General features: G+C 47.5%; 1 protein-coding gene across 1 annotated transcript; it reads right to left on the bottom strand.

Annotated features, from left to right (window-relative positions):
* Positions 1–7,030: 7,030 nt before the first annotated feature.
* On the bottom strand, positions 7,031–141,394 carry HS6ST2 (heparan sulfate 6-O-sulfotransferase 2). Its single transcript, XM_075162046.1, has 2 exons — positions 140,794–141,394; positions 7,031–9,966 (listed from the first exon to the last, which is right to left on the bottom strand). The coding sequence occupies exons 1-2, from the start codon at positions 141,303–141,305 to the stop codon at positions 9,264–9,266; spliced, it is 1,215 nt and encodes a 404-aa protein (XP_075018147.1). The 5' UTR covers positions 141,306–141,394; the 3' UTR covers positions 7,031–9,263.
* Positions 141,395–242,066: the final 100,672 nt, after the last annotated feature.

Here is a 242,066-nt window from a genome sequence, read left to right as displayed (position 1 = left end):
CCGTCCTTGCGGCCGGGCGGCCGCTGCAGCGCGTGCCGCGCTCGGAAGGGCACCGGCGGGAGGCGGGCCCTCGTTAACGTTAATTTGCGTTCTCTCCACGACGGAGCCTGAGGACGCGGCGGAAGGGAGCAGCCCTGTTCTTGCGGCCCTGAAATCTGTGGCTGCTTGGGAAAGCTGCCGTCGCAAACCTTGCCTCCTCCGCCGGCTTTGGCGGCGGCACTGCCGCCCCGGCCTGCTGAGTCGGCCCCGGCAGCCGGCGTTATTTCGGCAGGGGCTGGTGCGTGAGGCCTCCCTGGGCAGGATCCGGCGCGGAGCTGGGCTGAGCCGTGGAAGGACCCCAGCATGGAGGCAGCCGAAACGCAGCGGTGCTGCCCAAAGCGCGGCAGGACAGAGGGGCACGGGCCTGGGCCAGGGACCCACCACGGACACCGACCTTCTCCGTGCCCCCGCTCGCCCGCCCCGAGCAGCCCCAGCGCCGCCGCTCTGCCCCAGCAGACGGGGGGTCCCTGCCCCTCCGAGGAGGAGACCAGCGCGCTCGTGGCTCACCCACCCGCGGTGTCTTCCAGGGTGACGGTCACATCCCGGGCTCCTCGGCGACGGGAGGAGCTCTCCACCGCTCCTCCCGGCAATAACCGCCCCCGTGTCGACTCTTGGCTTAGACGCCTGCCAAGGACAGCGCGGGCACCGCACCGGCCGCGGGGACGCGCGGGTACCTGGCACCTCCTGGGCCCCCCCGGAGGCGAGTCCTCCACGTGCAAACTCGGGCACCGGAGCACAGGACCTGAGGGAAACAGTTCTGTGACTTCCTCCCCATTATTCCCATACATTTGTACTGTAAGAATACATTTTTCTATATTTTAAAAATTCAGCATATCGCTGCTTTTTATTCACAATTCATTACTCCCAGCAAGCACCTGTAAATTTTATATATATAAATAAACAATGCAGCCCCATTAATTTTGCACAGCATCAAATTCAGCTTCATGTTCCTTAATCAGGGGTGAAACGCTGGCTTGCACAGCCTCCCTGCTCCCCCCTCTCCACCTTGTGCTTCCCAGAGAGGACGGGCAGCTTTTCACCCCAGCTCCAGACCCCCGCCACCCCCATCCCCTCTGCCAGCCCAACCCTCACCCCCTGGAGCACCCCCCTTTTTGGCTGCCCAAGCCGGCATGGCTGCGGCCACGTGCTGGCGATGAGACCAGCTCCTCAATGGCAAAAGGCAGCCCTGAACTTGACAGAGGCGGGATGGACGTGAGACGGGGGCACCGCTTCTGCCCGCAGGGGTACGCCCCAGCGAGCCCCGGTGTCCAGTGCCATCAGCCTGAGCTGCACAGCTCCAGCTGCAGCTCCCAAACGGATGGTAACAAATACCTCTTCTTTTAAAAACCCCAAGCTTCACTAGCCCCAGAGCCTCGGGAGCTGCTTATTTGCACAAGCACAACGTGCTCCTTCACTCCGGGGATGTCGGGGATTTTGCAACACGAGCGGTACCTGCGGTGCCCATCGCAGGGAGGACAGCGTTGCTTGCGAATCCTTGGCGTGAACAATTTTGACCTGATATAAAACACCCTTTTCCAACACCTACCACCAATCTCTCCAGGGGGAAAGAGCCGCTTGTAAAGAGAGATCAGAGAAATTTGTTTGCCAGTTATCTCTCTTTTGTCTGTAGGTATGCAGAAACCAAAGGAGCTGCCGTTTGAAAGAGGGTGACGGTGGGTGAGCCAAAGGGAGACAGGGGCATCAGAGCCACCCTCGAGCCGGAGGGACCTGCTCACTGCATTCATCTGTCCACCCGAGCAATTAGCCCGTCTTGATCTGGGGGGCGGACAATGTATTTTTCTACTGAATCAAAATAAATACATGTCCATAAAAAACCTCTAAGGATTACAACAAACGGGGCAATGGCAGCAGCAAATGCACTTCCCAGCAGCAGCACAGGTTAGCAGCACAGCAGCACTGTACCCACAGCACTGGGAACGGAAGAAAGGGGAGTTTCTAACATTGGCTTTCAACACAAGCAGCAGGAGTTATTCCAGGTGTGGCAGTTCTCCAGAGAACGCAAAAATCCCAGTAATGGCTGTAAATCTGCGGCTGGCCTCTGCAAACAGCTCGGGGGGGTACAACCATGGGGCACACTGGGCACCAGACAGTGGCACATGGGGACAATCGGTACGCGGTGGGCTTCTACCCACCGGCACCGTGGGCATCCCGACCCTGACACGCAGCCGGCCTGACACACAGCCAGCGTGCCCCAGCCGTGCCGGCGGGCTCCAGGATCACCGGGGCTCAGCTGGGATGTGCATCACAGCATCTTCCCTGCAGGGAGGATTTTGGTTCTTTCTATATTTACAGCCTCATAAAACCACGGAGCTGCCCGATGGGGGCAGAGGTCCCTGCCTGGCCCAAGCTGCGAGACGTGGGCAACCGCCAGCGACAGCCAGCCTGGCTGCAACCTCCTGAGAGCGGCACGCCGCAGAGGGGTTTCGCCCTGCCGCTGTTCGGGGTGCCAGTCGGTGGTGCGGGCTGGTGCCGGGCTGTGCGTTACAGCGATTGCACCGGCCGCTGCCGCCTGCCGGAGCAGAGACGCTGCAGCAAACCCCTGCTGCCACGGTGAGCGTCGGCACAACGTTGCAACAGCAAAAGCCGCGTTGATTTTGGGTTTGTGCAGCGCTCAGTGTCTCTTTAGGATGTAGGGGCTCCACAGGGCTCCAGACTCTTCCCAGTGTTGCTGATTTATTTTTGAAAGGAGTCAGAAGGTGACATATGAAAGTCAGGTCTGCAAAACGGTACTGCTCAAAGCGTGGGGACAGATCATCTTCCCAATGGTCTTTTTTTTACATGGGTCCTGCTGCTCAGAGGCGCTGGGGACCCCTGCCCGGCTGAGGTTTCTCACCCAGCCACGTAACCACTTTCTGCACCCTTTACCCCGAAATCCCTGCCGTGGGGCCGTCTCGGGGCCAGCTCACCAGCCACACGCAGAGCACAACCGCAGACGCTCCAGGAGGGACGGGCTGGTCCCAGAGCCCCACGCCCGGCGCACCCCGTGCCCCCAGCCTGCGGCAGCACCTCCCCAGAGCATCCCCGGCGGGTGCCGCGGCCGGGCGGGCTCTCACCCGGGCAGGAGCCGGCCCCGACCTCCGAGAGTCGCAGCCTGTGGGGATGGGCCCCTGCCCTGTCGCCCATCAGTAGGGGATTGACTTCAAAGTGCTGGAGCAGCTGATGCTGCTGAGGGTGCTGCAGCCATTCAGACAGCTTTATTCATTAGTAATTAGGCAGGCGTTGTCTGGCATCTAGATTAATCCCACTTTTAATTATTTGAAACTGTGTGAGATTTCTCAGGCATTAAAGATTATGTACGCGCTTGCTGATTCCACAGCAATTATTCTAATGTAATGATGTCTATTAATACGCTTCCCAGCTTGCCATGCCCAGAGGGGAAATTCCCAGTTTCCCCCTGTGGAGCACACATCTCCCACGCGGCGTAACCCCCCTATCCACCTGCTTATATTGCGCAAAATAATACTTTCCATGTGCTTCACCTAATATTAGTAACACTACAGAGCTGTTGCTATACCGAGCACCAAGCATCGATTGCAAAGGGGGAGAGAGACCCCTCGAGGCTCCGTGTCCCCTCGCAGCCACAGAGCAGCAGCTCCTGCTGCGGGGACGGGAGCGGAGACCTCGCTGGAAAAGCCGGAGCATCCTTCCTTCCCCGGGAAACTGCTCCGGGGCTCACACCCAGCTGCAGCCCACCCAAAAAAAGCAGCTTGTATTTGTAGGGTTTTTTGAAAGGAAAAGGTCACAACATTTCCATCCCGGGTCAGGCTAAACCATTTGACCTGAAATCAAAGGTTTAATTCAGCTCATGGATCATCTGAACTCGTTACACATTGCCTTTACAATTTAAAGATAGTATTTAAAGGAAGAACGCCATTTCAAAGAGGAACAATAATAGAAGTGTGAGCTGAAAACCTCAAAACAGAGAGCTGTTCTGAAATCTCACCTTTCATTTGGCTTAAATATCCCTTGAACTCATCCCTTTTCTCTATAGCTCTCATCATTCCCAAACTTAATTTACCAGAAAATCTACCATTCACTGGCAAAACGAGTGTTGTGCCACTGGCCACCAAATTAATGCTGTGGAGCCGAGACCTCATTAGCAGAACAAGGGCTAGAGTGAATATTGTGCCAGGAGTTGTTTGCAGCCCTCTGTCCATGAACGTCCATCAGAAAATACATATATTTGACATAAACCTCTATAGTTTATAGCTTATATAGTTTATGTAGAGGTTTATGTCAACAACTGCTTGTGAACATCCTTGCAAGTGAAAAATCTTATTTGCAATCATACGAGGGAAGATTCAAATTCAAAAAGCTGAGAATACCAAAAGGCGGCAGTCGTATTGTCCTGAAAATGAACACTCAGCCCTCACTATAAATATTTTGATTGCTTTGCATATATATTGTTTCAGCATTTCATTGCTCCCAAAACAAAAAGCGATATAACCTCACCTGCCTGGCCTAATGCATCCTCGCAGAGCTAAACTGCATGACAAAGCTTCTAGGAAGAGACCATGGGTAATTTGGCTGATGGATCCTCTCGAAGCTTAGAGCCAAATTCGATTTCAGGTTTAAACTCGTCACTCCGTCTCTAGAGATAGCAGAGCAGCGATATTAGCATGATGGCAACGCAGTTGACTCTGAACTCAAGAAATGGATTAAATGAAATTACACTCTTCCCTGATGAGGCTGGTGGAACAGGGAGATTGCTTTAGGAAATCCAGAATTGAATTTCATAGGTAAGAGTTCAGATGTTGTGTTATTTGCTCAGGAAGGTTTTGTGCAGGCTGTTCCTCCCCGCCGCGCGGGAGCCGCGGCTGGCAGCCGGGTGGGAAGGACAGACGGTGCCAGCTGCCTCCAGAGCCCGGATCCCACCGTTGTTCGGACCATGACTTGGTTTGTCATTGCTCCGTCCACCTTGGAGGCAGGAGATCCCAAATCCCCCGTCCCAGCGCCCCCGTTCCCGCACGCGGTGGGAAGGACCCTCCGCTCTTTCTCCTCCCACGCGCTGCCACCCCGGCAGGGTCCGGCAATAACCAAACCTTCCCCAGCTCCACCCAAACGCTTCACAGACAGGGATATTTTTAGTAAGTGAAAGATTTAAATCTATCACCTGCTTGGAAAACATTTCTCCTGCAGAAGACGTCTCGGTAAAGACGAGCTCTCCACCTGGAGCTGCTCCCTGCGCCTCCCCGGGAGCGCGTGGGCCAGCCTGGCGGCCCGGGTCTGCAGCTGAAGGCTTGCATTAGTTTGACAGGCTCCCTCAATTATCCGATATCTCTGGCTGAAATTTAAGAGGAGATGTACCAGTTTTTCTTCTCCTTTCCTCAGTGATTTCATGAGCTGAAACACCAATTGCACTGGTATCTGTCAGGTCTTATTCACGTCTCTGCTCATTTTGGAAAATGTGCGAATTTTAAAAATTACATGAAAAAGCAAGCCCATTCATTAATTTTTACTCAAAAATGACATAATTGGAAGCAAACGTATTACAGCACACTAAAATATATCATGTATTATATAAAGAGGTTGCAAAGTTCATTGACAAAAAAACTGAGCAGTTCACTTCCAACAACCCTTATGTACCAGCTACCCTTTAGGTAAGTTTTAGTCCCAAAACATTAGCCCCAAATATGGCACTTTGCAAGGCCACGCAGGTTTCACAGCTATAAACTTTCCAATCTCTTGGAGGGCGAAATGAACCAACCCGTTCCCTTTAACATTACATATTCATGCTACACATCTCCGTCTCCAAAGCAGCCCTCGGCTCCACACCAACTGCCCTGAGCTGATGCTGGCAGCGCCAGCATTGCTGACATCCCTACCTGGCGGAAACTTCAGGGACATCTCGGTGCTCAGAAGGGTTTTCTTAACATGGGTCCAGGTTTTTCAAAACTTACCAGAGAGTTTGAGTGCTACTTGATTCACTGCTGTAGCTCCTCCGCTTCGGAAGTGAAGTTTGTCTGTCCAAACACATCCCCCCCTCCTCCATCCTTCCTCTCCTGCAGTAAAAGAGTTTTCTCAACTGTCAAAGTACTCCTCTCAAAAGGCAACCCCAATTGCTTTTATGCCAGGCTTCACTGCTGGGTGCTTTTTTAGTTGCAGGGAAGCATCTTGCATGACCTCTATCCCATTAGGAGCTCCACCAGCAGCTTTCTCAGCGCGCTAATAGACCTCTATATAAAGCCACGTCAGTCAAATGCACATTCGCTGGCAGATCCCTCCATTCCCTGCTCCCCGTGACTCGAAAAGCCTCGGAGACGTAAGAGGCCTCTGCAGGTACTCGCAAGAGGAAGGGCACTTCTGTCCTCACCAGGGAATACGATTAGGTCAAGGCAAGGTCTCCCACGGACACCTTTGGGTCTACCGCCCCGCTGCAAGTCCTGCAAGCCTGCTGATCTTTTATAGCCACCAAGACAAAAACGCCTCCATCCAAATTGTAAAAAACCATCTTTTCTAGTTGATCTGGGGCATTATGCTCAATTCATTCTCACCTGCTTTTGCATCTAATTCTGGTTTTGTGTTTAAGATGTCCCCGGGAGGGATACAGCAGGACGCACTGGGAGTCAGAAGCTAGGCAGCATCGTCCAGAGCCAGCTGGAGCAAAAATGGTGGGTATCATACAAAGGGAAAAAAAAAATCATACGCATATGCACATACATAGGAACAATCCCTTAAAAATGCTGCAGACCATTGACAATCATATTTAAAATCACCAGAAACCACAGCTTGTTTTTCTGAGGACTGCTCAGAAAAGCAGCCAAACCCTCTGCAGTAACTTCTGAACCAGAGAAAGTCCAAAGTGGCTTTGCCCTTGAAAGCTGCACTTTAAATACACTTCAGAGAAGCCATGATTTTAAACTCGTATACTTGCCTGTCAATGGCTATTTCATTCGTGTCGAAATTACTGTTCATTCTGAACTGCGCAATTCCCAACACATCGTCAGATAAAGAAATAAGCACACGAAAATCAGAAGACTGTAGTTAAATTTTATTTATCAGTTCTATTGTTAAATTACACAATCAAAGTCAGTGGATCGGCCTGTAAATCTACACAATAAGACAGCGTCTACAGTGGAAATCAGTAGAATTTGATGTGATTATGACAAAACGGTATCCTTATATTCGTACATCCCCTATATACAATAAACAGTATACACAAAGAAAATGCAACTAGTCTCTGTAAACCATGCACACCACAGCATAAAAACAAAATGCACCTTCTGCAACAGGCCCTCCAGCTCACCCACGGTTAAGTCCTGTTTACAGCAGTGCCTTTCAGTTTTAAGAGCGAATTATTTTCCCCCATAAAAACCAAAATACAACCGAGACATCATATTGGCAACTGCAGTTCTCATTTAAAAAAAAAAAAAAAATTTGCTGTACATGAAGCTATTCTCTTTTCCAAGCTGCTAATGCAGGGTATTGGTTCGCTGCTGCTTTGCTCTCCGCTTGCCCCCGGCAGGATTGCTGCCCCCGGGGTTGCAATACAACGTCAGATGTAAAACAACTTTCACATAACTTAGGCGTGGAGCCGTAAGATGTTTTTAAAGCCTTCTGCCTCGTTTTACGCCCCCTGCCCTCTTGGTGTATAGGGTATCACAGGCGAAAGGCAGTAGTGCAAGTGAGCCTTGTAAGCATCGCGTACCTCAGGACAACGAGGGCCCTTTTCGGGTGCCTCCATCACCGCGCACCCGCACCGAGATCACCATTTAGTGCCAAGCTCGGGAGCGTTGCAGGCTACGTACAACATTTCTGAACTTGCTGAATGTATAGCCCAAGCCTTGCAGAGGTTTTTTATTTTTTTTTTTGCATAGAGATTTATAGGAGCCCCTCGCACCTCCTGCCCCACCTCCTCTCCCTTGTCGGTCTCGGTGAGGCCAAAGGGCTGCGGGAGAGCCCGGTCCAGCTCCAGCTCCGCACCCTGCGCCCCAGCAAAGCCTGCTCGGGAGCGGGCGGCTGCGTCCCCGTGCACCGTGCAACCGTCTCATCCTGGGTAACTATGGCTATGGTACGATTGGTTTCCATCATTTTTAGTCATTGCTCATCTGTCATCGCTAAGAAGGGCTCAAGAGCGTAGGGAAAAAAAAAAGCCCTGTTCTTATCTGGTGTAGCAAAGATTTACTGGCAGTAAATCCTAATTCAAGTGTAAATTTACTTCTTCCATTGAGCAATCCTCTTCATAATATTGCTGGGATTAGAGAGTTTTATGACTTTTTAAAGACTCTACACAAATGTCCGCAACATAATTTCATCTAGTTTATACCACCAATTATTAAGGAATGATAAATTCAGCATTATGTAGTCTAATGGGTAAGAAAGACTTAAAATTAGACACTGTCACAAGATTATAATTTGGAAAAGGCTTTATGAAACATGAAGATGTGCTGTAACTCTTCCAGAATGTTTAAAATCATACTGCCCTGAAAAATTCTGGAAACAGTGTCTTTAACATTGGCATTGAGTTCAGAAAAGTATGTATGTCTTTTTTTTTTTCTTTTTTTTTAATATGAGATAGACCAAGCTTAAAACTCTAAACAGCAGTAGGTAGAAAAAGTTTAAAATTTTAAATATTTATATAGCTAGAGAAATTACTTCTATTCCTTTTAAAAGCCAATATTATACATAAAACTAGTCAATATTTTTTCTAGACCTTTATTGTTCCCTTCATCGTCCATTCATTAACTTGGTAAATATCATAAGCAGTTGGTGCCCTTGAAAACAGATTATTAAAATAAAATTAAGATAAAATCAAAGGGAAAAGGTTTTGCTCATATACTGTATTGTGAGAGTATGCTAAATGCTCATTATTAGGAAATGAGTTTGCTTCCCAGATAGATTTCAGCCGAGCATCTTAAACATTTTCCAGTATCCCATTTTGTACTCATAACTAATTTACGGATTTTTTTTTTCTTTTCTTTTAAATAAACGTCCAAGCAACCATTTCCGATGAGCCTACTTGGCTCCTGTATTTCATAAATAATCCAACAAACCTAAAAAGGACAATTTAATTACACGCTAAGATTAAGTGTTCCACGTACAGTACAACATTTACTGCAAAGGCAACTGCAAAGGCAACATTTTAACCTCTTTTTGCTTCAAACCCTTGAGAAGCGTAATTTGTTTGGACTGCTCCGTCGTCTCCGATTCGCGGGTTGGGTTGGGTTTTGCTTCGCGGTCGGTGTCCGGCGAGTCCCCCCCGACTACCGCCGCCACCGCTCCACGTTCCCTATGTAGTCAGTGCTGGAGCTGTTCTCGCCCTGCTCTCTCCGGTGCGCTTGCTTCGCCCTCAGGATCTTGCGCTGCTCCTGGCGTTTCCGCCGCGCTTCCTGGTGCTCCTTCTGCCGCATGTACTGGTACCGCTGCAAAAACAGGTCTTTTGCATAATCGTACAATTCCACGTCTAAAAAATTGAGGGCCTCGATGCGCTGCTGAGTCTGCTCGTCTATCTCCACGCTGGAGGCCCTTGTGCTATTGTACTGCGTGAACGGCGAGATGAAGTTCATGTTGAAAGTCTTCTCAAAGAGATACTGAGTCTTCCGCTGAAATTCGGTCAGGCCGAAGAAGGCCATCCGCTTCAGGTTCTCCTTGGCACTGTCTAGCAGAACCTTATTTCTCTGCTCCTCGGGCATGACCGACAGGTTGTAGCATCCCACCAGGCTGAGGTCGGACAGCATGCGGACCTGGCGGTTGTTGGCGAGGTTGTAGGGGCAATCCATGAACTCCTGCAGGGAACAGCCCGACCAGTCGTCCCCCGTGTAGCAGCTGGGCAGCTCCTCGGTGGTCGGGGACCGGCCGTCGCAGACATGCAGGGACGCCTTCCACGTCGCTCCTCGCTGGACATGGCGCCATTCGCTCAGGTATCGGGAGACGGGGTCACGCAGGATGGTGATATAGTAGAAATTCCTGCCAAGGGGAGAGGAAGGCAGAGCGTTTAGTCCCATGTGTCTCCAGCACACAGCGCATTAACGTTCAAAATCAATAGAAACTTGGAGATGCACTTAAGAGGCTTTCAGGAGCCCTGCTGCAGAGTGCTCCTCTGCGTGCTCACCTCTGCGGGGTGAAGGACGGCAGAGCAAACTCCCCGGGGGAAGCGGGAAGGGTTGTATCTACCTGCACACGTCTGCCTCTGCTTAATGGATTTTGCCTCTACAGAGCGGAAGGGAACCCGAGACTTCCCTCTGTGCTGGGCTGCCCGTGGCTACGTGCTGCTGCTGGGTGCCTCAGCTGATGCTCCCCCCAGACCTTGGGGGAATAATCAAAATATCTCCCGGGATGTAAGCCCCAACCCAAGCGGGGCACGGGTAGCTCTGGCTTCTTTATTTTCCTTGTACAACAGAGCTGCGCTGACAAGTTTAAGTAGTCCGCAAAAAGCTGCTCGCGCTACATTTCCCGATGAGCAGCCGTGGGTCTCAGCTGCGCGAGCCCCAGAGCAGCGTTACACCTACGAGGAAGACATTTCCTACGAGACATTTCGTTCGCAGGCCAGATAAATGGGATGTGCCCAGAAGCCCCAACCCACTTGCACTGAAATGAGGATCTCGGAAAAGCCCATGCAAATCCCGTTTTATCCTCCTGCCTTCACCTGGTACAGGACTGCAACGAGGAGAGAGGAGAGAGACGTGAGTAGCAGGAAATTAAAGGATGCATTACAGCATTTCGTAAGTGAAAACATTTCCAAGGGAGGTGCTGGCTTTGGTTTGGAGCAACAGGATGGTGGCACACGCGGGGAACACGCTGCCGCGGGGAACCCCGTCAGGCCGCCAGCTGGAAAAGCTGCAAGCTCAACCTTACGTATAGCATGAAAAGATCACTCTGGGTCACACATTAATATCCACCGTCAAGCACCATGTTGTCCACCGTCGGCAGCCTGAAGCCATACACACCGAGCTCTTCGCACCTCCTTTAATATGACCGTGACCTCAGCGATGATGCTGGAGGTACACTGTCAGGATACCAGCCATCTGCTTAAGTAAATGGAATTAAAGTAGCTCAATAAGCAATTTGCTCTGCCAGGGAAGGCCACTCCCGCAGGAGCAGTGTGTGCCCGGGAGCCCCGAGCCCCCGGGCGTGATCACCATGTCCTCGGTGCTGCGTGAGGAGGAGAAGGCAGATTCATTTGCTTCCCCAAGTGGCATCACGACTGGCCACCCCGCAGCCAATATTTTGTTCCCTATCGTTTCCTTTGGCAGAAAAGCCACTAGATGTCAATGTTTTACAGAAAATTGTCTCTGGGTGGACTAAAAAGCGAATCACAAGCACCGAAAGCATCCAACAGCACAGGGGAAAGGAAACCTGGACAGTCGCCATTCCTCTTCCCATTAGAGCATCCAAGCTCATAAATAATGAAATAAATAGAAAGTACAATAAACTTGCAAAACCAAATAAAGCCAAGGAGCCCAGTACAGCATCAGCGGTCGGACACGACGGCACCTCACGCTCGGAGAGCCGGGGCACCGCGATCAGCACTATCGCCGTCCCCACGCTCACCCTGGTGCTGCTCCCGGGCTCCGAGGGCTTTGGACGCAGGTTCACACAGGTGAAGGCAGCCAAAGCCCTCGCCACGACCCCGAGGAAGGTACTTTTCTCCAAAACTGTCATTAAATGATTTTACCGTGAAAGCTGGAGGTAAGAGGGAGCAAGGGGAAGCTGACTTTCATGTCACACCTGGAGCAGCAACCACCAATGTCACGTTGTCCCTTGCAAAGATGGGAAGAGTTTCACTCTGTGTCATCTCAGCAGGTCTCTGGTTGTGCAGGAGAACCCAAGAGGGCAAAGGGCTTTCCACAAGCACCATCACCCCAACCAGCTACTCTGACGAGCCGGAGCAGACTCTGGTCACTCTTGTACACCAGGCTCCGTCGATGCAGCAACAACACAGCCTGTGGGGGTCCCCGACATGGGGAAATGGAGCATCTTCAGGGCAAACCCAAGCCCCTTCTTTAACTCCTGCCAGGACTCCTCACCCTTGGATCTAGTTTATTAAGATGTTGCACTAAAATAATGACCTGACCCTCAAGCAATAACAGGTTAGTGCCATTTAGCACTAACCTCTATGCTAACTATAGCAATTAACATATAGCAACAAACCTCTGATGACGGAGGCGGCAAAAGCAAAGCTCTGCTTACCCCAGCGCACCTCGTACGACCTGGCCCGTCAGCAGTTCGGCAAGGCTGGGAGGGGAGCGGGTGCAGGCACGGGGGTGCTGCCGGCTAAGGGAGAAGGCCAACAAAACCGTACGCTCCAAGATGATCACAGCAATTGATGGGGACTTAATGCAAGAAGGGAAACAAATCCTGAGCCAAGATCGATACAACAAGCGTTTTAACATAGCTCAAAACTCTTCAGCCACTCTCCCTTTGTGCTCTTTGGTCACAGGCAGTGACAAAGTGCCTCCTTTGGCTGCTGTCGTAAAAACAAAAGAATGAATAAAAACTTGTATATTGGTGGAAGAAACTGCATGGTAACAGATCCCCATCACCGCAGGTGGCCGGCGGCCTCATCCAGGCAGGTATCTCCAGCCTGTCAGGGGAAAACACTGCAGCCAAGGGAGACCGGGGAGGGGCGGCTGAGTGAAGATGCTCACCGGACCCTGCGGTGAGCGTGGAGGTGTCTGGGCTCCCTCCAGCACCCCGTGCTCAGGAAGCCAGGCCATCGGCAGGGATGCTTATGGGATGCCCCAGACGGAGCTCATATCCTTCCTGGCCTGAGCACGGCTCCCTGTAAACAGATCCGTGGCTGTTCTTTATACCATGTCGTTATTTCCCAGATGAATCCTGCTTTCAAGACACGACTTACAGGGAGATGCTTTGTCAGCTGCTGGGCCAACCTCAGCTATTTTGTGCACTTCTCCCCTTCTTAAGTTTCCCTGTTAAAATTCTATCGAAAAAAGTGCTGTCCCTTTTGGGAACACCAGCTTTTGGGTTTGCCCCAAGCCACTATCATCCAAGTTAGAAATCACATCAGCTCCAGAAAAGCAGCCACGCTGCTCTGCATTTATCTGAACTGAGCTTCAAAAAGTCACAAAAGCTTTAATGCATCGTCAAGTCGGAGCCGTGCCAGAGACGGATTTGGCCATCAGCGCTTAGAGCATCCTTCTGCTGCAACTGGGAGGAAGACTCAAAGCTTTGCAATTATTTTTAGCTCTGTACGTAACAGCTTGTTCTTTCTGCTACCTTAACAAGGGGGTGTTGAGCTCTTGCCCATTGCTTGAAGCTTGCGCTTCAGAGCCCGAGACAATATGTTTGCAGGTAGAGCTCAAACTTTACTGTGAATCACCCCTCTGACTTAAAGAACTGTCTCATCAGAAACATGGGTTTTCTAATAGAGTTGAGCTGCATGCCTATGAAGGAGAGAACAAAAGGAGCTTGCGGGCAACTCAGAAAGTAGGTTGACCCTGGAGCCATCAGGAATGCGAGATGCTGTGACAGTCACTTGCTTTTGGTATCTCTCTGCGCACAGCTATACCCCGAGGAACGCGGGGACCGAACAGTCCCATGATGTTGAGTTTGCTCCCCATGCTGCATCACCCGCTGTGCTTATCACATCACTGCAAGGTTGAAGCCAGAGCGTTTTTGGGAGCCGTGAATTATTTGCGCACGATCCATTACCGCAGAGGAGCTCAGGAAAGGTCAGAGGCTCCCCTCAGATAAATGCCCAGCTAACGGCTCGCATCGTCCACCGGGATGTGAAAGCTGGGCTTTCTTGGTGCTTTGATGCTTCTACCCATAGGTGAGACAATTGAAAACAGGAAAATGGCAGAGACAGGCAGGGTGATGTGCTGGAAGCCAGGGACGGAAAGAGGAGAGACATGCTTGGCCCCCCCACAGCCGCAGCAATGCCAGCCCTCACGCTGCATGCTCCCAGCACTCCAGCTGCCATGCCGTCCCTCATCAGCCATGCGTCACTGCGGTGCCAGGAAAGCCACATTTCCCCCACGGGCCTGAACTGCAGCTCCCTCCGACGGACCCAGGGCAGGCCCCATCTCCGGGGCGGTGGTGCCGCCACGTGAATGCCCCATGGCTGGTCCCAGGGCACTTTAATAACCTGCATGGTCATGCAGATGCTCTTTCCTCCTCCTCCTCCTGCACGAGTGCTGCTGCCCCACGCCAGCATCCCAGAGACCTCACATGGGAGCAACGCATGCCGGGCTGGGGGCACAGCACAAGCCCGTGCCTGACATTTTTGCTATGAGATGACTATTGCTACGATAAGATGTTTTTGGTTGAAAGAGACCAAGAAACGCGTGCTGTCAGTAGACGGACATGCTTTCAGCTGTCCGGTTCCTCAGCCCAGAGCAGCCCCCTCTCTCCTTCCTGCACAGCCCCTGGAGAAAATACGAAGCAAACTGAAACCCCAAAGACCTCTGTTAATTTCTCCGAGGGGTTTATTGAGACTGATCCATCTGCTCGCTTTGAAGGATAATTCTGTGGTCACACAGTGCATCTGTGCCAACCCCTTCCCCACCTCTGCCCAGCACAGGGGCTGAATGAGAATCCTTTTTTCCAATCCAATGATTTTTTTTTAAAAGCATCCTTGCAGCAAGCTTCTAAAAGCAACATTAAAGAAAAAAAAAAATAAATTGAAGTCAAAGTGAGGAGGTGTGAAACCCCAGGGGATGACAGCACTGAGTAAAGCCAGAGACTTCAGAGCCTGGAGAAGCTGCCAGGGAAGGGATACGGAGCTACCCAGGCCGCGGTGCTCAGGAGGCTCATGGCGCGTGGAGCGGCTCTGCTGAAATGAGTTGAGGAAGGGGTGACTTTGTTTAAGCATCGAAATGGGTCAGGACCTCCCAAAGTAAAAGTGCATCTCATCCCAACCCAACCACCCCACCTCCGCAAAGCAGGACTGCAGAGTAGCAGCAACCCAGGCGACGCAGAGAGGAAGGGGTTACGGCCAAACCTGCGGACGGAGAGCATGGGGAAGGCTTGCCGCTCCCTTCGCTCCCCCTTTGCCGTGCCACCAGCCCCCCTGCCACAAGAGGGACCATCACCAGCTGAGCACCCATCCTAAGGGCCTGAGAGCAGCGGGCTGCGTGCCAGCGGCAAAGGGCTCACCAGGACACTCCTGTCTAGCGGCTTTAACTCTTGCACTTGCTCCCAGGGCACCTGAACCCCAATGGAGAGGCTCTAAGCAGCTGCTGTGGGGTCCAAACGGGTACCATTTCCATGAGGACCACAACTAGGGCTGGCTTCAGCTCGGCACGTCCGAGTCCCTTCGGGTCAAAACTCCCGCTGGTGCCAAGGCCGAGCAGTATCGATCCCTGCCAGAAGACAGAGGCTGCCGCGCTGTTTAATTGCTCGTTGAGGTAGAGGAAGGCTGGAGGTCAGACGCTGGCAGCTGCCATGCCTTCAGCCTGGAAACCCGAGCCTGGCTTGATGGAGCTGTGAGGTAAGGAGCTGGAGAGGGGAGCTGAAAGCTAAACATCCACTCACCATTACATCCATTAGCGTATGGATCAGTAGGTGAGGGACTGAGTGACCTTCTCCCATTTCTGGTAAGAAATGAGGCTGTAGCAAGAAAGGCTTCGTAGGCTCCAGAGGGTGAGAAGCCTACAGCCTTTGCACAGGGAGCACCGCAGCCCCGGGAACGTCCCGACCTCCCTCTCCGACTGTGCCCAGGGGCAAGCTAACCCAGGAAAACACAGCTTTGGCCCACGGCTGAGGAAGCAGAGCTATGATTTCCAGGGAACGTACTGGGGCAGTCTCATTCTCCCAGCAAAACAAAGGCTACCCTTTAAGCTGGCTCAGGCACACCGGTTTGTATCTAGGTCAAGCTCATCCAGATGGCAAGCCTGGCTAGGATGGTTTGGAGACGCAGACGGGCTTGTGCAATGAATGGGAGTCAATTTTACACGTTTCTCCATCTCGTTGGGTGGAGATGGGGGAGGAAGGGAAATCTGGGAATGTTTCCTATTCTGGGGGGTTTTTGCCCCCAGTTTATGGACTTTATGGTACATTAACAGGGCAGTGTGAAACCAAGTTACGCTCCAGGTGAGGACGGACATTTTGAAAGGGAAGTTCCCTCTGAAGGGGCAGGCGCAAAGGGACAGACCAGCTAGGTACCATGTCCAGCAGCAAAACAAATAAAACAAAGTAAAACCCTGCAGCAGAGATTCTGCATATGATGCAAAGGATTAAGGACTGAGCTACTGAAAAAAAGAAAAATAATCACAGGGTTGGTGCTTTGGCACCAGAAACAATGCACAATCACCAGAACCGGCGAGCAGCACAAGGACGATCAGTGTCCTTCCCACCCTCCCCATAAACCGCTCATGCTGCTGAATAAAAATCCACAGAGCTCATTTATAAAAGAGCAGTCACATATTCTTTTTTTTTTTAGCTTTTTTTTTTTTTTTGAGACAGAAACTACTTCTCTCACACAGCTCCTCTGACCAGAGGAAGACGGCCCCGCGCACGGGTCCGAGATCCCATCCCCTTTGCCGCCGCCGCTCCCAGCAGCGACCTGACACTCCACCGCAGGCAGCTCCCGCGCTCCTCCCTCGCCCAGCACCGCTCCCGAAACGTCTCTGCTTGGGATAATTTGACAGCAAAGTCGCGGACAATGATGGCAGGTCAGGAACACGAAGAGCGCGAGTCTCACATTTCTTGCTCTGCTCTTAGAAACCCTCCCCGCGCGGCTCCGAAGCTGTCGATGGATTTTAACCTTTGGCAGAGGGTCTCTCCGCTGATCAATCATCCCCGCCACGTCTCTGCGAGAAGTCAAACTCAATTACGCCACGCCGGGTGCCGAGAGTGCTTCGCTCCCAGTAGGTGAGGTTAATTCCCATCAAGAGTGGCCCACTGAGAATTTGATTTGCTAATACCGCAAATTGTTCCTCCAAGAGAAATACCCCTGCTGCCTTATTTGTCGGAGGCAGGCATCTGTTTGGAGATCGCTTAGAGAGAGGCAAAACGTTCATTTAATACTGTGACTCATCCTCATTCTTAACGAACTTCGTCACCTACAGACACAATTAAAAGGACAGGGGTGAGCATCCTGGTGACAGCCTCTCCTGCCTCAACCATGCACGCTTGGAAACCCCCCCGAAATGGGAACACCTCTTCCCTGCCGAGAGGTGCTCCCGCAGCAAAGCTCGCAGAGACGAGGCCAAAATATTTGGCAAACTCACTGACAGCGCTGGGAATCAGATGTTTGCATCTACTCCAGATCGGTCCCAGATGCTTCGCAGCAGTGATGTGGATGGCAACGGCAGCCGCCGAGAAGCATCACCCGTGGGCTTTCCGCAGCACTCCTCTCTGCTCCCAGCCCTCCCGGCCCCGCAGGCCAGGGCAACGGCCCCATCTCGGAGCCGGGGAGGAGCAAGAGGGGCTGTTGTGCTCCCCGGGAGCTTCAGAGAGAAGATCTCACGCCCAGTGTCCCATGGATGCTGCATGGCTGCCTCCATGCCCCGGATCGCAGTCCGGCTGCCCACGCCAGGTCCTCCCCTGCTGCGGTCGTGGTGCTTGCAAGGAGGTGAGCACGGAGCAGGGTTATGGGAGCAGGTCTGCTCCCCTTCTCCTCCCCTCTCCCCAGGGGCCTCCGTGCAGCTCCTGCCGAGCAAACAGACCCAGGGCTGGGTCCTACTTGTTCCTACGAGACCTCTCTTCATTCAATCATTTCAATTAAAATAAACTTACAGCTCCACCTCATCCAAAATTCAAAGTACAGCAAAATCTAGATAAACAAATGACTTCTTCATTAAAGAAGTGAAGTATAAAGATTATGGGGAGGGAGAGAAGGAGGAGGAGAAACAAACACCACTCTTCTCTGCACTAGTCTGCAAAACTATAAGCACATGAACTGTATTCCTTTACTCCGGGTCTCAGGATGGCACCGGAGAATCGTACCATGCATTAGCTCTGAACAAGGCCTGGGAGGAAAGGAGATAAGTATTTCAGCACTGTGAATTAAAGCCGTTAGCAAATGTAAATTTACATTTCCTCTAAGTAATCATGATGTTTTCACTTCTATCAGCACCCAATGAATCACAGAGATGTTTTGTCTAGAAACACTAATGGTGGGGGTAGGAAGCCAGCAGCCTACCCACAGTAACGGCAGCAGGAGAAAAGTGCCAGAGGAACCCATAAAAAGGAGCTGGATTTTGCAAGAACAGCAATTACACCAGCCCATCATTGCCCATGAAATTATCAGATAGGAAAGATTTGCAAAGCAGCAGCATTTCAGGCACAGGGGAAGGCAGCGTTTTAAGATTTTGCAGCTCAAGGTACATGTTCATGTATGTGCAGGCGTGGCACATGCACACAAAGATACTGAAAATAAGGCTTTAAATAAGTAAAAAATATGCAGCCTTACACAGACACATGCTCCCAGCTACCCTCACGCACAAACTAATTGTCCACAGGATTGCCTGCAGAGGGGAGAGCTGCCCTGCAGATTTGCCAGAGTGGTATTAATTTCATAATTGCCTGTATTATTAAGATCTCTGCAGGATACCCTTGCTCACAACCAATTCAGCAGGAACAGTGGCCTTTTTACTTACGGGTTTTTTTTAGTGGTGCATAAAAAGAGAAGCAAGTTTCCATTTTTAGACTCGGCAAACAGAAGAGTGACTCAGCCGCTGGAGCTGGTCCCGAATCCACCGCCTCCACCCCGGAGTCTGGCACGGGAAAGGGTGGCAACGCCGGGCAGAGGGGCTCAGACCCATCCCACCCACCCAACCTGCTGGGAAAAGGACTGAACTGCCCTTTGGAAACATCCATCTCCCACCACGACCTACCCAGAGCAGCAAAATTTCCCACCTCGTTAGCTTAATTACATGATAGAGGTGTCTGGATGGAAGGCAGCAGTGGTGCAAAGACCCCCACAGCTGCACACGGGAGGTAAAACCCAAGGAAAAGAGAGAGAAGGTAGCAGAGGAGCATCGGCGTAAGAGCATGTCACGCTTCCTTCTGGCTAGATGATGAGCTGCAGTACGGGTGACACTGCATTTGTGACACTGGCCTCGGCAGCACGCGAGGTCCTAGCTTTGGAAAGTGCCTTTCTTGCTAAGGGAGAGTATCCCTTAAATAACCACGATGCAGAGCTGAATTTTGCCCTTAATACACCCTAGGAAAAGTCAAGGTGTGAGTGATGCCTTTTGAAAAATCAAGTTCTGAAGAACAGAGTACCAGGAGTACCTTCCTATTCCCGGCACAAGGAACCGTCCCTGTCCCCAGGAGCTGACATGTACCGCAGCCGCGGCACGTGGCATCTTCCAGGCGTGGTACAGCACCTCCCCATTCGCAGAGCTCTCTTATTTCATTAAAAAGCACGGCAGACCTCCCAAAGCGAAAAGGAGGCCACTGCAAAAGAGTTGGTGAATAACCACAGGATGTTGCTATAAATCAGCTATTTACAACAGTATTTACCCTATCTAAATGCCGTTGCAGGAATTGGTTTCAACTTGTAACTGATACTTCTGCGGCGGCGAAGATAGAGGTTTGCAAAGCCTACACTCCATAAGCAGCGGTTTACAGAGAGGGAATAGTGGCAGTTTTTCATTTTCCTGAGTCCACTCACCCTTCCAAGAATCTTAATGCCTCATTGATTCATAATACAGTACATAAAGATTTCATTTTTTCCTGCACACAGTGATATATTATAGAGGCAATCTATTTTGCCACTGAAAAGTTTGCTTAGTAGAAAAATTTGGAGTTTTGACATTCAGGAAATTACAGTCATCTGTAAAGCACAATTGATATGCCAAGGCTAACATTTTCATTGCACTTATGGAGCCAGAATAACTATGCTAAAATATTTATTATATTCTTAAAAAAAAAAAATCCAGATTCTTGTTTATAAAAAGCATGTATTTAGTATTAAAGAAAAAAGCTTTATCCTTATATCCATATATATATTAGCTACGTCTTAAATGCGCTAAGCCACACATACTCTCTGACCAGATGAAAATACTTTTAATAATTTAATAAAACCAATACTTCAGACAGCCTCTGCTGTGCCCTGAGCGTGCAAGCGGAGGGCACGAGCTGAGCGCACGGCCGCGCGGAGCGGCCCAAAAGCAGAAACGTCAGACAGGGGCTGCCGCGCTGAACCTGCCCGATGTCCCTCAGGGCTGCGGACACTCGTCCTGCCGCCCACCGGCACCCAAAGGGTGCACGTTAGCTGGTGCACGTGAAGCAGAAGATTACTGAACCCTGTGCACTTCACTTGCAAGTTTTGTTGTTAATGCGATTTAGAAGCAAGAGGGTGCAGAGGATTCCCGTCTCAGCTTGACACGTACATTTGTCTGTTTTATGAACATATGAATGTGTATTTAGAAGTTGTGATTTATCGTATTTCCTGAGCACTCGTTGCAATTTCCTAATTGCTGCTTGAATCGTAGTAACACTCCTCCCAACTCCTTCGTATATAAAAGTACGTACTATTGAACATCCCCGCCTCAACGCTGGAGAAATCTTGGTGCTCTCAAGAAAAAGAGCACGCGATCAGCTCCAAGAGCTCTGCATATCCCACAATGGGGAATTAACTCCAGAGAGGTATTTATAAAATCGTTTGTTACTTTATCAGAGCTCAATCAATTCTCTTCAATAATACATAAAAGGAGGAGGTTTGGCTCACGTGAAAAAAATGTAAGGCTGATGTTAATTCCTTCACAAGCCATTTGCAGATAATCTTCCGTATGCCAGTTAATATATCCCACGATAGGTTACACGAAAGTGCTTTTAAAAGCTAAAGCGAGGATATATAGCGTATAAAAAAGGCACATTAATGCAACTTATATTTTGCTTATCATAATCATTGGGCATACAGAAATCCAAGGAAAATCCTTCCCAGGCTTTCTAAAATTTTGTCAAAGGCAAGCATCCATTGAAAATGTCTTTGAAATATAATTAATGAACTGATACTAATATATTCTCAGCCTACTGCTAAAAGAGGGACCGAGGAACGGACAACATATTTACAGCTGCAACTTGCTACAATTTTAATTTCAGCTTTCATTGATTTCATTTAGCACCATGGGACTGTATAATGAAGGAATCTGTATCAATTGAAAATACCAAGTGTGCTCCTGCCCCACTAGGGCACTTCAGTAATATCAGGTAATGGAAGGGGATTCTCATTTAATTGAATTGGAAATGAAACACATATTAGCTAAGAAAACTTAATCAGTGCAATAGTATTAAAATGGGCCACTCAGACAAACTATACTGATTAAGTCACTTGCAAACATTTCCGTAATCATCACTGAGACTTGTGGCGTTAATGATTTAAACTCACTTTTCTACTCCAGGGAACAAAACTGTAATTTCATAGCAGACAATTAGAATATTTTAAGCCCTCTCTCACACATTACAATACAGTCTCCTGGCAGAAGCACAGGACCTGATCCTGCAAGGATACATCTTGAGCTTTGATGTACAAGAAGGTCTGCATGGATGCTGGGATGTCATCAAAATGTTTGATTTAAGCCAGGAGACAGCCCAGAAAGCACCTCGCCGGCTGGCGAGCATCTCTGAAGCACTCGCTGCAGTTCCTCCGCAGACTTCATCTTTAATCTTGACTAGTTACTGATAGCACACGCCGATGCACCGTAAAGCTGTGAGGTTCAAATGTCTCCCAGCAGGCCAGGATTTAAAAAATCTTTTTCACACATAGTTGACATAACTGGATTTACAATTTTCATGGAATAGCAGAGTAATAAAACTCCGTAGATGTATTTGTTGTGTCAAAGCTCAGCTGGGAGGGGTTTTATGTCAGCTGAGCAAGACTTTGCCAACACTACAAGATGTGCAGAACATCCCATTTCCCATGTCCGCTAGCTCCAGCCCATACATTTAGCAAAAGCATATTTTACTTAGTCTGAATTAGTTAGGACGATGCCCTTAGAAAGCCACATTTTCGGAAAATGCCTCTTATAACCCCAAACCAACGCAGGGATGTGTGCTCGGAGGAGGACCGTCTACACAGCCCAAGCGTGTGACGTGCCTGGGAACCAGAGACTGAGCTGGCAGAACCTCATCAGATGCTTTCCTGGGGGTCAGTGACAGCACATTCAGCACAGATACCAGCTAGGACACATTGCGTGTTTATGCATTTCAGATGCCCCCTATATTGTTAATTAACGTGTAGCATTAAGATTTTCAAAATCCTGTTTTAGGGCAGCCAAAAACAAATTCAATTTTTGCATCTTTTCACAGTGCCATGAAGCAAACTTCAGCCAAATTGGCAGCTGGACCGAGGCCACCGCAAAGGGGAGACGCAGCAGCCTGGGCTAGGCAAGGAGAGGAGCCCCGCTGCCCTTGGCACCAGCTGAAGGGGCGAGGGCTGGCATTGCTACGCAAAAAGCACTCGATTCCACTGCCCACGAACAGCGCTGCTTGCTTTGCCTTCTGCTCTGGTTCTCTCGCAGTGAAGGCAACGCAAGCGTGGGTCAGGACCTGACCTTTCTCTGAGCAGCTTCTCGCTGAGGCCCTTGAGCCCTGAGCCTGCTGCTCAGAGGGGCTGAGCTCCCAGCGCTCACCACCCACAGCCAACCAAGCAGACGGCACTTTGAACGCTTGGCCACACCAGCTGGAGGAGAAGTCTTGCTTAGGTTAGCTCAGATACCCTTAGAAACGAGCTGATTACAGCTGAAGCCAAAGCTATCCTACCACTGCCAAGAAGAATACCAGGAGAGGCACCATCACCCCAGCCCCAGCATGACCAATCTCAAGCAAAATAAACCATCGATGGTAATGATGTCCGGGGTTATTAACTGAGATTCACAGCTCCTTCCAAAAGGATCTGCCATTGTTCCCATCCCTCCTCCTTCCTCCTCAAAATGTATATTAAAAAAACCTCTCCTCTCTGAGCAGAGAGAGATGGTTCAAAACAGCATCGTTCCTATCTGCGATCATCTCTTGAATGATTTTCAGAAGACACAGTTCTACTCCTCCATGGATTATTCTGGCTAAAAATGTGTGTGACATTTTAATTATCAAGTACAAATGTTACTGCAAGCAAGCAATGAAACAGATGGTGTCCTGAATTTTACAGTACAGCCACATTTTCCAGCTCAAATTTACAGTTCACCAAGCAGCGAGCTTCAAGTCCTGCCTCTACCGCATCTCCCCTACCCATCTGAACCGCCGCAACCCTTTCGATGCTGGGAGCGCAGCTTTGGGAACGCAGCACTAGTTGTCCTCCTCCAGGCAAACGCACAGCGCATTTCCAGTAAGGAAAAAAAAACGGAGCACAACTCTATACACCCCAAAAGCATGGCAGGTATGAAGCGGAAGAGCACCTTCCTTGGAAAAAGGATGAAGGGATGAAAGGTGGCTAAAGAGGAACTGCCCTAGTCGAGGAAGAAAAGAGGTGACCTTGCTACCTCCATCTCAATGAAGGACTTAATTTGTTTATCTCAGCGTCTTCCTCAGCGAATCCCACTCATATCAGTCATAACCCCCCCAGATTTCCTCCTCTTCCCCTCTGGTGTCTTCTGCAGTCCTCCCAGAGGGCCTCCCCAAGGAGGAGGGACAGGATGGGATCAGTGTCCCTTCGGGACCCATCAGTGCCAAGTCCCTCATCACCAGGGGATAACAGAGGAGCAAAGCCAGAAGCTTTTCCATTCATCCTTGCTGGTCTACCATCCTGCGAAAAACCCAGTACCTACGACCAGAGTTGCACTTTCACGCATTTATTTCCCCTGCTCTTAAAAAAATAAAATATAGTTCAAGAAACAGGAGCCGCACGGGGGAACATCATCACATATGTCACACAATACGGAGGGGGACAAGGAGGACCTGGCACCACCTTCAGCTGACCACAGCTCCACACACGCGTGTTCAGACCTGACTGAGCGTTATCCTGCAATGGATGTAGCCGCAGCCTAGAGGAGACCCAGCTCAGGCTGGGTCCGTCCCGTAGCTTGCACATTTCTTCTGTAAACCCCGTGCTGAACACAATGAAGCGGGTGAACCCACCTCCCGGGTTTACAGCACCATGGCAAATGTGGTTCTTGCTTTGAGGAGCTTATAACCCAGTTCAGACAACGCACCAGGAGACGGCGTGGGTCCAGCGACCGCTGGAGGAGAGCTGCAGCAGCACCCCCGGAGTTCAAGCAACAAAGAGGGTGTGAGCTTTCGGCTGTCACTCCCCGCTCCGTGCTGCTGGGCTATGCCCCTGACGGGCTGAGGAGCACGTGCTGCCCTTGCTGAACAGGCTCTTGATTTAACAGGCTATGGCCCAACTTAATCTCGGAGAGCTTTCTTGATACTCCGCTCCATTCATCTCCACCACCGCAAAGAGGAGCCGCTGCCGGGGCTTACAGCATCAGTGCTGTAATTACCGCTAGGAAACATTTTCTGGGAAGGTGTCCCAGAATATAATATGCTGAACATTTCCTCTCACCGCTCTCAGCATCGAGTAATAACCCCTTCTCTCAACGTCAGCACCAGGCTGGCTTCCAGCTAGGTCTGCGAGGACGGGCCCCCCTCCCACCAGCCCCCGCGCAGGCACAGCGCTGGTAACGCCAGCTCTGCTTTCACGATTCACCTTGTGCAGAGATCCCTGGGATGTGGAATTACTCGTGCAAAGACCAGACACGGGGAGATGCTGCTTGGGCCCAGACACAGCCCCTTCGGACTCCAAACTCTTCCCATGTGCTTTGAAACACATCCAGAAGCGGAGCTTCAAAGGTGGAGGGGCCGACTCCAGCTATGCAGGCAGCCAGTGATGCTTGGCTCACCTCGCTAGCCAGAAAAGCGTTTGCTACGTGGCTTTTGACTCTTGCATGCGGATTTGTTTGCTGTCGCTTAATCCAGCGATGTGTTGGCATCCAGAGGAGAAGATGGCAAGATCCATGGTGGTCCTCTGAGCCCACCCGGAAAACCTCTTCCTAAAGGGAGCCAAACAGGGCACTTGCAGAGCTGGAGGGACCCAAGGGTAGAGCTTGCCTTGCACAGGTGCCTTTGCAAACACTTTCCAGTGAGCCCCTGAACACCCAGGGAAACCCGCCTGGCTATTTGGTTCCCAGGGAGAGAAGCCAAAGCACCGGCCAGTACCACCGATGCTGGGGTACGCAGTCTGATTTGCAGCAGATCAATGCTTTCTCGTTTGAACTCAGCAAGCGGGTGCTCCAGAGCATGATGAAGTGTATCGCAGCGGCGCAGGTTCTGCTCTCGATCACACCGGCAGCTGGATTGCTGCGATAAATAAACCTGAAAATCAACTGTCTGAGCGACAACAGCCTCTTCCTAGGTGTCTAACCCTGGAGGGGTTAATCTAAAACAATCTAATTTCTTCCCAAATTGCACAAAATCCAATAAGCACCAGGCAGCAGTGTCTCTTCCCATTTAGCAGATTAAGAAACTGTGCTCTTCCAAATTTATCTGAACAATTCATTCCTACGAAATTACACTGGGTTTTGAACCTGAGGTTGATACACTCTATTATATCTGCAGGCTGAGCCATCCACCAAGGGGCTAGATTAATGCACAAGCAAATGCCACATGAGTGGGGTTTTCCGGCAAAGCATCTGAGCAGGGACATGGACAAGAGCAGCGGGTGCGAAAGGGCTCACGACAGCGATGATTTGGGCCAGGGCTCAGGCACAGCAGCAGCATCTTGAGCTCCATCTCCGCCATCCTGTCATTAAACCAGCAGCACCCCCATAACTCATTTCAACATACTGAGACTGGGCTTCTCTTCACATTATTTTAAACAAAATGACACTTTCTCTAGACACTTAAATGCATCCTAGTCTCATCACATCAACGGAGGAAGCATATTTTTCCTGTTTATGTGAAAGGTGATATTGGATGCATCATACATTGAAATCGTTTGCTGGCTTCCTCTCAACATAAATAAGGGGAAAGAAAGTCAGAGAAGATGAATTTTGAAGATATATGCATATGCATGCCCATTTTCTAACCTAGAACATTATTAAATTCTTTCATATATTAATGTGAGAATTGCAAAAGATTGTGAAAGTAGAGATACTATCACTCATACTTTTCCAGAGCAAGGATTAGAGAGCTTTTCTTCTTAATAAAATCTATATATTTAAATAATACCTGCTCTGCCAAGCCCTAGTTAGTACTGGCCAACAGAGGTGGGGTGTGCAGCTCACACCCCAACTTCATGGAACGGACCCGCCTGCAGGTCCAACCCAACCAGGGCAAGACTGAGCAACAGATCTCTTACGCTTGTCAACGCTTTGACCTTTTACGGCAATTAAATGCCTTTAAATGTCTGCAGCTTCCACAGGTCTGAGCATACTCTACCAAAAATACATCCCACACCCCATCCAGCCCCTTCCCAGCCCCCGGAGAACTGAGCTCAACCGAGCCCCATCTGAGCTATGTTACTCGAAGGCGTTGCGGAAATCTTCCGGCTTGCAAGTGATGCTAAATTCATCTAAACAGCTTTATTTATGAGTGGTGTTACATCCCACTTCTTGGGGAAACAGATTTGCCACTAGAATTGCCTTTTCCTGCCTGCAGAAACTGTAAGTCTGCATCAACATTACACAATTATTCTAAAGACATTATTTAGATAGCTCTATGGTAATGTGTATGTACACCAGTCCTGCAGAATTGGTATAGCAGAATTTTTTATCAGGCTTCTTAAAGATTAATAATTTAAAGCAAGTTGTAACTGTGCTAAGATTTAGTCTTATGTTTTCATCACTGCTTTATATTCTCATAAATATCCAACATTCCCAAGTATGTAGGAATCTGAAACGGTATTCAAGAGGAAAAACTGCAACCAATATATCTTCCATTTATGGAATTGAATATAAGATCATATTCAAAGCGCTGCATTTACTGTCTTATTTTGAATACATAAAATATATAGCCATTACAAATTCACCTTTCATTGCAAAGCTTTGTTCTTGTAGTGACATAACTTATTGCCAGATTAGAGCCCTAAGTACGGCTAGACCGTTTTTCATCTTCTCCATTCCCACAAACACGACTGGGAGAGACAGGTCGTGCTCTCTATCAAAGTTGTGCTTACCACACAGCAATATTGCAACACGTCCCATTAGAGTTATGTCTGCCGAGACTGTGAGCACAGACTTGGCTGCAGGCACCTCCTAATGGAATTACATAATTGGAGGCATGTCATCTAAATCTGAACAAATTGGATTCCCTTGTCATGCACTATTGAATCAAAACGGAAAGAACACTCCATGCTGTTATCTATGGTAAACCAACGACAGCAAATCCGGCATCACTAATATTTTGATAATGTGATGTTTATTAAAAATGGGGGAGAAGAAAAAAAAAAAAAAGGAGAAAGGTTTCATGTAAGGCATGCCAAAATCATGTCGCATGCAAAAATGAGCTCATCCGAGTTTGGTTTCAGACTGGGAATTATGTTAATGGTTTAGGACGGTTGAGATGTGAAGAAGATGTAACAGCAGAACTACGTGAAGCTGGTTGTAGCAGCCAGGGAAGTGGAGACGAGGGCTTCAGCCAGGCCCTTCCACCAGCTCTGCATCTGGAAGCAGCGACACCCACCAAGGCTTTCTCAGCCCCCCGCTCTGCTGCCGGTCCCTCCCCTGCCCAGTCCGCGGTGCTTGGGCTGCATTAACATTCACACCTTGCAACCAAATTCTCCAGCCCTTGTAATTCATAAGCATGCCCCGCTTTTCATTTACAAGTATATCAACTTTAATTTGGAATTACTGAAGGAATCATAACTAGGGAGCAATAACTTTGAGCGTGCTGAACTGCGCATTCAGGGCAAATTTTCACCGAGCGCTCAGCTCGACCTCCAGCTCTGCACGTACGAAAGAACAGAGGCATTAATTACATTACCAGAATCACTAATCAGCTCACTGCATCTTTACATTTCATCAGCTAACTGCTAGTGCTAAATGAGAGGCTTTTTTTCCTTTAATTCAGCTCTTCAAGCCTCACCAGGATATTCCCATGCACACATGGAATGCATTCATTAACAAAAACAACAAGAAAAAAGAAACTAAGAAAAAAATGAATTCTGATGCCTTATAGAATTTGTGGTTCTCCTAGTTAATTAATTGTGGGACGACTCAGGCTCCCCCATCCACACTGGGCCATTAGGGCATCTCGAGGACGGAGCCAGGGCATCCGAGGCAGCAGCGTGCAGGGGAGCCGAGCATCCCACCCACGGTCCAGCCCAAGGCACGCAGGGGTTCGGGCGACCGGCTGGCGGTCTGCGACAGCAAGAGGGGCTTATCTGCAGTACGACTCTAACGCGGCTAACGCACTGCAGAAATTCGGTTTTCGGAATGACATCAGCACGCTGTACCCTTAACGCCAACAGCTCTCGGCTGCCTCTGCCCCCCACCTCCAGCAGCACTGCATTTATGCAGTCGGTGTGCCAAACGCCCATTTATATTCGGTGTGAGGGCGAAACGCTGTCAAATCACCAAATTACCTCAAGTTGTGAGAGCACACAGCACACAGCAGGGGGAAAAGTGTTAACTACCTACCTAGCCTCCGCCTGTAGATCAACACTGAGAGGAGCCAGCTAAATATTTACTTTGCGCTCCCAGGGTCTGAGCATTTTCCCCCGAGTCGCAGTGCAGGATTACACCACCAGGCAGCCCAGCGCCCGCCCAGCTCCAGAAATGCGCAGTCTTGGCTCTGCAGCCCCTCGCAGAAGAGACCCCCAAAAAGGTGTACCCCTAAAATCTATAAGCCTGTGCAATTGCCAGCTAGTCTAAAGGGCCGTTAATCCACGTAGGCGAAAGGACTGCATGAAGAACACACGCTCCTCGGGGTTGCCCAGCACTGTGTTTTCAGCCAAGTGGGTTTCTCCCGCCCCACTGGTGGGAGCAAGGCCGTATCACTGCCAACTCCTCAGCTGCTTCTGCACTGAGCTCCTGGGCGCAGCCACGCCACGGAAAGCGATAAGCGTGGTGGGAATGGGGCAGCTTCCCACGATGGGGAGAGAAGCAATGACAGGAGAGCCCATGCTCCAACTGGGACTGTCCCACCACTTCTTCAATACCACCACATGGTCCTGCTTTGATGGCTCGTCCAATCCAAAATATTGCACTAGATCTAACGTTTCTAGATCTAATGCGAGGGAGAGGAAACATCACCAACCAGCTCAGTATTTTGCAAGAGCTGGCACATCTTAAATCTAAAGATTACTGAATTACACTGATGATACTTGATCTCTAAGCATCCTTGGGATTAAAGCCAAGCAGTTTAAATATCTCCGACAGGAACACTGGCTGTGCGGATTGCCCACCCCGGCACTGCCCTGCAGGAGCAGAGCAGGGAGCTGTGCCCAAACTCCCCGCTTCCACGGCTCTCTGCTCAGCTCACGTCTTGAAACCATTGCTAAATAAACTGCAAAGGCTGTTTACCTGCTCCTATCAGGCTAAGGGTATCACAGGGGAGTCAACTGACCACAGCGTAAACAAAACCAAACTGGAATACTGACTGCAGCATCCCCAATTCTTTCATCAAACCATCCTTCACTAACCTGCAGCTTCAGCCTTTCCTGCCACCAAGCTGTGACCTTCCTCCCCACGCGCCCATCTCCATAGAGACAAGCTCTCCTCCTCGATGGCAGTGCTTTGCTCTCATTGACCAAAGAGATCTTCTGAAGTGACTGTGGCATATGCAAAAGATCTGAAAGACGGCCTAAATTACATGCTACATCCTTACATCTTCATGTCAAGCGCCAGCCTGTCTTAAAGCCTTAGCACGTCTGGTTGCACAAATGACCTCAACCACCTTGCTAAGGCTGAGTCTTTCCAGGGCTCGAAGCTGCCGTGCTAATATCCTCAAGTGACACGACTGACGCCACCAGACAACGCATGCTCGACACAGCAGAGAGGCTGCTGTTTTGGCTAACAAACCAGGGACTGAACTGGGGACCTCCAAGATGGGCAACAACAGATTTGCTCTTTGCATTAGAGCATGAAACTGGGGCTGATGGAGACTTATTATCTGATACAGTTTAGAAGGAGCCAGGACAAACATCTCTCGGGGCAGTTGTGCAGCGTCAGGGTGACTCACCGCCTGCTTCAACTGAGTTTGCAGAGCTGCAGAGTTGAGTTGCAGAGCCCTCAAACCACCCAAGAGCTGGCAGCCTGGGATCACCGTGGCCCGTTGCTTTGCACCAACATGGAGAAAGCCCCTGGAGCATCTCAGCTGGGGAGGGGAGGTGGGAAGGGCACACCGGGATGCCGAGCAACAGCAATGTCCTCAATATGATGGCAAGAGCCAATGCCAACACCCACCCAGCTGGAAGACACTGGCACACCAGCCACGACCCTGTACACCCACACGACGTCATTAAAATCAGTATTTTACCTCCCGACTGTATGATGCTCCTGCTAGCAGTAACAAACATAGCTGCATTCGTTACCTGGCAGGCATAACCACAACTCTCCAGGGCAGCTCCAAAATTCAGAAAACTCTACTCATCCACAAACAGAAGGTTATGAAGCAAATACTTGCACTCAGGCTCCTTTACATTAGAAGTATCAGCTCGTAATTAATACATTACAACTAATTAATATCACTAATTAATGAATCAGAGCAAGGGTAGGGAGCTAGCAGAACATTGGTTTTGATAACTATGAAATGCACTAACAAGAGCCAGCTGGGAAATGACTCCTCTCTTTTGGGAGTTTTTACTAGTTTGATTTTCAATCAAAAAAGCTCCTGTGAATATTTAAAAAAAATTATTATAAGAATAGAGTGAAAAAAACACTGCCCGGTGCCCCCAGTGTCACCTGTCCTTCCCCCAGCGTGATGCTGCTGGGCTTTACATGAGGGGGTCCATGTAGGAGAGAGACGGCATGTGCTTCAATTAGTGCTTACACCTCTTTAAAATCAACCCACCACCACGTAAATCCTCCAGAAAGCAGGTCCTGTCGGTGGTCATGGGGATGGTTTGCTTGGAAAGGGCCATGCTGGAGTGGGGGTCCACGCACTAGTGCGATGCTGAGGAAGGAAACCCTGGGAAACGTCCCCCAGAGTCCTCAACCCACCCATGGGACCAGGGGGAACCTCATTTTCCCCCCTCATGGCCACGGTAACCTTGGTACCCCCCTCGGATGTTAATTTGGGGATTCCAGTCACTCCCAATAGTGATGCCATGGCTGGAAGCACACTGGAGACCCAGACTTGAGATGGTGAGGGGCTGGGGAGGGGGATGTGTGCATGTGTGGGGGTGTTACACAGTAATAACAGCTGGTCGGAATAATAAATTAGCACCTAATTAACAGGAGTGTTGGCTGCAAAACACTGAGTTAATGGTATAGAAAAAAAGAAGGCTGCTGTGAAATAGGGAGGTTGCTTTAGAAGCTGCTGCGGCAAGGACACGTCTTGGAAGTCGAGGGTTTAAAACCTGAAGGAAGAAAAGGGGGAAACTTCCCCAGTCCTTACCCAAGGACAGGCAGTAGCCCACAGCACTGGCGGGTGATTAAGCCCAGACTCTCCCTACCAGGCAGAAGAAGGGGCTGTAGTTGTAGTGTCTTGAAGTTGCATGCAAAAAGACAAGGTAAGCATTTGGGATGCAGATAATACAGTCAGGACAAATATTTATTGGGTCAGTAGTTGCTGGTGAGAAAGAGAACCTATAAAGTGGAGATAACAAGGAATAATGCTGCCACAATGGGAAACTGCACTAATGACTTAACAGCTCTTTGCACCTCTCCATAAAAACCTCCTGAGGGAAATCTCTTACTCAGTGCCGGGGAACCAGCGGTGTAAATCCGCTCTCCGCTACATCTGACCCCTCCGGCGCTCGCCGCAGCTGCCAGACCAGCTCCCTCCCTGGGTTACTGCTCTTCTACCCTGTTTTCGCCTCTCTTCTCCAAGCAAGCTGCTGTAAATACTCTCCCCCAGGTCCCAGCAGCCCCGATGGAGCGGGGCAGGAGGAAAACCCCCCACCTCTCTCCCGCGAGCTCAGGGAGTGCCCCGACAGGGACATCGGGACTGGCACAGGCAGCAAGGGTGACCTGCACCCTCCCGCACCAGCAACACACCCCCACACCCCAGCCAGCGCTTGCCACGGGACCATGCATGCAAGGCAAACGCAGAATAAACGCCTCTGCTAGGTAGGAGACGCTAAGGACACAGTTAAAAAAAACGCCGTTTAACTGTCTTTAATTAATATTCCGAACTATGTGTAAGCCTTTAACACACAGCAGGATCACGGTAAAAGATTTATGAGATGGGTTCACCTTTCGTGAGTGCTGCCTTGGGTCATCAGCACAAACTTATCATCAGCCCATGTACCAGTGGAGAGCTAAAGCGAGAGGGGAAGGGTAACATCTGCACAAATATGATGTGACCTACTTTTACCGTAGTTTGAATGCATATCTGGGAAAAAAACCCACCCTCTAAAATTTTAAGGGAGAATTATAAATCAAGGCATGACAGTAAACAAGTAATTTGTGAAGTCATACTGTCTACTCAGTACAAACAAGAGATTCATCAAATAATAAAATACTACTTTAGAAGAAAACAAGCACAATTATTTTATAATTATGGCTGCTCTAGTCTTCTGAGGGCACGAAACCTTCCTACCTCCATAGAATCATAATCAAGACTCATCAAAGTCCTGTAAAAGCAAATCAATATCTGCTCTTGGCAGGACGAGTTAATTAATACCAGAGTGCTCTTCTGCATGCCTTCCTGGCTGTCAGTCTGAAGGCGCTAAGTACAGCTCTTCCTAAATGCTCTATAAAAAAAGCACCTAGCACCGCTGTGGCTATGGGTGACAAAGGATGCCGTGTCCCTGTGTGTCTGGATGTATGGGTACCACAGGCTGTGCTCCTCTTCGTAAAGGACACAGACATCCAGGCGTTTAAAATCAGTCAAATGCAATCGACTCTGCGCTTCTCCGGATCCTTATCTCCACCAAACAAAAGGCTTGGGGGGAGATGACTCAGGCACCACCAGGCAGCTAATTTTCTGGTTTATCTATCACCACATATACAGGGAAATCAAAGCCACGTCCTTTTCACCACTACCGTACTCGCTGAGCTGGTCCCCGGTTATGTGTGGTTATCTACGGTGCTGCGGCATCCCACATCAGACATGGCTGCGAGAGCCGGTTGTTATCAGATAACTGACTCTGCCGCCAGCAGCGGTGGGTTAATGCTCTGCCAGAGACTTTGGAGATGCCACTTCAAATATTGGCAATCAGAGCGCACGCTTTCATCTTTCCACGGCAGATCCACTGGAGCTCCGTGCCATTTACTGCATGCCTCTTCCTTCTTATTTTTTTTTTCCTCTTACAAGACCTTTAAAACAGAGGTCTTGTCTGCCCTCTGTGATTAGCAAAGATCTCGCAGCCTTCCTGAAAGAGCAGGGAAAATTACAGCCAAGAACATGACAGCAGTTAGATGCCCAGAGCAGGAAGGAGTGAGACGCACTCAGCAGACTGCTTTGAAGCAAAAGCTCAGTAAAACATTATTAAACTTATTTTTAGCCTCATTTCCTAAAGAAATCAGCCTCTCATGAACACACTGTCCACCTCCCTCCCCTCTCACCAGCCTCCTCATGATTTTTTCATCAGTTCCCTTATCTGAGACTCTGCTGTCAAATTTGGGTGGAAGATAAATAAGCATTTGAGAAGGGGTGCAGGGGAAAACACCCAGCTGGCGATGGAGAGCAGACATTGCCAGGAGCTGCGGCTGGCCCGACGTCACCTGTGCTCGAGGTGAGATGGAGATGCATGGTGATTTTTAGCATGAAAGCCAGCAGATGCAGCAGGGGTAGAACACAGAGGTACCGCTCGACGGCTTTGCTGAACAGCAGCATTCACCACGTCCCAAGAGTGCCAGTGATGTTTTACAGAACCTCCTGCCAAGAGGAGCTGATACGTCATCTTAATCAGGCATAAAAATGGGACAAAGATGCAAAATGCCAAAAGAGTAGGAAAAGCCAGTTCTGCTGATAGCCAGCGTTGATGTACTTTTATTGTTGTTTAATGGTTTTCTTGGATCAAGCAAGGGAGAAGATCCAAGCATGCAGGGAGAACTACCTGTTCCCTGCCTGCAGGAAAAGGCACCAAGTACAGATGAGGGCTCAGCAACAAAAATACGTGGCCTAGAAGAGCACATACACAGGAGAAATGGGTGAGGAAACAGGCTGTAGGGTAACGGGGGTACAGAAACACAGATGCCTGTCGAGAAAGTGCCTGCTGGAGCAGGGACCAAACCGTAGATGCTAGCATTTGGCTGGGAGAAGCAGTTTTTCTTCACCTAGTTAGCACAGACTTCACCTGTGTCAGTGTTTTACTAAGAGGACGGGGAGAGATTGCAGGCTATTAAGTTTCCACAGGGCTAAGTGGTATTAAAATTCATTGCTAGAGTTCAGGTAAGTGGCTGGGTAAATACGCTCCCCGGCCCGACGCCGCTGGGTCCATTAGCCGGTGCTACCGCCAGCGGAAAGCGGAGGGGAGAGCGATCCATACGGACGCCATTGTTTACAAGCCAGCTCTCATTTCAGTGCAGTCGGTCTTCGAGCAGAGTGCTCAGCGCCAGCGCCAGATCTCTGCCCCTACAGCTGCCCGGGCAAAGCCGATGGTCAGGGAAAGGCCCCCTGGGAAGAGACTTCGCTGTTTAAACCCCACTACCCCTCTCCTTCCACGTACCGATACCTTTAGGGAGCAGACAAGGACAGGCACTTTGCATGCTCAGAGACTGGTTTCAGCTCGTTTTATCCCCTTCCCTGCCATTCCTTGGGGTTTGTTCTGTTCTGGGTTTTAGGTAAAAAATAATAAAAAAACCCAAACCATAACTCCTGCAAACCTTTCAGGAACAGCGAGGGCAGCCAGCCACCAGGAACGCCCGGTACACACACATTCGCAGCCTTTCTGTTCTTCAAAGCAGCTTTGCAACACAGCCAGCCGGGCTCCCCGCTACTTTTGGCTGAGGGATGCAGCGGACATCACCACACCGTTTAGCATCTGTTAGGGACTTTGCTTCAAACACTTCTTTGGCAGATCTGGCCGAGAGGCTCAGATTATCCAAGAGAGAGAAACCTAAGGAACATGGCAAAGAGCCTGGGTGCAGTTTGGTCGCAAACAGCCAAGTACCCCGGTGCAGAGCTGGCTGACCCACAACAGTTTGCTATTGTGTGCTGTCTTCTGTCCCAAACCAACCTCTCCATGCACCCCACGCCCAACCAGGGGTCTGGATACACCCCCCACCCCCCTGGGGTGAGCAAAGGGGGTCTCCTCGTGGGTACCCACACCAGGCAACTCGTGAGGGATACACCACGCTGTAGGCTCAGGGCTTATTTCAGAAGATGCTCTGCGCATCCGTGGCTCTGCGGTGCGCCAGGAGCCAAAGGCAGTAGGAAAGCTGCCTCTGTGCAGCTCCAGTCTGGTAAGGGAAACCTCCAACCTCTTCCAGGTCCGCGCATACAGAGACGCCCATTCATTTTCAAAAACAAATTTTGCATGAGTCTACAGAGCAAAGGCAACATTTTTTGCTTTCTGGGCATCTTCTTTGTCTCTGCTTTAGAGAGACCACAGTTAGAGCAAGCTGAAGACATGGAAAGGCACAGGGCAAGCACGCTTTCAGCGAAGGTGGGCTACCAGAGCGGTGGGGCTCGGCTTGGTCCCGCAGCCCCAGGGCGGGATGAACCGTGAGAAGGAGCAGGAGAGGGACCACTGCATCCCTCGGGGCCGGTGCAGGCCAGTCAGGGGGACTTCCAACCAGGCCATCACATCTCAGGGACAGGCTTGGTGTCCCCTGCCGAGACCCTGCAGCGGACCAGTGCCCCACAAAACCACATTCACACTGGAGGAAATGATCTGATTTTTTTTAAGATGCAAGTTCTTGGACTTAGCGTACTGAGCTGCCTTGTTGTATACAAAGACCAGACTTTGTATTCTTGCTACTTCAGGCAAAATACTTTTCTTCGCAACAGTCAAAACATTTCTCGGAGCACCTTACTTCCCCCTGCCTCCAGCGCTCCTATCACTCTGCCGAAGGAGGCTCTGAGAATGGGAAATACCACAGACATTCATCTTTCGCAAGTCTCATCTTTCCTGTGGATTTGGCAATTATTGCAAACAACACAGGACGAGCTCAATAGTAGGTAAGTGAAAAATTGGATCTGACAGCCCTAATTGAGCCTGAAGTCCCATTTACTGAAAATGATCTGGCATAATTAAAAATTCACAACTGGAGACCAGTTGTGGTGAACACTATACATTATGGGTTCTCTGAATTACTCCGGGAAACATACACTCTCCAGGCTTTGGACTTGCAGCCAAAACAGCTCGAGCCACATTGATGGAGTCATTTGAGAGGAGTAACTCTGGATTTCAGGGAGGGAGGGAGGGAGACAGCCCCTCGTGCGCAGCAGCCACCACCCTCCACGGCAAAAGGGTGGCTGTGCCAAAGTCGCACCAAGCACAGGTTTCCAAATATTCCCTCTGCTTCTAAGATTTCTTCTGATGCAGTTTGTTGCCATCCCTACACTTTGAGCATACTTTCTTCGCTACCAGGTTAAGGCAGTAACAAGACAGCTGCTGTTTTTCTATTTTATTTCAAGTTTTTCACGTTATCTCAGTATAAAGCAAAGGGACAAACTTTCTGGCAAGCACTAACGGGAGCAGCTCCGCACACACAAGGGCTCTGCGAAACCCCTGCCCTGTGCCAAGCCTGCTGCTCACATGCAACGTCCCCAGTGCCGCAGCACAGACACACGTGCAACTTTGCAATTGCTTTCTCCTTATTAACGTAATTGGGATTTAATTCCAGCACATCATTTGCAAGCTTCACTTAGCCTGAGACAACTTAGGGGAATGCGACTGGGAACATCTTCGTTTCTGCTTTTAACAAACTACCAAGATATTGCTAGTAAACAAAATACTTGAATAAACACACGCCAGTCTTCAACAGGGCAGGGTGTGGTACGTGGGACGTTAATCCAGTTGCGGTGGGTTCGTGGGGAAATAAAACAAAGCACGTCCTGTTCTGCACACAAACATACCAATCACAGCTAAATAACAGGCCTTGGATAATTTATAAGACGACATAACTTTCCATTTATAAGTGTTTTTAGGAACAGCCCTTAAACAAGAGATTTAACTGAGCTGAGCACTGAAGGTACTAATCAAACGCTCTACTGCTGTATCTCACTTGATAGGTAAGATGCTTGCAGGAGAAAAAGAATAATTACTCAACCATTAGCATTTTTGAAAGCCAACACATCCACAGTGGTACCTTCATTATATTTTTATCCAGACTAGTATACTGATCCTCCCATCCTATACCTAAGGCTGCAATGGACATAACACGCCATTCAGTCCCCCTTCCTAGTAAGGTTTTGTTGTGGGGTGGTTTTTTCCCCCCTTTCTCCCTGTCAGCTGCTGAGAACTGGCACGACAACCCAAACTTCCCAATAAATCACAGAGGCAGCGACTCATTTAAACCCTTCACTTCAGGGGAACAGCAAGGTGTCATCTTCTCAGCGGCGCCGCAGCAATCGTTAGCGATGCAACGCCGCTTTCCCGAGGCACGTCACCTGTGCTGCAATCCAAAAATAGGTCATCCCAAAATAGGCTGTCAAGGCAGGAGAGGGAACCGAGCTGCACACGCAGGCATTTCCAACAGGTAATGCAAAACCTACTGCACGCCCAGGCTGGAGAGAAAAAAACCCACCGGTCTGGCCCCTGGTTAATTCTGCAGGGCATCTGGACCTTCCCAAGTCCTGCTGTGATGCTAATTTGAGCATCTAGGTGTGAGACGAGCGTTTGTGCACCGATGTGCCCATCTGCTTCCAGAGAAGAGCCCACGGCAGCGCACGCCTTGCCACCATCCCCTGCTGCGGCAGGACGGTGGCTGGACCTGGGCAGCTCTCCATGCGCTGCTGTGGCAAATATGGGTCCACTGGGGAGGGCTCCCCCGTGGTGGGGGACAGCAGAGCTTCCCCGGGGTCTAACACTCAACCTGGGGCTTGGGCCAGCTGTGAAACACTAGGACTCAGCTTTACCCCTCATTTAACCAGGGACAATTGCAAGTGGCCTCAGCTTCCCTGATGGCACCGTGGGATCAAACGTTTTTCAGCGAGGAAACCTCAAACTCCCCAACCTTTTGTTCCCTGTGCAACAGATCATGAAGGGAAAAAACAATTGTGAGCCTTCCTGTCAAACTAACACTCTTTTACATTTCATTTGGGTTTTTTTGGGATCACCATCTAAGGGCACCCCAAGACACAGAGGCAAGTTGAAGAGAAAGGAGCAGGGCTCACACCCTCCAAGGGCCTGTGAAAGGATTTAGGAGGAGGTAGCAATCCATTAAAAACACTAAATTTTCAGGAATTCCACCCATTCCCTGGGCTCTTTGCGGGCTCTGCAAAGACAGATGAACCAGAAGCACCTCTGCCTGCCAAGTTGCAAAAGCCTGATTAGTCCATCCTCAAACTGCCTAGGTCCACCGGTGAGCAAAGCACAAGGAAGTCCAGAAGATCCAAAAAATAGGAATCTAGAGGAAAAAATGACACCCAGAACAAACTACTCTCCTTCTGCTGCTCTCAACTACAGAATTTCATTACATTTGCTGCTGTCTTGCTGATTTTCTGGCACAACATTCAGGACACTGGAACAGACTATTTTGCACAGTGTCTGCCATTACTAAGAGACTCCGCAGTCTTGCACACAGTTTATTGCCCATATTCCTTCCTTGGACAACTCCTCCTTAAGCTTTATAGAGAAAGCATTTGCAGCAAGCCTGCTTTGATGCTGTCTCTACAAATTGTGAGTACAGAACGATCTCTAATCCCTGTCCTCAAACAGTGGCACTTTGGATGCTTTTATTTTTTTCCTAATTTGATTAAAAAAGAGATGTCCCAAAGCTGCAAAACCAAAAAAGAATCTCCTCCTGACCTAGGTTACTACGGCCCTTCGTCAAGCGTTCGTGTTGTCCTTTAAGGTGTCAGCAGATGTCGACAGCAAAATATTCTCCCGGAATCACACAGCCTGTCCTCATAAATCGCTGGCAAGGATGCTTCTAAGTTTGCCCGAAAAGCATCTTGCCTCAAACAAATCCATATTTATAGGCTCCAGATATATTTTTCAGCTTGGGTTTATTTATTACAACCAAGGCCAATAAACCAAGAAAATTTAGTTCTACGCACGCACTGGATTCAATGAAGAGAGCAAAATTTGCATAACTTTGAAGCATAATCTTCCACAGCAACAACTAATCTGCCAGTGATTATCTTTCTATTTGCTTATCGCTGTCTGTATCGATGGGGAGATGAAACAGGACAGCACCGCATTAGCAGAGGCAAAGCCGCGCCGAAGTTCAAATAATCTGGATCTAAGGCAGGTATCCATGTGTTTGTTTTCAGTTAGGCCAAAAGTTATTCTATCTCATAAATACCTGGCCTTTCCCAAGCTGCTGGATCCCAGAGTATTTTACAGCCTCAGAAGAGTCTCCAGGGTGTCGGTTCAGCTGCCAAGTGATCAACTTTCTATCTATTAAACATCTGAAACGAGCTCAAATCTGGCGAGCCGCCACTTCACAAGCCCACAGAATAACAAGCTCATTGTAAGTCCTTTCAGCATGGATTAATTGGTGCACAGAGCCGGCAGTGTGAAGAGGGCAAAAAACCAACCACGCAGCTACCCCTCGGAAAAGGCGGAAAGCTCATCAAATTTCATTTGCTCCGGATACCAGGCGAGTAAAGGCTTCCGTGCTACTCGACCCAGGCACAAGCTGCCGGTGAGCCTGGCTTCAGATGTGCATCACCCTGTTTCTCTGCTGCTATTTTAACATTTCCTGCCATTCCAGCGGTTGTTTGGGAGAGGAAATAAATTTTAAAAGCATCTGGAAACACTGCAGCTATCATCAAGGTAATTAAATGAAAGGAAAACAGCCCAAAGTGCATCCGCGAAGAAAGGAAGCCAGAAACCCCAAGTTCTGCTCCTGGTGGTGCTGGCCAAGCCCTGTGGCTCTGCGTTCTCCACCCCCCCTCACATGTTAAAAAAGAGCATTAATAGTGTCTTAACGTACTGCAGGGACACAGTGAGGAGTTTTATTTAACATAAGGTTAGGGTGCTGTCACTAAGAGTTTTTTTAAGTATTTGCATAGGGATCTGGCTGTCGCTAATCTGTTAAGAATATCACTGGTGCCAAGTTAAACGCAGGAGTTACCAGTTTTCCTGCAAATCACTGAATCCACCTCCTTTTCCCCCACACCCTCCAAGATGCACTTGCTGTTTTTCAGCCTGGATTTGGCCCTGTGAGTACCTTAGCTCAGGAGATTGCATCTATTCAGCCAGGCAGATCTGCACCGCACAAACCTGGGCAGAGGGTTGGGTCACACTTTTTGGATGCACAAAAGCCCCCAGCGTGTTAGTACGAGCAGCGTACGACGTGCGCGACCCCAGCGAGCATCAGAGAGGACAAAGAACTGTGATGAGAAACAGGACGAACATTCTGACATCGCGAGATGCATTTTTCCTGACAGTTCACTGGGCAAAGGACAGTCAAAGGATTGTGTTCTCTAATGAATCAATACTTTTTGGAGAGAATTTCATTAGCTGTGACACCTCGTCCCGATACAGGGGTAACTGGAAGTCATTCAAGTCACTGGACCCCATGATAGTATCTGCATACTGATGGAGCGCTAATTGTATTTGGGACATCAAAAGGTCATAAATCAAACTGGCGTCTCCCTGGGAATACAATAACTCCATTCATACACAAAGGATTTTAAAATTTAAACTCATGATCAAACAGGGAACTACATTTATTAACATTTCTTCCACTGTGTTTCAACCCCTCAGTCAAGTGGCTGAATTGTCCAAACGGGCTTAAAACTACAGTTAATCAATATCGAATGTGTTATTAAGCAGCATGCAGCCAGAAAACTGCCTGCTGGTTTGTGTCAGCCCATTCTTCTTCCAAAGACCAAACGACAGGAGCAGTCCCTTTATTCCAAGTAGACGCCTGCAAAAACTCAACACCGAACCTCAGCTGATTTTACACCTCTGCTTGCCTTAACATTTCTCTCCTGGTAGCAACTAAAAGCCTTGCTATACACCACGAGGGCCAAAAGAGCTTGTGGTGCCGGCAGGAGGGAGCTGCTGGTGGCCACCTTCCCATCCAGAAGGCATCACAGGTACTGTAAGGCATTGCTCTAGAACCAACGTGCGCCAGCATTTATTAACTCAGTGTAAAATTTACTTTTACTTTGCCCAGATAACAATTAAAAGTAGCAGATGTAAACGAAAATAAAGGAGAAACACCCGAATGCTCAATGGATCACATCGTGTGCTGCTCTGCAGTACAAAATCAGGGGAAAAATTAACATCATCATAAAAAAATTAGCCAAGTTATTGTCAAAAAAACATGAATTTGGCAGTAATACATATTCACGGTGGTGCCAACCTTAGCTCCAAGTGCAAAAACCGTACTGCCACTTCAGAGGGCTCCAGGGAGCAGGGGGGATGATCCCGTACCCTTATCGTTCAGGCATTTTGCAGTCAGACCATGACTTAGTGCTCTGCTCGCCGACCAGGGGCCACTAACAGACGTGAGCTTTAAGCAAAGCCAGCCCATCACAGCAAGCTGCCGTGATGCTGCGGAGGAGCACCACCCCTCCCTGCAGGGTGCTCGTATGCCCTCACGTATACAGCACCGAATGATGCCCGTGGGCAGGCGCACCACTAACCGGGACCCTGACGGATTGCCCAAGGAGGAGGAGAAACTTCTGCCCTTTGACGTTTTTAAGATGTTTCTTAGCACGTCAAGGATGGCGAAGGCACAGGAGAGCCTGCCTTGGACAAGGGAAGGCAGAAGGAATCTCAGTCTCTAGTGAGGCAGATGCAGTTTTAAAATAAAGCAAAAACCGGGCATTAGGCAGCCTTTTTAGTTTGCAAATTTCTTTGCTCACATGCCTCGGAAAGACCCTCCCGCTGAAAAACACGTCCTGATAATTGGCTTTTGCACAGCACCAGCTCTGCAGTTGCCTCCCTCCCCTGCAGGGTGTCTGCACCGTCAGCAAGCAGCACTTACCCAGGAATATTTGTAACAGCGATCAGAGCAAGATATACAAGCCTATTGCGCTCTGCATGCTCGGCTGCCCAATTCGGGCTGAATCAGCTGTCATACACTGTCTGTGTCACAGATGAGTGCCTTCCCTCGTCTCTTACAGCAATCTCTTTTTCACTATGCCGAGCAGCAAATATGTCCCTAAATACAGCCCTATAAAGGTCCCCTGATCCTCATCTTGGCTCACAAATCCAAAGGAAAATTCCCACCCTTTAATGACAGCTCGTGCAATTCACCCTCCTGCAGTTAGCTAAGCGAGAGCAAATTAACTCTTCTGGGGTTGCGCAGAACAGGGCTTTGCAAGCACAGCATGTCAAAGCCAGCTCAACCGTTGCCCTGCTTAAGAGCAGAGCATGAGAGCATCCTCAGAGACCACCATGCAGAGTAGGAGCTTTCAGGACTTTCCAGTAGGAGCTTCTGGGGGCTTCTGCTCCGGATCAGAGGGCAGGATGCTTCCCTCCCACCCTAGCACATCCCTGTTAGCAGCTGAAGTGCAGGGCGTCTTCTAGGCTTATCCCTGGAAGACAAGGGGGAAAGAGAAAGGAATTAGCCTTTAGACAACCACATTCCTCCCCCCTTTTCTGCAAGGGAAGCCTTGCTCACGTAGGCTTTAAATTCCAAGTAATTTTTAGACATCTGAAAGATCGAGGAGATGAACTCCCTCCTGCTGACCCGAGACCGACTCAGGAGTAATCATGTTTAACAGAAGCGCTGCAAAAGTGAACTTGCACGCAGAGGCTGTGACACCTGCAAAGACTAGCAAGCACAAGAGGGAAGATGTCTGCGTTTCTTCAGCTGAGCCTCATTTTGCAAGCAAGAGGAGGACACAGAGCAACAGATACCATCTCTGCTCGCAGCCCCAGTGAGGGCCATGAAGAGGAGCTGTGTCCAGAAAGGTGAATGCCCAGAGCTGCTGAGCCTAGCGAGTCCCTGAGCCTTTGAAAGCTCTTTATTTGCACGCTTAGGGCATGGTACAGCCATGACACGAGCAATAAAATGCACGGAAAGCCACCACTCCTGCCTCCATCCACAGAGGCACCTCGTTGTCCATTAGGGACAGGGTGCAGGTGACAGTGCACGTGGGGACACGCCACGGGGAACGCCACAGCTGACAAGCTGTTTTCACTTCCCCAAGTATCATGGTTTAACCCCAGCTGGCAACTCAGCCCCACCCAGCCGCTCGCTCACTCCCCCACAGTGGGATGGGGGAGAGACTCGGAAGAGTAAAAGTGAGAAAACTCATGGGTTGAGATAAAGACAGTTTAATAGGTAAAGCAAAAGTCGTGCGTGCACAAGCAAAGCAAAACAAGGAATTCATTCACCACTTCCCATCGGCAGGCAGGTGTTCAGCCATCTCCAGGAACACAGGGCTCCATCACGCGTAATGGTGACTTGGGAAGACAAACGCCATCACTCTGAACGTCCCCCCCCTTCCTTCTTCTTCCCCCAGCTTTACATGCTGAGCGTGACATCACATGGTATAGAATATCCCTTTGGTTAGTTGGGGTCAACTGTGTGTTGTCCCGGCTGTGTCCCCTCCCAACTCCTTGTGCACCCCCAGCCTCCTCGCTGGTGGGGTGGGGTGAGGAGCAGAAAAGGCCTTGACTCTGTGTAGGCGCTGCTCAGCAGGAACTAAAACATCCCTGTGTTATCAACATTACTCTCATCCTAAATCCAAAACACAGCACTATACCAGCTACTAGAAAGAAAATTAACTCTATCCCAGCCAAAACCAGGACACCAAGACAGAGAGAGAGATTCTGATCTATATATCTTGTATAGATTATATTAAAGGCTCTGATAAACATTTTCTGTCAGCTGCTTTATTCCAAATTCCGGGTGATTTCTCTTCCCCCTCTTTGTATTTTTAATTAAATCAAACTCACACAATCTAAACGGCAATGTAATGAACATTTTTACAAACGGCTGCTTCTTGATGTCGATCTATGCAACGACAAACCCCCTACAAGAATATTGTTTGGGTATTCCCAGGCTATCCCTCCGCATTTGTAGCAGCCAGGGTAGTCAGTGGAGCATGAAATTATTATTTTAATGGGTTCTAAAAGTGCAGGTGTTAATTTGAAACCCATGATCAGATACAGGGTGGAGAAATTGCAGGTGCATTTACTTAAATGGCTCATTTCCAACTTCTCCCTCTGTTTTGGGAACTTCGTGCTGCTGAAGAGGGTGGGCATGGCCCCTGTGCTGGAGGACTCCTCCGTACGCCTCTCATACACGCTAGGCAGCTTTGCTACTGCACGTAAGCAAAAGTCAGGGTGGGCTTGGACACCCACCTCCTCCTGCCAGGATATAGCTGGTATCACACAGGACACACGGCACAAGGTGCATCACTTTCAGAGTGGTCACTCAGATTGTGTCTTGCATTTACGACCTGACACACTGCCCACTTTTATTCCACTGCCTTATTCCTTCTGTTACCCCCCAAGTCCTGTAAGATCAAAGCATCATCCGACATCGATGAGCTACAAGACTCTAAGCTCACACGATGCCTTCGGCATCTGTAGACTCATAAGGTTAAAGAATAAATGGTTGGAGGTTTTTTTTGGGCAATCCGTGAAGAGCCCTGCTGAGATGAGCCACTGGCTTATGAGGCTCATTACGATCATACTGCAGCAGTGACCTTCAGCACGCAGCAAAGGAAAGCAGGATTTAGTGTTCATGTCAACAGCATAATGAAACAACTCAGGGGAAGGCCGGCCTCAGCCACAACTTTCATCCCGCTAAAGAACTTGCAAATCCGTGGCAGCGAGAGGGAGCTTGCAGACAAAAAGAAAAGGAAGCCTTCAGCCTTTTCATCCCAGGCTCCCACGTTACGGAAGAAGTCATAAATAAGGCAACAAAACATTTTGCTGGATAAAAAGCCATTAGAGGAAGCAATTCTCAGCTTTTCATCTGGAGTCCTCCTGGCAGCGGCCATCCGGATGAGGCTGGCCTCCCGGGGGGGGGCAGCACGTGCCGGCCGGGCTCATCGGAAACCCAGCCCCGGCCAGCGCCTGCGGCTTAACGCACCGAGGTGAGCTGCCGCGAACAGGGCTGGCCTCACAAAACCGGCTTCTATCTCCATTTGCAAAGAGGAGCACTTCTATTCGGGTATCTCCACTGACATCGCCAGCTCCCAGAAAATCCCTTCATGCACTGGTTTCTTTTTAGAGGTCGATCGAGATACAACACCCTTCGCAATCTCTTGCCACATCCTGAAAGCAACGCGCTGAAGCTGTTGCACACAGCTGAAGTTAGCAAGAAGAGGACAAATTACTCTGTTCTTTCTGTACCTCTTGGGTTTTTTTCTCCCCCCACCCTCTCTTTTTGCCAGCTCTATCTACTCTTTTGGGTTTATACCTTGGGTACCTGCGTGACTTCTGACAGCACAGTCTCAGAGCACCCCACGTCTCATTTATACTGTCCCCAAGACCTTGTGCAGTAAAGAAATTTCACTGCCTCTGGATTCAGGTGAGCACATGGACAGATTGCCTCTTGTACGGCAACCAGAGCAGCAAGGGCAGGTCTGCCTGGGCTGGCCCCCACCATGACCGCTTTGGATGCTCCGGGCCCATCCTCCCTTGGGAAATCTGCAGTCCCATTTTATCTCCACTTTCTTCCTTCAGCAACAGGATAAGAGCTTGCGTCCAGCACTGTGCACCAAGCAAAACTGTCCAAAAACGCAGCAGGCCTTTTAGTTCTCTCTTTAAACCAAACACATTTGCAATCCCCGGGAACATGCCGACAAGCCACCCGCAACCATGCTTCCCGGCAGACGAGGGAGAGACCACAGCTTCGGACCTGCTCCACAGCTCAGCAACCCTCCGCTCCTGAGCCCGGACGCCTTTTCACCCTGCTAGTGAGTAAACACTGTGTGACAAGCCAAAAGGTATTTGAAAGCCCTTCCCAGCCCTCCCGCACCACATGTGTGCAGCTGGCTCTGCCACAGTGCCTGAAGTGTCAGACAATAATTTGTTTTCCATATGATTTAGCCAGCTTGCAATTATAAATTTGATTGACTTACAGGAAATCCCAGAAGACGACCTGCACCAGACGGAGAGTCATCCTCTTAGACTTCAAATTAGTACCCAAATTAATCAATCCTTATACAGTGATTTCACTAATTTGATGAACTACAATCAACACTGTATTGTTGATTTACCCTGGCTTTGATACTTACTTGATAAGCTTTGTTGCTATTTTAACACTGTCAACAGCATTGAGGGGACACCTCTTTCTAAGAAATGCGTTAAAACATTTTGTGAAGACAGTGATGCACATTTGTACCGATAAACCGCACATGAGCTGGGAAGAAGCAGAAGAACGAGGGCTTGGGAGAGGGATGTGGGCTCGCCTCTCCTTATGCACCCCCCCATCGGGATGCACCTTGTCCGCTCCGCACCCCTCGAGCAGACCAGGGCCAGAGCTTTGGGTGATGGGAACGATGCTCCCATCACTCTTCAGTTCCTCCAGCCGCCAGGTCTGCTGGATGGGGCAGAATGAGGACCGCCTAGGAACTGTCTGCTGAGGAATGATGGTATTTTCTTCAGTCACTTACTCAGGTAGGTCCACTAATGACCGGATCATTCAGAGCCGAGAAGCAGAAGAGACAGAAGATCACAGCTTTTGCTCTTCTGTCAGTTTATGAACAAAAATTAGATGTGAGAAGATGGAAATTGCTTGCTCATCTTGAAGGATGGGATGAACAGATATCGCCAGGTTTGACTGTAACTGTGGTTAATATTTCCTTTCGCAGTCAATGTTGAATGCAAGAAAAACGTTTCAACAAACTAGCTGTTTTTCCTATATATCCTCCACCTTTGAGTTACTTTAATCAATTAATACCAAATTCTAAAAAGTGACTTTCTAGAATGCCTCTTTCAACCCAGCTACGACTCAAGGAAAATTGTGAATCAAATTTAAAACCTAGCAATTAGCTGCAAAGGTAACATGAGGGGACCCAGGTTAGCAGAAGGTACCAAACAATCAGACCAAACCTCCCTTCAGGGAGACCACCAGCACATGTAAATAGAACCAAAAAAAATAAAACATCGATCATTTAAACCCTAGCTGCTGCTTGGCAATGCAAATCACAATTACAATCAGGAGTTTAACAACCGCTTTCGATTTAAGACCAGTTCATTGGGGTGGATGATTAATGTTTGTTTACTTGCGGGGTGGCTGTATTGGGGGAAATCAAGCTGCAGCCCGCTCCCTTTGCTGCGCTCCACGTGCCGGGGGACCACGGGGAGCAGGAGGCCCCGTAGCACGTCGAGGCCAGGTCCCTATGCCAGGTTTAGCAGGAAGGATCAGGAAGGATCTTTAAGCATCTGCCAAAGTAACAGCAGCAAAGCTGCAACTGAACAATGACCCAAGCAGTGTTTTTTAATTATACAGATGACACAGTCCAAGTCTTAAGTAGTTTTAAACACTTGTCTTGGCTGTTTCTCCTTTTGCATAATGAGAATCTGCCACTGAAATGGCAAACAGTTTGTTGCAAAAAAAACCACCCAGCAACCCAAAACTGCTGTGTTTGAGCGGCTGGTGACAACTGTGTAGCCAACAGGCTTCCCAGAAGACAGAGAGATGTACAAAAAAGAAGCCTAACAGGCAAAGGAATATCTTTACCACCTCATCCATGGTCCTTTACAAGTGATTCTTGGAAAAAGCCCCGTAGGGCTTTTAACATCTTTATCTCTACATAAACGTGGACTTAAAACCTACGAGCATCGTTTCATAAACCTGAGATGCCGGCACATTTGTGAGGATGCCCACGCGCTCACAGGCTTGGTTTTGCTGTTTCTGCCTGGTGAAGTTTCCTGGGAAGAGAGAAAAAGCCATCCGTGCCAGGAGAGACTCAGGAGAAACAGCTTCTAAAACTGGCAAAGCTGACAGAGAGGCTCCAGTTTTTCTTTACATGTAAGGAGCCTAACCAACCTGAATCCTCAACTGGTTTGAACTCAGGTCCCGGGGGACTGCAGGTCCAACGCACTGGAAGGGCTGGGATCACGGGGCCTGATCCTGCATCTCACCACTAATTCCCACAGCCACGAAGTCGCACGGGCACCCTGCAGCTCCTTGCAAGGAAACACTGGTTTGACGCCTGTGTGCCCAAGCACCACCAAACAGGTCCTCGTCTTTGCAGAAGGCTGCGAGTGCTTCTTTAGCAGACATGAAAATCCAGTTAATGTTCCCTTTCAGTTTGATTAACGTGCTTTAATGCAATCCAATTAACAAAGTATTATGGTTTCTAACATCACAGCTTTTATATCCTTTTCTAACCAGGAAAAATCTATGACATATGATACAGCCATTAGAAAGAAGCAGAGAGCTTTCACTCAAAAGGCTCCCTATCGCCTGATCCAAAGCCAGATGGGGTCAGCAGAAGGACATTTGCTGTCTACAGCGGGTCACGGATCAGGCACTAGAGAGTGAAATCTATAAATGCCCTTTCACTGGGGAAGTCACATTACTGAAGTCCATGAATTACGTTGGAGAGGGGGGGGAAAATCCCAGCTAAGAACTGCGGAATTTACATCTGTAAATAAACAACTCTTGCTACAGCGCTGCCTCAGCTATAAAAACTTTCCGGGGGAATTGGAGGTGGGGGAGCAGGGACTGCAAAGGACTTTGTGAGAATTACGATCAGATGGTTTAGCTGAGCATCCACAGGCCAAAGCTGTACAGAAACATTAGACAAGGAGCATTTGAAAGCCAGCACAAAGTCTTTCCAGGATTAAGTCCTTCCACTATTCTTCTTTTCAAAAATAAGTAAAAACAAGGTAAGATGAATTCCTTGTCAAGCCTGTGAAGAACAGACCCCAGCACAGAAATAAATACAAATTGAATTTACTCTGGTGGCTTCAGATCGGTCACATCAAGCCAGAATTAATGCAGTATTGACCCGCTCTTACTCTAGACTACATAACAAAGCAGCAAGCGCTGCGATTTAGCATCATCTGAGCAGCAAAGTTAGCCTGGGATACAGGCTGCATTCAACAGACCCCTATCTATCGCCAGGAAGCAGGACAAATACTGAAAGCTGGATGCTTAAGTGCCATCTGAGAGAGATGAACACCTGCGATATTCGCCACAGCCCGCTCGCAGGAGTCCGCATGCAGCCTGTCGCCCACCGGACCGGCCACACCGTCGCTCCTACCCATAAAACCCCTAAGACTTGACTAGATGGCAAAAGCGAAAAGGCAGCGATCTGTCCTTTAGAAAATGCGCGCTGCGGGCATCAGTATACATTTTGAAGCCACACAAAGCTGCCAAAATTTGAATAGCGCAGCCACCAAAAGGAAAACCCGCCCCATGCAGAGCCAGGTTTTGCAGTGCTGGTAAGAGATCCCCCAGGGCATCGCCTGCAGATGCTGTCGGGTTTTCATCCATCTCTGCAGCCCTCAATGGGAACCAGCTGCAGTCGCAAGAGCTGTCCTGGGAACCCTTCCTCTCTTACGCCCCGGGAATCCCCTGGGGGATTCAGGTCTGATGTTTCATTTATTGATTTTAATACAAGACAAGGAACACGCAGAGAAAGATCCACGAGAACAAAGCATTAAGTGATGTCAAGATGGCACCGTAAGGAAGTTTCAAACAATCTGCCATCCTCCCTGCCCTTGTACTGAAGGTGACACTACACAGATCACGCAAACAATCTCAGATTTCCCCCCCACCCTCTTATAAAGCATCAATAAAATATTTATCATATTCCACATCTCCTTTAATGCAAGCATGCAGCTGTTAATGTGAATGCCACACAAACTCCAGTCACCCCTTGATACTAGATGGAGCTAACTGGACATGCTCCTTCTCTGGACCATGGACCAGGGCATTAGCCTCTCCTCTCTGCAATTAATTATCAGCCACATAATGGAATGGAAACCAGTGTGAAAAGCATAATGCACCAATAAATACAGCTATCGCGAGATCTATAACGTGTTGATGTCGTTGTGTGCTTTCGACTGTGCTTATAAATTAATTTCTGCCAGCTATAATTCCATCAGGCAGTCGCTGAGACGGTGGGTTGCCCCCACTCATTAATGCAATCTTGGGAACTATCAAAGAGTCACTCCCACAACTTATTCACAACCGCAGTCGCTTTTGATGGGAATTGCACGATACATCAAAGGGCAAAATAAATCAAGCCTGCTTGTGCAAATAAGGGAGAAGTAAGACCAAGGGTGCGTGTTACTAAGAAGTTTCCATCAGAACACTTTTGAAGGAAAATTGGGTTTTTGACAAAGCTATTTATCATTAAGGGTTCCTTTCCCTCAGGGAGCTTCTGCAGATCGGGAAGGTAAACATTTGAGACAAAAAGATCAGAAAGCTTCCAGCCAAGAAGAGAAGTTATGCTGCCCCATCTCACCGGGCAGTCCCAGAGCTGCCTTTTCCTCCTTCTGCACAAATCTCCCCGGTTTGGGCTGCACCTCTCCCAATGCACTGCAGCAGCTGACCACGAGGGGCCATGCAGCACATGCTGGGAGAGCTCTCCTGGGCCCCGCACGCTGTCGGGACACAATAGGCACACGGTGCAGGACTAAATCTGCTCCTGCTGCAACGCAATGAGAATGCGAAGCCTCTCTGCAATTCCTGTTTTTTATTTTCTCCTTGATAAAACCTAGATTTCCAGCAGGAAACCCACAATCATTTCTCACTGCCCTAGCTATTGCTATCCTGGGATGCTAGAGGTGCTCATTTCTTCCCTTTGCTGAGTTGAAAACTCCTGGCTGGAAACAGGGAACACTCTAATAAGCAACTTTCATTTTGTCCTTATTCAATCTGCAATCCCTGTCCCCCCTCCAGAAGGCACATCTGTTTGGGGAGCCAATCTTGTAGGAGAAAGTGGCTCCACAAAAGGAGAGAAAAATTTAAAGACTAAAAAAATTCAGCCTTGCCCAGGAGCCCTGAGGATATCTTCCTCTCTCCCTCCAATGATTTATGCCCAACTCTTCTCCTTGCATGAGCATGTATTACTCACGTTACCTGATGGCTGGGGAAGGGTTGGAGGGAGAGAGGAGCGCAAGGGAGACTGGAAAACATCAGCAACAAGTATCTCCAAGACCTCTCTTCCCCTTCACAAGCAGTTTGACTTCGAAGTTCCCACTGAACACAGAAACACCCATTACGCCCCAAAATACCCGTTTCAACCCATGCAGACAGAGCAAGACCTTGTTTCAGAGGAAATGGTGGCGCGAATGCTCCACAAGAGCATCCTCGCAGCAAAGCAGAAAACCCGCCTGATGAATTAACTGAATGCCTTGCTGAGTTGGTTGCTGATCAGCATTGCAAATAAGCGCTGCCTTGCACAGCCCAGGCTCGGATGACGGACCCACTCACACAGCTTTACACTTCATGCCTCTAAGCAAGCATTATTTATAGCCTCACACTCAACCTGTAATAAATGTGAATCAGATTAAAAACCCGTTAATAGTTCATATTTATTAGCAGTGCACGGAAGATACTCATAAAAATAAGTAAATTATGTTGGTGCAAGCCTGCATATTAACGCCTTTAAATGAGATTTTGGGTTCATTGCATATTAAATCATTTGGCTCTTGGATAACACAATATAATCTTGTTTCAAGCAAGTTCTCTAAAGATACTAGCACGCTAGCACGCTTTAGGGCCACCATCTAAGAGCACTCTCAACCCCGCACCTAGGGCCCCATGATTTCAGTGGCATGTGCTTCAGAGCTCTCCTACCACCAGTGCTCCTTTTGGTCTAGACACTGTAAATGTTGGCCACCACATACAACATGTTCCACAAGCAAATTACTTTTCTCCAGTATTATTTATGGAGAAAAGGCTACAGCCTGGTACAGGAACCTTTAGAGGATCTTACGTTTCAGGATTGTCACCAAAAACTTAAAAGGACCTGCTCACCCAACCACTTTTCAGTAGCTGTACGCTGCCCACACCTTTCTACTAGCTCATCACCGCATGGGCTCAACCACAGGCTCTGCAGACCTTGCTTCTCACCTGGGCACAAACGGATGCCTGCTACCCAGGGAGAGACGTGCTCTTTCCTAAACACCAAAAAGAAAAGAGCCACGCAGCCCTACAGCACGGGGCTGTGCAGAAAAGGTACGTCTGCTGTGCAGAAACGTCCACTGTCTGCTGCTCCATTTCAGGCTCAGAAAAAAAACAGGATTTGTGGTTTTGTCAAGATTCATGAGCTTCCTGAAGAAGAGCTGTGCGCTTTTAAAAAAAACAAAACAAAACAGTACTCATTTAAGAACTACACTTAAATGGCTTTCAAAAGAAATGCTGCTCACGGAGGTGGGTTTCGCAGCTCCTGTGATTTTCACGCTACACAGGCACAAATAAAGCAGTCATTTCGTATGGGGCCAGTCTGGTCCTTCACACAGGCAAGACCAACTTTGCACCCAATTTACCAAAATCAGGACGAGATATGCAAAGTCCCTCTTTCAAAGGTGTATTTTATCTTCTGGAGCATAGGAGCAGATGAACAGGTAAAGCCAGAAAACAAAGGCGAGTCTCACCTCTTGGCACTCGCTAGGCAGGAACGCTCCGACAATGAGCAGGTACTTGAGGTATCGCCAGTACCTCGGCTGAGCCCTCGCTTCATGTGACAACAGCAGATACAAGGATCCATTGTTTGGAGACTGAAATGCAGCCCTGACTACATACATTTACATACATTTAATTGCTTAGACAGAAGCTTGGGAAAAGACAAGACTATCGCAAATGCTACACTGCAAACACAACAAATATAATCTGGTTACAACCGACTGCAGACCTTATGATACCGCTGGCTACGGGGAAAAAGAGAGAGAGGCACTCTGAGAATTAATGTTCTTCCAGTCTATAGAGAAACAAATGAGTTTCTGGTGCTGAACAATTAGTACTCCTGTTAATTATGCGTGCGGGTTAGAAATAACACCAAGCGTTTGGGACTGCTTCCATTTCGATTGTTTTCTTTCTGCACTGGATAACAAAAATATATTCAGACAGCTAAATAAATCCTTCATAACACTGATGGGACATCTTGTTCACAGCAAGCAGTTATGCAAATTGCTAATTATGAGGCAGAGATAATCATAATCTAGCACATTTATGCAACCGCATGTACAACAGGGATAGCTAAAGCAATAGTTGCCTTATTGTCCTCACTGCATTTTTTTAAAGTCACGCCGATGGGCTGGCTCACTGCACGGCATCGCAGCCTGGTGCAGGGGGTATCACAGCCCAGGAGCTGCCACGTGCCCCCGGGACGCAGGAGCGCCACAAAATAGCAGAAGGTTTAATATACTGGAAAAAATAACAGAGTCACAGGAATAAAAAGTCCAGGTACCCCTGAGAAAAAAAAATAAACGCGAGAGTGGGAGTCAAAGCATCATCACTGGTTTTAAATTGTCCCTTGAGAACCATCTGTACCCCAAGCTCACGCAGATGCTCAGACACTTCTCCGTGGTGCTAGGCTTCACACCCTGGGCTCCCAGGACATGACAGGACCACAGAGTCAGGTCCGACCTACCCCAAACCTGCCTGAAATCCTGAGCTGGTGCGTTTGGGATAAAAGTGCAAGATATGGTAGGCATACCCAGTGGGTCCATTCTCTGGGGTTAACTCGATGGGGTGAAAAAAAAAAAAAGACTTGGAGCTTCCCCAAAACATGATACTCCTACCACTAATGAAGTGGACACACGAAATCTGAGCTGCAATGCTTATCCTGAACCTCATTTAATAAAAAGTATCAGCTTCAGAGATGTCCTGTTGCTTCAGAGAGGCTGATTTATAACACCAAACAGTCACAAAAAAACCCATGAGTGAGAAGGAAGACTGCAACACAAAACAAACCTTCCCAACCTAGAGCGGTTCCTGCTCATTTGCTCTCAGCCAGCACACACTCGCCTCGTTATTTCTGTCCAGTTTCCCAGGCCAGTTATTCCAGCTCAATAAAATGAGCATTGTGTTATCATTTTCACTTAAGGCTCCAAATTCAGAAGCTTCCACCACTTACTGCAAAAAAAATAGAAGTAGAAGCACAAAGTGCTGCAATGCTGGGGAAAGTGCATGGTGACATCAAAAAAAAAAAAATCCTGCAAGGAAACAGCCTGGAAGATGGCCTGCCCCTGCCCTAATTAGCTATCATTTTGGCAAACGCAAGGGAAATGCAATGAAAACAATCCTGTGATTTCACGTACCCAAAACACGGAGAGAAGCTCTGGATGGGCTCTGAACTGGAAATGATGGATGTGGCTCACTCGCGCTGTAATTAAATCTCCTTCCACAAAATAAGAACAGCGATCTGTGTCCTGACGAAAAAACCTGCTGCATCATGGAAACGGAAAATACCGATCGGGCAGACCTGGGAGGAATTGCCAAGGATTTTTTTGTGCTTGTTGGTGAGATATTAAACGCAGAGAAAGAAAGAAACAGCTTGCTAAGACCTGGCTGCCTCTGTTGGGCGAGCAACTAGAGGAGGGCTGCAGGAGAGAGGTGTCCTGCCCCGTGTCATGGCTAGAGAGCCACCCCACGCTGGCACTGAGAAAGCAGCCACGACATCTGGGTGCTGCTCAGCATGGTCCTCTGCTTGCAAGGAGACAGAGGCAACCAGGTAAGAGAGTACATTTGTGGCGGGCCGGGTTCCTGTTCACACCACGCCAGCCAGCCTGGTGTTGCACATTACCTGGTGATGCCTGCAAACGCACCACCCTGTGCCAGCACGCACCGGACCCAGTGCATCAGAGCTGGTCCTGGCACCTCACCTCCTGGCACCCGTCTGAGGTCATCCCGGTGCCCAAGGGACCATCTCATTGACTTGCAAAGGGCGTACAGCAACAGCAGGGAAGAGCTGCACCTAAGCACGATGCTGGCTGGCTAAGAGTAGCAGCTTTCCAGAACTGTGTAAGAGAGCAACTCAAGAGTAGCAACCAGAGGCAATCCAGGATCAAGCCTTCAAAACCTGAGAAAAGCCCTGAGAATCCTCGAGCTAAAAAAAAAAAAAAAAAAAAATCATCCATGCTTGGTTATTTGTATTTGACTTCTGCTCTCGGAGCACTTAGGTTCTTGTCTTCAAGCTGTCCTTAGCAGCTAGAGGATTAGAAACCTAGTTTGTTCCTGGCAGAAGAATGATGCAAGTAAAACCTTAATTCCTAGAGAGGAACCATCAAAAAACCCACACTGATTTCAAGGGGTGATCCGGAGTGCTGGAAACATTTGGCAGGTTCCTGAATGTATTATGCCGTGTTTGATTCTCTAACATGGCACACCAAATTCAGTTTTACCCTGGCTGGTGAGCATTTTACAGCATTGATACTTAATCCTTGGTGACAGAATGGAATATATCATAGACTGATCGGTTCCAATTGCTGGCAATTTCCTCCCCAAAATGTAATGTAAAACCCAGGCTAGACCAAAGATACAGATCTATGTACTTTTAATAAAAATGGGCTTACCTTCAAGTAGGAATTTCCAGAAGAGTTGCGATGAAAAAAGGAAAATGCCAAATATCCAGCCATTTCAAGCATTTTTGATCATTGCAGGTGAAAGGTATTAGGAGAGAAAGAAAAAGACACTGATTAGCATAGCAAATACAGTGTTTGCAACACATTTTTAACACTCTTAATTGCAGTCATAATTCCACTAAGAACCAAGAGTTCATTCCAGTTTTCCTTTAAAGGATTTGCTTACATTTGAGATTGGGTTTATTCCATTTTTCAGAAGGCTGGGCTCCATCTTACAGTCCTCACTCAGGCAAAGCTCCCACAACAGCCACCGAATTGCAGACAAGACAAGGAAAGCTTTGCAAAGCTTGGCCTGAAGGTCTGGGTCCCCCAGTGAAGAAAAAACAACCCCCCCAAAAAAAGATCCAGTAAGGGGACAGCTGTAATTTATACCCTGTGGCAAGCAGAACTTCCAAATCAGAGTTTGCTCTGCTTTTAATAAGATTTCTATCTGCAGCTGGAAGGTGCATTTCAAATTCATTCTTTTTCCTTGTGGAAATCAAAACAAAGCCATAAGAACTTCATTTCAGCACCAGTCTGTTTGTTGCCCATATAACTTTATGTGATCAAGCCGCACATAACCATCATAAAAAGAACTCTGTAAAACATAGTTTTATAATACTTGAGCACACATTTAAACAGCTGAGGAGTTCCTCCAACCGATGGAGCGTACTGCTTTCCATCTACTCCTAGAGACTGCAAATTTTAGATGGCTTTCACAGCTCCTTAGTGGCTCGCATTTTTCCCCCGCGGATAGATGGAAACTCGCAGGGCAGTTAGCTACGACTGACCTGGCTCACAGAGAAGGAGCAATTCTCACCGAGCAGTAACAGGACTCTACCTTTGCACTGCACCCTTGGGAAAGGACGGGCTGGGGGTTGCTACACAGAAATTCTACCTAGAATTTGTATTTTGTTTCGTTGGTTTTTTTGTGGGTTTTTTCCTTCTTCTCCTCCTCCTCCTTTAAAAATTAAGGCAAATACGTGAACTGATATTTCAAAGATAAAGTAAGAAATATAGGACAAACAGTTCCTTACAATGTTGCTAACTCTTTACATCTGATTACACATCAGACAACCTTAGCTCCTGGAATCATGTGAAATCAGAATCTGAACTGCCGTAAAAAACACATTAGTAATTTCTACTCCCTGATTACCAGGAAAAGCTTGAAAACTTGATCCCTACAGGCTTGGTATAAGCAAATAAAGAAAACCCGTTTGGCTCTGATCCTGCAAAGCACTTAAGCGCATGCTTAGCTTTGCAAAATCAATGGGACTTCGTGAGCTTCTAGAGAACTCCAAGCACACCAGAGATTTGTGGGATCAAATCAGGAAAAAAAAATCTTAAGGTCTTAAGCCTTAACCTAATGGTATTTCAGCTTCTCTAAAGCCTGGCTCATGATTTTTAATTTAAACGCTGAGGACTGAGCTTAATATGCTTGCATAAAAATATTTACTCAGCAGTCCTTAGGAAAGGTGAAAGGTCTCTGCGGACCTTCAGAGGCTGAGGGCATCTAACAGGGCAGCTATCGACTGCCACCACCCTGGTGTCCCCAGGTGGGAGTCTGGAAGGGCAGCAGCCCAAAAAAATTGAGAGACACTTCCAAAATCCCTGTTTGCCTCCGTCTTAATTGCAGCACTTTTCCCAGTATCTTCAACATAAACACTACTTCCATGCCTGCGCTACTTCAAGTCGGCGAGGCTTAAAATGGAAAAAACCCTATGAAATTGTTACTGCTCTTCACCCCAAACCATTACAGCCTCAGTTACAACCTTGCAAAGCAAAATAACCGGAGCTGTCTACATTTTGAAGCTTTTGGTAAAAAAATGAAAAGGATTTCACTCAAACGTCTACCAGGCACCGAATGGCCCAATGAGCCTTCAACCAACGTATTTGCTCACATCAGCGAACAAGAAAAAGTGACTATTAGCAAGATCTCAGAATTAGCTTAACACTGCCTTCCCCCCGCCCCATCAAATCATACAATCCTCAGAACCCACACGCTTCTGATGGGAATTCACTGCTTTAGCATCTCCCCAAAGGTCATTTCAAGCAGATACTGACAACAGGAAAATCAACGCCACACTCAACACCATCTCCTTCTTCCACTACGTCTTGTTTCTACCGAGTCTGAACTAGTAAGACTGGACAGTTGCCTGATGACAGCTAACAGCCTTTACCCCTGCGATCGCAGGAGGACAGCAAAGGGAAAGGCAACGCTCTTCTCCCACCCAAAGCGCCCGTCGGACCACAATGGCTCTTTTTCCAAAGAACCCAACGAGACATCTTAGCAGATCAAATGGAAGCTGATACAATACAAGAAAAACAAGAAACAGCGACTGTACAGAATTGAAGAAGAGCGGAAGAAAAACTGAATAAAAAAATGTTGTATCGTAAAGCAAGCTGAAGTGCTTTCCAGCCAGTAATGAAGTGGACTAAACCTCTGCTAGCCCCTTTTTGTAAACCTGACTATTTGCAATCAAAAGCAGGATAGAGAAGACACTTAAAAGCCATTATCAAACTACATTTTGAATTATTCCTTTATAGTAGCTGTTAAACTATAAACACGCATTCTACTAATGCTCATTTCTCACGTTTCCCCCCAAATGTTATTTTTACTGCTGGATTGCAATGATAAACACCAGCAAGTAATATTTCTTCCACTTCCTTTGAGAACGAAGGCACATTCCCCCAGCAATGTATTCACCAAGGCGCCAATCACATTTTTTAAAGTAAGTGGATTTGATGATGAGAACTGCTGAACAAATCTTCAGCAAATGGTGTTTATTGCCTATGCGAATGTTAACCATGCCACGCCAGCTGATATACAGGTTCTTAAAGCACTCAGCTCCCTGTATTTATAGGTATAGCTCTCCCACTTCGGAGCATGAATTAGCTGAGCAAAGCCTGGCCATTTCCATACCCTGCCGCCACCCTCCAGCGCCATCACGATTTGCATTGCAGACTCACACGCTCATCCGAGCGTTCCTTCGCTGTGGAATTCATTCCTGCCTGAAGCCTTGCAAAGATTAAAAAGTCTTATGTTCTGCAGTTGGTTTTCCTAAAGCGCTTCCTGACTACCTTAGAAAGGACCTTTCTAAGCAGAAGGGTTTAGATAATTTCTTTCTGATGACAGGTTAAGCAATGAGTGATTTGTCCAAGCACGGGATGTCCATGTCCACGTGTGGATTTTCCCCCAAAAGCAGAAATCACCTTGCAATTCCTGTAGGCCACCTGATTCAACGTTGAAGCTGGCCCTGCTACAAGCAAAGGGTTGCAAAAGAGATGGCCAGAGACCCTTGGCAACCTACCCCAGCCTGACTCCACACTGACACCGACGTTTCAGCAGACAGCCCACGCCAGCACACAGAAACCACAGCCCAGAAATGCGGATGTGCAATTCTCTGCCCAAGCAGCATGACAGCACCATCCAAAGGCAGCTGCAGAGCACTTCCACACTGCAAGCAGCATGATATTCCCATTTTAGAGGCAGGCTCCTCCGACACAGACTGTTTATTTTGCCATCTCCGTGGCCTCTGTGGAAGACCACGTCCCCCTAGCACAGACCCTGAGCTGAAACAGCTCCGGACTCGCCCGCTGTCACTCTTGCGTTGGGCACTGGACAGACCTTGCCCTCACTTTCCTCTGTAAAATCAGTTTCTCCAGAAGCATGAACTTTGCATACCACAAGGCAGGAGAAAAAATATTAAAAGAAAATCTGAATATTAAGAATTTTAAAAAGTTATACACTGAATATCGTAGTCTAAACTAATCTTTAATAGCCTGAATCCTTTTCAAGTTGACTGTTTTTCTCAGTCAAGAGCCTGCGCTTGCAGCGATCTTGAGAAAACGGAGAAATTGCGCACACAGTAAAACAGAGCAAGTCAAGGACAAAGATACAAACCTTATCGTTGATTTGGATTTTGCAAGATTCCGGAAGACTTTTTTTTTTTTTTTTTTAAAGTCAGGCTGATTAATGCTATTTTAACGTGCAATATTTTGTGTTTAATAACCCCGGCCTTGCTTCTGAAAGGAAGAAAGAGTTTTACAGTTCAGCATTTTACAGTCAGTTTTGCAAAGGGCTACCACTAGATTGCATCCATAATTTTTTACGCTGCCACCTCCGACAGCAGATGGCAAACTGCCAAGATGGGAGTCCAACTGCTTCCCTGAAACAGTAATGTTTTGGGGCGGGGGGAGGGGGGGGACGGACGACAAAATGTGGCTGCAAAAAGAAGAAATGAAAAAAAAAAAAAGCAAAGCAACTTAATTTGGCTAGGGCTGCTAATAAGAATTACCCAAGTATGTATTTATTTCAGAGGTCTCCATCCCCTCTGAACTCCTCAAACAGGGCAAAGAAAGAAAAAAAAAAAATCTTCACTCCTTCCCCCAGGCGTTGCCCATCCCAGCTTGAGATTATTTGCAGTAATAAAAGCAGGATGGAAAGAATATTAAACATCTGATGAAGAGCATTCAGGGTCAGTCTCCTGCACCGTTTCTCTGCAAAAGGAGCTGAAGGCGAGGAGGCGAGAGCTGTCCCAGGAGAGCCACTGCGTACCTGCCGCGGGTGCTCCCGAGAGAGAGAGGCTACCGAGGGCAAAAACCCCACGCAAGGCAGACGGCCAATTCCTGCTACACCACCTCCTGCAGACAGTTAACGTCCAGACCCAAAGCCAGTCCTAAAACACAACCGAGAAACTTGCTGTGCTAAAAATAGTTGGCTTTACTTAATGCGTCTTTGCTTTTCCAAGGAGCAAAGAGCTAGGGTTTTATTAGGATAAATTCCTTCCATAGGAAGGGCTTTACTTTTAATTACACCATTTTAAGGTTATAAATTGTTTTCTGGCCCTTATACATAATTAAATATAGATGTTCTCCGAGCTTAATACCAGTTTAAATTCCAGGCCAGAGCAAGTAATTTGTTTGCATGTTCAATGAACAAACCATTTCTTGCAGGTTTCAAAGACCTGTGCTCATGCATCATGTATAAAGGTTCCCTTTCTCCAAGCTGAAAGGTCAAGCAAAGCAGACCTGAAATTACGCTTGGCCCTCTAAGGAGGAAGCAAGGGCCCCTAAAAACCAGAAATCAAACTTTTGATTTTCCTGTCTTGAAAACCTAACAGTTCCAAATTTTCCAGGCCAGCTAACGCCCGAGTCGCCAGCGTGATCTCAAATGCTCCAACACTGGCTTGCGTCAATACAAGCTGCAGCCAGCAGGCTAGTGACGCGCAGCTCCGGGGGCAACTGTGCAAGGACTTGGAATTACACTCCCTGGGGTCACTTAGCTCAACGCCGATGGCGAGCCACAGCCCGAGATGTAAATGCATGTCACACCAGATGTAAAAATGTATGCAAAATAAACACTCATGCCTCCCAACCTCTCTGCACCATCAACATTTGCTCAACTACAGTGGATTACAATCACTAGCTGGAGACTTGTGAGAAATGAGCTGATGAGGACAATTCACAGCGGGGAGCGTGGGCTCTCCTCGCCTCAGGGCTCCCGGTCAAGCTCTGCTTGGGGCGGGCAGCAGCAGGACGGCACACGAACGGCCGCATCCCGCATGGGCAGCCGCGCTCCTGGGCAGGCACCGCTGAACAAGACACCAGGCCACCCCCCGCCTACTCTGAACCAGCAGCCAGACTGCTACCCTCCTGCATAAAAATGGCTTAAACCAACCTTGGTCTTCCATAAACGAGACCCTGCCCACCCCTGACATTTATTTATTTAAGGTTGCTCCTCCTAGACCTGACCGAGTTGCAATGACTTCTGCTCACAAGCACCCACCACCAGCGAGATGTTCATGGAGGAAGAGGGCTGTCAAGACACAGTTTGCCACAAAATTTCAGAGGAAATCTTCCGGCTCCCTAGGGAACATCCCTTTTCCCGCATGGGGCTGCCAAGTCATCCACGGAGGCAGCCTGACAAGGAGGAGGCTGGGTTCTCCCTGTCTCCATGCCAAAAGGCGTAAGAAACCCTTCTCACATGAGAAACATCGAGTTACTAACCCCAGGTTTTGCCCATCCACTGTGGATGCAACCTTTTCTAAAAAACATCATTCGATTCCCTAAAAAAAAGCACTGAAAGGACACCAAAACCATTGCTTCTCAGTAATTGCTAGTGATTTTGCTCAGCTTACAAGTACAGAGCTTACACCCCTTTTATTTCAATAAACCACTGCAAAAGTTAGCTGGCACGGGAAGATCTGGCCCATTTCTTGATTTATTTTGCATCATTGTTGGTTACAAATGTTTTACAAGTAAAGTGCACCACTGAGATTGACGCAGGTAACTTGTTCATACTCAGATGCACCTTCACAACCACTGCAATTTTGAGGCTTCCACAGGACTGATACAAAAAGTAGCAAAATTTTGTGGTTTTCCCCTTAGAAAGGAAAAGCTGTGTGGATTCACCTGGGGATGCAGACAAGCAGTTTTACTTCCACTGTCCCTCGAGCTCAGCCTCCCCTTTGACACCAACTCTGAACAAGCGAGGTCTGAGAACGACGCGGAGTCGCAGCAAACCCCCACTGGCACTTCACCCCACCGGTGCCACGAGGCTGCGATGCTCCCGTCATTACCTGCAGCTTCCCACGCACAGCAGCACCGTGGCGAGGGAGCTATTTTTGCCTTTTATATACGACAGGATTCATAACTCTTTCTCCCCGTGCCCATAGCTCGCTTTTCCTTACTACCGAGAAGGTTTTTTGCCACCACTGCAAGGATCTGCTGCATCACGGGCTCTGCGAACACCACCTGCCCCAGGACCCACCGCATACTTTTGAGTTTCATCTATTTCAAAGCACAAAGAGGAAACCCTGCAGAAAAGTCAGGAGCACCCTGGCAGCCCCGATGCTGCACCAACGGTTCTCCTCTTCGCTGTTTCACTGTGCTTTTTGTATTGATGGTTAAAGCATGGCCACGCAAGGAAATCTGGCCCAGGTTATTCGGCTTCTGGCCTCTGGCTCTTGCTACGGATCCTCCACTAGATTAAAGAGCTCTCTAATACATGTTATTTTCTTTGCAGGAAGGTATCCGTACACTAACCACTTAGCCACCTCCGTGGCAATTTGAAAACAAGCTCAAAACTGGGGAAGGATGCCTGCATCCCCCTCTGGAACTCGCTTTGGGTATCTTTTTTAAGGAGCTGGTCCCTGTAGTGCCGTGAGGTGGATGGGGGGACAACGCCATGGGACAATGTGCCCCCCCACTGCCCAGCAAGCCCCAGCTGCCAGCAGCTCCCACGCCTCGTTCTTTGCATCGTCCTCGGCATGGGGCACCGACCGTGGGGGAAAGACCGACGCTGCCGGGGTAAGAGGGGACTCCCACCCTGTGTAAAAACAAGCAGGGGTTCAGTCAGGTGATCTTCCTCTTCTCACTAAACATTTCCTGTGCTAAAATAACTGCTGAAGGCGGTTGGCCTCCTCTCCTCCAGCCAGGCTCGTGGTCCTGCGGCCGGGCTGCAAATGCCACCGCTGGCTGCTGCCCACCGAGGCTTCCCCGAGCACCGGCCAGGCACACCGGTAGCAGTGCAGCTGGGTGTCCCGAACAGATGGGAAATGAATAAAAAAGAAAAAAAAAAATCAAATCTCCTGATAGGTTTCCTCAACCTATTTACTTTTTTTTTTTTGAAAGTGAGTATTTCCCAATCAGCTGCACAATAAAGTATGCGCCATGTCATTAATTATGCATTATTGACTTAATACATGGTAATTTATGCTGATGATGGCAATATTTCTCTGGGCTGAAGGTGCTGGATGCTGACTAGTCACTGAGAGATGCTACTACCTAAGCTGAACGAAATGCTTCACAGCCATTAAAGACATCAGTAGTTTAGATGCTAACTTTGAGAAGACATAGGAAACGGCAGAAATGCCTAAAATATCCTGCTAAAATTTCTCTCCGCTGAGGCATTTCAGAACTTATTTCCTTGTAGAAGCAACAGGGTTTGGCACTACTTGATCATCTGGGGTTAGAAGGGAGAGGATGGAGGAAGGTAAGTGACAGTCGTACAGGAAACTCCGTATTTCGCTATCAATAGTTAATCTACTGTGTCACATTTCTTAGAGAACGAAATGAAATGCAGTGAGCGCCGTGTAAAGTTGGAGCCAGAGAGCAAAATGATTTTGTAGAGCAAATAACTATCTCATACTGGCTGTTTTATGCCCTATTGAACAACCAGCAGTTTATGAAAACAAAGTTTCATAAATACCGGTGGAGATTTCCTTCCCATGCAGGAAAAATTCTGTGGATTTACGGGGGCTCAAATGAGAGTGGGAGGAGCGACCCGAGGGCTGAGGAGCAGGTCCCCGGCCAGCACTGGCTGGGTCTGCTCTACAGAGCAGCAAAAAGCATGAGGCAGGGAGCAGGGAGGCTCCTCCCGGAGCAGCATCACTGCTTCGCTCCGCACGGCCACAGCTGGAGCGGCTCAGCAGCTGGAGCAGCCCAGGGAGCCTAAGGAAACCCAGCGATCGGGGTGTTGAGCACCGGGGTCCTCTGAAGCCTTGCTGGTGCTGGTCGGGGCCCCAGCACCTCCGGCTGAGAGGGGCTAGCGCGCAGCACTCAGCAGACGAATGCAATTGCAATGTGGAAAAAAGGGCAGGTTTTGGTGCTCTCCTAGTCAATTCCTAGGAGGAGGCATGGAGGAAAACTGCTGGGATTGCCCCCGATCACTGTGAAAAGTAGGAGGGTTTTTTCTTTCTAGACTGCAAGGAAAACAAAAAAAACCCCGTGCAAAGCACAGACGGGCTTACCGAGGCTTCTCGTCACGAGCCAGTGCTCATCCAGGAGGAGAAAACATGCTGAGCCTTATAGAGCATTAAGATCCAAACAGGAACAGCCTCACCATTAAACCTGGCGTTGCTGGTAACACACGGCTGTTTACATTATTAAGAGTCATTTTCACATACAAGTCTCAAGCCTTTACCCAGAGCTTCGAACGCTGACCCACCTCTTTAGACCTGCCTTTCTACAAGTTGGCGTATCACCCACGGGCTACAGCGCTAGCTGGGAGGACTTGACAGAGACACGAAAATGTATTACTTTCATCTCAAATAGAAACCTGTCACCTCCGTGACTCAACCTCACCTACGGCATAGGAGTAAGTCCGACTTTACTTATAAAGCCAGGATTTCTGCCAGATGCTATCACAATTGGAAATTCTATTTTTAACATCTCAAGTAGAGCCAATTTATTTTTTGAAGTTAAATCACGGCGAATCTAAATTAACTTCTATTAAATGAGTCAGGAACAAACACTTAATACAGCAATCAAATATTTTCCTCTGTTGTCCTCTCTTACTCCTCACCTCCGAAAACAACTAACAGCATCAGCACAACACACAGACACATGCCAGCTTTGTTTGTGGGATGCTCCAAGATACACAAAACAATTTTTTGTGTGGATTTTCCAAGGATAAGCAGAGTTTAAGAAAAACATACAATTACTGTGAACCATGTTGGAAATGTTTCAGATAACCGATAGCCAAGCAAGAAGTCTGGATTGAGGAATTATTGCCCCCTTCTGAAAGCCATTTCACTGCGGGGAAAAAACACAACCTGAGAGTCGCTGGGTCTGAGGAGAAGTGCTAACTCCTGAAGTATCAAGGCTCTGAAAGCAACCCAATTAAACCTAGGTTTTATGAAGTTTCCTTGCAAGAAGCCTTCATCAGTTACAGCCCCCACGGGAAGCGGCAGATGGCACCAAGGGCCGTGTTTTTGCCATCATGTGCTAATGTGGATTATATTTTATACCTCTCTGGACACCACCACAGCACCCCAGCCCTCTGCTCTGCAGGACGTAAGGCTGAGCATACCATCATTTTCAAGTCTCCCTTCGTCCCTCTGCTCGAGCTACACCACAAAACCCACCTGCACCCCTCTCCCCTCCTCGCAGCTCTGCCGGGCTCCATCAGCAGGGGGTCCGCGCTGCCCGCCGGACGCAGTCTGCTAGCACGTCTGGTGCGAGAGGGAGAGGGAAGGAGAAGGCTGCTGTCAGCAGCTGACTTTCCTGGGCTGACCCTTTGATAGCTTTTTTTTAATGTTTAAATGATGTGATAAAAATCAGCAATGAATTATGCAGCACCAATTCATAAGTCCAGCCCCAACAGTTCCTGAGAATCCCATTTTAAAGTTAAATTGGAGTTTGATCCTTTATATCAAAGCTTTAATAAACTAAGCAAGCCATGTGCTGTACTCTCCACCAAATCCCCTGTCCTCTCCCCGGGTATGGGAAGCTGGGAGCTCTCACTGCAACGACCCTGCCCTCCCGCACAAGAACCGCTCCTGCAAAACAAAGGTCTTGCCCTTCCCTTCCTGCAGAGCAGGTAAATTAGCAGCCAAGTTTCTTCTACCTATTGGTAAACAGCAGCCTTGCAGACAGCTGACCCTCGCTGGCAGCGTGGAGGGGGAAACACCCATCACCGTGCTATCACACAGCACCCCTACAGGCTGTCACCCCGAGAAGAGCAACAGTTTTTCCTTGGCCTTTGCTCAGTTTCTGACTTTTTCAAGACATCTTCACTGTGTCTGTAAGTCGGCAAGTTTCACATCCGATTTTTATCTCAGCTTAGCAGAGTTTAACCTAGAAAGCATCCCTGGTTCTACCCCAACACCTCTCCTACTCTGGGAGGGTGACGACTGCCTAACTGATCCCAGGGCAACTGGCCATTCTCTCCTGTGTAGATTCATCAGCAAGAAAAACGGCTGCAGCCATTAACGGGACAAGTATTTTGATGGATGGACTATCACAACACTGCTTGCTCTAACACTTCATACTGCAGCCAGCTCCTCTCTGGCCAAATGATGGAAGATCAAATCAGCAAAAGTGAGTTTTTTATTTGTCCATCTGTTTTCCCCACTCTGGGCAGCAATTTTAAAGATTCCAGCCATGAATACTTTAGCGGAGAGGCTGAACGGACACCCTTCTGAAATGTTAACCACAGTTCAGGTTTCCAGACCTCTAAGGCTTGCCCTGTGAGCACCTTTTGGAGATGCTGCTGAACATCCAGCAACTCAGGTAGGATGGCTTCGTGTCCTGGTTTCGGCTGGGATAGAGTTAATTCTCCTTCTAGTAGCTGGTGTGGCACTGTGTTTTGGGTTTTGTATGAGAGGAATGTTGATGGCACATTGATGCTTTAGTTGTTGCTAGGTAGTGCTTACGCTGGTCAAGGACTTCTCGGCTTCCCATGCTCTGCCAGGTGCACGAGAAGCTGGGAGGGAGCATAGCCAGGACAGCTGAGCCAACTGGCCAGTGGGGTATTCCATACCATATGACATCACGCTCAGTATATAAATTAGGAGGCGTGGTCCGGGAAGGAGGGCTCTCGCGGCTCGGGACAGGCTGGGCATCGGTCAGCGGGTGGTGAGCAGTTGCACTGTGCATCGCCTACTTTGTATATTCTATTATTGTTGTTGTTATTATTATTATTACTGTTCTTTGTTTTATTTCAATTATTAAACTGTTTTTATCTCAACCCGCGAGTTTTCCTACTTCCCTCCCGATTCTCTCCCCCATCCTACTGGAGGGGGAGGGGAGCGAGAGGCTGCGTGGGGTTTATTTGCTGACTGGGGTTAAACCACGACACCGCGCCAGGAGGTAAAGTGAGCAATTTCAATGCAACAGCAATGCTGCCTTCTGGTTTCACACAAACGTGTACTACAACGGAGAGGCCTGAGAGACGTCACGCACAGACAAGACAGTCTCTTCCCAAAAAAAGCTGGCCTTAATGCCGTTGAGCCTCATTACAGCTTCTGCTCTTGCAGCTCTGGGCAAGGCACATGGTGAACCAGGGTCCCACCACGCATCCTGCTGTACACAGAAAGTTTGGGGGCAATGTGCACGCCCAGAGAGGGGTACAACAGTGAGATGGGGTGCAAGGGGTTAAGTGCAAGATCCCCATGATCCCAGCATCTAGCAATGCAGCACAGGAGATGCCGAGCTCAAATACCTTCTTCTGGAAGCTGAGCAGATCACCGCTGCGGGATCATTTTCCATTCAAGAGTCTGGAAAAAAGGACACCGAATAGCAGGAATCCAAACGTGCAGAACGGAAACACCTGACCCGGCCCCACCGCAGAGCTACAGCCTTAATGGAGCCACCACAGAGGGGAAAAATAGCAACATGTATCATTAACAAAAGCTTTTATAAAGCACTAAAAGGCTGCGTGCTGTGAGCTGCATCAGCCCGCTCCACTCCGGGTCCTGCCTTGCCCGTGACGTAACCAAAACGGACAATTTAATTAATTAAATTAAAATGCATTAAGCTATCCAGCAGGAAGTCAGGGTTGCCTATTTCAGTTCTTCTGAAGTACCAATTATTACAGCAGGGGGAAAGAAAACAGCCATCGTCATAGCCCTGGTGACATTAAAAATAAAATCCAGAGGAAAAAATAAGCGCGAGCCGTAGCAAAGCACAACGTGCAGTGGCGGCCCAGTACGAATCGGGAACAAGAACAGCCGCCGCAGAGAAAAACGGGCAGGGACAAGAGCGACGTAGGCAAGCCTGCCCGCTCCCTGCTGCCACTCCAGGGAGGCCCAAACCAGCAGCGGCGAAAGGCACACTATGCCCACCCAGGGACCCTGCCAGAGCCGCGTCTCAAAGCCCCAGAATGAGCCAGTCTCTCCTTAATTTGAAGCCAAACGGCTTCCAACCGCGAATGCAACGTGGCCTGGGGAAGAGATCAGTCTCCTCATTAAGAAAATCCGTCTCTACAGAGAAGAAAATGCCAACAGCATTTTCACGGAGGAGGATACCCTTGGAAATGCCAGGGTAGGAGAGCACCCACATCCCAGTTGGAGTACCCGAGCACCATCACCACCAAGCCTACTGTCTGGCCCGGTGACAGACGTGAACAGAAAACACATCCTCGTCAGCTGATGCTGCATGTAGGAGGAAATTCACTGTCCCCACAGGAAACAGCCTTCAAATTAAAGCCGATGCCTTGTACAAGCTATTTGTTCCTGTATCTAAGGCAGCCTTCAGTGCCTCTGCAGGCACAGGGACATTGTCTCCAAAGGACAAAGTCTCCTCTTGAGCACGTTAGTGCAATTCCTTTAAGCTCCCAACAAATAAAAATTGAATTGCTGCCAAGTTGACTTGCTCCCAACAAATAAAAGTTGACCTGCTCCCAAGTTGACTTGCTCCCAAGAAATAAAACAAACAAAACAAACAATAAAATATTCCCCCAGAAGGAGGTTTGGTTGGAAGCTGGCCCCTGGCTTCATCCACAGCGTGTTCTGCAACTGGCCCACGTGCTACACGTTGGTCCCTTCCCTCCCCAAAACCTGCGTGCCCCAAAGCGCAGGACGAAGCGAGGGCCACTTTGATTCCACGGGCCACCGCACGGTTTGAGCCAGTCGCCACAGCCAGGTCACAGTAAGGCCCGATTCTGCAATGATGTTCAGCTATAGCCATCCTCAACCGAGAGCGGGAAGAAGCACCAGGGGACAGCTAAAGAGATCTCCCAAGGAGAGCACCTTCCAGAGGGACCCCTTCTGCAGCAGTCCTCCAAAGCCAATGCAACGCTAAGCTCTCCTACCGAACCTTCCAGGTTTCAGCAGGGCCACGGTAAGGCAGCAGGCTGTTCTGCTTTTATTAAACTCTGAGCTGCCCTGCCATGCCCAGAGATCTAGACACGCAGCATCTGTTATTAGAGCATTTATCTTCTGGTACGAGGTGTGTCATACATATATCCCCAAGAGCCACAGGCGAGAGATGCGGGCATGGGGTTGGAATAGCTTGCTGATATTTTACTTTTGCAAATAAAACCAGATAAAGGATTGCAGGCGCAGGGTGCCAAGCAGATAGCTGAAAGGACTGATTTGGATCGACAGCTATGGGTTCCTGCAGCTGCAGGAGAGAGGTTAAGACAGAAAAATGTTCCCATAAAATATCAGTTTATCATAGCCACCTACACCGGTCCTCCCTCATCTTTTCACAAGAATAATAATAAACAGTTTCTCCATTATTTCCCTATTTCCCATCCTGTACAGAGCAAGCACCGCCGCCAAGATCAAAACGTTCTTGCAACAGATCGCAAGCCTGATTCCTCTCCCGTGTCCTGCGGACTTCTGAAGGAACCTGCAGAGCCATTATCAGTGCCGGCTCCCATCAATGAGCCTTTCATGTGCTAAAGCCTCGTATTGACACTCACTTATTTATAGCAACTGCACTGCACCATTCATTTAAACACATCAGCATTTGTGAATAAAAGATAAAGTGGACTTTGAAGCATTGGCCTCAGAACACACCAGTCAGAAAGAGGAGACAAAGCTCTCTAAAGATGAAGCTGTAATTGGTTATTGTCCCTCGGCTCCCTGCGACCTGACCTGTACCTGCAGAGGATGCTTCTCCATTCTCCAAGCCTCCCTCTTTCCAGCCAACCTGAACAGCACCGAAGGGCTGCAAGGACTCCAATATTTCTTGGCTTCAGCTAGCTCGCCTTTAAACAACAACTGCTCTTAATTATTTCTTTTGATTTAGTACATTCCAGGTACAAAATGCCTGCCACAGAACTCCTCTGCCATCACGTTCAGTGTCACCTGTCAACGTAATAACAACAACAACAACAACACTCATTTATTCACCACCTCTCATTGAGACTTAGTAGCAGAAAACAGACGGAACTATTCACAACTCTACTCCAAAGAGCAAACCAGCTGATGGGAGAGACGAAGGGCTCTAATCCCCTCTAATCCCCTTTGTTTGCTGCAGCAAACAAACTGTAAGCTACAAGAGTGCAAGGGTAGGCCAAAACCATTGAGAAAATCCAGGGACAATATGAAAGATTTAGCGACCACGGTCTGAAGTGCCTGTGCTTTTCATTTCAGATCACACATTGGTGAGGTCAATTTTTAATTAAGCGAAAACCAACGATGGAACTCCAAGCCTGGATCTCTGAGTGGCGGAAGGGTGAGATCGATGCCGAGGAAACTGGGATGCAGATGAGAGCATCCAAGAGCGTGGCCTTTTCAAACCCCTCTGCAAACATGAGAGCCCGCGCCGGACTGAAACAGCCCAACTCAGAGCCTGTCTCATGCCAGCCTAAAGCAGCTGAACCAGGGTTAATTTGGCTTCAAGTGAGTGTGAAGGAGAAGAAAATCAAGCCTTCAGGAATCAGCATTGACATTCATGTGGCTTTATGACACAATTCACAATATTTTATATTCTTATAGTTTCAGCTTTTGGCATCTGGGTTTCCAGTTATAAAACATTTGGGTCTTTGTTATTCTGGAAGTGAATTATTATTCACTTCCAATATATAAGAAAATAACCAAAAATTCAATGTGATACAAGTGCATCCAAAAAGCTCAGGATATAAAAGAAGTTGCTGCTCCCTCATTCTTGTGATTTTAATGTTTCAGTCAAACATATTTCATGGGGAGAAGCTGCTGCGTGCGAGCTCGGGTCATGGTTGCTGCTATGTGGAGCATCACATACACATTATTAGTCATGCAAATCGTGATGCAATTTGAGCTTAAATCCTCATAGATCTCAAATCTCTTTGAGAATAGTCCAAGAGCTCCATTAAGAGGCTGAATTTCAACGTGGCTGAGCCCATTAACGGCACCTCCGACATGCTCCTGCAGTCCCCGCACTGGGTAGATCTCAACTCATGGGACTCCAGTGGGAACACTCCCACGCAGCTCTCCACGCTGCAGTAAACACTCCAGCGTCCAGATGTGCATGAGCAGGTATTTATGACCCAGTATTATTGGGTACACCTTATTTTAGCCACATTTTTCTGGACAACTTCTGGATCACAACCAAAGGGAAGCATATTCTACAGCAAAGAAACTTGAGCATTATATTTTTTAAACCTTTATCTTGTTATTTTGCTTCTAAAAAGAACCTCAGAAGCACAAAGACGCGAAAAAATAGAGGCAATGTGTGTGTGAACCACAGGAGATGTCTGTCTTCTCCAGGTACACAGACCCCAGCCTTACACGCTGTCTGGCTGTATCACTGAATCTGGGTGAGCATCACTGATGTGACACACCAGGAACAGCTGATTAGGATAAATCTTTGCATATAAATCAGCATAATGGCAATGTTCATAACCACTGCTTTTGATAAGTCTGGTTTACTCCATACCATGAGCTCTCAACACTGCCAGCTGCCTGCCTTAATTATGTCAAGAGCCCGCACAGGCCAAGGAAGTGCGTCCTTCCCCCATCTCCCCTAACCCCTTTAAGACCGTCATATTCTTTTCTGTCTCTGGTAGCTGGCCACAGCAGGATGCCTGACCCACTTTCACAAATAACAAAATCCTGTATTTAGTTGGTTAATTATAAAAAGGAAAACATTCTTTTTTTTTTTTTTCCTGCAGTACCACAATATGTGATAAAATGCTATGCTTCAAAAAGAAGAAAGACTTCTTTGGAAGCAGCATGTTACCCAGGGTATCTTTTTCAGCACAGAGACCACAGGCAAACTCCCTTTCTGTGGGGAGGGCTTTCTACAGGAGTAGAGTATATTTGAGTTAACCTGCTTTACTCTGCGCTGGGATGAGCAGCACTCTGGCAGCCAGCGTAAGGGGCAGCAATACAATGCAGCAGCTCCGATGATCTTACTTGGCACAGAAAAAATACAAATCTCCCCTTTAAACATTTTCCGAACCCTCTCTCCCACAAGTGAATTAACAGTCTGCGGGAAACAACCTACTTTGCTCAACAGTAAGTGTACAATTTTGTGCTAATGCACAATTCTGGGTCCGCAGAAGTACCACACTCCTGTGGCCAGGCATAGCAGGCAACCGCTGCTGAAATCAATATTGCTTATCAATGAAGGGGAAAATACATCCAAGCCTTTGAAGACTTCCAAGCTCATTGTAATGAAGCTTCCTGCTCTAATCTAGCCTGTGCACACAACAAAAACAGCCAGGCTTCTGTTTGCAATTCCTGCATTTTAAATAATTCACAAAGAAATCAAGAGAGCTTATCATGGTGCACCGGGAATCGCAGCGGATGCGGTTTCACTGCAGTGCTCCTTCCTGGGATGCCCGTTGCTCCTGCTTCTGCAGGACAACCCTACCCCTCATCCCAGAAACATCCCAGGAACAGCCCAGGGCAAAGGACTACTCGCACACCCGGAGGACACCCAAAGCCCCTGCTCTGGAGATTTCTCCCACCATTTGGGGAAACACTGAGATTTTATACAGCAGACTGCTCTAGTAAAAAAAACAGTGCTGGAAAAAAGCGAGGCCTTCATTAGCCAAAGCAGAGGCAGAAGCAAACCTTGGGGCACCAAGTCAGGCCTTGCAGGGTTTTGCATCCCCCTGGGAGCACAAAGCCTGTGGAGACCTCCTTGGCGGAGGGGGCTGCAGACCCCGAGCGGTGGGCTCTGTCGCAGGACCTCCGTGCCGAGCAGGGTGCAGCCCCCCCCGGCCCTGTATCCCACCGGGGTACCCTGAGGCTGGCCTCCCACAAGCCATGACTGATGCAGAGTCCTGATCGCTGCCAGCAGCCCTGCTCCATCCTCAGCCCAGCCCGGGCAAGCAGGGGTGCCCAGGTGAGGACAAGCCTTGGAAGAACGGAACGCACGCAATGTTGGTGGATGGGTACACGTGTGGGTACACATGCGGGAATGGGAGGGAAGACCAGGAAACCCCCCAAGGGAGACACAGCCTGACACCGCAGTGAGAATGCATCTTCAGCACGATGTTTTCCCTCGTTCTCTTACGCTTCAGCATTTCCACTCAACCATGTCCAGCCAAGCTGTTGTTACTGGCCACAGCACTGCTGCCCCCAGGGCTGAATTAGTGCTTCTTCTACAGCCAGCTCCGCTCTTGCCTTAAGGGCTGCCAGAGAGGGGGTGGAAGAAGGCTCCTTCCAGCAGCCACCCTCGCGGCATGGATGTGCAATACTTGTATAATTCACTTTGAAGTTCCCAGCCTCCGGGCGCGAAGCAGCAACCAACATACAGTTGATCTCGCTCTGTAAATTCCTAGTCAACAGACAGCATTTCTCAGCACTGGTGGGTTTGTAAACATCAGAACTGCTTCGCCCTCCTCAAGGCACGGCTTCTTTGGAGGTAAGAAGGTAGCAACCCTTTCCCTGAGTCAGATGCCTATAGGGCTGGTGGTCCAGCACCCCGCAGAGGCAGGGGCTGCTGGAAGCGATAGGATGCCTGGCACACGTCTGCTGCAGCTTCATCTCTTGCACCTTTATGTTTTGCTTTCCCATGACACATGTTTGCTGCCAGCAGCTATTTTTCTTCTTCTAGTTTTACTTTTAAAAACAGGAAGAAGTCAGCTTGCTTTCCTGATAAAAATCAGGAAGTCTGAGGAGCAACTTTGTCTAAAGGATCTGTTTTTCAAATGATGAAGAACTGGGGGAAATTGTTCTCACCAGAGCAGTTCACCTGGCTTGAAAGCAACTGGTTCCTTTTTCCCCAGAAACCTCCCTGAGTGACGATGTTCATCAGCCATGTGGCAGGAGCCCAGCCAAAAATACAGAGCCACCTCTGCAGGGGCTCCCCTACCCCCAGCCTCTCCCCTGGCCCCCACAGCGTTCCCAGACCTCAGCCCACCCGGAGAAATGAGAGCAGCCAAGAGGCATCGCTGCTCAGCACCGGGCTCACCAAGGACCAGAAGCAACTCGTTTCTCCCCAAATTGCTTGTGCCTCCAATCCATAGACCGCACCATGTCCCTAGTGACGCCCATGCCCTTCTGGAACCCCGGAGGATGAAGAGCGGAGGGTGCAACGAGAGGGCTCCCGGAGCAGACCCGAGCAGCTGGGTGGGACAGGCCAGCGTCCCACACACGAGGCATGAGCCAGCCCACTGCAGAGCCTCCCCTGCCAGGCCTTTGACGGAGGGGCGAGCAAACCCCCAGAGAAAGCTGCTAATGCTCTGCAGCCCATTTACGTAAGTCTAGTACATTTTCCCCTGCCCTGAGAGCCACAGTACTTCTCGGCCCCAGCCTTTTAATCTGATGCTCACATTTAAGCGTTCTGCTAATTAAACAATCCATTGCAAAGCTGCTGCTGCGATGCCTCCCTCTCCCTCACGGCCCCCTCGCCGGAGCAGGGCAGCACCATGGAGCAATACCAGCAGCCTGCCAGCGCGAATAGCTTTGGGAATAAGATGGCATTGGCCCCAGAGAGCACCAAACCCCCACAGCTTGGGGATTATGTTACACTTCAACTTGTCATCCATCAAAACCCAGAAACCGATCTCACCCAGTGGAAGAAAAATCGATAGCTTTCTCTTTCAGCACCAGGGGATGTATTTTGTCTCCTCTCCCAGGGTCTTAATCAAGGGACATGATCCCAGATAACATATCAGTGATGGTTTTGCAGCAGCTAAGGACACAGTGGGTTTTAGCCATGGGCCACTTCTCTGGGTCAAAATTCATTCCTGCTAAGAGGCTGAGGTTCAACCAAAGCGTTAGATGGACCTACACAGGTCAAGACATGCAGGGCACTGCCAAAAGGACAACATTACTGTCCTGGTTTCAGCTGGCATAGAGTTAATTTTCTTCCTAGTAGCTGGTATAGTGCTGTGTTTTGGACTTATATGAGAATAATGTTGACAACCCACTGACGTTTTAGTTGTTGCTAAGTCGTGCTTACATAGTCAAGGACTTTTCAACTTCCCATGCTCTGCCAAGTGCACAAGAAACTGGGAGGGAGCACAGCCAGGACAGCTGACCCGAACTGGCCAACAGGATAATCCATACCATATGACATCGTGCTCAGTATATAAACTGGGGGGACTTGGCCAGGAAGCACTGACCACTGCTCGGGAACTGGCTGGGCATCGGTCGGGTGCGGTGAGCAATTGCCTTGTGCATCACTCATTTTGTATATTCTTTTATCATTATTTTCCTTTCCTTTTCTATTCTATTTAACTGTCTTTATCTCAATGCACAAATTTTACTTTTTTTCCTGATTCCCTCCCCCATTCCACTGGGGATGGGGGAGTGAGCGAGCATCTGTGTGGTGTTCGGCTGCCTGCCGGATTAAACCACGACAGCTACGTACTCTAAAAGCTGAGCTGGAGATAGCACCAGGGAAAATTCTGGTTCCCGCTGAACGGTACCCCAGCAGCATCCCTCTGCCAGCAGGTCACCTCGCCTTGCATAAATGTAGCCGTACACCCGCAAAGTCTGTGAGATGAGGTGCAGGAGCCCTACAGCACCCAGGAGCGCCAGGAGGGGAGGCTGGAGATGCAGAGTACTTCTTGGCAGAAAGAAAGCACTCGTAACCTATCGCTGAACACCCTGCCGAGGCTAATTGCTACATTAGACATCTGAACAAACAACACTAATCACCACATTAAACAACTACAATTAATGCTGCGCTGACAAGCAAAGTGTCATGCTGCATGCAATGCCTCTATCTTCTGTGCTCTGCACAACCACCCCTATACCGGGTCAGCCGCAGGGTCTGAACCTGGTCCCACCAGCTCCAGACACTCCTACTAACCAAATCCATCGTGGGGCCATTTCCCCCGACTGTCCATGAACAGAGCAGCGGCACACAGCATCAGTGACTTGCTTTCCTTCTTTTGGCATGTCCTTTGCAGAATGCACCCACAAAGCGGGCAGAGATGTGTTGCTGAGTAGCATTTTACTCTTAAAACCTTTGCATTTTGCTCTCCTCTTCCAGAGCAGACAGGTAATACTCTTGGGAAGGGAAAGGTGTTTTAGCACTGCGGTAGTTCCGAGCTCCTGGAGGAAGCACAGCGACAGGGGACAGACAGGGACACGACAGCACTTTCAGTCCTGACACCACACGCAGAACCAGATCCTGCTCCCAACACCACGCAGGGCCCGAGGCAGCTCACCAACAGCCCCATAACTCTGCCGGGACCAGCCGTCACGGCCGAGCCTCCCACCAACCGGGAGATACCAGGGAGAGCTGGGCTGTTTTTAGAGCCTCTGGCTTGAATGAATTTCATTTTATTTATTTACAAAAGCAGTATTTTTGCAGCGAGGTTGGGTTAAAAGCATAAATAAAACATTTTATGTCGCGCTGAATTTTCACACAAGGAATCAATAGGGTTTTGATTTAGTAATAATGAGAAGAGAGCCCTGTTTATTATCTGTCAGAAGGGCAACAAAAAGCACCAAAGGGTCTCACTCGCCCTGGGCACTTCCAAGCAGCCACTATGCACCAGAGGTGCCCCCGGCGCAGGGAGGTGCTTGCGGTACCCCGCATGGCTGGGAGAACACCCCAAACCAGGCAAGCAGATACACAGCTCGCTCTTACACTTTTTCCCCTTTAACTTTTCCCCGTAGCCTCACTGTTTTGGGGCCTCTGGCCTTTTTCTGTCATGGCTTCCAGGTGCTCAGATGGAGGGGGTTTGCATTAAAAGCAGCACCTCCATCTGAAGCATTTTTGCTCCACACACAGGACCTGCAGCCAGGATGGTGGGGGACAACCCAGTCACCCCCCTGCCCAAATCCCACAGCCTGGGTATGCTGCCCTCTCCCTGCACCTCCCTACCACCCTCCACAGCACCTCCAAAACCCCACGTCCGAGACTGAAGACCATGCTGCCAACTAGCAAGGGGCCAGGGACACAGGACAGCTAGATCACAGAGCTGCTAACTTCTGGTTTTTTCTTCCCCCCAAAATCCATCCTGAGTTGACCGATGCTGAACCCAACGGAGAAATAAGGCAGTAGCTCTCCAGGAACGGATTATGGGGACCACCGGGTGCTGTTAGGACAAGGGGTCACTGAACCCTCTGCCTCTGAGCAGCCGTGTCCACCCTTGCGCTGCTACTGCTGGATGGAGGCAGGAACGCGGGAGAAACGAAAGAATCCCTGTGCCAGAGGAGGTCTCGCTGCTAATTAGACCTGAAACACAGCTCTGCCTCGCTGCGGCCCTGGCAGACGTCACCCAGTGTGGTCCAGGCACAGGGGAGCACGGGCCAAGGCAGGCACCATCTCATTAACGCAGACCGAGCCCGACCAAGCCTTGCCGCATCCTCCTCCCCGGGTGGCAGCTCTTGGTTCCCACTGGATCCTTGTCATTGGGATGGGAAAATACGGAAGCACGTACTTGTTTACTAGTTCGCTCATCTGTATGTTTCCAGGTGAGGATGACGAAGGTCACCCCGAGCCCAGAACGGCACCGAGCCCCCACTTGGGGCTGTTCCCTCTGCAGCCAAGGGAGCAGGAGCCCACAAGAGAAGAGCAGCCCCTAGACCTCCCCACAACATCGAGGGTGATAGGCAAGTCAAGTCTGCTCATGTAGTTGTCATCAGGTACGTGGGACTCCCAGTTAACTAGTTTCTAACGCTATTAATTACCTGTCTTGCAAGCATTTTACATCAGATACGCAATGTTTAATTTCATACATAAGAACCCAGAGCACTCATATTAATTTCCAATATTAATTGGGAGGACTGTTTTTAATGCCTGTCTCATTTTCACAGCACAATACTAGTACTTACATGAACAAAGCTCTGCCACATCCCATCATCCGGCACTCGGTTATCATCAAGAAGCACAAGAACCACATGCTGTTGCTTAATTAAGTCCCTGTAGCACAGGGGTCTGGGGGGGGTTGTTTTGTTTTTCATTAAGAAAAAGACCCCCTGGGTGCTCAGCTCCCCGCAGCACCGTTCCTGCAGTGCCCTGTGTCCCTCCGCAGCTTTTTTATTTTCCTCCGATGTTTAGATGGGGGTTTGCTCTCACTGCCTGCCCCTGAACGGGCTTGCTTCACAGTTTATTTTGGGAGGCTGAGTATTGCACTTGAAGCACGTTTCACAAAATGCTTATACTCCCCTTTGTCAGGGAGCTGCGTGCTGCTTCCTTCATCGATCGCTCACCCCGAGCCCGAACGGAGGCAGGGAAGAGAGGCAGGGTGTGGGAAAACAACACATTTTAGCACTGTCTGTAAAATAGAAGGGCGCATCTCTCAGCGGGTGCATTTGCACAGAGAAAATGCCCAGCCTTATTTGCACATAGTGATAATGACCACAGCCATTAATGCTCTGAGTCACAGGCACTGTGCTCAGCGTGTCGGCAGCCCGCACCGATGACGGAGGAGCTGTGTTCCTTGCAGAGCGCAAAGGAGCCATCACCAAGCCCACACCGTGAACTGGCACAGCCGGGCAGCCCACCCTCCGCTCGAGGTGGACCAGCAACACCCAGTGGGGTCCCAGCCCTTGCGGCACTGCACCCGCACTCCCCTGAATGAAAGCACCCAGCGGTTCCCCTGCACTAGATGCTAACTTTAGGCCAGCTGGGTGTTATCTTTGCTAACTTGCATGGAAAACCTCCACAATACTCCAGCCAAGGGCTCTCAGCTGCTTAAAACAGCTCTACAACTGGGTGAAGTAGGAGAGAGTATTGGCACAACTCCGATGACGAGGTGCTGTAGAAACTACGTTTCTATGGCAACACTATATTACGAAGCTATTTGGATGTTCATTAGGGTTTTCTAATTCTCCTAAACCTGCTCAATCCATAATTCCCATTTATTCCAAGATCATCCGTGTGATCCGTGCGACCCTCTGCAAACTGCGCAGCAGACCCTTGCTTTGAAAGAGCTCTGCTGCCTGCCCCACCGGGGAGGAGACCTTTCCCCCCGCCGTGCCAGGGACCACAGCGTCTGCAGGTGGAAGTGCAAGATTATGCTCTGTATCTCGGTTGAGGGAGTCAAGAAAATAATGGCATTCTGCGATGCTCTGTGAAACTCCCATTGTGGCACGCGGAACAATTTAAGCCTTAAAAATAGACTGAGAACAAAAGGCTAAGATCATTAACAAAAAAAAAAAAAAAAGACAGCAAAAAGGTTCACAAGCAAAAAATCAAGAGAACAGAAGAAAAACGCTCGCCAAATCAACACCACCACATTTAGACAATTACCAGACGATTACAGCCATCTTCTAGAACATGGGCCCTATGAAGCAATAGGGCAAAGGCAGTACTGCTTATGCAAGAAAAGTCTTTGTTTCAAGAAAAACGCGTGCACTGTCACCAAAGTACTGCCCCTTAGAGCACGACACCCCCAGAGGCACAACTTCCTGAACACCGGGTTCCTTATGAACCCCAGACCTCCCCGAGGAGGAGGTGGACGTCCTTCCCCATCACCACCAGGAAAGGGGAAGGGGCTGCACACACTAAATTCACCAAAAGAGCAACTGAAAATTAAGTCCCTGCTCTCTGGGGCACAGAGTCCCTTCTCCAGCCCCTCTTCTACCACCTTCCCCCTTGCAAGGAGCCCAGACTGGAAAAGCAGCTTCGGGTGCTCGGTCCTCAGCACCTCGGGTGATGGCAGCACTGAGGTCAGCTAGAAGCAACTCCAGCCCTGAAATTGCAACCTGCTTTTATAAAATAGTAAGGAAAAAAAATAAAATCCTTTTTCCCCCTTGCAGCATGTAAGGTAACGGTGGAACTCGATGCCGCAGGCAGAGGGGAGGCAGGGATGCCAGCAGGTCCGAGAGGAGGATCTGCCGCCTCTGGGCATCACCAGGATTTCTGGGTTTGCCACAAAATCCAATATTCTTTGGAACAAAGAACATGGTTTCAGACCTTGCACGTAACTTATCCTCCTCGGTTTAGGTTATGGTCTATCTGCACTTTTCTCTGAAGCACCATGGATCTGATCCCATATAACAATTCTTCTCTTTACTGCTGGGCGAGCACAGGGACTGTTCCATTTACACCTTGAAAACAGATATAAAACAACTGAAAGATTCAGACATTAAACTATACACTACTTTAAAAAACACACAATATTATGCTGGAGACTCCACAGACAGGAATCAAGACCACTTTGCTGGTTTATTTAGGGTATACACGACTTCATCCCCAGCGCTCGCTGTTTGCAGTAAGACCCATGGCCATATCAGCAGCACCATCTGCGACTCCATCTGAGCTTATAAGCTAAGCAATGCTGGGCATGGTGCTTTCGGCTAGAGAAGCTATTCTCCGCTTCCCGTCGTGCAATGCCAATGACAACAAATTGTGGCTGTAGATTACATCCCAGAAATGGCCCCGCTGCAGTAGCAGAGGTTACTTAAAGTTAAATCTAATGTAACATGCACTTAAGTATGCACACGCCAAAAAAAAAAATCTCAATGTGGCACTTTAGGGACAAGTATTACTGAGTCTAGATGCCCATTACCAATTTAAGGTATTAGTTTAAGAACAGCTATAAAAATGACCTCTGCAAACAAACTGTCCATTGCAAATAATCTTGCCAAAGTCAAAAATTTACAGCGTAGTATAATTACATTTCCAAAGTTAGAGGAATCACTGTGTGAAGTGAGAGCTCACAAGACGCCACGGAAATGTGGCACGACAGGAACATGTTTCTGCTGGAGCAGAGAATGATGGAAAGATGTTTGCTTATTTTTAGCCTCTAGAGGTCACAGCCTCACAGTTAAATCCCTGAAGTCAGACAAGCAGTCTCTATTTTTGCTCCAATACATCATTTATAAGACATTGCAATCTTTTAAACAGCCCAATTTAAGGTCTCCATTTCGGGGACATCAAAAGAAACTTTGTCTGGTCTTTACAGCTCTATATAACCCTGGGCTGAGCTGAGGAAGGGTGTTTGCAGTAATGCTTCGGCTTCTGCAAGTTGCATGGGTCCCATTCACGACCCGTGGTGCTGAGATGACAGAAGCGGGTAGAACTGCCGAAGCGTGAAATTGGTTTAAAATGATGAAGTGAAGATCTGTTTTTCTTCGAGATCAAACCACATCTGAGAACACCAACAGCAGTCTATTTAATTCCCCTGAAATCTGATCCATACCATTGTTTTTTCATCCCCTTATTTTCCTGTTCAGAAGCCAACACCTACCTACGCTATACTATTACCTGTGAGTCTTTCACTTGATCAAATGTCACTAGGCAGTTTGGCAATAATTTCTTCAAATGGAGAGGAAGAAATGCCTCCCTCTCAATTCCTCCAGACGGCGAGAGATGAAGCACAGTGACCTATGCTGTGCCACTCCAGAGATGCTCCCAAAGCTGCTGTAACACGGGGCCACCCAGCAGCAGCGGAGCCGAGCAAGCAGAGCAACGTTTGTGGCAGTTGTAGACACCTCAATCCAACTACCCCTGACCACTTCTTTGGCCCAAGCGTGGCAACCATTTGGAGCCATTTTAACATTGCATGAGATGGCCAAAGGCTGCATGTCCTCCTGGGGAGCGAGGAGGAAGAGGAGGATGCTCAGATGATGATGGATGCCGGGTGCCGCTGGCGCCAGACACTTTACTCAGACACTTGACTGCCAGGTCCATGGTGCCAACCCAGCTAGACTTTGCATTACCAGACTATACACCATAAAAGCATGCTCCAAGACCTTAAAAGGGTCTTATTCCAGAGACAAACAAGCCCTCTCATTTCACACTGTTCCTTGTTTATAAACAGTTCAAACTCATTAATACCTTAAAGGCAGGTGATGCTTGGTGCAGTTCAATTACAGCTGCAGCATTTAGAGTATTACCACTCTTTAGCATGCCTCCGCCACGTGTTATCTCGTAACAGGCATCCCCATAGGGAGAAAAATCTTGACTTCCAAGCAAGCAAACTGGTTTTCGTCTAAACCAGAAGTTTTAACATGAAAGCACTGCTGCAGGTTCTGTTTCTGGACACAGAAAAGCCGTGTCAGAAAAGCAGAAGCCCAGACCAAAGCTGAATGTACAAAATGTACCCTATTTTGCAAATAACACTGGTTAGGCAGCCAACCTATTCCTCTCCCTCCCTTCTGCCTCAGTGACTGGCTGCCCCCACTGAAAGCCATCGATAGAAAAGCCAGACTTCAAATAACACGTTAAAGGACCTGTCCGAGCACTTGCACCCATGTCCTGCTATATCCAAATTTCTCTGGGGCCTTGAACAAATGTTAGAAACTCAAGTCATAAAACAGTACAGCAGCAGCACCTGCATAAACTTCAACAAGGCGTCTTCATTTAAAAGCTACCTTTCCTGAAATCCTTTCCCCTATCCTCATTCCTACATTCAGGCAAGACAGTCCTAAAGAACCCAAATAACTCCAATGCCTGGGAACAGCAGCCAAGAAAACATCCTGAAGGAATAAAAATCAGTCCCCTCCCGCCCCTCCAAACATTACATTTTATTGTTTGGCTGTTAAAAAAACAAACACAACACCAAACACACAGGCATCTGCCAAGCACTTCTGCTTCACTTCAGAACTCCCTGCTGGGAGTGAGCTGTTTACTCCTCCCTCCTGTATAAAATGCCGTGCGGTCCCCATCCCGCTGGGCAGCGCAGCCCTCCCTCCGCCGCCCGGGCTCTCCGAGGGGGTACCCACCCCAGCACCCATCGCCGGGCACCTTTCACAAACCCTGGCTCTACCTCCAGCAATCATCTTCCCCTGGAAAACATGAGCTGGAGCAAGAAGAGGTATTACGTCCAATTAGGTGATAACCATGCTCTTGCCACAATGTGACCACAGGCCAAAAAGAAAAGAAAATCGCAGCCTCGCCCAGCCTATGTCACCCCACAGAAACCACAGAGGCACCAGCTTCAACAGGGGAAACTATTAATACCAGAGGACAGATTCTGGATCCTTTAAGGCAGATGAATTTCAAGCCTGGCAAAGCACAGAAGGCATCCTCTTAACAACATACCTGCACTTCAAACTGCTTTAACGAAAGGTGTGTAAGTGGAGGTAAAGCAAAGCTGACAGGTTTGTCTCCAGTTGCAACAGACCAGACTTCCAAAATTTTGCTCAGCATTTCTAAATGCAGACAAAGGAGTATTTCCTACCGAAATACTCAGTTCGATATGCAATTTGATTAGGTGCTCACTGCGACTGCTCCAGAAGTACTTATTCCCACGTTGAAGGGGGACCCTGCTCCTCCCGGGTCACGAAGCCTGGGGTCGTGTCTTCCTCTGCTCATTTTTGTTACTACAAGGCTGTGAAAAGGGGCTGGAGGAGGCGTATGTATCACCACCACTACCAATTCCCTCTTTTTTCCCAGCTCCCAAACAATTTCTCAACTTCAAACAAACAAATCCAAACTAGAAAATACTCTCTCTGCACCTGTTAGCTAAGTTGACAAAGGTAATTAAAGCAATTGCATCTCTAGTAGAGAAGGAGCAGAACATACCCCACCTCCATCAGCTCTATAACCATGGAGATGCAAAACATCTCCACCATATTAGCATAGAGATGCTAAACTGCGCTGGTCCCTGTATCCTCCCCCAAGGAACGCCACTCTGAAATACAACCTTTAACGACTCTCCTTTGCCTGATGGTCCAGCTGGTTTTTTCCCCCAGCTTGCAGTCCACCCATCCAGTCCGTACCTCCCCAGTTTGGCTACAAGGATACTACAGAAGACTACAGGCCAGCTGGTATTGAGGTGGTCCAAATCCCCACTAAGAGCCCAGACTGCAGCTAGGAGTCTTCGTAGGATTAGAGCAGGCTTCATCCACCTCCTCCTCTTCAGCCTCTGCCTACTGCAGGCATCCCCCTTGTTGGCCAAGCTTCTGATCCTGACCCATCGTCTCTCAGCAAACATTTATAAAGCCATAAATGCCAGCATAACCCATAGCAGAGACTGAAATAACAGATTCCTACATCTGCACAAGACATTCACATTGATATGGTTTGAGTTGGCCTAAAAAAAAAAAAAAAACCCTGTATCCATGTATTTTCCCCCTGAATTGCTGTTTAATTAAAAAGCAGTAGCCCTATCTCGGTACCATAAAAAGGTTACAGCAAAGCTGCACACTGTTTGCTTAAATCAGGTTGAAAGACTGCATTCAGCTCAAGCCTGCCAACGTCTAAACTGGGCTGGGGCGTTGTTTCTTGGTGGTGGGGTTTTTGTTGGTGTTTTTAGGAAAACATACATTAAATCCACTATTAATAGCCACACGCAAAAATTAACAACTCTGAGGGATTTTCTTTTAAAAAAAAATTATGTACCTTGACACAAATAACCTTTAAAAACGTGAATCATCTGCCTGCTATCATTTTAAGCCCAATTGCTGTTATTTTTGAACACTCAGGTGAATCAGTGTTCATACGTGTACTTAAGAAGGTGAAATCTGGAAGAACCACATCAGGACAGACTTTTGGGAACATTGTAACTGCAGATTCATCAAATTGTGCCTCAAAACCAAAACATCACTCTGCTAAAAATTCCTCAATTGTACGCCTCTGTTCATTTGGAAAGACGATGCTATTGTTAGGAAAATGCGCTAATTAGGATTCCTGTGCTAGTTTCAGGCTGAGTTTCTCTTCAAAATCTGCCTGTAGCAAATGCTGAATCCACTGCTTTTGTTTAACTAAAACAGGCTTATCATTTTTTTTCCTTTGGTATATTTTACAGCTCAGATTTGAGTAAGAATTTCAGTTTAGAAACGAAAGAGCTCTTGCCAAGAATACATTCCTGTAACATTGCAATTTGATGGTTTGTTCTACTATTTTTTCCCCCACTTGGATGTTTATTTGCAAATGATTAACCATGCTATATATGCACACAACACAAGTTAGTGTTTTTCACCTATTCTTTGTCTGCAAGGGCTTAGCTACCATGAGCCAACCTGCATATTTAATGTATTTTAAAGCAGTTGTATTTGCTGCATTATTGCTGCGGAGTTTTGGATGACATCCAAGCGTACTAAGTTTAGCTACAAAACTGGCTCTTTTAAAATAATTTCCTTGTTAAGAAGCTGACTGCAGAGCCTCCGGTTGCTGCTTGGCACTGCAAAGCAATAAGCTGTGTGCTGCCAGTGCTGGGAGAAGGCAGCAACCCACGGGCACCCGTGGCATTTCCTCCCGTGGGTGGCACGGGGCATCCCGGCCAGTGCATCCGAGAGGAAAAGCCCCGCTGCCCGCTCCCTGCCCGTGCTGTTTGACGAAGCAGCCAGCGTGGATCACACCGCTGCCTGCGCGGCTCTGACACAGTGATTTACTGCTGGGCAACCCGAGTGAACTGAAATCCGCCTCCCCTGCGGCTGGAAAGCCATTTCAGTCACATAACAAATGGTAAAGGGAAGGAAAAGCTCCCTGCAAGCGCTCCCGTGTCCCTCCCAGCACACCGGCACGCTTGCTGGAACAAGTGCGTGCAGGGGGACGGCACGCTGGCGCGGGGGGATGGCACACTGGCAGAGAGCCTCCTCCTCCTCTGGGCTGCCATTTCACAAGACCACCCTCAGGGTGGGATGCCAGGGGCCATCCCTCTGGAGTATCCCCAGGGCAAGCAAAGATGGTGCAGGTCAGTGGAGGGCCACCTGACAGCTCCAGCAGTCCCTCATTTTCTGAGCAGCCAGAAGCCAGTCCTACCCAAAGGATAAATGTGAACAGCCCTGACGCTCCTCTTTGGTAGACCTCTTTGATAGACCTCCATACATTGCACAGAGATGCTGAAGGAAGCATGCCCACACCGTATGGATAGCCTAGGCTTTTCCTTAAGATTTAACTGGATACAAAGGAACCAATTGTTTATAAGATAGTATGCAGCTGCATCAAAAAACATACAGATTTTCCATAACGAAGTAAGTATTATCGTTATTATTATTTCTTTTGAGGTTTCTGATTTAAATTAGTGATATTGCGAAAATGCTCCTCTTCCACCCTTTCTCAAACATGACTCTGGCACAAAGAGCTCTTGGAAGAGCTTCCAAGACTTGTCAAAGGCTCACGCTTAGGGTCTTCTGCAAACAAAGACCTTAATAGTTTGGCATCATCCCAGCAAAGCTGCAACACCACTCCAGATGAGATGGTCTCCAGGCCTTAGGATATTACGTTCAATTCTTTGCCCTCAGATAAAACACCGCAGTTGCTTCCCTGGCCTCTGTGTAGGGGAAGGTTTCTTCCACCGACTTAAAACCAGCTTCTACAAACACATTTATAATTACACATTTAACTTTTATACAGATCATCCTCTGCGAGGAAAACTGAACATTATACTAATCCCAATTACATCTGAGAGCAAGAATAGTCTATCTATCTCTTTATAATTATTATGAGAATGTATTCAATTTGCTACTTTCATCTAACAGCAATTACAACTGTTTACCAGTTCTAAAGCACATCCTTTAGGAAGCCATGAGTCATATTTCATGCTAATCACTGTTTATTCGGTATTCTCTTCTGAAAATAAAGGGATCAGTTCAGAAACCCTTAAACAGAAATGATAAGAAAGCAAAAAAAAAAAAAATCAAATGAAGTGGTGCATCAGAAAAAGATTAAAAAAAAGAAACCTAAGACCTTCCACACGCTAAATAGTTTTACAAAGCACCCACTGTAAAAATCCATCCCTAGGGACAAATGCTGACTGCAAATAAGACTGTTCAAGGCTTTGCTTTGAAGCCACTTGGAAAAAATTAGCAGCCTAGTGGTACTACAAAAAAATCTGGAGATGTAAGCTAAGTTTTAGAAGAGGAAAGATTCCAGCAAAGAGATGAGATAGCCACAAACAGACCACTAATGAATGCACCGTATCTCCTGGGCTATAAAACAAGCCTGCCTGCTCCTGTCTGGTGAAGTTCGGGGGTGATGATTGTGCTCACACAGCAGAGAAATCGCCTCCTGCTTCCGACGTCCTGGGGCACGGCAGGTTGATACGATTACTTTACCTCCAGCACGTCTCCCGCTCTCCTTGCAGCCCCTCTGATAGCAAATTTTTTGACAATATCCTTAATGCCAGAAACACACATGGCACTTCTAACTCCTTTGAGTTTAAATCTACAGATAGGAAAATATTACAGAACCTAAGTCAGAGTAAGATAAATATATACTATCACCAATGAGCATGGAGATAAAGGGCTCCTGGAGGTGGTACATCTCAAGGAACGAGATGGTAGTCATCTCTAACCGCCATTTACACACACAAATACAGAAACCGATAGTCGATGGATCGGCAGAGGACGGCAGCCCCTGAACGAGCTCCATGTAGCACTTCACACATGCAGAACAGGCCAAAGTCAAGCTCCATCTATTTGTATTGGCTAATCTAAAACTAACGGCAAGCAAAGTCCAGCTTAATCCAATTATTTGTGCCAAATTAAAATCCCTCACTAATCCTTCATCAATGCCTGGTTATTTTACAGAAGAGAGAAGCCGGGGGTTTCTGTAACTGGTGGGAAGCTGCACAAGGTAACGCAAGCACAGGACCTGCTGCACACCATGCGTGAAAGCCTGCAAACCAGCGAGGAATGCCTGGGCTCCGTCACAGCCCTGGGCTGGACACGGGCGGCAGGTCCCCACCGCGGAGCAGCCAGCCCCCTCCTCTGCAGACTGCACAACTGGTCACGCCAGGGAAAAACAAGGAGAGGGGAAACCATGCTGCCCTTTAGGCTTCCACACGCTATTTGGAGACGCGTGGTTGGTGTGGCACGCACAGAGCACCAGTGCCTTAAATAAATAACTGTGGCTGCATCGTAAGATAATGAGGAATCTCAACACACCGCAGACATAAATAAAATCTCTGTTCTCGTCCCTCCCCGAGACAGATCTGATGCAAGTAGCTCCAACAGGAACCGCATGTCCAGATTGGGATCTGAAACCCCATCCTCAGGGTCCCAGCACGCTGCTCATCGCCCTCTTCCCTCAGGACATCTGTCCCCAACTCCTCCCAACCGCATCCAGACCTGGCAGGGGAGCAGGAGCATTTCCACAACCACTGCCCATAGTGCACTTGCTGTCCGGACACAGAGACGTCAGTCTCCGAGCTGCCATCTCGACAGGCTTCACAAGATGCCCATTCACACCAGCACAACCCCCCCAACAGCCACCGCCCACATCTTTTCCAAGGCACCAAAATAAACTCATTCATTAGAACATTTGACAGCATTTTCCCCACAGAGGAGGAAGACATGTGGAGGCTTCTTCTGAAAGCAGCATTATTTGGTGCTCAAGTTGCTATTTATTTGTTAGACGATGAAAAGGAGACATCAATGTACAACAGCCTTCTTGACCAAAGCGTGAGTTTATTCTGAATGCGCACGACAGCAGGGCAAAGCCAAGAGGTGCTTCTCGAGCAACGGCGATACAGAAAACCGTACTTTCTGTGGCTCCAGGACCCAGCAGATTTCCAGGCAGACTCCCTTGCTGGGTCCCAGAGGCCTCGCAGTTCACAAGTGCTTCCCTCACCCACCCATGCTGATGAATGACCAAGGCCAGCAAGACAACACAAACCATGGGAACAACTCCAGAAACCCCAGCAGCCAACGGCATTTTTGCCGGAATAAGGCAAAGATCAAGTTTTCTAAACCGCACCTTTCTAAAAGGCAAAGGAAAAAAAAAATCCTTCAGCCACTAGTAAAAATTAATGTGAGTTATATTTACTACGTGTATCCAAAAAAGGGCTCTTCTGCTTTAGGAGACGTCAGCAAGGACATGACCTTTAATGCTGTGAGTTAGAGCAGGGGGTGGACTTAGTGTCAGAGGGCCATCTCTGGTGGAAAGAAGTAATTACAGCAGAAACCCACCTCATGGGGATTTCTATCCAAGGAAAGGTTTCGAAATATAAACCAACAGCTGCTGCTGTTAACTACAAGCCCTATAAAGTATCCGGAGATCTTGTTCTGATCTCCATAGGTGTGTTCGGAATTAAGAAATAGTCTTTCAGTTAATAAACAAATCAACAGCCAAAATCAGCCTGCAGTAAGAGTGACTTATAAAAGGGTTATTAATCAAACTTGGGGGGGGAAATCCTTGTCTTCTAGCCAGCAGTAAAGGGAGATTTTGAAAGGTCATAGGGTAAAACCTGAATGTTAAAATGAGATCTCAAGAAACCACCAAGGAGAACCATTAGAAGAAATCTATGCGTTCATCCCTCTCTGAAAACATGCTTTTTGCTGGCTCACAGACATCAGAAGTCAAGGCGTCGTCTCCAACAGCTCATCTCTCCCCTCCATCTCAGGGCAGAAATCAAATATTTGGGACATTCATAATTCAAGCTCTTTAAATCTCAAAATTAAATTAAGTTTTCTTAATAAGCTACACATCATGCACTTCTAAAGGGCTTCTTTTTTGAAAGGTTTAATAAATCTTAAATAAATAAATAAAACACTGTACATCAAGAAGTCATAAAGTTCAAATAAGATAACCTTGAATTTAGTTTTCTGCACATGGTAATGAAGCTCCAGAGTATTGGAAATTCCTGCTGCTGTGGAAAAAAATAAATTGGGTAGACGCGGTGAGTGCTATCCCTTAGTACAAACGAACATAAACAAGATGCAAGAATGCAAAGCCAGCATGTGCGGCCAGCTATAATTTTCTGTGATTAGAGACTAAAATGAAATGTAAAACAACATCCCAGAGTGTCAAATTAGTGGAAAAAAAAGTCATGAACAACATAAAAAGAGGATTTTTGAAAGTCTTACAACTCCCTATAAAAATGATGAAAATCAAAAGCAGATTCATCTTGGTATTCAAATGAGTTTTCTGCTTAGCTTCCCCTTGCACCCACTGTTGGCTTTTGTAGGAGGAGGCTTGGTGGGGTTTGTGAGGTGCAGGCAGGGCCCCAGGCAGCCCCCCGCTCCCCCCCAGGAGGAGGTGGCACAGCACCCTCAGCCCTGCAGCACCCTTGTCCAGGGCTGCCTCCCACACTAGCCCTCCGCAGCATCCAAACCCAAGCGATGATACACAACCGAGGGTTTTCAGACAGGAAATGTTGCAAGATGAGCACTCATCCAAGAGCAATAAAACAATATACTACAAAATATTAAAAGTGCTTTAGGGAAGATCTCCAGGAAAATAATTTGGGGCTAGAGAGTGTTCCTTTGTCCAAGCCCAGATTTCCTCACAGACGTTACCGCAGAACAACACCATACTCCTAAGAGGTGACGCAGTACCTGGCCTGCACATGCAACTATATGTTTTCCACCAAGAGCAACCCATGTCCAAGGCCAGAACTATCTGATGAGTTCAGAAGAGGAGCCAGGCTCACCTATGGGGAATGATCAGTCCAAAAGGAACCATCTTCTAGAAACACAAGGGTCAAAATAACCTCTTCAAACTCTAGTAGACTAAGTGTTTAGAGGTGTACATACTACACGTGCAAATCCTCATTCTACTCACCCTCCCTGCAACCACCAACGTGCACAGCAATGCAATAATCCTAGCAAGATGCATGCTGCAGCAGGGCACGAAGCACTATGCGGGGGAAATGCCTCCCCAGGGAAACAGAATACGTATCACTGGCTTATCATCTGAACCATGCCATAATCAAAAGTCACCTGGCAGGCCCTTTTACTTCACTTGAAGAGGAGCCTGACACCAAGGAAGTCTGCAAGCTTTGGGACAAGAGCAATTCCCTCATTGCCCTTATGAACCGCCTGTTTCTGAATCTCACTTTGCGCCGGGGTGCTGCAGCCAGGCTGGGACACCAGACTGGAAACATCTCCGTATACTGAGCTCTCTCCCAGGCAGCTGCATCGCTTCATCCCCACTCCTAAGACTAAGCAAGCACTATCCTGGAAATAATCAGGGTTTGTCTTCCCCAGGAGGCTGCGAACAACCTCTTGCTCTAATGAACATTTCAACTTCCTCAATTTCTAGCCAAAATGTATTTCTGGCCAGCTTATCCCCACACAACACACTGCCCATAAGCATTCAGCTTCAGGTTTGGAGCCTTGCTAGCAGATGAAGATGCATCTGCTTCCCTGCAAATAAACAACCCTGCCGAGGAGGCTCCAGACAACACATTAATCCTTCTAAAGTCAGTTGTAATTTAAGGTCATTAAACAAGTTTAAATTTAACAAACTCCATGCGGAAAGCTGGTGTAGATGGTTCCTATGGACTGTCACATCTATCAGCACATCTGTGCATCAGGCTGCTCCCCAACGCGGTTCTTCACTATCCCAAGATCTAGAGAAAGGAACCATCGAGCTCTGGACTCAGAGTCAAGATATGAAGAGATGTGCTCGCTCTCCTTCCCTTCCATCCCACACACCCCCTTTTGTAGGACAAGAGGTAGGGTATTGAAGCAGCAGGACCTTATGCCACTGATTTCTGACACTTCAGCAAGGTATTTGCCTGGGAGCCTAACTGGAAGCTACAAGTAGAGAGATGAAAACTCACTCTTTGTCATGATAAAAGCCAAACAAAGCACTTTTTTCATCTAACACAGGAAGAGGCAGTATTAGGCTAAAGCTGTTCCTGGGCAGCAGATGGCTGGGGTGGTGGGTCCCACAGCAGAAGAGAGGTGTCCCTCTGCCTTGGTTCAGATGGGTAAGTGATGGCTCAAGAGTCAAGACCTCAAAGGGAAGCAGGACAGAGCACACTACTGCATCAACAAGGGTAGCTAGGAAGCAGGAAACAGCACAATACCAGAGGCCAAATCCAGTTTTCTACAGGAAAACGACTTAGATACTTTTGCCTCATTTTGAAAAGAGGCTCCAAGGCCAGCAAACTTGTGCAGCTACTGTCCTACATTCATGCCCATCCCTACAACAGCTTGTCCTCCCATGCCCATTCCCTAGTGACACCAAAGAGCTACAAAGGCTTTTGCACATGCCCACCTATAGCCACAGCCCCAGGGACACCACAGCTGCATTTTAGTCCATAGCTCTTCACGCACCAAGGATGGACTAACTGCATGAGAAGCAGCTCCTCATTTACACTGGGTGAACTGGTATCAGAGTGGATATTTCAGAGCGTGTGGAGCTGGAAAAGTGTCTGAAGCCTCAAAGGAAAGACCCCATTTTTCTTCATCCCTCTCATCTTTACTTCTGGCTGCCAAGGGTCTTGACAGGTAACTTTTGTTGGTTTATCACCTTCAGAGTGCAAGAGCATGCAGTATAGAAATGAGTGTAGAACCGAGATCACCCAAGGAGCAAAGCCTCTCATTAAAGATAGAAGCAACCTCCAGTAGAAAATCGGAGAAGGTAGGGCTGAAGGATCTCATGAGGCCATTTGACTTGCCGACCCATTGATGCTTAAGCCTAGGGCAGTTCTTAGCCTTTCCCACCCAAGTGCACCTCTCAATTGCTAACACTTTCAGTTTTAGCTGACAATCTCTCCTTGTTTCTTAACCTTTCACCCAGCAGCAATATCAGTAATTACAGATTTTTCTTATAAGATATTCAGCTCTAGTACACTCGAAGGGGAATCAAAGCAGGAGGTAATGGAAGTCTGGCTCTGTCATCAACCTGGTTCAAGCCACAGCAAGCCTCTCAACTTATTTTCCTGCCGCCACAAGACTGATATGAGCTTTCCTAGGAAAGAACTACTGAAACTCCAGACAAAAAACACCATGCAAAAGCCCTGCACCATGCTCTTGAACCTGGCACCAGCATCCTTCTTTTTGGGATGGACGCCCTGGGGACAGACCAAGCTTTGAAGAGACCGCACCAAGACTGCAGAGCGTCACTGAAACACCACAAATGCACCTCTTTTTATCCCTGGGTTTGCTCAGGAGGCTGCACATCATTGAAGTCACAGCTTGCCTCTCTTGAAGCAGGATTCAGGGAAGAGCACAGCTGGTTTAAGCAGCAAGAGAGTAATGCCTCTAAAACATAAGGACTGTGATAGTTGCTTAGGACAAAGATCTCTCTAGCCCAGCATCCTACGGTGAATTTGTCCAGTCTTTGAGCTCATACAAACTTTGAGTACCCACAGTGATGAGGAGTCATCAGGAACCACCTCCCACAGGTTGTCTGAAGTCGATGCCTGCTGGCCCTTGTACCATGAGAGACAGCAAAGAGTCATCCCCTGTTTGGTCCCTCCAAGCCACACATGGTTTTGCAGGTTTTGATCATGCCCTCACGTCCCACCATCGGTTTTCCAGGCAGCGTGAGCTCTCTTTTGTGTGCATCTCTAAAGCTCAGCCCTGCTGCCAGTGGTACAGCAGTCACAGCTGCTCAGGGTGGGGTGTCACCCATGCAGAGAAAGACCCATCCTGGGAGGGACGGGGGGTTCAGGTGTCAAAAGAAGTCTCGTTAACTAGAAGAGGCTTAAGCTGACAATGGTTAGATGCAAAAAAACCCCAAACAACTAACCTATGAACAAATCTATTCATCTTTTTTTTATTTCAGCTGTATAACGGAGGTCCAAAGACACGGCTGTATGAGATGCTCAGCAGCGCTCTGCGGGAGGGGGTGGAAGCAGCGGAGTTGTAACCTGTCCTTCAGGCTATTTACTACGAAATAAAAGTTTCACCCCCCTCAGACATGAAATCCATAGATTACTTCACACACATGCTCCACCATCAAATCTGAGTCCTTATAAACACACAGATAGTGGGACAGATTAGCGTCCTCCTGCTCTGGAGGCTGGACTGGGCAGAGGCACCAGCAGGTCTCGCTCTCCTGCGGCACTTGCTGGGGTATCTCTCAGCCCGACCCACAGCCACCACGCAGAGGGAACCACCACAAGCATCCCCCAGAGGAGAAGGCAACAAGTCTCCAAGGCTTTACGTGGAAGAGAATGCCAGGCAGCAAAATCTTCGTCCAGAAAAGTTGCTCACAGTCCAGTGCTTTCATCGGAAAACGGAAGACTATTTTTTGCTCAGATAGAAGACAGTGATTAAATACAGAGTGGTGGGAACAAAAGTTTTAAATAGAATTTTCCACTAATGACTTGGTCTTTATCATTTCCATTTTTCCACCTCTGCAGAACACCGCCCCACAGCCGGAGGGAGCGAGGGGCAGCCCGCAGCCTCTTTCGGGAAGCATCGCGTGATGCTGTGCCTGGCACCGCAGCGCGCCTGGCAACGTAAAACGTCAGATCCCAGCTGAGCTCTCGGCACATTATTCTTTATAAATACGAACTTAATTTGGAACTATAAATATCCCTAATTTACAATTTTGTTTAAAAAAAAAAAACAAACTTGAAAGACTTTCACCGGATAGTATTTTGCTCTTATTTTTTTTCCCCAGCAATTTGAAAGTCTTCATAGTGGTTATTCTTTCTCTTTTCCTTACAACAGAAAGTTTTCCTCAGCCCCCAGGAAATCCCTCTACATAGAATGGCATGAAAAAAGGAAAATGCTTCATGGGCAAAAAAAGCAGAGCACTACAGAAGCATTTTTATATTCTCTTAATCAAGAAGAATTTAAGTATTAACAAGCTACAAATGTTAGCGAACTAATTTCACACGCTTTTCTTTCCTCCAAATTAGGCTCTGTTAATCTTTAAAATAGAAAAAATAGCATTTTGCATTGTAAATTACTTCCACTGCTGTGCCTTGAAGCCTCAATGAGCTACACTGAAATTCTCCAGCCAGACGGACTGCAGAAACATCTTTAACACAAAAAATCTACACTTTGCCGAGAGCCTGACTATACCCTCTTCCTTTCAAGCCCAAGTTACATTCCTTGTAATTCAGTAGGACTTTTTAAATTACATTTTGAGCGTAAAAATCCAGCAGCTTATTCCTGGCAGAAGGGCAACAAGGGAAAAGATGTGCGTACACCAACTTTCTGAATTAATTGGGGTCCGATGCCACACGGAGCTATGCAGTGTGCTAGGAGAGCCGTACGTGTGACCAATTAGCATCTCCCCTTGTTCCCTGGGCGCAGAGAAATGTTACCGCACTTCCCTGTCGGTAACGGTGGCAGCGAGCACATTGCAAAGCCATCCACGCGGCATGCTGAACTGATGGCTCGTTTAATTAAATGCGCTGCCGAGCAGTGGCAAGGATTTCATGGGGTATTTCAACAGGCAAAGGAGATAGGAACCCAGAATATCATGCTATTTCAGATTTACTTTCACTGCAACCTATATAATATGTGTCCCTAGTGGCACTGGTTGTTTTTTAAAATCATATCTAAAGATACTCTACATGGAAGAGCTACACTCACGGAAAATAGGTTTAAACTCAGGTAAGATCCCATCCCGAGCTACCTAGAACAGAATAGGCAGCAGCATCCTCTTCTGCAACAGATACCTCAGAATTTACCTCTTACAGGGTTACAGGGTAAGGTGCTTAAGGCAGGCCAAAGTTGACAATTGAGAGCATTTAAGGAAAGGAAATCGTTCATGCTGCACCTCTTTAGTCAAACAGGTGTGGACCTTATTTTATAAGAAAGCCTTGCATATTGAACAAAATGCCCATTTCTTTATGAGAAAACATCCTATTTCAACTGATTTGGCACAGTAGGTACCCCACACACACCACCCCAGGAATAATTCTCGTTCATAAAGTATTTTCTTCAACCTCAAAGTTGCACCCTTGCCACAGACACCTTCAATGGCAGCACTGTACATTGCCAGTGAAAAATCAGTGTTGACATCTACGCTTTAAGTTTAAAGGAAAATGCAATTTACAACTAATGTACTTCTAGATGAAAGAAATCCAGTTATCTTTTATGAAAGCAATTATTTAAGGTATCAGAAATAAAACAAAGCAACAACGTTTGACAGGTGACATGCCCCAAAACTGATGAAACAGAAAGCAGATAATACCTTTTTTTCCCCACCAGCCTACATTAAACAGGAGCGAGAGGAAGGGGAGGGAGAAAACCCCCCCATCTATTCGGGCATAAATTAAATTGACACGTTCAATATCACCTGCATTAGGAGTACAACACTTCAACTGACAAACAATTCAAGCTACAAGAGAGCCCTTCCCACTTCTCCGGTGCTCAGAAAGGCGCGTTAATACTGGGGCTGCAACAAAATGCTGCGATGTTCCCTATTCGGTAGCTTAGCAACTGTTTTTATTTCTTAAGGCTTGTCTGAGAAAGAGGGGCAAGGGGGATAAAACAGCATGGAGGAAGCAAATGTCATGTTTGGTTTCTTTCCGAGTGGCTGATGAGAGGGGCTAAGGACACGCGGTCCTTACGGCCGGGAAGGATGTCGTGCTCACGGATGGGTTCGGGCATCGGTGGGTGGCAATCCCAACCCAGCGGCTTCACCACCTCCCTGTCCTCGAAGGCACAGAGAAATCTCACCACGTCTAGAGCACAGCCAAAGTAGAGCGAATGCATTATTTATTACCAGAAGCTTGGGAAAAAAAAAAAAAAAAAAGATGCTCAGAGACTCCTTCCTCCCTGCAGCTCTCCAATTCTTTGGCCACATCAAAATTCTTCCTGCTTAAGCTAAGCTGCCTGCTTGAGAGGGAAAGAAAAGCCTGACTAACAAAAGCTAGAGCTTGCCCAGGCCCAGCAAGGCTCTGCTTCCTTGGTGCGGAGGGACGGCAGGCTTGCCGCCAGCATGGCAGCCCGCAACCACCCCATCTCACTTCCAAAGATATACATATTATTACCAGAATACTTCACCTGAACAGCCTTAATAAAATAGGAGGGGATATTAACTAAGCTGTAAAAATCTATAAAAATTCTGCTTTACAAGAGATATTTACCTATGAATCAGCAGTTGGGTTAATTCATTATTCAGTAGGCTTGTTATTTACAGTGTATTACAGCTTTGTAAATTATTTATATGTGCTCGTCTCTGTCTGTGCATGATTTTCCCTTAAGAGACGAGAAATGTTTATTATCTCCCACACAGGGAGGTTGTTTCAGTCAGAGGTAGGATATTAAAGCATCTGATGCTCCTCTCCGGCTTTCTTCTTATCTACGTCGTGTTGCACCGTCGTGTACGGATGCAAACACACCGAGCGCAGGGATCCCAGGGAAATCCACTCCAGCGTCTGGAAGCCTTCAACTCGAAAATCCAGCTTTTTGCACCGTGTAAGCGAGCATCCATTTAGGCAGCAGCTACCCCGGGGCCACCATCAGCCACAGGTCCAGGAGGAAAAGAAAGTTTAAATTTTGTTTCATGTCGAAGTGTGAAAACCCACCATCAAGTCAGATTCCTAACGGGGAACTTTTTAGCTGCTAATGGTAGGTCAGGTTTTAAAATCTGCTGCCTAATTGGCAAGCATATGTATTTTGTGTAGCAGATGCCAGGAAAACCATCGGAGGGACCTGGTCTCCATCCCTTCAAGCAGAGAGCTGGACCATAGCTACGGAAAAGCCATCAAACACGTGAGCTCCGCAGCACCGCCATCCAGGGCCAGCTGTTTTGGGCACCCAGCATGAACCACGGAAACATTAAAAGTTCTCTTACATCCAAATAATGTCAACAGGAGCTCAGTGGATTTTTACAAGCATCCTAAAATCGGTCGGCCACCCAGCTCTCACTGGTACTTTACAGTCCTCACCCAGCTGTAACAAGCAGGGCTTGGCGCCCACCTCCCTCGCAAAGTGACTCCCGTGACCCATCTGATCCCATCCTTCCTTTGCTTAGTAAATCAGCAGAAAATAATGTTTAAACACGGTTTTTTAAGGCATCTAGCATACTTAAGACTTTTCATCAATAAAAAAAAATTAAGCCCATGTTTCTGTATTAATTAAATTCCAACCCCCGTGCAAATGCAACTTGGTGCCCATCCAAGATAAGCAGTTTGTAGCAAACATGAGCCATGGCAGTCGCCATTCCCAACATAAAAATACATGCAGGTGGACGTGTGTTAAGCCACATCATTAGCTTGGAGCATGCCTGCCTGTTCAGCAAGTGTAACAACAAATTTAGAGCAGGAATGCTAACAACTGTAAACAGCACGTTTTAATACTCCTATCCACTGACAAAAGTGAATTACTTAAAAAAAAAAATCAATCTAACTTGGGAAGTTTGAAAACAATTGATTCAAAACATCTCTCTTGCTGATTTGAGTAGTGATGAGAGACCTCAAAAAACAGAGTGAAGGAGGATAAAAAAGGGGCGAATGAGCTTCAGTGCAAATGAAGGCACCAGAAAGGCACCATCGAGGTAGAAAGCATCCAGGGAGAAGCAGCCGAAAGGACTGACAGGGCAGAGCAGAGACACAAAGGGCCAGACTGTTCCTGTGACCCCATGGGGCATCTCTAATGGTGGTGGCAATCAAAAATAAAATTTGCTTGACCAAATTGCAGGAGGAGCAGGACTTGACAGCTCCAGAGAGCCAGAGGTGCCCTTTCAGACCTGGGGACAGGCTTGCGTTGCGCTGGCGTGCGCCACAGCAGCTTTGCAAGGTCTCACACCCCCTGTCTGCAAAGTGCCCACGTTAGGGTGGAAAATTAAGCCATAAAAGAAAAAGACTGAAGCTCTGTTTAACTTGATTAAATATTAAAAACGTTTCCATGTAAAGTCAGCATTAAATCACTAATCGCATTACCAATTTTTTAAATACTATTGGCAATGTCAGGCTTAATTTATGTCAAGCCACACCAACAAAGAACTATAGTCTTTTTATTCCCACTGAAATTACAACATTTCTGACCTCAAAGAAGTCTGTCACAGTTATTGTTTCTTTTTCACGATCTACTGATCATGAAAAGTTAATGAAACTGCTTATAGATAGGATGAAAAAATAATTTTCTCCCTTTTGAATGAAGTTAATGCATTTCCCTCCTGTATCAGAAACCACTGCAGCCCAGAGATGGCCAATTCTTCGCTCTGATGATCAGAGTTCCTATCTTTAGGTCTTAAAGAACATTGGTTTGTTATCTTGTCATCTTTTCCTTAGTAAATGCTCAAAATGCAGTTTATTTATTTTTACACATTTTGATGATGCTATTGTTTCTCCATTCATAACTGTCTTTCCAAGATAACAAAGATTCTTACTATCAGAAGCTTGCTTTTCCCTCAGCTGCCTGAAAAGTGAATTTATTAGAAATACTTTCAGTGGCTCAAAGCCTGCACTTACATCTGGGCAACAAATTTTTCAGTAGGGCTCCTGCATGAAAGCAATACAGCTGCAAGACCAAGACCAGAATTTGAAACAGTAATTTGTGTCAGGAATCTGCAGGGTTTGTTTTTTTTTTTTTTAAAAACAAGAAATAGTATTCTCAACCCACTTCATAAGTACATTTTCTTACTCTCTCACTATCAGCTGAGGATCCCAAATACTTCTGTTCATTATTTGTTACCCAGAAATGGGATTTTAGCCTTTGTTTTAAAGAGAAAACCTTTTTAGAAAAGGTTTGTGACGAATTTTTTACAGCATTCAAGCCACTGAACTGGGCTGAAGGTGACTTCTGCACATAGGAGCTCAGCAGATCCACCCTGCAAGGAGGTACCAGCTTTTTCAAACAGCTTCATTCTCTCAGACTTGAAAAACTAACTGGAATTAGATAAAGCAGGGAACTTACTTGGGTTTTCTTGCTTATGAAGAAACAATGAGATCTACTAATCCTCAGATTTTTAGCAGCATGTTAAGAACAGGCAATCAGTCCAAATTTTTCACATTCTGAACTTCCTCGTTAGAAGAGCTGTCCTAATGCAACGGGCATTTTGTTTTTTCTTGTGTGCATCTGATACACTTCAGATGATTATATTTCATTAGAGCTTTGCAAATGCTATTTTTGCGCACAGTAATTGAATTCCACTTTCTTTCCAAAGAGTTTGAGACAAAATCACAAGCAAACCAACAGTAATTAATATATCAAGAATGCTACAAATCCTAACACACACATAAATCTATACAACTTATTAAATATGTATGCACGGACACTGGATGTTTTTCCTGGCTAAGAAAGAAGGAACACCAAATCCGATGCCACTCTTCCTCAGTATTTTATGGCTACCAGCCCAGGAGAATCACTTTAATAAATATAAATGCAAAAAACCAAGATTCAAGTCAATTATTTAAATCACGGCTGTTGCTTGCTGATCTGAATTGTGACTAAACCCAGCAGTTTAAATCAATCGAGCCTAACGCATTTAAGAGGTCTGATGCAAGCCTGCCCATCGCTAGCCCGTCGTTGTTGTGCTTTGCTCGCCTTACTGTTTTTAAGCAAAAGGAGTGAAATCCTGACTCTGGAGGATTCTGTGGGATTTGCGCCATCCTTTTTTATGCCCATTGCTCAGGGAGTGCCTGGGAAGCCGGCGACCCAGCCTCAAGCCATGCACAGCTCCCAGCCAGCTCCTGGCAGCAAATCTCTCAGCCCTGGCATCAGGGAGGGTAATTCAGCCCCCGTGGCACGGAGATGGCTTAGCTACAGATGTCACGGCCAGCCAGAGCCAGGCCAAAACTGCGAGCACGGCGGACGAGGGCGAGGGGAAGGTGCCGACATCTCCCTGTGGATGTACCTGCAAGGATTTCTCCAAATGCAGAACAAACCGCAGACCTCATGCCTACCAAGGCAAGAGCACCATAAGCACCCAAAATGAAGCTGCCCCCCCCCCCGACATTGCTGTGTGCCTGTTCACAATCCGTTACTCAAAAGCCTGCAGCAGAGGACTTTCTACGCAACTGCTTTGCTGCTTGTTAATAACACTCCTAAACTAAGGAGGGAACTAAAATAGTGCTTTTCTCTCTGCCTTCCCTCCCCACACCTACCCCCCATGGGTAACACCCCCCGCTCCTTGCAGCTCCCTTCCTGGGACCCGTTTCAGCATTTAAGCCCTGGGTGGGCTCTGGTTTCTCACTGGTTGCAGGAACTGTCCAACTGTCCTCAGAGAAAACCTCGTTTCCCAGCTGTGTGTACCGACTGGGTATCTGCAGTGCAGAAGACTCTGTAAGCAAACAGAGAATGATGCCAACTCTTCCCCCTACAATCTGGTCCCTATTAATTTAAAATTATTTGAAAACTCCAATGAAATATTGAATTAAAATGTAATTGCAGGGGTTGGGAAAGGTTGTGGCACTAAAGCTCTTATGAAGCTGCTTCATCTACATGACATTTTGGCAGCATTTACTGCCAGCTATGCAATTTAAGCGTGGAAGCTGATAGCCAAAGGGAGAAAGATCCCAAAGCTGCACGTTTTGGAGCATCACCCCACATTATAAGATAACCATGCAGAGCCAGGACACCTCAATATACCAGTCTTAAGCCTCCCCCGCAGCGTAAGACACTTCATATAAAGGAAGAAGCATTCCAACAACAGCAAAACACCAGTGTAAAATCAGAAAAACTGTTCTTGGTTGGTTTCAGCATGCCATCCAAGACTCAAACTATGCAATGTTCTTGCTTCACCCCTGTGGGCACATTTTGGCAGGCACTTCTCTTGGACGTTCAGCGTCCCGTAGCCACCCTCTCTCTTTCAGCTCGGTTATTTTTGCCCTGCACCGACTCCCCAGCCTGGTTCACCACACAGCCACCACGAGGAAAGCGGCGGAGCAGAGGCAGCTTCAGCTGATGGAGAGAAATGCTCTTTAAGCCATGGTCTGAAACAGCGTGGGCAGACACTGAGTTAGATCCATGTCCTCCCGCTCCTATTTCATATTCATCATCATCCAGCAGCAGCCACCAACGCGCTCCCCCAGCTCTTCTGGAGCTCAGCCATGCACGGCCATCCCGCTTCCCCCAGCATGTGGCGTTTCCCCTTGCTGGGCTGTGCCTAAACCCCCTCCTGTGCCCAGGAGGGAGCATGGCTGCAGGAGTAACCCCACACCATGGCCACGCATCCCTTTTCCTAGTGCTCCACATGGCCATGCCTCTCCAGCAGGTACCACAGCTTAAAGGTGGGTACTCTGCTGCATCTAGGTTGCATCCTGAAAGTGCTGTGACAAGCTAGTGACAGGATAGCAAATATATCAGATATTATGTACAGCCCCAGTTTGGGAACACGGAGCATTTCTGACCTCCCCAGCATCCATCTGGCTGTTTCACATCAGCACAGGCAATAGCTCGCGCAGAAGCCGAAGAGCTTTCGCACGCCCACCGTTGGCCACGCGTATAAACAGAGACTTGCCTGCTCAACAGACACTGCATCCTACAGCAGCTCAAAGTAACTCAATATCCTCTCACCGCGCCACCAGCCTCTCCCTCAGACACCCATATAAAGATGCCTTTGCAGGCATCTATAAAAAAAAAAAAGTCCCACAACTCCAGCAGAGCAGATCCCACACAAGCCTCACGTTTCAACCAGGATGCTCTGCCCACAGCTCCTTCCCGGCATCTCCACTGCTAAACTGGGACACAGGGAACCAGCCAGACTCCTGTGCCACTTAGCCACATCCCTAAATAAATCTTCTTCACCAACCAGCATCTCACTGGAAGGCAGCGGGGTGCCACCGTGACACGTGGTCCCATCAAGCAGAGGGGTCGGGAAGCACTGCCGCAGGCTTGCCCTGCTCCCAAACCCGTCCCTCTGCACCCACCAAGAGCTGGCCCAAAGATGGGCATTGGGCTCAACTGACTTGGGGTCCCTGGTGGGAGGGACAAGTCCTGCACACGCTGTTGCTGCACCACGCGCAAGATGGGTTGGCCGCAACTTGTCTTTCTTGCGTATTTGCCAGAAACACTGTGGCTGTTGTTTTATTCAGCCTCGAGGAATGCAAAGACATTTGCCAAAGACGTGGCAAACATATCACTTGTCCAGCTAAATATACTAAATCCTGCATCTCTCCAGGAAAAAGCAGATCCAGAATCCAAATTAATCCAAGCCTATCAAGCCCCTAAACAACAAGGGCTCCCCTCTCAGCCCTTAGCTCTCTACCAGCCCAAGAAGGATGTAGAAGTCTTCACAGAGATGGATCTTTATTTATAGACACAGATTAGCATAGAAGGCTTCACTCTACAGTAAGTCCCTGAGAGACAGAGTCCGAGGCGACACCAGCCACAGACGGTTATTGATTACGAGTCAAAATGAAGAACGGTCTGTTTTGAACCGAACAATTTTATTACAGTCTTTGCTACCAAGACACAGTGGCTCTGAAGACTGGCTTCAGTAAGCAAATCTCCAGGCCATTTGTCAAAGGCATTGCCAGCATATTATTCTACAGGGTTATTCAAGTGACCTTAAAGCAACTGTATGGACCTCTGATATTTGTGCAGGTCAAAGACTGTCTTCATACATTCTGAAGACATACAGTAGATATACGGCATTGTGTCAAAAGATGAACTTTTTTAAAATTTTTCTAACTAAAGTCTTTTAGATCATTTAGTCATCAAGAACATGGGAAGCTCCTAGTTGAGAAGTACCAAGACACCATGAACCCCACTTAAACGTTCGTGGCTTCTACACCCACAAAGAAGTTATCCAACTTCACGGCAAATACCTTCCAGAACCCAGTACCTTCTCAGTCTCCAAAGCTGGTTATTTCACTTGGCTGGGCCCTAATACCAGTTTCATCAGACAAGTTGGGAATTCAGTTTAACTCTGGAAGATGATACATGTCATGGAAACTAAATATAATGAAGCAACTGCCATACATCACCACTTTTAACGACATGTTCTTGTGCAGCATTAGCAAGACAACAGCCCAGCTTCGGCTCTTCATTCTCATGTCTAGGGCATTTATTTAACGTCTTATCTGCTTAGCTTGGTCCATATCCGCCCATACTGACAGATTTTTGCACAGCACAAGTAGTGCTTTTCTGCTAACTTTTCAGCCTTCCAAGCAGCAGTTATACCCAGGTAGGCTATAAAGCCATAAGCCCGCTCACCAAGAACTCTTCCCACCTGTCAACAGATGCTTAGAGCAACATGATGAATATCAAGCAACCAACTTGCACACCAACATTCAGCTAAGCAGCTGCTTCTTGCCTTTCTAATAAAAAAGCCAACAACAACAAAAAAAAGCAGTTTATACCTTTCTGGATCTGATGGCAAATAGCAGTGAGTACTCCAAATACGCAGCTTTCTACATAATACACCCGCTCTGTCGTCATAATACTTCAGCAGAAAAATAATCGCATTTGTTGAAAGTCTTGCAGTTCAGGCCTAATCCCAAGCCGTTGCCCCATGCAGGTGAGGGAACATACGCATCTGCAAAGGCTGGGATCTGTCTCACAGCTGAGATCACAGCAAAAGCATCCTCACTTGTGGGATAAATAACATCCCAGCGGCATTTCCCACAACAGAGGGACAGGTGAGCAGCCTTCAGCTTCCCAAGTAACCGACAAAGAGGGTGCAAGCATAACTTATTCCCAAAAGGGAAATTTGTGCAACTAACAGATCTTGCAAAAGCACACACATATCTACCTTGTTCTGGCTATGGTTATCTGGCAATTTGGTATTTAGAGAAAACCAGCACTGTAATTAAAGCTCAGAGCTCTGAAAGGCTGTTGAATGAACTCGGCACAAAGGACCTACAGGGATGCATGGCGTTCTCGCTTAACCAGCGCATTCGCCGGTTCAAGTTCTTCACTTATGAACTTTACCCAAACTAATATGGTAATTCAATTTTTCTTCTTTGTTTCTCCCTAACATTGATTTTTGCTTTCTCACTCATGACTGAGCATGGTAAAAAAGAAAAGATAAAATAACACTCCATCAGCCATAAGAACTATACGATTGTTTTGTTTCTGCAGTTCCCAACTGGTACATTCTCCTCCTTCAACTACCTGCCATATTCAGAAAAGCAGATGGCATCATTGAAACAAAATTAAAATAGATAAGAGCATGCTAACTTTTTTATGCTTTATGACGATCATCTTTATGATTTTGATTCGAAAGTGCAAAAACTATACCAGATCCAAGGTAGTATAAAGTGCGTCATAGAAAAAGGATTGACAAGCATCCTTCCACTCCTACAGGGAATGCAGATTCCACTAAGGGTTTGCAAACCTATAGTCTTAATATTAATGAGACTGAGGTTGGCCACAGTTTGGGAAAAGAGAATTTCCTTTTGCAGCAAACATCGAGGGCACATGCATTTATGTATGATTATGTGCACACAGGAGGGGAAAGTGTGCCACACAAATGTACACGAGTCTGCATCACAAAATCCTAGAGCCAAGGTGCCCTGCAAAAATTCACAGGCACTTGGGGGTGAGGGAGTATTGAATGTGCATTTTAAAAAAAATATTTAGCTAGAACTGTTTTTACCAACACGGCAGTCAACACTGTGCGCAATGAATAGATGGACAGGCTGTGGCACTTTCACCCCTTCAATATCCTGAAAGAAAGAAGAGAGGCAAGGGTGGGTAGGGGAGGTAGGGATCAACAGAGAAACCTCTCCAGTTCAGACAAGAAATTCATCCCTTCCCGAAGTCTCCTTATCTGTAACACTCTTGTCACCACAGGCGTATTGGCATGGCTGGGTGCACCCAGGCCTCAGACTGCAGGTGTCCATCCCACAGCAGGAGCCATCGTAAGGGGTGCTCGCAGCCCCGCAATCTTGCTCGCAGCCCATCCGCGTGTCGCCCAACAAGCGACTGCAGCCTGCGGAGAAGGCGCTGCGTGTTTGTTTTTCCAGTATCGGGGAAGTGGAGAAAGGAAGAGACTCAAAGTCATTGCAAAGGCACATCTGAGAACGCAGCTTTGCTCAGAGATGTTACAAAACGTGGAAAGCAGCCGAACTGATTTTTGAAAGCATTTTTCCTCCTTCTAAAGGCTCTGCTGCCATCCTGGCAAAGTGTACCCTTGTCAGTCAGTGGCTAACCTTGTCAAGGGGAAGAAAAGGCTGGGAAGTGACAGGTTTGACAACCTGTCGGATGCCTAGTGCTCTGCTCTCCTCCTGATCTGATCACTATCAAACATTAAACCACTGTTCCTCCACACAGGAGTGCAACTTGATGCTTGCAAGCCTCAGCCAAGAAAGATAGCAAGGCTGGGGAGCTGCCAAGATCCTTGCTTTGTCCCTTCCTTCCATGTTCGAGACTCCCCTTTTATGATCTGATCGTTCAGTGTGTCACACCGGGAGCAGTCCCGTAGGAGTCCCAAACAGGTCACTGAAATTGCCACTGGTTTGCGGGAAAATGAGAACTAGAGGTGGGCGATGGAGCTGTAACATCTGAAAGGAGAGACATGGGTGACAACTGCCTGGTTGCCAGTCTGCACAACCTAGCTTGCAAATCAAATCCCAAACTTGGAGAAACCCCAGATGGACCAAAATCTCCCCCATCCCCTCAGAAAAGCAAAAAAGCCCACTCCCATGCCACATGTACTGAAAACCCCAGTACACTCCACATCATTCACTCAGTCTTTAGACACCCACTGAATGAGATCATCTAAACATAAGGACTCTTTCTCTGTGTTCAGGAGGGGATAGAATATTTCAATTCATCTCTTTGCTCCACACACAAAACCTCTGCTTTTCCGGAGCAGCTTTCAGGATTCGTGAGCAGAAGCAGCAGCACTGACTGTAAAACCCTGCTCTTTATGCTCTTTAATTCCACTGCCACTGCACGAGTCGAAGGCTGAATAGTCAGGAGGAAAAAGCATCTTGCAATCGGGAGCTTAGCTACAGCTAAGTGAAGTTGGAGCTGTATTGTACATTTGAAGAGGCCATTTAGCCAACAGATGCCAAGGACAGACTACAAATAGCACTTACTTTGTTCTTGCACAGCGTTCATATTTATCTTACGGCAAGATGGTCTGCTATCTTCCTAGTTCCCAGTGGGCTTAAGTCAAAACTTAATTTGTTTCATGAAGACCTTCTCAGCAACAAAAGCAAGATGCCTGCTGCAAAGCCCAGCTGCTTCAACTCAGGGTTGCCATCTCACAGTCAAGTTGACTTAAGCAAAAGGCAACTTGGGGGCTTCCTCAAGTCTGAGGAGGCTTGTTAACTCTTCACAACCTTCTCTGTTAAAATGCAATTGCAAATGCAAAGCAGGCAGGGGAACAATACCCCCCAAAAATAGTCCTCAAGTTGCACCATGCAAGCAAGAGGAGGCACAACTTCCTCGTCTCCCCGGGCTTCCACAGCACTTTGAAAGCATGGTCTTGCCCAACCCACCTTAACAGATCTGAAGTGGGGCAGCAGGTCAATCACTTGCTGTCTTTTGGGTACTACTGCTGCCCCCAAAACACCTACTGGATGGGCACACGGCTGCAGCATCCGCGGGGCAGGAGGGAACGGTTGCTCCTGCTCTCAGGCGCTCGCAGGTAATGAGAAGTGACAGCTTTTGAAGCACAGAGACCTGTCGAGTAGGAGCAGTGCTGCTGCTGTGTGATGGCGCAGGACAGCAAGGCATGCTCTGTAGGGAGCTGTCGCCCTTTAGATAACACCAAACAATCTAACTCAAAATACCAGACAAGCTTTCAGGAATATATAAACCCTTTTTCAGGTCTTTGCAGCTTGTTTGCTTGAAAACTTGTCTGTTGGATTTTTTTTTTCCCCTTCCCCCCCCAAACTGAACACAAGACTTCCAAACGCATTCATCTATAACTGCTGCTTCAACACTTCAGATCCTGCAGCCCAGGACCCCACTCACGCAGGCAGGGCGAAGCTGCCCCTTCCTCCTCCGCTCTGCAGCCTCCTCACCTCCGCTCCCCACTGCAAATGCCGTACGCAGGGATCCCACACCGCAACACTTGTCCACCTGCCGTGTTTCACTGTTCTGAATAGAGACAAAAAACAAGCTTGTGCAAAGTTTAAAATTCAGCTAAGGATCCCAGGGAGAAAGTACAACAGTGAAAATATTTTTCTCTTTAAAAAACAAAATTTTACATCTCACACTGCTTACGGACTTCCAGAGTTGCTCCCTTGCAACAGACAGCTCACTGCTCACTTTGCTTTAAGGATCCTCCCTCTCTTTTTACACTCCAAGAAAAGGTTTCTTTTTAAACAAATAAAAACGAAGGCTTTTAAAGACTGATTTCCCTTTTCAAGGCAGTAAGGAAATAGATTCCTTTTAGCATGCTTCATGCTTGAAAAGGTTACAGTGGCCTTTCAAAATACCACACGCTGTGCATTCTGTATAGCATTAATGACTTGGAGGATGCACTGATACTTTCTAGTACATCTTAACCTTTTAAAATTGGGCCTTCATTGTCTTACCTTAATAAGCAGTTTGTTCACCTTAAGTCATTTATGTCTCGCAAAGGCCACCCTGGCTGAAAATATACATTAGATGTAAAACCACTTGTCTTGCGTGCGTAGTTTAGCGAATGTAACAGCGAAGCAATGGCATCAAATAAGACATGCTTATCCTCTCCTCCCATTATTTCTCTCCGCTGTGACTAAAGCCTCCCAATAATCCCAGATGAGCAGCTCCCTGGCTCTTCACCGCACTCCTTCGAACCGCAGGGCAAGAGGGCACCGACAAAGGTGTAAGATTTTATTCACTGCACAGAAGTTGACCGGCCGGTGCAAGCACACCGGCTCTCTGGGAAAAGGAGGGGGCAGGAATCGATAAGAAATCAACAGTGATTAATGCTGTTTGACAATCTTTTACATTAATCATGTTTCCATGCTCTTGAAAATGCGAAGTGGAAAATCTATAGTCATAAAAGTGTAATTGGGAACACTTCCTACTTGCACTGAGATGAGGGAGAGAAAAAATCTTAAAAAAAAATTTTTAATTGTTAAATGTCTAATTTTAAGCGATACACACAATAGCGCTTTCTTATTCAAAGAAAACTTGGAGAGCAAATAGAGTGCCAGACATCCTCCCTGCCTGCCGCAAGCAAGCCCTGCCAGTTTAGACAACGATCTCTTTGTCTGATCCCTCAACTCCACCATTAACAGCCTGATAAAAAATTCATAAAAAACACACACCTAGCAGAAGTTAAAGTACAGCCACAACAAGGAGTCAATCACTCTTTCTGGAGAACAAGCTACACGATGCCACGGAAAGCAATGATGTCTTCATTAGCTTTTACAGTAAACATCCCTCTTGGAAAGCAGCCTTTATGATCCACCAAGGGCAATAAAGATGCCTTTGCAAATTGATGAGACAAATACTTTAGAGGTATAGTTTCCTATCCAGAGCTAGTGGGAAACAGAAGATAATATCATTCTCTAAAATTACATAGAGGAAAAAAAAAAAAATTCATTGTTATCATGGCAAGTTCACACCTGTAACAAAGTTAGGGTCAAGCACAAAAAGGGCTTTAACATTAGCAAAGAGTGAGGAGAGCTTCTGCCAAGGGAGGGTGCACCGAGGTGCCCGGAGGGGAAGGTCTGGTTGGCACAGCATGAGCTGGATACCCACTGATCCAGCTGTACTCTGAAGTCTCATCTGTAACCATGAGGACCATTCCCTGAGACAGATTTTCACCATTAATTCTGGGAACTTCCTGAGTGATATAACAAAGGAGAGGAAAGGAAAACAGAAAGAAAACAACAGGCATCTGATACACAACAGAGCTGATCTGAGATTCTCCTTGCACTAATCAGGCATGATGCTGACCAACCACATTATACAGAAAAGCCATTTTTGAGCAAAAATGAGTTACCAGAACCTAAAGAAATTAAATTTCCAGGTCTAAGCCTGCAGACTTAAAATTAAATTTTATCCAAGGCAAGAGACCTCTGCTAGCATGGAAATACAAAATGCCTCTAAAGAAAAAGTATGTAGGACTAAGGAGCTCAAGAAGGATCTCTCTATTATGGAAAACACAGCTGCCTTGAAAAAGAGCACTGGAAGCAACTGGAAACCAGCAGCACAGGTACAACTGGGGACAGACGAGCAAAACAAAATTCAAATTCCTTCCTCGTCTTTTCTTGCTCCAACTGCTCTTGTTTATGGTTGTTTCCAAATCATATTTTGGGGCACCTGGACCATCTGGGACTAAGCCCCAGGGACAGGCAGACCTGGCAGCAGGGATGCCTACCGCACAGCCTCGCCACCCCCCGAGCCAGCTGCAGCGCGGGACCGCGCAGGCGGTGTTTGTCGAGTGGGGAACCTAAGCTGAAGAATTCTTCACTGTTTCTCTTACAGCTTTGCTGCCAAAGCAAGTACACTGCACCCTAAAACATGACATTTCTCATAAAATCAACTCCTTTGAGTATAACCTTTATAGAGAGGAATGGATTCACCTTAGCAGCTCTCCCTTGCGAGGATCCAGAAGGCTCATATGCTCTCCCGTACCCCTCCTACCGCACTCCACACGCACTGGATGAGCCAATCCAGTTTTGCAAGATGTATTGCTTAATTAATAACTTTGATGTTGGCAATTAAGGTGTGTTTGAAAGAAGATAATGAATATTTTTTCACATGAAAGCACCACCTTTTTAGTCTAGCAAACCTCTATGCAAACTATAATTGATAGTTTGGTTTAACGTGGAATATTCCTGCTGCAATTATGGGGGTTTATTGCTCTATGTTACTGCACTTTGCACAAAAAATATTTTTCGTTATCATAGATTCCTTTGCTAGCAGACTGCTTAGGATGGGAGCAGAAACGAGCATCAGCTTCTCCAGTGCTGCAAATCTCGGCTTATTCCTTGCAATACAGCAATGGAGGAGCTCTCATACGAGACAGTTGTGCCTGGCTGCTACAAACCTGCGAAGGACCTGGGACATCTGCCAGGGCACCACCAGCTCCCCGCTCCGAGGCACTGCCGATCTGCTCGTACCTTATACGGAGAAGGCAAAAAGCAGGAGATCTTTCTATGGGGAAGAGGGAGAAACTGAGGCAGAGAGCGTGTACACGATTTATCATGAGTCACATGTTGAGGAGCTGAGGTTCAAACCCTCCCAAAAGTGTCTTCACACCACTCCTTGCTCCAGGGACCCCCAAGGAGCAACAGTTTGCCCGTGAGGTGGGGAGAGGCAGTGCTCACTGGGATGCTCAGCCTGTCCTGACTCTATCCCGCAGGCAAAGCAAGCAGGTTGCAGCTCCAGGGTACTGACGGCTATTCCTCAGACTGGAAACGCTAACTGAAACAGATTTTTCAGCTCACTGCCAGATCAGCTTCTGCCTTAGCTCCAGGAACGAGCCTGGAAGGAAGCAGAGCGGTACCGGCTTCCTCCGTACCCCAGCACACGTCCTGGGGCTACCACACTCCTTGGCTGGCTCGCAAGTCTCTGAAGGCATCATTAATTCTCTCCCTGCAGTAGCCCAAGGTACACTGCGAGCTACTGTTCATGGCACAAGAAATCCTCCCCCCGCCTCGCCTTGGAAAAACACCATTTCTCAGACCAAAACTACACCGCACTTGTGGGAAGCCAGCTCTCAAGCCAGAAACCCATCTAGGGTCCCTGAACCTAATCCCTAGGCCCGCTTTCCAAGGGATGGTCCTGTAACGACAGGCCACATTCCCACTGAGTCATGGATAGGGACACCCTGATCCCCCCCACGGCCATTTGGCAGCACCTCTTCTGAGGCCACTAACGACCTCCTACCATGTCCTCTGCCAAGGTCAAACCACACTAACTGGAAAATGCCTTGCCCAGATCTGATAGAAGTTATACGTCCACTCTCAGGAGAGAAGATACTTACTTAAGTTGACGAGGAGGGGAGAAAACACACAAGAAAGTTCAGAGAGTCTCAGGGCTTAGACATGGCACCAAACATTTTCCAGAGCTCCTTCTGTGCTGCCACCATTCTTGACCCAAAGCCCTTAACCCCCCTCTGCATGCCCAGCACTGTACACTCACCACCTCCCAAGCTTAGAACGAGATTTACTGATCGAGAGTTGCAGCCTGCGCTCTAATCCAGAAAGCAAAACCACAGGAACCGGAGTTTCTCAGCATGAGATTTATATCAAGTTATTTTAATACCAGAGATGGTTCTCCGAGGAAGCAGAGCCCCGAGCTCCAGCTGCACTTTGCCACCCCACCAGGACCAGGAGCAGCAGGAAGGCTGGTACAGCCACCACAGCTTCTGCAGGACCCTCCCCAACCAGGCTGGGGACGCGAAGTGCTCGCTCAGCCAGAGACCGACAGAGCCCCGCGTCAACTTGCCCAGCCAAAGCAGTATCAAAGTCCTTGAACATGAGGTGCACGGAGCTGCTAAACAATTCAGATAGACTTGTTCTAAAATAAGTCTCAGAGGAAATGCCAAACTTCACTTTATTAGCACTTAGATAAATTTAATCCTATCTATAGTTGCAGCTCTAACTATAGCTACAGCTGAGCAACCCTGCAGAGTTGCATTTTAAGACATTCCTTAACTAGAAACAATTTGCATCAAGCTGTGTAAGATGCTGCTTCCTACCAAGAACAGAAAGGTAATTTGCGCTCTTCCCCTCCTCGTACTGTTTAATTTCCTAGGAGGTTAAAAGGCTTACCTGGCCATTAATATAACAATACTACTACGTTTGCAGAATTGCTATAGACCATTATCATCAGAGCAGCTGTGCCAGAAGTACAACTTTCTATAGTTCTGTCCCAAACCTCTGCCCCTGCTCTGCACACCTAAAAAAGGACCATGAAATAATCTCGCAGTACTCCTGATGGTGAATAAGCCTATCCTGCACATGCCAAAGCAACCCATGCCACTTCTAGGATCTAAACCTTTGTAGCCTGCAGGGAAGAGAGACTACGCTATGGAGAAGTGATGGGTCCACATGCCCACTGCACATCCACGCATCCTGGGAAGGATGGCTTCTTTTCAAATGCTCCTTTCCACATTACACTTGCTGCAGCAGCAGCCCAACTACAATTTTTCCACAGTGAATTGGGCCCCAATTACCGAACAGTTTGTGAATAACTGCCCTTAAAATGTTAACAACTGAAATGATGATAACAATAATTCTGTTTGCAGTTATAATGGCCCCTCATTAGAGTCGCTTAATTAAATATTTTCCAAAACTATCCCAGAAAAAGAGTCTGCTCTCTCGACTGTAAAAGCAGAATCCAAAGCAGCCGCAAGGAAACGGTGGCTTTTTCCAGTTGAAGTATTTCCTATGGCCAACCACGAGGAGTGACCTCACACACGTCCCTAACACGGCAGAATTTGCCACCATTAATCCATTCATTCAATAGGAAAAGATGCTGCAGGTCTTGGTGAGCATATTCCCCTGTGAGCGCTGTGCCATAAATTAGAAACGCTTAAATCTTTTACACTTATTTAGCCTTTATGCTATCTCTCCACCCCATTCACCAAGTGCCTTTGTAGGATGAAGCAATAATTTAACGTTCACCCGCAACCAAGTCAAAAGGAACAAATGTACTTCCTTCAGCATATGCAGAGCAGGATAAAGGGGAGAGTTTTCTTTCACATAACTGCTTACTGCATAAGCGGTGCTATGGCATACGTTGTCCCACCTCCCCGGCTCCCTGCCATCCTGCCCGCACCTTTGTGGAGCCACATCTAATCCTCTTAACCACACACCAACAGATAAGAGTCCTCACACTACCTTCCACCCCATGCAAACGAGACTAAATAGATATCATGTAACATATTACCACTTGTTACCTAATTAAGATTTAATGGCAAACCACGATTGGTTTACTCCAACACAACCAGCTGTTTACAAGCAGAGAGCTGCCCTAGGAAAGCAAACGCACACTCACGATCTTGCCATTCATCGCTAAAATATCTTGAGTCCCACTGATGAAAAGCAGACAACGCTTGCCATTAAACACATAACAAGGCACTTGAGCAATGCCTTACAGCTTACACTGGGTTACTGACTTCTGTCAAGTATAGAAGGGAAAAGATATAGATTATGTTTTATACTTGTCCCCAAGCATCTGCTCTCAGGGCTGGACAGGTCTTTGGTCTGACCTGGCAGATGTCCAGACAGTATCGCATGGATTTAACTTTGCTGTATCAATGCACTTGGCAATTTAACAGGGCCACGAGAGAACAGCTGTGCCTCCCAGACAGGAGCATCCCTGGCACGTACTGCTGGCATAAGACCTCACCTTAGTGCTCCTGTAGTAAAAACCAAGTTCAGGGAGCTGGCAGACTCAAGGATGACACATACACCCTTTTTTCCTTCGTTTATTGGTGCACCGATTCATGCCATGGCACGCGGGAAGTTGGGGAGATGGCTTAACAGAAGGACACAGTGGGAGCCTATGGAGAACTAATACTGCTCAGACTCCCCAGGAGCACAGGCTGGGGAGAGGAGAAGTATGTATTATCTGACTCAATCGTAGAATGCAGTTCTTGGATATTTTTATTCTAAACTCACCCTGTTTCCAAATCTGCACAATATAAGGGGGCAAACTCGAGTGAAAACTGCCCAAGCTGGCTCTAGCAGCATTGCATCTTCAGTAGCCCACAGTTGTTCTTGTACGAATTCACCCTGCTCTTCCTTTTTGGGGTGAGCTCAACCCCCAACGAGTTACAGTACTCCTGGCACACGAGGTAGGTGTCCTTTTTCATCACTGCAATTGCCAGAATCATGATGTCTTCCTGGGCAATCAGTGATGTTCCTTTTCTCCCAGGCACCCTTGCTTTTCTTCAGGTCTTTGCAAAGCTGTTGTTAAAATCCATTTTTATGAATGAATGCTTTCCAAAGTGCTATAGATAGCAGAAGGGTTAAAGCATCCATTGAATCCTCAGATAGGCACTTGGAGGCAATATGCAAAACATACCATAATCCCTGAAGAGGATTACATAGTCTGACTCAAAACAAGTTTCCAACTTGATTACGCATCACAAAAAGGTCTAGCCTGCTCTACTAATCTGAGAAAAAAAAAACAGACTAGCTTGGACAGGTCTGAATTCATTTTTATTTCTTCTCCAAATACAGCTTCAAAATATTTAGGGCCTTTCTGCCCCCTACATAAGAATAAGAACTAATCAACTGCAACTTTTCAAAAGCCGTAGCTGTACTATCTTGAATTCAAACTTCAAATTAAAGCTATTTTAATACTCAAAAATTCTCAAAGCCCCAACATAAACTGCCCTTAAAGCACAAAAACATCTGGTTGTGAATTAAAGTGGAAGGACATTCAGCCAGGGCCAAGAGGTCAGAACCAGTAATTTCGCTGTGATTTTATTTTGGCACCGAACCAGTAATAACTTCCTGAAGTACAAGCAAGAAACACAGAGCCATGAGTCAGAAAACCAAAAGCAAAGACACTAAGAAAAAGGAAGTGTCTAGAAAAGGAAGACAAGAGAGGAGAGAAAGCTGTTGGGACAGGGATGGGGAAGGATTTTGCAGCTAGCCCGGCATGAAGAACTGAGTCCATGCCAAATGCACTCAGAGACGCTGTACAAAGCACACCAGAAAGCCCACAGAAATGAGAAGGGGTCCTAGAAGTGTGCGCGAGACAGCCAGCTGTTAACACCTCCCCCTGAATTCGGGGCACAAACACATGCACGAGCACTAACCAGATCTAAGCAGCGCTGCTTTTCCAGCAAACTCTGTCAGGCAAACATCTGTCAGAACGTCTCGGTTGTTTAATCACATAAAATGTTTCCTCTTCATTTTTGGCACCTTATACTGAAATAGTCTATCGCAAGATGTCTCTGTATCATGCTCTATCAGCGTAACGCAAAAGAAAAGCTGTTTATAAATAAAGGAGGCACAGTTTGAGCCTGATATTAGATTTTCATGTGCTTGCTAGCAGCCAAACATTCACAACAGCAGAATAATTGCAAATAAAGCGTGAGCATATGCATGGTCCAGGGAAAGAACCCCTGAGCAGTTCTGCACCACACTTTAATTTCCTCAAACATTATCTTTCTAACGAACAGGGAGCATGATGAATGATCACCTTCATGTCAATTTTTTCAAAACAGCACTTATTCAATATTGATCTTAACACCAGCAAAAAAAAAAAAAAAAGATGCAGAAGAAGGGAGAAATGTATCCCCCCAAATTACTACTGCAGCTCTTCACCGTCAACTCAAGAATACTTCTTTGATAGATTATATATATTGAAGATCCTGCCGAGTACCAATTTCATGGATATGTTACAGTGTAAACTAACAGGAAAGCAGCGAACAATTCCCCCTGCTCCTCCAACTCCTATGCAGAATTTGAGATGGGAAACCACGGAAGAACTCAGTCCCAATAGCTCTGGTAAAGCAAACAGCAAACACCCAATACCAGTGGTTTCACTAACACACCATCAAGTTCTTCTAGAAGGCGCCTCTTCAAAATGAGCAAAGTTTAATCGGAGGTTGAAAGCGGGACACTGGGAGGAAGAGCTGGTTACAACCGGGGAGGTTGATTTGGTTTTCCAAGGAGCATCTCTCTGCTGAAGCCTCCTCCTAATGCCCGCCCACCCCAGCTGCAGCCACAGCCACCAGAAATTAGCTCCAAAATAACTGCAAAGCAAATTGATCACAGTATCTTCTTCTTCCTCCCTTATTAAGGCCCTACTAAAATTCAGCAAACCAGTGGGAGGGAACAAGCAGAAGACCGACAATGGGTCAAATTATCCTCATTGTTTAACGCTTGCCTTTCTTCCAGCTTTTTGTACAAGCCCCCTGCATCCTAAACAGCAAAGAACTACTCTGATTTTTGTTCCTTTCGGCAACACAGCACATTAGTTCTCCAGGTTCGTCACCAGAAATGCAAAGCACTGAGGAGCAGCGCGGCACCCAGAGCCATGAACCCACGCACCCGCAACCCCCAGCCCTCCTCTGCCCACCCTCCTGCTCCCCCCCGGGCTCGTCGCCCTCACCCCGCATGCAGGCTTTTCTCTCCCAAGCTCGGATGCATTTGTCTCTCCAGCTGTCTCCCCATCTTCCCTTCATCTCTACACTCATCAAACATGCTTTTAACAAACCACTTGAGATCCTCACAGCCAGGCTGTATCTAAGGTTTGCTGATTCTCTCTGCATAAGATTTAAAGAACAGCTTTTCCTACCCAGCCACACGCAGCAGCTCCCACCCAGGGACCGCTCATCTCAACTCAACTCCAGCCCATTCCTTGACCTTGACAAAGGCATCTTGCCCTGCTGATATCTACTCAGAAAGCTGAGGAGAAAGGGCCTTCTCCTAGCCAGCAACTTCAACTGCACCTCCATCCATATATTCCTCCATCCCTGCTCCTCTACCAAACCAGCTGTTTGGCTTCAGATTCAGAGCCCTTCCCACCCTTTCCTGACTGCCACCTCCCAATCCTGCCAGGAGGAGCTGACTCCCACCTCCAAGCTGCCCACACCATCCATAAGCCAAGCAAACCAACCAACCTCTAGGCTTTCTCCCATAGCCAGCCCCTCTATAAACTTAAAGGAAAGCATCTGGAAAGCAGCTCCCCTCCTTATACAAAAACACTTTTAAGAGGAGTGCTTTGAGATGTCTACAAGAACCTTCAGCCTCCAGCTCCTTCAGGTGTCTGCTGATGGTGCCAACAGACATGGTTGCCCTAGGCCAACTGATGTCTCTTTGGAGGTGGGACCATCACACACCTTGGAGCACCTCCATGGTGTACGCTTCCAAAAGCAATGGAAAGAACAGCTGGATCCCAAGACTGCACTGCTTTTTAACAGTAAAAAAAGCAAAGACCACTTGAAAAAAATATGCATTGCAGAAGGACCCTGCCAGACAAGCCAGTTTTGAAGACAAGCACTACTTTTCTTACACATCCCACTACTTTTTACAACACTGGACCTTTGTGCATTTTCCACTGCAGAGTGCTTCTGGAGACGGCAGGAGGAAGGAAGGACACGGCACACCCTGCGCTGCCCAAGAACAGCCCAAACCACTCAAGTTTTGCTATTTCATTAGGGTTCCAGCAAAACTACTTATGAGCAATAGAGTCTTCTTCAACCAGGGATCCTAGAGTAATTTGCAGACCTAAAATGCTGCACTACTTGCATATATTACTAGATATGAACTCATCTAAGTCAGTGATGATACAAGAAGGCTTGTAAGCCCTCCTTCCCTCCACGTACATCCTTCCCACAGCCAGCCTATTTCTTCCCTCTTTTAGAAGTCCATCTGCTGCATGCACACACTGGCATAGAAATTTGGAAGTCCCCATCCCGGCAGCTTGCTTAGGATGCGGCTGGTCAACCACATTCAACAGCGGTGATTGAACACGACCAGTTGTACACCATGAACAGCAGTGTCGGAATCTGCCCACAGGTCTGCTTAATCAACAGTCTGCTTAATTACAGCAGAAAGGCTCATTTATTATTCCCTTTTCAAATGTAACTTTTCCACTTTTGTAGGTTTTTTACCTTAAAAACATTAGTACAACTGGGTTAACATCCATGAAGAATAGGCAGTTAGTTTTATGGATGAGATTAGCTAACAAGCTTGAACAGGTTTTATGTTTGACTTTCAGCTGATCTGGACTTATTAAGTCATTTACCTAGTCTCTGCTGCAAGGCACTCATTACCTTACTGCGTACAATTCCTTGGAAAATCCTTTTTTTTTTTTTAAGTCATACTTGAAGTACCCCTTAATTATTTGTGGTCTGGCAGAAGCTGTAATACTAACCTATTAATGTTAATGAGAGAAATACAGCACGCACAATAATTATCTGCCACTTTATGTGCACTGAAATGAAAGTGAGCAGGTTAACTTAAGCCTGAAAGACTGTTTTAACTCTAAATTTCAAAATAGAATTTGATGGTGCATGATTAAACCTCAAATTCTGCAATTCACGCAGGTGTTACTGGAGCAAGAGCATGTTAACTTTATAACAGCAGGAAGTTTTATGAAATCTTCCCTGAAAAAAAAAAAATCAAGCTTAAAAAAAAGCACTTGCTGTAAAACACCGTTTTGCTCTCCTTCTACAAATCTTTATGATTTACTTTTGAGTCAATAACTCACTAAAATTAACAAGATGAAATTATGTTTTGACAAGTTCCAGTGCTGATGAACAGATTTTCAAATCACGAATCCAGCTTCACCTCATTTTTCCACCACAGCTGACAGTCGAGAAGTGAATCATTCATTCCTTCTGGCCTTCGTGTATTTTATCAAATGCTACAGGGAACAACTAACTTCAATTCCCTCAAGTAATTTCATAAAATGCCAAACTTAATGTTCTTTCACACTTTAATAAAATTAAGTTCTATAGGAAAGAAAACATCCGTCTAGCCAAGCTCAACCATTTTGATCATCTGTTGCCATCAGATCAACCTAACCAAAACAGATCTACTATACATAATCCTGCCACTCAGAATACATAAAAAATATACCACTGGATAAGCTTTCCACCGTTCCTTGGCAGTGTACAAGGTTGTCTCCTGCTTAAGGCTTGGGTCCCACCTCACCAAACAGATGGGTGTGATGGCTGCACCTCATTTAGGATAAATAAAAGGAGCTTATTTGTCCCTAGAGCCAAGGAGCTGAAGCAATCACAATACGCCCAGAGGACAGGCACGTGCAAGTAGCACATGTCCAAAATTTAGTGGAATCCACACAGAAGAGCTTTGCAAAGCTTCTGAAAGAGGCTGAACAACCAGGGCAGCAGCAAGAGCAGTCCCAGAAGATGCAGACCTGAGACTCCAAGGGGAGAAAAAGCAAGGATCCTTTCTAGGTTGAACGCTAATTAGAAAAGGTGAGCAAGGAAACTGTTCCTCTGGTCAATTCTCTCCTGCATCCAGGAAAACAAGGCTTGGACGCCCTTTACTTATTCAAAAGGACACACAGAGATCTACCTTTACTGCCAATCTCCCCTCCTTGGCCAAACAGCTCAGAGGACCCTGGATTTTGGGTTACTGGTCAAAAAGGAAGTCACTCCCTTTGGACAGAGGTCAGACACCTGCAAGCTTCTGGTTTCTCCCAGTAAACCAGAGCTGCCAGGATGCCCGCAAGTTCCTTCCGCACAACAAAACTCCAGGGAAAAATAAACACCAAATTTTCATCGTAGCCACTGACAGAGGCAAATCTTAATTAACTCTACCAAAGTCAATGGGCCTGTAGCAAACAGAGAACATGATCCCTGTGATAATACACCAAATCCATAAAACCTCCATTTCTGTGTACAGACTGGATGTTTTCAAACTGTTTAAAGTGTTTAAATGCGGCACCCGGGGTACTATCCTCGCCCTGCTGAAGTCAGCAAGCTCCACCAGCTCCTGCACCCCAGAGACATCATCCAAGGTCAGGCAGCATGAGAGCTTGAAGGACGCCTCCTCCTCCTTCCAAAAATTGAGCATCTCCTCCCCTTGTGCCTCTCCCAGGAACAGCACCTACTGCAGCCGTCCGAGAGTCAAAGAGGCTGCTCTATGTGCAGCTGCAAATGTTTTATTTATTCTGAAAATTCAACCAACACAGCTGTGCGATCTGAAATATGAATCAGTGGAGTTAGCGTCTTACTGCAGGCAATCACATTTATTATAATAAATAACTATAAATAAATAATGAGGTTGCTTAACAGGGACACGGGTAACCTGTCTAGACAATCACAGAGGTGATGTACTCTGCACTAGAATGTCCTCCAGATCAACAATAAGTCTTGATTAAAAATATTATTCTTTTTTAAAAAGCAGGGCAATGATGCTTATTTAAAAATACCAAAGCCTGCTTCTCAGCATTGCTGGCATGCACCTAGCAAGTTCAGCTGGTAACACCTCACTCTATAGCAAGCCTTCACCACAGCAGACCCTTAGAAAGATGAAGCAAGCACTCCAGCACGTAGAATTTCTCATCGTTTACTGCCACATAAACCAAATTCCCCTATTTGGAGCAGCAAATGTTACTGCTCCATCAACAGGCTGGCCTACCTGCCGCTCAACAGCACCCTGCGACCATCACCCGGGTCTCATGGTGATGCTCTGTAGAGGGGAGAACCCCTCTTCCCCTTCCCTGGCATCTCACTGCCTGCTTAATGGAGAAAAGCAATGGCCAAACTAATAGCTGGAACATGTGACCTTAATTAATTAGCAGACGTAGTGGAAAATGCCAACTCTGCATTGTCACTGCCTGCTTTCAAGGACCTTCTGCCTGCGTCAGCAGTACAGAGACGCTGGGTCCATTAACATTTGCTCCGGGATAAGGACAGATGATGCAAAAGTGGCTTTAGCAACTTGGTACAAGAGGGGCAAGGTTTGAGATAAAGGAGTAACCTCCTGTGAATGGGTTCGTGGTGAAGGTCTTCCCTCTCCATAAATGCTTCTCCGACAACTGTGACATGCTCTAGGAGAAACCCACCAAGAACAAAGCTAAGGTCAACTGGAAAGGATGGGGAGAGCAAGCAGATGGCCGCCTGCCACCTCACCAATCAGCAAAATCATTTACTTCAACTGCGTCATGAAATATTTCCTCACTTCTTCCTCTCTCCCTCTAGCTGCCCTCTTTCATCCATGAGCTGCATCCATTTAGGTTACAAGACCCATTTAGCACGTAGTGGGGAACAGCTGGGAAAGCAAACAAAAAAAAAAATATCAGACCAGTATCTTCCCCAATGACTCCAAAACCCTAGCAGCAGCTGCAACAAGCATACTCCTCTGGGAGTAATACAGGAAAAAAAAAAAATTCTTATTCTATAAAAATATCCCTTGCCCTCAAACAGGCCTGCAGTTACAATCAACTTCAATAATAAACTTTATCAATACTGGGCACCACTCTTCAGGAAAAGATCTCCCTTTGTCCCCTAAGCCATGTATCTGCCCTTGGAGGAAAATCCCAACGCTCTGAACTTTATCGAATTAAATTCTGCAAGCAGCGGCTCTGCTAATGTTTGCAGGATGGCCACGAGGAGCTTGATCAAGGCTTAGACACGCACCTGGCTTGCAGGACAGATGCACATTCGCAGGGGCACTGATTTGTCAGTCAGGTCCTAACATTTGCTGAAAATCTTGTGCATCACAGAAATGAAAAACCACAATCACAGCTGCTCGTTGGAATTTCCATTTTTATTTCTATGGGTCATATTAGAAAATGAAATCTCCTGTAGTTTAGCAACTAAATTTATGCTTTTTTTTTAAAAAAGCACTGTTATTGTTACCACCTCTAAACCATTAAGACGTGTCCAGATGCTGTATTAAGCATGTTTTGGATACCTGTAATAAGTAAAAAATTAAATCCCAAATGGGCTATGTTTTTTCAGGGAACATGACCTTATCAACTTCAGTTCCTCCAGGACCAATTTTAACTAAATCTGAATTCTCCCTCCAATTTCCCAATTTTTTTTTTTAAATTAAGATCACGTTCCTTCAGTATCCACCGCACGTTGGATTTATAATGCTAATCAAACTTCTCCAGGTAGAGATAGAGTTTATAAATTAATCCTGGGTAAAATAAATACATCAGCCGATCTTGGTACAAACATTCCTGCCTCTGATTAAGTTGAATTCCAGGACTGTGCAGCATGCATTTCAAAATGGTAAAGTGGCAGGAAAGATGCACGCTTTCCCCACAAACAGCACAGCATATTTGCATCAATGTGACCTCAAAGCAACAATACCTAGGCAGGTGGCAGGATGAGACTCTTAGCTATGATGCAAAAGTGCAACTTGCTTTGCTGTTCCTTCATGCCTCCTTTCCCACGCAGCGAGCTCCAGGCAGCGGGGTCTGCTGATGGCAGGGCTCGAAGTTTCAGCTGTGAACTCCCTGGTCCAGGCACCGGGATGACTTGAGTACGCAGCCCCACGCCAAGGGGCCCAAACTGCGCCCTGCGAGGCTCCTTGGATGCTTTGAGATATAAATAAGTGCCCACAATACAAGTTGTACTTTCCTGTTTTATGCTAACTACAGGCACCTATAAGAAGCGATCAATAGTAGTCTGTGCCATACCCTAAGAACCCTAAAATATTAAGTGCAGGAACCATCGCAGACAAGACATTACGGCATTTATACAGGCTGAACTCCTATATCAAAAGCTATTTATACACTAACTCAGCAGAGCTGAAGTGTTCATCTGCTAACAAAAACAGCTGGGTGGTTTAAACAGGGCCCAGGAGCAACTGTGCTGCCCAGTTTCAGATGTAGCTCTACACTGAGCCAGCTCCCAGTGCAACCACTGCAAAGAAAATGCATTCATGCATGGGGAATATAAGGGCAGAAAGTGCATCCCAACCCACTGGGAAGAAGAAATCTCTAACCTTGAAATCATCATGATTATACCCATTTTACTGCAGTGCTAATGCCAGGTTGACCAACTTGCCATGCAAAGCCCACGGGCACAGAGCTCTCCACCAGCCAAGGCGAGACCCTTCTCACCCACCCACTCAGGAGCAAGAGGCGCAAAGGCTCCTCTGACCGCATCCCTACCACCCATGGCAGCCCACACCCACTGTGATGCCAACACCAACCTCCTCCTCGTTTGTGCCACGGCACCAAGCCTTGATTACTTGCCATTTATGCCCTAATTTATCATTCTTTAAGGAGAGAGTTGAAGTGCGTATTACATATCTCATAGACTTTGCTTAAGCAGACACCATTTGTTGTTGTAGTAGGTACGGTTTAAAGAGAAGAACTTTCCTCATTAAATGAAAACACAGTGGTCCAAATCTCTGCCTTCAATTCCACAGTGAAATTCCCTCTCTTCCACCATGGACATGATATGATTGCCAATTAAAAAGTGAAAGCAGAACGCAATGCAATACTAAAGCAATTAAAGAGGAAAAAAGTCATGAGCGCAGGATGAACAGAGTCTACTGGGGGAAGAAAGAAAAAAAGAAATCAGTCCTTTAAACGCAACAGTAAAAAACTGTAGGTACCAGATTTGATTTTGAGAAAATGTTAGCAATGATACATATGCTCAGTTGAGTTGCCAAGAGGAATTAGTTTAAAAGAAAAAAGTTTAAAAAATACACTTAGAAAGCAACAATATAGTTCTGGTTTATGTACTGTCACCCTCGTACGCTGCTGCATTACAGAATGCTTCAGAGATCACGAAATGTTCTCCCATCACCAAAATGAAGCCCAGCAAATTGCTAATGATAACAGTTAAAGCAAGATGTGGAAACACAGTTCTAAAAATGAAGAATGTCAAAAACTGCACACTTGTTTAACAGCCCTAGTCAGGCAGCCGAGTGCTGTTCACAAGCTTGTCCTCCCAGCAGACTGCTCCGCAGAGCCAGGGCAAATCAGGAATTACTAATTACCAGTGCTTAAGGAGGATGCAGTGACATTTCTTTGTAAGGCTGGAGCACTTTGTAGGTATCACACTGGCTTTTAACCTCTCATCCCGTCATACAACTCTAATGAGTTTTGTGGTCCCAGCATTAACCGCATGGAACACAGCTGACACTGCAAAAACCCAGCTCTTATCATTAAAGCTAACCGGATCCTGTTCTTCAGCCAGGTTAACACGGAGCCGGTGCGGGGCATGAATTATCTCCTTCCCAGGGGAATGAGGCTCTTCGTTCAATGATGATGAGCACCGCTGTCTCTAATAGGGACGAGTCAGGCCATGAAAGGATTACCCCTGCAAAGCCTACGGCATACGTGATGGAGAGTGTGCAAATTTTGGCTATGCAGCAGCCAGACCGGGCAGCACCCGAGATCAAGCCAAGATCAAACCCAGCAGCACCCCAGGACGCAGAGGGCAGGCAGCGTGGGCCCACCCCAGGTCACAGCAGCCCCTTCGGATGCCTCCAGCAGCAAGCCGAGGATGAGCTGCCGAAGGCACAACAGAGAGCACAAACTCCTTCCCCAGGTAGTTCAGCCTCCCGGCAACCTCGCTGCCGGGCTACAGCTCCTGGAAAACTCTAATTTCAACACAAAACTGACAGCCTCTAACATTATCTCTTCTAAAAGCTTCTCTTGTGCTCTTGAATGAAAAGAGACCCCAAAGTAACTTTCTAAACCGAAGGGAATGAAAGGGTTAGATGATCTGTGTGTTACACATTTTAAACTGTTCAAATTTCTGGGCAGCTGGTAAGAAGAAGCAGGGGGTCTGACCTGAATTAGCTGAAAATTCCTAGACGTTTTACAAAGCTTTACTAGTAAACTCAGCTATCGATCAGGGCACTGACCCTTTCGAGTTTGCACAAATGTAGAATTTCAATATATCCTCCAGGTATCGAGAAAGAACTCCAAACCAAGGCCAAGTCTTAACAATCCCAAATAATGTTCTTTTTAACATGTGCTATTAAATCATTGCTATTAAAATATTGACAGTGAAGCAGGTTCAGGTATCCTGTGGACATCTCTAGGACCAACCACGGCAGAAACAGACATGCCCAGACAACAAAGAGCTTTGGGATGGCCAACTGCATGAGCTCATCCCTTAATCCAAATTTTGTTCTGAGACTCTAAGATACACAAATCTAATGGGATTTACTTGCTCATCCTCTAAATATCAGGTTTACGTATTTCATTTTGACAGCCCCCACCCTGGGCTTAAAACCTGTGACACAGAGTGCTACAACAGTCTTCAGATGAACTCACTTTCAACTCAAAAGCTGAGAGAGCAAGGAAACACACAACCCTGCGGGTCACAAAACCTCCGCTCAGCAAACAAAAAACAGCAAGATGCAGGTCGCTCAATTCAAAGAAATAATTTCCACCCCAGGAGAAGGTCAGAGAAGGTGCAGCTCAAGACACTGCACACAACTCTTGTTGGGTCGGACGCGGGAACGAGCGGCCAACTGCAACAGGCAGGTAGTTATCTCCGGGAAAATGTGGTATTTCGAAAGCTAAACAGAGGCAACAGCTTCCGCTCGCAGGCTGTGGTTAAAGCAGGTGCCTTCACGGTAAGTGAAAATGTCTGTTGATACTTCTGTTACGCAAAAGTTGCTCTAATTATTAGGTATAGTTCTACAGCCTACGGCGCCTTCTTCTACAAACCTGCAGGAAGATCTCCACCACCATTAACAAACGCACCAGTCTAGATCTTGAGGAGACCAGCTCTTTGCCGGCCGGGAGCAGGCGGCTGTCCCGCAGCAGGAGCCGGAGCCCTGCGCCCTGCGCTGCTGCAGGAAGGAGATCTGGGCTTGCGGCAAGCGGGACTGTCCTGCTCCAGCCCCATCAGTCGCCGCCTCCACCTGCACCTCCAGCAGGAAGGGAAACAAGCACACCAACCACTGCCACCACCAATCTTCTGGATTTTAATTCAGTGGAAAGAAAAAGGCTAAAACTCTGCGGGGAGAAACTGCCTGCTGGTTTGCTTCTTACACCAAGTCTTTCCTCCAGCATCAGCCTGTCCCCTCCAAATTGTTTTTGTATCTTGTCGTACAAAATGTCTTTTTCCTCTCTGGAAGGCTGCACCTCACAGGAAGGGTGACCGGATTTCACAATACGTGGTTTTGAAGGTTGGTGTTAAATTTGACACTGTAGCTCCAAAGTAATTGTGACTAACCAGTAAATCACCATGTGTAATGGATTCCTCTGAACATTTATAGCTAGCAGTTCCATTATGCTCTAATCTGGAAAACATCTAAACGACTCTCCACAAAAATTAGAGGGGAACATAAACGTCTTGATAAAAACAAGATTCCAGAGATACTCCACTTAACCACAGTGACTTTTATAATATAAAGTCTAGTGCAATAACATCCATTACAGTGCAGTCATTTGCTATTTGATTTTTAAACCCACGCTTCAAGACATCAATCTAGAGAGCATCGAGTCTACGTGAAAGGTGAAACAATCAAGAACAAACCTCTAGGACAGTGCTGGGAGCTGCAAGGAGTGAGCGGTAGCAAGGGAGCCGAGCAGCGCCAAGAGGCTGCCCGGCAGCTGTGGGTGGAAGCTGCCTCTCCCTGCCGCCAAATGGTAAACTCAAAGTCGCCCTTGTGCTCCTGGATGCTCATCCCTGCACATCGTTTGAATCAAACCCCCCGAACCCATAGTAAAACACTGCGCTGTAAGAAGTGTCTGTCTGCCCTTGTTCAGCTTCATCCTCTTCCTAAATCCATAATTTCCAAACTCTGAAGGTGTGGGGGTCACACAGCCCCGGTGGGAGAAGCACCACTTTAGAGATCCTGGCTGTCCTCTCTTGTCTAGAAAACAATGCCAGTTTGGCGGGGACAGAAGGCGGCCTTTATGCAATCAAAACCCACAATAAAAATAATACAATTAGCTAAGCATGCAAGAAGCAAAAGAGGGAAGCATTATTGATTCATTCCGTTTTCCTGGAAAAGCCTGAACTGTGGTTAAGTGGAGGACAAGTTGAAATTTTCCATTAGTGGAAAAAAAACGTTTGTTTAAAGAGAGAAGGGAAAAAATCCCTCAGGTTAGTGTTCAAGTACAGCAACAATAAATTTTACCACAAAATCTCTGCTAGGCAGATACTCACCCTGCTCCCAGCCCAAGGAGCAGTGAAGCTTGCAAAAAGGCTGCTCTTGTTTAACACAAAAAACGTGTAGAAAATAAAAACCAGTTAGAGAATCCCAATCTTCAAACAGGGAAGGGAACAGACAGCCTTTTGACATTCCTCGCAGCAATTTTTCCTCCAATCTCCCTGCCTGGGGGGGCACACGAGGAGGGAAAGCAGGCGGTAAGGGGGGAGCTGGCTGGGCTGTGTGCACCAGGGGATGCGACTGCTGTAGGTGACCCCGAAGAGCTCGACGGCCCTTGCAGCCTGGAGTGATCTTAACTTACTCCAGGCCAGAGACACAGGCGTCAGTCTAGACCAGGGACTTAAAACCACTTCACCACCACACCTTCCTGAGTTGTACTGTGCACTCCTACACCACAACCAAGGATCAAAGCCAAGCGATGCAATAAGTGACTGCAGCACATCCCAGCCCTGGTACCTGCATTAAAGTGAAGGCTTTTGCTTTTGTTCTTAACAGAAAGGGATGTTTTATCTCAGCTGCTCAAGCAAAGATGAAAAACAACTTGTAAAATAAAAGGATGTTGTCCACATGAACTAAAAAGCCTGTGCTCTGCTTCCCTTCTCCAAAAACTGACTCCCACCAGCTAACACACTGCAGATTTTAGGATCACTTACACTAGCACAGGTCATGCCCTTGGGACACAACATGCTCTTCAGCATCTATATATCCTACCATAACCCACTTCCAAAAGAAAGTGCGTCTCCCAAGTCCCGTAACAGAGCCCAACACAAACTCCCACAAAAACAAAAAGGCAATGACTTCTGGCAGCCCAGAACTGCAATTGCTGCCTTTATATCGCATCCCAGATACCCGCTTTCCCTTTCCGCAGAAAATTAAGTCAGTCCTCTGCCGTAACCAAAACGATTAGCCGCACCGTAAAAGATGCGGCCCTAGACAGGCAAGCCATCTGCAAACGCTCATGTGTCCAATGACTTCTGCCTGCCCTGTGTTTGGAGGGAGGAGATGAGGTTTCCACCCCAAAGCTGTCCTCAGTAAGGAAACGGGTTCTACGTAAGCTGAATACGCAGAGGTGACAGGAAAGCAGTTTGGTAATGCCTGCTGCCAAAAAAGAGCACTTGCTTCACAGACTATTTTAGTTTCTCTCAATGATCAGATTTCAGGTTGAGTACCCATCATCATGAGATGCCAGATCTCAGGTTTAACCAACCCACCCTCCATTATAAGCAACAGGAACAAGTACTGGGATTCCAGTATGTACTGAGAGACATATAAATATTCTTTAAAAGATCTTTTAATCATAGGAGTAAAGAGACCAGAATTTCACTTATCTTGATAGAACATTATATAAGACATTGAATATTTTTACTGTAAGGGGAAAAAAAAATAGAGTATGATACTGTACTTCATACCCATAACTCTTCTGCGAATACACAAGTTTATTACAGGAAGCAATTCACCTTCATGACTTCAGACTTCAGGTGATACTTGAGGAAAGGTAGAAGCAAAACTGTCCTGCTAATTCCAGGAAAATAACATAACATGATGGGAAAAGCAAAAACAACCCTTTAAACAAGAAACAAGAGAGCCTTAGATTCCTCAAAAAAGCCTATATTTGCAGTTTCCAAGTACAGTTAATTTGCAACATTTAATACACAAGTTGTCGTCAGCCTTAAACCTCAATTTCCAGACCTCAGCTGTACCAGGGAGAGCGGCAGGATGGGCTGAGCACACGATCAAATCCTCCAGCACGACTGCTGAGCCACCGCGGCCGAGGCAGAGAATCTGGCTTATATATTTTACAAATAACTGGATCCTCCCATAATCCAGGCTCTGAGAAATTTTTATCTCACCATGAGCTCAGCTATTCTTAAGTCCTGTCTCTGTTTTTTCCCCTCTATGCTGCCTGATACACTGACCAATTTTATAAAAGGGATTGGCTGATGGGAGGTCCAGATTCAGGTCAGATGGAGCTGGCCTTTTGGGAGAACCCCCTTTTCCCCTACACCCTCAAACCCAACCTGCCCAGGAAAGGCATCTATTCCTGCAGCCTTCTCCTGCAGAGGCCTGGCTGCTATGCAGAGCCTAAAACAGCTGCTGCTTCTGGTTCTCCAGGTCCCCAACCCAAACCCAACATACTAGTCTGGACGGACACCGTCACATGGACGCATCAACTTACCCAAGCTGCTCGCTAGGTCTTTGAGTCCTGTAACAGGGAATCTCAATTTTCACTTGTCTCAGCAAGTCTCTAGACCCTACACCCTCTGCTCGTCTTGGTGCACACGCAGCTGCAGCACTGACCACTTCCAAGTTGTAGGAAAAGGAGAATTACAGCAGGGAAAGCCGGCATCCCAAACGAGAGCAAAGACACATGAAATCCCAACTCTACCGAGCAGGAAACGTTACCACCCCAGGGCAACAAAAGGTGCTCATGCCATTAGACTGATCCCTATTCTGCAAAGAGCTTAGCAATATATTTAAACACTTTAAGTATATGCTTAAGCAATGTATTTAAGTACTTTTGTTCACACAATAGCGTTCAGGCTTGACAAGACATAGTTTGTGCGCATCTTAAACCTAGTCATGCACAACCTCCTTCCGATCCCTTCTCCAGAAATACCAGCACTGTTCTCAGTTATGTGCCTTCAGTTAAATGTCCCAATAAATAAATTAAAAAATATTTAGGGCAAATTTTTCCAACAGCTGTATTGTACCAAACCTCAGGTCCAACACACTTAGCCATGCAAGCAACAAAAGAGCTCAGTAATCCAAACATAGGGCAGTGCTCATGCATTTCCCATGCAATGTTTTCTGCTGACCGTATTTCTAGGAAAATTGCAATTTCTTCTTGCATGTGGTAGCATGCTGAATATGCCACAAAACACTGGGTGATAAGACAGCTTGCAGAACTACTCCCCAGTCAAAATTCATCCCTAGCCATCACCCTCTTCTTCAGCTGTTCTGCATCACTGCTAGCAAGCTGCGATCTCCAAACTCCAGCAGGTATTATCAGCTGAATCTCAGCATTACCCCACAAACCTAGCTCAGTGAGGAGGTTGCCTCTACCCATAAAAATTCTGGGAATGCTCACATTCCAACCCAGAACACTGCTGACATCCAAAACGCAACTAGCAGCATGGAAAATGAGCCAGTAGCTTCTCAGAAGAAGCAGCTGCAGGTGCAACGACTCTTTTCATTTGTTTTCTCTGCCTCTCCTCTGGAAATGGGATGAAAAAAGGCATTTATAACTCTGCTTTGCAAAATGCATCAGTTAGACGCCAGGTGAGCCCATGTTCTTGAATATAACTGAGCTGTTCCAGAAGCAGGTTTAAATGGCTATATAGGATAGTTTTGCAAAGTAACAGTGTTCCAGAGATACAAGGAACTGACTACAGCTTCTCTTAGGTCTCTGCTACTACTGCCTTCTGATGGTCTAGTCCTCTCCACTCTGGGCAGATCCAGCCTCAACAGTCACCCATTGCAACCAGACAAAGCAAAAGCTTAAAGCAGAGCAGCAATGTTTCATTCCTACTGACTTTGGTCAGGACATCTGGCGTTAGATACCCAATGTCTCCTCTTTAGGAGAGCAGGTCCTACCTTTTCTCACTACGCTTCTCTACGAGCCAGAGCACCGGGCTCACAGACAAACCTTTAGGGCATGCTTAGACCATACTTTAGGACAACTGTATCAGACTTCTGATCTCCCCAAGTTGTTTCTTCCAGAGTGGTCAGAGACTGCTTCATCCATGAAAGGGGGGGAAAACTAGATCATGCCAAGAGCTCTGGCATGAAAGCACCGAGCGGCACGACCACGCACCAGCAGCTACGCGGACAGGGAGCGTTCCTCTTCCCTTCCCGGGCAGAGAACGACCACCAGAGCCCACAGAGGACACCAGCACAGGGCAGTGTACAGTTCACTGGGTTTATAGTTAAAAACTACAGCTTCCCTGTATTCAAACTAAACACTGAAAAATATTTCCAGTGCCTCTACCTAAGATTAGTCATATATAGGCAGCAGAGCTACTATATGCAGCCAGGCCAGGAAATCCATCATCCTTTATGCTACATACACACAGAAAGATATCCTGATGCAAAGAGCTGAATTACATAGACAAGGCAGAGGCCGAGAGGAAGATGACTGGTGTGGTGATGAAGACTGGATTCATCCCAGGTGTAAAGTCCTGGCTTCTCAAATCCCACTCGCATGTTTAGCCACCACTTTTCTCCCACGCGTTCCAGAGCCAAGACGACAGACCCCAGCAGCAACTCGCCACCAGAAAGCCAAACCGACCTTTAAGTCAGCTTTATCTGAAAGCCAAAACTCTACACATTTTATTGACCTAAAGTTATAGGAAATCACCAAAATAAAAAAAACCCCTATTGAAGTTTCAGCTAAAGATGCACAGTTAGGAGAAGAGAAAATGTAACGGGGAGACCATGCCAGCACAAAACTTTTTTCTGTTACCAGTGACTGACTTGCAGCACACCAGAATTGAAGGAGTTAAAGCCTAATTTATGCCATTTATGTTTTTGCAAGTCACTCAGCTATCACCAGGCAGACGCATCCTGTTGCGTCTGACATTTCCTTGAGCACTTTTGTCTTACTTCTCTGTGCTACCACTGTACTGATTAGATCCAACACCCCCACAGAAAAACAAACAGCTCTGTGAAAGGCAGAAGCCACGCAGCCATCTTCCTCCCCATCTACAGTTGGCGACACCAGTTCCAGGAGGAACGAAGCCTGCCGCTCTTCTGGGAGCATCGCACGGACAGATGCCTCCACCCACATCCAGCCCCATCAAAGTCCTCTGCGGGCAGCACCACGGGAGGATGACTCCCGCAGCAGCTTCCCTATCAAGATGAGTTAGGCACTGCCAAAGAATGGAAGAAAGTTAGCACCTGGTAGGTTTTGCTCAAGCAGGGCACAAGCACGTTCTCAGGAACTTTCTCTAAACCCACAAGAAAAAAAAAAAAAAAAGACAACAGCCCCTTGGCTGGCTTAGGATTGCTCCAGGGAATAGCTTTCCCACAGGCAAAAGGAAATGCTCTCCCCTCAGTCACCCTGAAAAAGCAACTCTCAAAAGCAGCTTCTCTGGCTTTGACCAAGGGAACATTGTTTTTCTTAATACGGGAGTTAAAATAGTTGCTTTACTCTGAGCACAAGGAAGCTTGGAGAAAATAATCAGTTGCAAGGAGTCCTTTACTCACTTGATTTGGGTGTTTGCTGAAGGATCCCACAGTTCAAACAGCAGTCTGAATGCGCAGATTCCCACTGCTGGGAGCCTTGCAATGTTTTAATTTACCTGACACAAAATGGAGTAAAGGAAGAATTGATCTTCCAGCTACTTGGACCTCTAAGTGTATCAAAACTTCACAGTCCTTTTGATTATGGGAAATTAGGAGCATTTGCTACAAGGATCTCATGAAAGGCATAGTCTGCTTCATGCTTTTATGGAGATGTGCAAAATCCTTTAATGCTGCAAGATTATCTCCCTTATAGCTGCATATATTTAGTTACATCACATCAAAAGTTTGGCTCCTTCAGAGTTGGATAAGCAGCTGAGAACCAAGAAGTAACATGATTTGAGTCTCACCCCTAATGGATCTTATGACTTATAGGTCTCTAAAGACTAATGATTTTTTTCAAGACCAAATAAATGGAGATTTCACTCAAAGCTGTATATAAGCAATATCTTAAATGGGTTCTGTCTTTAAAGGCATGAACAGCTGAGGAAGAAGGCTAGAGTCAGGGAAAAGGAAAAAAGCTGGTCCTAATTGCCACTCATTCAAAAACATTATCTTGTTATACACATATATACACTACCCACCCAGAGATACGTGAGTGGATGGAATGGCAACAATGAGTTAAGTGTTTACCAACAGACTTTTTATTTCAACAAAAAACACCCCACTGGATGTTAAACACAAGTCCCACCCAATGAAAACATGTTGAAGGAATTATACATTCACTGTTTGCATCAGCAATATGAACTTAAACACAAAAAAATTGATTGCTTTGGCTTCTTAGTCTCACATTAGCAAATGCAATTATCTTTCATTAATTTTACAGAGTGTTCACAGTAGAAATTAAATCATTTCTTCATGTCTGTTTAAGAAAAACTTTACTGTGTTAATTATTCATAAATACCAAAGTCTGCTACTTATTACTCATCACAAATGTGATTCATTTCAATAACGCCTGAATAATTCGGTGCTACCCTATTAGGCCCAGAACACACTGTACAATTGCCAGCATCAGCAAATCAATCACAAACAATAATCCACACTCGCTCTCCGGTGCCAGCTGCCAAGGAAAAAGAGGAGGAGGAGGAGGGCAAGAGCGGCACTGCCTCCCCACCCCGGTCACCACGCTGCCTTCGTCCTCCCATACAAAAATGCCGTCCCACATCTCCTGTCCTGGTTGGCTTTGCTTCCACCCAAGATGCTGCAAACTCCAACAGGCACTGCTCGGGCAAGCACCCGAGCCCCGAACTGGGAGCGGGGAACCAGGCTCCCGAGGGAGGAAGGCAGCGGCTGGGGATGCTCCATCGCTTTGCTTCCCCGCAGGTTTACATCTGGGCAGGCAGCTGCCCAGCAATGGGAATTAGCCGATGGAGAAGCTGGGGGGGAGAATTAATCCTCGCAAGTATGTAAGAAGCCTACAAGGGTAATTCCAAAAAAGGCTGAAAGTCGCGAGGGCTGCTCGGCCACAGTAATCCCCGCAGAGCAAAACAAAGCCCAGGCGCCATTTCTGCAGCTAAGTGGTTAAATAAGGAATTATTCAGAGTTTTGCGTCCTGGCCGCCGCCGGCTGCTCAGCAAGGACAGAGCTAGCCCAATGCTGCGACCGAACGGCAGATTGGACGTTACAGGGAGGGCAAGAGGGGACTGAAAAGTTACTATAGCAGTAAAATATGCTCGAATCTGCTGGAGTTACAGATTTTTGTACTGTTCCCTCAGTCATTTTAAAAAACATATCTGGCCACACCAAAAAAAAAAAATCTCTTACAGTTGCACCAAATCACAAATACATTTTTTTTTCCCCCATAATAAAGTCAAGAAATCATCAGTACTTCGGACACAATTCTCTCCTCCTTACACTCGCAGCGGGCAGACAGGGCATGCAGGCAGCCCCCCTGCGGGTCCCAGCCCCACGGTCCTGCCCTCGGCACAGCGCCCGGGGGCACCCTGAACCCGGCGGCACTTCAAGACCCGCGTCCTCTCAGAAAGACCCATTCCTACACCCCATTTTCAGCCACATATTAATTATTTTGCTTTCTAGCAAGTTACATGAGCTAATTTGGGCTGATGCCGTACAGAAACACTGCCTTTATTATTACAGTTATGGAAAAAGTAAATTAATGCAAAGGATTGCACACAGAGGCCTAATCCATTTGAGGTAAATCAATGGATTGCACATTTAAATTACTCTGCTTTCCTTCAGAAAAGTACATTGAAGTGATTCATTAGGCACTGAACTGTTCACAAGAAACAGACCAATTCTCTTAGGCATGCCAGTGCATCTCTGCTAGTTAAATAAAAAGCAATCAAACCTACTAATAAGTCCTTTTTGCCAACATTTACATCAGTAGAGAACATGATTCCTGACAATTCAGATTAAATAAATGAGGGACAAATTGATCTCAGTAATATGCCTCAAAACTGATGCTCAACTTGTTAAACTTAAAAATCTGTCTTTTAATAAAAATAAATAACCTAATGGTGATGCCTGACTTCCAAGCACCTTTGACAACTTTATAACCTTTAGGAAAGGTTATGAAGAGGAACCACGAGGCACAATCTACGTCTCTTGTAATACAGTCGAAGATGTATTTATAGTTTCATTTTAATATTTATAAATTCCCAGAAAAAATTAGCAGAAAGGCACCTTTTCAAGAAAAAGCAATCATGTCAGTACAACAGCACCATGCCACGGTGTTCATATTCCCACTCTCTTCTTTAGGGAGGACCAATTCAGATAACAAATGGAACAAACAGTGCAAGGAATAATGCCTGTGCCTCATTTCTTGCTCTACTGCAATCACCGGGATTTATTTTTGCAACAATTAACATCTTCTCTCTATCCACAAAAAAAGGATCCAAATTTAAAAATAAAAGGCCATAGGAAACATATACTTTTAAATAACTAAAAGTCAGTTTGCACTTTATTGAACATTTAGAGGAGAACTGAAGAGACCTAATATGGAAAATGATTTTGTTAATCCCTTTAAGATGTCCTTTAAGAAATCCAACACTTCATCTGCAAAACCAGCAATATCAATTTAGAGAGCTTTACAAGTCCTATAATCCAAACTTAAAAAAACATGAACTTAAGTTTATAACCAAGACTTTCAAGGTCAGGCCCTGTAATGGGATTAGGTGAAGGAACCACTTGTACTTATGAAAATAATCCCCTGCCCTTCCCCTCAAAGCCTCTTCTTTGCTCTGCAGGCTAGCCCACTGCTTCCAACACCCCAAAACCAGACCCAGCTTCGGTTCCCCCAGGTGCCAGGCGGGGAAATTCGGCTGCCACAGACACACATTCGCAGGCGGCGAGGTAACGCTCACCGCATCTCTCATCCTGGAGCCACAGCAGCCACCACACCGACATGAGCAGGGTCATTAGGAAATCCCGCTGATAAATGAAGCGGCACGGAGTCGCTCGGGCCTGGCGGCATCTCTGCAAATGCTCCGTTATTTTTTTTTTTTTGGCTTTATAATTGTTGCAGAGTTTTTCCCGAGGAGTTTCAGTGATGCGTGTTTCAAGGGCAGGCAGGCACCCTCCCAGTGCTCTGGCCAGGACCCAAGTTACCGCAGGTCACCCCATCTGCTCGCTCACAGCCTCCAGCTCAGCCATGCGGGTCCCTTCTCTCCCCGAGCAGCCGCCCCCGGCCGGGCTTCGCCCCCAGAGCAGCAGCACGGGGGGACCCCATCCTTGGAAATGGCGTCTGCTCCACCAGCACCCAGAGGTTTTATATTATCCACCTCCTGCCAAAGCCTGTATTACCCCCCCCAACCCTTGGGGCACCGTGGGACTCTACAGCATCTATCCTGCCTGCAAGGGGTTTAGTGCCCATTTATGGGGCTTAATATTCCCCAAATTCCACCACTACAGGTGAAACTACACAGCTCGTCCCCCGGCACAACTATATATCACCTTTGCTCTTTCAATAGCAGCTGTTGAGTAGGCCTCTCCCTAAGAAGCAAACCCCCACCCCAAGTGTTTTTTCTCTCCCTGGCAGCATTACATGATTTTTTTTCCCCCTCCACACAGAAGCAGCTTGCGGGAAAACCCAAGCGCAGAGCCCAGCCTGCTCCAGGAGGATCCAAGCTCACGCCAGGGCTGATGGCAACGCTTGCTGCAGCAAAGCCGCCTTCTTCCCGGGGCTCTGCCAGCGGTCCGGCTTGCGAGGGGTCGGGCACACTGCGGCGGACCACGGAGCGGATGAGATTTGCAGATGCAAATCCCAACGCATTTCCAAGAGCACGAGGACTAATCTGTTTAGCCAACAGAGCCACACAGAGCAAACACTTCCAGTTTGCTGGGAAATGTTTTAACGCATCTTTTCTTTAGATTTTCATAAGACCTAACTTGGAAATGTGGGGACAAGACAAGAACATCCATGCATTGCCATGGGGTTCTGTCCCACATCACAACAACGTGGTGTCAGCATCAGGCCTCTCAAAAGCCAGTAGGCACCATCCCTGGTCCTGGTCCAACAGGCTTGTAGCAGCAGTGTAGAATTTCTTCCAATCTCAGACTTTCCGGCTCTAGAGGCAGTTCTGCAAGCTCGTCCTCCTCTCAACAGAGTGCATCTCTTTCCTTTAATGCTAGCCAGGAGGGACACCCAATACAGCCCGACCTTCACACACAGCCACGACTCTCACCCAACAAGGGTACGAAGCCACGACACCACTTAAGAACATAGGTATCTGTATTTGCTCCCATGTCTCGTTACATTTTCCAGTCTAACCCCAAGGCCTTTTGTTTCTTGCAACAGTGCCATTGGATTTATTGCTATAGACAAGTTCGGTAGATACTTCCCATAATAATTAGCCAGAGCCGAGCGAGATCTCAGTTCTGTGATGTTCTCACGCCGTTACTTTGGATGCTGCCTCAGTTCAGTGTGCCAAAAGCTTTGAGGCTTCCACAATCAATCAAGTGACCCAAGTCAGTCACTCATGACTAGGAAAAGGCACATTTCTCCTTTCTCACCGCCACTGCCAAGCGGCTGAGACAACCCCCTCCTTTCTGCCCATTCCACCAAACCCCCGAGGAGCAAATCCAGAGCACTCAAAGCATCAGCTGTGCCTGCACCTTCCCCTCCCCTCTCCCAAGACTTCCAGATGCCACAGTGGTGAGCAGCGCTGGTGGAACAGGAGACAAGCAGGAATGGGGACATACAGAACATGCACCCCGATGGGACCCAAGGCACGGGGGGGAATCCCTCTCCCCATGCCCAGAGACTCATGCTCCTCTACAGGAAGGAAGAAACAAAGGAGGCAAGGGAGATCTATTTAGCTACTTACTACTTATGGAGGAGCACAGGCCACCCACTACAAAGGAAAACAAGTTTTGGGAACCCATACGCTCATAGACAGGAAAGCACCCTTGTGCTTTCCAAACAAACAAATCCAAAACAAACAAACAAAAAAAAAATCACAACAGCCATCCTGAGTATTTCTACTGCTTCAGTGCTGGAATCTGCCCTCCAAGCCTGCAATTCCCAAAGAAAACAGAGGCAGACTAGTGATGGGATTAAGAGCAGAGGCTGGAGGATGAAAGCTGCGGGCAACAAGGTTCTTTCTGGACACCCTCCAGGCTGATGCCATCAGATCATATCACAGCGATGCTCTGTGCCTAGCACCGAGCATTATGAAGTCCAGGACAGAGTATCCTCCAAACTAACAAAGGTTCAACTTTTAAACAAAAGAAAAGGCCCCTACAGAACAGCCCAGCTAACCAGTAATCTGACAAGTAGACTCTCCGTGCCCCACAAGGCAAACCTCTGTGCAAAGTAATCACACACAGGTGCAAGCTAAAAAGTTTGCTGGAACAACACCCACTCATTTGGCTATTCCCAGACAAGGCTACACAGCCCAAAGACAGAAACTACAGATTGCATTATGCAGCTGCCAAGCAGTTCAAATCACTCTTACAGCAGGTCTCACTTTTTAATCACCTCAATTATAAATGCAGGAATTCCCACCCTTGTCAAGCCAAGCTTCACTTGAGGAAATCATCCTCTGCTCCTGACCGAATCCTGCTCCCTGCGCTGATGATGCTCCCTGAACAGGCTTTGCAGTCTTCCAAGTCGCTCCCCCCATCAGGATTTGCACACCAGGGCCGTGCCGTTCCTTCCCTCCCCACCAGCGGTAACCCAGCACACACCACCCAGGACAGTCAGGCCTCCCCCCAAAAACCCCAGTGCAGGAACAGCCAGGCTGGCCCCGCTCAGAGCCAGCAAGGCTTCTCTGCTCAGACACCCTCATCTCACACCTACTGCTGCTCTGAAAGCAGCTATTATCTGTCCAGAAAGTGCTTAGATTAGAGTCTTTTACTGGTGCTAGGAATAGGTGCTAATTAACTAGTTGTCAGCTGAACGTTGCTAAATCGAGAAAGCAAAATAAAATTAAAGACAATGGGCAGGAAGACTTGAAGGGACTATTGCTCATTTAAGAACTTCTTCTCTTCCTGTATTTTTAAACATTTAGAAGTTGCAGTCCAAATAATTGCTTGTCAAGACATTATTTGAGAGAATAACAAGCTGTGTAATTAGGTTATTAAAAATATAACATCATTTCAAAGCCTTTGAGAGAGCAGACCTCCACCTAACACAAAATCATCACAGCTTCGTTTTCATCCCTCTCTCCTGGCTTCAATCCCAAGTCACAAGTCCTAGCGACCTCTCAGATGTCGGCTATGACGATGTACATGGTTCGCTGGACAGGCAACCATCGCTCTGAACTCTTGGGCAGGTACACAAAACGCTTCTGTTTCGACTCAGAAAAGCATATTTGGTAATCCAACAGGGCAAAAAAAAACCCCATAAAGTCAAAAGCTACAGACAAAAACTCAGTTCTCCAAGCCTGGCGTTCCCTTCTGCCAAAGGTGGTGGGTTCAGGACAAGGACTATCCCTGTTTTCCAGAGGGCATGACTAACCCTGAGCACAGACAGACCTGCCTCTGGGGAAGGAAGGGAAACCCTGCCCCACAGCTACAACTCTGCAGGCCAGACCCATCTCCGGGGGAAGAGAAAGACAGATCACTGGAAGCTGTTCAGCAAAAGAGAGCTCACGTTATGCAATTTCCATTTCTGCTGACAAACAACATATTTATAGGACAGGTAAAATAAACTATGTAGCCTGCAAGGCTCAGCAGCCTGAAACGGGGAAGCTAATAGACCCAAAGGGCAAGGAATTGGTTCCTGATGTTTGCAAATGGGATGTCACAAAAATGAGACAATTAAATTTTAAAGCAGTAGGGAAAACAAAAGAGCAGGAATCACAATAGCCAAGTCTCAAAGAGCTGCTTCTCGTGTACAGGAAGATAATGATGCTAACCATTTTTCTACTAGATGGCAGTGTAGTGTCACACTATATAAAAGGAATTCTAGAAAGAAATTGCTTTCTATTTCAAGTGAATCTGTCCTTAGACTTGACTTCAGATAGCATGATATATAACAGTACCCTCATTGTAAGGGGACCTACTGTTAGTCTAATAGCGCAATAGGAGTTTCTAATTTCCCAGGAAAGCAATGTGAAAAGACACTAAAATCCTGAGCTGTTCTGCTACACGGTACAGCTGCACGCATAGCCACGGACAAGCTACTCGGTCTGTTACAACTGAAGGTCTGCTGTAATCAAACAGCTCCAGGAGCTGAGGAAGCAGGTCCTCGCTGCTCAGAACAAGCCAGCTGGCCTTTTGAAAGGCAAGGGCAGCATTTAGGCAACCAGCTAGCTATGGTCAGGCGAGGTTAGCAACTTCAAAGGAAGGTGCAGGGTTGAAGAGCGCAGCGTCACTAAAATTCAAAATGCAAACACAAAATAAACAAGGTTAGGGCTGAAGGACGATGCAAATATTGGCAGGTAATATTCAGCCATAAGAGTAACCTTTACTCTGCAAGGCCGCCAACCGCATAAGCTAAACTTCAGTTGTAACAAGACACAGTGGCTCACGAACACTCCTAGAACCAGTGTTAATTCCTGGCGTACACAGGAGCTACAGCATGCGTACCCGGGGAGCTTAGTACAAGGAGGTGATTTGCCAGAGATGGAAAAGCTCTGGGGGAAGGCTGCAGACAGCTGGAGGACCCTTGCTTCCGTGTGAGCCGTGGAAGAGCCGCACCGGGGGGTCCCCGAGCTGTGGGGCTGCCAGGCCTGTTCGTGTGTCACCGTGCACGACGCTCACTGCTGCTAAGGACCAGACTCTCTAACTCCTGGGCTTTCCCCACCAGCAGTTACAATCGCGACAGCCTGCGGGACATCATTTAAAACACCTATCTGGCAGCAGAGCGGGGGTCAGGTTTTGTTTGCTCCGCAGAGCTCAAGGCACGCTGCACCCACCACGGCAGCCCCGGGCCGGTTTGGCTGCCGGAGCCCTCGCTGCATCCCGGTTTGCAGCCCGCTCCGTGCCGGGGTGCTCGGTACCGACCGAGCCCACAACCCGCCCCGCCTCACCGCAGCAGCATCCCCGTCACGACTGCGCCCAGCGGGTCCGTCGCCCACCCCGCCGCGGCCGCACCGGCGCCCCGCCACCACCACAAGCCGGGGCGGGGCGGGCTCGGGGTCCACGGGAAGCTCCCCGGGGAAGGCCCGGGGTCCCCGCTCGGCCTCACCTGGAGGGCCGGAGCCGCACCTCCTTCTTGCTGTCCACCACGGAGGGGACGCAGTTGGTGAGCTCGGTCCAGTCGGCGTGCAGCCCGCAGCTCCAGCCGGTGGAGAAGCGGGAGAAGAGCCAGGTCTCCCGCTTGCCGGGCCGGTGGCAGGTGCACTTCTTCTGCCCGGCGCGGCACTCGCAGGGCTGCTCCAGCTGGATGTTGCGGACCAGGTGCCGGCCGAAGGTGGTGCCGCCCGTCTTCTGGATGTGCAGGAAGACGATCAGGTCGTCCCCCTTGATGTTGAAGTCCACCCGCCGCAGTAAGTCGCCGGCGGAGAAATTGAAACGGGGAACGAAACGCGCCGGCGTCTCGTCCTCCGCCCGGTACGGGTCGGCGGCGGCGGCGGGGCTGAGGGCGCGGAGCCGCAGGAGCTGGCACTCGGTGCCCGGGCAGACGTACTGCAGCACGATCACGGCGAAGAGGAAGAGCATCACCAGCGCCAGCAGCACCTTGTGGGACCGGTCCTCCATCGTCGCCGGGAGCGCCGTGCATCGCCGCCACCGCCGCCGCTCACAGCCGCCGCCGCCACCGCGGGGGGCCGCCGCGGCCGCGCTCCGCCGCCATCGCCCCGCCGCCGCCGCCGGCCCTTCCCGGCAGCCCCCGCGCCGCCTCCCCTCAGCGCGGCCCCGCCCCGCCCCGCCGCGGCCCCGCCCCCTCGTCGGGCCACGCCCCCTCCACCGCGACCGCCCTCGCCGCGGCCTCTCCGGTACCGGCGCGAGCTGCGCTCCGCACGTGGCCGAGCTGCGCTGCGGCGGGACCGGGACCGGGACCGGGACCGGGACCGGGACCGGGACCGGGACGCCGCGGTACCGCGGTGCGTGGTGCTGACCGTGCTGCAGCCATGGCCAGACACTGGACCTACGGTGCTCTGAGCGCGGCCCGGCACCGGGGCGCTCTGTGCTCCTGCCGCGGTGCCGGACCGCGCGGCAGGCTGAAGAGTGCCGCATCCTGCGCGGCCCTATGACCGTTCCCACCCCGTTTGAGCTCCCTGCGGCAGCAAGTTGCCCAGGGCGGAGGCTGCTGTTCAGCAGGGAACGTCCCATTTAACGGCAGCAGCACGCCCGCCAGCCCCGCCACCACGCACACCTCCACCGCCGCCCCGCTGTGCGCCTTCTCTCCACACCACACACTAACGCCCGGGTTTTGGCAGGGCGGATGAGTGCATTGACTGTTTTTCTTGAAGCCCCAAGTGGTTTCAGTTGATTCAGGTATCAAATATACGCGCTATCTCTGTCAGCATGTTGTGAAACCCCTCTGCACAATGAGAGTGTTCTGTAAATAAAACAATAATAACAAGGCCTCTTGGGTTTATCTCTGATTAAAGTCCTTTGTATATTTATATGCAAATTATGTTCAGCCCTCCGGCTCCTGGCGTGTTGTCAATGAGGCCTGGTGGACGGGAGCACACCGGTGCTCACCCCGGGTGTGCTGTGAGCGTGGCTGCAAAGCCACCGTTCACCGTGCCGTTCTGCAGGACCCCCTACCCGCTGCGTGCAAACCGCCCGGCAGGGCCAGGCAGCACAGCACAGCAAGCGGGCTTGGTTTTCTTTCCCTCTTGGGTGCTGATGTTGTGGCAAAAAATGTCTGGGAAAACTGCAGCCTTGCAAGTGACTTAGAAAAATCAAACCTAAAATGAGGCTCCGGCTAAAGGAGGTTTTCACCCCATCCCCGGTGTCCTGTCCTTCCGAGGAGAAGCAGCCGGGGCAGGACCTGGGGTTTGGCCACCCCCAGTTTAATTGATGTGCTCCAATGTTTAACTGGTGGGCTCAGCTGCAGAAGTTACACAGAGGTGCTGCATCTTGCAATGCTCCTTCCCTCTCACTAATCCATGATTTCAGATAGGGCTGGAAATGCCCGAGCTTCTCCTTCCCCTCCGGAGCAGGCGGAGGGAGCAGCCCTCCCCAGCACAGCGCCTCAGCTTTCGCTCTCCTGTTGCTTGTGATGCCTCCGTTTCTCTGCCTGGCCAATCACCCAGGAGCTGAATTTTCTAATAGGCACAGCAGACAGCAAAGAAAATAATTTGAAAACACTCTCCCAGACCTTTATCCATCATAAAAAGAAAAAAAAAATGGCCTGTCTCCTTTCTCCTCCTCTCACAGTGCTCCTGCAATTCACTTTAAGTAATTTCGCCAGGTACATGTGGTGTTTGGAGGGGATGTCTTTATGGTTTTTATCCTTGAGCAACCTATCCTGTCTTTCCTTTTTTTTTCCAGTTGTCTCTAATATTTTGAAAACATTTACGCTCACAATAATAGGCAATTTTATCACAAAGATTCTAGGCATGAGAGCTACTGAGTTAATTTGCTTCTGTTTATATCTGTCTCTCCAAAATGAATGGATTGCACCATTTAATGAAAACGCTGTGTTCTGAAATTCAAGCCTTAAAATTATAAAGATGTTTCTGTGCTTTATATCCATCACTTTCTCACAGTCGTTTATATAAAAAAAAATACATTTGCCTCCAGCTTTATTTATTTTACATTATGAAATAACAAAGATGTGTGCTGGGTTAAAACCGATCCTGAATGCTAATACATGAGAATTAAAAGGAGGGAATAATGATGGCCTAATGTCTACACTAAATTAATATATACTATAAAAGATATGATGCATACTGGGTTGGTGTTCCCAGCAGAGCCATTATTTTGGAATGGGCTAAACAAACAATGATCATCCTTTCACTGATGAGTGATGGTCTCCAGTCTGCTGCCTTCTCACCCACAGGATGTAAATGATGCTCCTTGGCTTTGATCCAGGGACACAAAACATTTGCTTAGACACTAAAGAAATGAAAATCACCCCAAATGAGATAAAAGGAGGACAGAACAGAGCTGTTAAGGTTTTACAGCATGGGCAAGTTTCAACGGCTGGCATGGCAGCTGGGTTTAAGTTAAAAGGTCAAGCAGAAATACTGAGCTTAGTAATGCCAGTGGAAAAAAAATCTCTGCCTTCTCCCCGGCACGTGGTACCCCCACAGACCCCAAACACATGGTCCCTGTTCCCACTCCCCGCACACCACGTTCTCCTTTGCTGACACAGGGGGATCCCCCCCACCTCCGTGTGTGCGTGCATGGCCGTGCCCGGACAAGCACGTGGGTATGGCCACTGCTCCTCTTCTCCCCCACCTATGAGCATCCTCTCCCGCCGGCTGGTCCCCTCTGCCCCCTGCCCCATCAGCAGCTGCCCCCCCCAGCACAGCCTCCCCCATCACCTCCAGTCCCAGCCCTCTCCTGCTGCTGCGGATGCGACAGCAGGGTCAAGCTGAGTTGGTGCAGGATCTCATCTTGGGCTGACCCCCCTTTATTTACCCATGGAAACGTTCAGAAGGCGGGGGTTTGTGTGCAAAGGCACCAGGTGTTTGCCCAGAGCCAGATCAATACAACGCCTCATGCCTCAAGCCCTAAATTGATCTTTGCAACTTTAGGAAACTATTGTTGGCTCTTCATGGGGGACCGATCATCACATCCCTGTCTATTTTCTGCAGACCTTTGTTTCCACAGCATCTGGATTTCACCTCTGCATTTGGCTGGCAAATGCTGACTGCTTGGCCCTAGCAAAAAGAAAACACACATCAGCTTTGAGGTAAGCGGGCTGTCACTGTGTAAAACTGAGCTTTATTAGGCATTAATGCCTCCAGCTTATTGACAGGATTGAGGTTTCACGTCAGTTCAACCAGAGTAGCTCCCAGCGTCCGCTGCTCCGCAGAGGTACGGGCAGGGGTGCAGGCAGCTGTGAACCCCCTGGGCAGAGAGGTAGGACCGGGCTGTGGCAGCCCCGACCAGGACTGGGGTAACCCCGACTGCTGGGGCACCGCAGCTGCTGGGAGGATGAGGTCGTCTTCAAATCAGAGGGGGAACTGTATTTGCACAATAGCACAATTAGAATAACTTGATTAAAAGAAATGCAAACGAGCCATTAACTTTGCTTCGCTAAATCTCCATGTAATGTGATTCTTCTTACAGTACCTGTGCAGGAAGGGGGAGAAGATAAATGAAATAACTACAGAAAGGCCTCCCATGTCACAAAAATAGCATATTTATTAAAATAACAAACACCACCGCCACCAGCCCAATGGCTGCAGCTTTCCTTTACAGAATTGTCTCTCTTGGCTGGGGCGGCTGATGGCTGAACAGTTTTGCGGCCAGGGCATTCAAGACCCACTCTTCCCATCGTGCGTCCTCGAAGTGATGGAGCGGATGCTCCAGCTTTGTCCTCCACTGCCCCAGAAGGACCTCTACCCCCACCACTTCCATTAGACCTGTGCAAACCCAGTACTTTCATAGTTTTGCTTCTCTGTTGAGGCTGGGTAAAACTGGATTATGGAGTCAAAAGATATCACTGGGGGACACACAGCGAGAAGACACCACCCTGTTCCCTGAGGAAACGGGGCTCAGAAAGAGTGGAAAAGCACAGAGCACTGAGACGGTCATTGCGTGGGAGCAGAAGCAGGGCCGAGAGCAAGGAAATGGCCAGCAAAGGACCAGAGAAATGCTGTGGTGGGAGAGGGACAGAAGCTCTGCTAACACCTCACGGAATAAGGCCCTTATCGAGAAAAAGGGTATGCAAATGAGCAAAGGCATGGAGCAGCAGGGTGATGAGTAAAACTAATTAGAAAATGAGGCTTGATTATTCATGGACTTGACATATCAGAGAGCAGCTAATCAAAGGAATAATACAAGTTTGCATATTCTTTGTAATGTGGGCATCAAAGCCTTGCTTCTTGTCACTATGGCATCACTGGCGCTCATTCCTAAAACCAAGCACTCTTGATGCGAGCGTAACGTCTCGCTCCGGATCACGCGATGGATCTTGGAGAGCCTGCGGTGTCCAAAAGTACCTCTGTTTTTCCCAGCTGTTGAACTGATCTAGTGGTTATCTCTGCTTATAGATCTTGCCTTCCTGAATACAAACATTGCCCAAAGCTCTTTGGGTGTGTGGGAAACTGGGCAGCCTTTAAAAGCTTGAGCCAGACTTGGAAATTCAAGGGACCCACCTTGCAAGCTAATTGCAAGATAATCCCTTACGGTTTAATTTTGCTGCTGACTGATCGCTAAATAAACTTTGTAGAAATCACACACCAGAAGATTGACTTGGTGGGAGGTATTTGCACAGTATTTGCTGGGTGCAGGAAGCTTTCAGAAGTACCTCCTTCCCAGTGCATGGCATCAGAAACCATCCATCCAGGCTGTTTATTGCAGCAAATCTTGGATTTTCACCATCAGTTGGAGCCAGACAAAAGGCAAGCTAGCTTTCAAGTTACGAGGTATCCGCAGTATTTCCATTTCACACATAGATCTTGGTCCTGTGAAAGGTTTTTTAGGAGGACCTGATGTGGGGCTGGCATCTGGATGTGTACCAAGCCTCTGGGCGACAGTCAGAGAGTGAATAAATGATACTGTCCCATCACCACTGATTCTTATCCCAGCATGAAATTGGCTGAGAAACTGCTGAAACATCAAATTCCCTTTTGATGAGGACAGCCTGGGACAACTCCAGGGAACAGGATCCATGGGGATGAAAGGGCTCTTTCAAGTATGCCTCTGAATCAGTGGGAAAAGTGAGAAGTTGGGACCGCTCCTGCCACTGTTTGCTCGTCTGAATGATTACAGTGATGGGTATATTAATACCATCTGGCATTACAGCCAAAGAGCAACCAGGCATTGAAAGAGATTACTGGTGAGGTGTGTGAAGCACCCTTTTGGAGGTGCTTATGAGCAGATTAGGAGGAATTAGAAAGGGTGTGAGCCAGCTAAGCCCAGGGCTGCAGGCCATATGGTCCAAGGGCCATTTTGTGTCCACTTCCAAGATATATAGTGCAAACCTGGTGTATCTGACCTACTTTATAACAAAACCTGCAGCATTTGCCCGATTAAGGTAGGTAAGAGACTAGCTCAGATAATGTAGAGTGGCCTTCTGCAGTGGTTTCATGCTGGAGAGAAAGGCTGTTAAGGGATTCATACAAATATTTGTTGCATCTTCCTAAAACCAAGGGGGAAATCATGTCACAGGGCCCTGAAAGGAACAGTGGAAAAGACACAATATTACCTCATGCTATCCCAATAGGTAGCATGTGTGGAGTAAGTACAGCGGGATTTGTCCAAAGGCATTCAGGAAATCTGAAAGGTGAAATCTGCCCTTCACAGTGAAATTATTCCAGTTTAATTACACTGGTTTTGAAATAGATTTAGTTAAACTGGTACCACCCTTTTGCCTGGAAACTCTTCAGTCCTAGAGTAGTTAATATTGATTTAACTTAATTTGGTGTCATTCTGTGTACAGACTGCATCTTGGATGCTGTATAAATATTTGCGTATTGAAATGGATGCTGAATTCGGGCAACAGAGCCTTGTGGGATTAACCTGTGTGAGAGGGGATCAGATACAGGAGCGAAAAAAAAAAATCGCAGGAAGAAGTCTTAAATTTCCACAGATGAGTTCATGCAATTACCTAACTTGTAAAATGAATGAAAGAATAAATGAAGGTGAAGCAAAAAGAACCCCAAGCATTACCAAATAATAAAAAAAAGGAAGCTTTGAGGCCAGCTTCTTCCCGGAGCCTCCCGAGCAGCAGGGCTGATGAATCTTCAGGGAGCGATCTTGTAGTCCAGTGAAACAAAGAAATGCTCCTTTCACAGTGAGATTTTGCAAAAGCAGATTTACCAGGGATAGCAAATAAATAATTCACAGTGTCTGAAGACGTGAAGATAAATTTTCTTTCCTTTATTTCAAATCTAGTTCTGCCAGTTGCAAAAGGTCTACAGCAAACATCCCCCTACAAAATAAAAATGAGGGACAAAGCAAGAGTTTCACTTTCCAGTTATGTGTAAAAGGACTCCTAAAAAAGAAAAAGCTCACCTTTCTCTGTAGCCCCCTCCTCCGCTGCCACGAGTCCACAGGGAGACAGAATATTTGTGTTATATTACACTGAAACTTCTGGAATAAGAAAACAAAAATCAACATTTAAAATCTAGGTGTCACCACAGCAGAATTCAGTAGTCAATCCCTAGCTGGTGTGGATGTAAATAAAGAATAGGGAGCACAGCAGTTTCTTCTTGTTTCCCGAAAACACTTAGTGTTCATAGCATTACAACGCTTCACAATAACTAACAGAAAACCAGGGCAGTGTGAATTTATACCTCCTGATCCTAAATCCTAGCCATTGGGTCACGTGGCCGGGGCCACGCTTTCCCAGGGCACCCGTGGCCACCTGCATTTGCATTACTAAAGGCACAGGCTGCTCTCTGAATCCCCGCTTTGTGGGAGATGCTGCCAGTCCTGCATGTGCCTTAGCTGCCACTTCGCCAGATTAAAATAGTAGCAGCTATTTTAATCCGCTGCTGGAATACATCTGAAGAAATTCCTTGCAGTTCCTTTCTTCTCTTCCCAGCTGACACAGAGCCGCGTGGCAGGGAGCGCACGTGCAGTTAGTGTCCCCTGCCCGGATTCATCCTTGCCTTGGACAGGAGAGGTGGATGTGGGGGTACCCGCTCCATGCTGCAAGCACCCCTTTGGCTGGCGAGGGCTGAGCAGCACGGACTGGCCCCATCGTTGGTCTGACCAGCACGGACTGGTCCCAGCCTCCTGCTCAGCGTTTGGAGTAGGTTTGGGATGCTGCAGACCCTGCAAGGGATGGCTGGGGACCAGCAGCAGCCCCACCACAGCCTCAGCTTCCCCTCGCCCATCTGATGCCAACGTGAGCTCTTCGTCCTCCAGGCTGAGGGCTGCATAGTCAAACATCTGCCATGTAGATTGTAAAATCTAGTCCAACACTGCTTAAATAAGAGAAGCTAATGACCTCTTCTTTGTCTTGAACCATTGTTAACTGCTAATTGGTCTAATCAGAAAATAAGTGGGCAGAGGAGAGAGAGTTAATGCTTTTGTTCCTGCCCTGTCACGGGTCCACTGCTGTTGTGTGTACACGCTATTATACACAGCTATTGTATAATTATATATTATACACGCACTGGGTTACTGTAGCAAAATTTACCTGTGCAAAGAGATGGTAAAGACAGCTGTTCTTTTAATGCGTGGGGCTGGTTCCACTCCTTTTCCTGCTCATCTTTCCCTATTAAAGATAAGCAACACATAACAGTATGGTCCTACACACTAAGGGGTGTATGACAGCACCTCTCAGCATCAAAATTCAGCCCATCTCCTACAAGGAAATACATCCTCCAACCACAGAGTTTTTACGGACCTGCCTAGGTCCCAGGTGATATTTTTATATAGCAGTGGTAAATTCTTGCAGTTGTTTGTGTCTGAAAATACTTGGGAACAAATTGATACATTTCTATACACTCTTCCAACCTGCCTGATTGATGCCTGCTCATATTTTCAGAGGGCTGATCCTGGACAGCTTCAGACTCAGGGTCCAGCCTCAGAGACGGAGCTCCCAAAGCGGAGTCTGCTGCAGCCATCCCTGCGGGGGAGCCTTGATGCAGGACAGGTTCTCCTGGAGACTGTCCATCCCAGGGTTACTCACCCTGCCCCACAGGACTTTCACCAAAATGCATTTCCCCAACAGATCTGTGCCTTTACACATTTTTGGGAGCAATCCACCATCGCTCTCCATTAACTAAAAGATTAAAGCACACATTGGGTTATAAACTCTGTCATGTCTTTGCTTGCAGTCCCTACCTAGCAAAAATCTCTTGGCCAAGGAGACTATCTCCACTTGCCACCAGCTGTTGGACCAGCTCCGTGGGTTTACATGAGCTGAGGAGTTCCAGGAGCTCTGAATTTTCAAGAGACTCTGGATAAATTAATCTGCCAGAGACCTGGGACTGCGAATGGGAGGCTGTGACACTACGCAGAACACTGTAACAACCAGAAGAAAAAGAACTTATCAAAAATATTATTTTCTTTCATGCAAAGAATCAAACTTTAAATGATCCCATCTGTCGCTTTCATTTGCACCCTGTTCCATTGGCTGGATTTTGCTCATTAAGATAAATTTCAAGCCAGCAGATCATTTTTACCTTCAGGGCTTTAATGAAATGTAGTGTTTGGGACTTCCTCCCCTCCTCCATTTTTGACAGCCGTGTCAGAGGAATAAGTGTATTTCTCTTATGCTGCTTTGCAATTGTATGGAATAGCTTTGACCTTCCAAAAGGGAAAAACACTACATTCAAATTCCTCCTCCTTTTCCCCATGGGACTAGGAGCTGGCCAAGCCCCTTCAATAAAAGTTTCCCATTCGACCTTGCATTGTAAAACCCTCTTTTCTTTATTACTCCCTCTCCTCAAAGCTTCCCCAGCAAACCTCTAGCCCTTTCAAGACGCGGGCTGGAGAGCTTCTATGTTGTGCAAATGGTTCAAACGTCTTTGTTTCTTCCCTGAAAAGACATAAAAGAGATTTGTTGGATTCCTTACCTCATAACCAAACACAACTGTATACCGTGCACTTTGCATGTTACGGCTCCCCAAGCTTTCAGCCCCAATGACTTATTTTACTGTAAGTGTAATTACGCATTGGAGTGGTTTCATGAGGGATGTGATAAATCATCTGCCTCTTAAAGTCTTTAAATCAAGACTGGGTGTTTTCAGTGGTCCTGCTCCGTGTCTGGAGCACACAGAGGCTCTCAGTGCATTTACAGGAGGGTATATAATCACATGGTCATGGTCAGCCATGGTATTGAGGAATTAGCGGATGGGCGGGATGGCCTTTGTCATGCAGGATGTAGGATTAGTTGGACTTAATGGTCTGTTTTGGCCTTTAAATCTATGAATAGGGAAAAGGAAAGAGAAAAAACAAGAAAGAACAAAAGTCCCTATTATAGCCAGCATGTTTCCGCCTTCTGGAAGCAGAGCCTGGAGCTGGAGGCAGCTGGAGCTGGAAATGAGGGCTGGGGAAAACCAAGGGCACCCCTGTGCACTGCCCTCTGCACCCACAGCCCCCACAAACCCCCCAAACAGCCTCTTGCAAGCAATCCAGGAGCCCAAACCCACTGGGATTTGCTGACGTCTTACAGAAAACAGCAGACGTGAGGACATGCACAATGCTTAACTGATTTTCAATTTTTTTCCCCCCTTGAGGTCATTTTAGGTGTTCCAGAACTAGAAATCTAATGCTTTTTGTATTTCTAAATTAAGCTAATTAAAATTTTTAATCTGGTGGACATTATCTTATTGCATAATTAGAAGAGCTTATAGTGCGGTGGTTTGGTTGGTACCAATCCTTTTTGCTTTAAATTGTGTTTCATTAATGAACAGAGCTTAGATAGGTGCTTATAATTAGCTAACTATCTGTTCTTAACAAAATACTCCATTTTCCCTTGCAACTGTACCTGCTCTGAGCCTGCATGCTTTATGCTGTAGTAGTTTTCCTTCAGCGAAGTGTGGGCGATAACACCCGTGATCCGCACGGGAATTTCAGGAATCCACGGGGGACCTACGGGCACCCCTCGTAGACACCAGTGCAGACTGACTCCATGTAGCAAACACCAAGGATCCTCTCTGGAAAATGGCAAATCAAACTCTACCCACCGACTGGCAGATATCATCTGCTTGACCATGGGTTATTGCATAATTAATTACTCCCAAGTCTTTATTAAGTCCCAAAGAATCTTTCTATAGACTAGACTGGTATTACTTTGCCATTTTGGAGAGATTACTGTTAATTAATTTAACTCATCTGCATACCTAAAACTCAGCTAAACCCTCTATTGTGCCATCTGCTGTCATTTCGGATGTGTAGGACTTCCAAACTCCCATAGAAATAGAAATGGATCAAAACCATCTACTCGGATATAAAACAATTTAAGAAATAAGTTGCTTTTCCACACCTCCTGCAGAGCTCTGTGCAGAGCGGGACCAGGGAGCTGCCCAGGGCTCTGGCAGAGCCCTTCCCGCAGGCTATCCATCCCACCGGGAGTTAACTTCCCTCCAGGACTATCAACCCGGTGCTTTCCAAAGACAGTAAATTCCCTGAAAGCATAAATAAAACGTTAAACCACAATTTATCTACTCCTGGGGCTAAGGCACCCGCACTGGTGAATGTAAATCACTCGGAACATTTATGATCTACCGACACATTTCCCTCCCAAAATAGGAGCCCGACACACGTGAATCCTCACAAACGCTTCTCCGGAGCGGAGCCGAGCGGCGTTACAGCCGACATGGAGATTTGTGCTGGCACCCACGCTGTGCACGAGGGATGCTTGCCAAAAACAGGGTGCCATCCCCATCCCATTCACCCCAGCACGTCGCCGTCGCCGTCCCCAGACATGGTCACCAGATCTGCATGGGAACCCGGCTAGGACTGACGGGCCCACGGATGGGTCGAGGGCTCTTGCTGCTACCACAAACAAAACAGTAAATAATTAGGTTAATAATGAGCCAGACCTTCCAATGGGCCAAGTCACAGTAGCTGGAGTATTTTTTGTCAGTAAACAATTTCAAGAAAAAAAAAGCAAGCAACCTTTTGTCAAAAACAAACAGCTTCGTGCAGCAAGCATCCCTTGGATAAAAATTACTATTTTTTTCCATAAGAAAAGCAGAAACCAATTCAGGTATAAAAATTCTTGGTTTTCTGCAAAACACACACAAAAACCCTCACAAGAGGGTTTGGAAACACTGTTCATTTCTCAGGTAGCAGCTTCTTCTGAAAATATAGAGATTTTTAGCAGAAGGCTGCAACTAAGGTTAAAAACGAAAAAAAAAAAAAGCAATTTCCACCCAGCTCTATTGTCAGCTCCCCTTCACGAGCTGGTTTGGGATTAACGGTATGGCAGCAGCCTGGTTAACTAGCAGAGGGCCATTTGTATCTGTGGGCACGTGGAGCTCACACCATGGAAGTGAGCCATAAGGTGCAGCACGCCCAGAGCAAGCCTGCAGCTTGCAGCGCTGATTTAGGCAGGGAGCATTGCTGGAAGCTGGGGAAGACCCAAGGAGCTGCCATCTCACAAAGCTGAGCTCGAGTGCTCACCTGCTCATGCAGATCTCATTTGGAAATGGGCACAAAATAGCTCCACTGCTCCAAAACGGGCAACACTTAAGCAGAATCCATTTCCTAACCAATAATTCATTTCCAGAGTCGTCAGTAACTCTGTGCAAGATGAGTCCCGGCAGCCCTCTCTCAGTTTAATTTGCACACTGGTTTTGTTCAGGATGCGATCCCTGCATTGCCACCTCTCCGACACTGGCATTTTCCAGGCTGGCAGCCAAAGGGATGCTTCGGCAGACATTCATGCGGACAGAAAGCTAAAGCTGGAGCTGGTTTGCATTACATTTGCTCCAAGAGGGGCTGGATGGAGAGCAGTGGTTTGCATCTAGGCAAGGAGTCTGAGCCAACGCATCACCCAGACATTGAGAGTTTGTTTGCAATGAGTGCACTGTCATGCTCATGGCAGGGAATGGTCTCTGCTGATACCAGACCCAGCACCTCCCTGCCAGCATAGGTGTGTCTCAGTAAGGTGATGAGGGATCAGCCTGCACTTTCTTGATGGTCAAAAACCAAGGTATATTCGCTATGAAGGGAAGGGCTCACACCCCATCAGCCTTCTTCAATACCCTTTCAGGGGTACTGAAGCATGGGATCACAGCAGAGTTGGTGGGAAGGGATCTCCAGAGCCTCTCATCCAACCCCCCCCCTCAAAGCAGGGGTATCACCAGCACTAAATGAGCTTGGCCGTGGCTTTGTCTAGCCAGGGCATGAAAACCTCCCAGGATGCGGATGCCACAACCCTGGCAGGTGACCAGGGATGCATCTCTCTCACAAGGAAGAAGTCTCTCCTGATGTCCAGTTTGACCCTCCCAAGCTGCTGTTGACCCTTGTAACATCATTTGCCTTTACCAAGAAGAGTTCGGCTCCATCATTTCTGCAGCTTCCCTGCAGGTAGCTGTAGGCTGCTCTTAACTTGCCCTTTCACCAGTCTAAATCAGCCCAGTCCCATCAGCAAGGGCCTTGCAGGGCAGGCGTCCCAAACCCCTGAACATCTCCATAGCCGTCCTCTCCAGTTTCTCCAGTTAAACAGGGATCAGCCAGATCTGGTAGTACAGGTCTAGGTCTTGCTCTATAATTCAAAACATACATCCCACTCCCTTGGAGCCAGCCAAGCAAAGACTGCCCCAGGCCACCGAGGGTGGCACAGGGACCTCCCATACATCTTCTCTGACAGCAGCGCCGAGGAACCCAAATTAAGCGGGCAGAAAAAGAGAAACCATTCAGTTATGATTTAACCCATTCACCGAGTTGTCTGAAAGCTGCAGCTTGGGTAGGCATTAAAGCTGCTACGGTGTCTATGGCGCAGATGTTCACCATTTGGTGGCACCCAGCTATGTCCTAAAGCATTCACAGTCTCCAGCCTGAGTAAAGTCCTCCCTCTCCACTTAACTGCTTAGTTTACATGGCAAAACAACCCTCCCAAATATTCTTGCGGCACACCAAACAATCTTGCTGTCGGGCCTCAAATTCCAGTGTGATTGGTAATCAGTGCATCAGCCATCAGAAGTGGGTTATTAAAATATCTGTCATGGTGAACAATGTAAAATAAATGCAGATATATTGTATTACTCTGGGTCATTTAGTTTTAAGTGCAGCAGCCTCTGTGTTTTTTGCCACTTAAGCGATATGCAGCATGAAACAGCACAAATAAATACAGATGTAGAGAACATTAGATACACTTTGTAAGAGCAAATTATGCACGTTTACATTTCATTCTAGTTAGATCAAAATTAGATGGTTTTCCTCCATTATCTCAGTGGATTCACTAAAAGCCAGTGATTTATGAAAGAAACTGGTGTGAATGCCATTATAATTGATTAACCTAAGAGACTGGTGACCTACTTATAGGTATACAAATATGATTATAATTGTGCAGTAAGTAATTGAATGTTCTGCAGGACTTCTTTATAATGTGACTGTAATGCATAAAAACAAGATGGAGACAAAAGGTTTCAACCCTGTGCAATGGGCTGAGATCCTACGAGAGGTGCTGAGTGCTTCCCACTCCTATCGAGGTGAATAGATGTTGAGACCTTGCAGAATCAACCCCCTCCTGAACGGCAGCATTTTCCATAAATAGGCTATCGCTTGGACAGAAGGCTCCAGCGTCCTTTGTGGCTGGGATAACTTTCAACACACGGAGCAGATCTCGTCGTCTGGGAGATGCTGCACGCAGACCCCCTCCCAATTCATTGCTGTGGAGCACCTTCTCAAGGACTGCCTTTGGGTCAAGAAAGGGGGAGAGGCAGATCCAGACCAGAAACTGTAGTTATAAAATGAAGCTATGGGTCCATATTTCTAAACCACCCCTTTGCAGCGAGACTCGGCACCACTGCAGTGGGTTTGGGAATCTGCCAAACCTCAGGTCTCTACCGGCTGTGACTGAGAGTCCACCACTGCTGCTATGTTTGCTAATGGGTACGAGTGTCCACGCTGCCTGTGTTACAGTCACAGGCAGGACACAGCGAAGAGCAAGAGCATCTCGCTGCCTCCAGTGGTTTGCAATCCACATACAGAACAGGGGGCAACACGTAGACACTCCCCAAGCACTAGAAGCTCATGGGTTGAAGCCCAAAGACCTTACCTAGACCATGCAAATGGCTCTAACCCTGCAATTCCAGGCAATGCTCTTTGCTAACTAAGTCTCCCAACACCTCAGCAGTGTGCATCCTGCTGGGCTGCGTACCAGCAACCCCCAGCAGGCTCTCACGACATTATTCTGTGTCACAGATTTTCCTGTATCTTTTGCTGCCAGTCACTTCCTCTGACTTAATTTGTCTGAACTCCTCTGCCTGGACACGGGTGGCAGAGCTAACCTCTGACAATGACACACACTAGCTCTCTGCAGAACAGAATTCTAGATTCCTAATTTGAATGACTAAATATACTGAAGCCCAGTGATGAATTATTTAAAATCGATACAAATTCTGATGCTGCACACTGAATTAGAGACTTGAATGCACCTCTGCAATCGTGAGTCCCTCCGCCTATAGCTCCATCATGGAAAGGCATCCATTTAAACCCCCTGGGATAAATGATCTGTTACAATTCCCTGGACTGGAAACCCTGGAGATGATGTGGGAGCCAGGACTTGCTAGGATGGGATTGAGTTAATTAGCACTGTGTCTGAGGAGATCCGTAATAGCGTAATGAAACAAATAGAATAAAAGCAGTCTAAAGTGGCTCCAGCTGATTGATGGGCGCTTGCTGCTGACTGTGGTATGGTCAGGATTGTAACCATGCGTGCAGGGTGATGCATTTATCATTCATTGCTCATGCTGGAGGAGATGGATGGGGAAGAAGGTGCTGGCAGGGCCATTACAGCCCTGCAAGAGCTTTCTGGTATGATGTGTGCTCGGGGCAGAAAGGTGGAAACTATTGCCAGCAGCCCCTTGCTGCCACCCCAAACCTCGCCCAGTGTCAGCCCTGCTTGTGGAGAGCCAACGCCACCAACCCCTAAGTCCTCATGTGGGGTGGGGTGAGGTCCAGCACTGTTATTCTGCTCCTGCAGAAGCTGCGGTCAGGGACGCACTGTAGCACTGGGAGCGCCTGGCTCCCCAAGGATAACCCTACACCCAGCTCCTGCATCACCTGAAGGTGTCCCACTGCTGGCGAGGGGCCCTGGGAGGGCCCGCGGGACTCCCGTCCCCTCTGCACTCTGCCTCAGCCTCTTGTCAAGCAGATGCTGGCAGTGGCCCTGCTTCACCCTGCAGGAAAGCGGCACCGCCACTCAACTGCAAAGCCAGATATTTATGGCACATCCTGGAGAAGAGCTTGCATCCCACCTCCCGAGGTGTTACCTCTAAACTGGGCACGCAAATGACTGGATGAAGATGGTCGTGTTTGACTTCTGCATCCATCCTTTCTGATACTGACAGCTGCCGAGGGATGACTGGCAGGTTCTGCTTTTTCAGTGTGTTTTGCATTCTTTTCCATATTCAGTTGTCTGGAAGAGGAATACATTGGCCCTAGCAATGCTGCATTTGAGAGAGGTGCTGGCTTCTTCAGAGGAAATAGTTCAAGGTATTTTTACGGTCAGCATAAAAATACTGACACTGCCTGTATGGATAGCTCTGTTATCGTGCCTGGAGCCAATAAAGAAAGTGTAAGAAAAAAAAAAGAAAGCCACAAATTAAACCCATACTTTACAGCAATCAGACTCTTCCTTTTAATTTTTAAACTTCATAAATTCTAGCTTCCCCCAAAATGAATCAGTAAAGGATAAACAGAGCTGCCAAGTTGCACTGTTTTGAAGCAGAGACATGACTCCCAGCTTGGCCAGCTATTCTGACTGCCAAACATAATATACACTAAAATGACAAAGCATAACAATGCAAAAGACCACGTACTATCTTCGGTCCATATACAGCCTATATCTATCTCTGCCACAGGGAACTGGAGCTGTGCCCAGCAGCTGTATCTAGTCCTGAGCATTGCCTATCTACCAAAAACTAGAGAGAACTGCTGGGGACAGATAGCGGCTATTAGCTGAGCTAGTGAAGTGATACCTGCAGCTTTGCTTAAACAAGAGGAGCGTAAATAAACCCAGCCTGGCTTTCTCCACAGCCAAACTGCTCATTGCTGCTGCAGAAGCATTTCTGTCGTGCCTTTGCCCAACCCACTATTGCTCAAAGAGGCAGGAATGAGCCCAACCCACACAAGCCCCATAGGAACTCCAGCACTGTGACATATCTCTTTCTACGCAGCTTTTCCCCATCCCTACCAGCAGCAGCTGAGCCAAACCCCCAGCTTCTGTTTGCCCCCTTCATTTCAGACCTCTCCTCCTTTCAGTTGCAGCTCTACAAGTCCAAGTGCAGGGACAAGCCTGCTAATATGTGGGGCCAAACGAGTCCCTGTGGGTAGCACCTGTGCCCCTCTCATTCCCTCCACATACATCAGCTGCTCTTCCTTCCTGAGCATTGCTTGGAGCGAAGACAGTCCTGCAGTGAAATAATCCCAGCTTCCAGCCTGTTGCAGAAATTAAAAATGATTTGCTTCTAGTTGGATGCAAGGCTTACTAATTACCCACCAGCATTCGGGTGGCAAGTTTGCCACATGAATAATTGCGTGTCCACAAAAGTGTTCCACTGGTAGGGTTATTAGCAGGAAAACAGGAATTCAGTTGGAAAGCATTAATAAACCTTGAAGACAACAGCCATTATGGTGATTGATCCACTATCCAAGTGTACACAACTCGTGCAGGATGGAGGAGCAGAGGTTATTGCACAGGGAGGGTATGCTGAGAGATGGGAAGGAAGGCAGGCTTGTTGTAGAGGTCAGGGATAAAAACTGGTACTGTCAGGTTCAAAAGCGTTTAAAAAACCCACACATCTTTTCCAAAGCTGACTCAAAATTAGATTATTTTAGGAGTCTGCAGCATTTGTTACTTAGGCTGTTTCTTGTTTCTCTTTTATTAAACACGGGCAATGGAAGCAGAGGAGGTTTGTGTGTGCCACAGGGCAATTTCTGTGTTCGGTCCCCAGGACCAGTGGATGCTGCAATGCGGAGACAGCAGACGCCCCGAGAAACAGACCCAGACAAGCCCAGTGCACCGGTGCCTCCGCCTGAGGGGAGTGATAAAACCACCAAATTGCTTCAAGGGCTGAAAGAAGAATTAAGGAGAGAACCGACTTGCCCAGGAATCTCTGCCCCAGCATACTGGGGTTGCTGCAGGGCTCTTTTGCCCATGAATAGCTGCTCTGGGAGCACCTCGCCTTTCTGCTTGTGCGCACCAGGGATTTGTCCTTTGGCACTCACTAGAGTAAGTTTTCCGTCTGTCTAGATAATGACGCTGGTAAGAAAAGGAGAAGGTGAACCTAAGCTGCCTTGTCTGGCACGCTAGGAACACGCACACCTGAAGCTCTGCAGCATCGTGCTCTTCTGCAGCTCCCTTTGCCTCCCTGGAAACATCCCTTTCTGCAGGGCGGTTGCACCCCATCCCAGCAGTACTGCCTTTGCAAGAGCTGGATGGAAAACCTAGGGCCATAGAGGAGACTGGGAATTCAGGTCCCTCCACGCAGGACCACCACTGGGGCTGGGTGCAGCCTGTGATCTGCCCCGAATTGTTCATGGCGTTACAGTTCATGCCAGGCTGCGCTATAGGGCATTGAGCTCATTGCAGTATTTTTCCTTCTGAAAGGAAACAAAAACAAACTCTTGCCAGTTTATTATTTCAGCTAATTATATGAACCAACAGTATTTCATCCAAACCATTTTAGGAAAATAATTGGAGAACGTTTGCAAAAGTCAAGCAACCATTTTTCTCCTGCCAGGGTGGCAGATGCAAACATAAAGAGTAACATGTCCATACATCTCCAATCTCAACTTCTTATGAAACAAAATAAAAGCAATCTGGTTGTGAACTGATCCAAAGCAAATACAATATTTCAGAACACTCCACATTTAGTTGGTGGGGCTGATTTATATAATGCAATCTAAAGCCCAGTGTGCAAATATGGAGGGGAAGACTATTTCCCCTTCACACTTTCTTACCTCGCAGACATTGTTTTTGTTCTGCATGCAAGTGAGGAGCCCTTGGCCACTGCAGCAGCCGCCTTTGAAGGATGAGCACTTGACAGGTTTCTACGGCACTTCCAAAAAGGGTTGTTTCACAAACTTTGTCATATATAGCACTTGGCCATTTATTGTGCGATCTGTGAGATCACCGTGCAGTGGTCTTCAAAATAAGTATTGCTGAAAGCATCCCCTGCCCGACTTCGATTTGCAGGCGCTTTCTCTATTCCCAATTTACGGATGGAAAGAAAGGGAGGAAGAGGACGGCATCTCTCTCGGGGCAGCTCCATGTACAGGCTGAGTCTCAGCGCCGGCAGCCAGCGTGCCACCACTGAGCCCAGGGCAGCAGGATGGGAGCACCCCATGCGGTACCCTCTCCTTCATCACACACCATCTTAGAGGCAAAGAGCTCATTGTGTTTGCGGTTTCCACCACCCCTTTTCTGAGGAAGTGTTGCTCCAGCCATTGTCTCTATTCTGTTTTCAGATTTCATGGTTAGTTTCCAAGATTTAGTGGCTTTTCAGCAGGCAGAAGAACACCTCGGGTTTGTGGCACTGCAGTCCTACTTAGAGATAATTGCCGAAGTAAATCAGAAACAAGGGGAGACCTAATAAAAACTGGAATCATACTCTTTAAAAGTGAATTTTTTAAAATAAAAAAAAAAGGAGGAGAAAGAAATACCCAAAGGATAATTGTCATTTTCGGTAAGGAGGCCACTGAAGGATTTCCAAAACCAGTTCAGTCCCAATTCTCAGTTTGCCTTGCTAAACCTTGATCCATCATTTTGCAATGAGCCTAAGCACCCGTTCCTCAGGGACCCACAGGCTTTCTGAATGAAATCCTCCAGCCCTCCTCACAGGCTGCAGTCAGGAGGGATGCCAAGCGCCTGCTCCGGCGGGTTGCTGCTGCTGCCTTGGACAGAAGCGCTCCCAAGTCCTTCCCCAGCTTAATCCCATCCCACCCCCTGTTCCCTGGGAGAACCAAAGCTGCCTGTTGCTCGAACGCTACACACGGCCAAATCGGTGCTTAACATCCAGGCACGCTCAATATTTGGGCTGCAGCGGCCCCAGAGCATCACAGGGAAGTGCAAGATACCACCAGGCTGGGGATGCTCTAACGTGCCTCCCAGGAATGAGGGAGGTCAACAACGAGAATAAATACATTAATGCTTTCTTTGCTGCTTTCACCTTGTTCCCAGCAGCTGCATTTGTGCATTTTGCACACCAGTAGTGTGAGGAGTCTCGGGGAAGGGCTGCATCCCAGGACCTGGAGGGCCCTGACACCTGCATTTCATGAGCAAGGCAAAACAGCCACTCTGTGAATTAATGGAAAATCTTACGGCAATGCCAATAAACAGAGACACTAATGAATACCCGCTTCAATTCAATTCATTTAGGACTCAAATTGCTAACCAAAGCTCTTCTTCCCCCACATCCGGATACTGCAAACCTTCGAGCAAGGCTGGATGTTTCCCTCGGCTCCGCGAGGAATCTGGCTGCTCCCTGGGCAAAGAGCTGTAATGTAATGATTTACTGCACAGCCCCGCTGGTGGGTGGGCCAGGATTCCCACGACGTTCAAGGCCTTTTCTGCAATGAAATATGTTTGACATGGAGGTCAAGTAAACTGCACTGTGTTGCATTCATAAGCATTTTTCAATTAGCACTGAAGACTGTCTCCAATCTCAAAGTTCAAATGTTCAAAATCTGAGGGTTGTTTGAGGTTGAGCGTGGGTTGAGCTGGGCTAGCCCTCCATTTATTTTCTAAGCACTGACTTTTCTGCCATCTTTATTTATGATAATTAATACTCCCTTAATGTAGACTCTCCCTGGACTTGTTCTGGGATGTGCCGTACTCCTTGTTCTTGTGCTGAGCAGCATTCCCCCACCGGAACGCAGCCATGACTTGATGACTTGAATTTGCAAAGGCACTTTGTTTCTTATGGAATTCATATTATCAGTGTGAAAAAAGCCCCTTTTTTTCCATGACAAAGTGGCCTGTTCTGCTCCAGATGAAAATGTGAATGTTTCCGTAATTACGCACTGACCTGTGTTGAACAAGCCGGCTCAAATGCTATTTTAGCTCTGTGTGTCCAGACTTTATCAGATTTATTCTATCTAGAGGAAGTCACATCACAAATAAATAACTTCAGTGTACATTGGAGTGTTTGAAAAGCAAATTATTTGGCAGGTATTCCCCCTTTCTTCTCCTCCTTATTCATCTGGTTTATAGGGCCATTAATGAATGCACCCTGGGCTAAAAATGTAGCCTTAGAACTGATGAGACACCCTCACTGCTCTTCCACTTCATGAAGTTTTATTTTGAGTCCCTTTCTTCTTTTGCCGTCTAGAGACTTCATGCGCTGCGACATTTTCTGAGTTGCTGCTGCCAGCCTGGGAGGGTGGCCAGGAGATGAGCTCCTTGCAAGAAGGGGGACTTTATTCGGTGCCCTCCCTGAAGGACAAGAGCTCCTTGCTGTAACTACAGTTCTGCAAGTCTTCTCGTGCATCGCTGACACCTCACCTCCTTGCACGCACCCTCCTGCCAGCCATCCTTGCCCCCAAAGCTCTCCCACGGCGCGGCCGGCCGGCACTGGAACTGGTCGCAAGTAGGAAGGATGATGATGCCCTCCTGGATGGGTCAGCGCAGGCACTGGTGCTCCCCGCAAGGTTGCTTCTTTCATTGCTGTGGTCCCTTCTGGCTGCAAGCATGACAAATGCCAAAGCTCTTCAGCCATTTTCCTCTAGGAGAATTAAAGTTTTAATGATTAACCTTTACAAATTACAGCAGCAATGCTCTAAATAATAAATAGTTTCTGGCCAGGTCTAGCCCTCTGAGCTATTATTCTCCAGCATGATATGCTGAGCCCCCATCTGCATTTATTTTCCATACTGTATTCAAGTCCTCTTATGTCATTGAGATAAGCAGTCAGGAGATATGTGTTTTCCAAAATGATGTCCTCATTCATCATTTCTTCCTCGCTGCTCAGGCTGATTACATTTAATTCAAGAAGAAAGAAGCCTCGCCTGGGCCCACTGAGCATATAAGGTTAAAAAAGCAATGCAAATGAAGCAACGGCTTCCTGGAGAAACGGCTACAGAACACAAAATAACAGCATCCCTTATCAGCACCAGGGCTGTGTACTCTCCTCCTCGTTTCCAGAGAAAACTCAGAGCACAAATGACCCATTCATCAAGATCAGCAGGTACAACTCTGCTTTAAACACATATGCACAACAGCAACCACCCCCTCGATTAATAAGGAATGAGCTTTGAGCATTAATTTCATCTGATATTAATGCAAAGCTTAATTGCGAATAGAGATAGGGGAGTGAAAGCTTACTGCAGCCTGAGCCCTTTCCAGTGACACTTGGCTTAGGGAGAAATATCTTTTGTTTCTACAAGTTCTTCACTGTTGCAGTATTTGGCCGCTCCAGGATGCAACAGGAAGAAATAATGCCAAAATGTGTCTACGCACGATGTGAGCAGCAGCTTTCCAAGCCCGATGAAGGATTCCTCACGACTTTGCCCACCCGTGACTGCAGCCTCTCCGTGGCTGCAGCCTCTGGGCGCGTGGAGCCTCCTCACCTCGCAGGGGGGAGAGGCAACCCTGACCCAAAATGCTTGCTCATCTTCTGCAGGGATGCGGCCACTGTGAGTTGCTCTGCGCCAGCCTACGCAGATTGGTGCAGCCTGTGCCGGCTGTGAGCCAGGGAGCCCTGCTCTGCCCTGGGTCCCGTGTGCCAACCCTGCGCCCTCCTGGGCACTGGCACAGCCACCGCTTGTCACTGCATTGCTCAACGGTGAAGATGATGCTGTTGGAAAGACCTGTGTGGTGCAGGCGGTGGCTCAGCTCGGCGTGGGAGTCCGCACACGATGCCGGTGGGAGTGGGCATTGCAGATCCTGGCTGGTACGTGGCTCTGCAGGGTGGCACTGACAACCCCCCCAAGCCCGCTCCCCCGGACAAGCTGGGCTGGCTGCTCCAGAGCCAGGCTGGCACCTGCGTGTTTGCAAAACGAATTTACCACTAGGAAAGGCGGTTTGCATATTTGCTCTAATCAGACTTCAAAGAAACGCCAAAGGAGCCAGGGAAATGAAACACATACTGAGCCAGCCGAACGGGCAAATAAACACAGGCAAAAAAGCCAGAGTCTCTGACCAAATGAACTCAGATCAAAACCGTGGATTTAAAATGAAAATCGGAAGGGTCTTAAAGAGCTGGGTGGCTTCCCAGCATGTCCAGAGGGCAGCGGATCCACAGCTCCAAGCTTTGCCCCGCAGCCACAGCACCAGCGCGGGTGTGCAGCAGCTCCGGGGCAGCACGGCTGCTCATCCCACCCCTCCAAGGGGAGAGGGCTGCGGAGGCACTGGGCGCCCAGCTCCCGCTGCCTCTCTGGGGTTTAACTTTGGTTTTTGCAAAGAAGTTGATGTTTTCTGTAGAAAAATCCTTAATAATTTTTGGTAGCTATTCTGAAAAAAACCCTTCCTCCCACGTATGTTTTGATCCACACTGATTTGGAGAGTCCGCTGTAACTCAGTTTGCATTAAATGCAAATGATCAGAGGCAGTTCTTAGCACTGGGACGGTTTTGCCACATGTGCATCTGAAAATACCTAGCTGAGATATCCTGGGTTTCCTAAAGCTCCCCCTCAAGACCATGACACAGCCAACAAACAGGGTGTCAGCTGCATTACCCAGTTTCGTGGTGTTTTGCTCACAGTGCCCCACCAACACTTTTGAAACACATCCTCAAAGGGACAGAAACCCTAATTCCCATTGAGGCAGCTCTGAAAAATAATCCATCCCAATCTGTTTCCTCTCCCTCAGCATGCTTCAAACTCTGGCTAAGGTATTTATAGGCTTAGGGTTTCACTCAACAGCGATGGCACTCACTGGAAGTAGTTCCATTGGCTTCAGTGGATGTCGGATCCTGATCCTAACTTGCATTTAAAAGTGTCCTCCTAGGACCTAATGCAGCTGGCTCTCCAAAAGGTTACGGACAGCAGACAGACACCTCCTAGATACAGGTGCAAGAGGCAAACATGCAAAAGGTTAGTAAAGATTCATTCTCCTCCACCCGGAGCAGATGGGCGTGTTATTTGGGTTGATTGCATGACTGTAAAGACTCAAAATGTAACAAAAATAAAATAAAAGTGCAGTGGTCATGGGCTGAGTGGAAAACCAAGATTGTGTATCAGAAGATTTTTATAGCAGAGCCATGTCCAGGAGGAAGAAAACACAGTGAGATACCAGCAAATTGCCCACGGGGTCTTTTTGCAGCAAGCAGCAGAGTGACTGGGGATGCAACCAGCGCACAAACTGGGGGCTTCTGGCATGGAGACATGGGACTCTTTCTAGGGACCCAGAAAAGCAAAAGGAGTTGAGAAAGAAACAGCCCATGACCTGTGTCTCCAGAGCCTGCCTGGGCCAAGCAAACCCTCGTTCAACCTGCCCCCGCAGAGGAACCCCAACACATGGGTGGGGGATCAGGGTGGCCGGTGCTGCTGCCCTGTACGGCAGGCTGGGACAGCAAGGGAGGGAAGTTGTATTATCCCTTTGAAGCTACAAATGTAGTAGCAAAATGTAATTATAATCACCCAAACTGGAGTTCTGCCAGGACATCAGGGCTAATGGTCTTGCTCTTGCAAGAAGTGCCATGGGATTTTTCTAACGATCACAAGTGGTCAAGACCTCAGTTTCATATCTCATTTGGAAGATAATGAAGAAGTCTCCCATTTATTTTTGGTCCGAAGGGAGGTAAGGACAAATTGACTATGTCAAAGGGCACGAGGACTTAGAAATGTAGATTCTTTTGCTTGAGATGTGACTGGGAGCTCTGACAGCCAGGAGGGATGGCGGAGAGAAAACAAGAAGCAAGGAGGAAGCGTGTGTGATTTCATACAATTCCTGTTAGTGCTTCAACTTTTTCTGAATCTGCTGTGACTCCCGTGACATTGCTGAAAGGAAGGTGAATCTTTTTTCAAATGAGTTATTCCCGCTGTAAAATATATTTGGAGGGAATGAGTTTATAAAGCTATCTCTGAGATAATTGGCAAGGATACTCCACTCTCCCATGAAGGTTATGAGTGGGTTACAAGAGGGTCTTCACTTTAAACTCAGAGCAATGAGAAATTAATAGATCTTGCAGTGTCAGTCCCAAGGCAGAGGATCATGATAAACTGGAAACAGGCAGAGAGGCTCTCTTTAAGTTACGGAGTGGGGGGAAGAGAGACGTATCAGACCCCTGGGACTTACACAAATTCAAACTGACACCTCTGCCGAACACAAGCGTGGTGATTGCCAGTAAAAGGTCAATGCAATTGGGGAAGAGAGATATTGCCTTATCCTCTGAGGAGAAGCAAGCGTGGCATCTCCAGAGGCCCTGCCTGTTGCTTGCCTGGAATAGGGAGCTCTGCCCTGGGAAGCTGCACCATAGTCAGCATGGGCAAGTGCTGCCTTTTAAAGTGAGAGCTGCTGTGCATGTAGAGAATGATTTCCCTTTTTCCAGCCATGACTATTTCCATATCGATACCCTTTGCATGGCCTGCGTCACCCGCATCGCCCCTTTTTTTTTTCTGCTAGGAGCCTAAGAAAAAGTGATCACACCCTTGAAAACTGTAGAGAAGGGTTTGGACAAGAGGAAGGATTGGCAAGGGCTGTTCTGGAAGGTCATTACGTGGGTATTGGCTGTTGTATAAATGGAGCTGCCGGAGTGGAGAAAGAACTGGCTGTGATATTGATGAGAACGAGTAGTTAAATGAAAGCAGTTTGGGTTGCAAAATATAGACTGCCATTGAGATCAATACTGGAATCAGTTTAATTAATTTGTATGATCAATAACCTGGAAGGATGAAGGCACAGACCAGCAATGCAATTTGTTCATGGTACAAAACAATCACAGAGGAGCCGTCAACACGCGGGACGATGCTCTCCAGCTTGGACCGGGAGAAGCGAGGTGCATGCAAAGAGCACGTGAAATGACGGTAGGGACAGCCACCAAAGATGGGGATCTGTCTCAGTGATCTCACGCGACAAAACAGAGACTAATAATGAGTAAAGCTCAGCCCTCAAGCGCAGCACTTGACCGCAGGGAGCACGAGAAGCACATCGCAAGGGTGTGCCAAAGGGACCTCAGCCGGAGGTGGGGAAGGGGTGCTGGTGTCAGTAGGGAAATGGGCAAATCCTGCAGCGCTGTGGGCTTGGATTTCTTTGTATGGGGAAGAGCATTACCGACACATCGAAGGTAAGGAGAGCTCACAAATTTAGACATGTTTCCATGGACCAGAGACTGAGCAGTGAGGATTAGCTGCCCCAGGATCCAGCACAGCAGCTGGGGGACCACCCTGTGAGGACATGGATCTCTGAGAGATGGGACGGACAGGGCACGGAGCTGGCGGAGGAGGAGGAGGGAGAACTGGGCTTCGTGCTCCTCCTTTGGGTCCGAGAACATCCTGCATTTCAGTTTTCAGGTGAGTGGGGACACGATGTAAGCTGGAAGCACCAGCAACAGGGTTGTCTGCGACTACACCAAGCTGTTCAGGAGCTGTAGGAGAGCCCTTCAGAGAAGGGCTGATGCTGCTTAGATTAATTTCTCAAAAGACTTTGGGTAAAACTCTGATAAAACAAATTCTCTCTTTTTTTTTTTGTTCCTCCCCGGGGGGAAGCGTGGCTTCCCCTGACTCTGGAGGAGCCATGTGCACGTCTCTCCTGCCCGCGCTCGTGCATGAGCTGCGCAGGGCTGGAGCCCACGCCAGAGCCATGATGCGCCAGCCGAGCCGTGCAGCGATGGCGGAGGGGGGCTTGCAAACACCCTCCCATTGCCGGGGTGGCAGCGAGGGGCAATGCGCCTCAGCCGTGAGTGGGGAGCATCGGTGCGGCTCCTGTTTCTGGAGCAAAGGAAAGGGAGAGAGCGTATGGGAAGGTAAGGATATAAATGTTGGTCCTTGGGGAGAGAGGCTGAGAATTCCCTCGTGTTTGCTGATCTGCAAACCTTGTCAGAGGCTTTCGATTCTCCCGGAGCAGAGAAAGGAAGAGACAGATGCTGAGATAATTACTACCCTGGCAAAGAACTTATTCTTGTATCCAGAAGGAGAGTTACAGCCTCACAGCTGTCTTTAGGATAGAGTGAAAGCATTTTTTCCATGGTACATTGCAATGGCAATTAATTTTCTTGATAAGCTTAAACTAACCTTTATTTTAAAAAGGAAGATAACTTGGTGTATGAAACATCTTCTAACCTGGCATTTACCAAGGACAATGGGATAATAATTTGAAAAGCAATTAAAGGTACCTTTATTTTTTTAAGCTTCCTGGTGCCTTTTTAAGGTGCTGGAGAGCCTATGGCCTCTCTTCCTCAGGATGACTCAGTGCTTCTCCTTCCACAGCACATTTCCAAATGCTCAGGGCCTCTCAGAGCCCAGCCTTTGGGGCCAAACCTTGGCACAGGCTCTCTAAAATAGGAAACTATTTCTCCTGGTGGTTTGATCAGAGGGTTGGACCATTTTCCTGTGTATCAGGCATGTAAAACGGGTCAAGTTCTTCTCTTCTAAACAAAATTAGTTGGGAAGCCTTTTTTGAAGAGTTCCAGCCTTTCAGCAGATGATGATAAAATGTTAAATTCTGAGAGGTGTCCCCTTGACCCCAGTGCTCTCTTCCAGTTTTTATAGAAGACTTTTTCCCTAGATTAACTTTGCTAAAGTGCTTTGAAGAGGAAGAATGCCATGTAAATGCTCAACAGCATTCTATTATACTAAATAATCCCTTTATCTTAATGGAAACAATATTTGGACCTTTTTAAATAATGCATTCTAGCTTTTTAATCAACAAAACCTTTATAATAATACACATGTAATTATTACCAAGAACATGACAATATCTCATTCTAAATTACAATAGAGGAGGCAGCAATGAGCCGAAAGGTACAGTTCATGGCAAAACTATCAGCTTGGTCTTGCTGGTGCTTTTCTTATGAAGCATTTAGTCAGGATTTAGCATACAAGTGTGGCTAGCTCCAAAATAAAAGGCATCCCTGCAAAGGCACCAAGGTGGAACCCTTTGGGTCCTGCACTATGCACATAGCAATTAAGCTGCTGCAGGGAAGCTGTCCCCAGAACCATCCATTGGGAAGGACCTTAGCCAGGGACTTCACTCTTTTTCTTTATTCCTACTAGTGGAAATGAGCTCATGCCAGAAGGAAACCTGATACAGGCAATACGGAGCAAGGCTGCCTTTCCCTGTGGGCACTTGTCCAGCTTGCAGCTGGGTACTGAGGGCCCCGAGATGAAAAACCCTCTGCACTTGCACACTGGCATGGCACTGCCAGAAGACGACGTGCTGGGAAGCACCGTCGAGTGATCGCAAGGTGGCCTCAGGCAGAGCCACTCTGGGCTGCACGGACGCAGTGTGCACACAGCGGTGCAACCTGTGCCGACGTGGCGGTGCTGTTCCCAGGGGTGACACGATCTGGGCTTTCGCCCAGGGCTGAACCACAGATAGCTGGAGCAGGGGAGAGCCCAGCTTTTACCTGCCTGAGCTGGCTTGGGTCCAGAGGCGAGTGTCCCAGCCCTGGGAGCTCCAGGTGATGGGGAATGGCGGTCCGGCCATCACTCCAGAGATGTACCTGGCTGGGCACCACAGCTACTCTGCATTGGGAAGCTCCTTGTCTCACTTGACCCGCTCCACCTGCCTTGCCCAGCAGCACCACTGAAATCAAACCAACACGTGAACAAAATATTGCTATAAGGGAGGAAATACGTTTTATTTCCAGTGCAACCGAGCACTGGGTGTGCCAGCAAGGAGACAGCCAGCCCCACCGCAGTAAGCCTTGAGTGCAGCAGCATACCAGAGGAACACACCAAGGCAAGTTCAATCAAATATTTCAGGAAACTTATTTGCTGCATTTTGCAGCCCCAGGTGCACTTGGTCCAAATTCTCCTGTCACTAAAAGGATTTTCCTAAACAATTTGCCATAGCTAAAAGCAGAGGACAAAGAACCACAACCTCAGCTGGTACAAGTCAGCCTCCATCCAGGGAGTGGAAGGAGGAAGGGAAGGGAATCAGACAGGTTACCCCAGCAGCAACCACTAACCCTGAAAGCATTGTTTATTTTAAAGTTTTCCTACCTTCATGTCTTTGACGTGTAGCACACACAGCAACATGATAAAATACCTCCAGTCCTACCTAATTGTTTTGTGGGATGACCTGTCAAAGCATAATTAGATCATTCCGTGCATTGTTATTATGGGGAAGCTTTGTGATCCTTGAATGTCAAGCTGTCACGGAGATAACCTAACCTTTGAAATAACAGTATGTTAAAATCAGGGGTTATTTATTCTTGGCAATGCTCTTTACATGCTGTTAGTGCAGAAGCCCTGCAAGGGAATGGCAAACCAAAAATCCAAGACACAATAATGACAATATGCAGCAATGATTACAAACATGCAGCAAAATGGGATCTGATAATGTAGTCTCTGTAGAAGTCAGCAGCACTGCAGAGAGCTTCAGAAGCCCTTGTGGAGCACCGTACCATGCCCTGACCCGTCTGCTTTAATATTTGATCTCCTGTACTGGTTTCAGCCACTTCAGCATGATATCTTGGGGCTTCAGATCTCTAAAAACTATACTGCTGGATGAATACACAAATTCTGGATAAGACTGCTTACCAGAGGGAATTAGGTTACAATATTACTTTAGGCAGAGAGACCTATGGGAAAAGAAATTGTTTTGTATAAATAACTCCTGCAAAAGTGTAAGGTGGGCCTGGGATGAATAGTAAGAGAAAACAAATTGCATGCAAACAGATGTTTTAGCAGACAAAAACACTTAGCAGTCAAATCGGCCAATGAAGCGACCAGAGAGGTATCAAACATACTGCGAGATGCAACGCGGGGTAGGCTAATGCACACTTAGAGCAGCGCATACCAGGGACCGATCCCGGCCGTACCACCCCACTTCCCAGATAACCGGCCTGTGCCCCTCTGCCTGCCTCTGCGGCACGGCTGCTGTCCTACGTGGCATATGAGTATGTCGGTTGGGTTGGTCAGCAACATGGACACCAGGTATCCTGCACCCCACCTTGGCCACAGACATTAGGAGGAGTCCTGGGAGCGGAATATACCTATCTGTCATGGTTTAACCCCAGCTGGCAACTAAGCACCACCCAGCCGCTCGCTCACTCCCCCACAGTGGGATGGGGGAGAGAATCGGAAGAGTAAAAAGTGAGAAAACTCGTGGGTTGAGATAAAGACAGTTTAATAGGTAAAGCAAAAGCCACGCGCACAAGCAAAGCAAAACGAGGAATTCATTCACCACTTCCCATCAGCAGGCAGGTGTTCAGCCACCTCCAGGAACGCAGGGCTCCATCACGCGTAACGGTGGCTTGGGAAGACAAACGCCATCACTCCGAACGTCCCCCCCTTCCTTCTTCCCCCAGCTTTATACGCTGAGCATGACATCATATGGTATGGAATATCCCTTTGGTCAGTTGGGGTCAGTTGTCCCAGCTGTGTCCCCTCCCAACTCCTTGTGCCCCCCCAGCCTCCTCGCTGGTGGGGTGGGGTGAGGAGCAGAAAAGGTCTTGACTGTGTGAAAGCACTGCTCAGCAGGAACTAAAACATCCCTGTGTTATCAACACCATTTCCAGCACAAATCCAAAACATAGCCCCATACTAGCTACTATGAAAAAAATTAACTCTATCCCAGCCAAAACCAGTACAGTATCTTTGAAAAAAACCAATCTGGTTGTGAAGATCACCAGTGGTTGAGAACCTGCAGCCACTGCAACAGGTCTGTGCCCTGGCTGTCAACAATTTGCAACTTATTTTCCACCTGAATTTATCTGTCTTAGAAATGGAAGAACTCTGCTGCACCACCCAGCCGCCTTCCTCCAACACATTCACCAGCTGTGATTCAAAGTACTCCTTAACCTTCAGTTTGATAAATGAAATGAGGCAATTCCCACAAACTCCATGGGGCAGTTTCTCTGATCATTCTTGTGTTTCTCCTCTGACATTTTGCAATTTTTTCTCCAAACTTTTTGAAACGTGGACACCAGAAATGAGCACAGCACCCAGCAGCTGTGCACCAGTGCCAAACGCGGAGGTAATACATCCTCCCTACTCCTACTGCCTACTATACTTAGCCATACACCCGGGGAATCTTACTGGTCTTTCAGCTGCAACCACAAGTGGGAAGTCATATGCGTTTAGTTTTCTACCATCCCTTTCCTGAGTTTCTCCTTCCTGAGACAGTCTCCTCCTCCACAAGCCTGACCTACATTCTTTGCTTCTAAATGCTTGACCTTGTATTTGCATGTCTTGAAATACATATTTGTCTGCTTGCGCTTGGCTTAGCTAGCTGCCCATGTTGTATATCAATGATTCTCTCCTTGTTTACCACATTTCCAATCTTCAAATCACTTGGGAACCTTATCAGTACTTTCAGAATAATTTTTTCCATACTGTAGGTAAAAATATTACAAAAAGCATAGGAACAAGAGCTGATCTTTAGGAACAAGAAATTAGATAAACAGCTTTCATTTGTGGACATCAGCTGGCCACTCTTTAAACCATTTAATGTGTGCTCTAACGACTAAATATCATTCTTGATTGATAGCAAAAATTTGCAAAATCATAAATGCTTACAGACATCTACATATACTAGGTCAATACTATTGCTTTTATTGACCCCAGGTGTAATTTAATGAGAAAACAACACCATGTTAATTTTCTCACAGCCCTGCATTGACTGACATGAATTATCTCACCTTCCTTCAGCACTTTATTCACCAAAATCTGCCCTTTTATTACTTGACCCAACGTCGCAACCCAGTCCATGTCACTCACCTTCCCGGAGTACTGGGCAGATGAGGGCCTTTTCTCCAGACTCTTTGAATTGTCCCTGATTTCTGAGATTAACCATTTCTGTCCAACCTAATGAATCGGGACACTTTTTGAGCAAATTGTTTAAATGGGGTGCAGGTTACCATGTTGCAAAGTACAGCTCCTTTTGGGGGTTCCTTGGGTGCTCTTAGAGTGGGACATAGCTGCCACGCATCCCAGCTTTGTCAGCCCAAAGCGCCATGCTGGAGACATTAGTGTGGAAACATCTCTGCTAAGTTTGGATCAGCACAGTAACGCCACAACAGCCTCTGGTGGCCCTTCCTTCACTGCAGGATTAAACGCAGCCAGTCATGCAATGCTTTCACGAAACTTGGCTTGGTAGAGACCGTGCACCATCTTACTGCCCGTTTCTCACAGAACAGCTTTTACCCACTTCCTGGCAGAGAATTCCCTTAACATTTTATCAGTTATGGTTATTTGCTAGGAAATCAGTTCAACATTAATTGGATGAGTATCAGATACAGGATTGTTATTAGGATTGTCAAAATTATTCTGCCTGTTGACTGACAGACAGAATTTATGACGAATTTGTATTTCCCCTTCTACCATGTGACCTCTCAGAAGTTACCCAAACCAAGGAGCAGAGGTTTTTATCAGACCTTCCCAAGCTTTCCCTTTTTATGAAGGTAAGCCTCATTTTTAATAGGGAAGGTAATTACCTACCAGCTCAAAGGCTGTGGTGAATTCTCTAATACTCGGAGCTTCTACTTCAAGAGATGTCGAGTAACAGGTATGGCCTTGGTCAAGCACAAGAAATTAGGCTCAATGCAATACTCAGTGGAGGGACCCTCCTCTCCCTAGGATTTCTAGGCCAGACCAAACTATCAGAGAGGTCTCATCAAATGCAAAGCCCAGGCATTTCTCAACCTTACCCACCTATTGAACAGGGCTTCCAGACAATTCACATCAAGTCACACTGTTCTTACATTCCTCATATGTTGCATTCCTTCTAAACTTCTGTTTTCACAGGGTCAGTGGTTTCGTTTGCCTCTTTATGACTCTTGTAGTGTACAAGACCTACAAGATGATCAGCAGCTGGTGTTTCTCTTGCCCTTTGCACACGCAGTAACAAGGCTACGACTTTGCGCCACGTTTTTCAGCCAGGAGGTTATTGATATTTATAGCAGTGATAGAGCAGATCATTTGGACATGGAAAAGAGACAGGAAATCAATTAGCATCAATACATGTCTCCAGACTGTTAACTTGCTCATACAAATACAAACGACCTTCCCTCTCAACACCCCATGGTGCTCAGGATGGGAACAGACCCTGACCATCCTCCAAAGGATTTGGAAAACAGGAGGAAACACAAATGGGAACTTCTGGAATAAAATAGCAATTTCTTTGCATGCAATAAGGAGTGTGATGGCCTCGCTAAGCACTAAACAAAACTAACAAAGCAGCAGCAGAATAACAACAGAGCAAAAACATTAAAACTGAGCCATAAAAAGGCATTACCAATTCACGTGGCAAGCACAGCTTTTCTCCCACCCGTCTTCTGCTCTGTCAGGGATGCATACAGTGGGCAAGATGCAACACCCTGCCTGGCTCTTCTAAGCCCACTGCAACCAGACGTCCTGTAACCACTGTCCCGCGCTGAACCTCATGCTCTGGCCCAGAAAAGGCAAAATTTCCTGTCCCCAGGAACCCAGAACCACAACCCAAAATTCTCATATAACCAAGGGGAGGGCTGAGAAGGTGGTTGGATCTCCACTACACAGGCACTGGGAGATGCTAAAGCTCCCTAGATGTCCCTTGCCATCACGCTGCATGTCATATGTATGACACACATGTGGTCATCTCTGCTGCCGTAGCATGGCAGCGCTTGGTGCCCAGATACTCCAACAGGACTTTTGATAGAAAATATTCCAGTCTGGGGGAGTAGGAGGGTGAGATATACTGGTCGTCTTCTTGCAGATAAATCTACGCTTTCCAAAAGCTGTAAAGCTCTGCAGCAAAGCTCAGGGAGCTGCAAAAAGCAAACCACCAAGGAGCTGCGTGACACGATATGAAACCAGTTCCTTTTGAATATCATCTAAGAGAGGGAGCATTCCTTGGAGCTATGCACAGATGAAGGAACCGGTCCATACAGGAGGGAGAAGCACAGCAGAGCAAGCAAACAATATCCCTGTGCCGTGATACCCCCAGATGTCACTGGGAAGTGCCAGCACCCCATCTCCTGCTGGGTATCCCAGGACCCTGAGCTGGAAGGAGGATGGACAGTCCAAGCAGGGCACGGCCAAGTGCCGTCATCTCTATGGGGGGACCTAGCGGGTGTTGAGAGTAACCAAGACCCACAGCAATTCGGGTGTCACCTTCCAGCCCAGGCTTTTCGCCTTAGCAAGTCCCTCCCTGCTTCCCCAAGGCTCTTTCCTTTATGAGCACAATCCCTCTTTTTAGGTGAGGCACCTACAGCCCCCGTGGGAAAGCCCATGCTTACACATCCAGACTAAATCCCTCTTTATTTGGGAGCCAAGGCAGAGCTCGGCAGGAGTCTTGGCAAGACGCAGGCGTACGCTGCCGTGCTCTGCGCTGCCGGGCTTACCCCGGGGGAGAGACGCATCCCACAGGGGCTGAGTCACGATGGAGACATGTTCACGTCTGCCGACTCCCACCTTGGCTTTTGCTCTCCAAAGCTAAAACAAGCCCTTGCTGAGATCCTAGTCCCACTCGATCCCCCCTTCTTAGATGTAGGCAGTGGCACAGAGCCACACCGTTTGGTCTGGAGCAGAAAGAGGGCAGAGTCCCAGCAGAATTACAGCTGTGCAGCTGCTGGGTGGGGGGGGGCTCTGGGCTGCTCTGCACACACCAAGGAGCTCGGGGAGGAATGGGATGTCCCCTTTGCCTGAGCTTCTTCAGGCCACATTGCTCCTCGTATCGCCACCAAGTGCTGGGGCTTGCACCCAACCCGCTCCCGCTCCCCTCCCTGCAGGCACTGCACCCACACACTTCAGACAGGCTGTCCTCCAAAGACTTCTAAAAATGCAGCTCACCATGTCTCGAGCTGGCTGTCCCCAAACCAACAGGCTTTAAAAAAAAAAAAAAATTAAAAAAAAGGAGCTTCTTGCAAATGTGAAGGATACTGTGGTCCAAGACCAAGATGCTCCTCATGGTTACCTTCCTACACCAAATCTCTTCAGGGCTCTGCAGCCCTGGTTCAAACCGAGCATCTCATCGTCCCGAGAATTTGGTGATTCACCAGCCTGAGCACACGCTAGGCAATTCTGTATATGTCTGCGGTTCCTGTCAATCTGTCTCCTTGTGTACAGACAGAGAGTGAGCAGAGATCTCTGACAGTGGGCAGATTAATAATACATTTATTTTCTCCATGCATCATGAGGAAGAGGAAGAGCCATAATTCAAGAGCCTCCCTGAGAGTTTTGCAAATTCTTCATGATAGGAGACAAGAGCAGCAAAGGAGCTTTTGTGCTCCAACTCTTTAAAGCTGGTGCCACTCTGTATTTTAATGTAACATTTAAAAGGCACACAAAGAACTGCATGTACCATAAATATAAAGTGAGGATATTAAACCAGTCGATACAACCAGGGCATCATTTTTCATAAGCTCTCAGGATCAAGAAATAGCAGCAAAATGTGGGTCTCTGTGGCATTGATGGCTCCTCAATATCTTTAAGGAAGAGCTTTTTGAGCATGCATAAGGAGTCCGAATCGGAGTGCATCTCCACGGGGAAACCACCATGGTGCTGCAGAGCAGGGCTGGTCTGTGGCACCAGGAAGGGTCTGGTTCCCCTGCACTGCCCTTCTCATGGAGACGCATCTGCTTGGCAAGTGAAACACGCGCTTTGTGTAAGGAGAAATGCTGGGTCTAAATAGCCAAGGCGGAAATCTGATAACGCCAGAAATAACTGGCATTATTTCAAAGCTTGCAGGCAGGAGCGTGGCAGCTCCTGCCTGCCCGTGCAGTGTCCTCTGCTGCCTTTCCCACCAGCGAGGAGCTCCCCGACACCTCCCAGCTCTCCCTTCAGGATGGGTTTCTGTTCCCATCTCCTCTTTACCCCTCATCTTCCTAAAGTTTCTCCAATGCCTGGATGAAAAGGATGAGGCAGGGAGAGTACACACTGCATTTCTTGTCCACTTAAAAATTTGCATTCCCGTTTAGGGAAGGAAATTGTTATTTAAAAAGCCAAAGCCATTTCTCGCAGTCCTTTTTTTTTTTTTTTTTTTAATATCCTACCTCGTTTGCACATTCACCTACTTTCAAACAAAGGGAAGAAGAAGATGAGATTTTCTGATATTGGCGTTGCTTTACATATCTGACGGGTAGGTACAAAACAGGGCGATAATGAAGGCATGTTGGTGTGTATTAATCGGAAACGCACACAGAAAGGCACAGGCTGAGACTAGTAATTTATGTGTCTTTCTTCACAGTTTTTTTGAAACCTCAAGAAGAGGAAAAAATAGAGAAATCAGGATAAAAATTACCATTAGACGTCTGCATTTCAGAGAGCAGATCTGAGCAGCTCTCCCCGAGCGCACCAGCCCTGTGAGGTCATGGTTTCCTTAGGGCTGCGCAAACGGGAGCAAAACCAGCAAACTAGAGCAAAAACCCAAAATAAGATACGCAGACCAGGCTGAGCTGGGAAAAGCTGATCTTCTGGCTCGGCCGAGAGGCCCTCAAGCTAACCTGGCCAAGAAGCTGTCTTTCAAATACACAGTTTGGCCAAGAGGTTGTTGCTAGAGAGTGGTATGGAGAACGCTCTTGTCTTTCCTGATGGCCAGCTACTGACCTGAGACCACAGACGCTGTCAGCATAAGTACAAAAATAGCTTTTCTTGTTAAAACTACTGATAAAAAAGACAGCGCAGGCTAATGCTATTTTACCAATAGGCCCCATAATCCATGCCAATAACCTACCAAAGACAACCCCTGCAGTACATGTGACCTTGTGAGACAGTGAGTCCTGATGGTATCACGCAGAAAGCAGGTGCCATAAGGATGGCGAAAAACAATTTTAAAGGAACTGAATTTAGCTAAGAGTGTAAGCCGTAGTTTTCAACCTGCCTGCATTATCGGGAACCCTTACGATCATGACATAGCATTATGCAGCCTCATATATGCTTATGTTAGGTCATCATTTGAGTCAGTAGAGCTGCCGTTCCATCGGCATTTCAATTATAAAACTCCTTTGCAGAGATTAATAACATAGCTCATGCTTTAAGCCAAGAAGCAATTTTTTCCCCCTTCAAAATTTCATTAAAGTCTGCTGATAGAGCAAAAAGCACAGTGACTTTTTTGTAGTTTCAGATGCTACTTCCATACTCTCTCACTATAGAGAAATTTTGCTCCAGGCAATTAGTTCTTAGCTGGGACTAGTCGTTCCTGACTAACATTTCAAATAAAACGCAGATCTTTTACATAGCCCAAATACCACTGCAAGAAGTCTGTGCAGCAACAGCAATTCTCCCACTATAGCAATGGCTACAGTCTATATAGCAGACCTGTCTGTATTATTCTCAATATTGACCACGTCTCGTGCTGGATAGAGTCAATTCCCAGTAAAATAACATATTAAGCCTGAATTCTGCAAATGCTTATGTGTGTGTTTATAGACATGAGCTTCACTGTGGAGTTGGGTGGGTCTAAGATGCTACCCCTGAGCACATCGGACCGCCGCATTCCCTGCCCGTTTTCCATCAAAGTAATGGCTACAGACTATGAGCAAAACACGTTGCTACACCACTTCACACCAGTCCATTATTCCAACTGAGCATCACTGTGATTTACTACCTACAGTGTGTTCAAAACAGTGGAAAGAAAACATCGTTTGTGAGAAAGAGATCTTTCTAGCAAGTCATGGAGCAGTGACTGAAGCCATGTCAGGGAATCACTTCCCAGCCTCTGTCCCCGTCACACCTTCTTCCCCAAGCCTCCTCCCTCCACAGGCCATGCTGGTATGGGGCCAGCTCCACGCGGGATAACCCTAGTCCAGCAAACAGCCAGCAGCAGGGATGGGGTTAGTAGTCTGGTCTCATCTAACAGGTTCCCAGCACCGATTTAACTTCTCACTCTAAAGAGGTTTTGCTGTTGTGTGATGCCCTTTACAAAAGCCACCAACCTCAGGGAGATGCCACCAGCATTATTTCCAAACTCAACTGTCCTGCGCTAAAGGGCTTCCGTCCCTTAAAGACATACCTCTGCCTCTTCTAAGGCCGATTTATCAGGTGGATTTGGAATATTCTCCCAATTTTTAATTTTTCCCCCCCACATCTGTCTTCCCTCCCTCTGAGTCTTTTCCTGGGCTTCAGTGAGCCAAGCAGCAGGATTGCAGACACAATCATCTTTACCTGAAGAGAAATTGAATCCTAACGTTATAGGATTTCCATCCATAAGCATTCAGTTCTCAATTTCAGTGTGTTTTGTCTTGCTTTGCCTTAATGGTCAATAGAAAGATTCCCTAAGACCTTGATAGGATAGAAAAAAACTTGTTAACATAATAACAGCATCTCGGGGAATTCATTTCGAAGCCACCTCGGGCTTTCTGCTCCTTCCAAGCTGCCTCAGCGGCTTAGTCCTGAGTGTTGCTGGCAAAGATCGCATCTCATCCTCCCAAGAGACTCCTGGAGGTCGGGTCCAGAGCCATCTGTAAATTAGAGATTGACATTATTAGGTGAAAAGATGGCTGCATACACACAAAAATAAACCTGCTTCTGTTATTAACTAAAATCTGCAAAACACAGCACAAAGTCAAAGACAGAGATAAAATGCCAGACCTTTTATAACATACACCAGGGCTGGGGTCATGTGTGTGTCTCACCTATACAGTGCAGGCTTTTAGACAATACCTCACCCTGGCATATCTTTAATTAGTGCTCCAGAAGAGCAGCAAAAATTTGGATTTTTACATTTCCCATGTCCAGGGTGAGAGCTGTCAAAAAGTGAAGCATTTTGCTTTAGAAAGATCAGGAGTCAAACTGGTCTTTGTGGAAGGAGCAGAGAGCTGAGGTTTGCGATGTTCCTCAGGCGCCTGGAAGCTCATGCCCTTGTTCTGGAGAAGGTTGCTGGAAAGCCGGGCTTCTGGGACAGACGGATGTTACGACACGGCACTAGGTCGTGCGGTGCTGCTGCAGTGGGTGTCAGTGCTCCCCAGTGTGCAGGTCCCAACGTCTTTCTGGTGAAGATGCAAATCCCAGGATAGGGAATTTAAGCCTAGCTTTTGTTAGCTGTTTTGCACGGACTCCTGGAAATGACCCATAGAGCTCCAGAGGGTGGCCTGAAGCAAGGCATGAAAACCCCGTGGCTCTATGCAAGAGAGCCGTCATCTGCAGCCCTCAGATCTGATGTTTGCATGACCTTTTAAGCAATACGGGCACAAGCAAAGGCTGCTAAAGGCCAAGACCATGAACTCCCTTTTTTGTTTGATGAGAAGCCTAAAGCAGAGAGCCAACAGTTCTATCACAGTTTGCAACGGGCCACGGCACGGCTCAGCCTCATGCAAGGTTGACGCAGGACGCAGCCAGCTGGGCAGTGCCGCTCGCAGCCGGACCTGCTCTGCTGCCCGCGCAGTGCAATCCAGCTTTAGCAAAGGCAAAACCACGTTATTAAATCACAACCTAAGTGTACTTTCAAAAGTACAGTAGCTAGTTGTTTGGCTAATTAAACTATTAAATTATGCTGGAAAATAAACATTTGGAAGTTTCAAGCAAGACAAAGCCATGAATACTAAGAACTCCCCAACTTAGCGTGATTGATTACACAAACAAACCGTATCTATTGAAGAAGTGTTACGAAAAAGCATCGCCTTCATCAAATTTTAAGCGAACAGTTGTGGAGTGGGGAGGGGAAAATTAATTAATTACACCCTGAAACATTTTACTGATTGAATCCGTGACCCCAGCACTTGTAAGGTCATCAAATGATAGATTAGTGCTGCACAGAGTATCACAAATGGCATTTGTGCTGGGAAGCTCATTATATGAGACATCAGGTCATGTAAATCATAGGAAACAAATACAAACATCCATCAGAAAAATGCAGACAGTCATTACAGGCAGCAGAGAGGAGTTGAATTATTATGCAAAATTTATTTTGACTATTAAAATACAAAGTGGTGAGACAAAATTGTCCTTTAAACAAACATAAACTACAAGCACTCTGACAGAAGGGTTTTTTTATAAATGTTTCATCTCCTCAGTATACCATGGCTGTAAACAGTACCTGAAAAACAAAGGAGGAGGAAAGGAAAAAAAAAACCAACTATCCAATATTTGGGTCTTCAGATCTTTTCTTTTATTCGAGAGACAATTATTCTTTCTACATCTGAATAATCAATGCAAGATAGGAAGAAATAGAGTGTAATTACTGCATGCGAGTCATTTATTACAGATCCTGTCTGCTCGGAGAGAACAGAAGCGAGTACTGCTTCTTGACAAGCGGGTTTTTGGGGGGGGAGATGGACTAAATAATTTGGCAGAAGTATGCGGGTGCTCAAGAAGAGAAAACCAAGCAGCAGGAGATACTAAACCAGGGGGGTTATTACCACCCTCCAAACGGGTGGACAGGAACCCACTCACCTGTTCCCAACACCATCCATGACTCCAGGAGATGGACCAGCTTCTGCTGGAGTTCATTTCCTTGCTCATTAAAATAAACCCTTAGGTGTCCTTCCTATTTCTTTTTCATTTGCTCGATGAAGCCCAATTCATACCTGTTAACAGAACAGATGAGAGTATTTTTGGTTGGTCCACCAGGGAAACAAGTTCTTTCTTAAGTCCAGATACAGCAGCTAAGCACTCGAACCATAACTAATCCTGATTATTTTGAAGCACCATAAATTACACCCAAAGTATAATTTCCCCACGCTGAATGCAAATAAAAGTATCTTTTTCACTTTTGAACAGCTCAGGGACACAACATTTAAAGGACACCATTTCAGAGCAATATCATAAAGACGACTAGCAGGTCGGAAAGGAGTTTTGGGAGCCTTCAGTCTGAATTTCTTGGTGGGTTTTATACAAGATAAAAGCAAGGCTGGTGGGTCATGTTTTCAGGTGGAACACAGACATTTGGTGCTGAAAGCCCTCAAAAGTATGTCTAAATCCCCTAGACCGCTTTGGAAAAATCACAGCATATCTTCCTGAGCGATGTGGGTTCCTTCCAACAGCCACAGGATAATGTCTAATGAGTCACATCTCCTCTTAGTCTTGTTCCATCTCTCACTATTGTAAATCACTCTAATCTCATTTTATGAACACTGCATAAGAAGGCAGGCACTGAAAATTACAAATAATAGGTCAAACTGTGATTTGTGAATAGTGAATGCAATATCCTTTCCATTACCTGGAAGTTGTTTGTATGATGGAGAGGAAGAACTGGACCTTACAATGAAACAGAATAAAGCAGATTTATTGGACCTTTTACCATCTGAAAAAATGTTTACAGTGTTACTAACGTAAGACTGATTGATACCAACTGTACGTTTCTTCTATTGCTGCTCCATGGTGGGATAAATTAGTATGCTCTAAACTTTCCTTGGGTAACAAGCCATGAGTGCCCGACCACTGCCAACCTCGGTACATTCAGTGCTGCCAATATAAATTGCCTAGTCCCTTTGCAACCAGATAAATGGAGTACAATTCCAGTAAAATAAACACAATTCCAGCACTGAAAGAAATTGCATCTGCTGGTGATGCCTTTTCTGCCGAAGCACAAAAGGGGGTTGTGACAAGGAGCTAAACACAGTTGTTAGAGATGCGGTGAGCAGTTCTCAAGTTCACCCGGAAAGAGAGAAGAAAAATACTGTGGGATCCAATTCCTCCTGGCTCTGTTTTTGGAAAGCGTTGTGACTGCAGCTTTCGCAGGGAGCCTGGTTAGCACCTGGGAAAGCCCCTGGCCTGCTGAGCAGTGAGCCCAGCAAGCCTGTGCCAGCACCCGCAGGTAGCTGATGCTCTTGCAGAAATGCTGACGAAGGAAAGTGAGAACGGTACAATAGGAAGGGGGGGTGGAATTAAAATCAATGCCGTCAGCTACTGTGCCATTTTGTATCAGGAAAGGCTCCTGATCTCGTTAGAAATGGTGACATCGAAAACCCACGAGCCCTGGTGAGTGTGGCTAAGTGGGGCAAAGCATTTCCAACCTCAAAACAACAGTAGGTTCGTGGAGACCTGATTACACACTGGGTATTTTGATTGCCAGCCCTACATCTGAACCGCCTGGCGTGGGACCGCTGCAGGGAGTGTTTGTGCTCCGGGGCAGCATTTAGGAGTAAGTCTCCATAGAGGCTCTTGCGAGAGAGCAGACAGTGTGATCCACCTCTGGGAAGTGGTGCCTGGCACAGCCCTTCCCGGGGAGCCACCGGAGCACCCCGCAGCTGAGCGCTGGCATGGACATCCCCGCACATCTGCAATGCACGGCTTAGATAGACGGTACTGTCCCGTGGGGGCTATATAGTGTCTCGATGCTACGTCATGGTGCGGCTTAATAGATAATCCTAGAGGAGCTCACCTGGTGACACCTTTATCTTGAAAGCAGCAGCAGCCGGCGAGGGCTATTTTCAGCTTCGCAGGCTTGTTTTGAGCATCTCTCCTGCTGTTTCTCAAGTTGAAGCCCCAGAAAAGTTCATCCCAAAGGGAAAACAGCGATGCCTCAGGTGAGCACACAGGAATGTGTCCGGAGGGGGGAAGGAGCCTGCTGCTCTGTCCTGACCCCTTCCCAAACACCAGCTGGGAGACAGGACCCCCAGCCCCTTACCTGGTCCAGCAGCCCTCATCCCTTTGGACGGGCAGGAGTTGTCCCCGTTTGCAATGGGGATAACGCCAGGCTCGGTACCAGAGCACCCTGCCCCATGCCCGCTCTTCTCGCCTCGGACGTGCGCTACCGATGATAAACTATTGCTGTATTATTTTAAACAGGGGAGACTTATTAGAGTCTCCTGTAAATCAGGCCTGAAATTACTGTGGTTTCTCGACAAGCCTGACTCCTGCTGAACAGCTCACACGGCTTCTGGTTGAAATTCCTATTTTAAAACCACTTTTGTGGCTCCCCCATGAAAGCAGCTGGATTTGTAGCTGTACGCCACGGCGCAGCGTGGCCCGCCAAGCTGGGAGAGGCTCTTTCCCTTTAACGACAGCCATCTGCAGGTTCCTATAACTTAGCAATGTTCCCAGCTATGATTTATGGAGGGTGCTTAGCTTTACGGTGTAATCTTTACTATTTTACAGGGTTCCCTTTTTCTCAGTTAAATGTTGTTTTCTGAATAATTCCAGGCTGCCAGTAGGTTTACAGAGGAGAAAACTGGAATGAATCTCTCCTTGTTTTTATTTACTCCTATTTGAGTACTGTGTTTCTGCATCCATTTTGGAGATTTACAATGGTATTAAGGTTGCTTCCCTCATCCTCATTTTATAGATTTCTGCTGCAATCATTCTGAAAGCCCGAAAGCTGACAGGAAAATTAGGAAATTAGACAGCATGTTCCTATTCCCTCCAGTGCCCTGTTGAAGAAGGGGAGAAGAAAAAGACACTGAAGGCATAATAAACAACACTATATACCCCAGAGTCCCCTCACCAATGCTGGCACCTCCTTCTAGGCACCCCACTGCATCCCACCCCACCAGCGCCGCTCTGACCTCGGGAACGCCGGGCCGTACAGCGGCTGCGGGAGGCTCCTGCAGCGGCTGTCGAGGCAGCAGTGGTCCAAGTGTCAAGTTCACAGGCTAATTGTTTATCTAATTTTAATTGCTAATGGTGGCCTGTGGCGTGGTGGCTCCCTGCGCTGAAGTTATCTCAGCCAAGTGTTCAAGTTTATTGAAAATAATCGCCCCAGAAAGAGAAAAGTGATGGTGGTGACCATGGGATTTGGGGATGATGGTGGGGTGGGATCCCCGTAGCTTACCATGTATGTCTTGAAACACCATCTCTGTCACCCAGCTTCCCGTGACCCCCCTCTCTGAGGGCAGAAGAGTCTCATAAGCGTGACGAGCTGGACTCATCGTCACACCAAGCACTGGGAGAGTTGCAGATGCTGCTGGAGGAAACGGCGGTTTTGCTTTCACCTGAGCCACAGCCGCAGTGGCAAAGTGCTGCCGTGCAGGGAGGACGCCAGGCACAGACCCTCCTGCAGCTCACTGCACCCAGGGAGTTCCACTAACTTGCTCCAGCACCACCAGCTCACCAGAAAAACAACCTCCAAATCAACCTTTCAAATCGTTCACTTGACTGTATGGACCAAGCTTTAAGCCTTACAAATGAAAACAAGCATGCTGAGACTTGCAAAGGAGATGCTTATCTAGTGATGAGCAAGGGCTGGTTATCTCCTGAGAGCTGGTACCGTCTGCAGCCAGCGACATCCGCATCCGTAGCACGGGCACTATTCATCTAGGTGCAGGTTTCTGCTCTCTTGTAGGTGTTAGTTGTTGCAGGCAAAACAAAAATGCTGGAAGTGATCCCAGGTCACGAAGTTATCTATTTCTTCTGATTTCTTCCCATCTTGGATTACAAAGATGGGTATTTTACAAAGTTAGTTCTTGCTCCTCTTTCCAGTGATGTGTTGACTAAGGAAAGGGTTTTGCTTGCACATTTTACCCCAGATATGGCTGATTTTCCACCTACCTTTAAAATCTGACTTATCCATTTTGTGTGATACATTAGCCTTGATTCGGGTTAAGAACAGGTATTTTCCTTTGAACAGAGAGAACACCCAGTCCATCTTTCCTGCTCTTTATGGAAACATCTGTGAAACAAAACAACCGAACACAGCAAAATGTTGAAATTGCCCAGGGAGTGAAATTCTGAAATTGCGTCCTACAAAAATGCCATTTCCATTTAGCCCAGTGAGTTAGAAAGACATTCAAATATAAAGTATCATTTTGTCTTCACAGAGTCAACCTTTATGCAACATAAATATAACTTTATATTAATATATGACATGATATACAGATAAAAATAAACCCAACATTTTACTGTACGTATTCCTTGCAGTTGTATATTTTTACACCTTAAAACGCATGTTTAAAACTCATTTAAATTATAACATAAATTATGCTCTTTATGTGACTTGTACTTTGAGATGACACCCAATGTTCTGATAGGCAACAGGGGATTTTCTAATGCTGTAAGTACATTGGATATAAAATAAAAAGATGAAAATGGAGGAAAAAAATGCAATATAAATAGAACAATGACAAAGTAAAAAAAAATCAAATGGGCTGCTGGCTGCGGCACGGGGGCCCAGCTGTCCCAGGGAGCCAGCCAGCTGGGCAGCAGGTAAGGAGGCCAGGCAGATGTCTGGCTTCTGCTGACAGCTTCGATGGCATTGACATGTTCCCACAGAGTGTCTTGATACCGTCGAATCAGCATTTTCCAACAGAAAATGGCTCAGAAAACTATTCTGCTGGAAAATTGTTGACCTGCTCTACTGGCAGCTGATCATTCAGCGATAAAGCTGAGTGTCGCACTTTAAAATAAATTAATAAATAAAGAAACAAGCCTTCTCACCAAACCGGGAGTTTGGGGTTCTCCCTCTTGCATTACAAGCGATGCTCGTCCCTATCCACCTTCACATCACTCATGATGGCACAGAGCTCGACCCTTTTCCCTTTAATTATGTCCTTTCCAAGCAAGAGCCCCAAACATACTTAGCTTTTCCTATCACAGAAACTGGTGCCTATATCTAATGAGATTTGCTGCCTCCCCCATACCTTCTCTTGTTCTCCTGCGGCCTTTCTGCAATGAGCTCCAGCGCATTTTCCTGCTTAAGGGTAAGTGCTAATTCAAGGCCCATCATCCTGTGTATGTAGGTAGACCTGTTTTAACAAGGGCATTAATTGGTACTTATCGGCACTGAATTTCACCTGCCAGTTTCTATCACCCAGCCACTTATTTCTCTAAGAACCTTCTGCAAACCTCTGCTTTAGGTCTGGCTAGCCTGGATAAATTTGTGTCACCTGCAAACTTCACCACCTCACCACTCACCTCTTTTTCCAGGTCAGGAAGGACCACCCCATGGGTGAGCGTGCAGCATCCATCTCCCTGCTGGCGCAGCGCGGCCGCTCCATATCCACCCGTTCGGAATTAGAATTGATTTCCATAGAATCACACTGTTAATCCTTTTGGATCACCAAACGGTTGCCTTACTTTCTCCTCTGGCTGCTTGCATGCTCCTCAGCAAAGCTGGAGCTTTCTCCACGGGGTGTTCAGCTGTGTCCAGAGTTCCTGCCAGTGGGCTGGGAGAGATGGGGAAGGGGCTGCCGGCACTGGGAAGCAGGCGATGAAATACTATACAAATCCTTTCTAGTAAATCAGATTTAATACTTTTATGCTATTATAAGCTCCATTGAAAAGAGTGCAAAAACTCTTAGTAAATCTGTCCCCTAGGTGCCTTATGTCTGTATTTATTCTGTCTTTTGAAATTCATTCATTTACTCAGTTCAGTTTTTGCTTCTGGGTGTTAGTTTTTATCCAACATGATTTAATTTTATACTCGGGATTGGGTTTAAAGCTAGCACCATGATATCTAAATAAGTTCATTAAATGCTCTAAGTTTCTCTGGTTACAAGTATAAATTCATCAGCATGGAAATAACGACATCTTAAACCTATTAAATTTAAAATATCTTTATGCTCAACCCCAGAGCTCAGATATGCCAGCCAATGATAATCAAATGCCACCCAATCACTCAAAAATTCCAGGGAAGAGAAAATGAGCTGGTTTGAGGATGCCTGCGAGGCAAATCAGGCTGTCAAAATCCTATCATTCTTGGGAGGAATTTACATAGCTCATATTAAAGTCACTAGAGCGACTGGAAACCTGGAGTAATTAAATGCTGGGGGGGAGGGGGGATGCTAGATGTGCCTTAGCCAGGAGGCCCCTGCAAAAGAAGGAGGTGCAGGGGGGTCCCCAGGAGGAACTGGGGGTGCCCTGGGGACTGGGGAAGCGCTGAGCTGGGCTGCCACGAAGGGGAGAGGAACGGCGTCCCAGGCTCCCTGCCGCGGCTTGTCAGGGCGGTGGCTGGCTGGCTGACCGAGGGAGAAAGGCAAAAATCACATTTTTCCCAGATTTCAGAGAGAAAGCCTTATTTCCATAAAGAGGACTGGAAGCTACCCCCAAACCCGCCGATTTGCTCTGTTCTCCGTGGCAGATGGCCCTGGCTCCGGCCACCCGTGGCCCAGGAGCAGGTGAGCCCAGGGGGGCTGGAGACCGAGTGCAGTCGCTGATTTGCACAATCATCCTTGGGATACAATAAATTAAAGCAGAAGCAGCTGCCTCCCTCCGAATCCCCGCTCCCCAGCCCCAGAGCACAACTGCACTGCAGGTTCTTTTTAAAAGGCGATCGCTTTTGTTTAACACGGGTTTGCAGCAGATAGGCTCTGTCACTGCACCAAGTGTAAGGGACCTTAATCCTCCTCTTATTGACATGACATATCGTAATGGCTTCTTTGGTTACCTATCAAGTTACTGTGTACTTAGGAAGCTTTAATCTGTAGATTATTTACTCAATAGACTGTAACGGCTTCGCATAATAGCCCATAACGGCTTCCAGCAGTTATGGCCTATTGTGTCACAGGGAGTTTGTGTTGATTTTCCCCCCTTAAATCTAACACAAAGCATCTAGGATAATATACGGTATTGTGCCAGCCTAATAAGAAGTGCCTAAATTCTCACTTTGTTCTTGGTTTGGTTTTTTTTTTTTTTGCTATTAAAAAGTCAATATCGAGAATAGTGTTTGTTTTCCAAAAACAGCAAGAAGAAAAATAGAAACCCCTCCCTGCCCAGATCTGGATTGCGTTCACCACCTCCCTCTCCGATCTCACCTTGCTCCATCTCCCTCCAGGCGCTCGTTTGGGCTCCCTCCCCTTCCCAGCTGTGGATTTTCGCAACACCTGTAAGAATTTTGTACTTCTTGAAACTTCTGTCCCACTACCTAAAGTGGCCAAAAGTGGGCAGAAAGCTCAGAGATACTGGAGACTGAGCGTAAAATACCCATATCCCACTCACGTTCAGCAATCACATTACTGACACGCCAGCTGACTTATTTGCCCACCTTCCTTACTTACCTGTTAGTGTAAGGGCTATGTTGCACCATGAGAAGTTGTAATAAAAAGGGAAAACAGTATATTCAAGACCCTATAAGCCAGGTTTGACATGGGTTCTGGGTACTGCATGTCTAGAAGATGTCGTGTAAATGCTGGCTGAAGCAGACATAGACTAAAAGGCTCTAATTTAGACACAATGTTGTTATAGCAATTCCAGTAATGCCTGATCATCAGAATGCTCTGGCCATTCTCTGGGTAAATTGGAAAAGGAAAGGGAACTGTGTGGATGCAATTTCTTAAAGGCATTTTTAATTTTCGTTGTCTTCAAGATGTTCAGAATTTGAAGGACATTCCCCACCAGGTGAAAACAACTTTAATTTTGAGCCTAACTGCTCCAAATTGACTTGATTTCATTTAAAACCTAGCTAATTAATTAAAACCACTTGACAATGCCCCTTTAATGTTTAACCAAAGAGCACACCGTACTCCAGCTGAGCTGCTAAATGTTTACGTCTTATTAGCAGGCTTCCCAAAGCTTGGAGAAAAGGATTTCCGTGCAAGTTCTCACCCCATCTTTTAATTACACCTAAACAATTCAGCTTATTATAATTCTACTACAAACTTTGCTCACGAGAGCACCCTGCAACATGCATTTAGCAGGTACCAACAATACCTACCCTCACGTTCGTACTCACACGTCTCTCTCCATTTTTAAGCGGAAATTCTCCAGTTGAAGACCTCAGAAAGTCACCCTGCTCCATTTCTGGCACAGGGAGCACTTTGGAATTAATTGCAAATATGAAATAAATACACTGTGAAGATATGCATTAAAACCAAGTTATAATTAAGCAATATGGAGATTTGCACCCGGTAATCAATAAGCTCAGGGAACTTGCAAGTAGCTGGGGCTGTGGGCGGCGTGGGGAAAGGGTGCAAACGGCTCTCCCTCGCGGGGTGTTTCACCATATGCTTCTCCCCGTTTTCCCTATAAAAGCTGTGCGTGCAGCAGAGAGCTGCACGGCTGAAAGCTGGCTGGGTGCTGCGGGTCCCCCCGCGGAGCTCGCCTTTTCCAGCCACCCTCCCTGCGGTCAGGCTTCTGTCTCCACGCCAGCGCTTTCCCTGTCCCACTCCAGCATCTCCCCACGCCTGCATCCCCACCCAGGGGCTTCAAAGTGGGGAGCAGAGCCCTTAGGGCCGCATTTCTATGGCTCTCGGGCTGCAGGGGCGAGATGCAAGTATTGCTCTGCTACACAAGGGTGGGGATGGACTTTGAGCATCTCCCGTGGTGTTTTTCCACAGTAACAGATTCCTCCCAAGTCGCAGATGGTTAGTCACGCGGAGCAGAAATAACATCGAATTCAGTCTTCAGGCGTCGTCAGATCGGGCCTCCCTTCTCAACTCAATCTGGGGGGTGGGATGATAATTTGCCTGTGCTTAAGGAGTAATTTTCGAAAACATAAACAACATCTTGCCATGTGCTGGCCTTTTTCTGTTTACTGGGTTTGATTTCACGTCTGAAAAAAAGCCCGTTGCGACATCCTGGTGGAGGGATTCTGCAAGAAAGTATTGGCTGAGCTAGTAAAATCATTAATGCCAGCTCAGGAGTCCTAATTGCCCCAATTACAAGCTAAAATATTCTGGCCCAGTTACTAGCAACCACCATACCCGTAAGAGCTTGGCATGGCAGCATGGAGGGGAGGCTGCATGCGAGACATGGTTCTCAACCCTTGCTCTTTCCCTGTTGCTTTTCTAAACAGCTCCATTAGGATTTATACTGTCAATGTGGGATTATTCCCCATACTTCTATTTCTTGTTCAAATGTATAGAAATTAATTTTCTGGTCATAATTTCAGTACCTCTGGGACATTAGCAGGCTGGAAGTAAAAATAGAACATCATTACAGTGTCAGGTAATGCGGATGAGTGTGACTAATAACCTGAGTGTCATTGATTTAATAATCTAATAATGTCTCTGCACACTCAGCGCTCAGACTCACCGATTGCAGATAAAGATTTAAACCCGGCTGCAGCCGCAGATTAGAATCAGGACCTCGGCTTTAGGGATCAGAACTGATGATAAGCAACCCGTGGCTGGTATCCAAAAAGTTAAAGCAGGGGAAGGAGCCGGCTGGTATCTGCAGCTCGCGCCGCAAAGGAGGCAGGTTTCCATTCCCCAGGGTGACAGCAGCGGGAGGTCACAGCTCCCCAGCAGAGACGTTTCTCAAGCTCAAAGAGAACTGTTCGCCAGCTAGCAAAGGTCTGGCAGCTTTCAGATAGCCGCTGGCGCGCCAACAGCTTGGCGTGCAGTCATCCAAAACACAAAGGAAAAGCTTATTAAGGTCAGTTACAACACCAACCTGGAAAGGTCCGATCCACAGCCTTGAAACGGGAGGGAGGGTGAAGCGAGCGGGCTTTGAGTCGGGACACAAATCTTCTGACTTGAGATAATCTGGGTTATTCATTTGGAGAAAAGCTGCCACAACAGCCCCTGAGCTCCCTTGCCAGGGAAAGACCTTCCCCTTGGAGCATCCTTTTAGCCAGTCCCATCCATCACCCCCACTTTTGGGAGCGCAGCCCCCTCTGAGCAGCGATGCCGGGTTCGGCCCCGCCGTGCCGCAGTCGGATGGTGGTAAAGGTGTTGCCTCCCCCTGGCAGCCCCAGGACGAGCTGGGAGGTGGATCTCACCCACAGGGTATGAAAACATGCAGAGATGCCCGCTAATGAGACATGACACCAGGTTTATTATAATTTGGTTGGAACGGAGACTATCGATCTTCTCAAACTGCATGTGAAAATCCCATTTCCCTGTTGAGGCACCTCCAGGCTTGGCCAGTTTGGGATCCGTACGCTTTATTATTAATGCAGCCAAATTTGCCTTTACCTCGGACTGTGCTGGCACCGTGGGGGGCAAACGCCCTTTAGGCAAAATCTTCGACTGCGGGAGCTTCAAGCCCCTTCTGGGGGAGGGTTCCTGCAAATAATTCAGCTTTTTTTCAGACCAAGCTCTGAAGGCCACATCAGTCTTCTCCAACACCACTTCATCTTAAGCATATTTACTTGTTTCTGGTTAACTTCACCCAGATAACAGGAAAACTCCCCGGGGAGTTGCTATAGAAACACCCAATGGAGACAAGGCGAGATTAGGGCAGCAGAGCCCAAAGACACCGTTAAGATTAAGAAAGATTTAGCTCCCACTCTGTAAGTCTCATTCCCCTGGAAAAGGAGCAAAAATCGGAGTTACAATGGAAAATGTCCTGCGTGGTTAGTGATGGAGCCACTGCTGGTAGCTCCATTCCCCCGGGGAGATTCACCACCACGAAGCAGCAGAAAAGCCTCTCCAGGGGTCCTCTCCAAAGGTTTCCAACCTTAGTGAAGCTCTGCTGAATCTCAATGGGACATACGTGAGTCCCATCTGCATAATGGTGTTTAAAATGTACCGGGATCTTTTCCAAAGCCTGGTGACACTGATAACCCTTTAAGCAAAGCAGTGCCCTTCTGCATAATGGACTGAGAAGGATAGGATTAAATGCAAGAAAGAAATATAACAAGAAGTCAAGGAGCTACCTACCATTAGCAGCTATTTGACTGTCAGGCAGTCTCGTTTCGGGCGATTTACCAGTGCTTTTGTCCCAGCCATTCATTCAACAAAACACTATTATGAAAATAGATGTCATTAGAAGCGCTTTTTAATATATAAAATATTCTTTTTTTGCTGTTCAACAGTGTACTCAACTCCATTTTTCTATTAAATTCTGTTAAATTTCCTAGAATTGAAACAGAAAGTCACAACAATAAGAAACTGGTGTCCTGGTCTTCTGCATAAGCCAAATTTTTGGGACAGTTACTGTGCTTCCTCCTGTTTGATGCTCATACACACAAATGTGAGTCACCGAGGGTCATTAGAAATGAATTATCCTTAACTGTAAAATAGAAGGGGATTCATCAACTATATTGATTTTTAGCGTGTTTGTAGCTCCTTTGGCAATTAGTCATAGAATAAACCGCTGTTTCATTCCTGTGAACCAAATTTTAGTTGCAGAGTTTTCTTTATTCTAACAGTAAGCTTTCCTTTGCACTATTTTTCCTTATGCGGATTGTCAGCCTGGATTTGCAGGCGTATTTCTCTTACAGCCAACGGGGTGGTTAATTAACACGTGCTCCATGAGTCAAAGGTGGAGCTGATGGGGGAGCCTAAAGAAAACAGGATCTTCATCAGGAACGGATGTGTGCCTGCTCGGGAGCTCGAGGACAGACAACCCTTAGCAGACAGCTAAAAACACATGCAAACTCAGAAACTGCTAAGGCAAGAAAGAAACCAATTGGTGCACACCAAACACCTAAAAGAAATTTGGAAAGAAAAAAAAAAAAGGAAAAGAAAAAAACAGTAATTTTATAGGAAAGGCACATACTATAGCCAAAAATCCACCTCTCAGTCTAACTGTAAGCTGAGAGGTTGGCTGGGCTGGGTGAAAATCTATTGGGGGTTTGTGAGTACATTTACCTTAATTGCATTCATGCGATTGCGGGGTTATTTGATTTGATCTTGAGATAACTGATGTCTGATTTTTATGTGCGTTTCTGACAGGTGTGAAGGACGCCAAGAGCAAGGAGTAGATTGTACCTATGTGCAAAGTTGTGGAAAATGTTCTTAATGCCAAAACAAAATCAGGTATTAAATCTTATAAAGAAACAGGCAAATTCTGCATCTAACGACTTATCATGTAAACTTGTAGTCAGAGTAGATGGTATCAATTTCTGTGGTTTATGAGCATCAGAGAGACGCTTCATAAAAGGAAGAATAATATGATTAAAATTAATGTAAAATACCATAGGAAGCATAACTTTTAAGTTTCATTTTTCCAATACTGTGACTTCTAGAACCAGTTAGAATAAAATAATCTCAGAGCATATTGCTTTCCACTGTAACTACACACACAGAAATTAATGCTCCTAGAAACTAGCATTTCCCTGAACAACAAAACCATAACTGATCACCCACCAGCTTCATCATCCGAGCAAACACTCAGCCGAATCAGTCAGCTGCTCCAGGTTCATTACTTGGTGTGCTAATGCCCTACGCAATAAACACAACCAATGAAATATGGAATTACTCTACCCACAAAATCATTACTAATTGGTAATCCCCAGCGTAGCAAGATTCAGGGAAGAAATACCGCTTTGAATAGCTTCCTGCAAAGTTATCCCTGGACACCCTTTCAGGTCTGCATCCTCCCTGCCACGGAGGAGCAGGAGCTCAGCGCTGCCTTGGCGAGCTGGCTTCCTCCGGTGCGCACTCTGCTCCGTGAGCTCGCTTGGACTGCTCGTCCCATTCATCACATCTCATCCATCCTGAGTTTTGTCATTCCATGCTATATTCAGTCATTTCAGTTTCGTGAACTTATTCGCAAAATTTTATCTTGATTCTATTTCCCCATAGATTATTTATCCTTAAATTCCATGCTGATCCCTAATAATTGTCTAAAATATGATGCAGCCAAACTCTTCAATTCTACATTGGCTGAGCCACACAGATTATTATGGAAAACATAGCTTAAACAATGCTTAAGTTATTCTAATTAACCCATTTACAGGTTATCTCGTTCTTACCTTAGTTTTCTCATTACATGCAAAAGAGCCTGAGAATTTAATAAGCTGTTTCCAGTTTTGCATTGCAGTTCAGATTGCGCCACCTTTCCTCCACGCAGTCCCTGCCATATATATCATTTAATCATTTTGAGGATGAGACAGTTGCATCAGTGACCTGTGAGGGCTTGCAGGCAACTCGTCACGTTTGCAAACCCCTGTATCTTCTCCACAGTAGAGTCCCCAAACCTGCTCTTAAATATTTTGAAACGGCACTTTGTGCCTCCCATCAGAGCTGTTATTTAATTTCCAGCTGGATGTAAATTAACACGTTTTATTAATCAAACAGCATTTAAGACTGCACAAGAAATCAGCCTCCTCTCAAAATTGTAGCATGGCCTGTATGAAACTCTTCTGGCTTTGCTCACGAACAGGAGCGGATCTTTTTACCATCTTAGGCATGCTCGGAGGCTAATGAAGACAAAGCCCAAGAGAAGCACATGCAAAAGGACAAAAATTTTCTTCCACGTATTAGCTATAAAAATGCAGCTTATATAGTGCAGTGTTCCAGGCACCAATGAAGTCAAATTACCAGCAGAGTTAATCTTGGTGTAAAGTGGTTTAATGTTAACAATATAAAAAGACAAATTAGCCACACATGTGTGTTGGACAGGATATTGGAGTCTGGATCGGTAGGGCAGTATATAATTCTCCCGTTCTCACTGAAAGGTAAAAAGCCTCACATTACAGCTCATTCAGAAATTGCTGACAAAACTTCATCTCTCCTTCCTGTTCCCCTTATTCCTCACATAGGAAAAAAAAAAAAGGAGGGTGGGGGTGGTGATTATGTGGAAAATTTTCACAGCGCTGTATGAGATCTGGGTGACTGTTCCAGCACAAAGGGTGCTGGTTCTGCAGGGGCACAGTCCCGCCAGCACAGCCCAGGGAAGGCACACGGGACCCCGGGTCTGACCTCTCTGGACCACCCAGCTAAATCCCTAACCCCGGGGATCCATGGCTTTCTCTCTCTCTCCTTTAAAAAATATATTTCCTTATGGAAAATATTTGGGTTTTTTTTTGCTGTTTAGGGGGTTTTGCTGTTACCCATCTGACTGTGTTCCTCACATGAACACTGACTGCCATCCCCTCTAGCTTTTAGATTTAAAAGGCACAAACAGAGAGGCTGCTGGCTTAGCACTGTTAATTCAATATAGCAATGTTTTCTTTAAGGAAACATCAGCACACCAGGTAAGAAATAATCCTCAGAAATGCATGACCTTTGATTAAGCTTTTTCCTTGACAGACTATAGGAAGAGCCCCTGCCAGCCCTGCAGCTGCACACCAGCATTCCCAGCCCAGGGCACACGTGTGGTCCAGTGTCTCTGAGCTGGAGGGCTCAGCACAAGCCTGTTCCCCCCATCCCAAAGAAACTGATATGCCGAGAGCTGAGAAGTCTTGTGGAAACTGCTATTACCTTTTAATTTACCAAAGCAGCTGGTGCTGGTCCTTCGCCATGTGATAACCGGCTGCCCCGAGGGTCTGCCAGACCCCGCGTCTCCAGCTGCAGCCCCGGCCCCCGGGAGCCATCACGCTGGTTAATGAAGTTGTCCCCATCATGGCTCTCACTTACTGAAGTGACAAGAATCGCATACCTCTCTGTTCTCCCCTGCCAGGACCACCTATTGCTGGTTTTGGAAACACAAAGTGAAAATCCATAGTTAATGCAGTTCCCCAGGAGACTGGGGGCTCCCCCCACCTTCTGAATTAGAATAATATCAAATGATAAAATGTTTGGCGTTTGCATGCACCTGGATTTATGGATGCCCATTAACCCTAAATACAGGCATGGGACCTCATGTTTGACTGATTTCAGCTCTAGTCTGATTAAGTGTTTAGGAGGGTCACCAGAATCCCAAGATTTTTATCCTCATAAACCTTCTGGATTTAATAGTGACAACTTCTACCGGGCAAATTAGGCAAGTCAATTTTATAGCAAAGGCAAGTCAAATCTGCTATAATTAATTCAAATTAACACACCCACAAGCTCCTGAAGCCTATCATTAGCAAGGTGTCGCTTCAGGGATGCCTGCAGAAACAGCCAAATACAAGTCATTATTAAGAACCTTAAGACTAAACATTTCACAGGAAACCAGAAATAACCTGCACAAAAGCAGGCTGGATTACAGAAACCCAGATGTTATCTTACTGCAAAACTTTATTATTAACATGGTCAAGAAAGCAAAACACTTTCCTGTAAATCTGATTCTTTAACATTACATTTAACTGTTCAATATTAAGCCTCTATGGAGAATTACTGGAGTGTATCCCATGCTACATATGGTCTACGATAGGAAACGATACCTCTGAAACTCTGAATAGCACGATGTCATTCAGGAAATGAGAAAGGATTGTGGTTTGCAGTTACAACCTTCACATGTCGCTTGCTGATTTTTTTTTTTTCCTTTAGGAAATCAGAGTATCCAGCATGGATATTTAATGTGATCAGATGTTTGTGAGAGAAAATATCAAAGCAAGAGCTCTAAGGCCAAAAATGCTTATCTTGAGACAACAAAATTATTATTTAGATGCAGAAAAAATCAATTTTGATGTTACAATGAGAACATAGTCCAATCGCTTCAGCTCTTTATTTCATGCACTGGACAAAGATGCTGGAAACAGAGGCCAGGGAGTGATTTTGGAGCATTAGGTTGTGGAACGGGCTCATAGACCATTGCTGGAGCACAATCAAGCTTTTCTGAGCTGTCAAATGCTAAATAGTTAATTGTACAGAGAGGGGCAATAGCCAGAAAAACGTTGCTAGGTGCAGAGGGTGTTATTGCTGGTGTACTGACAGCCTAAATACGGTGCGCGCTACCCTGATGCAGTCTTGGACCCAGCTGGGGTTGATCTTGTCTGCAGCACAGCACGGATGTTTGCCACCAACTCACTGCTGCAAGAATATTGCTTTGGGTTTGATGTTCATGCGAGAAATTTACCTCTAATACAACAAAAATGGCCACATTTGCTGCTATCCAGAAAAAGATTTGGCTTCATTTGGTGATGAAGTCCTGCCAGAAGTCTGGAGAGGCAGTAAGACAGAAATGAAATTGGATGCTGAGCGTCCAGAGAACCCAGTGACTGGTGAGAAACAGGGAAACTTCGCCAGCAGAAAAAGCACAGCAGCCACACACCGATGTTACCAGCCTTTGCTCCGCTGAAAGAAACAGGCTATTTGAGCAGAGGTTCACACGAGAAAAAATACACCGGTGTGTTGAGGCTGGACACCCAGTCCTGCATCAGCCATCGTTTCTCCTCCCCATCCCTGGGGCAGAAACCAGCGGTTCAGCAAAAGCAGGAGGATGCTCCCGCTGCACAGTAAGCATCTCTGTGCTGCCACTCCAGGCAGCAGCGGAGGAGGCAGGTTTCCTCAGGCTGGGTGAACCAAGGCTGCTCTGGAAATGCTTTGCATTAGATGAGACTCTGCGAGCGTAGAAACGCCCACCAGCACAGCAGGACTGGGCAGGCAGACGTGCGTGACAGAGGAGAGCTGAGCAAAAGGGGCGCATTTTCTACAGGCTCTCTTCAGACATGAACGGCACTTCTATAAGTGATGCTAAATGACACCACCCTCCCTCCACCCCTCGCTCCCAATTGCCTACTTACATTAGCATTTGCCAGCTGTCAAGCTCTTGCTCAGTTGCAGTGAAATCTCCTGGATTTTCTCCGCTTTCAGTGATTATGTTGAACTGCTGGGATCAGCTCCTGCTGACACTGGAATTGCCAAATCACCCTCTGTTTTTTTTATTTCCCCCCCCCCCCCCTTCTCCTTACTAACTTGAACCAATGCAGACCCCAGCACAGACACGATGCTCTCTAGCAGGACACACGAGTGACTGCCAGCCTCCTCAGGACTGTCTCCTAACGGAGAGCTGAGGTTCTCTATTACAGAAACAGCTCTCAGAGACACTGAGAGCTCACATCACTTACCAAAGAGGTGGTACAGACTTCACATCTTCAAGTGCTGCCTAAAACAGAGACGAAAACAAGTCATCTCCTTCTGCTTTATGAGAATGGCCAGACTGGCTCAAGTGAGAAGTCCCTCTAGCCTGGTACCTTGTCTCCAACACCAAGTAGTTGTAGATGTCTATAGAAAAGATTAAGAACAGGACAAACACACAACGATAATTGCCTGGGGTGCTTTGATGGTCCCCAGTGATCTCGACTTAGAGACTTTCTGAGCCAGAGGCAGTCTCTCGGTGTGTAATAGTCCTCGCTGCATCACTCTGCCATAAACTCATCTAATTGTTTTTTGCACCATTTAAGCTTTTGGCCACCACAGCCTCCCACGGCAATGAGTGCCACAGTTGAACAACATGTTGGGAGAGGAAACAGCTCCCTCGTTTGTGCTGACAAGGTCTCAAGCCGCAGCTAAGTTCGCTCTCTTCTGCAAAAGCCCCGTGCACTCAGCCAAGGCACCCCTTGCCTTGCCAGCCTCCAGGCTCCAAAGAAAGCCCAGCCTCGGGGTCTCACCCATATCACCCAGTGCCACTTTCTAATGGGCAGAAATAATCGTTAGAGGGCAGAATGAGACCTGAACCCCAACATGACTCATAATATGAATGACTAAAAATCAGGCATGGTTGAAGTTTTACTTTCTCATAGATCAGCAGCTGCATTTGGACAAGCCTTTAAACACCTGGCTTACCGGAACACCTTTGAGCCACTCTGGGCTTTAGATCAGAAAATTTTACCAAAAAAGCAGGCACATAGATGCGAGATGTATGTAGGCATGTAGACATCCCTCCATTCCACTCATGAGGGTTTTTAAAATAATTTTCTCTTAAAGCTCACTTTAGCAACTGCAGTAGAGACTTGGTGTTTTTATGCAAATTCTCAAATTTACAGAAGTGCTGAGCTGAACTGGGATTTGAAGTGAAGGCTTCCTTGCTATTCCTCCTGCCATTTAAACACCAAGCAGGGGTACACTGGCAGAGGCGGCCAGAAATAGATCTGAAACTTCAAAAGGGTCAAAATCGAATCCTGATGAACTGGGGATTGAGAGAGAGCCAGCCAGCACAGCCTGGGTCTCAGGAGTCTGAACACTCACCCTGGGCTTCAGAAAATAAGGTTTAGATAATAAAGGTATCGCTGGTGAATGCCATAACCCTTGTGCTTTGCTGGAGCCAGTATTCTCTGTCAAAAGTTTTGGGCTGCATAAACTAATGTTTTCTGATGAAAAATTGTTTTGCTGAAAGTTCCTGACCAGCTCTCTGTATCACGTAGCACCCAGATGAGGGATCACAGCCTTTGCCAGATAACGCATTTCTGCACCGTGACACTCGCCCCGGGCCAGGCTGCAAAAGTTAATTTACTGTAAGTTACTGGTAGTGTCACTGATGGTTTATCATTCCCGCATTGGTATGTCTTTAGCCTGATTTAAACTGGTAACAGCTTGGATTGCATTTTTAATTGCGGTTTGAGTATAGCTGTCTGGTTATTTGTATAGGCAAAAATATTGGTGTCCCAATCAGGTCATAAACCATCACTGAGCCAGATCATATAGAGGAACAGCTAAAATGCCATGTATGTTACTGTCACAAACATCACTCCTAATAATCGTGTACTCCATGAAATACAATTTTTAGCAAGTTGTGTTTAAAAAATAGATTGCATTTCTGATATGCCCTGCCAACAAGGTATTTAACAGAGCTGCGCTGGCTCTCATGTCCCTCTTTTGCATCCTTTCAGGGACAAGAATAGATACATCACCATCGTGACGTTCGCAGACGTGGAGACTGCAGACACTTCATGAAATAAATTCGGAATGGCAGGCTAAGTACTTGAACTGACGATGCAGGAACCACTGGGCCTGTCACACTATTGCTGGGAGAATCGACAACGAATCTCGCTGTCTTCAGCATTAACAACTGCAGCTTCATCGGCCGTGCGGGCTGGGAGTACAGCTGCAATGTCACCTCCACGCAATGTCACCCACTCCAGGTGAGGCAAAATGAAGAAGCTACAGCCATGCCTTGGTGGGGGATCTTACAGACCCGCTGCCACCCTGCTGCTCAGCCTGCCGTGTACTTCACCTGCTACTTTAAATGTGGGGTTTTTATCTCTAAATGCCTCAAACACGCTGCAGCGTTAACCTGTCAGAGTGCCTTCATGAACAGAATGACCTGCCCTCCGGAAAGCTCTTGATCTATCTTGGACTTGATGAAAGTGGCCGAGCCCAGAGAGTTGTGGTCAACGGAGTTAAATCCAGTTGGCACCGGTCACGAGCGGTGTTCCCCAGGGCTCAGTACTGGGGCCGGTCCTGTTCAATATCTTCATCAATGATCTGGACGAGGGGATCGAGTGCTCCCTCAGTAAGTTTGCAGATGACACCAAGCTGGGTGGGAGTGTTGATCTGCTCGAGGGCAGGAAGGCTCTGCAGAGGGACCTGGACAGGCTGGATCGATGGGCCGAAGCCAACTGGATGAGGTTCAACAAGGCCAAGTGCCGGGTCCTGCACTTCAGCCACAACAACCCCAGGCAACGCTACAGGCTTGGGGAAGAGTGGCTGGAAAGTGCCCAGAGGAAAAGGACCTGGGGGTGCTGGTTGACAGCCGGCTGAACATGAGCCGGCAGTGTGCCCAGGTGGCCAAGAAGGCCAATGGCATCCTGGCCTGTATCAGAAATAGTGTGGCCAGCAGGAGCAGGGAGGTGATCGTGCCCCTGTACTCGGCACTGGTGAGGCCGCACCTCGAATCCTGTGTTCAGTTTTGGGCCCCTCACTACAAGAAGGACATGGAGGTGCTGGAGCGTGTCCAGAGGAGGGCAACGAAGCTGGTGAAGGGCCTGGAGCATAAGTCTTATAAGGAGCGGCTGAGGGAACTGGGGTTGTTTAGCCTGGAGAAGAGGAGGCTAAGGGGAGACCTCATCGCGCTCTACAACTCCCTGAAAGGAGGTTGTAGCGAGGTGGGGGTTGGTCTCTTCTCCCAAGTAACTAGCGATAGGACAAGAGGAAATGGACTCAAGTTGTGCCAGGGGAGGTTTAGATGGGACATTAGGAGAAATTTCTTTACTGAAAGAGTGGTTAAACATTGGAACAGGCTGCCCAGGGAAGTGGTTGAGTCACCATCCCTGGGGGTATTTAAAAGATGTGTAGATGAGGCGCTTAGGGACATGGTGTAGTGGGCATGGTGTTGGGTTGACGGTTGGACACGATGATCTTAGAGGTCTTTTCCAACCTTAAGGATTCTATGATTCTATGATTCTATGGTGGAAAAAAAAGGAAAAGCTTACATTAAGGACTAAAAATAAAATATATAAAAAGAATGACTCCATTTAAACAAGAAACTGAATAAATAGGCAATATATTAATCTATTTCTAACCCAGGACTCAGAAAGAGAGTGACATTTCCAGATATTACATGTAAGCCATGAAACAGCATGAACCAGACATTTGGCAGACACAGGCTGCGGATCCAGAGCAGTCTCCTCCACGAGTGACCACCACCAGGTCTAACCCACCAGCATGGTGTGCTGTTACCATAGCCACCTTTTCTGCTCCTAGAGATGCAGACTCTGAAGTTCACCCAGAAGCACCAGCTCTCCAAGTTTCCATGGAGGACGATGCCCCATGGCCATGCAGGAGGCACCTCGGGAGGCACAGACCCGCCGGATAAACCATCGCCTGCAAAAAGACTAGGTAAAACAACTGAACACTACGTGTAGTCTGACAATAAGAAGGTGGGAAACGACCAACAGATTTCCCAAGCAAATCACGGCAAACCAATTTGTCAGGATAATTAGCATGGAGGCAAAGGGGAGCGGTAGATGTGATACATCTTGGCTCAGGAAGGCTCTTGACACCATCCCATTTAACTTTCACACGAGCAAAATGAGGAAATGGAAGCTAAATAAAATTGTTCTGCAAATCTATGCTCTCAAAATGATTATCTGCAGCTCACCGTCAAACACAGCCCTGTCCTGCTGCTGGCAGGATGGATAGTTCACCTACAAAACTGCAAATGCATGGATGTATGGGGGCACGTCACTCTGGGCAACAGGATGATGGTTCAAGATGACCTCCCCAGATGGGAGAACTGGCCCAACATCACCATGGTGAAGTTCAATAAAGCCATTTGTGGAATACCACAACCCCAACAAGTAGGTTGAGACTCTCTAAATCTGTCCCTTTTCCTCTTGGAGGAAGAGACAGTGCCTTTCCTTGTGAAACCTGCTGCTGAGCCTGCCTTGAGAGCTTCTCCTTGCACTTAAAACAAAGAGACCACTTCCAGCAACAGCCGGGTTTCGTCCGTGCCTCATTTCCAGAGGGATAGCAGTGTGCCTCGCTCCTGCCCCTGTGCTGCTGCTTACCTTCGTCCCCAAGCTTTGGCCACAAGCCTTTCAGTGACTTCTGCAAGAGAGACCAAGTCCTAAAGAAAAATCCAAGTTCTTTTCCAAATTTTGGCCCTAGCCTTAAGTTTTTCCATTTTTAGTGGGTGTATTTTTACCTTTTAGCATGATACTGCCTTTAAAACACCACAAACAACCCTTCAATAGATAAATAATTTAAAGAAAAGAAACTAGATGCTTTACCAGAGTACCCAGCTGTTCAGCCATCCGGCAGGGCATGCTAGACTGGGGGTAGTCGAGGGCTGCGCGTAGACCTGATTGCCCATTAAAGAGCACACATTTCACAATGCCACAATCAAAGCTCTCTGGAGAATTAAGCATTGCGCCCACATGTAATACGTCAGTTATTTGCCAGCAGGGGAAACACTGTAAGAAGTGAATGAGTTTTACTCTGTTCAGTGACATTACTAATGACTCATGCAGGATTATGGGTAACAAACCTTTGAAATGAGAGGTTGAGTTGTACACTACATTATACATCTGAATTTCATGGTATATTAGTGACAGTGATTGGTAATACAATATGATGGGAAATTGCTAACATCAGAGAGAAGTTAATATGATGCACTGCAATTTCTCAGAGAGTCCCATACTTTTTCTAGCGCCACCCATAATCTGCTCATTACTGTTTGGCAACGAGCAATCCCTCTCGTGGAGTGAGGGGCACCAGCGCTCTGACAGCTGGTCATAAATTTGAATAGAAGATATGCAATCTCAAATGTTCATGTTTCCATGGATCGTTACCCAATTGTATCTCTTCTAAGAAGCAGGTGATTTTTTAACATCCTGCGACAGTTTGTTTCTGCCAATATTTTCTCTCTCCAGATAAATCTGATGCCAGCTCGTGTCTTTTAGCATTTCTTCCCCTTCTTGTTCTATTAAAATGGCTGATACAGTCTACATGCACATTAACTAAACACCAGTTAATGGAGCGTAACTAAGAAGAATTAATATATTTACAAAAAAAGTATTTCTAGGCCATTAAAATAAGTGTAAAATGTCTCACATAAGGCATTAAAATTACAAACGTGACTACAGATTTATGTTCACAGACTCTGGCAAACCCCGTGGCCACATGTGTCCCTTCAGTCACTCCTGTTCCAAACAGCATAAGCAAACGTTTAAACTCTTTACCTGATAGTAACCTGAAATATTCCTTGGCTGTTTTATGAGGCCAGAAAATATCCATCTGTCCTTCTCCATTTCTAGAAGATCTGGTGTTTCCTGGGGGAAGAGCCCATGAATAGAGGAGTGTCCTGGAGTGATGGCCCTGAAGACCAAACCCCACATATCCATATAGCAGATACACCAAGAGCATCACCTTCGCAAGGAACTTGAAATGGGGAGTCATTCCCAGGTCAAGGTGGGAACACCAGTCTCCATGCCTTGTCCATACGCACGCCAAACCCACTGTACTGACATTCATTTCTTCTCTTCTGTCTGCATTGCTAGAGGTGGCCATGTGCAAACGTTTCTAACTATTTCGAGGTTATTTCTGAGCCCAGCCATCAGTGTGCGGAAACGCTCCAGGCTGAACAGCGAGAATGGCTCATTTTTATGGTTCACTCATTACTGGCACTCACCTGCTGACCAGTAGCAGAAATCTCTGCTCTTATATTGCCCTGTGGAGCTGAAGGGATGAACGAAGGGTCATTTATAAGCTTCACTACCACCAAGTGCCTCAGTGCTTGCGTGCATCAGACCTGCCTAGGAGCACGGGGCTGATCAAGTAAGATATTGAGGTCAATGGGTCTGCGGCTGAAGCAAAGTCACCTTTGCACAGTCACCAACTCCTCCGTGTACCTGCTCTTCCTCTACCACTGGTCTGTTCTGTGCATCCACACCTCAGCCAACCAAACATCTCCCAGAGCTGTTCATGCAGCCTCCAACACAAAGGAGTCCTCACATGCAAAGTCTCCAACACGAAGGAATCCTCATCTCTCCTAGAGGCCCCGGGTGATACCTTGAGATAGGTGGAAGACAGAAGAATTACACATCCTGCCACTGATACAGCTCAGCTCCCGTGCCAAAGCAATGGGTTTAAAGACTGCATTATTTGATTTAATCCTGCTTTTGCTAGAGAAGCTCTTGGAGGGAGGCCCAAAACACTTTTTGTGGCAAGTCCATGGAAAACCATAGCCAAGATCCCATCAGCGGGTAGGACAGGAACTGGATGGTAATTATGACAGGTGAATAGAAGACAGTATTTCCCTCCAGCATTAAATTCAAGCCCTGACCTTTTCCAACATAATGACTAACTCAACCTTTACATAATAATGTGTGTGATATTTGGAGAGTATAACATATGTGTCATTTTAATTAATTGAACAGAAATAGATTCACAGAAGAAAAATGAATTAACCAATCAGCATTCACCTTTCTATCTATTTGATGTCAGAATAATTAGTTTATTCTCCTAATCTCTTGACCCCTCTAGAAATCATAACCTTGCTGACCTCCTTGAGAATAGGAGCTCATTTGAATAGCACCATAATTGTGCTCTGGGTGCATTATCATCTAGTTTCATTTTTATTAAGGTAATCTTATCCCTTCTTATTATATCTCTTTCTGAAAGGCTGACCCAAACCCTGGGAAAGACTGCAGGGCTTTGCTCAATAACATCAGTGTACTTTGGATCACGACCATGGCCAGCAGAATCCTTCCTCCTAGAAGACGGGCTGGTTTTGTTAGCTGGAGGATCAGCAATAATTTTACTGCCGTCCTGTCTGCGGACAGCAATATTCAGACATGTGTCCTGACATTGGCAGTTGCAAACTGTTACCAACTAGCAAATGCTTAAACAAGATCACAATTTGTTCCAGAATGATAAAATGACCCTACAAAGTGAATTACGCTGTGAAAAATAAATGTAAAATACTGTGTAGATGCACAAATGATTATTTCATTATCTGGCCGATGTATGAACGACAGATACAAATTGTTCCAATCATAGAGTGATGAAAGAGTAATGAACAATGGGTTCTTGAATGAGCACAGGAAGAAAATAATGAATTGCAGTTTAAATGAAATCAGGAGTCAATGGACTGGATCACAGACTGTCCTTCAGACATAGGAATTCTGCATTAGTTAAACACTGTCATTTGGAGAAACGTCCTTTAAGAGGAAGGAATCTAAATGGGTCAGAGAAAGAGACAAATATGATGAGCCTGGCCACTTGCTTTTAGCAAGCTGGACTGGAGCATTCCCATTCCTGCTGCTTTGCTAATTCACGCGCCGATCTACTAGAAATTAGCCGCTCGCACTCCGCAAAGTTAACAGACCATTTGTACTTTTCCTCATTTTAACCTTGCTCTTCCTCTGCTACTCAATTACTTTAAGGTAACATCTGACGAGATCTCTTACACATAATTTGGGCATAGAATGAAGACCAAGACACCAAAAGCTTCTGGGAAAGTGTCAGTTATGTAGAAATAACATAGGTGGCAAAAGCTCCCTTTTTTTTTTTGTTGGAAAACTTTCTGCAATAGACAGATTTATCTTCTTTTCTTTTGTTTCATAGCAATAAACCAAGAATAAGCCAAGGATTTCTAATGTTATTTTCAAAGAAACGTGTCACATTTCCTGTATCGTATCTATCCATCACATTGCACAGCATCTTGTTAGATCTGTACCGAAGCTACGTTTCTCTCGCGAGCGCAGGACATCTGACCATTTTAGCTCGCTGTAGAGAATTTCTTTACACTCTACAAAGACATCTTAGAATCCAGCAGAAACTAACTGATTTCACAGGCAGGGCTCAAAGCGTCTCATAAACCCAGCTCACTCTTAGTGCTGCTCTGCCCCAGCCAGTGCCCACGCTGCCCCAGCATCTGCCCTCCTGCCCCTCACACAATAGCAAGCACAAAAGTGAGAGACAGCGCTTCGAGCCTTACATGCCTCAGTAAAGGACGTGGTGCTCTGGGCTGGGCATCCCCCAGGGAAAGGTCATCTTTCATCACTTGGTGCTTAATAGCCTCCAAGACATTTGAAAACAAGGAAGTCCCAAATCCAGCAAGCGTGAGCACCATCAAAAGCCAGAGAGTGATGGCAACAAAGTGAAAAGTAGGGGAAAACAGTTTTTTTTCTTGCGGACAGAAATAAATATTTGTTGGAGAAAAAAATGAAGGAGAAAGGTGGCATCTCTGCTGTGTAAGTGCCTGAAAGGCCACCTGCTTCTGCCTAATTCAATGACATCTTCTGCGAAGGGTGTCTCCTCTGCAAGGTTGGGGTAAACTTCATGTGCCTGCTATAAAACACTACCCATCGCTATATGTAGGCAGCCTGTCCGGGCAGAATCAGACCACAACCAGCCATACCACTTACAGCCCCTCACTCTTCCTCTAATCAGATTAATGTTTCAACAGACCCTGATGCTAAACACATGAGCCCCTCAGCAAACTTCCCTGCAACTCCCTAAGAGTGCCCAGGGATGCTGAAACACAAGCAAAGACAACCAGCCCACCACAGCACAGGCAGCCTACGGAGTTACAGGGCACCGTTAATGTAGAGAGAGCAGGGGTAAAATACCTTCCTGGGGACTGTGCTGAATATCCAGGAATATTCCTCATTGACTCAAAAAGACAGAATTATCCTTGTCTGACAGATGAGTATTACAAAACGCAATAAGGATTGCAAACTTCAGAGTTTTTCATTTCCCCCCCATCCTGGTTTTATCTCCGTCCCAGGGGCCTTTCCCATGTGAAAACAATGTACAGCTCTGCCCCTGATGAGAGCCTCAAAACAAGGGGACCTCATTCCCCTGGAGTTTGATAAACATCCCCCTTCTGAGCTGTTCAGCAGAAAACCCCAGCATTAAACCCAAAATCAAGCTGATCCAATGTGTTAAGTTATCACTGGCTTGCTGTCAGACCCCCTAGCTGACTTTGGGTCTCAGGTCATCTATGGCATAGCATGACATGATCCTTCACGGTCTCCTCCAAGCCAGCCTGGTGTCAGCAGTTCATTCAGCCCAGTCAAACTGCAGTTCAAACATCTGGCTCTAAAGAGCCACCCAGCCACCACCTCGGATTTGAAACCAAACTGAAAATATTCCCTGGTGCACACTGCAGAGAGCCCTGCTCCTCTCCAACGATCAGATCACCGCCGTGCAAAAATACACGGCACCCTGCCTGGGTGATCGGAGAGGCCTGGGATAGACACTGGCATGTGGAAGGATGGAAGGATGCTCCCCACTCCCCCACCCCAGCTCCAGTCCCTGCTGTCCTGTTTGATATTAATCAACACAGGTCTCAAAGAGGCTTGGGCTTCGAAAGGCTTCAGTCAGGCTGAGTGCTGCTTCAGGAGAAAACAGTGAGCAACAGTGGCAGCACTGGGTTTTAGATGGGAAAACAAAATGCATTAGATAATTTTGGGTAGTCAGTCTAGAGATATGGTCTGGCACAGGCTCCGAAGACAACCGAGATAGCCTGGGCACATTGTGTTAATAGTTCAGAGCCCTGAGACAAGGCGAGACCCAGCTCCCTCGCCCGCAGCCTGTCTGCTGCTGCTGTCAGCTGTCTGCAGGGAGCCCTCGCCCTGCAGTGCGGAGGAGGCAGATCTGCCGTGCCGGCATTCCCACACACCAGCGCTCTCATCCCGCAACGCGTGACAGCCCCGAGGTGCTGCAGGGGCTCTCCACAAACAAACTGAAGTGCAAATTACGGAAAAGATACTCCCCGTGCTAAAAGGGGTGTGCTCCAGCCCGAGCTCTCCGGCTCCGGTGGCTGAGTCCTGTCTCCCCAGCAGAATAACTGTGTCACCAGAGGATGTCAGCACAGCCTAGTTAGCCGGCGACAGCAGTAGCAAATGCTTAACGTGGGCTAGCAGCTAGCGCCCAGCTCAGACCTGACTCGTATTAAGGCCTTTTGGCTTCACCGCTTTTGTTATCCCGGTACTGTGATGACACCAGGAGAGGTACCGTCACCTCTGTAGCAGCGCTGTGAGCTCCACGCTCACCCTGCGAGACCAAAGCCGTCTGCCCAGCGGGGCTCTCGCAGGAGCCGTATCCAACATGCCTCCCTGGCGCGGGGTTCAGGCAGTGCTGCACTTCCAGCAGGACAGTCACAGGCGGGATGGACAAACAGCCAAGTCCCAGAGGCAAGCGGTGCCGTCCTGCTGCAGTGCTGGGCTCTGCAGGCTGCACAGACTCGTCTGAGACAGCGGACAGATCAGAGCATCCTTGCCAGTGTACCTCCGTCAAGGTGCTGCTGCTCACACCGTGCATGCCGCAGACACCAGATGTTAACCTGCAACACCTCTACCTGGCACCAAGCAGAATCACTGCCAGGAAACCTGGGGAAGTTTTGAGTGATGCTCGAACACCCCAGCCCAGACCCCACCTCTTGTGCTGCTCAGACCTGGGAGTTGAAAGCAAACCAATAAAAACTGTGAGTCTCGCAGCCAACCGCTCAAATCTGTGCCACCAGCCCCCCTGGCTGGCCAAATTCCCCTGTGCATGGTGCTCACCAGCTTGAGAAACACCTCAACAGGCAGGAGCTGCTTGCCAAAGGGTTGGTCATACCTCCTCACGCCCCTCCATCGTTACAGATTTTGGAAATAACCATAACTGCCTCCTTGCTTTGCTAACGGTGAGTGAGTGCTGTAACAGCGGGCTGCTGGGAGCAGCGAGACGATGGTGTAGGTTGCAAGAGGGGGTGAGCGACAGGAGCCAGCCTCTTCACTAAAAGTAATCCACAGCAGGAAAACGCCTGGAAAACAGTGCACTCTACATCACCCGGAGAGAAAAAAGCCAGAAAAGCCAGTGCACACAGTGGAGAACACAGCATCGCTTCTGCCGGGCGGTACGGGGAGTGGTAAGCACTGGCGACGGGGGAGGTTTGCTGGCTGTGCCTTCCGAATGTGCCTGGGTACCGCCGGGCCCTCTGTGGGTGTGCCTTTGCTGGGCTGGGTTTGCTCCGTCCTTGCCTCGGCGTGCATAGCTGCACAAGTAATGAATGCGCCTGTTAAAATCCAGCCAGAACGTTTGTCTCTGTAGCTGGCAGAGAGGCTTCCACACCTTGGCGATAGGCTGCGTTTCTTTGCATTCGCTCTGAACGCTCTACACGCTCGGTTCAGTGTTTTTAGACTCCGAGGCATATACACTGGATGGATTTCTAACGTAACTGTCATAATTAACTATACTTTGTAATGGTCTCAACGCAAACATATGAAGCAGACTTGGAGGCACACTTTGCCGCGTTACACCAGGGCTTCCCACGTGCTTTATGTGGTTCCAGAGCACGGTGCCTCATTCTGGGTTAATAATCGATAAACAGGGTCTTCAATGTACATCGAAGGACAAATGCACGGTCAGTAAGTGGGCACAGCGACATTGAAGTCATTACTGGTTACATCACAGTCCCTTGGTTTTCAGTGATAAATTTGATTATTTCACTCAAACTTGGGCGGTTACACAAAAACTTGCATGAGATTTCAAAGTCTCATCAGAAAAAGGAGGGGGCGGGGGGGGAAGTGCACTGCTCGCAGTGCTCGATGAGGAGTCCAGGGTGGCCTTTATCATCCAAAGGCCTGTTAATGCAGAGGTTAGAGATGTTCAGAGTGGGCTTTCAGCACTCGGCATTTCCTGACTCCTACACCTTTCTTTTTCCTTTCTTATCATTACATTAACACTTTTGTGTTATGGAATATTTATGATGCACACCACCTGCTTAATGGATTTCCTCCTTTATTTGCAGCTAGCCTGCATTAATACAAGACTCACAGTATTCAATCTGAAATCCATCAAGGATTCTCGGGCTTAATATCACCACCGCTTTTACCGAGAAAGGAAATCTGTAAATCGAACTTGCAAACGCAAAAACAAAGGCTGTATGGGAACAGCACAAGCAGGTCAACAGCATTCCTCACATTAAAAGCATCTGGAAATAAACTTCTGTTAATTGAACCGGTTCTAAAGCGGTGAATTGCAAAGTAATTCTCTGCCCTAAATCATAGCCATAGTTCCCCAAAATAGGGCCATCACACTGTCATGCATTCCTCTCCCTATTGCCTATCCTGCAACGTGGGGATGCATGAGCAAGCTGAGCAGTAAGATGGATTAGAGCTGGCCTTGGGACTCCAGTGGTACCCACACCACTCATATTTATATGCTCTTGTGGGAGTAAGAAATCAGCTGAAGATCAGGCATGCGTTATGGTATATTTGCTTAGATCTCATTTGCTGGGCCTGAGCTGCTTGGCCTTGTGCTGTCGGCACAATTAGATGCAGATGAATACTCACCATTCCTCAACACTGTCATGTCTTAGTGCACCAGTAACCTTCTCCGAGCGCGTGTACGGCGTAAGGGGTTGTGTCGCTGGGGGCAATGTGGACCATCCGCAGCAAGGGAATGCTCTGCCCAGTGTGATTGCTGCCGGCTGACGTGATTTCCCAGAGTTCTCCAATATGTTTGTATTTATAGAAGTCATTCTTCCCTATCAACGTTTTTCCATTATTATCTTCTACACACATACACACAAAATTTAACCCTGAGTATTAACAGAAGCAACAAATCTTGCTCCTAATGAGACCACTGCAACCCCACATAAATCAATCCAATTGCATAAAGTAACAGCACAACATGTAGTGCCATTTAGCTGCAAGACGTGCACTGAAAATAAATACGAATGTGCGAAGACAAGCTGATGCTTTGCAGGTTCAAAAAAAAAAAAAAATCTGTAGGTGGTATTTTCATGAAAGGCCTCTAGAAGCCTTCAAGGCCAGACCTTCTTGCGTATACATTAGCGCAGACCCACCAGGGTCAGCAGAACACCTCAATTTTTTCCGGGGCAGGATGTAACCCAGCGAACTTAGCCTCTGTTAATGGCACCAGTCCCTGAGCTGGTGTCTGGAAAGGAACCTCGGCATCAGCCCCTGTGTGCACCCACTTCTCCAGCTGCTTAAAGCAAAGTCTTGGCACCGGTAATTTGAGCTCCTCCTATTTCTTCTGTTGTCAGGCTCTGTTTCAGCAAGGAACCTCAGGACATGCCTAACTTCCAGTTACAGCTCTCTCCCTTTGAAGATAATGGGATAATCACACATTTAAAGTTACACGTCTCTCCCTCTGTTGGTAAAAGGGGTCCTTAATACCTCCGAGTTTAAAGGAAGATCTTGCAATATTTCTATTCATCCTCATGCAAAAGGTAGAAGTTGCAGATTTAAGAGTGGAAGGTAATTTCCCTCTCTGCGCTCAGCAACAAAGAATAGTGCCGTAGGCTTTCCAACTGCCAACCCATTTTGGTACTTCACTGACAAGGTTAAAACAGTCAGAAATACATTGTGCCACACTTGGAGCAGAGTTTTTGTTCTCATATATATCTAATTTCTACCGAGATGTTGGTTAAGGAAAAAGCATTTGATAATCTGAGTTTGTAGCCGGTGGCCGAGTCACCGGGTGGGAAGCAGAAGAAATTCAAACACGGGCTAATTTGCTATTTGCCGAGCATTTGATTTTCAATGAAATGAACTCATTCAACAAATCAAAGCGAACCTGACGGTGCAGGAGCAGAGCTGGGGGACGGCACATAGCTCCCGGGGTGCGTTCAGGAGCGAAACGGGACTTAAGGGGATGTCACAGGCTGGAGACAAACTACCCTGAGACAGCTCCGCTCTCCTCTGTCAATCCTGGGTGCACAACTGGTCAGAAACGGGATGCCATGAACTCCAAAAGCACATCCCAGACAACTCTAGTTCTGCACTTACCTGGGTGCCTGCAGGTCCTCTCTGCAGAGCTAACACTGTCTGCGGCTCACCGCTATTTCACAGTGTGACACTGATGGGGAACGGTACCCAGCGTCTGACTGAATCCAGATGGGAGGCTGAGATAAACTACAAAGGAAACCCGATGTCTAAATCAGCAGATGAAAAGAAGCAACCAGAAATAAACAGATTAGTCTGCACTACAGTGTTTCTGCTCAAAAATAGGAAAGGCTGCCGCAAACTTAGACTCAAGGTGAGGGAAAAGCCCTTAGGAAAGCGGAGGGGCTCAGGAGCACCACCCGGAATGGGCCATGCTGCTCCATGAAGACAATGCATGCCAGGTTTTGACAAAAAGCAGCTGCAGCAGAAGATATTTCGGCAGGACGGGTGCCCAGCAGCACAATGCGAGGAGTCCCCTGCCAGCACCCCGCCACCCGCATCCAGCGCTTGGCTCCGGCCACGCTGCAGCATCCCATCTGCAAAGCGCCAAGAATCCCACCCTGGCCGCCCGCCCGCCCGGCGCTTTGAACTCAGGGCTCATTGCGGCGCAAACCACCTCGTGCCCAGGGACCCTCCACCGAGCCAGCCCCCAGGGTGCCAGCATCGTCACCCCGAGGAGCGGGTACCACCAACTGCGCCTGGACGAGCTGCAACCTGTCCCAGTCCCCGGCTAAACCCATGCCAAGGCTACCCCGCAGGCACTGCCGCTGCACCCGGGCGGGCTGGAAGCGGCACAAGTTTGTGCTGGAAACATTTATCTTCTGGAGAAAACAACACTCAAAATCTCACGGCTTTCTGACCCCCTCCGGGGGAGCCCGGCTCGCACGCCTGGGCACATCTTGCACGTTCAGCCAAGCTTTTACAGTGCATTATTTAGTCTTTCCAAAAACATAACATTTTGAAGCAAGGTTAATTTTTTTTTTTCGCCTGCCCCTCCAAAGATTAAATAATGGTGACAGTGGAAACAGACGGGGTCAAAGCTGGAAACATGGTCACTTGGTGTGACCTTTGGGAAAAATAGTAGTAAATAGCAGCCTGGGTAGGGTTTGAAATGCCTGGCCCCCGTTTGGCTGCTTGTAGTAATTAACTCATACAGGGGCAGCGCCCGTGCAGAGCCCTGGCCCCGTGTGCCGCTTACACCAGCGAAACAAGGCGCGGCGTTGAGAAGGGGAGGAAGGTGCGAAGGAACCCGCTGAATGAGTATTGATCCCGCAAAGCGTGTTTAAGCTCCACCCGCAAGCGCAGAGCAGGGGGTTACCGCCCGCCGCGAGTGTACCGGGTGTGTACCGGGGGTGAGACAGCCGAGGGAGCGAGCTCAGTCCTGGGGAGGCAAGAAGAGGGAAAAGAAGCCACAGAAAAGCTCCAGATCTGCACAGATGCCAGGGCAAAGCGGAGCGTGGCTGGTGCTGCCACCTCCCCGGGGGACTTCCCACACAAAGATGCTCTGGGAAGCAGGGGGAATCGCATCAGATGGGGGAATGCTCAGGACCACCCCAAGAAATCCTGCCCGAGGGGAAACCACAACCCACCCCACACCTATCTGAGCTCCCTGCTCTCGCTGACCATGGGCCTAGGACGGGCAGCGCCGCTGTATCCCAAATATCTTCTGTCCACACTGCTGTCAGCTCTGCTACAGCATCTCCTGGAGGTCTCCAGGACCCACACAGCGGGGATGAGTGGGCACTGCCTCCTTGGCTTCAAGACTGATGTTGCCCCTGTAAGCACAATTTAAGTGTGGGTCAGAAAAACTATATGCAGAACCAGCAATTGCAACACTGAATTTGGGCTGGCCTTTGTTGAAATTCAGCAGGTCCACACCATCAGATTTTGCTGGTGGCTGAGACAGACACACCCCCCCCGGCATTTTTAGATGACTTTGTGATAGTTATCTTCCCTTTCTACTATTTGCTTTACGCTTGAAAAAAAATGTTATCTCTGGAGTCCTTTGAACATTAAAATTTATGCCATGCATGCTACTTTCTTCAAATATTTTAAAATATTCGAAATGTAAGGACCTTGGCGCGGTGCCCAGGATCCTGTCTTTTCGGATAAAAGTTTCAGATAACTGACACTTCCAATTACCATTTCTCCCTGAAGAGGTCATCTCTGCTTCGGCTCCAGAGCAGAGCAGGGGAGGTATCGGAGGTCCCCGAATTTCACAAAAGGTTAAAAAACCTGCACGGTTGCTAATTAAAGCCAACGCACTCTGTGTCTGACCTAGTTCTGCCTTGCTTTCAGGAGGCTTTACCTGAGTATCTTTCAAACTACTTAAAAATTAAAATGGTTAATAATGCATCAGAGCCAAACGTTACCCAGGGGCTCGCTACGTGGGGAATCTTAGTTTTGCTTGCGGATGGCGTCGTTCGTAGTTCCTGTGAGTAGGGAACACCACCAGCCTGACTCCCTGCCTTTACTCCAACCGTGCACACCTTTCTGTCACTTATTGATGCCTCAAACCTCTTCTGGCTGATTTTTGTAAACGTTGAATAGCGCGTGGGCCAAATCAGGAGGCAGAAGTTGGCTGAACGGTTCATCTGGTCCCCAACACACCCGTCTGCACACTCAGCTTCTCCTAAGGAAAACCTTTATGTATTCCTACAATCTCTGCTATTGCCGTCTGCTCCTGAGGTTTAATTTCCCGGGGTAAACAGCGGGGCATTGCTGAGCTCAGGAGATAGGGCTTAGAAATTTTCGGTTTTGCTTCTGTGCCTTGCATTGACATCAGATGAAATATTTATTCAGGGAAGTTTCATTTTACTATATTTTTTACTTGACTGCCACTTAGTGGCACTATAAAGTAATAGCCTGGGGAGGTGTACCGGCAAACCCACAGCCCTGCAAATCAATCTGGTATTTCGGTGATTCTTCCCAAAGGTGTGGGGCAGGTTACTTGCTCAATAATTCAGTTTTCACTCAACGCATTTTCCACAGCTTATGAAGAAGGTTATGAAATCCCATGTCCCTTGAAAAAGCCTTAAAAATATCAAGGCCATTATGAAGGTAACATCCATCTCCACTGTGCTTTTCATTCATAAGGTTGGTGGTGTCCACCAGAACACACCTAGAAAGGACTTTCAGAGGTCAGAGCTGGAACTGGTATAATGTCCATCAGTCCCCCTGGTAGGGCAGATACAGCATCACAGGTGGGTCTGCTGCTGTTGCACCCATGAGAAGGGTCTGTCTTCTGTGGGGAAAAAATATATACCTGTTTCTTGCTGAAAAACCAAACTTCTGGAAAGCAAAGTGAGCCATTTCATACACCCCAGCACCATATCTCATGAGAATGCCCAGCGTGAGGGGAGGACACGTCCAGGCTCCCACTTGCCTGCAGTGTTGCGACTGTTCTTCTGAAGGAAAACAGTTGGGTTTTCAAGTTTCTGCTGAAATGTTAACCTTTCCTATGGAAACAGTGAAAATAAATCATGGCATTGTGATTTTACAGGGGGCAATAACAGCAACGCAGTAATTATCACAACAGGGCAGAATTTTAAAACGTCAAGTGAGATTTTCAAGAGAGGGAGCTTGCACGCTTTCTGTGGAGGCTCTGTGCTCGAAGTCTGGTGTCCCTGAGACACAGCAGCTTTCATTTCCACACGTTTCGTTTCTATCTCCATAATTGCACTGGAGATGTCAAAAAAGAACATTTCTTTTTTGGTATTCTCCATGGAGGTGGAAGAGAAGGGGCTGAAATTACAGCATACTGGAGCCTTCACGTTGCAAACGCTTTAAGTTTCTCATTTTTCTTTTTTTTTTTAACCTGCATTGATTAATGTCGAGACAAACTTCTTGGTGTGAAATAGAGGTAAGTCCTTGTAACCAGACCCTAAACTCAAAGTGGCAGTCACGTTATCTAATTTAAAAAAGAATTAAAAAAAAGAAGTCAGCCACGCTAGAAAAAAAAAAAGGTAATATTCAAACCTCACCCAAGCCCTCAATTTCACCTCTCGCTCTAATCACAGCTCCTGCAGAAGTACAGCCTTGCAAAGTCACCCGAAGGGCTCTCCAGCACCCAGCGAGCATCGCTGCTCGCCGACATCCCTTGCACACTAACCCGGCAGACACCGGAGCGCTGGCAGCGGCCCTTGCCGGAGGGGGTACCAGTATGTTTGCCTTTTGCTCTCGAGCAGATAAGAGACACCATAACTCCATTTCCTTGCCATATCTGAACTCATTTGGAGACCTCATCACACCGGGACCAGGTTGCAGCTCTGCTTTGCCCTGCATAGCTTAAAATGTCCTCCTGGGGAGTGAAGGAGAAGCCCCCCAGCCCATGCGCAGAGGCACTCTGGACCTCTAGGTCCTGCTGTCAGCGTGTCTGGGGGTCCCTCGTCTTGCATACAGGGACCACAGCAGCACCCCGACGTAGCAAGCTCAGAAATAGGTTGAAAGAAGCCATTTTTTGCACGGTGGATTTCTTTGGTATGAATTTTAATGGTACTTCAGATTAGTTTGGCTGCTGAGAGCCGTTTGCATCCCATTTGAACAGCTCCACCTGTGCTGGCATTAAGGTGAAATGTTTACTTTTCATACGTCTGCACTTTAAGCTGCGCTGCGGGAATCCAGCTTTTCAAAGCTGGAGCCTGCCTAGGAATTTAGATCCCTTTTCATCCGCTTTATCAATTGTCTCCTCGAGGAAACATTTTGCAAACGTTGCAGATGATTAAAAGCTCAGGACCATGTGCCAAGAGACAGCCGGGAGTGCTCTACCATGGGAACATCCCCCGGCAAAGGCAACGGGACCCTAAGCAGGGTGACTTCGCGCTGTTGCCGTTTCTGTCTGACGGGAAACCACTGCAGGTGCAGGGAGGTGCTCATGGTCACCCTGCAGCAGCAGGGGAGGCAGGGTCTGCTCTCCTGCTGCCGGCACAGTCGGCTCCCGATGTCCCTCCCCAGGACGCAACGTTTTGCTCCGTGCGCCTCGAAAAGCCCCATTTCATCTGGGGGTCGGTGGTGGTCAGCTCATAACCCTCCCACCCCACCCAGCTTGTTTGGAGCACAGTGAAGCTGGAGGAAGAGCTGGGCTCCGGTGGACATTTCCTCTCTGACTCACGATATAGCATAGAGGAACATCTAGCAGAGCGACCTGCTGATAAAGGATGCACCAAAAAAAAAAGTCTCCACAGCTCCCATCACTCTGACTTTGCTGGACTCATTTCCAACGTATTTTACTCACTTTGAACCATAAGACAGACTCAGATGGGACATCTTGGCTGGTGCAGGTGGACACAGCTTCACAGCCAGCTATACCGAGAAGAAAGCAGGGTAACTAACGGTTTTGCTAACAATTACATGTAGTTTATCAGGTCTAGGAAGAGTCATCTGTAACAGGCAGCTGCAAGAACAGATAACATTTAATTCGCTCCTTGACAAGAAAAAAATGGTAGTAATAACATGGAATCAAGAAATATAAATGCACACAGTAAAAATAAATCACCCAAATGGGATAAAACACAAGAAAGTTGTCTGTGGTAGAGATTCAAACTCACAACATTTAAGGCACAACTTATTGGGGTTATTAGGGGCTCTCTTGGTCCAAAGATACTTTGCCTTCTTTGAGAAGATACTTCAAAACATCCACAGGCCCTGGTGATTTTGGTTGCCCGTACGCAGCGAGGGGCAGAGGCAACGGGACCCCCTGGGAATGCACTCGCAATGCCCGTTTCATGCTCCCGAAGCAAAGTTCAAGGCACTTTGTAGGTGGGAGAGATTCCCCTCGCGAGCATCTCGGAGCGATGGGCTCGGCAGGACGGCACTTTTCCCTTTGAGATAATATTTTAGGGGAAATGGGATAACTGCATTTTTGTAAAAAGGGCAGCGTTAAAATTCTGCCGTGCTAGCCTTGCCTTGCCCAGGGCAAGTAATTTTTTTGACAGGTGAATAAAATATCATTAGTTTCTCCACTGTCATCAATCATCAAAGTGAAGGCTGGGCGAGTAACCTCTCCAGACAGTCCTGGGGACTGCATTAGCCCCTGGTTTCTAAAGAAGCAGAGAGGGGCCGAGCCGGCAGGCTCCCTTTATATCTAAATGCATGGGAGGCAGACAGCTAAAACCTCTCCCCAACTTTGACTTTTTTCCCTAAGTGTTAGAAGCTGACAACAGCATAGAAATGGAGATTTCACGTTGTCACTCCAGCCTTGCCCAGCTATTTGTGGCCAGGTAGCCCAAGCTGGGCTATATATTGTATCGGGACGTTGCTGAGAGCGGCGGCATAAGTTAAGGAGAGAGAATGACAAATCTGAAGCTTTTGTCTAAAGGTCACACAGTTGATGCTTCTTTCACATTTGTGTGAGTTAATTTACTTTAAAAAAAAAAAAAAAAGAAAAAGAAAAAATCTTCACAACAAAGAAAAATGAACAGAAATCTGTCCCTGAGACTGCCGTGGCCGTGAACTTCCAAAGCTATTCTGATTTCAATAGAAGAATAGGAGACACTGCCATCGAAAATGCCATTGATATTGTAACAGATCATTGCCTAAATAGACCATAACAGCCCCCATTTCAATGGTTACTGAGAAACGCATTAACCCCTTCCCATCTGAGCGCCTGCACAATCTCTGCGTGACACATCAAAGGAGACACACCAGATAGTATGAATTTCACACCCTTTTTCTGCCTCTGTCAGCTCCTCTGAGCTTCCCCGTCCCTTTCCTTTTCCACACCGCATCAGAGCTAGCCGCAAGGGCAAATCCTTTTAAGCACAGGCAGAAAACCTGGGGTTAGCGCATTGTCTCACCCCCCCAGCCCCGCTCCCCAAACCACCCAGGAGAAGGCAAAGCCTTCCCCAAAGGTCTCAGGCTCAGTGGCAGTTAAAGTGCCAACACGTTACAAAAAAGGATATATATACTTTTTATATGTTTTCATTCTCAGTGGACCAAACCCTTTCCAACTCTGAAAGGACTTTCAAGGAAAAATTAAAACAAAACAAAACAAAAACCAAAAAACAATACTACTTTTTTGAACTATGGCTCTTCTCTTCCAGAGCCAGGGAGGCTATTGCAGTAGACCCTCATTAAGCTCCTCTTTGAGGTTGCTCGTTTAGCTCGTTCTTAAACAATTTGCCACGTCCCACCGCTGGGACCTCCTGAAATATTAAGCTAAACATCTTTCGAAATGCGTCGTGGCTCCCTGTCACCTTGATTTACAGATCCTGGGGAGGTAAAGAATGAAAGCAGGTTTCTTGGAAAAAAGTACTATTTCCATAATGCTCCATATTAATTGAATCTCAATCCTTTAATTCTTTACTAATTGAATCTGGGACCATGTGTGCCGTTACTTAGCGCAGGACAGATGCCAGGCTAACCGGCCCTGGCTTCACAGAGCATCCTCCTGCCTTTCCTGCGCCACGCTCTGCGCAAAGACGACTCTGGATTCGTGACATGCTTTCATTTCTTCTCAGGCATGTACATACAGGTGTTACCTATATATGTGTATGAATAAATATGAATATATAAATATATAAAATATTAATATAGATTAATAAATAAAGCATGCAAACCCCCTAATTTCCCCTCTTATTCAGTTGTTCATCTTAAGTTTCTCCAGGCTGATCTTTTTCTACTAAACACTACCCCGTTATACTCCAGCTGTTCACTGTTTCGTGAGTTTAAAAGCTCCTTGCTACAGTCCTGAAGTCTCTTCTCCAGAGGAACACGAGTAAGAAATGCACAAGAAGCGCCCCAGCTTTCCACGGGGCGAGGGCACCTGGCCCCGAGCCGGGACCCTTCTCCCTGCTGGAAGCCCACGGCCACAGCCCCGAGTCCCTGCTCAGCAATTTGCCACCCAAAAGCACCATGGGGCCACCAGCCACACAGGAACAGGGACCTTTCCTGGGGCTTTCAGCTGTTACCAGACAGCTTTGAATTAAGAGATAATTGCAAAAGATAAATACACTTTTTGGTGAGTCCTGCAGGCAATGGAGGTCCTGGGGAGGACACCCCTTGGACTGAGGGTTCATTAATCCTAATGAAAGGACAAAAGGTTCATTAATCCTGCACAACTCAGACTCCTCAGGGCCTCCTGGGGAGCTCCTCAACTCCGTCTGACACCCCAGGGAGAAACCACCCTGCGCGGAGCCCCCGGCAAGGCCCCAGGACCCCAGGCACATCCCCCAAAGGGGCTGCTATGGCATCAAAGCTCTTTGCAGCCAGGCGCAGCTGGAGGAGTGGCTGCTTTGGGGGGTGCCGCGGGGGCGGCAAGGATGCTCTCGGTGCCTGGCATGGACAAATGCAGCACAGGGACAGGCAGGGATGCTCTCGGTGCCTGGCATGGACAAATGCAGCACAGGGACAGGCAGGGATGCTCTCGGTGCCTGGCATGGACAAATGCAGCACAGGGACAGGCAGGGATGCTCTCGGTGCCTGGCATGGACAAATGCAGCACAGGGGCAGGCAGGGATGCTCTCGGTGCCTGGCGTGGACAAATGCAGCACAGGGGCAGGCAGGGATGCTCTCGGTGCCTGGCATGGATGAACGCGGCACCCATGCTTCAGCCTGCTTCGCTGCTAAGGCCTGAGCAAGGTTGAGAAGACACCAACTAGGACATTATTTGCTTCTCACTTCTGGGGAGAAGGTGGCTATATTTTCATTTCAATTCCACTATTTATGAGCCTTAATTACTTTTACTTTTCCAGAAGATTCAGAGGCAAATAGCCATAACAGCCTCCCCTCTCTGCAAACAAAAAGGCAACCGATTCAGAGAGTTGCCACAAAATTACTCCTATAACCCTCTGTCCTGTTTCACGGAGGCCTTTGGGAGAGCCCAGTACAACGCAAAATAAAGCCACACTTTGCAGGGCTTCAGTGGCAATTTCCTCCCCATATGTTTCTCAAGACACTCTCTTAATTTAGTTTGTCTATAATGAATTCTGTCATTATTCCAAACATCCATTCTCATGACCTAGTCTTATAGCATATCACCACCAAGTATCTTTTTTTGGCTATGCAATCTCCCTGGGGAACTGAAAATTGTCTCCGTCTGCAGCACAACTATGCTGGGGAGCAGCCTGGAAAACAGATCCGAGATTATTCCTTTCTGTGTCAGTCATTTAAGCCTCTTTGTGTTAAAGTTGACATTTGTCTCGATGCTGTCTCAATAGGCCCCACTGGCTGGGTTTCATTCAGCGCTTTGAGCCGGGGGGAGAACTTGCCTCTTGTTTTACTTTCAGGCCATTATTGTGCCAAAGCGTGAAGGGAGGGAGCTGAATAACCACAAACAGGTGAGGCGGGGAGAGGCTTTCTGTCTCCGCTCTCAGCTTGCGAGAGCTGAGCTCTTTGGATGCCTTTCAAAGCCAGGAGAAGCCAAAAGCAATAATCCCCACCATGGGAGCAGGCAGGAAGGAAAGGGTATCTGGTGTTGGCCAGAGATGTCCCAGCGCAGGGGAAGCGCATTCCCGCGCGGTGACATCGCGGTGAGCCAGGGCAGCCTCGGCAGGGCCAGAAACACAGAATTTGAAAAATGTCCAAGCTCCACACCCACCTTGACTGGAGCTGCAGAGGAGCAGGGCGGCGAGGGATGCTTTTTAAGTCTACGCACGTGAAATGGCTGCTAAGAGGAAGGGGTCTTTTCCTTAGCCACCGCTGCCTCTGCCTGCCCCCGTTAGCAATCTGTAGGTGTCAGACGTAGGCTTTTTGGCAAACCACAACCATTTTTCTTCCCTCCTCCTCCCTACTCCTTGCTTTCATTTAAGCGGCCTTGCAAAAAGAGCTATTCTTTTTGCCTGACCATCACACGACTGCAGGCTGGCTGGCAGTGGGTGGGTGCCAAGGGGAAGAAGGGAGCATCCTCCGCGGGGGATCGGATGCGGAGCTCCTGTCGCATGCCTCGTGGCCTTGTCTTCACCATGCGGTGCTTTCATATGCATGTCTTCAGCACCAAACCAAGAAGGTGGCATTTTCCTGAGGCATCTCAAAAGCGCCCTCTCCAAACCGTAACCAGAGCCTCTCAGAGGTCCCTAGGAGCAGGAAAAGCACATGCACGCTCTTGGAGGCAAACAGGATCAACTGTTATTCTCCTCCCCCCATTCCATCCACCCTTGAATTTCAGCAGTGCATCCAGGAGGAAGGTTTGGCTCCTGCAGTCACCCTGTTCAGGGCTCTCCAAGGGGAAAGCTCTCCAAGGCAGGGCAAAGCACGTGGAAAAGCATCCCCCCCTTTGGAGAAGCACAATTAGGCACCTGTCATAACACTCCAGCAATATCTGCATCCCTGCCCCAGACGGTGTCCTGGCTCCGTCCCAGCCCACGCTCACTCATTTCAGGCTCTGCGTCCTGGGGAAGTGTAAGATGTTACGCCAGCATCGTTCTGTAAAGAGAAAGAGGGAACAAGAGCGCGTTGTTTGGTAGCATCAGGCTTTAGCCCCTGCAATTGTGTGAGCTAATCAGAGGTATTACATGCACGTCTCTCGTGCGACTTCAGACGTCTCATCCCAAAAGCTCCTGTAACGAGGGATTACGGAAGAGGCTGGGGAAGTTAAAAACTCTCCACTGGAAACCTGTTTCAAGATGTTTACAGCCAGCTCCTGTTCAGAAAAGAGGTTGGTTGGTTGTCTGTGCTTTACCTCGCGAGCCCCAGGACCCTGCGTCCTCGGGGCGTGCTGCCAAATGGCAAACACCGCTGCCCCACGCTCACCAAACAGCCCTGCAAAGATAAAAGCAAGCAGCAGGAACGTGGTACCCAGGTTGAACCCACGCCAGGTTGAGGACGAAGCATCTCTACACATCTTGTTCTCTCACGGCGACAGTCCCGGTTTAATTCAGACAGTGGCAGAGGCACGCAGGATCCCTCGGCAGCAGCAACACCCCCCAGAAAGCTTTGTGCAATGGAAACAAACCCATTCCCTTTGAAATATCCAGGGGCCACAGTCACTGATTAGCCGTATTGGAGGCGATATCCCTGATTAGGCTCAAAGGCATCACCCATCAGCCCAAAATCTATTGCATGAAGCAGAACGAATATCCAGGACTTCAGTGAAAAGGTGAACAACATTTTCAAAAAGGGGAGGAAAATACCAACAGAGGCTGTTCACATCACGGTGATACAACTTCCCCGTAGGAACCATATGGGCAAATAACACCTGTGGGTTTGGTCCGAGCAGATAAGCCAAGCAGCCCAGTGCCTACACTGGCCCATGCAGGTCTCTGGAGGTAACCCAGTCTTCACTCAGCATCGCTTCTGGATACACCACAGATCCCAAGCCCTTGGGAATCCTCATTGAGCTCCTTCTCAGCTCCTCTTGTCTTGTCTTTTTGGAGCTTAAGCTCTCTGGGACAGAGCACCCATGGCACCCCAACCACAGGCCCTCGCTGCATGGTTGCACTTGCATCCGTCCCACGAGCAGGCACAGAAGAACACCAGCGCTCCCAGCCGGGATCTCCTTGTCACAATCACAATGGGTTTGGAAATGTTTGTGGTAGAAACAGTGATTCCTCTTCTCAGGGCCCAGTTTGGACCGATGCACGAAAGAAAAGGTTTCCCAGCCAACATTAGCTGGCAGAGCTGGTTCATAATCAGCCAGGACAGATGGGAACACACAATGCCTTGAACCCAATCAAGAAAACATCCCAGGAATGCCTGTTAATGCAAACCTTTAGAGGGGTAAAACGGTCATTCAAACCAGAGCAGGATGATTGATTCCAACCTAAGAGAAAAGCACAAATCAAAATGATTCCTATCCAGGGGGAAAAAAAAAAACAACCAGTTTGATCTGAAGCAAGGCTTGACAGCAGACGAATTCAAATTTTTTCAGCTTCCAAGATAAACTAATACAATGGAAATCTGGATGCACGGGCACTGAGGAAAGCTGTATTAGTAAATCCCATTCGGATATTTTGCAAAACCAACCGAGGGGTTACACTCAAACTATTGTGGGCATCGCTTTCCTCCCAGGAAGCATCCTTTGCTTCCCTGCTTTACCTGTAAATCGCATTTACGCCCAGGTGCGTCACTGCAGCAGTAAACAAGAGCTGTCCCTTTGGAGGAGCTTGGGCAGCAGCTCTGGTTCTGTGAGAGGTCACCTCCCCTTCTTAAAATTTCCCTCCAATGCAGAATTATAATCTCATGTGTCAGTATGTATTTTGGTTTATAAAACAGGCATGCAACACATCTAGAAGAAAAATTGCACCTGTCAAATGCCCTACCCCATGAAATAAACCTGTACAATTTCACTTTTCACCTAGTAAATACCCAAGCGCTCTCCAGAGCGGCCCCTTCCAGTATTCAAATCTGTTTCCATTAATATTAGAAGTTAGGAGGGTTTGGGAGAAAAGGAAGGAATTGATTAAAAGCAGATGGTATTCATTATCTTGCTAATCACAATCCTGCAGGGTTTTTACAAAGAAAAAAGAGAAAGAAAAAGCAACATCAAGAAAAGGTCATGCTAGGACTTTTCAAATAAAACATTAGAAAAATAACACTTCCAAGGATTTACTCCCCTCTCATGAGAAAATCAGCTTGTTTCACATCACAGCTCAGCCATGCTGGGAAAATGCCTTTGTGATACAGACATCATTCTCACATTTTGTGCTGGGACTGCAAACCTTCGCCAAACGTCTAAGAAAAAACCTGTTGAAAGGGTCATTACCCTGTGCGCCGTCCCACAGCCTCCCGTGGCACCGCTGTACCTCCCAGCCTTTTTTTTTTTGCCTAAAGGGAAGTCACAAATAAGCAAATAAAGCAAACAAAACTAAAAAGAAATAAAACAAATAAGGAGTTTATTGGCCAGAACCAGCGTAGTGGGAAAACCCAAGGATGGATTATTTTCAAACTGACTGGCTGGAGTTCACTCAGAACAATTTTCTTGAGAGGATTTTCACTCTTGGTATCTGATCCTGCTCCCATTAAAGTCAACGAAAATGTTATTATTAACTGTCCATAGCACTGGGAGAGGGAGAGATGCCTATAACAAAGGCCTCGGCACTTTTTCATGATATGAAGTTGCCAGATTCAAACGGGTCATATTCAGCTTTGCTTCAGGACAGCAGAACAGGATGCCATTCACAAGGAGGCGGCTTGTGAAAGAAAAATCCCATGGCATTTTTCAACTGCAGGAACACAACCGTTTGCTCCATTTGTTCACCACCACACTCTCCTCTGCCTTTTCAAACCTCACCAGTCCTTCACTGGTTCAAAAACCACCCAGAAAGTGTGTTGAACCGAACCTGTGGGTGCTGCTGCTCACCGCGTGCCTCTGGGTAGCCGGGGCAGGGGGTACCGGTCCCCCCAAGGTAGCAGCAGCTCAGGGTGGGTTCAGCGAAGACAGGATGCAAAAGTCCAGTTAGGATATGCTCAGCCTCTTGGAATGAGAGGCACTAGGAAACCACCAGCAGTTGTGACTGACAATAGACTTTATTCTTTTTCTATGATTTCTTTTTTTAAATAGGAAGCGGTTTTACGACACGCAGCCAAAATGTTCCGCAAGTAGACATGGTGCTACGTAAGCCAAAAAAGCTATGTGCTGGTGAGATTTTGTGGTCTTCAGGCTGAGATTCCTAAGCAGCTATTTATATGATAATTTATTTTTTAAACCACAATGACTTAAGACTGCCCTGAATGGCAGCAGATTCATTGTTAACCGTCCTTCGGTGCCATCTCACAAGGTACTAAATAGCTCATAGACAACCGAGTCCCAAATATGCCTCAACGTCACTCCTGCTCCCCGTCTGGGGATGTACAGCACATCTATGCTGATATTTAGGCTTGACCTAATATTTTCCTTTAACTATCCCCAGATTCTCCTGCTGTCATTTTCTTACTTTGAGGCAAAGGTTTTGCCTGCAACGCATTTCATTTTCAAGATGGGGTGAAAAAGTATGAAATGGAAAGAGAGAAAGATAGATGTAGGTCTGGTTTGCAGGCACACGTACAAGAAAAACAAGCAGACCTGTGAACAGTTAAACTTAGGAAACCTAGTTTTCTGCAGCTTTCGCCTGTGGGTTTTCTGAAGGCAACTAACCAAGGTTGAGACTCATGCTACGACCTTCTCCCCGAAGGGACCAACTTGAGCAGAGTCCACCACTCTGCTACCTGTTTTTATGAAGCTTAGAAAAGCTTAATTTCTTTGGAATAGCGACCCACGTGTCAAACAGGGCTGGAATCCAGCAATTGGCTCAAAAGCTTTTCATTTTTTTTACCCAAGCACCGTTTTCTTATGAAACGAAGTGAAAACCCCAAGGCTGTTCCTTGGGCACGTGAGGGGGCAGCACGCTCCATCTTCGTGGAGTTACGGCTGGGCTCTGCATCCTATGTGCACGCAGAGCTGCTGGACATACGTTAGGTAGAGTGTGACCGTGTGGAGCCCGCCATGCCCAGCAGCCGGGCTGCCGAAATCAGCCCCCACTGCAGTGAAGAGCACCAGCCGCTGAGCACCATGTCAGGGCTTGGATGTCATGGGGAAGTGGGTGGTTTGGGAGGCAGGAGACACCCGCACAGCTCCGGACCGGTGAGTCACTGCTCACACAGAGTGCTGGTCCAGCACTGCATTTAACACCCATTTTTTCAAGCCCAAGCTTTGAGCGCTTCTGCCACAGGATAGGAATAAAACCAGAGCAAAGCTGGGGCGGCATGAGAAACACCGAGAAGAAAATACGTTACTATAGCATCTCCCAAGGAGCTCAGCAACGTTAAGAACTGTCGTTTCCATCATCCCTGTGATGCAAGAGTCTGCTGCCCAGCCCAGAGGGTTAAAGCCCGACCATGCCTGCACCAGGGCGTTGCAGGTGAGGGCTCACCATTCCCCTGAGCTTTTGTTTGCCTGTTATCTTGCCTGCAAGTCCAAGTCTCTGCGGTATTTGCGAGAGGAAAGCCGGAAAGCATATATTTCTGGTTAGCACTTATTAAATAAAAAGATCCCAGATAAAAGAAAGGAATACTGTACTAACGCTGACACTGCAGAAAGATAAACGGCAGCCTGGAGTCCTCCGGGGCTCTAAGTTATCTGGTTAAATAAAACGCCCCACCCTGCGTGCCGAGAACAAAGCGGGGTACATGGTCACGGCGGGCTGCGCGGTGACCGCCCGGCGGTGAGCTCAGCCCAACACCCGGCCAAGAGAGACCACCACACCCAAGAGAAGCAAAAACCTCCAGGAAACATGATTCTCCTCCATCAGTTTTTGTTTTAATATTTTTGTTTTACTTCCATTTAACTTTCTTGACCTGCAGGCAATGCTGCTGGGTCAATCTTCTGTTTGCCCAAAGCCACCAGCCAAAAGCTCCCCCCTTCTCTCTCGCTCCTTCTCCCTCCATATATATAGATGTACTTAAAGAAGGAAAAAAAAACCATATACAACAAGACATCTTTCATTTTAACTTCATAGTCAGCATCACGCACAGCTGTTTTGGAAAAGCACAAGGAAATACCCTGCTCCTCATACCTTTGCCACCGCAGCCCATTTCCATCCCTCCCCAGCTGAACACCATGAGCTGCCAGAGTCACACAATGTGCCACGATCCAAAAAACGAGTCACCTGGGTAGAGGTAGAGGAAAGGCAAAACATCCCGGTAAGGGTCCCAGTGTGGCTGGGCTTTCGGGCTGGGGACGAGTGCCCGAGCTCAGGGGGCTCCGTGACGGCCCCAGCTGCAAACGGTTCCATGCATTAGCCTTTCTCCCTTGCCCGAGTCACTTGGCTGGATTCGGACTAGATCTTTAAATAATAATCATTTGGGCTAGGACCAAATATGGCAAAACTTTAGCCAAAAAGGCCAGCTTTTCAAAGGAAAGCCCACTTGCCAGGATAGGTGCAGGTGGTCACAGAGGGAGTAGGGACATTTATTCATCGCCCACAGTGGGGCCATCAAAATTTAGCCAGAGGGGGCTTCCTTGGCTGGAAAGACAGCACCAGCCAAAACAAATGCTGAACGTATTCCTTGCAATATTTCTTAAATTTTTGGTTTTTCTTTTTTAAACATGGTGATCTGGGGGCATGGGGGAGGTTTGCTGGCTGACGTCCTTGGGGACTTTAGCCCTGGTAATCCACAGCATTACTCCCGCACACGTGGTACAACAGAACTGTGTTATCCGTGCCCAGGGAGAGCATCCCCGAGCCCCCAGCACACAGAGCAAAGGAGCGGCCATGGGAACTTCCAGCAGCTCCCTGGGCCTGGGGAGAGCGGCTTTGCAGGAAAGGGCTCCAGCTGAGCACACGAGATTTTCCCCAAGACAAAATGCCTTTCTTTTTTTTTATTTCCCCTCCTCACTGAGTTGATGGGAAACTGTTTGCAAAACTAGAAATATCCCCTATGGAAAAGTCTGAAAGAATTCAAAAATAGTGAAACAGCTGCATTCTTTAAAAGTCACTGGAGTGGAATTTGATGGAAGGTAAGATCTTCTTCATAGTGTTTTCTAATGCCTTTAAGAATTCCGTGGCAGAGATCTAATTTTCTGTTAAGTTCCACAAGGAGGTTACAAACAAAATCCATCGAGATAAAACCCACTGTTCAGTACCATACGCTTAAGGTTTTTTCTTTCTTTCTTCCTAGATAATCAAACCTTCACCTAGATACTAAACTGCAGAGCTTTAGCTGTAATTTTAAGATAGAGCTCACACACTGAAAGAGAATATTCTGAAACATACTTTTAGGTATTAATTCTGTTGTGAAAGCACCAACATCAGCCCCCAACTTCAGGCGGAGCTGGCCCCGCACTTACAACAGAGTTAATCACGCCGACGCAGGTGAAATCGCAGCGTACCTGCTCCGGGTACGGCGTCAGAGCCCCTGACTGCTGGTTTGCAAGCTGGACTCACAGCTTTGCTGGTCGCTGGGATAAGTTAGGAGTTATTACCTCATTTTTGGAGATCACCTTTAGAAATGGATAGTTTGCCATCAGGCTGCTTTTTTGCCCTGATTTATTTTAGTGCCAAAGAGCAGAGGCCTGCTCTTGCCCCTCCATTCAGAAGCCCTATGCATAAGGGTGGGAGGAAGGGGGGGCATGTTGTTTAGCAGCAAATGGACACCATCCCTCAACACAAAATCATCTTCATAACAAAGACAATTAAGCTTTTTTATAATCTGAGAACGACACAGTTTTAGACCCTTTCAAAATAGCAGAAATGTAACACATCACTAAAAATCAGTATAAATAAGCCTGGGCTACTATTCCTGAACAGTGGTGCAAGAAGGCATAATTTGGGATCCTATAAGTTTCTAAGTCTCTACTGGAATTTCTTTTAACTTCTAATGACCGCCTGCGCCTGCAAACATACCCTACATTATTCATATGTGGACTGAGCACCAACCTAAGGTAGTTTATAACCAGGGGGAAAAGGGCTCAGCTTGAGCAACTGGAGTCATCCCTGGTTTGTCATCACAGGTAGCGCAGCAATTACTTTAGATTTCACTAATGACACGTCCCATGGAGCCAAAGGAATTGCTCCTAGGACTGGAAAAAAAACCCAAAACCCAAAAGCACGCAGCCCAGAAGTATCGTGTGCTGCATTGCTCAGAGACGTGTCAGGGTTGCAAACTGCTCAGCGCAGCGGAAAACAGAGACGCCACTGACACGGCGGTGCCGAAGTTACCATCACGATGCACATTACCCTTCCGGTGGTCGATCTCCAACTGATGTTTGAGTTGGAAAGGCCGCGGTGAGGGTCAGCAGTCTGTGGTTCAGTGAAGTCCTGTAGCACTGGGAGCTCCCACTGGCAAACGCGGCTCTGGGCTCCCCGGGCTGCCAGCACGCTCCCAGCGTGGGACGCTGGGATGGGGCAAGAGCCACTGGCAGTAGCGCAGGTGGGAGGATGCGTCTCCACACAGCGTCTGGCCCTGGCTGGGAAAGACGTTACTGGGAATCGTCTGAGTTAAATGGGAAGTTCTGGGTCAGACCTTCAGGGAGACTTTCTAACCTGCTCTTCCAAATGAAGCCACCACGAGGTCCTGCAGCCTCCCAGGCGAGTCTCGACAAGAGACTTTCTCAAGACGCCGACGCCGTGATGAGTAATGTGCAGTGAAAGTAGTCACGCCTGGCAGGGCGAGGGCCAGCTGAATACTCACACAATTTAAATTGTAAATACGAGTATCTCACTGTTATTTACCTAGCAGATGAACACCACTCGGCATGACTAGTGCAATCACAATATTTGAACATTGGACTCCAGGTTCATGCATACGCATAACTGGCTCCTTTAATAAAGCTGAAGACTCTGACACACTCTTTTACTCTCCTTCTAAAATCACTTATGCTTACAGTAGTCTCTAGGATTATGTCCATACATATGTTTCCTAATTCATCCCATTAAAAGGACACTACAGATGACGACGCTTTCTTTTCATTGCCTTAAAGATCCAGGCTGCACTGCTTGAGGCCTGGTTTTTGCACAGGGAATATAATTGCTTTGAGATCACAAGAATCTAATGAGATTTCTTTCCCGAGTGTGCAGTAAAAGTGCCCATTTCCTGCCCACCTCCCAGTCCCGGGTACAGATGTTCTGCTTCTCTCAACACGTCACGTTACCCAGGTCTGCAGGAATACCAGGGACTGAATTGCATTTTAGGTTAGTCAAATGAGGCGGTGGCAGCAAATTTATGTGCTTTATGATGGCAGATTTTTTGGTTCCTAAGACAATTAGTATGTTCACTTAAATTAAAGGAGGGAAAAAAAATTACAATGCAACTCAGCATTAAAATACGAACCATCAAGTTTTTGGAGGTTTGCTCAGCAACCCGTGCTTGAGACCCGGCACAGGCGGCTGGCTCCCGCTCACAGAACTGCCGTGATCCATCAGAAACGGCAACACATGGTGCTGGTGGGGCCGTTGGTGCAGAGCAGTAACGCAGGGGGTTAACGGGAGCAGAGGGTCCCGCAGCAGCACTTTTAGCTCGCAGCTATCTTAGCTCTTTGCTGCAGATAAGGTTTTATGTCTGCTCCTCCGAGGGGGTAACAGAGACGGAGAAGTGACTTGCCAAAGATCATACAAAATACGTCTCATGCAAACCAAGGCATGAAACTAAGGCTGGCTGATCGACAGCGCTGCAGTGGCCCAACCAACAGACTCCGGCCAAGGCCTCCTTCCGGGAAGCTCAGCCGAGCACAAATGCTTCATTTTCCAAGCGCAGCTCTGCTCCAAGCCTTGCATCTCCCGGGCAGGAAAGGCAGCCAGCTCCCGCTCCATAGAAACTCAAGTACCCGAAGTGGTGTGAGCAGCTCTCCCCACAACCAAGCACACGCTGACATGCAGAGAAAAGGTTTTTTGCAAGTCTGCAGAGCAGCGTTGCATCACAAAGTCCCCTGTATCATTAATTTTTAGGGGGTTCCAGTAGGAGCACAGACCTCGCTGTCCAGGGGGAGATTTATCCCGAACATTTTTCCTGAGCATTTCTGCAACGCCAGCACTGATGACATAGCTGAGCAGCTTGGAAAGTCTGAGGACACTTTGAGATGCTAACACAACAAAAATAATGCTTTTGTTGATCGTTAGATCTTTTGGCAGCCACATGCCAGGGCCCTGTACGAACATCCCAGGCAACCAAAGGGAACTCTAAATGAAAAACAAGGTGGGGTCAACCTGCCTGAGCGCCCCGGGAGGACACAAGCTGGAGATGGCAGATGTTTCTAGAAGAGCATATCCCTTGCTGACCGCCATCTGGGAAAGCAGGAACTCTGTTTTACTTGAATGCTACTCAGGATTTTGTTTTCAAGAGAAACTGCAAGGCAGGATACAAACAATAACGCATTTGTCCCAGCGAAGCCTTGGGGCCGGCACTGGCAGGGCAGGAGGTGCTCGCAGGCTCGGAGCACAACCACCCAAAAGGGCACCAAGTAGCCCCGGCTGCTCATCCCCGCGCTGCTCAGCATCCCAGGGCTGCGGTGGGGCGGACGCCCTGGAGAACCCGCCCTGGGATGGGGTTTGTGCTTTCAGGGATACGACTGTGCTGCGGATCCACCCCAGGCATCCCTCCTGGGTTTTATTGACTTGGTTTGCTCTCTGCAAATGGGTGTAGGGACAGAAGAGCACACAAATAGCAGCAAGGTACCTTTGGCCCTTAAAAAGCAGCTCAGAGTCCAAGGACGAAGTGACAGTTTAGGAAGACTCACAGGTTTACAATTCCTCTCTTTTTGGCATGCTTTTCAGGCACTCGGCACCAGCTGCCGTACCCAAGGAACCAGGTAACAACCGCTCAGGTGCACCCTCTTCCCACAGCTTTCTGTTCAGCTTCAGCGTTCCTGATCTCAGCCCAGCACACACAATCGGGTGAGGAACCGAGGCAGAGAGGACGGGTGCGAGGCTGTCGCTGGAGACAGCCAAAGGGAACAGCCTGAACGGGGAATCAAGAGGTGCTGCTGAACTCCTGATGTCTCTGGTATTCAGGTTCCTCCTCAAGACGTCAATGACCCAGCCTCTCTCATATTTGTCCAACTCACCTGTAGGGGTTGTTGGCAGCAGCAAGGACCATTTCTTGCTGCGTGCTCAGCCAGTGCCCAAAAGCGGGACTCCAGGCTGGACCAGAGCTGCTAAGGATCAGCACAACCCATGCCCTAGTCACACCGACTGTGCCAGCAGCTCTGGGATGCCCAAGCACCAGCACCCTGAAGCCAGTTTGTGTCAGACCCTGCAGCTGTATCACGCCCTCCCCAGTAAGCAGAAGCTTAAAAAGTAAAAAATCACAAATTATCGTCAACACCACTGCCGATGCGCAGAGTACACAAGAGCTTGGGTCCGTGCAAATTATGCCTTTTTCTGGACGCCCACCAAGCACTACCCAAAAAGATGCTCTTGGAGCGGGCAGCAGTGTTGGGGTGCCAGCGTGCCCAGGGAGCGCCGGGGGCCGCAGCCCCTTGCCCACAGCCCACTCCCCATAGCTAAGTTGGCAATGCCATCTAGTGCATGGAGGCAGAAATAGCACAGTGTCCGCGGGCGGGCAGGCGTGCACGGCACCAGATGTGCAGTCCAGATGTGCTCTCAGCCCGGGCGGTGGAGATGGAGATGGCACCAGGCTCCGGCCGTGGCCCCGGGGTACCGGTGCCGCGCTCTCCGCCCTTGGGCCACACATTCGTGCAGGCTGATAACATCACCTGCCCTGGATTTTTCCCACCCAAAAAGAGCCTGGCCTTATCCAGAAATCCCCACTTGCCTTGAGAGGGAGGGGAAATCCTCCCCTTTCCCCAACGGGTTTCAGTTGAATTGTTCCAGCTTCATCAGCCTGTGGGCTTTACGGCCAATATAGCTGAACATTTTGGCTCTCTGGCGTCACTCGAATATAAAACATCTCCCACAGAAACATTTTTTTCATGCAAGGCAAACACTCTCTCAGTAACAAGAAACATTTTTCTTAGACATGAACAAAGGATGAGGTTTCTTCAGACAAAGGAACCAAAGGTTTCCTTTTATTGAGAGCATTCTCTGACGCAGACTGAAATCTTTTGCGTTTTGGGGTTGGGGTTTTTTTTGGAGCGCCAACTTTTTCCAAAAATATATCTAGGCTGATTATAATTTTCTTCTTGTGCAACTTTTCTGTAATTTCACCAGTGATTTAAAATAATTTATTTTAAATGGAAATAATTTGGCTTTTAAAAATATTTTTAACCAAAAAAATTCATCTTTCACTAAGAATGTGTGACCTCTACAAGCAAAATATTTCAACAGCTATTGAAAACAGATATTTTGTTAGGAAAATGGTGAGTTACGAACTTTTTTGTTTTGTTGAAAAACAGGTCCATTTCTAGCTCTGTAAGATGCAGCTCTATCTCCAACTGTTTTCCTAAGTTGTTCTTCAACCTGATTTAAAGGAGAGAACTTTTTTAAAGCTTTCCATTTTTTCCATATTCAAGACGACTCTGTTCCTTGTTACAAACTCTTTGCCTTACAAGCGCTTTATACATTTAATAGGCACAAAGAGTCAGGGGAGGGGGGAAAATTGGTCTACCTGGGGTTGATTTGGAAATAGAGTTTAATATATAGACCAGGGCCACCCCACTTGTTGCTGCTGAAGGCTACGGGTGCTCCCCACTGTGTACTGAATTAGCAGAATGATGCGGAGATGGAGCAGAGGGGACATTTAATGGTGGCTACTGGTGTGCTCCAAGGGTTACATCCACCTTGGCCATGCAAGGACCAGCAAAACCTCTCTGTAGATAAAGCTGTCGGGGCTGGATGAAGCGGGACCCGGAACAGGTTCAATCCGACTGCTGCTGGAGTCAGCGGGAGCCGCTCCACAGGCTTGGAGCTAAGTCAGGGCTTAAGTAGCAACTGGAAGGATAAAAGCTTGTGGGATCAGGCCTTAAACCAACAGCTCCCGACTCAGTACAGCCTCGGAGAATGTCTACAATAACCAATATCGTTACAGGCCCACATGTTAAAATAAATGAAAATCAATAATGTTAATAGACATTAATTCATGCTAATAGAATCACTGCTCCAAAAGCAGAGTTAATAAGCCCAGCTAGACCACTACCACCGTCTACATATTAAAAAGATCCAAAACATTTAAATATTGACCACATTCCTTTGAAATTAATAGTATTTCCTTTGGATTACGCATTGATCTCGGCTGAGCCTCGCTTGACATCTGGAGCAGTTAAAATAGCAACCTGAACAGCCTTAGTCTGCCACTAATTTTGAAAGTTAAAATTGGTTTTCTCCTTATGTGCTCTCATTAAAACCACTCCGCTGTCTCGGTGCCGGGCTCAGAGGAGGAGAGCCACGAATCCACCACCCGCAGACTAGCTGAGCCGCGGCCGCTGCCGGCGCTCGGAGGCGGCTGCACCACCACACCCTGGCTTGCCCGAGGTTAAGCCTGGGGCTGCTCACATGGGTCCCCGAAATCCCCATCTTCCTGGAGGAGAGGCCCCTCGCACAGAGCCCTGATGCTCACTTCCGCGTGGAGACATCATTTCATTGCTTACTTTCACGTAAGGACTTCACGTAAGTTCATTACAGCCAGGACTGTTCCTCTGCTCGGCTCTGTGCCGTGGTCCTGCCTGCCCCGCGGGGACGGGCAGCCTCGGCACAACCTTCATCACCGCAAACTCCTAGGAAGCCTCCCGGCATCGCCTCACCCAACCCGCGTGCACGTGGTGGTGGGGCTGGAGGGGTTTTTGGTGTTGGTGGGTTTTTTCCCCCTTTAATGCTTTTGAAAACCAAAGGGTGGAATACCTTGCTTCCTCTATCCATCAAGACAGGACTAAAATACAGGTTTGCTCATGGTTTTACTCAAGTTTTCCATGCACCTCACAATTGTATAGGTTCCGCAGCTCCTCACAGCTGGGGTTCCTGCTTCTTTAATGCTCTGGGTGTGAGCACCAAGGGCATGAAACCGAGGAAGGGAGCAAACCATCCTTGCAATGCCACATGAGCAAATCCTGCCATGGGAGGTTTTCCCTTCCAGAAGCCTCAAATTCATTTCTGGTTCCTGCAAACGCCTGGAGGGTGCAGTGCAAAACCCATGGACAAACCTGGCTCCTGCGCCCTGCTGTCAGCTGCATCTCCCTCCCATCCGAGCTGCAAATGAAATGCTCTCACCCTGCAGCGGGGTTCAAACGCCGCCATAAGAAGCACGCATCAGGGGAGCCCGGCTCTGTCGGGAAGGTGGTCAGCAAGAGCTTCTGCAATGTTTGTTGCAAAGGTGGCCAACAAGAGAGGGAACCCGGGAAACGCTGCCTTTTGATGGAGATCGCGTCGCGTCGCAGAGAAAACCACCATGGTAGCACGGACCAAAAGGAGCTACCGCCAGCTCCTCTCGGGAAAGAAGCTGCTAATACAACACCACGAGGCTGACCTCCATTTAATGTACTTTAAATAACAACAGAGTGAAAGAAAGGACAGAAAGTGGGTGGCGGAGATGCAGCTCAAGTGCTGCCCAAGGCACTCATCTCCTCTCTCTCTCTCATTTCTAACCATCGCCTGTCGGCCCCACAACGCTGGGAGCTCCTGGATGAGCCTCCAACTCACCCCTGTGCCGTCCCAGCACCAACCTGATGGAGCACACCTTCAAGGAAGGGAATTTTTACCCCTTTTCTAATCATCAGTTTGCAGTTAAAGGTGCCCTCCGTGGCAGGGCACGCTTGCACCGGGGAGCTGAAGGGCAGCTCTGCCCACCACCCACCCCACCCGCCACGAGCTCCTCAGGGACCTCATCCCCATCCCCCTGGTCAGCACGAGGCTCCCCGACAGCTCCTCCTGCCTGTTATTATCTGTGGGAAGCACAGCCCTCCCCACCTCCTCCATAGGGGCTCCCTCCAGGCGCGTGGCAGCGCGCAGGGGTGTCGTGGGGGTGGCTGACCAGAGACCCGCTGAGCTATCTGCTGGGTATACATTATCCCTTTCGCTAGGAAGCCAAATGTCAGAATTATTTAGCGTGGAACACAGAGGGAATAGAACACACCTAATTTATTTGGCTAATTATTTCCAGACAACAAGGCTCCGGAAGACCTCTGTCAAAGACAACAGCTTCTTTGTAATCCTGACTGTCTTGGCCTCTGCTAGCCCAGAGCCCTCGCCCTCCCACGGAAACGCTGATCCCCAACTGCCCCTGCTCAAACCTGAAAATCCCACCGCTATTTTGTAGCAACAAATTCTTATTCAATACTGAAGAGTTTTTGAATGCACAACCAACCAAAGAACTTCATAATGAATAAACAGTGATTACGTATTCTAATTTTTTTCCAAATTTGGATTTTTTTTTTTTTTTCCTATGGGAAAAGCAAAAGTAGCAAAGCCAAGACACACCGGTCAAAGTTCCCACTTGCCCCAAGACACGGAGGCGGTAGAGCCTCTCAGAAGTCAGCACCTCATCTCATTCCCCGAGACATTTTACCTGAAGCATCCTCACGAAAGCAGCATGGCCTATGCTAGTGCATAGAAATTCAGAGCAAACAACCAAGCCATTTAGGACTGTTTGAGTGAGAGTCACTTTTTCCTCTTACTCCACTACCCCATGCATGTATCAGGATGCCCAGCTCCTCACCTGCAAAAAGAGCAGGGCAGCCACTCACCCCCAAAATCGGAGGGGTGATGTCAAGACACATGCATTGAAAGCTGCCTCCAGAGCCCTGCAATACAGGCATAGATTTATTCAGGATTGCACATACCAGCTCTGATACAAATACACTCCATTACGGGGATTCATACGAAGGCAGCCATAAAAAAAAAAAAGGAAGAAAAAAAGGCTCTGTTAAATCAGAATAGCTTTTCTACTGCAACAACCCAGTTGATATGCATCTGTGACCTTGCCTCCATAAAAGAGTCCCTGGAAATGCAGATGCACCTCCTCTTAACGTCAGGGAAAAGCCTCCTGCAGACTTAACCGTCCTCAGATCTGCTTCTTGCACAAGACAGCAAGCGCGTGTGTGGTACTGGCATGGGGGAAATGGCTGAACATGTACAACAATTAGCTTTAAAAATGTAAGATTTCGGCTATTGTTTTAGCTGCCTGTCCCTGGGGATCCTCAGCATTACTGTATTATTGATGATGCTAAATGGGGTTTTCAACAAAGCTGGTTTGAAGGCTTGTGAATGCCAAAACAGCATTTCAACCCATTAAACTTCACAGACGAAACAATTTCTTCTAAAAATAATCATCAGTTCTTCCCACCAGAAAAAATAAAAGCCTGGCCAATTCCTAACGCGCCAAGTTTTCAGGCAGGCCTGATTTTTATGGCTGAGCTTGTAAAGCTCTGAAGAAAAGCAGTTTTTTAATGGAAACACCGACAGAGCCGAGTTGTAGGTGAAGAGCAGCCACCCTACACAATAGGGCTGCCAGCAACCGCCAGCAAACGCATTCCACCTTGCTAATCCTGAATTTTCCTGTTCAGAGGAAAAGATGAGATGTCTTAACTCCTGCTAACATCCTCGCCATTATGTCGATGCAAATACAGTCACGAGGCAATTACCAGCCCAGCCAAGGGCCAGCCATTGTGGGGCTGACAATAGCTTGCGGAGCCCTTCGGAGGAGAAACAAATACCCTCAACCTTCTCCAAGATTTTAAGTCTCATTAGTATAAATCACTAACCCAATTAATGAGGGGTTTAGCATATTGATTTGCATCAGATTACAGGAATTAATGACACACGTAGTGGGGACAACGCGGCAGGACATGCTGGGAAGATGAACAGCTACGTAGGGGGATTGTATTGCCATAGTACATGAAAGAGGGGCATGGGCACCCAGATTTCGTGATGGGGATGAAGCTGCTCCCGCTCAGCTCCTACGCGGCCATTGGGGAGACAGAGACATTACCTGGCTGTTGAAATGGGTAACGAGCTGAGGCAGGTTTGCCGATGTGAATTTTAAGAGATGCTTTTTTTTTTTTTAAATGAAAACTCCTGCTTTTCAGGAGTTGCAGCAATCTCTGGTTGGGGGTTAAATGGAGATGGCTTCCAGGAGAGACTACCAAGGTCCGTGGGTGAGACACATTCCTGTTCTGCTCCTGCCGGGACGCGGGGCACACACAAGCGGATCCACCACAAAGAGCAAAGACCTGGGAAAAAGCAGCCAGGGCAGCAAGGAAACACAGGGCAAAGCCACTGTGAGCGGGCTGGAGGGAGCCCAAAAGGGCACAGGCCAATGAGGCAGAGCAGGTTCAGGGAAGAAAAGCACCGCTACCAGCTCCGCACCAGCACCCAGCCTACAGCACATGGATCGTAAACAGAGGAAGGCAACACATTAGGAGATGCCATCAGTATCCTCCAAATGGGATCATGCCTACGGACTTGTTCTTCATTTGTCATCCAGTAACTGGGCAAAACCTGCCAGGTTTAGCAAAACCCTCTCCCCCATGGCCGCCTGCCCCTTCTGCGCCTGGCAGGGTGCCCCGCTCTCGCCGGGCTGCCGAGCCCAAGGGACTGCCAAAAAGGATGGTCCTCCCTTCCAGAGGAGAGGGACAAAGGGACGGGCCATGCCCAGGGTGTCTTCCCCTCCTCCCTGGGCGGGCAGCCCCTCCTTGCTCCAGTAGTTATAAAAGGGCTCTCAATCCATGTAATCCATTAGATACAAATTACAGCAGCTGAAGCACACTTGACCCAAATTACAGCAAGCCCATAAAGAGCTGTGTCTTCCCAGGCAATTTACATTGTTACCAGCCCTCAAACAAACCACAGCAGAGGATTAAAAAACAACAACAAAAAAACCCAACAAAAAAGCAAACCAAATGCAGAAAACACGATGCTTGAAACAGCATTATCAAGAAATGAAAACCATTACTGGGCTTGGTTCATATCCAGGTGCTCCTAAAAACACCAGTATCGCAGAGTCTCTAACCAAAGTGTGTCTTGCAGCTACCTTAAACCAATAAACCACAGCCACTTGAAAGAAGATGCCTTGAAGCACAGCACTACATAACCATTCGGGACGGGGACTGCAACCCGGAGCCCAGAGGACGCAGGCAGGAGGGACAGTGCTGACCTGGTGGCTGCTCGCCCTCCCGGGCTGGCTCCGGCTGCGAGTACCCCCAGTAGCAGCTCAGGAAAACCCAGATGCCACCAGCCAGGAGGGGGATTGCAATGTTCCTGCATCAATCTTCACCTCCTTCTATGCCTTTATTTATTTATTTTTAAATTACTACTAGCCCTAGATGGCATCCCAAGGAAGAGAAGCAGCAGAGGACAGGCCACCCTCCCGCCAGCCCTGCAGGTATCACAGTATTGACTTATGGACCACTGCGGGCAGGTGGCCACTGGCCACCATCTGCAGTTATCCTAGGTACTCAGCCTGCCTTACATGGAAAAATAAAGCCATCAGCATTAAAAAAAAAGGTGCAAGTTAATCTCTTCCAACAGTCAGAGATGGCTTTATCCAGGCTCGGGTTTCCTGCAGCAGCCATGCTCACCAGCTCCTACACACACAATCCGCGGTCCTCGGGGTCCCCAAGATGCTCCAGGACTGCCTGTGCCAGCAGGACCTGGACGTCTGCCGCTCCCGGCTGTGGAGACGTGCCGGTGGCATGGGCCTTCCCCGCTGCGGTTTTGTGCCAGCAAGCGAAGGGCGCGAGCAGGGCAGCAGCCCCCGGCGCCGGCTGTCACTGATGGGGTTGCTGGCGTCACCATGGGGACACTGCCACACTCACACCACGGGGCTGCACGAAGGTAGGAGGGAAGAGGGTGGCTTTGGGGGGAGGGTGACAAACAGGGCCAGCAGGTACTAGGGGACACACGATAATTAAAAACATCCAAACAGATGGAAGGGATTTGTATGTGCCTTGCTCTGAAATGTCCGACACCAGATGCTGCCATGAGAAAGGAGCCAGGACCACGCCAGAGGTCTTGCCTGGTCCAGCAAGTCTTACATCCAGCTAAAGCAATTAGAGGATGGTGACGGAAACTTCAGCACCATCAGGTCTAAGAAATTACCTATGTAATGAGGGCTTGGAGCTTCCAGAATTAATACACCAACTTGCCCGTGAGGACGAAGGCCAGCTTGGCTCAGCCGGGGGCAGGAGCAGGACCCTCTTGCCCTGGTCGTTTGTCCTGACTTAGGGCCACACCACTCATCGCAGCACAAAACGAGAGACACTGATTACAAGAGTCTCATTTTTTGCTCTCCTTTCCCCCCTTCATTGCTACCAGAAGTGTAAATACGGAGGCTGGTCCACTGGAGAAACCCAGAGCAGCTTGCACACGCGTGCCGTCTGCGAGGCTGTGGCAGCACGGAGCTGCACGTGTTAGAGCAAGAGAGGCACAGAGCTCTTAAATCAGGTCCTTTCAAGGGCTGTATTTTTTTATTCCAACTCTTTGGGAGACAGCACCTCACATGCCACTGAGAACATCACCTCTCTGGTTCATTTTGCATTTGAAGCTTGTTACCATTTCCATTAATTTAATTATTAATTCTATGTATGGGAATTTTTTTTTAAAACACGGTCGTAATGGCAATGGTTATGTGAAAAAAAAGAAATACTTGAAGGAAGGGAGCACATGCCTCCCTCAAAGCCAGCAGCATGCCTCGTCCCCACCCGTATGGTTTAGTTTACAAGCTCATGTCAGAGAACCGATTTCACAGACAAACACAAAATAAAAGCAGGAACACAACTTTTGATCATCCTACATTGATGTTTACTCTTGTTTCCTGTAGCCCCAGGTGACAAATCTGTCCTTTATACAGCGGAGGATCGTTGTGCTATTAACAAAGTCAACTGGACACTTTTAAAACTCACGGCAGGTCCTTCCATTGGTGGCTTGTACCAAACTAAGGAATAATAATTAGTAAGCAATTAGATGTGAATCGATAAATATAAATTCAGAAACTTTTTTTTCTGAGCAGGAACGCTCGAAAGCAGGAGAATTTACAAGCAACTTTCTTACATATGAACACTTACGCCAAGAAAGGAGATGCTGGAGAAGTCAGCCCCTCCGAACACAAGGGCTTTTGTTCCACCATTCTCTGAGCTCTGAAGAAGTTTAATTTTTTTTTTTTTTCTTCATTTAACTTTGCCGGCCTGCCAGCTGGGTATAAGCCAGAAGGGTTATCCAGTCAGACCTTACTGCGATATATTTACAATGGTAGTGCATCTAAGGTTTGTTTATTTCGGGATTAAAATTCAAATGGCTAGAATCATTTAAATAATTAAAGGGCAATCAGAAAATGCCATGAAACCAAACAAATCAGGAAAAGTCATGGAAACCATCAGCAATATTTAATTCAGAAATTCTCTTTGTTAAGGAACTTAGCTGAAAGAAAACAGCTGGATGTAGTTCAACCCTCTAAATTAAAAACAATCTAACAAGGTCTATAGGGATAACTCTTTCAGCTACATATTGGAGACCAGATTCACTTCTACCAAGTAAATGTAATAGCACTCAAAGCTAGAAAGGAAATTCCTCAGAACTGAGGTAGTTTCTAAGTATCAGCACATTTTCCAATTCCTCACAAGGCAACTTAGCTATTTACAATCCATTTTTTCCCACACATAAATTTATAACTTTTTCAATTTTATGCTTCCATGATTTATTTTCTAAAGAAAAATAATCTAGCCAGAATATCCCTACTCTACTAACATCATGTTTTAATAAATAACTGGCTACTTCTAGTAAAATTAAGCCTCCAGGATTGTTTATACCAGCCAAGAATACTCCGTCTTTATAGCTTTGCAGTAATTTGGTGTGAAAATAAAGTTGAATATAATGCTGACCCTGAGCTAACAAGTAATTAATGCTTCAATATAAAAATAGAAAATATCCTCACAACACAAAGGTGGAATATAGCAAACCCTCTCTCTCTGGATTGCTCTCCTGGCTGGATCCCAGCGTCCAGCCAGACCTAAAGGCTACCTAAAGCAGGAGGAGACG

This window comes from Calonectris borealis, chromosome 13 (genome assembly GCF_964195595.1).
Source record: "Calonectris borealis chromosome 13, bCalBor7.hap1.2, whole genome shotgun sequence".
Taxonomy (NCBI): Eukaryota; Metazoa; Chordata; class Aves; order Procellariiformes; family Procellariidae; genus Calonectris; species Calonectris borealis.
This window is presented reverse-complemented; position numbering and strand designations above follow the sequence as displayed.

Excerpts from the sequence above, each read along its gene's own strand:
- HS6ST2 (XM_075162046.1), bottom strand. The coding sequence starts at position 141,305 with ATGGAGGACCGGTCCCACAAGGTGCTGCTGGCGCTGGTGATGCTCTTC. Across the intron at positions 9,967-140,793 it reads GTGCGGCTCCGGCCCTCCAG|GAATTTCTACTATATCACCA; the intron begins GTGAGGCCGAGC and ends TCCCCTTGGCAG.